The 288,358-nt window shown below is 40.4% G+C and overlaps 1 protein-coding gene, 1 non-coding gene and 1 pseudogene across 23 annotated transcripts; all 3 read left to right on the plus strand.

Moving 5' to 3' along the window:
- On the plus strand, positions 15,737–203,354 carry NEK1 (NIMA related kinase 1). 22 transcript variants are annotated; one of them, XM_013982714.2, is made up of 36 exons: positions 15,737–15,829; positions 16,180–16,297; positions 39,521–39,668; positions 40,300–40,396; positions 49,449–49,546; positions 58,439–58,522; positions 60,753–60,820; positions 60,952–61,038; positions 62,425–62,479; positions 65,664–65,864; positions 69,935–69,995; positions 74,218–74,369; positions 86,057–86,116; positions 86,342–86,401; positions 86,496–86,543; positions 86,740–86,817; positions 93,061–93,224; positions 109,941–110,043; positions 130,357–130,440; positions 130,861–130,944; positions 131,354–131,428; positions 131,996–132,091; positions 141,759–141,911; positions 144,000–144,065; positions 144,143–144,371; positions 153,019–153,171; positions 160,178–160,213; positions 165,442–165,597; positions 169,969–170,089; positions 178,850–178,938; positions 180,665–180,912; positions 188,170–188,321; positions 193,360–193,538; positions 194,492–194,622; positions 194,789–194,921; positions 202,120–203,354. In XM_013982714.2, exons 3-36 carry the CDS (start codon positions 39,552–39,554, stop codon positions 202,131–202,133), a joined length of 3,732 nt encoding a protein of 1,243 aa, XP_013838168.1. In that variant the 5' UTR covers positions 15,737–15,829; positions 16,180–16,297; positions 39,521–39,551; the 3' UTR covers positions 202,134–203,354. The 22 variants fall into 22 exon arrangements, with proteins under 22 accessions (XP_013838168.1, XP_020928499.1, XP_020928501.1 ...); XM_021072840.1 differs by having other exon boundaries at positions 39,534–39,668; XM_021072842.1 differs by lacking the exon at positions 160,178–160,213 and having other exon boundaries at positions 141,780–141,911.
- On the plus strand, positions 150,338–150,409 carry TRNAE-UUC. Its single transcript has one exon. It is a non-coding gene; the product is annotated as a tRNA-Glu (tRNA).
- LOC102167102 lies at positions 165,914–169,962 on the plus strand (annotated as a pseudogene).

Below are 288,358 nucleotides of genomic sequence, written 5' to 3' on the forward strand. Positions count from 1 at the left end.
AATGAATATCCGATCTACATATTCTTTTTTGTATCTTGGTGGCACATAGCACTCCATAAGCATTGATATCAACATTCTAGATTCAACTCCTTTTTGATAGCTGCACATAACACATCACATAAAAGCACTTTAAGCAGGGTCCTATAACACAATTCCATCTGTTGTAGGACTGAGGCCCCTGTTTTCTTGCTTTCTTGCCAGCTGTTAACCAGGGATCACGCTCAGCTCCTAGAGAATGTCCTCAAACTCTAACCAAATAGCCCTCTAACAATGTTGCAACTCACCTCCTCTAAGCCAGGAGAAGGTCTCTTGCCTTTCCTTGAATTTGACTTATTTTAAGGGGTTACATAATTAGGTCAAGCCCACCCATCATAATATCATTTTCTTATGAACTCAAAGTCAGTTGGCTAATAACATTATCATGGAAATGAAATCCACTGTGCTCACAGCCCAGCCCACACTGGAGGAGGGGCAATGCTACCTGACATGTATACCAGGGTATGGGGATTTGGGGCTACATCAGAGTTCTGCCTGCCACAGCCCACCCACTAGCCTCTAAAAATTCATAGATAGGGAGTTCCCGTCATGGCGCAGCGGTTAACGAATCCGACTAGGAACCATGAGGTTGCAGGTTCGGTCCCTGCCCTCGCTCAGTGGGTTAACGATCCGGCGTTGCCGTGAGCTGTGGTGTAGGTCGCAGACGCGGCTCGGATCCCGCGTTGCTGTGGCTCTGGTGTAGGCCAGTGGCTATAGCTCCGATTCGACCCCTAGCCTGGGAACCTCCATATGCCGCGGGAAGCGGCCCAAGAAATGGCAAAAAGACAAAAAAAAATAAAATAAAATAAAATAAATAAATAAATAAATAAATAAAAATTCATAGATAAAATACATTCACCCTTCCTCACGTTCCCAAGGGGCTCATTGCAGCACAGCATCAGCTTAAGTCTGGAACCTCTTTTTTTTTTTTTGTCTTTTTTGTCTTTTTAGGGCCGAACCCTGTGGCATATGGAGATTCCCAGGCTAGGTGTTGAATTGGAGCTGTAGCCGTTGGCCTATGCCACAGCCACAGCAGCACCAGATCCAAGCCTCATCTGGGACCTACCACAGCTCATGGCAACACTGGATCCTTAACCCACCAAGCGAGGCCAGGGGTTAAACTTTAACCTCACGGATACTGGTCAGATTCATTTCTGCTGAGCCACAATGGGAACTCCTAGAACCTCTTCTAAATCTTTATCTCATCCCCTCAAAGTTGGAAAGCTCTTCTAAGTCCGGTGAACATGTGGCCCCTGGGTGTAATCCATTAATTTCTCTGCATCTGTGGACCAATGAAACAGCCAAGTTACCTGCTTCCAATGCCCCTCCAAAACCAGGCTGGGACCGACACAGGAGCAATGACAGGCATTCCAGTTCACCAGGCAGAGAAAAAAGGTAGGGTCACTGACTCAAAGCACAGCCACCTTCCACAGGTGGCCAGAGAGTGTCCCCCTCATCCCTGAGTGGATTGGAGGTTTGATTTTGTTCTTTTGAAAAAAGGAGGTCCCACTTTAAAATCAAACTTAGCTGATGTACAGCACAGGGAAGTGTGTCCGGTCTCTTGGGTTAGAACATGATGGAAAATGAAAAGAGAAAAAAAAAAAAAAAAAAAGCAGGTGTGTGTATGGGTGGCTGGATCACTTTGCTGTGTAGCAGAAATGCAAGGGACATTGTAAATCAACTATACTTTAATAATCTTTTTTAAAAAAATCAAACTTAGGGTTACTAAAGGAGAAACCATGGAGGGGGGAGGAATAAACCAGGAGGATGGGATTAATACAAACATACTTCTATATACAAAAAGAGATGACTAACAAGGACCGCCTGTACGGCATAGGGAGGTCTATTCAATGTTCTGTAATAACATATATGGGAAAAAAAGAATGGATAGATATATACGCATAACTGATTCACTTTGCTGTATACCTGAAACTAGTAATAAAGCATTGTAAATCAACTATACGCCAATAACAATTTTAAAAATAGGAGTTCCCGTTGTGGCTCAGTGGTTAGCGAATCCGACTAGGAACCATGAGGTTTCGGGTTCTATCCCTGGCCTTGCTCAGTAGGTTAAGGATCTGGCATTGCCATGAACTGTGGTGTAGGTTGCAGACCTGCATTGCTATGGCTCTGGCATAGGCCGGTGGCTATAGCTCCAATTGGACCCCTAGCTTGGGAATCTCCATATGCCGTGGGAGCGGCCCTAGAAAAGACAAAAAATAAATAAATAAATACATAAATAAATAAATAAATAAATAGGAGTTCCCTCCATGGCTCAGTGGTTAGTGAAACCAACTAGCATCCATGAGGACGTGGGTTCGATCCCTGGCTTCAATCAGTGGGTTAAGGATCCAGCGTTGCCGTGAGCTGTGGTGTAGGTCACAGGCGCAGCTCAGATCCTGCGTTGCTGTGGCTGTGGTGTAAGCTGGCTGCTGTAGCTCCGATTAGACCCCTAGCCTGGGAACCTCCATGTGCCGCGGGTGCGGCCCTGAAAAGACAAAAAGACCAAAAAAAATTTTTTTAAATTAATGAATAAATAAATAAAAAGAAATAAAAAGAAAAAAGGAAATCTTTTTTTTTGCCCTCACCCAAGAGGGTTTTGTGCCTTCATGGGCTTGAGTATCAGCTTCCTCAACTCCTGTAAGTGCTTCACTGGCTGATAACCTCACAGAATCAAATCCACACTCACGTGCACCTTCTGACTCGGCTCCTACACAGGCCCACAAAACAGGTTTCTCTAGACGTGACTTTATTTCATAACTCCTTTTGCCCTTCCCTATAATAGACCTTGCATGAAATCATAGCATTTACACAGCAGCTTTCTTTAACTCTGAATATCAGGTTATGCCATTTAAACAAACAAGGAAAAGCACTAAAAGTTCTCTCCACCTATTCCCAGAACAATGAGGCCTAATCACTCAACATGCCCAGTGATCAAGAGGGCCAGTCAATGATGTTTGTAAGATCAAGAAACCCAGCCTCTTGCAATTAAAATAAACTGCTATGTCCCACTATGATGAATATTTAAAAAATTGTTCATCTGTAAACCAGCTATAATAAAAAAATTTTAAACATTATATAAAAAATAAAAAAATTGTTCATCTGGTTTGTTTGAAAATCTTAAAGATTTTTTTTAAAAAACTCTTCTAAGGACATATCTTAGGACCTACCAAAATTAGGGATCTTCTACCTTGTTGCCAGGGAATTCCACTTTCCCTTGTATGCTTCTGAGTGCAAAGAGTTGGAAACTGTAGGACATCGGGCAAAAGACTTTCATTCTTTTTTTTTTTTTTCTTTTTTTTTCCTTTTTAGGGCCGCCCACAGCATGTGGAGGTTCCCAGGCTAGGGAATGAATCAGAGCTACAGCTGCTGGGCTACGCCACAGCCACAGCTGAGCCATGTCTGCAACCTACACCATAGCTCACAGCAATGCTGGATCCTTAACCTATTGAGCAAGGCCAGGGATTGAAACCACAACCTCATGGTTACTAGTCGGATTTGTTTCTGCTGCGCCACAACAGAAACTCCGACTTTCACTCTTTCTTAATTCTTTTTACTATCCAGACACTACCTACTTAATGTTGGTGGGAAGTTCCCTGGATGCAATGATATCCTCCAAGTCCACCAGCAAACTACCCCAGAGGTCAGGGGAGAAAGCTGACAGACCTGAGATGCAGCAGGGAGTCAACACACTTAGGAAAGGGGAAGACGTACAGTGGAAAATCTGCAGCCTGTGGTCATGCAATGTTCATACGCCCTATCTCTCTTTTCAGCACAGCAGCCTCCCCGGTGATGGTGCATGATGAGAACCAGAGTCAAGCTTTGAGCAAGGGTCCAGCAATGGAAGATGCATAAGCCAATGGCACACTCCTGTTCCATCAGAGAGATGCAGGGGTGAGAGTGCTGAGCACAGCCTGAGCTCACCAGCTAACCTGCCCAGCACCTCCCGATCAGGACACGTGGGACACAGTAGCAGTGTCACTGCTGGCTGACAGGCCTAAGACTGTGAATGTTGAGCATCCACGGATACTGAATGTGCCATGAATGTATGGTGCCTGACACATGTTTGCTGCCTCTTGTATGCTTAGTGCATCCTGAACCCATGGCACCCCTTGGTCTTTCCAGGTTTTTCCACCTCTGTTCACGAGTACATGCCCTACTGACATCATCTGTTCCCCATCATCTCACAGGCTAGTAAATTCTCTGTGTGAACACATGCATTTTGTCCACCCTGTTTATTTCTTTTCTTCCAGGGAAGAATGGACTATTCTCAGACAACACTGTCCTGGGCTTCACAGCTGGTATTGTGCCCAGCTGGCAGTGGACTTGTCAGGACTCTTCCTTTGCTGGTATTGTGGTGCATTTCATGGAACCGTGGTAATGTCCAAGTTCAATGTTCTCTTATTTTACTTGGGACACCATTGGTCAAGCTTCTTAGATTCTTTCTTAGAAAAATGTTGAGAAGCAAGCAAAAACTTTTCTAAAGGAAGGGAAAGTTTTCACAAGAGGTTTACAGACATTTTATGTTTCCTTTTCCCACTGTATATGTATAGCCTAATTTGGGTAAGAGAATTCTAGATTCTGAGAACAGACAACCATCAACGTCACAGGACTGTGGTATAAAGTCCAACACGAGGAGCTACAGTTAGCATGGCTGTGTGGTATATTTGTAACTTGTTCAGAGACCAGATACTACGAGTTCTCATCACAAGGGAAAAAATACATTTTTCGGAGTTCCCATCGTGGCTCAGCCGTAACAAAGCCAACTAGTATCCATGAGGATGTGGGTTCGATCCCTGGGTTCAATCAGTGGGTTAAGGATCTGGCCTTGCCATGAGCTGTGGTATAGGTTGCAGACGTGGCTCAGATCCCATGTGGCTGCGGCCGTGGTATAGGCTGGCGGCTTCAGCTCCAATTTGACCCCTACCCTGGAAATTCCATTTGCTGCAGATGCAGCCCTAAGAGGACAAACACATCAATTATATTTCAATAAAGCTGGAAAAAACTCGACCCAAACCAAACCAATAAGCAAAAATAAATAAAATTCATCAGTACACAAGAAGTACTTGGAGGCTGAGCAAAATAAATGCTGTGAATAAAGTCAGATTCTTGTACTTTATGTCATAGTTTGGGGTTAGAACTGAGCTGAAACACTAATAACAAAAAAATCTACCAAGACTCATATGAGCTTTACTCCTCCTCCACCCACCCACCAACCAAATCTTTCAGTCCTCAAGGAAAAGGTAAAGAAGAATCCACAGTAGTGAGAGTGTATTTTTTTCCCACCAGGTCTGGTTCCCAGTGGGTGGCGGAGTGTCAGCCATTCCTTTCTGCCAGCATTTCTGTCATGCTGAGTATGGCAGCTTGTAATGCTCTATTTTACAGAACTGGAAAAAGAAGTGAGAAAGTGCATGGGAATCATGTTTCAGTTTCTCCTAGATTCTTGCTCTCCAGACTCAGACAAGTTGCTCTGAGTTTTCCTTCAAGTAAAAACCCTGGAGGTGTGATTATTTCCCATAACAACTTTAAAAATACATTTTAAAAGTTGCACAGAAAATCGGAGATATGAACAAGTCTATATTTGCAAGTTGTTTCAGAAAGAGAACTTGGATTTTTTTTGGGGGGGGGGGGGGCTGTGCCTGCAGCATGCAGAAATACCAGAGCCACTTCAGTGACAACACCGTATCCTTATCCCGATGTGCCACAAGGGAACTCCAGAGAACTTTGATTTTATTGCTTATGTTTTGTGCACACTGGCAAGAGTGAAAAGGATCGAGATGTTCTATTAGGAAAACATTGATGTGGTTCTAGTATAGAATTTCTTCCTGATTTCACCAGCATCAGGGAAGTAGTTGAAAATGAGCTTTCCTTGTCCTTTGCCTTTTTCCCTAAGAGACAGCATGAAATTACTTTAAGTAGATTTGCAGTCTTGACTGTATTTTGAGGCTGTGCAGAGCACCTTCCAGTTTCTTGATTCTATCCTATAAATCCACCATCTAAGCCTCCTTGGAACTTGGAACATGCTGAGCTATTCAACCAAGCACATCCCCACTCCAGTCTCATAATGTGACTTCTTTTTCAGGCCATGCACAACTCAGGGCTCAATGTTTTGTTTTATTCCTCCTAAAAATAGATTAAAATCTCCCTTCTGAAGAGTTGCCATCACAGCTCAGGGGTAACAAACCCAACTAGTATCCATGAGGACTAGTTCGATCCCTAGCCTCTCTCAGTGGATTAAGGATCTGGCATTGATGTGCACTATGGTGTAGGCTGAAGACGTGGCTTGGATCCCATATTGCTGTGGCTTGTGGGTGTGGCGTAGGCCAGCAGGTGTAGCTCCAATTCAACCCCTAGACTGGGAACTGCCATATGCCCCAGATGCAGCCCTAAAAAGAAAAAGAAAATCTTCCTTCTCAGACATAGCTCTCCCTTCTCCTGTGAGCTCTCATGGGTGATCTAACCCAGAAAGCCCGAAACTCAAGACCCGCCTAGATAATGTTTTATCTTTGCTCATTGAGCTCTGCCCACCAGGTTAGGACCCAGAAATGCAGCAGGTTGCTACAGCTAAGTCTAAGTGCCCTACAGCTCCTGGCGTGTTTAAACTGCACACCCACCAGAAGGCTGGGGAGGCTTTTAGGAGCATGGGTTAAAACTAAAAGTTCCCCTCTTAGGAAAAAGAAGGATGCAGCACTAACTGCATAGACACTGACCTTTTTTCTTCTTGGATTTGAATATTACATGTTTTCAAGAAGTCTAGATTTCAGAGAATGTGTTTCTTATATTTAAGGTTTTAGGTCTTTCTTTTCCCCAGTCGCAAAAGATGGCTTGTGTGTCAGGATAGTTTTATCCAATACTTATAGCTGCACAAGCACCGAGTCTCTTAATAACTTCACAAAGGGAGTACTCAGTGTAAGTGGATTGCCAACAACCTGCTCTAATTTGTTACCCTCTTGTTTGTCTCATTGGAAAAAACAAATAAAACTTTAGTAACAGTCCCTTTCTGCTTGCCATGTTACATACCGTTATTAATAAAGATTTAAGGAATGTTCATTTTTTCCTACCAAAAAGAGGTCCACTTTGTAACCATATTTAGGACAGAAGTTCCATTTAATTATCATAATGTTAAAAATTAAAAATTAAATTTTTTTGGCCATGCCCTTGGCATGTGGAAATCCCAGGCCATGGATTGAACCCGTGCTGCAGCCACAACCAGAGCCACAGCAGTGACAATGCCCAATCCTTAATCCATTGTGCCTCAAGGGAACTCCTAAAAAATGAATTTAGTGTCTGCATTCCTTTTTTTTTTTTTTTTTTGTCCTTTTAGGGCCGAACCCACGACATATGGAAGTTCCCAGGCTAGGGGTTGAATCAGAGCTACAGCTGCCAGCCTATACCACAGCCACAGCAAAATGCCAGATCCAAGCTGTGTTAGCAATCTACACCACAGTTCACAGCAACACCAGATCCTTAACCCACTGAGCAAGGCCAGGGATCGAACCCACATTCTCATGGGCACTAGTTGGGTTCGTTAACCACTGCGCCACGACAGGAACTCCTGTATTCCCTTTTTTTTTTTTTAATAGAATTATTGTGAAAGGTGAGAAAATACAGAAACAAAGGAAAACAGTTAAGCAAGACAAAGTAATAAGACTTCTCCCATAAAACAAGTTAAGGACGGTGTGTCCTTATGGTTCAGGAGGTTAAAGAACTGGCTGTTGTCACTGCTGTGGTGTGGGTTCAGTTCCTGGCCCAAGAACCTCTGCATGCCAAGGGCATGGACAAACAAAACAAAGCAAACAACGGCAACAACAACAAAAACCCTCAAACAAAGCCCCCGCCCCCACCGAAGTTAAGGACTTTTACCTCCTCCTCAAGGGCTAGAACCACATCCTTTGTTTATATATTTAATATCTTCTATCATGTTCTATCACAAGTGATTGGATATAGTTCCCTGTGCTGTACAGCAGGACCTCATTGCTTATCCATTCTAAATGAAATAGTTTGTGTCTGCTAACCCCAAACTCCCTGTCCATCTCATTTCTTCCCCCTCCCCCTTGGCAACCACAAGTCTATTGTCCATGTCTGTGAGTCTGTTTCTGTTCTATAGATAGGTTCACCTGTGCCATATTGTAGATTCCATGTATAAGCGATAGCATGGTGTTCCCTTAGTGGCGCAGTGGAAACGAATCCGACTAGAAACCATGAGGTTGTGGGTTTGACCCCTGGCCTCGTTCAGTGGGTTAAGGATCCAGCATTGCTGTTAGCTGTGGTGTAGTTCACAGACAAGGCTTGGACCTGGCGTTGCTGTGGCTGTGGTGTGGGCCGGCAGCTGCAGCTACAATTTGACCCCTGGCCTGGGACCTCCTTATGCCATGGGTACGGCCCTAAAAAGCAAATATATAAATAAATAAGAGATATCATATGGTATTTCTCTTTCTCTTTCTATCTTATTTCACTTAGTATGAGAATCTCTAGTTCCATCCATGTTGCTGCAAAGTGCATTATTTTGTTCTTTTTACAACTGAATAGTATCCCATTGTGTATATATGTATCACACCTTCTTAATCCATTCATCTGTCAATGGCCATGTAGATTGTTTCTGTGTCTTGGCTATTGTGAATAGTGCTGCGATGGACATAGGAGTGCATGTATTTTTTTAAATGAAAGTTTTGTCCAGATGTATGCCTAGGAATGAGATTGCTGGGTCATATGGTTGTTCAATGTTTAGTTTTCTGAGGAAACGCCATACTGTTTTCCATAGTGGTTGTACCAATTTACATTCCCACCAATAGTGTAGGAGGGTTTCCTTTTCTCCACACCATCTCCAGCATCTGTTATTTGTAGACTTATTAATGATAGCCATTCAACCCATGTGAGGTGGTACCTCATTGTAGTTTTGATTCATCTTTCTCTAATAGTGATGTTGAGCATTTTTTCATGTGTGTGTTGGCCATCTGTGTGTCTTCTTTGGAGAGATGACTATTCAGGTCTTTTGCCCATTTTTCAATTGGGTTGTTGTTTTTTTTGCTGTTGAGTTGTGCAAGTTGATTGCTCATTTTAGAGATTAAGCCCTTGTCAGCTGCAAGGTTTGAAACTATTTTCTCCCATTCTGTAGGCTGTCTTTTTTAAAAAAATGGTTTTCTTTGTTATGCAAAACTTGTACCTTTTTAGGTCCCATCGGTTTATTTTTATTTTTATTTCTATTGCCTTGGGAGATCGACCTAAGAAAACATTTGCATGGCTGATGTGAGAAAATGTTTTGCCTATGTTCTCTTTTAGGAGTTTTAGTATATCTGAGTATATACTCCTAGAAGTATATTGAGTATATTTTTGTGCACAGTGTGAGGGTGCCTTCGGTAATTTTGCAGATACTAAAACACCCACCAGGTGGAAGAAGTTAATTACTTGCTGACCACAGTGTATAGTTCCCAAACTAATTGAAGCCAGAAAACTGATACTTGACTTTCTAGAATACCACCCTGGGAGTTCCCGTCGTGCCTCAGCAGTTGGCGAATCCGACCAGCATCCATGAGGATGCAGGTTTGATCCCTGGCCTTGCTCAGTGGGTTAAGGATCCGGTGTTGCCGTGAGCTGTGGTGCAGGTTGCAAGCACGGCTCATATCCCGCCTTGCTGTGGCTCTGGCATAGATCGGCAGCTGTAGCTCTGATTAGACCCCTAGCTTGGGAACCTCCATATGCCAAGGGTGCAGCCCTAAAATACAAAAAAGAAAACAAACAAAAAAATAGAATACCACCCTGTTAACTCACCATCAACCAGTCAGAGGATTGTGCACAAGCTGATATGTACCCTGAGACCTCCCTTTCACACTGCCTTTAAAAACTCTTTCCTGAAAGCCATGGGGGGGTGTGCGGGGGAGTGTCAGGTCTTTTGAGCACTTGTGGGCCTTTCTCCTTGCTTGATGCCCTACAATGAACACTGAACTTTCCTTCACTACAACTGGGTGTCAGTAAATTGGCTTTACTGCTTGAGGGTGAGTGAATCCAAATTTGTCTCGGTAACATTGTACACAATTTCTTGATTATTAAAACAAACTTCTTGGAGTTCCCATCATGGCTCAGTGAAAACAAATCTGACTAGCACCCATGAGGATGTAGGTTCAATTCCTGGCCTCCCTCAGTGGGTTAAGGTTCTGGCATTACCAGGAGCCCTGGTGTGGGATGCACATGCGGCTCGGATCTGGCGTTGCTGTGGCTGTGGTGTAGGCCAGCAGCTACAGCTCTGATTCAACCCCTAGCCTGAGAACCTCCATACGCTGCATGTATGGCCCTAAAAAGACAACAAAACCAAACAAAAACCCCAAAAGCAAACAAACAGACAAAAACTTTTTTCTTAAATAGATGTGTTGAATGAGAAATCCATGATTTAATGGAAAAGAAATATGTAGGTAGACACAGACATAAATAGTAAATGCAGCATGTGATAAAGTTTATATTTCAAATCAGTGGAAAAGGAAACCACATTTAATAAGCGATGCTGGCAGAGGAGTTCCCTTGTGGCACAGTGGGTTAAGTATCTGGTGTTGTCACTGTAGTGGCTAGGGTCACCGCTATAGCGTAGGTTCAGTCCCTGACCCAGGAACTTCAGCATGCTGCAGGTGGCCAGAAAAAAACAAAAAAAATGGAAGAAAGAAAAAGAAAAGAAAAGGGGAAGTGGTATTAAAGCCAGACACACAGGAGGAATTCAAAAATTTTGCGAAATTGGAAGTTTCCTTGTGGTGCAGCAGGTTAAGATTCTGGCATTGTTGCAGCTATGGTGCAGCAACTGCAGGGCAGTTTCTATCCCTGGCCAGGGAACTTCCACATGCTGCAGATTTGGAAAAAAAAAAAAATCACAAAATTAAGAAACATCCAGAGGTAGCGGAAATAAGCAGTTTGTGTACAAAGCTACTGGGGATTGTGACTTTCTTAAGCTTCTGAAAAGTAACCCAGGATGTGATAGATAGTCTGAAAACACGGCCACCTTGAGTCCTCTCCTCCTGATAAATCTTTTTTTTTTTTTAATTGTTATTTTACTGCCATGGCATGCAGCTGCTTGATGTGGAATCTCAGTTCCCAGGCCAGGGATTGAACCCGGGGTTGCAATGATGACAGCGCCGAGTCCTAACCACTAGACTCCCAGGGAACTCTCCTCCCTGCGAAGCTTGACTGGCCTTGAGATTTGTTTTCACTGGGAATGTAGCAGAAGTGAAACCATACCCATTTGGGGCTCACCTTTAAAACGACTGGCAGATTCTATTTCTTCCTCCTGGGAAGCCAGCTGTTCTGAAAGGGGTGTGGCTGTCTTGAGACAGTAGTGTTGTGGTTTTGTAGTGTCGTGCCCTGGACACCCGCCTGCTTGGAGGGGGTGTCATGGAGGAGCACCAAGGGGCCAGATGCATGCTCCAAGTTTCTGGAAGCATCTAGGCAGCACAGTCACCAGCTGGAGGAGCCTAAGGGAGTGATCCCAGCAAGGGCCCCTCTGGGCAAATGTACCATATAGCAGAACCCTGCTTGATTGCTTGGCCCCCAAATTGTGAGAAATGATAAATCATTGTTGTTTTAAGCCACTAAGTTTTAGCGTGGTTGTTATAAAGAAATATATGACCAAAGCACAGGAGTACCTGTTAAATTGAAGAGAAAACAAACAAACAAAAGCACACCACTTTTTGACCCAGCAAACCCACTTTTAGGGAACTCTCCTTCCGAAATAACAATACCAGTGGAGACCATCTCTATGTCTATTGAGAGGGATGTAATTAAATAGATTTCCCTGCATCCATATCATTGAGCCCTGTGTCATTATCAAGAAGTAGTTGAGGAGTTCCCGTCGTGGCGCAGTGGTTAACGAATCCGACTGGGAACCATGACGTTGCGGGTTCGGTCCCTGCCCTTGCTCAGTGGGTTAACGATCCGGCGTTGCGGTGAGCTGTGGTGTAGGTTGCAGATGCGGCTCGGATCCCGCGTTGCTGTGGCTCTGGCGTAGGCCGGTGGCTACAGCTCCGATTCAACCCCTAGCCTGGGAACCTCCATATGCCGCGGGAGCGGCCCAAAGAAATAGCAAAAAGACCAAAAAAAAAAAGAAGTAGTTGATCTCTCAGTAGATTAAGAACCAGGCATAGTGTTGAATGTGGGTTCAATTCCTGGCCTCACTCAGTGAGTTATGAATCTGATGTTGCCACAACTGTGGTGTAGGTCTCAGATGTGGCTGGGATCTGGCATTGATGTGGCTGTAGTGTAGGTCAGCAGCTGAAGCTCTGATTCGACCACAGGCCAGAGAACTTCCATATGCTGCAGGTGCAGCCTTAAAATAAAAAATAAATAAATAAATAAATAAATAAATAAATAAATAAATAAAGGAATTAGTTGATCTCTGTAGAAATGTTCATGATTTACTGTTAAATTTTTAAAAATGCAGGTTGTGAAATAATGCGTATGCCCACGGCAAGGAGTAGTTTCCAGGCCAGTGACTGAACCTGTGCCACAGCAGTGACAATGCTGGATCCTTAACCCACTGTGCCACAGGGGAACCCCTTGTAAACTCATTTTAAAAAATTAAAACTAATATATATGACTACAAGGTCATCTATGTTTTTATGAGCTTAGAGCCGAATGTGGGTTATATGTGTGAAACTCAGTGGCTTCCTGGAGGAGTGAGCACAGGGTGAGTTCTGGAGACTGACTGAAGGCCTTACCTTTGTATGTTTATGTTATTGGGCTGTTGTAAGGAACAAAGTCTTTTTTGTTGTTTGAAAGAAAAATCCAACAAAATATTTAAATAAGAAGACTCAAAGAACCCCAAACACATTCTCATTGTAAACAGAAAAAAAATTATACAAGTATATGAACCAGAAAGGGAAATAATCAGGTAATCCTTTTAACACAGATTATGAAACCAAGTCCCCTAAAACCCCTAAAGCCAAATTTCCTTACTGAGATTATGATTCTTCTCTTCACCCAAAACTTCATTCCCTTTCTTGTCCCCTCTGACCTCCATCCCGTGCTGACTGAACTCTAATCAACCAGAATCAAATGACTAAAACTGCTGTCGTGATAACGTCATTAATGTACTAAAATTGCTACTCTAGATATCATCATTAACTACAGACTCAGGTTGTTTCTCCAGGGCAAGATGAACTCACACCCTGCCGCTTGCCATGGACCACCGGACCAGAGTCATAAACCAGAGACATCCTGACTCCTGAAACCGAGATTAAGACATGTCACGAGACAATGATTAGCCTCAGCCTCTTTGTTCTTCCCTTTAACAAAACAAAACAAAACAAAACCCAACTCAGGCACCAAGAGGGATTCAGTCTGAGGCTTGTCTTCCACTCCCTTGCTTGGGGAGGGTAATAAAGCCTTTGCCGCAAACTCCCAATGTCAGAGTTTGGCATTTTGCCCTGTGGGCACGCCTTTGCTTTGTTAAAAAGTAACCTGATTTATTCAACAATAAATCAAGGGCACTTTTCTATGTCAATAAAAACAGATCCCAATCATCCTTTTTAATGTTTTCAGAATACACCATTGTTTGGATATATTGCAATGTATTCAGTCAATTTCTTATGGTTAGACACTTAGAGGGTTGTGAATTTTTTTGCTTATAAACACTGATGGTTACCTTGTATATGTATCTCTGCCCACTTGTCTTAGAAGTGAATATGCTGTCAAGGATATGCCTATTGGTAGCATTCCTTCTGCAAAGACAACAGCAGTTTATGTGCTCACCAACAGTTTATGATAGGAGCCTAAAGAAGTATCTGACTAATCATTCTTCATGAAAGCTGCAAAGAGGAATTTACTTAGATTAGCAATGGCAACGTTTTCACATTGCTTTGCTGTACAAAGGAATGTGGGTGGAATTGGAATTACTGTGCATTAAGACAAAATTCCTACTAACTGGGGGTGGGCGGGGACACAGGAGGTTAACCTAGAAGTCAGGAAATGAGGAAAACAGGTCTTTTGCAGGGAGACTAAGGGGGCATACTAAAGCAGACGTCCCCAGATTGCCAGGTTGGATGACTTGCAGTGCCATCTTCTGGCAAAGAGGCAAAAAGAGTTCAATTTCCATGCCAGCAATAAAGCATCTCGTTTAAGCACGACTAAGCCAGACTGGCAGGGGAACCCAGAAAGGTCTCAGTCCTTGGTGTTTTGGTGAGAGAGAAGGAAGCAGATTTCTTGGTAGCAAAGATCTGAATCATTTACACCTGAGGCCTCTGGCAAAACTCCTCCATGCCACATACAACACATACAACCTGGAGGGTAACTAAGGTGGATACACCATCATCCTCCTTCAGCTTCAGGTTTGGATTCTCCAGTATCTTGGGATTACTCTAGGGAAGGCAGTTTAGCCAAAGGGCTACCCAGGGTGACACTGCGCATGATCCGTTATTACAGAAAAGACTGTCTCTATCTTTGAAAGTCTTGCAATGAAGAAAGGTAGTTAGACTACTAAATCTTTCAATACACGGGCAGAACCTATTAGATATGATAGTGTAGAAAATTATATTTATTAGTTTTTTTAAAATTTTTTCTTTTTAAATCACATTGTACTTAATTTTTTTGAGACCTAAAAATAGTTTCTTGCTTCAACCATCCAAGACAGACTAAGAATAGGCTTGCTTTTATTTTATTTTTAATTTCATTTTTTATGGCTGCACCCATGCCATGGGGAAATTCCCTGGTCATGGATCAAACCAGAGTGATAGCAGTGACCCAAGCTGCTGCAGTGACAACACTGGAACATTAACCCACTGAACCACAAGAGAACTGCTACGCTTGCTTTAAAAAACATTCTATTTATTTTTTTCATTGAGGTATAATTGATGTACAATATTATATGTTTCAGATGTACAACATAGTGATTCAAAATTTTTATGTTATACTTCATTTATAGTTATGACAAAATAATAGCTATATTCCTCTGTGCTGTACAATAGTATCTTATTTATTTTATATAGCAATTGTGTCTATACCCATACCTTTCTCATAGCCCTCCCCCTGGTGACCACTAATTTGTTCTCTACATCCATGAGTCTGTTTCCTTTTTGTTGTATTCATTAGTTTGTATTATTTTTTTTCGATTCCACATGGAAGTGATAACATACAGTACTTGTTTCTGACTTATTTCACTTCAGGCTTGCCTTTTTTTTTAAGGGCCACAGGTTCAGCAAACGTAAATTTCCAGGCTAAGGGTTGAACTGGAGCTACAGCTACTGGCCTAAACCACAGCAACCAGATCTGAGCGACTACTACAGCCTACACCACAGCTCTCCACAAAGGATCCTTAACCCACTGGGTGGGGCCAGGGATTGTACCCGCCTCCTTATAGATACTAGCCGGGTTTGTCTCTGCTGAGCCACATGGGAACTCTAAAACTTGCTTTTTAAAGCAAAACTAGTTTTCAAAACGTGGCATCCTAAAAAACATCCAAGTTAAAAAAGTCCCTTTCTCTTTGTAGTACGTGTATGCACGAGTTTATCATATGCTTTACTCCATACCACTTTCTAGCAGGTTCTGGCCCTCCTCTGTGCTGCACTCTCGCGAGGGAGCCAACCGGCTGAACCTCTCCACTCCGCTCCTCAAGCACCTGCAGTGCCCCTCCCCGCCCCGCCCAGGCCCAGTCCTACCCAGACCCCGCCCCGCCCCGCCCCGCCCCGCCCCGCCCCGCCCCACCCACGACTCGCCCATCCTTCCCGGCCACCCCCGCTCCGCGTCGGCTCCCGCGCGCTGACGTCACACGGCCGCGCCGGGGACGCCCCGCCCTCTGCACTGGCTACAGATTTTGGGGCGCCGGGTATGGAGTCCTGAGCTTGAACTGCCCAGCTCTTCTTTGCGTCGCCCGGTGTCCAGCGCCCGCGTGGCGCGGCGCGGGGGAAAAGCCGGCAGATAGCCCCCAAACCCAATGAGTCTGCTTCGTGAGGCCGCCGGCAGCCGCGTCTGAGAAGTTGGGGGGCGGCGCCCGGGGCACTCCCCCCGCCGCCGTTGCCAGGGGCTGGGAAGCCAGTTTGTGCCTCCCGGTGGCGCGGACCGGTGTCCCGGGGCGTTGGCCCGGGCGGCGCGGGCTGCAGTGGGGGACCGGCAGGATCCCACCGCCACTTCCTGACGGGGCCGGGCGCTGCGGTCACGAACTCGGTTCTTTTTCAGGATGTCCTTTTTGGACCGCGGGAGAGTGCTTCTGCCTCGCTGACCCCGCGGGAATACGGCGACACGGTCGGCGCCTATCGACCCTCACGGCCGTTGCTGCCCACGACCTGGGTCCAAGGTGAGTGGCTCTCAGGGAAGCGGCGACGTGCAGAACAGTGCAGTCATTTTGGAAACGGGGAGCCCTTGTCTAGACTTTCTGATGTGGAGGTTGCAGGGATCCTCACCTGAAGTGCACGGGAAATAGTAACCGCATCTCTTCAGTGTTAATTCTCCAGGGAACAGTGTGCGTTACTAAGCAACTCTTTGACATTATTTAAAAACTTGCAGTGATAATGGATTTAAAATAATAGAAGTGTTGTTACCGGTAAGTCATTTATATTTCTTAGAATTTCTTCATGTATAATTTCTACATGCTTAAAATTTCTGTATGTAGAGAATTAAAAGTTCTGTTAGAGTTCATCGTAACTTTTTTTTATACAGGCCTAATTTTTATTTTCTAATATAAGGTCTGTCCCCAAGAAGCGGAAGAGTTTTTATTGCCATGGTAAATTACATCAGAAATAATCATATGAAGGGTTGAAGGTAATATCCAGTATATGCTGGTAATGGCCTTTTCTTATGATGCAGCAGTATTGTAGACACCATGGAGGGATGCCAGATAAGGAGAGAATTAGTTCTTTGTTTCTGCTGTAGATTTGTCTGACATTAGAGGATCCACAGATCTGTTTTAATATTGAAAGGTAAGGAGCCTATTTTGTGGGATAACAGGTTTTTGCACATTGAGTCACCTTTAGGCGTTTACTAAAGGTTACAGAAGTTGGCCACAGGAGTTGTTTTGAGGTCATTTTAATAATAAATTAGCGTTGTATTCAAAGTTAATTTTACTCTGTCTAGTGTCCTACCTCTAACCTAAGTCATGGACATGACACCATTTCATGAATATAAACTTTACATGTTGGTATTTTCCACTAGGAAAGTTGTTAATTGTTATCTGAATTGTCTTAGAGAGAGGAATAGACCTAAAGAGAAGAAAAAACGTATTTTGAAAAAAGTGTAATAGGAATTCCATTTCTGCTTTCTGCTTTTTTGAATTATGAGAAATAAGGCAGGGACTTCCCTCATTGAGGAGATATTTTGTCCCTCTCCCACAGTCCAAAATGGCATTTATTGTTTTAGGAGAGCTATATGTGTGGATTGCAGTTGCAGACTGTACCACATGGGCTTCTGGAAATCTGTTGACATTCCTTTACCATTGTTTCCCTTCAGGACATTTTGCTTGTCTGTCAAATAACTGAAAGAGCTGAAAAGGCTTAATGTTCTACATTGGTGGGGATACAGTTTTTCATTCATATACTCTGACATTTTTCACATTTGGTGCACAGAATTTTGCCATGTCAAATGTAGTTGTGGCTTAAAGACATTCTTAGTAAAATATGAGGAAAGATGTCTAACTTGACTACAGGCTATAATATTTTTTGGAGCTCAGTTGACATACTTGAAAAGAGTGATGCCACACAGAAAGATTTTGAATGTCAGCGTTTGAAGTTTGGAAATGGAGAAACTGTTGAAGAATTTTAACCCGAGAAATTGATTTAGGCAGCATTCTTCCTATTTCTTTCTGTCAGCGTTTATTATTGCTTTTAAATTTAAATTTTAGTTATGGTTTTGAATAGTTAATACAATCAGATGGTTTGAAATTTAGAAGGTAGAAAAAGATAGAAAGGCCTTTCAACTACTCAGTTCTCTTCGCTGAAGTCAGTCAGTATTACCAGTTTGTTGTGTATCCTTTCAGATGTTACTTACACAAAAGATTGCATTTTGTGTATGTAAATGCAAGTATTTTATATATACATGCACACGTGTATAAGTAAGTGTAAATATAAATATATTCAAATGTATTTCCTTTTAATACACAAATAGTATTTCACATTTCTTATTCTGGTGCTTAGAAATTAATCCATGTCAATTTTCTCTTTGACTTTTTTCTGGATATTTAAGTTTTGCCATTTCATCATTGTTGCAGAGAATAACTTTGCACATATGTCATTTTCATGTATTTGGAAATATTTTTAGGGTAAATTCCTTGAATGGAATTGTCGGATCACAGTGTGAACACTTTTAATTTTGGTAGATATTACCAAATTATTTTCTTTAGTGTTTGTATCAGTTTGTATTCTTACCGTATTCTGTTTCCTTTTATTCCCTCAAACATAGTATAGTTATGGACTTTCTGAATTTTGCCATCCTGATGAGTTAAAAATGCTATTTTTTGTATTTTTTTTGTTGCGGTAAATTGTACATAGCATAATATTTATCTCTTGTACTTTTAAGCTGTATTCTCTTTATGGGAGATTGGATACCTTTGCACATTTTAGCATCAGTTATATGCCTTTATGTTGTTGTTAACTTTTAACTTTGTATCCTTTGTCTGTTTTTTCTGTTGGATTTCTGTTTTTGTTGTGGTTCTCTGAATATGTAGGAGCCTTTTATTTATCAGAAAAATGAGGAAGTTCCCTGGTGGTCTAGTGGTTAGTATTGGTGCTTTCACTGCTGTGGCCTGAGTTCAGTCCCTGGTCTATAAACAGATCCCACATCAAGCCATTGCATGCGTGCTCTAAAATAAAATAACTGTAAAATCAAAGTTATGTATTAGAAAAATGAGTCCTTAGTCCCATGAGTTAAAAAAGTAAATATGTGTATATATTCTTTTTTGTCATTTAAATTTTAACTTATACTAGTTTTTGCTATTGAGGATATTAATTCCTTAAAGCTTTTTAGATTTGTGTCATACTAAACTACCCCACTCTAAGATTATAAACATCATTTTAATAATAGTTTTATTACCATTATGTTTTTATTTTTTACAGTTAAGTGTTTTTTTTGTTTTTGTTTTTTTTTTGGTCTTTTTACCTTTTCTAGGGCCGCTCCCGTGGTATATGGAGGTTCCCAGGCTAGGGGTCCAATCGGAGCTGTAGCCGCTGGCCTATGCCAGAGCCATGGCACTGCGGGATCCGAGCCGAGCTGCGTCTGCAACCTACACCACAGTTCACGGCTACGCCGGATTGTTAACCCACTGAGCAAGTCCAGGGATCGAACCTGCAACCTCATGGTTCCTAGTCAGATTCGTTAACCACTGTGCCATGACGGGAACTCCTTTTCTTTTTTTTGGGGGGGGGCAGTTAAGTGTTTTATCACCCGGAATTTGTGTTGGTATAAAGTGAAGAAAGTGGATTTAACTCTATTTTTTTCTGTCATATGGCTACCAAGTTGTCTAAACATTATTTATTCAAAATCTTTATCTTTTCCTTACCAATTTAAAATGTTGTCATGTAGATTCCGTCGTGGCAGTGGTTAACGAATCGACTAGACATGAGTGGGGTTCGGTCCTGCCTGCTCAGTGGTTAACGATCGGCGTTGGTGAGCTGTGGTGTAGGTGCAGAGCGGTCGGATCCGAGTTGCTGTGTCTGGCGTAGGGGGTACAGCTCGATTCAATAGCTGGAATCTATATGCACAGCCAAAAAAAACAACAAAAAACAAAAAAAAAAAAAAAAAAAAAAAAAAAAAAAAAAAAAAAAAAAAAATGTATGTAAATCAATTGTTTTATATATATATATGTATATATATATTTAAGAAACGTTATGGTCATCCACTAAATTAAAAATTTTTTTGATGTATTTCTGGACTTTCTGTGATTTGCCTATTTCATAATTATTACAGCTTTACAGTGTCTTGATATCAAGTAGAATAAGTCTTCCTTCATTGATCTTTTTTCCAGTATTTCTTTGGCTGTCCTTTTTTTTCGCTTTTTAGGGCCGCACCTGCGGCATAAGGAGGTTCCCAGGCTAGGGGTCTAATCAGAGCTACAGCTGTGGCATAGGCCGGCAGCTGTAGCAATGCAGGATCTGAGCAGGCAACGCTGGATCCTTAATCCACTGAGCAAGGCCAGTTGGATTCGTTTCCTCTGTGCTATGACAGGAACACCTATCCTTGCTTTTTTTCATGTTAAATTTAAAAATAAGCTTGTTTGATAACCCTCATCCCCAGAGCTTATGTTTTTACTTGGACAGGATTAAATTTAAAGATTAAGAATTAAAATCTTTCTGATATTGAATCTTCTTTTTCATTCTTTTTTTTCTTTTGTTTTTCCTTTTGAATATGTTTTCCTTCGTTTTTTCTCTCTTTTTTTTGGAGTATTTTCTGTTGGCTTAATTTCCAGGTTACTAATTGTTCTGAATCCTGCTTGCTGTAAAACCCATGCAGTGAATTCTTTTTTTTTTTTTTTTTTGTCTTTTAGGTCTGGACCCATGGCATTTGGAGGTTCCCAGGCTAGGGGTCTAATTGGATCTACAACTGCCAGCCAGCCTACGCCACAGCAGCGCTAGATCCAAACCGTGTCTGCAACCTATACCACAGCTCACAGCAATGCCATGTCCCTAACCCACTGAGCGAGGTCAGGGAACCTGCCTTCTCATGGATGCTAGTTTTAGATTTGTTTCTGCTGAGCCACAATGGACCTCCTGAATTCTTAATTTTAGATATTTTCTATTTTAGTTCTAGAAGTTCATTTAATTTTTAAAAGTAAATTTCAGTTCTTTGTTGAAATTCTCCATCTTCTAAAAAGAATTACTTTTGTCCATCTTTTCCTTTTATTTTCTTGAACATGTGAATCAAAGTTATTTCAAGTTCCCCACTGACACCTCTATATTTGAGTCCCTTGTAAGTCTGTCTCTATGATTAGGACTAGTCTGTTTTAGTCTTGTCCTGTGTCTGCACAATTTAGGAGTGGCTCACCAACAGAGGAATTTTTTTTTTTTCCCCATTGTACAGCAAGGGGATCAAGTTATCCTTACATGTATACATTTTTTCTCCCCCACCCTTTGTTCTGTTGCAATATGAGTATCTAGACATAGTTCTCAGTGCTACTCAGCAGGATCTCCTTGTAAATCTAAGTTGTGTCTGATAACCCAAAGCTCCTGATCCCTCCCACTCCCTCCCTCTCCCATCCGGCAGCCACAAGTCTATTTTCCAAGTCCATGATTTTCTTTTCCAACAGAGGAATTTACATGCACATTTTTGGGTTCCTTCTGTTTTTTCTTCCTCCTCCCCTGGGTTTGGGCCCCTCAGCTTTGCTCTCTTTCTCCTCAGCCCATGAGGCTGCTGCTTTCTCCTTAAGCTCCATTCTGCTATGCCACAGTTTGGAAAATGTCTTCAGGCAAAAGACTGGGTGCATCTGGGACTCACTAGCTTATTCCACTGCCTAGTGCATTTCTTTCCGTTGTTTCATGTGCTTTACTCAGATTTTATGATGGTTTAGGGGGTGAGCAGGAAGGTCAGATACAGGTACATCATCATCGTGGGAACAGAGTGTCACTGATTATAATGTCCCCTTTCAGTCAGTTTCCCAGATTGTACATGGCATTTCCACTCTCAGCTGTGTTACATATCCCTAATCTGGAGACATCTCTAGTCGTCTGCCAAGGTGGGAGTGGTGGTCACGTGCCTCGGGGGTGGAGGAGGTGAACTGCACAGTCAGCGCCAGTCCTGGGTCAGCCTAGTCTTGAAGTAGTCTGATTCCCTCATGCTGCCTGAGGACATGACTTTATTTCTCTGGTTTCCTAAGTCAGTTGCTGCTTGTGCTTGTCTTCATCAGCTCCAGAATTTTAACTGTTGTTTTCTCACCTCTTTTGCCCTTCTGATCCTTTAAAGTTGTGTTGGTTTGGTTTGGGGAGGGAGTGGTGCTAAATATGCATGTTCCCGTCTGGTGTATTCAGTTGTAAGTTGAAGGGTTTGTTTTTTTTTTTTTTTTGACTTTTTAAAGATTTAGTCTAAAGCAATTACTCTTGTGGCATCTTTCGATTTTTCGGAAGGAAAGGCTTTGGGCATCTCTGTCATTCCTACTGTTTGTGGTCAGTAGTGCAGTTTTAAAAGGTTGAAGTTTCCCACTTTGTGACCTACTTCTTTATTTTCTTCTTGAGTCACAGACTTAGAATTGATGGAGCCTTTACAGTTGCATTGTATTTATTTATTTATTTTGTCTTTTTGCCTTTTCTAGGGCTGCTTCCCATGGCATATGGAGGTTCCCAGGCTAGGGGTCTTAATCGGAGCTGTAGCTGCTGGCCTACACCACAGCTCATGGCAACGCCAGATCCTTAGCCCACTGATCGAGGCCATGGATTGAACCTGCAGCCTCATGGTTCCTATCAGATTCGTTAACCACTGCACCACAAAGAGAATTCCATGCGTTGTATTTAAATCTTTGGGGTTTTTTAGATGAAGAAACTAAGACCCAGGGAAGTCATGTGGTTTGCTTTTGGTCACATAGCTTTTCTCTTCTGAATCCATCGCTTTCTTTTTGTCTTTTGTCTTTTGTCTTTTGAGGGCCACACCCTCGGCATATGGAGGTTCCCAGGCTAGGGGGTCTAATCAGAGCTACAGCTGCCGGCCTACGCCAGAGCCACAACAACGCCAGATCCAAGCTGTGTCTGCAATGTACACCACAGCTCTCGGCAATGCCGTATCCTTAACCCACTGATTGAGACCAGGGATCGAACCCACAATGTCATGGTTCCTAGTCAATTTTGTTTCCTCTGCACCATGACGGGAACTCCTGAATCCATTGCTTTATTTGTTATTTCACAAAACTCTTTGGAAAACTTAAATATAAAAAAATCTTTGGAATTCCCACTGTGGCTCAGTGGGTTAGGGATCCGACATGGTCTCTGTGAGGATGTGGGTTTGATTCCTGGCCTTGTTCAGTGGGTTAAGGATCCAGTGTTGCTGCAAGCTGTGATGTAGGTTGCAGATGTGGCTTGGATCTGGCATTTTGGTGGCTGTGGCATGACCTCTAGCCTGGGAACTTCATATGCTGCAGGTGGGGCTGTAAAAAGAAAAAAAACAACTTTGTTTTACACTTTGAATATCCTCAATATCACATATTAAAGGGATTAAATTGATGTAGTTGTTAGAAACCCAAGATACTGTCAAGTCGGTCTAGTGATTTCCCTCTGAGGTTGGAAGCTGAGGCATAGAAAGGATAAATGTTCATGTGTAGTTTGAGTTCTTCACAGTAATGGAATTAACAGGATTCATGTACTTCTTCAGTTACATGTCATGATGATTTTGGGTGTGTAAGCCTCTAGTACATTTGCTTGTTACCACTTATTTGATTTGGTTTGAAAGATCTCTTAGGATTGTAGTTCAGCTGGGAAGTCTCTGGTCTGGGAAGTAACTCTGTTAGATATATTGTAAGGCCCTGAAATAATCTGTCTTTTCATGTTTTCTCTTTCACTTCTTATGTTGCAGTGTAGTCTAGTGTAGTCTTCAGAAAGATGTCTGCCCTGGAGATGATTTGGTGGCAATGAGAGACATCCTTCTTCACTTCCAGAGCAGTAGATCCTTCTGCACTCTTCTGAGGTGTCAGAACACACTGCTAGTCAGTGGTGGACAGTGGGCTGCAGTGCTAGGACCCTGGGGGCCTCCATTTTGTTAGGTGGTCCCTCAGAAGGAATTGGCAGTATTTTGAGGGAGGGCCAAATGGACTAATTTTGTCTTTCTTTTTCTGCAAAAGTCATAGAATAATGATGATTGGGAAATAATGTCATTATTTATGGTTATTATTTAATGTAATTCAATTTATGAAATTTAGTTTTCTAAGATGAGTTTATATTTTTTGCTAAATATCATAGTAATGTAATAAGATGTCCTGGAGAAATCATTAAATTCTGGCTGATACCCAGGTAGCTATTGTATTATGCCAGTTGACCAGACTTGGGCTTGAAAGTGTGTTTGCAATGACTTTTCTTCTTTAACTCACTAGTAAAGCTGTAGTGCTGTCATAATAGTTACTTTCTTGTTTCTCTTAAATTTGCTAAAAGCCTTGTCATTTCTTACAGAACTATTGAAATAGAAAAGTTTCCTAAGGTAGAAGAGGCTCTTTGCCACAAATTTCTAAAAAGCATAATCATCCTGTTGATTTTACCACAGGCAGAGTTCCGGCCTTTAAGTCTTACAGACCCAGGATATGAACTGTCATTTACGGAGACTGGATCAATATTTTAGAGGCAAAATAAATTAAATTTAGTAATAATGGGTGAAATGAGAACTTGGATTTGTTAATTTACAATGAAAGATATAGTAAACTGTCACATAAATTTTGATAGAGTCTTCATGACAAGCCCATTTTCTCTTAGAAGGGAATTATACATGGAGAGCCTGCTTGGTATGGAATAGAAATAGAAGGGAGCAAGTTAGGTGAATGGGTATTTTTCAGATTATTTATTTATAGTCTATTTTTTATTGAAGTATAGTTGACAGACACTATTACATTAGTTTCAGGTGTACAACATAGTGATTCAATATTGTATACATTATCTTGATAATCTAATTACTGTCTGTCACCATATAAAGTTATTAAAATACTGTTGACTGTATTCCCTATGCTGTACTTTATATCCTCATGATTTGTTGTTTTATAACTAACCTAATCTCCCTAACCTATTTCTCTCATCCCCCACCACTGATCCAGGAACCACCAGTTTGTTCCCTGTATCTGAGTCCCTTTCTCTTTTGTTAAATTTCTTCATTTGTTTTCTTCTACACATTCCTTGCCTAGGCGAAATCATATGGTACTTGCCTTTCTCTGTCTGACTTTCTTCACTCAGCATGATACCCTCTAGTTCCATCCATATTGCTGCAAGATTTCATTCTTTTTTATGGCCAATATTCCATTGCATACATATACCACATCTTTTTTATCCATTCATCTATTGATGGACACTTAGAGTGCTTCCATATCTTGACTATTGTAAACAGCTGCATTGGGCCACATACATCTATTTGAACTGGTATTTTTGTTTGCTTCAGACAAATATCTAGAAGTGGAATAGCTGAATTATGTGGTAGTTGTGTTTTTAATTACTTGAGGGACCTCCATATCATTTTCCATAGTATCTATACCAATTTACATTCTCACCAAGAGTGCACAAAGATTCTCTTTTCCCCACATCCTCTCCAACATTTGTTATATGTTGTTTTTGGTAATAGCCATTCTGACAGGTGTGAGGTGATATCTCATTGTGGTTTTGATTTGCATTTCCCTGATGATTAGTGAAGTTGAGCGTGTTTTCATGTGTCTGTTGGCTATTTGTATGCCTTGTTTGGAAAAATGCCTATTCAGGGGCTAAGCCTATTTTTTTAATTGGGTTTTTCTTTTCTTTTTCTTTTTTTTTTATGTCTAGTTGTATGAGTTCTTTGTATATTTTAGGTGTTAACTCCTAGGTATTAACTCCTCATAAGTTATATTTTGCCATTTTTCTTATCAGATATATTGTTTGTGGATATCTCCCATTCAGCAGCTTGCCTTATTGTTTTGTTGATAGTTTCCTTTGTTGTACAAAACTTTTTTAGTTGGATATTGTTCCAAATGTGTGAGAAAGTAGCCCAGTTTGATTGTTTTGCATGTGGCCGTCCATTTTTCCCAGCAACATTTATTGAAGAGTCTAACTTGCCCCATTGTATATTCTTCTTTTCTTCTTAGATTAATTGTCCATATTAATGTAAGTTTATTTCTGACTGTCTGTTTTTTTCCATTGATTGTGCTTTCTTTCTTTCTTTCTTTTTCTTTTTGGCCATACCTGTGGCATGCAGAAGTTCTCAGGCCAGGTATCTAACCTGCACCATAGCAGTGACCCAAACTGCTCAGTGACAGTGCTGGATCCTTAACCTGCTGCACCACAAGAGTACTCCCCTCTAGCTTTTTTCTTCTTTCTCAAGATTGTTTTGGCTATTTGGGGTTACTTATATGTCCATATAAATTTTAGAATTATTTGTTCTAGTTCTTTAAAAAATGCCTTGATATTTTGATAGGGATTACATTCAACCTGAGGATTGCCTGTGGCAGTAGGGTCATTTTAACAATATTAATGAGCATGGTATGTATATCTTTATATTTGTGTGTGTCATCTTAGGTTTCTTTCATCATTGTCTTATAGTTTTCCAAATACAGGTCTTTTACCTCCTTAGTCATATTTATTCCCAGGTATTTTATTCTTTTTGATGCAATTGTAAATGGGATTGTTTTCCTCTGATAGTTCATTGTTAGTATATAGAAATACAGCAGATTTCTGTATATTAATTTTGTATCCTTCACCTTTGTTGAATTCATTTATTAGTTTTAGTAGCTTTTTGGTGGTATCTGTAGTATATTCAATATATAGTGTCATTCCATCTGCAAACAGTGATGGTTTTGCTTCTTCCTTTCCAGTTTGGAGTCCTTTTATTTCATCTTGTATATTGCTTTGACTAGCGAAACTAGCAATTGCTTTGATTCAACTTCCAATATTATGTTGAATAAGAGCGGCAAAGTTGGCATCCTTTTCTTGTTCCTGATCATAAAGGAAATGCTTTCAGCTTTTCACCATTGAGTATAATGTTGGCTGTACATTGTCAAATATGACCTTTATTATGTTGAGTTTCTTCCCTTTATACTCATTTTGTTGAGTATTATCTAGATGGATGTTGAATATTGCTAGAAGCTTTTTCTACATCTGTTGAGATAATCATATTTTTTATTTGATTTTTTAAAAGATGTATCATATTGATTTGCAGGTATTGCACCCTCCTTGCATCCCTGGTGTAAATCCTACTTGATCATTGTATATGATCCATTTAATGTGTGTTTGAGTTTGATTTGCCTATATTTTGTTGAGGATTTTTTTTTTTTTCATTTTTGGCCATTCCTGGCCAGGGATCAGTTCCAAGCCACAGTTGTGACCTACACCACAGCTGTGGCATTGCTGGATTTTTGAACCCACTGTGCTATGCTGGGGGGTCAAACCTGCAATCATCAGTGATATTGGCCCTTAACGTGATGTTTTCCTTTTTTTGTGGTGTCTTTGATTTTGGTATCAAGGTGATGTTGGCCTTGTAGAATGAGTTCAGAAGTGTTCCTTCCTCTTCAGGTTTTTGGATAGTTTGAGAAGGATAGGTGTTAATTCTTCCTTGATTAGTGGTTCAGTTTAATTATTAATAATTAGTCTGTTCATCCTTTTTTTCTTCCTGTGTCAGTCTTGAGACATGGTGCATTTTTAGTAATTTATCCATTTCTTTTAGGTTGACCTTTTATTTGTGTATAATTAAGCACAGTAATCTCTTATGATCCTTTGTATTCTGTGGTGTTGGTTGTAACTTCTCTTTCATTTCAGACTTCGTATTTGTGTCCCCCCTCTTTTCTTGCTAGAGGTTTAGCAGTTTTATTTCTTCAAAGAACCAACTCTTAGTTTTATTGGTCTTTTCTTTTTTCTTTTTTAGTCTCTATTTCATTTATTTCTGCTCTGATCTTTATAATTTCTTTCCTTGTGCTAACTTTGGGTTTTGTTCTTTTTGCAGTTCCTTTTGGTTTAAGGTTAAGATGGTTTATTTGAGAGTTTTCTGGCTTCCTGAGGTAGTCTTTTATTGCGATAAACTTCCCTTTTAGAACTGCTTTTGCTGTCTCTCAGATTTGGATCATTGTGTTTTTGTTTTCATTTGTCTCCAGGTATTTTTTTTTGATTTCTTCTCTAGTTTGTCATTGACCTGTTAGGTGTTTAGTAACATTGTTTAGCCTCCACATGTTTGACTTTTTTTTTTTGCAGTTTTCTTCTTGCAGTTGATTTTTAATCTCATACCATTGTGATCAGACAAGATGCTTGATATGATTTCACCCTTTTTAAATTTATTGAGACTCATTTTGTCACCTAACACATGATCTAACCTGGAGAATGATCCATGTGCACTTGAAGAGAATGTATGTTTTTCTGCTTTTGGATGGAATATTCTATATATGTATATATATTTTTGATCTAATGTGTCATTAAGGCCAGTGATTCCTTATAGGTTTTCTGTCTGGATGAGCTGTCCATTTGTATAAGTGGAGTATTAAAATCCTCCATTAATACTGTGTTACACTCAAGTTCTTCTTTTATGTTTATTAATTTTTGCTGTTTGTGTATATATAGGTGCTACCCTGTTAGATGCATATATATTTACAGTTGTGTCTTCTAGTTAGATTGATCTGTTTATCATTATTTAATCTTATTCTTTGTGTGTTGTTATAGTCTTTGTTTTAAAGTCTATTTTGTCCTCTGTAAATATTGCTACCCCATCTTTCCTTTTATTTCCCTTTGCATAGAGTACCTTTTTCCATCCTCTCACTTTCTGTGTATGTCTTAACTTTGAAGTGACTCTCATGTAAGGCAGCATACATGCTGTGTCTTTTGATTAGAGCATTCAGTCCATTTGCATTTAAGGTAGTTATTGACAGGTGTACTTATTATCATTTTGTTAGTTGTTTTCTTTTTTTTTTTAGTTTTTTTTTGTTCCTTTTTTTCTCTTTTTTTGCTCTCTTCCTTTGTGATTGTTATTTTTGCTGTACCCATGGCATGTGGAAGTTCCTGGGCCAGGGATCAAACTTGTGCCACAGCTATGACACTGTGGCAATGCCAGATCCTTAACCTGTTGTGCCACATGGGAGCTTCCTTTTCTCTTGTGATTTGATGGCTATCTGTAATGTTATGTTGGAATCCTTTCTCTTTTTTGTGTATCTGTCTATTATAGGTTTGGTTTGTGGTTACCATGGAATTCATCTTTCTCCCCTCTCTCTCCTTCTGTGTGTGTGTATGATTATTTTAAGTCAGTGATCTCTTAAATTTGACTTCATTCTAATAACTTTGCATTTTTACTTACCAGTCCCCTATGTTTAATGTTTTTGTCTTCATTTTTTCATATCTTTTTTTTAACATATCTGTTAACTACTTATTGTGGATATAGATAATTTTATGACTTTTCTTTTTAATCTTCCTACTAGTTTTATAAGTGTTTGATCTGCTACTTTTACTGTATGTTTACTTATACAAATGATACTTTTCCTTTTATGATTTTCATATTTCTAGTTATGGCCTTTTCTTTTGTACCTTTCTTGTAAAGTCAGTTTAGCTGAACTCTTTTCACTTTTGCTTGCTTGTAAAACTCTTTTTCATTTTTTTTATTTTTTTGGTTTTTAGGCTGCTCTCGTGGCATATAGAGGTTGCCAGGCTAGGGGTCCAGTTGGAGCTACAGCTGCTGGCCTACACCAGTCACAGCAATATGGGATCTGAGCCATGTCTGTGACCTGCACTACAGCTCATGTCAATGAGGGCTGCTTAACCCACTGAGCGAAGCCAGGGATCAGACCTGAAACCTCATGGTTCCTAGTCGGATTTGTTTCTGCTGCACCATGATGGGAACTCCCTGTAAAACTCTTTATCTCCTTCAAATCTAAATGATAGTCTTGCCAACTAGAATATTTTTGGTTGTAGTTTTTTCCTTTCATCGCTCTAAGTGTATCATGCCATTCCCTTCTCACTTGCAAAGTTTCTCCTGAAAAATCATCTGGACTAGTTGCTTTCCTTTTGCTGCTTTTAAGATTCTGTCTTTATCTGTGAAGTTTTTGCCATTTTCTTTTAATGTTTTATGGCTGTGGACCTCTTTGAGGTTATCTTGTTTGTGACTCTATTTCTTGAATGTGCATGTGTTTTTTTGTTTTTTTTTTTCCCAGGTTAGATAAATGTTCAGCTATTATTCCTTCAAATAAGCTGTCTTCCCCTTTCTCTGTCTCTTCTCTTTCTGGCCCCTCTGTAATGCTAATGTTACATGATTGATGTTCCAGCAATCTCTTAAACTATCTTCATTTTTTTGAATTCTTTTTCATTTTTTTCTGTTCAGCTTGAGTGATTTGCACTACTCTGTCTTACAGTGTGCTGATCAGTTCCTCTGTATCATCTGATTTTTTTCTTTATGCATTCTAGTGTATTTTTTTATTTCAGAGATTGTATTCCTCATGTCTGTTTGGTTTTTCCTTATGCTTTTTTAGCTCCTTATCAGACTTCTCATCCATTTCTGTTCTGAATTTATTGAGTGTCTTTATGATCATTACCCTGAACTCTTTATTGGGTGGATTGATTATCTCCATTTTGCTTAGACTTTCTGGAGTTTTGTCTTGTGTCCTCCTATGTTGCGTATTCCTCTTAACTCCTCTTTTTGCCTAAATCTCTGTCTTTGTTTATTTATTTATTTTTCTGTCTTTTTTAGGGCCATACCCACAGCATATGGAGATTCCCAGGCTAGACGTCTTATTGGCGCTGTAGCTGCTGGCCTACGCCACTGACACAGCAACTCGGGATCTGAGTTGCATCTGCGACCTGCACCACAGCTCACAGCAACGCAGATTCCTTATCCACTGAGTGAGGCCAGGGATTGAACATGTGTCTTCATGGATACCAGTCGTCTGTGTTAACCACTGAGCCACAATGAGAAATCCTCTGTTTTTATATTTATGAAGTAGGCAGGTCAATTATCTTTCCTAATATTAGACAAGTGGCCTTTTGTAGGAGATGTCCTGTAGGACCCAGTGGCACACTCCTCTTTGGTAACCAGAGCTGTTTGCTCTAGGAGTGCACCTTCTGTTGGTCCTTCTGTTTTGGTGGGGCAAACTGCTGTGGCCATGCTGGTAGGTGGGGCTGGCCTGTGGCCTGGTTGATTGCCAGGTGCTGCCAACTGGTCGCTGCCACTGGTGGGTGGTGCTGAGTACCAGTGTGCCTGGCTAAAGATGCCCTGTAGGTGGTCTCCAGGGCTGTTTCCATCCCATTAGTAGGTTAGTAAGACCCTGGTGCTAATAGGCTTGAGGGAGGACATCAGCTGGCTCTTGCCACTATCAGTGTCCTTGTGGAAGAATGGACTTCCAAAAATGGCTGCTGCCAGCATCTGTGTCCCCAGGGGGTGTCCCAGTGGCCCTCCCACCTCTCTGGGAGGCTTTCTAAGATCTCCAGGTGGTTTGATCCAGGCTTCTTTCAAATGATTGCCTCTCAGAGCTGTGTTCAACAGTGGGTGAGAGTTTATGTGTGCCCTATAAAAGCAGAGTCTGTTTTCTGTGGCCCTCTGGCTCTATTGTATACAAGCCCTGCTGGCCTCCAAAGCAAAATGTCCTGGGGGCTCATCTTCCTGGTGCAAGAGCCCCAGGTTGGGGATCCCCATGTGGGACTTGAACCCCTCACTCCTTAGGGAGAACCTCTGCATTTGTGATTACCTTCCTGTTTGGGGGGTCACCTATGCATGGGTGTGGGTCTTCACCACTCCTACTCATCCCTTGAGGTTCCTTCTTTGTATCTTCAGTTGTGAAAAATCTTTTCTGCTAGTCTTCTGGTTATGTTTATAGATAGTTTTTCTTTAAATAGTTGTAATTTTGGTGTGCTTGAGGAAGGAGGTGAGCTCATGGTCTTCTTACTGTCATCTTAGCCACACCCCCTGAACTAAATATTTATTTTTAGATTAACATTGTGAATTCATGTATCTTCACCATGTGTGGGATCTTGCCCGTAGGCAGTGCTAATGATTGCTTTTGTAACACTTTTTCCTCTCCCTCTCTCTCTTGCCATCTATCTTCCTCCCCTTTCCCCCCCTTTTTTTTAACACTTTCACTACCTAGCATATTGTACTCTGACTTCCATCTCCACCACTCTCCTGAAATCACTATTGCTAAAGCTACTGATGACGGTAATCAAGTATATTATGGTATCTGGTGTGGTAAAGGTCTAAGTATGATACCAGTGGCAGAAGTAGAAGAAAAAAATTAATACATTTCTTCATATCAAAATAAACTTTTAGGAGTTCCCGTTGTGGCTCAGTAGTTAACAAATCCAACTAGGAACCATGAGGTTGTGGGTTCGATCCCTGGCCTTCCTCAGTGGGTTACAGATCTGGTGTTGCTGTGCGCTGTGGTGTAGGTCGCAGACGCGGCTCGGATCCCGAGTTGCTGTGGCTCTGGCGTAGGCCAGTGGCTACAGCTCCAATTAGATCCCTAGCCTGGGAACCTCCATATGCCGTGGGTGCGGCCCGAGAAAATGCAAAAAGACAAAAAATAAAAAAAGTATATATAAAAAATAAACTTTTATATTTCAATAAAATTGAAAGGCATTTGACATATAAGCCAAAAAAAACTGTCTTGAGGAAGGGTTAGCTAACATCGTCATTAAAGAAGAAGCTTTACAAACTAATAAAAAGAGAATGAACTTGGAGATGGCAGAGGGATGTGGAGCTCACCTCCTCCCACAAATAACGTTAAAAAATACATCTATATGTGGAACAGTTCTCACAGAATACCTATTGAAAGCTGGCAGAAGAGCTCATATAAAGCTGCAGGAAACGTTTCCATGTGAACGGGTAGGAAAAAGGGAAAAGGTAGATGGGACTTGCCTCCTGGAAGGAGCTCTGAAAGGAGAAAGGTTCCCTCACTTTGGGAACCTCCCTCACCAGCTAGAAGGTCCACCAGGACAGGTAGGAGAGCTTGAGAGGCTTGAGAGGACAGTGTGGAGTTGGCTTGCAGTCCTGCAGGGTAGAGAGAGAGAAACAGACAGTTCTTGTCACATCACTGCCCTTCCCAGCCCCTGACGCTGGTGTTGATACTCAGGCTTCAGCAGAGGGATCCTGGGATCCCTCTGGGTGCAAGGAGACAGCCAGAAGGGCCTGGAGTGGGACCCAGGCCACAGCTGGGGATGTGCACCAGATGGAGTGCAGGTCTGCCTTAGGAGCCCTGTCGTCAGCATGCAAAGGGGGAAGTGTATAGTTACAGTGGAACATGGCTCTGGCTGCCATGTGTTTTGTGACTTTTTTGGGTGTGCACATGCAGAGGTGGGGATTAAATCTATCAGCACTCCCACAGTGGGTGAAGGGATGTGGCTGTGGTGGACTTTTGTGCTGGTGAGTTCTGAGACTGCATGTGCATGCCTGGGGGATGTCCAAGCTGATTGCTCACACTCCTGCAGTGGAGGTGGTCCCCAAGGACAGCACTAGTGACAGTGAACTTTGTGGGCATGCACACTGGGTGGCAGGTGGGATTAGTGGCATCTTGGGAGCACTGCGATGCAGGTTTGATCCCCACCCTGGCATAGTGTGTTAAGGATCTGGTGTTGCTGTAGCTGCGACTCAGGTCTGCAACTGCGGATCAGATCTGATCCCTTGCCCAGGAACTCTATATGCTGTGAGGTGGCTGAAAAGAGAAGAAAAAAGAATTTCTCAGGCATAAAAGCTGAAAGAATTCCACAATATTAAGTCCATACCCAGAAAAATATTGAAAGGTTATCTTTTTTTTTTTTTTTTTTTTGTCTTTTTGCCATTTCTTGGGCTGCTCCTGCGGCATATGGAGGTTCTCAGGCTAGGGGTCCAATCGGAGCTGTAGCCACCAGCCTACGCCAGAGCCACAGCAACGTGGGATCCGAGCCACGTCTGCAGCCTACACCACAGCTCACAGCAACGCCAGATCCTTTAACCCACTGAGCAAGGGCAGGGACCGAACCCACAACCTCGTGGTTCTTAATCGGATTCGTTAACCACTCCACCATGACGGGAACTCCCTGAAAGGTTATCTTTAAATAGAAAAGAAGCAACAATCTATGGGAAAGGGAAAATCATAATAGGAAAGACAAATGTATAAAATGAAGATAAGTGCATTGATTAAAAAATAATAAAAAACTATATGAAAGCAGTTTTAACTAAAATGAACAGCAAAAGGATAAACATGAAGATAAGGAATAGAACATGAGAAACACAAAATGAGCGGGAGGGAAGTAAGAAAATATAGATCATTTAGAATGTGTTTGAGCTTATATGACTACTAGTGTAAAGTAAGTAGGTATAGTGATGAGTTAACTTGAAAGCCAGGGTAACCACAAATCAAAAACATAGAGTGGATTCACAACAACAACAACAACAAAAAACTCAAGCATAATACAAAAGAAAACTCTCAAACTGCAAAAGGAAAAACAAATTTAAGAAAGGAATAACAAAGAAATACAAAAAGTGGAAAATAGGGTTTAAAATTGCTAGAAATAGATCCTTATCAATAAATACTGTAGATGCCAATGGATTAAAGGCTTCAGTCAAAAATGTAGAGTGGCAGAATGGATATGAAGTAAAAACCTGCAATGTGCTGCCTATGAGAGACCGACTTTAGGGCTAAGGACACACATAGGTTGAAAGTGACAGGATGGATGGAGTTCCCAGGTGGCCCGCAGGTTAAGAATCTCACATTTTCACTGCTATGGCTCAGGTCACTGCTGTGGTGTGGGTTTGATTCCTGGCTCTGGACTGCATGCTGCAGGTGTGGCTGAAGAAATGAAGGAGATAGAAAAAGGTATTTTATGCAAAGGAATGAAATAATAAGGATCAGAGATGAAATAAATAAAATAGAGATTAAAAAATAAGAAAAAATCAATAAAAACAAGAGCTGGTTTTTTGATAGGATTAAACCAAAATCGACAGACTTCTGGCCAAGCTCACCAAGAAGAAAAGATAGAGAACCCAAATAAATAAAATAAGAAACTTGAGTAATAACCAATACTGCAGAAATACAGAAAATCACAAGAAAATGCTTGGACAGCTATATGACAACAAAATGCACAACCTAGAAGAAATGGACAAATTTCTAGAAACATACAGCTCGCCAAATTAAGAGGAATCAAATAATTTGAACAGAAAGAACACTAGACGTGAAATAGAATCTGTTATTAAAACAACTCTCTGCAAACAAAAGTTCAGAATCTGATGGCTTCACTGTGGAATTCTACTACACAAACAGGAAGAATTTATATTGATCCTTGTCAAACTATTCCAAAAGATTGAAGAGGAGGGAACATTCCCAAAGTAATTCTGAAGCCACTATCATGTTGACACCAAAACCAAAGATACTACCAAAAAATAATATATAGGTTGATGTCTTTGATGACTATAGGTGCAGAAAGCCTCAACAAAATATTAGCAAACTAAATTCAGCAATACGTTAAATGGTATCATACACCGTAATCAAGTTGGTTCATTTTAGACCAGGATTGCTCAACATATGCAGATCAATCTGTATGATACACACTCAACAAAAGAAAACCACCTGATGACTCCAGTTGATGTAGATAAAGCATTTAATAAAATTCAGCATCCATTCCTGACAAAAACTCTTGCTAAAATGGGTATGGGGTGGAGTTCCCGTCTTGGCACAGCAGAAAAGAATCTCACTAGGAACCATGAGGTTGCGGGTTCGATCCCTGGCCTTGCTCAGTGGGTTAAGGATCTGGTGTTGCCTTGAGCTGTGGTGTAGGTTCCAGACATGGCCCGGATCCCATGTTGCTGTGGCTGTGGTCTAGGCTGACAGCTGTAGTCCTATTGGACACTTAGCCTGGAACCTCCCTCTGTATGCCGTGGGTGCAGCCCTAAAAAGAAAAAAAAAAGGTATGGAGGATCATATCTTAACAAAAGGCATTTATGGCAGACCCACAGCCAACGTTATACTCAGTGGTGTAAAGCTGAAAACTCTCTTGCTAAATTCTGGAACAAGACAAGGATGCTCACTGTCACCACTTTTATTTGAAATAGTATTGTAAGTTCTTGCCACAGCAACCAGAAAAGAAAAAGAAATAAAATCAATCCATATTGGAAGGGAGGGGAGAGAAAAAACTGTCATTGTGTGCAGGTGATATGTTACTCTATATAGAAAACTCTGAAGATGTCACACATAAACTATCAGAACTAATAAATGAGTTCAGCAGGGAAGCAGGATACATGATTAATGTTGCATTTCTTTTCATTATCCTGTTTAAAGTCACGTCAAAAAATTAAAATGCCTAGGAATAAACCTAACAAAGGAGGTGAAAGATAGTGCTTAAAGGATGAAGGAAATATTGATCAACATAATTGATAAGGAAATTGGTGATGATACATATAAATGAAAATATATCCTATCTTGGATTAAAAAATTAATTTTTTTTGTCTTTTTGCATTTTCTAGACCTACACCCGTGGCATTAGTTGAGAACTTTCCCCCTTTTTTGCCCCTGATACTCCACAGTTTATTTTTTATATATTTTTTAGTTAAAAAATTTTTTTTTTTCTTTTTGCCATTTCTTGGGCCACTCCCGTGGCATATGAAGGTTCCCAGGCAAGGGGTCCAATCAGAGCTGTAGCCACTGGCCTACACCAGAGCCACAGCAATGCAGGATCTGAGCCACGTCTGCAGTCTACACCATAGCTCACGGCAATGCTGGATCCTTAACCCACTAAGCAAGGCCAGTGATTGAACCCGCAGCCTCATGGTTCCTAGTCGGATTTGTTAACCACTGAGCCATGACAGGAATTCCAAAAAATTAATATTGTTAAAATGACCATATTACCCAAAGCAATCTAAAGATTTAATACAATCTCTGTCAAAGTATCCATGACATTTTTCATAGAGCTAGAACAAATAATCCTAAAATTTATATGGAACTAAAAACGATCCAGAATTCCCAAAGCAGTCTGAGGAAAAAGAACAAAGCCAGGGGCCTAAATCTTTCAGATTTTAGATAATACTTCCAAATCAAAATAATATCATATTGGCAAAAAAAAACAGACATATGTGTCTGAACAGAGTAGAGAGCCTGGAAAAAAAACCCACATACCTATGCTCAGTTCATCTTTGACCAGAAGCAAGAATATGCAGTGGGGAAATGACGGTCTCCAGCAAGTGGTCTTGGACAGCTGCGTGTAAGTCAGTGAAGTTAGAACAGTCCCTCACAGCATACCCAAGTAAACTCAAAGTGGCATACAGGCTTAAACATAAGACATCATACAACTAGAGGAGATCATAGGCAAGACATTCTCTGATGTAAATTTTTGCAATATTTTTTTAAACTTTTCTAAGGTAGTAAGACATAAAAGCGAAAATAAACATAGGGGACCAAATCAAACTTATAAGCTTTTGCAAAGCAAAGGAAATCATAAACAAAAAGATGCCTTGGACTGGGAGAATATACTTGTAAACCATGCAACTGACGAGGATTTAATTTCCAGAATGTGCAAACACCTCATGTAACTCAATATAAAAAAACCCCAGAAAGCAACTGATCAACCGAATCAAAAAATGAGTGGAAGACCTGAACAGACATTTCTCCAAGGAAGACATACAGATGGCACATGAAAACATGCTGAGCATCGCTGATTATTAGTGAAATGCGTATCAAAACTACAATGTGGTACCACCTCACATAAGTCAGAATGGCCATCATTAAAAAGTCCACAGATAATAATGTCTGGTGAGGGTGTGGAGAAACGGGAGCTCTTCTACCCTGTTGGTAGGAATGTGAATTGATGCAGCCACTATTGAGAACAGTGTGGAGTTTCCTTTTAAGGAAAACTAAAAATGGAGTTACTATATGATCTTGCAGTCTCACTCCTGGGTATATATCCAGATAATATGAAACCTCTAATTTTAAATGATAATGTATCCTAATGTTCATAGCAGCACTATTTACAGGATCCAAGACAGGGAAGTAACATAAAAGTCCATTAGCAGGTGAATGGATGAAGATGTGAATATATTCAATGGAATATTACCATAAAAAGGATGAATATTGCCATTTGCAGCAACATAGATGGAGATTATTATACTAATTGAAGTAAGGCAGAACAGTGAACGACAAATCTCATAAGATATCACATGTGGAATCTAAAAAGATGATACAGATAAACTTATTTACAGAACAGAAACTGACTCACAGACATAGAAAACAAAATTATGGTTACCAATGGGAAAAAGGGAGGGAGGGTTAAATTAGGAGTACGGATTAACAGATATACACTACTATATTAGGTAAACTACAGTTACATACTGTATGGCATGAGGAACTATCGTTAGTCTCTTGTAATAATCCATAATGGAGAACAATCTGAAAAGGAATGTATGTCCTATATATATTTATACATATATAAAACAGACACTTTGCTGTATGCCTAAAAATAAATATATCATTTTTAAAAAAATAAGGGGGACTATCCCAGTAAAAAATGGACAAGAACCCGAATGAATGGTTCAGAAAAGAAATAGAGCAGTTTATAAACATGGAAGAATTTTTCAAGTTCATTGGTAAGCAAAAGCACTTCAAATGAAAGTGAGACTCTATTTCCCCTTACCAAACGTAGTAACAGTAGCAACAGATTGTGACATGATGCTTGCTGTCTGCCAGCACTGTTCTCAGGACATTCCTGAGATGGACTGATCTCCCATCAGTTCTGTCAGAGATGCTATTATCCACATCACCCAGATGAACAAACTGTGCCACTTAAGTAACTTGTCCAAGGTCACCTAACAAATAAGTGCTAAAGCTAGCATTGAGACCCAGGGTTTTAGTGCTCTTTAACTATTACCCTTTATTGCCTCTCAAAGATTTTAATAAGTAATAGCCAGTGTTGAGATACTACTTATGGGAGTTCCCCTCATGGCTCAGGGGAAATGAATCTGACTAGTATCCATGAGGATGTGGGTTAGATCCCTGGCCTTGCTTAGTGGGTCGGGGATCTGGTGTTGCCGTGAGCTGCAGTAACAGCAACATGAGAGCCGAGCCGAGTCTGCAATCCATACCACAGTTCACAGCAACACGGTATCCCTGACGCACTGAGCAAGGTCACGGATAGAACTTACATCCTTATGGATACTTGTTGGATTCATTTCTGCTGAGCCACCATGGGAACTCTCTAATGTGCATAGGGAGTTGACGTTGAAATTTATGCTAAGGATTTTTTTTTTTTTTTTTTTGTCTTTTTGTCTTTTCTATGGCCACACCAGTGGCATATGGAGGTTCCCAGGATAGGGGTCTAATCAGAGCTGTTGCCACCGGCCTATGCCAGAGTCAGAGCAATGCTAGATCTGAGCTGCATCTGTGACCCACACCACAGCTCATGGCAATGCCGGATCCTTAACCCACTGAATGAGGCCAGAGATCGAACCTTCAACCTCATGGTTCCTAGTCGGATTTGTTTCCCACAATGGGAATGCCCCCGGAAATCTTTATAATAAGTACATAAAATGTATGTACAGAAATTTAATCTGAAATCTTTTTATAATAGCAAATACTGTAAACAACTTAAATGTCTAACAAGAGGGTGTTAGTTAAATAACTTTGGGAAGTAGTCTTATTAAGCTTGCAGATAGAGTAATCCTGCTAATTAGTTAATGGAGGAAAAAGTTTGCTTCTTTCTCCATGTACATTAAGTATATACAGTATTTGACTTTACAAAAGATTCTTATAAAGTTGAAATGTCACTGATTTTCTCTTTTTAGCTATTTCTAAGTTGTATGAGTAAAATTCAGATAAAGTTTATTTAACCTCCAGTAAGTATTTAATGTTTTTTAATTAAGCAAATCATTGAGGAATTTGAATTTGAATTAAACATTAAAATTGTTGTAGATGACATGCTTTATCTCTATTACTGTTACTCTTTTTTTTTTTTTTTTTTTTTTTTTTAATGTCTAGCCTCTCTGTTCAGATGCCTTAGAAAAGAACCATGGAGAAGTATGTTAGGGTGCAGAAGATTGGAGAAGGTTCATTTGGAAAAGCTATTCTTGTTAAATCTATAGAAGATGGCAGACAATATGTTATCAAAGAAATTAACATCTCAAGGGTAAGTGTATTTTTTTTTTTTTGATTACTCAAGTAGAACCTTGCTTACAAGAGGACTGCCTGTTAGAAAATAAAAAATACATTGCAATGCATCACCTAAAGTATAAGAGTGCCAGTGATCGCAGAGAGAACTATTCATTTTGGAAGAGTCTGTAAATCAAGAGTTTTTTCTGTGATGTGTGCTCATGCTTATGTGTTTAAAAAAGATACTTCATCTACTGCTTGGTAATTTCATCTGGTTTGAACATTTTAAAGTTTTTTATTTGTTCTTCCAACTCATTCTTTTTAACTTCTGGCTGCATTTTAGTATTTGGACTGTGCTTTCCTGGTAGTATTATTATTATTATTATTATTATTATTATTATTATTATTATTTTGCTTTTCAGGGCCGCACCTGTGACATATGGAGTTTCCCAGGCTAGGGGTCTAATCAGAGCTACAGCTGCCAGCCTACACCACAGCTCACAGCAACGCCAGATCCTTAACCCACTGAGCAAGGCCAGGGATCGAACCCACAACCTCATGGTTCCTAGTTGTCCGAATACAACTCCGGTAGTATTATTTTTATCTGCTCTCTCTTTGATGGACTTTTATGTTGTAATTTACCGTTTTCTTTTTTCCTTCTATTTAAGATGTCCAATAAAGAAAGGGAAGAATCGAGGCGAGAAGTTGCAGTTTTGGCAAACATGAAGCATCCAAATATTGTCCAATATAGAGAATCATTTGAAGGTCAGAAAAATTTGCAAGAGAGCTCAAAAGAACTCCTAAGACATATGACAATTGTTGTATACTTACATTTTAAGGATATTTTTGTGACTTTTTCTCAGGAAGGAAATTATATCATATCTCTGCTTCAATACCTATGTGTGTGTGTGTCGGCTTGATTCTGGAGTAATACACCATGCTGTCCCTGTGTAGCCTGCAGCTGGCTCACTGTCACTAGATTTGCTTATAAAGAGACAGTGTGGTCAGTGCAGGAGTTTGCACAAAGGCAGAGCAGTCATTTATACCTTTTAAAGCTAAGCTCTGTTTAAGTGCTTTCACCACAGCCACTGAGAAAATGTTCTGATCTTAGAAAGTATCCTACTTCTTGGTGTTCTCCTGTATATTTCATTATTATAATATCAAGGTATATTGAAAGTGTTTTCAAGTTCTTAAAATATTAAAAAGTATTACTCTTTTAGACCATCATGTTTTGTAGTGCATGAACTAAGGTAAGACAAAGCTTCTCTGAAGGCAGGTCAGGGTGGTTTATTGCAGTCCTATTGTGATCCTCCCCATTATTATCATAAATCCCTGTCAATTGCAAAATAAAATGATAATTTAGATTGAAAGAGGATAGTTTAGGAGTTCCCATTGTGGCACAGCAGAAATTGATCTGACTAGTATCCATGAGGTTGTGGGTTCCACCCTGGCCTCACTCAGTGGATTAAGGATCCAGCGTTGCTGTGAGCTGTGGTAAGCTTGGATCCTGAGTTGCTGTGGCTGTAGCTGTGGCTGGCGACTAAAGCTCCAATTCGACTCCTCGCCTGAGAACTTCCATATGCTGTGGGTGTGGCTCTAAAAAGAAAAAAAAAAAAAAAGTAGAAGATAGTTTAAATGGCTGTTTCTGGGTCTCATTACCTTTCAATTTCAGCATCTGAATTAAGGTGTTCTTGTTCCCAAATAAACCTGTTACCTATTGAAGAAGGACATATTTAAAAAAAAAATACATGAATCAGCTAACACCTTAATGTCATAAAGTACTCAGTTTATTTATTTTATGAAGGTAGCTAAGTGAGGCTTTATATCTCATGTGAAAGAGTACGATATTAACCATCTCTTCCTTCCTAGGGCCTTGAATTTCTTTTTCTTTCTCCTAGCCTCTGTCCTTTGGTTTCTTTTTTTTTTTTTTGATACTTTTTTGTTGTTGTTGTTGTTGTTGTTGTTGTTATTGTTGCTATTTCTTGGGCCGCTCCCGCGGCATATGGAGGTTCCCAGGCTAGGGGTTGAATCGGAGCTGTAGCCACCGGCCTACGCCAGAGCCACAGCAACGCGGAATCCGAGCCGCGTCTGCAACCTACACCACAGCTCACGGCAACGCCGGATCGTTAACCCACTGAGCAAGGGCAGGGATCGAACCCGCAACCTCATGGTTCCTAGTCGGATTCGTTAACCACTGCGCCACGACGGGAACTCCTGTCCTTTGGTTTCTTTTCTCTTTCATCACCAAGATTTTAGTATTTCAAGGTAAAAGGTTTGAATGTATGTAGCAAATACACTATCAAATGTTTTGTATTTATGTTAAGTGCTTCACCTAGAAATATCTAAATGATTCAGAAGGGGTAGCACATTCTTTGATTATGTTTATTACTTGCATTTAATTTTTTTTGAATTTTTAATGCTGATTTTATTTTCATTTTAAAATTATTATTGAAGTACAGTTTCTTTAGAATGTCACGATTAATTTCTGCTGCACAACAAAGAGACTCAGCCATGCATACGCACACATCCATTCTTTTTCAGATTCTTTTCCCACATAGATTATCACAAAACACTGGGCAGAATTCCCCGTGCTACACAGCAGGTCTCCATTGGCCAGTCACTCCGTACACCATAGTGTGCAGCTATGCTGACATTTAATTTTAAAGGGGTAAATACTCATGGTAAACATATTCAAGAGGACAGACATGCATAAACCCAGGTTCTTTGTTCTGCCATTCGACTCTCATTCTCTAGGGGTCAACACTGTAAGTAATTCCACGTTGATTCCTTACTGTATTTTCTGTAACTCTGTGGAACAAGCTTATATGTATAGCTTTAGTCACTTTTTTTTTTTTTTTAAAGGACTGCACCTGTGGCATATGGAGGTTCCCAGGCTAGGGCTCGAATCAGAGCTGCAGCTGCCGGCCTACACCACAGCCACAGTAATGCCTGATCCAAGCTGCATCTGCAACCAACACCACATCTCACAGCAATGCTGCATCCTTAACCCACTGAGGGAGGCCAGGCATCCTCATGGTTACTAGTCGGGTTCTCAACCTGTTGAGCCACAACGGGAATTCCTAGCTTTAGACACTTAAGAACGTATGTACTTACTTCTGTTCTTTTCATTTCATATCTCATGGGTTTCTTTCCATGTCACTGGGTATTGATGTGTCCTGTTTTTTACACCTTTCTTGTAATAATTGTAGGATGTCTCAGTGTCTGTGCTACTTTGTGGCCCTGTCACAGTTTGTATAGCTGGTTTTATTTTCTAGGGATACTTAGGTTATATTTAGTGTTTCATTAATGCAGACAGTGTTGCACTCAGCATCCTTGGACATTGGTCTCTGTGCTGTGGCAGTATTTTAGAAGTGAAATTGTTAGACTTAAGAAAGGAAAGTTCCTGTGTCTCACTAGCTCTCCAGCCCTGGCTTATAAGTTCCTTCTCAAATGTATATGATGTAACATCATCTGGTGATTCAGTACATTTAGTTGCAGTCCCTATTTCTGCCGTAGCTGAACCATCTTCTCATTTTAATCACATAGCTCTTTGGACCTTTTAGTTTCTCATAGAGCTTTTGGGAGCTGTAAAACACAAATATTTATTCTCTAAAATGATTAAAAATAACTTAGATATGTGAACATTTTAAATGTGTCAGTTTTTAAAAATGGCAAGTTGCTTTAAAAAGTGACAATTTGATGTTATTTTGAATGTCTGCCATGAAGGATGAGGAAATTAGTGTAGTTAAAATTTCTCCCATTTTTTTGTTCATTTGCCATGGTAGAAGTAATAATTTATCCTTTCTTCTGAAGTTATAATTCTTAGAGTTGTTTGGCCTTGGTTCTATATTTAGACAAATTTAATTCATATTGTTAGTTCTTTTATACTTTAGAGATACTTGAATTTATCTTTCCAGAGAACTCCCTTTCCAGAGATACTTAAATTTATCTCCTGCTTGGTTGGATTTCATCAGTTTTTTTAATAAAGAGCTTGTGGATACTGTATTCCTTCAATGCAGTTAATATTTTCATTTCCGAGAGTGTCTAGTTGATGCTTTTATATGTGAATAAGTGTCTTTGATGACCTGTTTCCCCTTCTTTTTTTTTGTCTTACTGCCTTTTCCAGAGCCGATCCTGCAGCATATGGAGGTTCCCAGGCCTAGGGGTTGAACTGGAGCTACAGCTGCCGGCCTACGCCAGAGCCACAGCAACACCAAATCCAAGCCGCATCTGTGACCTACACCACAGCTTATGGCAACACTGGATCTTTAACCCACTGAGCGAGGCCAGGGATGAAACCCACAACCTCATGGTTTCTAGTTGGATTCGTTAACCACTGTGCCACGATGGGAACTCCTGTTTCCCCTTCTAAATACATCATGTCTTCTGGCATTGAATGTTTCCATAGAAAAGTTTGAGTTCAGCATAAAGCTTCTCCTCTTCTTGAAGGTAATTTGCTGTATTACCTTTATGCTCAAAGGATTCTTTTTTTAGGATTGAAATTCCAGAATATGACTTAAGTATTAATAATTCTGATCTTGTTTCTCTTGGAACATTTGTACCCTTTTTGCCTGCAAATCCTTGTTTTTCTTTGTTGCAGGAAAAGTTTTCATTTCACTATTTTTTAAAAAAAACTCTATGTACCTTAACATAAGGAAAAATATTCCAAAATTTGTTTGTCAGAAAGTTGTCTTGCTTACAGTCTAATTCTTTCTTGTAAAGCCTCTCATGTTACAGGATGTGCTCTCATTTTTTTTTAATACATTAAAAAACAAAATGCTTTTGGGGACGAAGACTCACTGAGTTACTTTTGAGTACTTGTGGAGGTCCTCAGGCAGAATAAGTTTTTTTTGTTTTTTTTTTCCTTTTTAGGGCCGTACTCACAGCATATGGAAGTTCCTAAGCTAGGGGTTGAATCAGAGCTATAGCTGCTGGCTTACACCACAGCCACAGAAATGCAGGATCCAAGCTATGTCTGCAACCTACACCACAGCTCATGGCAACACCGTATCTTTAACTCACCAAGCGAGGCCAGGGATTGAACCTGCAACCTCATGGTTCCTAGTTGGATTCATTTCTGCTACACCACAACAGGAACCCCAGAATCAGTTTTTTTTTTTTTTTTTTTTGTCTTTTTTGTTGTTGTTTTGTTGTTGTTGTTGCTATTTCTTGGGCCGCTCCCGCGGCATATGGAGGTTCCCAGGCTAGGGGTTGAATCAGAGCTGTAGCCACCGGCCTACGCCAGAGCCACAGCAACGCGGGATCCGAGCCGCGTCTGCAACCTACACCACAGCTCACGGCAATGCCGGATCGTTAACCCACTGAGCAAGGCCAGGGATCGAACCCGCAGCCTCATGGTTCCTAGTCGGATTCGTTAACCACTGCGCCACGACGGAAACTCCTTTTTGCTATTTCTTAGGCTGCTCCCGTGGCATATGGAGATTCCCAGGCTAGGGGTCTAATCGGAGCTGTAGCCACCGACCTACAGAGCCACAGCAGCTTGGGATCGAGCCACGTCTGCAACCTACACCACAGCTCACAACAACGCCGGATCCTTAACCCACTGAGAGAGGGCAGGGACCGAACCCGCAACCTCATGGTTCCTAGTCGGATTCGTAAACCACTGCGCCACAACAGGAACTCCTGATGCCTTTTTTAAAAACTGATTCTGGGAGTTCCCGTCGTGGTGCAGTGGTTAACAAATCCGACTAGGAACCATGAGGTTGCGGGTTCGATCCCTGGCCTTGCTCAGTGGGTTAAGGATCTGGCATTGCCATGAGCTGTGGTGTAGGTTGCAAGCGCGGCTCAAATCCTGCCTTGCTGTGGCTCTGGCGTAGGTCGGCAGCTACAGCTCCGATTCGACCCCTAGCCTGGGCACCTCCATATGCCATGGGAGCGGCCCTAAAAAAAAAAAGGGGGGGCATCAAAGAAATTCAGTGTTGATTTTCTAATTGCAGGTATTAGATGTCATTGTAAGTCTTCTAAAGTATCTTCAAAGGCAGTAATGGTTATGTTGTGACAGTCATGCATGCAAACTCACTAGGATGATTTTTTTAAAGTCTCAATATTATACATATGGGAATTTGGACATAGGAAAAAATTCCACTGACAACATAAGAGATTTAAAAACTACTCTGTTTCAGTTAACTTAAAAGCTAACGAAGATCATGTGTATTACAAAAACTGATAAGTGAATCAATAAAAGACAGTGATATTGAGGAAAGATGTGGAAAATTTGGATAGAATTGTTTTGTAATGGAGTTCCCGTTGTGGCTTAGTGGGTTAAGAACCTGACATAGTCTTTGTGAGGATGTGGGTTTGATACCTGGCCTCACTCAGTGGGTTAAGGATTTGGCATTGCAACAAGCTATGGTATAGGTTGCAGACGCAACTGGAGTCCGATATTGCTCTGGCTGTGGCATAGGCCTGTAGTTTTGGCTTCAATTAGACCACTAGCCTGAGAACTTCCATGTGCTGCAGGTGTGGCCGTAAAAAGAAAAAAAAATGTTTTGTAACACTGGAAAGTGGAGAGAAAACAGTATTTCCAGGTAAATAAATGTATAATTAAATTATAATATTAAATATTATAATTAGACACTTTACTCCTTCGCCTATATTATTAAATTTATAAATTAAAAAATTTTGATATTATCATTGAGAAAGTCTTGTGATACTATGTATTTGGGTATCTGTTATACATTTTTATTTACTGTTACTCATGTATTGCTCTCTGTTTTTGGTTATCTAGTTATCAACTTCTAATTGCTTTCATTTTTTTGTTTTTATTTCCTACAGACTACATTTATTATCCTCCTAAGTTTGTTTTATTTCTTACTGTTGCTAAAGTAGTTTGTATACCTTTAATGGAAATTTTCCAGTCTCATATATGAAGATAGGTGTTGGCATTCAGCCTTTTCCCCTTGGTATTGCCATAGTCTAACTTCTCATTTTGCTGGAAGAAAGCCTTTCTTTGAGGCTCAATTTGAATTGTTCTTTGCTGCAGATAACTCAGAATCTGACCAGCATTGGTTTAAGTGAGGAAAGTATTTAATGGCCTCACCTAATAGGAATTCTCAAAGATGGGCAGTCCTGTGTACAGGGTGTAGATGGCAGCCTCGGCTCTAATTTCTGCTCTGACGTCCTTAATACAAGGTTTTCAGCCTCATGCTGTCACCTTGTCCCAAGATGACACTTTGCAACCCCAGGTGGTGCCTGCATCCAAAAGGTGCTGAAAGCAGGGACAAAGGGCAGCATAGCATTTCTGTCCTTGGTTCTTTTCCTGTGACCAGATGAGTCAGTGCTGTCTCAGGAATCTCTGTTCAGATTTCCTTGTAGATCTTGTGGGCCAAAATGGGGTCAGTGACCATATTTAACTGTAGGGGAGACTGGGAATTAGGAAATCTGGGATTTTTTTCAAAAGCTTCTGCAGTGAGGAGTTCCTGTCATGGCTCAGTGTTTAACAAATCTGACTAGGAACCATGAGGTTGCAGGTTCGATCCCTGGCCTTGCTCAGTGGGTTAAGGATCCGGCGTTGCCATGAGCTGTGGTATAGGTTGCAGACGCGGCTCAGATCTGGCGTTGCTATGGCTCTGGTGTTGGCCAGCGGCTACAGCTCTGATTTGACCCCTAGCCTGGGAATCTCCATGTGCCACGGGAGTGGCCCAAGAAATGGCAAAAAGACCAAAAAAAAAAAGCTTCTGCAGTGAGAGGTGATCAAGGGAGAGAAGTGTAGAGTTATGGGGCCAGCCAGCCAGCTGCAAGTGCCTTGCTGGATGTCGTGGCTTACGTCCTCCGCTAACTCTCCATCATTTTGTAACACACATTGAGGCTTTGTCATCTGCTTTATAGTCTTGCGGCCTCAATTACAAGCAGGTTCTAGGTAGTGGTAGTTTCTAGCCTTTTTGGAGAGTGTTCTCTCAGCAGTGTGTGGGCTCGCTGGTGCTCTGAGTGGTGTCCTGAAGTCTATATCTCTAGCATCTCGTGCCAAGTGCCTGCAGCATAGTTGGCACTAAGATGTTAAGTGATTGAATGACTGCAAAACAGACTAGTACCTCCTTCCCAGAGGAAAGGCTTTTCTGTTAACCCTCCATTTTAACTAGTATTTATCCCCAAATAAATCAAATGTTTAGGCAGCAGAAAACACCACAGAGCTCAAGTATTTTAGTTCAAGATTGCTTCTCCATCTTTCTAAGGTCCTCTTTAACCTTTTCTGTCTCTCTGTCCCTGTCCCTGTCCATCTCTCTCATGCAGACACACACACATACTCATTCCTCTTTTAAAAAATAGTCTTTTGATAGGTTTATTTAATTTTTGATACATGCGTATGGTACAAACTTCAAAGCTACATAACAGTAAAAAGTTTGCCTTCTGTTTTTCTCTTTGAGCCTCCTCTTTTTTTCTCCAGGAAGTACCCACTGTTACCACTTTCTGGTTTCCTTCCAGAAATATTCTAAGCACTAGTAAGCATACCTAAATAATAGCAAACTGTACATAACTTTTTGCTTTTTGTTTCTCATGCTACATAAATGGAGCCATCCTATACATATTTTTCATCAGTAGTAGATCATACAGTTTTCTGCCTTTTTTTTTTTTTTTTTGAATGGCCATACTTCCGGCCTATGCAAGTTCCCAGGTTAGGGGTCATATAGGAGCTGCAGCTGCCTGCCTACACCATAGCCACAGCAATAGCAACACGGGATCCGAGTCACATCTGTGACCTACATCACAACCACAGCAATGCCAGATCTGAGCCACATTGTGACCTACGCCACAGCTTGTAGCAACGCCAGATTCTCAGCCCACTAACGAGACCAGGGATTGAACGTGCATCCTCAGAGAGACTATGTCAGATCCCTTACCCGCTGAGCCACACCAGGGAACTCCTGTAAAGAGTGATACAGATTCTTAATAAGCTCAGTCATTCAGGTTCCCAACCCTGGCACATTAGAAGCAGTGTAGCCTTTACAAGAAGCAAGACCATCTCCCAAGTTGCAAGAATAAGCCTGCTGACAGTGAAGCTGTCAGCACAGGCACTACGAATGTGACGGAAAGGCTGTTCTTTCAGTTGTAACAAGTGCTCTTGGCCACTCTTCCTTACCTGGGCAGAAACAGCATGGTCTCATTCCTACATAAGAATAGTGTGGAGAGGAGGCTTGGAGTGTCCTCTCATCCTGGCTACCATGAGAAGAGTCACGGAGTCGTTTCTCTGTGGGTTGAGGCAGAGGCATTAGGGAAGTGCCCTACTTCATGTTTGCTCACAGATTAGATTCAGTTTTTGGAAAGAGTGAAATCCAAGAGAGCTTCATGGGAGGAGCTCTGTCTGCTGTTGAACCCTGAGAGTTCATCGCAATGTCTGTTACTTACTATGTGTTTAACAGATAATATGGTTGATAAACAAAGCTGAGAAGTAATGGTCAGCGGGAAACCAAGATCACCCATCTCTGACAAATAGGTGGAGAAGCATGATTTTTGTAGGTGATGTTTAAGGAAATGCATCTATTAAATGAAACCAGGTATATCTTTGTGCAATTTGTCCATATTCCAGAGATGTTTATATCAGTGTGGACATTGCTCTCCAATGGGATGGTGTATTCTTGGTAGAAAAATCATTAATGGTGGAGCTGCCTATTAACTCAAGTGGTCGAACAATCTGACCAGTATTCCTTGACTTTGCACTTTCGTTTTTCTGACTGGTTCTGTGTTTAACAGAGCGCATTTAATTGATTGCTGCTTCTTAGTAAACCTTTAGGTACCTTTACTGTAGCTATGCTTTTGATGTACACTTTTAAAAATGGAATGTAATGTTTATATTTTGTAGAAAATGGCTCTCTCTACATAGTGATGGATTACTGTGAAGGAGGGGATCTGTTTAAACGAATAAATGCTCAGAAAGGCATTTTGTTTCAAGAGGATCAGGTGAGTTAGCATGTGGGAGGTTGACTCTTACTTGTGAAATGTTGTTGAGAAGTAACTCAATGTTTGTTTTGTACATCTGTTTTTTCGTAACTACAAGTGCTGGCTGGTTCCTCGGGCAGTTTTATAGCAAACACCAGTGTCTCGTCCCATTCTACTCTCAAACTCTACTCCTGGGTTCCGCTCACATCCGGTTTCCTCTCTATAGTAACACTGTTAACATGTATAAATTGTATCCTGTGTGTGTATGTATGTATAACTATATATTTTTGTAGGCAACTTAATTATTCATTGTAACTATTTGATTGGTTATTCTGTATCCTGTCAGTCTGATTTAACTGCTCAGACCTTATCTTTCAAAGATGTGGCTTTGCTAGGTAACTCCAGCTCCAGAAGCTTTTTACTGGCAACTGTGTTAAATCTAATCTCTGTTTGATTTCAAGGATCTCTGAAATATTAGCCTCTTCTACTTATACAGTCATACGGTATTCTGTTCTCTAATATGCACCCTTTTCCATTGATTTAATGGATATTTATGGTGCCTGCTTTCTGTGGTTGGCACTGGGTGTTTATACCTCTCATTCTTCCTATGTACTTATTCTGATTACTTATTTTGTTTTGGTAATACCTTCCTGCTCTAGCCCCTGACTCTATGTAATTAGTATTTTATCATTTTTAAAAAAGCTCAGCTCAAGTCCTAGGCTTTTCTTTAGATTTTCCATAGGTACTTGAGTCTTCTGTCATATTTTCCTTCTCTGAATTCCTGTTAGTCTCATTATCTCCCACACTTAATTTTATTTATTTTTGTGTCTTTTTAGGGCCACACCTATGGCATATGCAGCTTCCTAGGCTAGGGGTCAAATTGGGGATGTAGCTGTGGCCTACGCCATAGCAGCACCAGATCTGAGCCATGTCTGCTACGTAAACTACAGCTCATGGCAATGGTGGATCCTTAACCCACTGAGTGAGACCAAGGATTGAACCTGTGTCCTCATGGATACTAGTTAGATGTGTTTCCACTGAGCCATGATGGGAACTCCGACACACTCTTAATTTTAATCACATGCTTTTACATAGGCGAGTGGAGGGAGCATTGTGCTAGGAGTGTTATATTTGTTGTTTCTTTTAATTCTTATAACCCAATATGGGTCAGCCTGTTAGAGTTTTCTCTGTTTAGGAGGAAAGAAGTCCAAAGTTAAGTAGCTTGCCCAAAATCACAGTTGGTGTTTGAATCTACTTTTAACACACACCAAAGTTTATAAAATTTTCTTTTTACAAACCTAAATTGTAAAATTATTCTGTGTTTGGAGGTGGAAGTCATCTTCTCCCACTCTTCTGTCCCTGAGATTATCACTGTTTTGGTTTGGTGTGCTCTTCCAGACTTTCTTTTCCATCTTGCACATAGATGCAGGTACACACACATTCAGAAATGAGAGGTTACATATACCATATCTGTCTTGCTTTTGTCACTTAAAAATTATCTTGATGACCTCAATGGTTCAGTCCATATAGATGAGTTGTATTAGTTTTAAGAGCTGAGTTATATTCCATTCTAGTAAAGCCTTTCCTTTGTTTCTTTTCACTTCCTACTCGTTTTGTTCCACTCCCCTCCATAGGTTGCTCTTCCAATGCCTTTAATCCATATCTCTGTGTATGGTTGCAGAATGGCCATCATTGTTTTGTTTGTGTGTATTTATAAATGTGTACCTTTTGTGTTCTATCTCATTCAGTTTTACTCCCTCCCATCCAAGTGCTGTTTCTGATCCATCCATTTTGCTGTCTGTGCATCTGTTGTTTCTAACTGTAATAGTCCATGGTATTCATCCAAGTCTACACTTATTTTTACTGCATCATTCACCTTTGTTAATGTACCCTGAATATTTTCACATTAGCGTTATTTCCCCGAATGGGTTGTGATCATCTGTAGAGCAGAGACCCTAGTTTTCTTCTGTCATGTCAGGGTATGTAGAAGGCTCTGTCTACGACAGCGCCGACTTGGCACAGCTCATCCGCTGCTTGATAATGTCATAGACAGGGACTCTTAGGTTCTTGATGTTAACTTGGAAATATGGTAGGATGAGATCTTGAGTTGTAAGTACTGTTGAATAGGGTAATGTATTTCTGAAGCTTTCCAACTTAACCTGTTATTTCCACAATTAAGCCTACTAGAGCATAAAACGTGGAGTAAGGAGACTTGGTTTGAGCCCTTTTTCACATATCAGCTTGGTAGTTATGTTAACAAGTTACTTAACTGCTTTAAGGCTGTCTCCTCATTCGTTATAGGGATGTTCCTTCCAGGTAAACAACTTTAGTATTGTTGTGAAGGTCAGGTAGTAATCAATATTTGTGTACAGAGTGCCGTTTTTATTAGAATTTATCCAGGTTCCATTGCTTGTGCTTATTTTTAATCTTTTATCTCTCTCGAATTTTAAAATGCTTACTGTTAAATTTCATAACATTCTGCTATAAAATGGAGTAAAATGGAGTAATTCGGTTTCACTGTTGGGTAAATATTCTTAGTACATGATGATTTATATGTGTACATGTATTTTTATCTTATCTTCATAGAGATCATCATGGAGTTTTTTTTCCTGTGTGTGTATTTTTTTTTTTTTTTTTTTTTTTTTTTTGCCACCCCACAGCATTAGAAGTTCCTAGGCCAAGGATCAGATCTGAGCCACAGCTGCCACCCAAGCCACAGCTGTGGCAGTGCCAGATCCCCAATCCATTGTGCTGGGCCAGGGATCGAACCTGTGTCCCAGAATTCTCAAGACGCCACTGATTCTGTTGCGCCACAGCAGGAACTCCTACTCTCTATATTTTTATTCGTCTCTGAGATTATTCCATAATAAACAATAAACATTTTCTAGCTCTTTCAAGTTAATAGCATTTTTTCCTACCCTTCAAAATGACAAGTTTTGTTAGCCTATTTGAAATGGGAATTATGTAAACAGAAACATTCTGCTACTTTTGGGGCTTTGAAGCAGGAAAACAGAGGTCAGAGCCCATTTTTGTTTTAGACTTAGATTGAATAAGTCTCAGATGGTTTTGTTCCATCTCTAGGATGGAAGTGGGAGCAGAAAATCCTGTTTTTTTTGTTTTTTGTTTTTTTGTCTTTTTGCCTTTTCTAGGACCGCTCCCACAGCATATGGAGGTTCCCAGGCTAGGGGTCTAATTGGAGCTGTAGCTGCCAGCCTACGCCAGAGCCACAGCAACGCCAGATCCAAGCCACATCTGCGACCTACACCACAGCTCACGGCAACACCGGATCCTTAACCCACTGAGCAAGGCCAGGGATCGAACCCACAACCTCATGGTTCCTAGTCGGATTCGTTAACCACTGAGCCACGACGGGAACTCCAGAAAGTCCCGTTAAAAGAGGAAATTCTTCAACCTACTCAAGCCATTCTCATCAGTGATCTTTCCTCTTTTGCATCTTTACTGGAAAAAATCTAGTCAGGTTAGAAAGCAACTTGACTAAGTCTGTGACTTTTAATCAGTAATAAACAATGAAATGAATTAAGTACCTTCTCCTCAACAATCCTCAGATGGCCTTTCCCAACATGGATATTGAAAAGATGTGCCACTGACTATTTTTGGCTATTTTCAAGTCTTGGATAAATTTTCCTTTTTGTTGGGGGGGGGAGTTCACCCCAACGCATATGGAATTCCTAGCCCAGATGTTAGATCCAAGCCACAGTTGTGACCTATGCCAAAGCCATGGCAATGCTGGATTCTTTAACCCACAATGCTGGGCCAGGGATTGAACCTGCATTCTGGCCCTGCAGAGATGCCACTGATCCTGTTGAACCACAGTGGGAACTCCTAGATAAATTTCCTCTCTTGTAGTAATTTCCAAATATGTATTCTTTTATTTATTCATTTGTTTTGGCCGCATGCAGAGCATGCGGAAGTTCCTAGGCCAGGGGTTGAACTCGCACCACAGCAGTGACATGAGGCTCGTCAGTGACCACAATGGATCCTTAACTACTAAGCCACCAGGAAACTCCCCAAATATATATTCTTTTTTTTTTTTTTTTTTTGTCTTTTTGTCTTTTTTGTTGTTGTTGTTGTTGTCGTTGCTATTTCTTGGGCCGCTCCCGCGGCATATGGAGGTTCCCAGGCTAGGGGTTGAATCGGAGCTGTAGCCACCGGCCTACGCCAGAGGCACAGCAACGCAGGATCCGAGCCGCGTCTGCAACCTACACCACAGCTCACGGCAACGCCGGATCGTTAACCCACTGAGCAAGGGCAGGGACCGAACCCGCAACCTCATGGTTCCTAGTCGGATTCGTTAACCACTGCGCCACTACGGGAACTCCTATATTCTTTTAAAAGAAAGTCTGAGCTCAGAGTTGGCCCTAATATTTAGGTGTAGTCAGAGTGTTAAATAAGCATATAGGCTTCCTTGAGTTTGCTCTGAAAATCTAGAGCCTTATAGAATTAGGCAACTGTGCAGCTACTAAGGCCACAGAATTGATTGTTGTCTGGAAGTTTTCATAAGGAATCTTAGATTGGATTTTTAAAGAATACTACTTGCTCTTCTATCCCAAGCCAGGAAACCAAGCCCAGTACATTCTCTCCTGAATTTCATTTGTAGTACCTATAAATCTGGGTGATTTTCTTCTTGAGGGCTTTCGGATTTGCCAAGGTTTTTGCAGACTACAAAATGCCCTTGCCGCCTATGACGCTGAGATCCTGTAAATCAGGCACTAGACAGAAGTTGACCCCACATATATTTGTTAGTAGTGGGCTTATCACAGCTGACTGAATGAAAATCATTCTCACATTAGACACTCCAGCTATGGCTTTGGTTGCATGGTTGATTTGTATAGTTATAGTCTGGTAAAAATAAGTGTAGATCCTTATTGAGCCAATGAAAATTACAGTGTTTCTGAAAAGTAAAACTCAGTGAAACTATTTGTTTCTGAATTCTGAATGGCTCAGTGAGAATCAGATAATCACTTTAAGATGTTATATTTCAGTCTGCAAAAGCATAATTTACTAAATTGAGTGTTAGAGATAGTTTAAGAAGAAAAAATAGACTTTATGTGTTCATGAAGTATAGAAGAGTAGAACATTTAAAATATTAACAATCGTATTCCAAACATAGCCGCAGTTACATTTCATTTAATTCAGTTCATTCAGTCCTATTAATTTTTTTTATTCTGCTGGATTTGGGGTTAGTTGTCTTTTATGATGTATAACAGCTTCTGGACTGAAAAAGTCTTAGAAATCCTGACTCAGTGCATTGTTGATTACCTTAGCAATGGTAGTGCAGAGGCCTGCACTTAGGAGTCTGTTTTTTGAAGTATCAGTAGTTCAGTGTCCTAGTACAGTCCTTTCCAAGATCTTTCTGGCTGCATCAAGAGGCAGGGGCCTGTTTAATAATGAGACTAACGAGTTCTTGTTGTGGCTCAGTGGTTAACGAATCTGACTAGGAACCAAGAGGCTTTGGGTTCGATCCCTGGCCTCACTCAGTGGGTTAAGGATCCGGCGTTGCCGTGAGCTCTGGTGTAGGTCGCACACATGACTTGGATCCTGCATTGCTGTGGCCTGGCGGCTGCAGCTCTAATTGGACTGGAGCCTGGGAACCTCCATATGCCACAGGTGCAGCCCTAGAAAAGATTTAAAAAAAAAAAAAAGAGAGACTGAAAGGATGTAGTTAACTTAGTATAGTAAGCAGTAACAGAATGAAGTTCTCCACAGAGATAGTCGATAAGGACTTGATGAATATTTTCCTTAAGGGTAAAAATGGACAGCAAAGTCATTGACAAATCTCTAGGATCTTCTCATAAAGTGTGTGCTTTCTGAAATACTTAATAATATTTTAGCAGAGCCTCCTTGCCTGCCTGCTTACATCTCTCACAAGCATCCTATCCTAATAAATGTATTTCTTGCCTAAAAAAAAAATAATAATATTTTACCTCTACAGACTAGAAAGTGCTGAGCATCTTTGTTGATTTGGCAGGTCTCCCCAAGTAGCTCTCATAAAAATGTTGAGCTAGTTAATAGGTATTGTGAGAAGTAGCCTAGAATTTTTATTTTTAAATTTAGGCTCTAACCTTGGGAAGGCACAAACCTAAAGAATTGTCAGCAATTTGGTCACTTAACATAGGGCCATGGGTGCCTGAAAAGTAATATTTGTTCACCCATTTAATCGCAATGATAAAATATTTTAAAATAAATATTGATGGAGAAGATTCTGGGAAGATAGTCGAGTAGGAAACACAGGACTCTTGTCTTCCCACCTAAACAAGAGTTACAGTGGCAGAGTTTGTCTGATATGACTGTTTTGGATCTCTGGAATCTTGAAGGTTTGCAGCTTCTGGGGGAAGGCTTGCATAGTAACTTGTGGTTAAGTTCAGGCGATTTGGCTCCTAGCTAGGTTAGCAGCAGGTTCCACATCCCCTGCTGCCCAGCGCTAGGGCATCCAGCTGTGCTTGCATCCCAGAAGGAGCTTGCATGCAGCTTGTGTGAGCCAGGGTGGACAAAAAGGTCCCTTTCCTCCAGATATCAGGGATCTGTGCTCTAATTGTTGACGGCTACTTCAGATCTCAGGTGGAGAGAGACAGCCTGACAAAAGAACTCAACTGAGCTGAATTGTTATTTTCTTTTTGTGCTTTTCCTGACCCCTCCCTGCTGGAATGAATTGCTCTCAGTATACATTGCTGTTATAAGATGTGGTTTTTATTAGGTACTTATCTGAAAGTATATTTCTACCACTCTATGAACTCAAGGTTGGAGAACTGTGTTTCGTTTTTTTACTTTAGCACCTTATGTGAATATGGAATGGAACTTAAAATTTATGAAGTCAATAAATGTCTACCAAACTAAACTAAGAGATTTGTTTTTATAAAAAAATTAATTTATAAATTAATTTAAGATTAATATTTGTTCTTTAAAAAAAGTACTGATGAGGTAAGAGTAGAAAGTAAAGCTTGTTACTTACCTTCCATTCTTTCCTCTGAATGTTCCATGACGAGGATGCTCATAACCGATTGGCAGCTGTCCTGTGCGTCCTCCCTACACCCACACAGTCGTAAACCATTGCATAGAGTTCAGGTACACAATAGATGTGCACAGACTAAGAGGAGAAGTGTGCCATGCAGGCTCTGCGTAATGAATGGACACAGATGTACTTCATTCTGTCCATTGGTCGTGCAGCATTCTCATGATGGCATTGTGACATTTAACCAGGCCCTTGAAGGATAGTTAGATGTTTAAGTTTAGATGGACGAATGATGCCGGGGCTAAACATCCTTGTATGTGTCCTTTTGTATTTGTGATACTTTATCTATAGGATACATTTGAAATTGCAGTTGCTCCTTCAAATGGTATGTGAATTAAGAATTTTTACCAAGTAATTTTCTCACAAGGCATGCAAAGAATTATTTCCTCACATTCTGACTGACATTGTTTATAATTTCATTTTTTCAGGTTACAGAGATAACTTGTTTTAGTTGCTTTTTTTTTTTTTTTTTTGTCTTGTTGCTATTTCTTGGGCCGCTCCTGTGGCATATGGAGGTTCCCAGGCTAGGGGTCGAATTGGAGCTGTAGCCACCGGCCTATGCCAGAGCTACAGCAACGTGGGATCTGCAACCTATACCACAGCTCACGGGAACGCCAGATCCTTAACCCACTGAGCAAGGGCAGGGACCGAACCCACAACCTCATGGTTTCTAGTCGGATTCGTTAACCACTGCGCCACGACGGGAACTCCTAGTTGCTATTTTTTTTAATTGAGAGGGAGAGTAGTGTTTGGTTTGTGTGTTTATTGGCTTATGTTTCTTCCATCATTTGCTTTTCCAGTCTCTTGTCCACTTCTTATTTTGGCTGCCAGTAAAATAAAAATTTGAAGAACTGTAGTGTATTAGAGAATTATCAGTCTGACAGTTGTGTTACAGGAATTTTCTCAAATAATTGTTAAACTTATTATATATTTTGGAGTTCCCATTGTGGCTTAAAGGGTTAAGAACCCTGCTAGCATCCGTGAGGATGTGGGGTTGATTCCTGGCCTTACTCAGTGGTTCAAGGATCTGGCTTTGCCGTGAGCTGTGGTGTGGGTTGCAGATGCAGCTTGGATCCTGTGTTGCTGTGGCTGTGGCATAGTTTGCCAGCTGCAGCTCCAGTTTGACCCCTAGCCTGGGAACTTCCACATGCACACCTGTGGCCCTTAAAAAAAATTACATATTTTGCCAGCCAGATGTTTTAAAACTTATATAGGCAAGTTTTCTTTTGAATCGTGGGTTTTAATATCATGTTTTGAAAGTCCTGCATCAGTCAAAGATTATAGAAAATTAACATATTTTTTCCTCATTTTATACTTAAATTTTTTTAAATTTAAAAAAGCCATCTACTTGCAGTTCTTTTGGTTTTAGAAATGTGGTAGAAATTCAGCCCTTTTACTTTCAAGTGGCTAACTCCAGAGTGTGTATTTATATATTTTGATTATAGGGAGAGAAAAAAAAGAGATATCTTCTGAATTTCCAGCCTAATTTTTTTCCTCTCATGAGTCTTACTTAATGTAGGGAAAAAATACATTTAACAGCAGAGTTACTCACCATCATACTATCCTACAATATAAAATATTTCCATTTTTCACTCTTCTCTGGAAATTTCTTTCCATGCTAATTCTGATTTATAAAGGATGCTTCAGTAGCAGTCTCTTACATTTAAACATAGCATGTATGCTGCATGTAATGTGTCAGGTGTCTTGAATATCTACCTAATGTTAATGACATTATTTACAGTGAAAATACAAATTGTAGCCTAATTTAATATTTAGTTCTCCTCATCCCCAAATATCCCCGAATCCTTTTAATGATCAAAGAAAGACTATTGTGAAATGTAAATTTTAAGGGAAGTGACAGATCCTGATTTTTTTCCCCCTAGATTCTGGACTGGTTTGTACAGATATGTTTGGCCCTGAAACATGTACATGACAGAAAAATTCTTCATCGAGACATAAAATCACAGGTATGTTTATTGTGTCTGTAATAAGTTTTAAGTGGATGTGAACATAGAGCCAGCATTGTTTGAACTTGATGCAGTCTCCATCAGACTGGCCTCTCCTTTCAGGGTCCCTGCATCACTGTGACCCTGAGTCTTCCTCAGAAGCAGCATGTGTCAGATCTCTGGCTTCTCCTGTTTCTTGGGCACTCTCTCATTATGATGGGGGGAAAAAAAGTCCTAAGGAAGGGATTTTTTTTTTTTTTTGTGATTTTGCACGTTTGAAAGATGACTTTATTCTCTTTAATGATAATTTGATATCAACTTCTAGGTTAAAAATTGTTTTCCTATAGGGTTATGAAGATGTGGCCCGTTTGTCTCTTGGTCTCATAAGGTATTCGTGTTTTCTCTCTGGCTGATTTAGGGCAGTCACTCCATCCTGAGGTTCTGAAATTTCGTTGTTGTGCCTTGGTGAGGTCCCAATCTTTATTATGCTATGTACTTTTGAGAATGTGTATTTCCTCTAGAAATGTTTTGGAAAATGTTTAGCTGTATTGTTTTCAAATATTATTTCTCTCTTGCTGCTTTCAGAGTCGTCTCCTGAATTTTTTTCTAGACGTAGGCAGAAGCATCTTAATCTTTCTCTCATGTATCTTATTTGTTCTTCCATATGTGTCTCTGTCTCTCTCAGGTATATTCTATGTGAATTCTTCAATCTACTTTCCGATTAACTAAATCCCTTTTTAATTTTGCATAAACTAGTGCTTTCCTCACCCATCTACTTCATTATAATGACTGTTTTTTTTCCAAGATTTCTAAATGTCTTTTCATACACATCTGTTCTTATTCTAATTGCTTTTTGTTTCATAGTTTTATTCTTTTCAAATGCATATTTATTTCATTTCTTTGCAATATTCTAAATATATCTACTTTGGAGTATTTGTTGGACCGTCTTACAAACTTAATTCTGTCTGGAGTGAATGCTTGCGTCAGCTCTCTGCATGTGTGTTGGATATTTATGGGAGGTGTTTGCACAGCTCCCTCACCTTTGCGTGGAGGGTCTTTCATGGTTACCTCTCTTGCACTCACTTGGCCCAGAATGTGCAGTGCAGAAGGATTCCTTTCCTGATGTCAAGGCCATGTGTCTCTCTCCTCACTTTCATAGGCCTGCAGCTTCTCATGTAGCCTCGTGACCCCGGGATGAGTAGTTGGAAGCCCTGTACCCCATCTTTTCTGTCTCCCCACCCTCTGCTGCCTCATCCTATGAAAACATTTTTTTTTTTTTTTTTTTTGCTTTTAGGGCCACATATGGAGGTTCCCAGGCTAGGGGTTGAATTGGAGCTACAGCTGCTGGCCTATGCCACAGCCACAGCAGGCTGGATCTGAGCTGAGTCTGCAACCTACACCACAGCTCATCGCAACGCTGGATCCTTAACCCACTGAGCAAGGTCAGGGATCGAACCCGCAACCTCATGGTTCCTAGTCAGATTTGTTTCTGATGCGCCATGATGGGAACTGCCTATGAAAACCATTTTACTCTGTTCAACTCACTCCCACCTTGTGCCACCCTTGGCTGAGCGACTGTGTTTGATTCAAATCTCCCAACTAATAACAGAGTTTAAGTCATGTCACCCAACAAACTCCCAGATCCAGTGTTTGATGAGAGAGCATTGGAGTTACCTACATCCTGGAAACTGGTGTCTGCTTTCTGTCTCTATGGATTTGCCTACTCTGGACATTTTGTATAAATGGGATCATCTCATATGTGACTTTGCCGATTTTAAATTTGGGTTGTCTTTTGTTGCTGATGAGTTGTAAGAGTTCTTTATCCTGGATACTAATTCCTTGTCAGATACATGGTTTGCAAATATTTTTCCCAATTCTGAGGTTGTCTGTTCACTTTCCTAATGGTTGTCCTTTGCACAAAAGGTTTTAACTTAATGAAGTCCCAATTTGTATTCTCTTCTTACTTGTGCTTTTGGTGTCATATCTAAGAAGTCATTGTATAACCCAGTAGCATGAAGATTTACTCCTGTGTTTTCCTCTAGGAGTTTTGTAGTTCTTATATTTAGGTCTAGAATCCACTTTGAGTTGATTTTTGCCTGTGATGTGAGGTGGGGTCTACATTCATTCTTTTGTATGCACATACCTAGTTATCCCAACATTTCTTTTTCACTGGATTCATTTTTATGACAGAAGTTATCAACTTAGAACTGGACTGCAGCACTATTTCTGGGTTTTTTCTTCTCTTTTATAGAACATATTTTTAACCAAAGATGGGACAGTACAACTTGGAGATTTTGGAATTGCAAGAGTCCTTAATAGGTAACATATCAGTTTTAAACTTTGGTTTGATATAGTGTCTTCAGTGAAATTTTAAGCCGCGATGATGGGTTGTGATCACTTGTAATATCACTCGGTATCCTAAGCTTGTGCTATAATCCTTTCTGTTCTAGTACTGTGGAGCTGGCTCGGACTTGCATAGGGACCCCGTACTACTTGTCACCTGAAATCTGTGAAAACAAACCTTATAATAATAAAAGGTATTTAAAATGATGTATCTCTTTTAAATCTTGTTATACTATATTTATTAATCTTCAGAATATTATTCTAAAATCAGTAATGCACATAGGTAAACATATATATGTATATATACATATAAGGAGGGGAATTGTAAAGAAGCTATTTCATGATCTTACTGGAGGAACTATAGAAAGAATCACCTTGTAAAGCTATAATGGGAAACAATGTTTTCTTTGTCTTTCTCTTTGTAATAGTTACTTGCTGTGGAATTACAATAGTTAATATTTATTGAATACTTACTATATGCCAGGCACTGTTTAAAGTGCTTTCTATGCATTAATTAACTCTTTTTATCTTCCCACTAACCTTGCGAGTTGTAGGTATTAATCAGTGTTCCTTTCCCCATAAGGAAACCAATGCAGAGAGAGGTACAGTGACTTTATAGAGTCCCAGCATCTGCCTGCCAAGCCCAGATCCCTAATCACTGAGCTGTATACAGCTGACCCAGTGAATGATGTGTGTGTTGGGAACAGGAATTCTGTCACCAAATTCCAGTTACTCTTTATTTTCTCTCACACAATCTAATTTTATTTTTATTTTTTATTTTTATTTTATTTTTTTGTCTTTTTGCCATTTTCTTGGGCCGCTCTCACGGCATGTGGAGGTTCCCAGGCTAGGGGTCGAATCGGAGCTCTAGCCACTGGCCTACGCCAGAGCCACAGATCCGAGCTGCATCTGTGGCCTATACCACAGCTCACGGTAACGCCGAATCCTTAACCCACTGAGCAAGGCCAGGGATCGAACCTGCAACCTCATGGTTCCTAGTCGGATTCATTAACCACTGAGCCACGACGGGAACTCCTCTAATTTTATTTTTTAATTTTTTTTTTGAAATTTAATTTAACTTTTCTTTTTTGGCCACCCCATAGGATACGGAGTTCCCGGGCCAGAGATCAGATCCAAGCCGTAGCTGTGACCTACACCACACAGCACTGGATCCTTAAACCCACTGTGTTGGGCCAAGGATGGAACCTATGTCCTGGTGCTGCACATATGCCATCAATCCCATTGTGCCACAGCAGGAACTCCTCCCGCAGTCTAATTTTAAAATCCCAACCGAGAAACATTGGTCTTAATTTTGAAATTTACTGATTTTGTTCATTTAAATATTAGATTTCTTTAATGTAACTTTTAAAATAATTGTTTGGGCAACTTACTTATCTAATCTAGGATAGCTGCTTTTGTTATTTGGTTATGGTTAAAATTTTAAGTTTGAGAGGATATGTTTTATGGAACACATATTTTTGCAAAGCATTTTCATGCTGCTTTTGTTTCCTTTAAATAAAAAAAAATTAAGTAAATACTAGTACTTAGAGAAAAATTCTAATAGCATTTTTCTTTTCTAGTGACATTTGGGCTCTGGGATGTGTCCTTTATGAGATGTGCACACTTAAACATGCAGTAAGTTGAAGTTTCTGAAATATTTCTAAAATTATATCAAAAAGTACCTATAACATTTCCTTTTTTTTTTTAATCTTCTAAGGCCACACCTGTAGCATATGGAGGTTCCCAGGCTAGGAGTCGAATCAGAGCTGTAGCCCCTGGCCTACACCACAGCCACAGCAACACAGGATCCAAGCTGCATCTGCAACCTACACCATAGCTTATGGCATCGCTGGATTCTTAACCCACTGAGTGAGGCCAGGAATCAAACTCACGTCCTCATCGATGCTAGTTGGGTTTGGTAACAACTGAGCCATGACAGGAACTCCTCTTATAACATTTCTATATTTGAAAAATCTTATGCCATCTTTCAGATGACCCCCTTGGACTAGAAGTTCTCTGTTGGTTTGTGAATTTCTCATCTTTTCTGAGGTGTATATTTAAATCAAATTTCCCTTAACATATATGTGTATATTATATATCTATATTACATATGCATATTATATATGTGTAATATACTTTATTCCAAAAAATTATTTCTGAAGACAGATACGTTGGCTATCTTTTTATTATTAATTAATTTATTTGTTTGCTTTTTAGGGCCATACCCATGGCATATGGAGTTCCCAGGCAGGGGTCAAATTGGAGCTCTAGCTGCTGGCCTACACCACAGCCACAGCAACACTGGATCCGAGGCTTTGTCTTCGATCTACATCACAGCTCATGGCAATGCCAGATGCTTAACCCACTGAGTGAGGCCAGGAATCGAACCTGCATCCTCATGAATACTAGTTGGGTTCCTTAAATGCTGAGCCACGAAGGGAACTCCCTAAATTTGCTATCTTTTTAATGTTAACCTTATATGGATTCGATATTTTAGTTAAACTATTAGTTTCATTTTAGCACTTTTTCTCAAAACATCCAAATTATTTCAGTTTGGCTTTCTTCTAGGATAATTTTTTTTTTTTTTTTTTTTTTTTTTTTTGCTTCATAGGGCCACACCTGTGGCATATGGAAGTTCCCAGGCTAGGGTCGAATTGGAGCCACTGTTTCTGGCCTATAATCATAGCCACAGCAATGTAGAATCCAAGCTGCATCTGTGACCTATACCACAGCTCACGGTAACACTGGATTTTTAACCCACCAAGCAAGGCCAGGGATTGAACTAGCATTCTCGTGGATCCTAGTCGGGTTCATCACTGATGAGCCATGATGGGAATTCGTAGAATAATTTATAAAATGAGGTTTTTTTTTCCTCCCCTCAAAAGTTTGGTTATATTGTATAAGTAGGTTTTTTTTTTTTTTTTTTTTTTTCCCCCCTCTTTTTGCCTTTTCTAGGGCCACTCCTGTGGCATATGGAGGTTCCCAGGCTAGGGGTCTAATCGGAGCTGTAGCTGCCAGCCTACACTAGGGCCACAGCAATGCAGGATCTGAGCCGCATCTGCAACCTACACCACAGCTCATGGCAACACCAGATCCTTAACCCACTGAGCAAGGCCAGGAATTGAACCCGCAACCTCATGGTTCCTAGTCGGATTCGTTAACCACTGCGCCACGACGGGAACTCCTGTATAGGTAGTTTTATAGTCTGTTTTTATTGTGTGATATTATTTGGGGAGTATTTTTTATTGCTGTGTTTTTTCATGGTTGTATATTCTTCTATTGTCATGTCGTAAGATTTTGTTTTTCTTTCTTAAGGAAAAAAGCATGGATTGCCAAGGTGATGAGGCATGGTGGATATTAGATCTGTATTTTAAGGAACTGCTCAGTTTTTCTGTGACGCACAGGCATTTAGGTCTCAATGTATATATTTTTAAAAAGTCTTTCATTTACATTGTTCTGTCATCATTGCTTCTGTATTTTGTAATTGTGTATGCTTAAGTGGACACATGAACTCAATTAATTAACCTTTATTTACGAATTGCTCATCAGTTGAGATAAACTAAATTTCATGGTAGTGAAGGAATAGAGTAATAACATATTTTTTTTTTCCTTTTAGTAATAACGTATTTCTGCATTTAGGATTCCTTTGTAGGAACATAGATATTTCCAGACAACTGAACTGTACTCAAATCAAACAGTATCACATTTTATTTTATTTTATTTTATTTATTTATTTTTTTTGTCTTTTGTCTTTTTTTGTTGTTGTTGTTATGGTTGCTATTTCTTGGGCCGCTTCCGCGGCATATGGAGGTTCCCAGGCTAGGGGTTGAATCGGAGCTGTAGCCACCGGCCTACGCCAGAGCCACAGCAACGCAGGATCCGAGCCGCGTCTGCAACCTACACCACAGCTCACGGCAACGCCGGATCGTTAACCCACTGAGCAAGGGCAGGGATCGAACCCGCAACCTCATGGTTCCTAGTCGGATTCGTTAACCACTGCGCCACGACGGGAACTCCAGTATCACATTTTAAATGCTAGGGAAATTCAACATTTAATAGAACTGTTTTATACTTGGTATAATCACCAGTGCCTAATTTATAGAATTTTTTGTTCTCTTACTGTGCACATTAAGAACATATTGAGAGTGTACAACTGTTCTATGCTATTTTAGCTGAGATGTCAAAGCTTAATTTTACTTTAAAAATCTTTAGATTTTTAAACCGCCCTACCTCTTTTTTCCTCCTACTTCAGTTAGAGTTTATATTGTGTTTAATCCTAAAATATACAATCCTGTTGATAAGGCTTATATTTCCATTTGGAATATTTGCCACATTACCAACTCCATGGCTTTTGGGAGCATCACACCCTTCAAAATAATAATAATGAGCACTGTTTAAAAGGAAATTAATTAATATCTTTATTATTTTTTTCCAAATACTTTTAGTTCTCTAGTTAATTTCTTGTTTTCATTGCTATAGCAGGGGCATAGGAAGGCAGGTCTTAATGAAGACCTTCAGGTTTGCTTGTTTTACCTTCTTGATTATTGTTTTTATAAACTCTTTACTCTAGTTGATACCTGTGTCCCATCTTTTAGTGTTTTGAACAGGTAAAAGTTCATCTTCTAGTGAATTATTCCATTTTAAGTGTGTTCATAAGTATCCAAGTGAATGTCACCCTGGAGCGTATGTGCTGAGTAAAATACTGGGAGGACGGTGGTAGTTCTTGTCTGTATTTATAGGAAAAGAACTGTTTCTCCTTGTTGATGCCCCCCATTTTTGACTTATGCTTCATAATGTTAATTTACTTTCTGGATTTTAGTTTGAAGCTGGCAATATGAAAAACCTGGTACTGAAGATTATATCTGGATCTTTTCCACCCGTGTCTTTGCATTATTCTTACGATCTCCGCAGTTTGCTCTCCCAATTATTTAAAAGAAATCCTAGGGATAGACCATCAGTCAACTCCATATTGGAGAAAGGTTTTATAGCCAAACGCATTGAAAAGTTTCTCTCCCCTCAGGTATGTTTTCTACTTTATAATTAAAGTTGAACAGTGGGGTTATGTGCTTGGCTTAGATGTAGCCGCTTCTGCTTGGGAGCGAGGACAACACAGCCTTGGGGGAATGACGTTGCTTTTCTCACTGAGCTGGAGTTGCCCTGCTTCCCTTCTTGTGGGGCCCTTCCCTTCCTGCTGGCTGTCCTGTTGTGTGTCAGTGGGAGGAAGAACGTTCCTTCTGTTCCCTCCAAACACTCAGTGCTTCTCTCCTAACACTTCTGATCACCAAATGTGTGGCAGTTTTCCCCATGCCAAGCAGAATTCAGTTCGTCCCTGACCTGCCTCCCTGGAGAGAGCATCAGATCCCAGGGTTCAGGGCTCCAGCTCACCCACAAGACACCCCCACTTCAGAAGCCAGTCGTAAGTCACAGGTTGTCACCTGTGCTTTTGACTGACCAGCTTATAGATCAGAGGCTCCCAGGACCCCTTCCTCTGGTTCAGTTGCCGTGCTTGCTGGAGCACTAACAGATCTCGGAGAAGCATTGATTTATGGTCACCAGTTTATTCTAAGGATACAGATGGACCGCCAGGTGAAGAGGTGTTCGTGGCGAGGTCCATAAGGGTCCCAAATGCAGGAACTGGAGTTCCCCCATTGCATGTTCACCCAAGCTTTCTGAACCCATCCTTTTGGTTTTTTTGTGAAGGCTGGATTACATGGGCATGATCAATTAAATCATTGATCCTTAGTGATTGATGTCAGCTCTTTTCCTCTCCTGGGTGGGGAAGGGGAGTGGGATTGTAAATTTTAACTCTGATCTGCGTGTTGGTTTCCCTGGCAACTGGCCTCCATCCTTTGGTGCTTTCCAAAAGTCACCTTGTTAACATAAAATTAAGGAGTGTTTGAAAAGGTCTTGTTTTGAACAACAAAAGACACTTTAGACCAAGTATATATTTCTTAATATAATTCACAGTATCGCAAAGTTATTCCTGTCTCTTGGGTTTCTATTGTTTTGTTTTCCGGTTTATTTTTGTTGTGGTGAAATAGACGTAACATAGAATTTATTATTGTAAACAGTTTTCATAATGCTGTATAGCCATCACCACACCCATCTCCATAATTCTTTGTCGTCTTGTAAAGCAGACTATACTTATTAACCAGTCATTCCCCTCCCCTCTCCCCAGCCCCTGGTATCCATCTTTCTACTTTATAGATTATTGAACATTCTATGCTTCCGTTTCTTCACCTGTAAACAGTAGGTTTGTAAATAGATACATCACAAGGTTGTTATGAGAACTGGAAGTGGTAATGTGCATGAGGTGCTTAACGTCTGGTACTTAACCAGTACTCAGTGCACTCAATATATATCAAATATTATCATGTCATTTTATTATGCTAATATAAATACATTATCTTTATAATTTAAATGACTGTAACTGTAATTTATATTGTAGAAAATGATTGGAAGGCATCGTTGTCTGGGTATTTATATGTATATGTAGTAGATTGTTGATCATGATTTTTCCTCTAGCTCTTACATATAGGTGCATATAAATATTTGTTGAATTTTGTTTTGACAGGAGCTATCAAAAATCTGTATCAAATCAGTTAGTATAAGTTATTGATATAAATATGATCACCTGAAAGTAGTATTATTTTAGATAGTTTGTGTGAGCTTTGTTGATTTAAATGATTACTGTTAAACTCTTGTATAAACCAGATACTGGCAAAATCGTCATTGTATTACTTTTATATGTTCATCAGATGAGAGGGCAGTGTCACATAACCACTGGCTAAACAGAACATCTGTATGAACAAATAATCTTCAGCAAACAGAGATGTGGATTTAACTATTACTGCTAGGAGAACCTTAGTAAGTAGAAAGCCAAGGAAAATTTGGTGGCTAAAGGCCGCTTTTATAGGACATAGCAACAATCTCTGAAGTGTGGGTGTCCCACAAGACTCCTTTGTTACAAATAACATTTTCAAGGATGGATTTATGGTGCAATGTACTGTTGTTTTTTTAGCAACTGCTGGAGAAGAAAGAATGATTGCATTTATTCTTGCTGAGTTTCTTTCCTCTCAACCAGCAGTTAGGACGTGCAGTCTCAAGGCTGAAGCGTTGGAATTCAGCTAGCCACCAACAAAAGAAAGTATTTAAGCCTGATATGCACAAAACCCTCAGCAGGGGAAGAAAAAAGGGCAGATTACGGCTAATAACAGATGGAGTATCTGGCATATGTGCTTCCTAAATACTTAGTCTTTCATCGCTATTCATGAGGTTTCACTTTTCACGGAAGCTTTCTCTTTTGTCCCTATGATTTGTCTCTTTACCACTTGCTCGGTACCCTAATGATAGAGTCTGTGATACTTTTTTGAAAGGTTTTAACTTTGAAATAATTTATGAACTTCTACTGCAACATAAGAACTATTATTTTCGCTCTCACTATAAAGTTCTGTTCTGTTTTATTTCTAATCCTGGAATCCTCTCACTGCCATCAGCCGGGATTAATGGGCCTGGTTCTCAGTCCAGCACATCCTGGAGATGTCTCCTGGATGAGGCTGGATAGACCATGGACATCCTCTGACCCATTAAGAATGTCGCTGCAGTCCCTCCCATAGTACCTTCTGTGAGGCTGAAGATGTTTCTTATCTGTGTGTTCAGTGTCATAGCCACCAGCCCTGTGGTTATTGAGCGCTCCTAGTTGTGGCCGGTGTGGCCGGAGAGCTGAACTTTATTTAAATTGTGTCTATTTTAAATTTTAATCTGCAAGTGGCTACAAGTGGGTAGTGGCAAGGACAGCACAGAATACGGATTCTCGAATCTCCTGGGTTCCACCTGCTCATCTCTCAGTTGACATTTATAGTCACACAGTGGGTAGGAAAGCCTCACACTCAGAATAAAAAATTACTTAATTTAGAGCAAGTGGAGGTCGTGAAGCACCTGTTTTCTTCTGCAAAAAAAAAAAAACCAAAAAACAAAAAACACATGTTCAGAAGAGAAAACACCTCCTCACAGTTGCTCTGAGGTGGCAGCCAAGCAGACTTTCACTTATCTTTTCACAAAGTGGTTCTCAAGCCTTAGCTTGTATAAAAATACCTACAGGATGTTGCTCATCCCTCCTCTGCTTCTGTGTCAGTAATTCTGAGGTGGAACCTGAGAACCTGCATGGTTAGTAGGTGCTGGTGATGCTGGTTCTGCTGCTGTTATGATACTGGGAACTGCTACTCGGGATCCTAGGTGGGAACGTGACCTCATCTCACAGTTCTTTGCCTGTTGGAGCTTCTGGCCCATTGCCACTCTGGGGAATATTCTCATCAGGCCGCAGTTCTCTTGCCAGAAAGAGAAAATTCACTTTCCTTTCCCTTCCTCTCCCAGTTTAAAAAAAAAAAAAAAAAGCAGGCTTAAATTGAGTTAGATCCTTATTGCCTACATCGTGTTACATTTAAAGAGGGAAAGCATGTAGTGAGTAGGGAGAGAAAATTACTTGCAGAAAATACCAATGATTTCTGCTTCTCAAAATATGTTTATAAATGCCAGGGAATAAGTAATGGAGTGTTTTAATAATAGCAAAAAGAGATAGCTTTTAAGTTATGTAGAATATTCAAATATTTATCCAATAATGTGTTTACAGTTACGTATTGATAAGATCGAAAACTCCCTAGAGATGCTGAAAAGATTCAAAGTTGAAATAACTGAGAGTTTAGTCTGTGGGAAGGATAATGAAGTAATTCTCCAGCAGTTTTGAAGTAAATGAGAGAGGTGGATGTACATCAACGTAGAGGTTATCCCAGATAGAGCACAGTGTTGTTAAATCCCTGAGATGCAGAACAGGCAAGCCGTGTGCAGCGGCCTATGTGGTGCGTCTGATTAATTTGAGAAGAAATAATGAAAATAAATTGGTAAAATTGTGGAGTAGTTAGCATAAGAGGAATTAGTTGAATGAATTACTTGCATTTTAGTCCAGTTTATTTGGCAATGTGATTATGACTGTAAAAAGGCAAAAATTGTATTCTGATTAATGGCTAGTTGTATTTTTTATTTTAATTTGGAAATTTAATGTCTTTTGACTTTCTTCCCCCTCTTCAATTCAAGCTTATTGCAGAAGAATTTTGTCTAAAAACTTTTTCCAAGTTTGGAGCACAGCCTATACCAGGTAAATTAAATTTAATATGAATCATTTCACCTGTTTGCAATAATCGGTATACTTATGCTAAGATACTTGTAGATGTAGTTAGTTGTGGTAATTGTAGGATAAGTCTAATCCAGAGGAAATGCATCTTTATTATTATTATTTTTTCTTTTCTTTTTAGGGCTGTACCTAGAGCATATGGAAGTTCCCAGGCTAGGAGTCGAATCAGAGCTGCACCATGCTACCAGCCTACACCATAGCCACAGTAGCACGGGATCTGAGCCTGTCTGCAGCCTACACCACAGCTCATGGCAACTCTGGATCCTTAATCCATTGAATGAGGCCAGGGGCTGAAACCATTCTTCATGAATACTAGTCGGGTTTATTACCATTGAGCCACAGTGGAACTCCCAATCTTTAATTTTTTTTTTTTTTTAATTTTTTGTCATCTTAGGCCCTCACCTGCAGCATGTGGAGGTTCCCAGGCTATGGGTCGAATCGGTGCTGTAGCTGCTGGCCTGCACCACAGCAACTTGGAATCTGAGCTGCATCTGGGACCTACACCACAGCTCACAGTAATGCCGGATCCTTAACCCACTGACTGAGATGAGGGATTGAACCTGTGTCCTCATGGACAATAGTCAGGTTCACTAATCGCTGAGCCATGACTGGCTCAGTCTTTAATTTTTTTATGGTATATGGCAATATACAATATTTTCTGATGAATTAATAACAAACTTTTCACTTATTGTCTGCCTAATTTAATCATTATTTAAATGAATTCTATTTTGAAATCTTCTGTCTTATTCAGATATTCAGCTGATACTCTGTGAACATTATTATAAATGTTATAAAATACTCTTAGTCTAAATCTCTATGTGAAAAAACTTTCTTTGGGAAATACTTAATATTTATGTAAAATAATTTTCTTTGGTAAATACTTAATGTTCTAAAATATTTTAAAAGTAAATCAGAGTGAAGCCAAGCACCTTATCAAGGATAGATTTCCCTTTTTTTTGGCCATGGCTTGGCATGTGGGAGTTCCCAGGCAAGTAAGCAAACCCGTGCCACAGAATTGACTGCTGGATTCTTAACCCTGTGAGCCTCAAGAGAACTCTAGGGTAGATTTTCTTTTTTGTGTATTACTCTTTTTTTGTATATTAGTTTTTTAAAAGTATAAGTGATTAACAGTGTTGTGCCAGTTTCTGCTATATAGCAAAGTGACCCAGTCATACACATACATACATTCTTTCTCTCATATTGTCTTCCACCATGGTTTATCCCAAAAGTCTGGATATAGTTCCCTGTGCTGTACAGTAGGACCTCATTTCTTATCCATTCTAAATGTAATAGTTTGCATCTACCAACCCCAAACTCCCAGGAGTTTGTTTTTTTTTTTTTTTTGTCTTTTTTTTGTTGTTGTTGTTGCTGTTGTTGTTGTTGTTGCTATCTCTTCTGCCGCTTCCGCGGCATATGGAGGTTCCCAGGCTAGGGGTCGAATTGGAGCTGTAGCCACCAGCCTACGCCAGAGCCACAGCAACTTGGGATCCGAGCCGCGTCTGCAACCTACACCACAGCTCACGGCAACGCCGGATCGTTAACCCACTGAGCAAGGGCAGGGACCGAACCCGCGACCTCATGGTTCCTAGTCGGATTCGTTAACCACTGCGCCACGACGGGAACTCCAGGAGTTTGTTTTTAAATATGGCCAGCAGCAGTAGAATATTTGTAGGACTGTGTATGTGTTCTGTGTTTATGTATGTTTCTCTATGAGAGGGAAATTATGTTTTTTTCTGCTTGGAATGATTTCAGAATGGATTTCTAAAACCAGTGGAAGTTATTTAAAATTTGAAGATTGTATTATTTTTTCAAGCATCTTGCTTTGCATGCTTGCTCCATTTTGAGTGTGAATGCATTAATAAAAGTAAACCCTGGGGTTCCCTAGTGGCCCAGCAAGTTAAACATCTGGTCTTGTCACTGCTATGGCACAGGTTCAGTCCCTGGCCCAGGAACTTCTGTATGCTGCGGGCATGGCCAAATAAATAAATAAACCCCATGTGAAACTGAGGCCACATGAGCTGGATGGGTGTGGCAGCGTGAAGGCTGGCTCTTAGCTCCTGCTAAAGACTCTGGGGCTTATCGGCTCTGTGGCAGGGACTGCAGGTGCTGATGCTGGGACATCAGCTGCTTAAACCCAGTTCTGGAGATGACTGTGGCAGTCAGCCATTTCTCCTGGCAGTCTTGCCTAAGGAGGAGTCCCATCTCCATCCAGGCCTCTTGTTGCCCAAGTTGGGGGTGCCTGAGCTTTCCTGGGAGCCCTCTGGAAATCAGGAAGCTGTTTTGTTGTGGGAGGAGTTGCGTGGAGGAGGTCCATTAGTACCTGTGGGCTCTGACTCTGAAGGGAGCTTCCTGCTGCCAGGACAGGGACTGCTCACCTGGCTTTGTGGGACCCTTCTGGTCATGCTTTGAGCTTTCTTGTCCTTTTTCTGACTCACACTGTAATTCTGTGGTTACGTTCATACCTGTGGCCTGTTACAGCATGCAGACTTTGTATATTTGCAGCTCACAGTTGAATTCTGAAAAGGAAAATTTTTTTTCTCTCATTTCTTAGTTCCTATCCCACTACAGTTGGAGTAGATGTTTAGAAAAAACTTACCATAACACACTGTTATGTCATACCTTCCACACATGTTAGTTGTGGATCTCTAAACTGCCAATCTAATGGCTGTTCATATCTGCATGAACAGATACTATTCATACAACTTAGTAAAAGAGAAAGAAAACAAAAATTACCCTAACCCTAATACACAGTTATATAAAGTATATATTTTTTTTCTGTGATAATAGATGCATAATGATGGAAAATTGGGGTTGTGTTATAAACAAGGCTTGCTTATTTTAACTCACAATATTATATGTTAATCATTTTCTGGTAAAACTAAATATTCTTTGAAGAGCTGAGTTTAATTGTACTATAAACTTGTGCACGCCCAGGTAAATTTTTTTCTCAGTTCCTTTCCTAAAGAGGAAGCGTGCTTGTTCATGGAGACTGATCCAGTGGTTCTAGCACATGACACTGCACTCCTAAGACTGAGAGCAAGCTGGGCAAGGGCAAACCAGAGGGAGGGGTCGGAGGGAGGGGGCTTCAGGAAGGCTTCATGCAGATGAGACCTTAGTATCTTTGAGGGATGTGAAGTGTAGACTTTCTTTTTCATTACTTAGGTCTGCTTTTCTTGAATTTATCATTGTTCTAAGACTGAGCTTTGTCTAGGTTTCACTAAAAGTTTAATACATGATGCTGCAGGTTTATCCTTGTGCATACATTTTTTTTCTCTGATAATTTCTTTAAAATCAGTTCATAAATATTGTTCTTGATGTAGATTGCTCTCTAGAAGTTTGACAGTTTATACTCCTACTAGTAGTGTATAGACGTACTCATTTGTGGAACCTTTGGCTATAGCAACTCCTTTAAAGTACTTGTTCTCCAGTAGGGCTATAGGTATAAGCGTTACTCAGACCATCTATGAAGCAAGTATTAAAAGAGCTCATAGTGATGGAATTAATGTCTAACAGCTGCTCTTGAAGTTTATGTTCTGATTTTTGAGAGTAATTTTTAAGACATTGAACGTTCTTTTTAAAATTTATTTATTTATTCAGTTATTTTTTTGCTTTTCATGCCTGGACCTGTGGCATGTGAAAGTTCCCAGGTAGAGGTTGAATTGGAGCTGCAGCTGCTGGCCTACGCCACAGCCACAGCAACATGGGATCCTTAACCCACTGGAGTGAGACCAGGAATCAAATCTGCATCTTTATGGATACTAGTCAGGTTCATAAGCCACTGAGCCACAATGGGAACTCCCTTAAAATTTATTTTTAACAGCTTTGTTGAGATATAATCCACATACCATTCAGCTTACCCATTTAAAGTCTGCAGTGTTATTAACAGATATGTGCTGTCATCATCCACATATCAGTTTTAGGGATGTGCTTTTTTTAATATGACAAATTTTAGCATCTTAGAGGAGTATAGCTCTTTGCCTCTTTCAAAATGTGGCTTTTGTGTAAAATAGTCATAATGACTACTGACGTGTGGTAAGCAGTGAGTAAGATGTTTAATGAAAAGTCTCAGATTAATGATTCATGTCAATGATTGTGAACATAAAAAAGTGCTATCTTGAAGAATTTTGAAATTAAAGATTTAATTTAAGAACTCTGAAAACTATTCTTTGTTATTTTTTTCATGTAGCTAAAAGACCACCTTCAGGACAAAGTTTGGCTTTTGTTATATCTGCTCCAAAAATTACAAAGCCTGCTGCCAAATATGGAGTACCTTTAGCTTATAAGAAATATGGAGATAAAAAATTACATGAAAAGAAATCACTTCAAAAACATAAACAGGTATGATGATCATGTTACAAACTGTGTATTAATAATATGTTCAGTTTGACCTTATTTTATTGCAGCTCAGTTCAGTTAATCCTGATATTCATAGGATTGTTTTTATTTAGTTATTGCTGTTTGTTCTCTGCTTTACCAGTCTTCTGAAACTTATGGGCCCTTCAGAAGTCATAAAGAAAAATTAAGTAGATATGTTAACGTAAGTTGGTGCAGTAAAAAAAAAGTAACATTTAATTAATTAATTTAAAAAAAAATTTTTTTTTTTTTTGGTCTTTTTAGGGCCGCTCCCTCGGCATATGGAGGTTCCCAGGCTAGGGGCCAAATCGGAGCTGTAGCCGCCGGCCTACGCCAGAGCCACAGCAACGCGGGATCTGAGCCGCGTCTGCAACCTACACCACAGCTCACGGCAACACCGGATCCATAACCCACTGAGCCAGGCCAGGGATCAAACCTGCAACCTCATGGTTCCTAGTTGGATTCGTTAACCACTGAGCCATGACGGGAACTCCAGAAAGTAACATTTTAAATGAAATCACTTTTGAACAACATAAGCAGAGCCATTTAGTTCTGGGAATAAAATAAGTAAATATCTGTGATAAACATGAGAAAAATCTGGGGAAATTTTGTATTTGAGAATTTATAATCAGGAGTTCCAGCTGTGGTGCAATATGATTGGTGGTGTTTCTGGAACCTGGGTTGCAGGTTTGATCCCTGGCCCCCTACAGTGGTTTAACGGTCCGGTGTGCTGCAGTGTAGGTTATAACTCTGGCTCTGATCTGATCCCTGGTCTGGGAATGCTATATGCTTTGGAGCGACCAAAAAATTAAAAAAAAAAAAAAATTCATGATCAGATAAATAAATCAGAAACATAGAGCTGAAGGAACATGATCTTGCAGTCTTTCTCACTCCAGATGGAAGTCACAGCCTGCAGCATGAAGGTGTGCCCAAGAACACACAGTACTAGTTGCAATAACTGTAAATTTTTCTTCATGTCAGCAGCTGTGTACTCTTGTGCATGGAACCCATTTGGTTTTGCATGATGTGTGCACACACGCGTGTGCACACACACGTTCAGATTCATGGGTGTGCATAGTACTATAAGACAAACCTCATAGTAGGGGTGATCTATCTCTTTGCTTAGAATCTCTCATAAAGTTCAGAAAGATCCCCATGAATCAGTCTTCAAATAAGCTGTGTAAGCCAGGAGACAGAAAACAGGATTTTTTTTTTTTTTTTTAAGCCACCCCAGGGCATATGGAATTCCCAGATCAGGGATCAGATCCGAGCCGCAGCTGTGACCCAAGCCACAGCTGCGGCAACGCCCGATCCCCAAGCCACTGTGCAGGGCTAGGGATCAAACCTGCTTCCCAGTGCTCCCAAGATGCCACTGATTCAGTTGTACCACAGTAGAAACTCCAAAAACACAGTAATTTGATAAGGGAAAGTTTAGTGTGATTAATTATTACCTGTTTTTAGGGAATTGACTTTTTGGAGTAAAGAGAACTCTGAAGAATATAGGAAGAGCAGATAGATGTGGGGAGTGGCCATGCTTCTGGGCTGGGATGGGGGCCCCACACAGGAAGGCCAGTAGATATGGGACTCTCCGGTCTGGAGTGGATCAGACTCCCTGGGACCTTCCTGGGAGCAGTGGGCATATTGGGACTGCTGGGTGCTGACTGGGATGTGGCTGGGGCACTAGACTGGGGAGAGGGTGGGGGCTGGCCTTGGGATCACTGCTGAGACTAACAGGGAGGCCGGCAAGGGCACCACACCCACAGGAGTGGTGTCACTGTGTGCCCACATCTGCAATGACAAGACAGAAGCCTTTTCCATCTGCAGTGTCCCTCAAGCATCGTCTGCTGAGAAAGCTCAGGGGCTGCCACCAAGCATGGGGTTGCACTGCCCAGGTTCAGGGCCATAAGCAGGGCAGAGAAGGCTGGATTCTAGCTGAGGGGCAGTGTGACAGCTGGCACACTGGCTTGTTTTTCTGGGTTTTTGGCTCGTTTGTTTTGATATAACATTTATTCTGGCCTACCTAGACCAGGTCCATCATGTCCCTTACTCCTCTTTTCTCCAGTCACCACAGGGGCTTAGGACTCCAGCTTTTCCTCATTGCCTGGTCTCTCAGCTGCATGAGGCTCTGGTCATAGCCCGCTCTGACCCCGGCCTCCTGCAGAGCCCTTCACAGCACATCGTCAGCAAGGTCTCTCGCCTTCTAAACTTTAATGATGGTCTGCACCATCTCTGCTCTGAAGCCTGAGTGTCCCTGAGCACACAGTCCCGAAGCTCTCCCAGGGCCTCTTTCCTTTTTGGTCACTCAGTCCTGCCCAGTCCAGAGGTAGAATGGTGGAGACATGTTCCTCACTGTCCTTGTGACTGCCCCTATTTCCCATGCCACCCCACCCATTTTTTTTATGTTTTTAATTTGCATCTTATTCATTTATGTATTAAGAGAAAAGCCACTGGTTTTTGTTACCATATTGATAGCTAAATTTTGAAAATAATCCCGATCCACAGGTCTAAATTTTATTTTTACATAAAATTCAGTTATTTGCTTCATTCTGTTCCCCTAAATAGAGGACAGCTTTTAAAAAGCAAATATTAGATCCCTTTAGACAAATACATTTTAATCAAGGTGGGATTAAAAAAAAAAAAAACAACAACAGTTACCCCACCCAGTTTTGACGCTGTTGCCACTGGACTGTATCTGCTGCTGCGCCTTGTGTTTGCATCCTTGGAGCTTCCCAGCGCTGTCCTGATTTTTGTGTTTTCCGTATCTAAGAAGACAGCCCTCCCACTAGCCTTTTGTTTTCTTGATGTTGTCTCTTGCCTTACGCTAGAACTCTTACCTGTAGCCACCCATCACATCTGTCATCAGGAATGGCAGCTATTCCCTAGTCTCAGGTAAAAGCACCCACTCTCTGACTGCTGTTTCCTGTCTCTCCAGCCCATTCCTTGAGGACTCTGCCTCCAGAACTTTTTGGTTCTATTTGGATCTTTAGATCTTAACTAGTTTATTCCATTGTCCTTCTCCTCTTGGTTTTTATTTTCCTTTTCTGGCTTAAATTTCATGTTTTCTCATTGTAATAGTTTCCAGAACCTCCTCTGTCTTGCCCCAGTGGAAAGTGGTTGGAGAAAACATGCAGCTCTTCTCACTGGTCTCACATTGAATTTATACCAAGAGCATCCGGTGGGCACTGTCGCCACCCTGTTATGTTTCTGCAGTCCAGTTACTCCTTCACTTTCTGGATGTTTTCACCTTCTCCTTGCACTTCCCCTCAGGGTAATGACCTTACTTCTTTCTCTTTCCCTGAGAAAATAGAGGCTCACTGCACCACTGCTGCCACTCAGTCCTGTCTGTTTATAAACACCCTGCCTTGCTGCCCATCACTTGGAAGCCCTGTTCCTGTTTGGCTCTGGAGCCCACCCTGCCTTTCCTGTACCATCTGTTATTATTTTGCCTAAGCAAGGGCTTCATGCTCTCTACGCTGCTGTGTTTTTCCTCTCTTCTGGATCATTCCTCTCACCCAATAAATATGTTGTTTCTTCAGTCTTCTTAAGAAGACTCCTTCCTGTCTTCTTATTCCCCCCGTCTATCTAGCCTCTTCCCTTTGAATGCTCCTGCTCTCAGCAGAGCTTCTTGAAGTCTGTCTCTAGTCCCTCGCTGCCCCTGAGCCTGATGGCCCAGGGCTTGCCCTGTCATGCTGTGAGGACACGGCTCCTGGCCAGGACCCTTGGGGTGCAAAGGCTGCACAGGGCTGGGTCATTTCCTTGCTCTGCCTCACTTCTGGCCCTATGGACTTGGGGGAGCCCATAGGATTGCACCCTACGGGCCCCTCCTGCTGGGCTGCATTTCTCCTCACCTTGGCTGGTTCCTCCTCGTGACCCTGACTTCTGGATGAGAACTCTGTCCTTGGGGGCCTCCTCCATGGACAGCCTTGCCCTTTGACCCTCTGTGGACCCAGTCTGTCTCCAGCCTGGATCCTGTTCTGCCATGGCAGCATTTGCTGGCACCTGGGTGGCAGGGCTGGGTCCCAGCTGACCCCAGAACATGGCCCCTCATCACCCTCCTGCCAGCAGGGTGCTCCAGCTCTGGCTTCACTCATGGCAGCCTCAGCTCCCTGATGGTGGAGGGCCGGGCACTCCCTATTCTGCTCCATGGGCTCCCTCGTCCCTCTCCCAGAAAGACTTTGCTGTCTTGTTTCTACTCCCTCCTTGCTGCTCTCCATCCAGCCTTGTCCAGCAGACCTTGGGCTCAAATGCACCTGCCCATCGAGTGCTGCTCTGCAGAAGTGCACTTGTATTTGTTCTTCTCTTTCCCTGGAGGACTCTCTCCAGAAAATCATGTCCTCCCTTCCTTCTTTCCTTTCCCCCTCCCTCCCCACTTTATGAGTAGGACCTCTAGCCTCCAGCTGGCCTACTGCCCCATCCACACCACTCTGCTTTTTCTGCTTTGTTTTTCTCTGTGTCATCACGGTCTGACAACACTGTGTGTTTCTGTGTATTTGCTTGTTGCCTATGTCCTCCCTGATGGTGTGAACTGTGTGCGCAGAGCAGGCCCTCAGGGAACACTTGACTGGCTGAGGGGGAGGGAGAGTGGATTAGAGAGTGCTGACTTTGACTTTGTCAAGGCATTTGAGAGTTATTTATTTATTTTTTAAAAATTTCTTAAATTATAGTTGATTTATAATGTGTCCATTTCTGCCATACAGCAAAGTGACCCAGTCATACATACACACACACATACACATCATTCTTCTCATGCTATCTTCCATCATGGTTTGTCCCAAGAGATTGGATATAGTTCCCTGTGATGTACAGTAGGACCTCATTGCTTATTCATTCTAAAAAGAGTTAATTCTTTATAGAATGAATAACAAAAAGTTTCAGTGAACTGCTGTACAGAAGCCACCGGGAGAGAAAAAATGATAATGGCCTCCTCTTTTGGGCACACTGGCTTGTGTCTTTACTTTCTGAGGCCAACAGTACTTTTCTTAAGTTAGAAAGTTATTATCCATGATTGTACTGAAGACACTGAAAGTTAATATAATTTCTTTAACTTTCTGTTGTAATAACCCAAATACATACTTGGGTGGACTTATAGAAGGTCAGATGTTATCTCGCTCTTTTTTTTTTTGCTTTTTAGGGCTGCACCTGTGGCATAGGGAGGTTCCCAGGCTAGGGGGCCAAGGGGTCCAATCAGAGCTACACCTGCTGGCCTACAGCCCAGCCACAGCAACACAGGATCTGAGCTGAGTCTGCGACCTACACCACAGCTCATGGCAATGCCAGATCCTCAAGCCACTGAATGAAGCCAGGGATCGAACCTGCAGCCTCACAGTTCCTAGTTGGATTTGTTTCCGCTCCGCCACCACAGGAACTCCAGATGTTTTATCTCTTGACAGAGAGTTTGTCTGATGAAGTGGAGAGATCGGAACGCTTGGGGAGGCTGAACTAAAGGACAGCAGATGTTCCCTCACCCTTGGGTGGGATTGGAGTGAAGTGTTTATTCTTTCACTTGGCTGATAGAATCAGATAGTATGCTGTTTTTTTTTTTTTATTGTTTCCCTTATTTTAAATTAATATTTATTCAGTATGCAAGAGCAGCATGTTGTGATATTTTCAGATTCTAGTTAATAATCCAAAGAGTAGACCATCTTATCAAATAGTCAATGGCAGGTACTATTCAGGGGATAGTTGGGTTTTGGAGTTCAGGCAAGGTTGTTATCCTTAAACATTTAGGCAAATAGTCCTGATTTTCTAATCCAGACCAGTGAGAACTAAATAATAATTAGCACATGAAATCATTATATAGCTTATTTAAAACCACTCCACTTAAAACTAGATCTTTCTGCACAATAGTGTGAATGTACTTAATGCTACAGAATTGTACACTAAAAAATGGAGAATATGGTAAATTGAAGTGTAGTTGATCTATGATATTATGTTAGTTTCAGGTGATTTGGGTGGGTTTTTTGGGGCACATTATATAATTCCATTATTATAAGATGTTGGTTATAATTCCCTATGTTATACAGCAAATCCTTGTTGCTTATCTTTTTTTTTTTTTTGTCTTTTGTCTTTTGTCTTTTGAGGGCCGCACCCGCTGCATATAGAGGTTCCCAGGCTAGGGGTCCAATCACAGCTGTAGCCGCGGGCCTACGCCACAGCTACAGCAATGCCAGATCCGATCCTCGTCTGTGACCTGCACCACAGCTCACGGCAACCCTAGACCCTTAACCCACTGAGTGAGGCCAGGGATTGAACCCACAACCTCATGGTTCTTAGTTGGATTCATTTCCACTGCGCCATGATGGGAGCATACATTGCTTATCTATTTTATGTATATAGTTTGTATCTTTTAATCCCAGACTCCTAATTTGTCCTCTCCCTTTTGGTAACCATAAGTTTGTTTTCTGTGTCTCCGAGTCTGTTTTTGTTTTACATAGACATTCATTTATTTCTGTTTTTTATTTATTTATTTTTTTTGTCTTTTTGCCTTTTCTAGAGCCGCTCCCACAGCATATGGATGTTCTCAGGCTAGGGGTCTAATCAGAGCTATAGCCACCGGCCTACGCCAGAGCCACAGCAACGTGGGATCCGAGTCACGTCTGCGATCTATACCACAGCTCACGGCAGCACTGGATCCTTAACCCACTGAGCCAGGCCAGGGATTGAACCCACAACCTCATGGTTCCTAGTCAGATGCGTTAACCACAGAGCCACGACGGGAACTCCAACATTCATTTATGTTATTTTTTAAAGATTCCACATATAAATGATATCATGCAGTATTTGTCTTTGTCTGATTTACTTCACTAGGTATAATAATATGTAGGTCCATCCATGTTGCTGGAAGTGGCATTATTTCATTGTTTTTTTATGGTGAGTAATACTCTGTGGTATGAGTACCCACACACACGTGCACACACACATACACATATGGACCATATCTTCTTAAGCCAATCATCTGTTGATGGGCACTTGAGTTGTTTCCATGGCTTGGCTATTGTGAATATTGTTGCTATGAACATTGAGGTTCCTGTATGTTTTTGAGTTAGAATTTTTGTGTTTTTCTGGATATATGCTCAGGAGTGGGATTGCTGGATCATATGATACTCTATTTTTAGTTTTTAAGGAACTTCTATACTCTCTTTTAAAATGGTAAATTTTATATGTGTTTTACCACAATGAGAAAAATGTTAAAAATTTAAGAAGTAAATAGAAATAGATGGAGTTCCCGTCGTGGCGCAGTGGTTAACGAATCCGACTAGGAACCATGAGGTTGCGGGTTCGATCCCTGCCCTTGCTCAGTGGGTTAACGATCCGGCGTTGCCGTGAGCTGTGGTGTAGGTTGCAGACGCGGCTCGGATCCCAAGTTGCTGTGGCTCTGGCGTAGGTTGGCGGCTGCAGCTCCGATTCGACCCCTAGCCTTGGGAACCTCCATATGCCGCAGGAGCGGCCCAAGAAATGGCAACAACAACAACGACAACAACAACAAAAAAGGCAAAAGACAAAAAAAAAAAAAAAAAAAAATAGAAAAGAAATGACAGTCAAATGCGTATAGTTTTTCAAACCTAACAATTAAAAAAATTAAAGGAAAAAACGGAATGTCTAAATTATTTTAAATATGATTTTTAAATAAGGTTTTTCTTTTGGTTTTTATATGGCTTATAGTTTTTAAAGACTTATTTTTCCTCCAGAAAAATCTAAAGCACCTTTTAGATTCAAAGTCATAATGGAAAAAAAAAAAGAAAAAAAAAACCTCATAATGGCTTTTTAAAAAAAAATTCTACATACATAAAACATTTTGAATTTTAAACTTAACTTTCTATCAAGCTTGAAAATAAAAAGTTTAGGAGTTCCTGTCATGGCGCAGTGGAAACAAATCCGATTATTTCCCATGAGGATGCGGATTTGATATCCTTGGCCTTGCTCAGTGGGTTAAAGATTCGTCCTTGCCTTAAACTGTGGTGTAGGTCACGGATCCTGCGTTGCTGTGGCTGTGGTGTAGGTGGGCAGCTGTAGCTCTGATTCCATCTGTAGCCTGGGAAATTCCGTATGTCGTAGGTACAGTCCTAAGTGAAAACAAAACAAAACAAAACAAAACACCAAACACCTTTCTTCACTCTGTTCCTGTAATAATCACAGCTATTAAAACAAAGGACTGGTTATGAAGCCACCAGAGGGAGCTCTGTGAATATGTTTCAGCATTTTGGCTCTGATTTTAGCAAAGAAACACAAAACATTTCTTTCAGTATGTATGTTTTATGTTAACCATATTTTTCTCTTCTGTGTAGGAATAATGTTCTGAAAATACCTGGGTGATCTCAGAGGAACAGCTGGGCATTTTTATCTCACAGATACTTGAGTCTCCTGTATGTCAGGCTGTCTGAAGCAGCCAAGGATGGATATATTTTTTTGCCCTCATGTTATTTACTCAGGAGTGTGTAGGTGTCTCAGTTCAGCATCCTCTTTTTGCATACTCTTGTGTAATCTGTTTTAAATCTGGTAATTTACAGTGAGTTTCTGTATCACTCATGTTAGTATTTTAAGTTGTTAAATGTTGTGGTTCACAAATGTTGAAACCAGTGCTGGGCCTGCTACATAAGAGTTAACTTGTGGAACTTGTCACAAATGTAGAATGTAGGGCTCTGTGTCCAGAAATGAAGATTTAGCAACTCTTTGGAATATATAGTCTTTAAAAATAGCTTCATTGAGTTGTAACTCACATACCATACAATTCATCCACTTCAAGCTTGGAATTAAATGGTTTCTAATGAATTTGCAAGAGTTGCACAGTCATCCCCACAATCAATCTTAGAACATTTTCCTCACTACCTCCCAGATCCTTTTCCCATTTGCACTCGCTCCCTTCTCTTCCCAACATCCAGAGCCATGGACAGCTAATCTGCTTCTGTCTCTATATAGATTTGCTTGTTATGGATATTTCATGTAAATGAAATCATTCGTATGTGGTCTTTTGTGACTGGTTTCTTTCAGTTAGTGCAGTGTTTTCAGTGTTGTAGTGTGTAGCCATGTTGTAGCATATATCAGTACTTAATTCCTATTTATTGCTAAATAATATTCTTTTGTATGGAAGGAGTATGTATTTGTACAAAGCTCCTGGGTAACATTCCCCACTAGTTTAAATTCTGTATACATGAACATAGTTTGAAATGTTTACTTTGTGTTTGTAATATCATGAGGAACATTATCTACAACTATTTTTTTTCTTGTACTTCAGTAATAGTGCCCCCAGAATTCTCTCCTGACTATTTTAAAACGAGGGTCGCTATTTCTTAGTGGTGACAAAATCATTTTAGTGGGTGAAGAGCAGGGACTTTGATAGGATGGAAGGTAACAGACTCAGTTACACATAGTAAAGCTCTTTTATGGAACTTGTGTGTGTGTGTGTGTATGTGTATCTTTACTGGGCTTGGATGTAAAATATATTTCTTACTGTGGGTAGCTTTTAGAAAAATCTTGAAAGCTACTGTTCTTTAAATATTCCTTTGTTATTGTCATCTCATTAATCCTAATGTCTTTCCTGGGGTTAGGTAGTAAACTTAAGTGAAAGTTGGATTGTACTAACTAGCCAAAATTAGGTTAGAAGTTAGGATTTAAGAATACAGTGAGGAGTTGGGGTGGTTCTGGGAACCTACTGCTTGAGTCACTTTGTCCAGGAATAAATTTACCGTTCAGTTAGTCACAGTGTGAAATTTAATACTGTTTACCACATGTTGAGGTACCTTTGAGTTAAAACACACTGCATCAGTAAAGTAGATTTGGTTTATGATGGTCATTAAAATATCAAAGCACATTATAAGAGAATTATTATTCTCATTTTACCAGTTATCAACTCATTTGATGGTGTTACATATCATCATTTTATTGTGTTCAGATTATATATTCATTAAAATAAGTTTGTTTTATTCCATAAGTGGGAAATAATGCTTAAATTATAAATCATAATATATGTGTTTTTGAGTTTTTTTTTTTAGTGAGAGTAAATTTCATGTCTTTCTGGTTCTCTTTTATATGTTGTGAGGTATATAGTATCTTAACAGTGACATATTTCTGGAATTTTTTTTTTTTTTAGTACTGCACCCATGGCATATGGAAGTACCGAGACTAGGGGTTCAATTGGAGCTACAGCTGCCAATATTCTAAATTGGCTTTTAGCATTTTAGTGCTTATCTGTATGGTCATTTTATAAAATTTAGAAAATTGAAGCAGTAAGTGATATATGAAATTATAACATTGACTTTTGCCAAAATATAGCTACTCTTGAAACAAAATTGTTAGCGGATAAAGTTTAATGATTTAATAAATGCCAAATTGTTTTAAAAATATTGTAAATGGGAGATCCTGTTATGGCACAGTGGTTAATGAACCCGACTAGTATCCACGAGGACACGGGTTCGATCCCTGGCCTTGCTCAGTGGTTTGAGGATCTGGTGTTGCCGTGAGCTGTGGTGTAGGTTGTAGATGTGACTTGGATCCCACGTTGCTATGGCCGTGGTGTAGGCCAGTGTCTACAGCTCCGACTTGACCCCTAGCCTGGGAGCCTCCATGTGCTGCGGGTGTGGCCCTAAAAGGAAAAAAGACACATCAGAAGGAAAATCTAAACCGTTGTTTAGGATGGCATATATAAGCGGCAGAACAATAAGGAAAAGTGAGGTGGTGATTAGGAAAGTCAGGGTGGTGGCTACCCTGTGGTGGAGGCAGAGCTGTGGCAGGGCATGTGGGGGCTTCTGTGTGTGGGCAGTGTTCTGTTTCTTGACTTCGGGGTAATTACTTGAGTATTTCCTTTATTTTGGATAACCTCTGCATATGTCCTTTACTTTTATATTCTTGACTTTGTATCTAGTAGAAAGAAAAGAAAAGAGGAGGTGAGTGAATGGAATAGAATAGAGAATTCTGGAAACTGATCCAGATAATATGTGAATTTATTCTATAATTAATGAGGCATTTCAAACCAGTGGGAAAAAGATGTATCAGCCGATAAATGCTTATGAGATAGTTAGATTCCTCTCTCATTCCATGAACAAAAGTTTATTCCATATAGATTTAAAAATAAAAATCTTAACTATAAATATTTTAAAATCAGAATATAAAAGTGAAACTATCTTACTGGCAGAAAAAATATAATGAGGTCTAGAATATCTTCCTTAGTAAAACGGTTTATATTAGATGTTGTAAAGGAAAAGATTGACAGGTTTAAATATATTTAAATTACAAACCTCTGTGTGGTGAAAGATACATTAAACAACAATTCAGAGAGAACGTGAGAAAATACTTGCAACATCTTTAACAGCCTGATTTTTCATAATATACAGAGTTCCTAAAATTGAACGACTCTAAAATTAGATGACATTTGGTATATAAAAGAAGAAATGTAAATATCTAATATACTAGAAAGTATTAGCCTTTCCAAAAGTAAAAAATATAAGTTTATCATATTCAATATTTGTGAGATTGAGGGGAAATAAATTCTTTTGTGGGAGTGTAAGTTGATGCAGTCTCTTGAGTGGGTGGTTCTTTTTTTTTTTAGGGATAATATATTTTGAAAGAGAGTTATGGTGGTATTGGCTTTTTCTTTCTTATTGTAAATTTCCATGCATTTACTTTCAAGTGGGTACCTCAAAATCCTTACCTAATTTGTAGTTTTACTTTTTGTCCAGGCCCATCAAATTCCAGTGAAGAAAGTGAATCCTAGAGAAGAAAGGAGGAAAATGTTTGAGGTATAAAGATATCTGTCAGCTTTTTAAAGCTTTGCAAAAATAATTATACCAGAAGAAACAAACCTCATAAAACCTCCAAACCTTTCCTCCTTATTTCTTTCAAACAGATACCTCTTATTTCTATTTTTTAACCTGGGCATATGTCAACCACTGGTGGACAATTATACTGATAAACCGGAAAAAGTAATCTTTATTATTGATAAAGATGTTCTTTTTTTATTTAAGGAAGCAGCAAGAAAGGGAAGGTTGGATTTTAATGATAAAGAAAAGAAACAAAAGGATCAGGTAGTTATTTTGCTTTTACTTTTCTTCCTCTGCCAAGTTGGAGATGATAATTGTTTCAAGAGTTCTAAGAAGTTTGTCTTTTAAATTGTTACAGATTAGCTTACTGAAGGCTGAACAGATGAAAAGGCAAGAAAAGGAAAGGGTAAGAGTCCGATCCATGTTCCCTGGCCGCCCCATTGCCTTCCCCCACACATGCCTTTTTTTTTTTTTTTTTTTTTTTTTTTAAAGAATACACTGGCTTCCCTTTTATTACTGAGTGTATTTCATTACTGAATGTATTTAATGTACTTTATATCAAATCTTTGAAGTGGTATTTTGTTTGTTTGTCTTCCCAAAAGTTGGAGAAAATAAATAGGGCCAGGGAACAAGGATGGAGAAACGTGCTGAGTGCCAGCGGCGCAGGTGGTGAAGTGAAGGTAGGCATTTGACAGCAGTGAACCCACAGGACTGCGCTTTTTTTCTGGAGTCACTCTGTCCTTTCAGGTGTATACAACTGGGTTATTTGGGGGTTGGGGTAGAACATTTACTTTTTACTTAGAATTCTTCAATAGCTATTATGACCTCTTAATTTTCCTGCCATGTATTTGGTATGTAACGTGTAGTGATAACTAACGTGTGACACTGTTAAACTTGCTTTAAAAGTTTGCTGTGAAGGCTGTGGTACACCCTTCATTCCAGAGACATCCTTTTAAGATCAAGTACAGTTTGTCACAGCTCTGCTTAAAGTCCTGAAGTTTCGTGTAGACGTGAAGATTCAGTTTTCAGAAGACCCTTGCTAAGCTGGCCCCTGCCAGTCTCCAGCTCATCCCATTGCCACCATGTTGTGCCGTCTGCTCTCGGGCTGAGCCAAGGCCCCTGGTGCGGTTTCTTTTGTCTTTTCACTTACCTTTTTCTTTACCTCCCTCACTCTCTCTCCCACGTGGAGCCATTTTCCTAGGTAATCAATGGCCTAGCTAGCCGTTTACCTAGATATGTTAATTAAGACATTTCCCTTGGGCAGATCCAGACTATATAATCTTGGGCAAGTTACTTAACTTTTCAGGGCCATAATTTCTTTAAAAAAAAAAAAAAAAAGAAAAGAGAAAAAAAGAAAAATTTCTAGAGCAGTACCAGGAACTGGGCTTGCAAGGTCCCCTCTCTTCCCTTCCTTTTCTTTGTTCTGCCAGTCTGCATCTTGCCTTTCCTCTAGGTTCATGGAGCATCCTTTACAGGTCTGAGGTAGCCTGAATCCTAAGATGGTCCCCAAATTCCTGAGTCCAGTTGTCACATCTGGTGTTGTTTTCCCCTCCACTCCAGAGGAGGGGACCTGTGAATGTGGTTACCCGGCCCTGGTGACGGGATAGTCATGTGGTCATGTGACTGTTTTGTAAGACTCACAGGTAGCAGACTGTAAGGGGAGGAGGAGGTCATAGAGACACATTCACATGGCAGGGAAGAATAGGTATCCTCTGGGGGCCCAGTGTGGTCTCTGACCCCCAGCTGACTGGCAAGAAAGTGGTGACCTTAGGCGCTACAGCCACAAGGAGATGGATCCTTCCTAGAGCCAGTGAGCATAGAAGAGGGTCGTAAGCCTCAGATGAAGATTGTAGCCCTGCTGACAACTTGACTTCTGCCTGTGAGATCCGGAGCAGGGGCCCCAGCCAGCGTGACCCAGAACCCCTAGTAACAGAGGGCTGTATCTCAAGCTGCTGAGCTTGTGCTAATTTATGACACAGCAATGGAAAATGAATATAGGAGTTGCTGTTGTGGCTCAGGGTGTTACAAACCTGACTAGTATCCATGAGGATATGGGTTTGATCCCTGACCTTGCTCAGTGGGTTAAGGATCCAACATTGCTGTGAGCTGTGGTGTAGGTCCCAGACGAGGCTGGATCATGCGTGGCTGTGGCTGTGGTGTAGGTCAGCAGCTGTAGCTCCAATTTGATCCCTAGCCTGAGAATTTCCATATACCGTGGTGTGGCCCTAAAAAAAAAAGAAGAAAGAGAATGAATATATACCATTATTCCTCTGTGTCGTCACTCAATTTGTGCCATCCATTTAGCTGGTACTTATGGTCTTTGAACTGTGAATTTCCTTGGTGCTCAGTTCACTTGGTGTTTAGGTGCCCAGGAGAAATTTGTTAAGTGGAAAGATTAGCATTCTTACTTGTTTCTTTTCTCCCCAAAGTTATGATTTGAATAAAAGTTTAGTCAACAAATATGTTCTTCCTTGGCTTTCTTAATTTGTTTTTCAGTGTCTAGTGATGACACATTTTTCATATTACACATAAGTGTGAGTCACTTTTTCTAATTCTGCATTAACATAGACTTATACAGTTTTTAGAAATACAGTTTTATTTTTAAAATTATAACTTACTGTTTTTGTACTGTACTACCCACTTTATATGTAGCAGAACTTACTACCTTCTGAATGACAGGGAATGACTCAGAATGTGGCCCATTCTAAAATAACCAACCCTAGGAGTTCCCTTGTAGCACAGTGGATTAAGGATCTGACATTGTCCACTGCTATGACTCTGGTGGCTGCCGTGGCGCAGGTTCGATTCCTGGCCCAGGACTTCTGCATGCTGTGAGTGCGGCCAAAAAACCATCCCCAAAACAAACAAAAAATAATCCCATATCTTACGTGATTGGAAAGTAAAAACATAGCAAAGTGTAGATCCTCAAATCTTGTCAAGCATTTTATTTCTTGTCCATGATTACTACTGAGAATTTGATTATTTTTTTTCTCCTTTTGCGTATATCTTCTATGCATTAAAGCACCCTTTTTGCCCTACGATGTCTAAAAGTCATATTTAATCGTAAGGTCTGGTTTTATCAATGTTTGCTAACTAACAGTTTTTCATCAGTGTTAGGTACTGTGTGCTCAGTAGATTTCTGCTTCACTTCATGAACTTGTATGTCTTTGAGGATTAATAAGACAATTTATTTTCCATGATGTAAAGCAAATTCTATGTTAGTTTCTGTACTTATCGGCTATGAGATTTGAAATATTTAACTTCTTAGTCTGTTTCCTTTCTGTACAGTTATGAGGACCTGGAAGCTCAGTAAAATGCAAGACAAATTAAGGAGATCCCTAAAATAAAGATCAAACAAAAACTAAACATTAAGGGGAATATTTCAAAATTAATACTATTTTTATGTACCTTTAAATAATAAAACATTATTCATAGTATAAATAACCAATTTTCTGATTATTTAGTGTCTGTAAAATCTGGAACTTTTTTGCTTTATCCATTTTTTTTTTCCTGCAGCATGCAGAAGTTCCCGGGCCAAGGATTGAACCTGTGCCACAGCAGTGACCTGAACTGCTGTGGTGACAACGCCAGATCCTAACCAGCTGAGCCACACAAGAACTTCACTTTATCCATTTTTGATGTATCTCTTATGAATGTGTGTTTTTAGAAAAATCATGAAGCTGTCTATCATTCTACATTGATTGTATAGATAACCATGATAGATAAGAGACATAACTGTTTGAAAATATACTGGAATACTACTCAGCAGTGGAAAGGAATAGCCTGTTAGTACCTGCAGCAGCATGGATCACTCAGAAACATACCATGGGAAAGAAGCCACAAGAGTACATATTGTATGATTCCATTTATATGAAATTAAAGAAAAGGCAGATCCAATCTCTGTGACAGAGAGCAGATCAGTGGTTGCTGGAATGAGAGGGCATTGGCTGCACAGGACCATGAGGGAACTTTGTGGAGTGATAAGATATGCTTTTGATTGTGGCAGTGGTTCCACAAGCATATCCATTTGTCAGAGAATCAAGATGCCCTTATACTTGGTAAGTAAGTAAAGGAATCTGAAATGTCCTGCTGCTTTTGTATTCTAAGACAGTATTGTTAGCCCTGTACTGAGTACAGGTGTTTTCAGAGATATGTACATATTTTGTTTTTGCTAAAGACAAACATTAGAACATTCAAACTTCAGATGATTCTAGCACCAGACTGAACTCAAGGAGTACCTGGTCTCATAGGAGGTGTGACCAACATTTACCAGGGTTCTGATTCTGATCATCTGGCTTTGAGATGCACATACTGACAATGTGTATGAAAATCGCCTTGATGGGGTTTTGTGCCTAATTATTTATCTTCCCTACTTCTGGCAGCTTTCATCTCTTGCTGTTCAAACATCTTGAATCGGCTATCTGTAAATATAAATATTCTTGATAAATGTCTCGCGCTTATTTTTAAAATATCAGACTTTCTTGTAATGTATATACAACTTGTTGTGTCAAGACGTTAATACAAGTTGTACCTCAGTGGGTACACTGAAGTGTCTTTAATTCGGTTCTCATATTTTTATGATATCTTTTCTTCTTTTTATTTTTTTTGGTCTTTTCCACAGCACGTGAAAATTCTCAGGCCAGGGATCGCGCCCATGCCACAGGCCACAGCAGCAACCCTGATGTGCTGTGATGATGACACTGGATCCTTAACCTACTGCCCCACAAGGGAGCTCCCTTTGTGTCTTTTCTTAGCCAGGCATCTTCCTCGGAATGTTGTCGCTTGAAAGCTCTCCTTTCCTGGTGGCGTTCTGGCGTCTGCCCCCCCGCCCCCACCTCCCTGCCCTGCCACTTCAGTCTTGCTAGTTTGTCTTCCTTTCAGTGTCCTTGGCCTTTGCCTTTGAGGTTAATGATTTCCTCTTCCCAGTGCAGTTCTTGCACCTTGACTTCTGTAATGTTATATGCTTACTTAACTCTCAGCCTTTCTGATGTCTGTTTCCTGGGACTTTCCTGCTCACTTGGGTTCCTTTGTCTGAAGTTGTGTCCTGTGCTTTTGCTGTCATCCTTCATTGTTCCCAGAGAATCCATAGCTCTGTCCATACCTCTTTACATTTTCCTTGGTTGCCTTTCTGGACTTGAAGGGTTCTTGACTTGGTGTCACTGCAGCAGGCCCTCTAATTCGTTCTTCCTTATTCTCTCTTATTCTTTCAAAAATTGGCTTACTGACCATCTTAAAAACTGTCTTGGTACTCTCTCCTGCTTTGGGTTGTTGTTTCCTGTATGACTGGCACCTCAGGCTGATAGCAGTTTTCTGTCCTGGGCGTTTTATGCCCGAGCCCAGTGCTCCCTGCTTCCTTCCTCCTCACGGCATTCCTCTTCATGCTGACTCCTGGATGTGTACATGTGTTGCTTAAAGTTTTACCTTAATACCATGGTTCATGTTTAATCATTCATTTATTTAGTTTACAATTTTTTATCTTTTTTTTTTTTTTTTTTTTTTTTTTTAATGGCTGCACCTGTGGCATATGGAAGTTCCTGGGCTAGGAGTCGAATCGGAGCTGCAGCTGCTGGCCTATGCACAGCCACAGCAATGCAGGATTCAAACCACATCTGTGACCTATGCAGCAGTTTCTGGCAACACTGGATCCTTAACCCACTGATCAACGCCAACCATCAAACCTGTATCCTCACAAAGACTATGTTGGGTTCTTAACCCACTGAGCTCCATTGGGAACTCCCATGTTTAATCATTTAATCTTTCTTTGTTACATTGCTTTCAAGGCTGGGTTAAAGAATATTTTTCTCAAGTGATTTTTTTTTTTTCTTTTTTGGACGCCCCATGGCATATGGAGTTCCTGGACCAGGGATCAGATCAGAGCTGCAGTTGCGGCCTATGCCATAGCTATGGCAATAGAAGATCCTTTAACACACTATGCCAGACCTGGGATTTAATCCACATCTGGGGCTGCAGAGCTGCTACTGATCCCATTGCACCACAGTGGGAACTCCAAGTGATTTTTTTTTTTCCTCCTTTTTAAGTCTGCACCCAAGGCATATGGAAGTTCCCAGGCTCGGGGTCGAATCAGAGACTACAGCTGCTGGCCTTTGCCACAGCCATGGCAGTGCCAGATTTGAGCTGTGTCTGCCACCTACACCACAGCTCCTGGTAATGCGGGATCCTTAAGCCACTGAACGAGGCCAGGGATCAAACCCGAATCTTCATGGATACTAGTTGGATTCATTTCCACTGCACCACAATGGGGACTCTGATGTGTTTTTTTTTTTTTTTTTTAACGAGATTTTCACTTCTGATGATTTTTTTTTCAGTTTTGTAAATTTTCTCAGTACTTACTGAAGCATGTGCTTATTGCCATTTATTTAACCACAGGAAATGAAATGTTTTTCTGCTTTTATGCTTTGTTTCCCAATTTGTTTTTAAATTGCTTAGGGATACATATGTTGTTATGCCTCTTTTATTTATACCTAGAGTATGTTTCAATGGTGTTTTTATCTTCTTTTGCTTATCAGATTGGATTTAGGGCATATTAAATGCTGTATGTTTTTGTTAGATACAATTGTGAATGTTACAGAAGCAGGTTCTGCTTTACTAATAAACTGTACATATTTAAACTTAGTAGAATGTATACTAGAAACATTTCAAAACCTGTTAATTGAGACCAGATTTTCCCATACTTATGTAATTAATTTTTGTTACATTAAATTATGCTTTGTTAGTAAGAAAGTGTACTTACTTTTTGATTGTTAATGGTTATAACATAGTAGGAAAACATTTTGCTTTAGGCTGTATGTTTATGAATATGTTAAATTAGATAATTGTTTTTGAAGAGTCGGGTGTTGAAATTTGCTTTTTTCTTTTTAGACTCTGTGAGATAAGCCTGTGAGAGTTCTTTGTTTAATTCCTAGGCTCCCGTTTTTGGCAGTGGCGGGGCTGTGGCTCCAGCATTGCTTTCTTCTCGAGGACAATATGAACATTATCATGCTATTTTTGATCAAATGCAGCAACAAAGAGCGGAAGATAATGAAGCTAAGTGGAAAGCAGAAGTAAACGGCCAAAGGCTTCCAGAAAGGTATGGCATGTTCTGCAGAAGTTGCTTGTGCTTTGCTCTGGAGAAAGCAGTGGGAGTCATGGGGCACATTTACAGATAGAGGAGCCCAGCAAGGGTGCATCCAAGATGTCCCAGGATGTGGGTGTCACCATTCCCCTAATGCTGATGCTATTAGGAAACCTTTGTAAAAAACTGAAGACTGGGAGTTCCCATTGTGGTGCAGCAGAAACTAATCCAACTAGGAACCATGAGGTTGCGATTTCAACCCCTGGCCTCGCTCAGTGGGTTAAGGATCCAGCGTTGCCATGAACTGTGGTGTAGGTCGCAGATGTGGCTTGGATTTGGCGTTGCTGTGGCTGTGGCGTAGGCCAGCAGCTGTAGCTCAGATTAGATCCCTAACCTGGGAACCTCCATATGCCACATATGCGGCCCTAAAAAGCAAAAAGCAAAAAGCACAAAAAAAAAAAAAAAAAAAAAAAAAAAAGCAAAAAGTGAAGGTTGTGCCAGTGCAAACCGGTTGGACCACAGTGATCCATAACCTCATCCTTGCATGTAAGCTTGTCCTATGTTATGTATAGCCTAATCCCTACACTTTCTGGGTGTTTTCTCCATTGATATGTAGAATATTTTTTATGTACAGATTTGTCCCTTGATTACATGTGGCAAACATGTAGCTCCTCACTTCAGCCTAATTTTGGTGACCTGTATATGTTATAGGCTGAACATACTATTTAAAGGAACATGTGATAACTTTGAACCAGCATATGGTTATAATAACTTTATCCACTTTCTTTCAGTAAATCAGAATATATTTAAAATGAAATTATACTTTATGCAGAACTCCAAAGCATGCTTTTCTTCTTTCCTTTCCCTTCCTCATCACTTAGAACCCACCTTTCTCTTTGTTGTTTCCTCTTCACATTCATCTTTGATTGATAGCTCACCTATGATCCTATTCATGAGGTTTTTCCTTTTCTTTCATAGCTCCTTTTTTTTAAAGTATCCATATGTGTTTTTTTAGACCCTCTCATCTATTCTATAAAAACATTCCTGTTAAGGAAGAATAGATAGTGTTTTATGAAAATTTATTTAATTTATTTATTACTGCTTTTTAGGGCTGCACCCGAGACATATGAAAGTTCCCAGGCTAGGGGTCAGATTGGAGCTACAGCTGCTGGCCTACACCACTGCCACAGCCACATAGGATCTGAGCCGAACCTTCGACTTACACCAACAGCTCACAGCAGCACCAGATCCTTAACCCACTGAGTGAGGCCAGGGCTCGAACTCGCATCCTCATGGATGTTAGTCGGGCTTGTTACTACTGAGCCACAAGGAGAATTTTCATTTTGTGAAAATCTAATTTGTCATTTTAGGAAGAACACTTTTTTTTTTTTTTTTTTTTTTTTTTTTGCTTTTTAGGGCCACACCCACAGCATATGGAGGTTCCCAGGCTAGGGGTCGAATCGGAACTGTAGCTGTTGGCCTGAACATAGCCACAGCAGCTCAAGATCCAAGCTGCATCTGCGACCTACACCACAGCTCACAGCAATGCCGGATCCTTAACCCACTGAGCGATGCCAGGGGTTGAACCCTCAACCTCATGGTTACTAGTCAGATTCGTTTCCACTGTGTCACTATGGGAACTCCAAGGAGAACACTTTTGAGTGTGATAAAAATCTTTATGATCCCTGCAATTATAAAAGATTATTAAAAGGTAAGAGTTCACCAGTGGCCTAGTAATTAAGGACTCAACATTGTCACTGATGTGGTTTGGATTCTCTCCCTGGCCCAGGAAGCTCTGCATGCCACAGGTGTAGCCCCCCCACATTATTTTTTAAAAAATTGTTTTAAAAGATATTGAGCAGAGGTGAATAATTGAGGTAAATATAAATTAAAATTATGAATTATATATAGTAACTTGAATTGTTAGTCTAATTTTAGATACCATTTTTGAGAAAAGAGAAATACATACTCAGACATATGCATATTTTTGGTTAAATGGTAAAGCAGATTTATGTGTGGGTTTTATCCTCTGGTATTGTTGCTCTTTCTAGTATATACTTTGGCTTTATTTTGTTTAAATAAATTATTTATTTAATTTTAATCAGATCTCCTAAAATAAATGCATATAGTGTAAAGAAAATAGAGAAAACTATATTCTGTTTCTTTGATCTGTTCATCTTCCAGAATGTTTCTTGGTTCTTCATAGTTGGAGTGACAAGTAATGGGCTAGCTTGGGCCATTTGCCTCAAACTCCCATGTACCCTTGACATTTCTGCATTATGTCTACACTTGAGTTTCGCATTGTCTTCAGTAGCTGTGTATCTCAATTACTTCTTCCATGAAACACAACTTTCATTCAGTCTTTGAGCACCAGATATAGTTTCACTATTTTAATTTTTGGCTTTTAAACCCTTTGTGAGATCATTTATCATTCCTTTTTGCCAACTTTGGTGGGTTTATAAGTACTTAGAAATATGGTATACGTGAAGTTGTTACTATTTGTTGAACACTTATTGTATACTAAGTTGTATTTATTCATCACAACAATGCTTTGAATTAGATATCATTCTTTTAATAAAGATAGAGAAATTAAGACTTGCATAGATTTAAAACTGGTGCATAGTGAGGCTGCTAGTAAGTGGCGGAGGTGGGATTGAAACTAAAAACTAATTCCATCTGAGTGTAACATTCAACTCCTTGATCACAGTTAGGGACTTCTCAGCTGCTGCTTTTTTTTTTTTTTTTTTTTTTTTTCTTTTTTTGGCCTCACCATGGCATCAGAATTTCCTGGGCCAGGGTTGAAACTGTGCCAAAACAGCAACAATACCAGATTTTTAACCCGCAAGGGAACTCTCTCTCTGTTTCTTGAGGTACTTCTGGTGAACAGGTGAAACAGTTACTGATTTAGTAGGTTATAATATTTTAAAATATTGGGTACTCTAAAGATTAAATATGATACCAAATCCTGAATGAACTTTTATGTATACTCTTTGAATAATTTTGGTTTTATCTGAAGACATGGAAAATGGAAGTGTTGGTAGAAAACTGAAGATCATCAAGTATCATATAGTTTTCAGATTCTATAAACTAGACAGTTTTCTTCATGTTGATCCCAGGCAAGATTAAAAGTAGAGCCTGCAAACACCTTAAAAGGAAGCACTGTAATGCAGTATAAGTTCCAGAGACTAGATTATGTCAGATACAGCCTTTATTTCTTCTTAGGTTTGTAGGCTAGAGCCACAGTTCTCAAACTGTGTGATGAAGCGACTTTGAGCATCACAACACCTTGGATATTTTACAGTTTTGAGGGAAACAGCTGCAAGTGTTGCACAAAGTATAGACCATACCCTTAAACAGTTTTGACCTAACTAATGAATGGGACCGCTAGGGATTTCTGCTGGCATAGAGGCATTGTGAAAATATACTTAGATACCAAGTAGTGTATTTAAACTTTGGCAGGATACTGTTGCCAGGGTGTCTCAGTGTAGGCAAGGTGAAGAAATATAAATAAAGATTGTTAGCTGGGGGACATCCCTTCGTGGCTCAGCGGTTAATGAACCTGACTAGGATCCATGAGTATGTGGGTTCAATTCCTGGCCTTGCTTAGTAGGTTAAGGATCCTGTTGCTGTGGCTGTGGCGTAGGCCAGCGGCTGTAGCTCTGATTTGACCCCTAGCCTGGAAACTTCCAAATGCTGTGGGTACGGCCCTAAGAAGGAAACAAAACAAAACAAAACAAAAAATTGTTAGGTGGATTAAAAAATTGGTTAAAGAATTAATAAATAAAGGTATTCAGAGAATGCTGGTTAATGATTTGATGTCCAACTTAAAAAGTTTTAGAAGCATGTCCTCCTGAAGCTAAGCATCATTTTTAAGGAGGACATAGAAAAAAACATTCAAAGGATACAGTCATATTTCCAGAAGATATAAAGTGAAAAGAAACAGTAAATATGTTGAGTGATTGATTAGGAAACAATCTCAGTAGACCATAGCTATAACTAACTACCTTGATGTAGACAAAATTTAACAGGAGTAAATTTCATGTACTTTTGAGTCTGAAAAATTATCTAGCCAAATAAAAATACACTGTAATTTTGTCAAGTAAGGTCATTAGGGCTGATAATTTTTTTAAAATTCAAAAATGATATCAAAGGATAGCAAATTCTATTCTTTGATAAAAGAATGAACATTTTGATTTGAAAAAAGTAGGATGACACAATCTTGGAATACAGATTATCTCTTGGATTAAGTCAGTTTGTGTTTGTAAAAATTATATAGTTTCTTTATGTTTTTGACAGCTACGGAAAACTTAGTGATGGATGTTTCCCTCTGAAAAGGAAAGGAGCACAGCAGGTCATGCTCTGACAGGCCTGAGCTCACTGTCTTCCTGGCTGCTTGCACGTCTCACCTGGGCCTCTTTGTGAGGCTGGAGGCTGGGCATCACTCAGCCCCCTCAGTTCTGCTCAGATGGCTCCTCAGGGAGCTGCTCAGGCACCTCCTTCACTGTCACTGTCTCCACCCACTTGGTCATTACTGCTTTCCTAGTCTTAGGGGGTTTATTTGTAATGGTAATAGGATCAGGTTTCAACAGAACTCTTCTTTTGTCAGCAAGCCATTCTGTCTCTAGTGGGGAGATTTATAGCTCCCATTCCTTCTCTTCCTTCCTTCCTCCCTCCCTTCCTTCCTCCCTCCCCACCCCGATGTAGCATATGGAAGTTCCCAGGCTAGGTATCGAATTGGAGCTGCAGCTGCCGGCCCATACCCCATACCACAGCAACACCAAGTCTGAGCCACATCTGTGACCTATGCTGCAGGTTGTGGCAATGCCAGATCTTTAACCCACTGTGCCAGGCTGGGGATTGAACCAGCCCCTCCACAGAGACAAGCTAGATCATTAGCCCACTGTACCACAGCAGACTGTACCTGGCTTGGGAACTTCTGCATGCCTCAGGAGTGCCAAAAAAAAAGTCAATTATATTTATTTTATTTTGGTAGAGTATACACTCCTGTAGGTTAAGGTAGGGAAAAAGAAGCAACTTTAAAGATATTCATAAATCAGCAAGTTTAAACATATTTGAAAAATTTGCTTCTCTTGCAAACTGTCAATGAAAAAATAGTAAGCTTTTTTAAAGCAAACTAGTATGCTTATATTTTGCTGTAAGAATGAAAATGACCTTATATGTAGAATCTTAAAAAAAGCATACAAATGAACTTATTTGCAGGACAGAAACAGACTCATAGACTGAAAAACTAATGATTACTGACGGGTAGGCAGAGGGAGGAGTGGACTCGGAGTTTGGGATAGAAATGTTCTAAAATTAGGTTATGATGATGGTTCTACAACTAAGTATATATTATATATAAATATAAAATTTAATGAATTATTTAAAAAACAATAAAAATGCCCATAGTTTTTATAGCTATTAATCATTGGCGAAGGAAAGATTTAATTGCTGTTATGTATGCTATGCTCCTAATTTTATCCTTACCAATACCTACTGGCTCATATTTATATATATGCTGTAATCCTTTTCCGCTGTCTTTGATCAACAACTCTTCTCCTTCAAACCTAAGCTGTTGTCTTTGCGTGCTAGTGTTGTGCTTTACTCAAAGGCCTTTATTCTTTTTTTGTTTCTCTAATCCTCAAGGTCCCTTATAATGCTGTTTCCTTTGATGAATTCAAGAATGCGCACATATTTCCTGATTTTAAAATACTAACAGCTGACTATCCTGTCATCTCCCTTTCACTTAGATTCTGAACCAGATTGTTCATGCCTCTTTTTTCTCTCCCTTTTATTCAAGGGAAAAAGGAAACCTGAAGGGGAGTCACGGTTGGCTTTTTTTGGTCTTCTTTTTCTGCTTGCCAGGGTGGTGTAGGTTCGCTTTAGAAAAGTAGGAAAGTTCAGAGGAGTGTTAGGCAACAGGAGAGGAATCTGCTCCTGGAAGGTTGTGAGGTCACTATGAGACCGTGCTCTGTTTTCCTGCATCTTTTTGTTCACGTTTGTCTTTCCCATTAGTGGAGATGAAATCATACGTACAAATTTGTATCTGGTGGGTTAGGGTTTGGGTTTTTTTTTTTTTTTTGTATTGGTTTTAACATTTTACCATAAAGTTTTCCCCTGCTAAAAATTGTTTTCAGGGGATTTTTGATGTCTGTATAAGATTCTAGTGTCATTAATGCAATTTATTTAGCAACTTTCCTAATAGAATACATTGTTTGTAATTTTTCACCTTTTTGAACAATTATGGGTTCTTTTGGCCACACCTGTGGCATGTGGAATTTCCCGGGCCAGGGATCAAACCTAAGCCATAGCAGCAGCCCAAGCTGCTTCACTGACAGCACTGGATCCTTAACCTGTTGCACTACAAGGAAATTCTGAATATATTTTTTTATTTTTCAGAGTAGAAGAAAAATGTTTTCATCGTTTTTTTTTCATCATTTCTGTAGAAGACAATCTTACAAGGACATTTACTGGGTTAAAGGAATTTCTCTGTTATGTTCTTGATGAAAGTTCTAGAAAGAAAATCACTAACTTTATTAAATTAACTTTAAATTTATTAACTAAATGTTACTAATTTTCTTTCTACAAAAGCTGTGCTAGTTTATGCTCAATCAAGAGTGTATGACAGTGTCCATTTTTGTGCCCCCTGGACAATCCTTTTTTTAATTTTAATTTTTTTATTATTCAATGAATTTATTACATTTATAATTGTACAGTGATCATCACAATCCAGTTTTATAGGATTTCCATCCCACAACCCCAGCGCATCCTCCCCTCCCAAACTGTCTTCTTTGGAAACCGTAAGTTTTTCAAAGTCTATGAGTCAGTATCTGTTCTGCAAAGAAGTCCATTGTGTCCTTTTTTCAGATTCCATATGTCAGTGAAAGCATTTGATGTTGGTGTCTCATTGTATGGCTGACTTCACTTAGCATGATAATTTCTAGGTCTATCCATGTTGCTAAAAATGCTGTTATTTTGTTCCTTTTAATGGCTAATATTCCATTGTGTATGTGTACCACATCTTCTTGATCCACTTCTCTGTCAGTGGACATTTAGGTGGTTTCCATGTCTTGGCTATTGAAAATAGTGCTGCAGTGAACATCAGAGTACACGTGTCTTTGCGAGTCATGGTTTTCTCTGGATAGATGCCCAGGAGTGGGATTGCGGGATCAAATGGTAGTTCTATTTTTAGTTTTCTGAGGCATCTCCATACTGTTTTCCACGGCAGTTGCACCAATTTAAAATCCCACCAACAGTGTACTAGGGTTCCTTTTTCTCCACACTCTCTCCAGCACTTACTGTTTGTAGACTTTTTGATGATAGCCATTCTGGCCAGTGTAGGGTGATACCTCATAGTGGTTTTGATTTGCATTTCTCTAGTAATGAGTGATGTTGAACATCTTTTCATGTGTTTTTTGGCCACCCATTTGTCTTCTTTGGAGAATTGTCTGTTTAGATCTTCTGCCCATTTTTTGATGGGGGTTGTTTGTTTTTTTGGTATAGAGCTGCAGAAGATGTTATAAATTTTGGAGATTAATCCCTTGTCAGTCGATTCACTGGCAAAGATTTTCTCCCATTCTGTGGGTTGTGTTTTTGTTTTGTTTAGGGTTTCCTTTGCTGTGCAGAAACTTTTACGCTTGATTAGGTCCCATTTGTTTATTTTTGTTTTTTACTGTCATTACTCTCATAAGAGGTGGATCTGAGACGATGTTGCTGTCGTTTATGTCAGAGAGGGTTTGGCCTGTCTTTTTTCCTCTAAGAGTTTTATAGTGTCTGGTCTTATATCTAGGTCTTTAATCCATTTTGAATTTATTTTTGTGTATGGTGTTAGGGAGTGTTCTAATTTCATTCTTTTCCATGTGGCTGTCCAGTTGTCCCAGCACTGCTTATTGAAGGGGCTGTCTTTTCTCCATTGTATATTCTTGCCTCCTTTGTCATAGATGAGTTGGCTGTAGGTGCGTGGGTTTAATTCTGGGTTTTCTATCCTATTCCACTGATCTATATGTCTGTCTTTGTGCCAGTACCACATGGTTTTGATGATTGTTGCTTTGTAGTATAGTCTGAAGTCAGGGAGCCTGATTCCTCCTGCTTCATTTTTCTGTTTCAGGATGGTCTTTGGCTATTCTGGGTCTTTCATGCTTCCAAACTTTAAAATATTTTGTTTGAGTTCTGTGAAAAATGTCCTTGGTAACTTGATAGGGATTGCATTGAATCTGTAGATTGCCTTAGGTAGTATAGTCATTTTGATAATATTAACTCTTCCAATCCACGAGCATGGTATGTCTTTCCATCTATTTGTGTCATCTTTGATTTCTTTCATCAGTGTCTTATAGTTTTCAGAGTACAGGTCTTTTGCCTCTTTGGGTAGGTTTACTCCTAGGTATTTTATTCTTTTGGACGTGATAGTAAACGGGATTGCTTCCCTAATTTCTCTTTCCGCTCTTTCATTGTTAGTATATAGAAATGCCGTCGATTTCTGTGTATTAATTTTGTATCCTGTGACTTTGCCAAATTCGTGGATGAACTCTAACAGTTTTCTGGTGGAGTCTTTAGGATCCTCTAGGTATAGTATTATGTCATCTGCAAATAGTGATAGTTTTACTTCTTCCTTTCCAATTTGGATTCCTTTTATCTCTTTTACTTCCCTGATTGCTGTGGCTAGGACTTCCAAAAACTATGTTGAAGAGTAGTGGTGAGAGTGGACATCCTTGTCTTGTTCCTGATCTCAGTGGGAATTCTTTCAGCTTTTCACCTTTGAGAATGATGTTAGCTGTGGGTTTGTCATATATGGCCTTTATCATGTTGAGGTAGGTTCCCGTTATGCCCACTTTCTGAAGGGTTTTTATCAGAAATGAGTGTTGGATTTTGTGAAAGGCTTTTTCCGCATCTATTGAGAGGATCATATGGTTTTTATTCTTCAGTTTGTTAATGTGGTGTATCACACTGGTGGATTTGCAGATATTGAGGAACCCTTGCATCCCTGGGATAAATCCCACTTGATCATGATGCACAATCCTTTTAATGTATTGTTGAATGCGGTTTGCTAATATTTTGTTGAGGATTTTTGCATCAATGTTCATCAGTGAAATTGGTGTGTAGTTTTTTTTTTTTTTGTGGTATCTTTGTCTGGTTTTGATATCAGGGTGATGCTGGCCTCATGGAATGAGTTTGGGAGTATCCCTTCCTCTGCAGTTTTTTGAAGTAGTTTCAGGAGAGGTGTTAGCTCTTCTCTAAATGTTTGGTAGAAATCACATGTGAAGCCATCTGGTCCTGGACTTTTGTTTGTTGAAAGTTTTTTAATCATAGTTTCAATTTCAGTTCTTGTGATTGGTCCATTCATCTTTTCTATTTCGTCTTGGTTTAGTCTTGGAAGAGTGTATTTTTCTAAGAATTTGTCCATTTCTTCTAGGTTTTCCGTTTTATTGGCATATAATTGCATATGGTAGTCTCTTATGGTCCTTTGTATTTCTGTGATGTCTGTTGTTCCTTCTCCTTTTTCATTTCTAATTTTATTGATTTGAGTCCTCTCTTTTTTTCTTGATAAGTCTGGCTAAGTAAGGGTTTATCAATTTTGTTGATCTTTTCAAAGAACCAGCTTTTCATTTTGTTCATCTTTTTTATGGTTTTCTTTGTTTCTATTTCATTGATTTCTGTTCTGATCTTTATGATTTCTTTCTTTCTACTAGCTTTAAGTCTTATCTGTTCTTCTCTCTTGAGCTGCTTTAGATGTAAAGTTAGCTTGTTTATTTGAGCTTTTTCTTGTTTCCTGAGGTGGGCTTGTATTGCTATAAACTTTCCTTTTAGAACGGCTTTTGCTTCATCCCATAGGTTTTGGAGTGTTGGATCTTTGTTGTCACTTGCTTCTAGGTATTTTTTAATTTCCTTTTTGATTTCTTCAGTGATCCATTGGTTGTTTAGTAGCATGTGTTTAGTCTCCACGTGTTTGTGTTTTTTGCAGTTTTTTCATTGTTGTTGATTTCAAGGCGTATACCCCTGGACAATCCTAATAACTTTCTAGGAGCTAAAGAAGTCTTTGAAAGATAGAAAGATTAAAATTAAAGTAGTAGAGGAGGTGAATTTTTCAATGTCTTCTCTACTGGTTACAGCAAACTGGTTGCCTGTGAGAATAGTGATGATGGGGTTGATGGTGGTTTTATAAAAATAGGAGCTGTGTATGTGTCCTCTGTGCTAGGACTGGTTTGAAGTAATACACCTGTCTCATCAGACCTAACTACTTTTGGATTGTGTGTTTGTGGGCTTGCCTGCTTACTACATTTATTTGTGACCCCATGTCAATGCCTCCTGTCCTCTCAAGGTCATTCTTGGGCAGAGCTGAACACTGGGGTTGCCCAGAGTGTGCATTCCAGCTGGGGGAGCACAGCCAGCTCTGCTTCCTTCTTTCAGCTGATAAACAAACGTACTTTCTGGTAACGTATCTTTAATCAGAAACACACATAAAATAAGGCTATATATCAGTCCATTGATGAAAATGTTAACAGGAGTCTGTTAGGAACTTAACCCTGTAATTCTCCTAGGGGTATGTTTAGTGTTGGTTAATGCGTATTACAGTGACTGTATAGAACATAATTACTGTGAATAATGAGAATTGACTGTTATTAACTCAGTCATCACCAATGCTGTGAACAGGTATTATTAGTCTCGCCTTTGTCTTTTTTGTCTTTTTAGAGCCAAACCCGAGGAATGTGGAGGTTCCCAGGCTAGGGGTTGAATTGGAGCTGTAGCTGCCGGCCTGTGCCTCAGCCTCAGATCACAGCCGCATCTGCAGCCTACATCGCAGCTCAAAGCAACACCAGGTCCTTAAGCCACTGAGCAAGGCAAGGGATTGAACCCATGTCCTCACGGATTCTAGTCAGATTCATTTCCCCGAGCCACAACAGGAATTCTCCTATTCTCGCTTTTTAAAAATAGATTAAGAACTTGAGGCATTGCATAAATAAGCGATTTATGGAAGGCCACATAACTATTTATTAGTAAAACCAGGAGTTGACTGCTATAGTTCACTCACTTAACTGTTGGGCCATATTGACTTTACTGAAGCTCGAACTATTTTATGAGGAAAATTTCACCAGCACTGAAAAAAGAATTGGGTGGCTTGTCTTGCAGAAGAGGAGTTAGACTTCCTTGTGTTCCCACAGTATAAGTGAAGTGAGGAGGAGAAGTAGGGACAGGTTTCCATGCAGTATGAGGTCTGTGCAGTGGCTGGGCCATTGGATTTAATTGGGGCTCTCACACTCAAAGAAGTAAATCAGGGGTTTGGATGCCCACATGTCAGGGATATCTAGATGGAAATATGATAGTACTTTATTTATTTATTTATTTATTTATTTATTTTTTCTTGCTATTTCTTGGGCCGCTCCGGTGGCATGTGGAGGTTCCCAGGCTAGGGGTCCAATCGGAGCTGTAGCCACCGGCCTATGCCAGAGCCACAGCAACGCGGGATCCGAGCCGCGTCTGCGACCTACACCACAGCTCACGGCAACGCCGGATCGTTAACCCACTGAGCAAGGGCAGGGACCGAACCCGCAACCTCATGGTTCCTAGTCGGATTCGTTAACCACTGCGCCACGACGGGAACTCCGAGTACTTTATTCAACAAGAAGCTGAATTAGTACTCAAGGTCTCAAATTTGAATATTATGATTCTTTCGTCTTCTACTTTTTAGTGGCTGTTGGTATGACAGAGCATTTTTTCCAGCTGTCATGACTTCTGGTTTTTATTATAATTTGTATGTCATTGTCATTCCTGGTCATTTATTTTCCCTGATTCAGACTGAAACAGCAAACTGAAATCTATAATCATCCAAGGCTCTTTTAAATTCTCTCTTCTTCACATTTTGGATAGCCCCTATTTATCTCTTCTTTCTTTATGGTATTAATTATTTTTCTTCTTCCCTTTTTATCAGTAACTCTGGTTAGTCTGACTTTGCTTACTTTCGTAAAGGTTAGAAAAAGAAGTCAGTGCAGTCAGGCTATGCAGCAGAGAATTTTTGTAGTTGAAGTTGGTGTTATAAGCTTCCAGGACCCCTGCAAAGACTCTTGCCAGATGGCATGTCTGAGTGTCATGTTCTCTGAAAGTTTATCTGCTCTCTTCAGGCCAGACCTTCTATAAATAGGGCTACAGTAGACCAGAAAACAGCCTTGCTTATCTATATGCAGGAGAAATATTGCATCTAGACCAGATTACCTTGTTTTTTTTTTTTTTTTTTTTTTTTTTTTTTAGGGCCACACCCACAGCATTTGGAAGTTCCCAGGCTAGGGGTCAAATTGGAGCTATAGCTGCCAGCCTACACAACAGCCACAGCAATGCCACATCTGAGCCACATCTGTGACCTACAACACAGCTCACTGCAATACTGGATTCTTAACCCACTGAACGACGCTAGGAATCAAACCCACACCCTCATTGATACTAGTTGGGCTCATTACCACTGTGCCACGACAGGAACTCCCTTGGATGTACCTTATTAATCTCAAGAGTTATACAGTGTATAATATATCTGCTAGAGGACAACAGGTATATTATAGAAACATAAACAAATTCCTCTTTCTTTATTTTTAATCTGCCCAAGCTGCCATGGCTTGAGTGAAATGCATTTTTGTACTGGTTTTGTGGAATTAGATTAAGATTTAGCTACCTATACCTATCCAAGAGTCAATGAAAGGAAATATGAAAATTACAAAAGGAAATATGAAATATGAAAATTACAAAAGGAAAAAATGTCATTGCTAAAGGCAAATATACAATAAAGGTAGTAAATCAGCCACTTATAAAGCTTGAATGAAGGTTAAAAGATGAAAGTGGTAAAATCATCTAGATCCACAGTAAGTAGTTAAGGGGTACATAAAACAAAACAATTTAAAATATAATGTTCAAAACAGTAAATGTGGGAGTAAAAGTACAAGGTTATTAAAATACATTCAAACTTAAGTGATCAGCAACTTAAAATAATCATGTATATGAGTTCCCATTGTGGCTCAGCAGGTTACAAACCCAACTAGTATCCATGGGGAGGTGGGTTCGATTCCTTACCTCGCTCAGTGGGTTAAGAATCTCATGTTGCCATGAGCTGTGGTGTAGATCACAGACACGCCTCAGATCTGGTATTTCTGTGGCTGTGGAATAGGCCAGCAGCTGCAGCTCTTATTGGACTCCAAGCCTGGGAACTTCCATGTGCCTCGGTTGCAACTTTAAAAAGCAAAAATAAATAAATAAATAAATAAATAATAAACCTCATGGTAACAACAAACCAAAAATTTGTAATAGATACAAACACAAAAAAATAAAGGAATTCAAACGTAACGCAAAGATAGTCAACAAATCACAAAGGAAGAGAGCAAATGAAAAAGGGACAAAAAAGAACTATAAAAATAATCCCCAATTAATAAAATGCTGTAAGGTCAGAACAGAAATAAATAGAGACTGAAAAAACAGTAGAGAAGATAAATGAAACTAAGAGTTGCTTCTTTGAAAAAATAGGCCAAAATCAATAAACCATTAGCCAGATTCATCAAGAAAAAAAGTGCCCAAATCAATCAAATCAAAAATGAAAAAAAGTTAGAACTGATACCACAGAAATACAGAAGATCACAGGCTATTACTATGAACAATAAATAATATGCCAATAAAATGGACAACCTGGAAGATATGCATGAATTTCTAGAAACACAGTCTCCCACAACTGAATCAGGAAGAAACAAAATTTGAACAGACTAATAACAAAATCACTAAATTACTAAACACACACAAAACAACAAAAACTCTCAACAAGTTAAAGTCTAGAAACAGATGGCTTCACAGGTGAATTCTACCAAACACTTGGAAAAGAGTTAAGATCTATCCTTAAACTCTTCCAAAAAATTGCAGAGCAAAGAACACTTCCAAACTCTTTCTGCAAGGCTAGCATCATCTTGATACCAAAACCAGGCAAAGATATCACTGCAAAAGAACATTTCTGGCCAATATCACTGATGAACATCAATGCAAAAATTCTCAATAAAATATTAGCAAACTGAATTCAACAATACATTAAAAGGATCATACACCATCATCAAGTGGGATTTGTCCCAGGAATGTAAGGATGGTTTAGTATCTACAAATCAATCCAGGTGATACACCACCTAACAAATTGAAGAATAAAAATCATGTGATCAACTCAATAGAAGTAGAAGAAGCTGTTGGCAGAATTCAAAATCCATTTATGGTAAAAACTGTCAACAAAGTAGGTATAGAGGGAACATATCTCAATATAATAAAGGCATATATGACAAGCTGACATCATACTCAGTGTTGAAAGGCTGAAAACATTTCCTCCAAGATTAAGAGCAAGACAAAGATGCCCTTTCTTGCCACTTTTATTCAGCGTATTATTTGGAGTCCTAGCCATAGTTCAGAGATTTTTGAGGAATCCAAATTGTAAAGGAAAAAGAAAAGCTGTCACCATTTACAGATGACATGATGTATATAGAAAATCCTGATGATGCCACCAAAAAAAAAAAAAAAAACCTAGAACTCATCAATGAATTTTATAAAATTATAAGATACCCAATAAATATGCAGGAAAGGCTCTTAACCAGCTCTAGATGTTATTTTATCCTGGAAAATTTCAATGGGTAAATTTCATAAAAATCCCTTTTAAGCACTGCATAAGGTGAATGAATCTTCTTTTTTGTCTTTTTAAGGCCGCACCAGCAGCATATAGAAGTTCCCAGGCTAGGGGCTGAATCAGAGCTATAGCTGCCGGCCTACACCACAGCCACAGCTACGCCAGATCCGAGACGCATCTGTGACCTACCCCACAGCTCGTGGTAACTCCAGATCCTTAACCCACTGACTGAGGCCAGGGATTAAACCCACGTACTCATGGATACTAGTCGTATTCATTACCGCTGAGCCACGACAGGAATTCCAGGTGAATTAATCTTAAACCACTATAATTCATAGCTTTGTGGTGAGTTAGATTTTAAGTTTTATAGCTTAATTTCGTATTTAATATATTTTCACACATGTTAGTTCAGGTGACCCTTGAACAATGTTGGGTTAGTCTGCATTTAACTGATGATCAGTCCTTTGTAACAGAGGTTCCTCTGCATCCATGGATTCAACCAACCATGGACTGTGCAGCACTGTAGTTGTAACACGTCCACATTAAGTGCACTTGAGCAGCTCACACTTGTGTTGTTCAAGGGTCGGCTGTGATTGTTAACAAAACTTGCCCAAGAAATGATTATTTGGGGTAAGAAAACCAGAGGTATTTAAATCTTCCGAAGTCAGAAAGGACATGTGTTTTTCAGAGCCTAATGTAGTTATGGTCCTAAACAGAGGCTTTGGGAATTTTGTGTCTTCGAAGCCAGTGTCCCAGAAGTACAGCCAATAAATTTCTCTTCTTTCTTCCTTGCTCACAGAGTTACTGCTATTGATACTATGCAATGATTATGGGGTCCGGATTTTATTTATTTTTCTATCTTCCTTGCTTAGCACTGTAACAAGCAAAATATATATTAGATGTTCAAAACATTATTGATATTTTAAGACCAGCCTGTTAATATTCTTTCATAGTTGTCAGAGGCGGATGCAGAAACATAATTGGCAAGATTGAAACAATAACTGTGCTGTTAGTTTTTCCCCCAGATTTATGCATTTTACTTTTTAATAATTGTGGTATTCAAGAAATTCAGGAGGTTAACGAATCCGACTAGGAACCATGAGGTTGCGGGTTCAGTCCCTGGCCTTGCTCAGTGGGTTAAGGATCGGGCGTTGCTGTGAGCTGTGGTGTAGGTTGCAGATGCGGCTCGGATCCTGCGTTGCTGTGGCTCTGGCATAGGCCAGTGGCTACAGCTCCGATTGGACCCCTAGCCTGGGAACCTCCATATGCCGCTGGAGCGGCCCAAAGAAATAGCAAAAAGACAAAGACAAAAAAAAAAAAAAATGAAAGAAAGAAATTCAGACTGCATTTTTTTACTCTATTTTTGAAAACTCCCAGAAATAAACCTTTCATTATTTTGATCACCTTTCAAATGCTACTCCGCTGCTTTGATTTTACTTCTGTACTGATAGATATATTTGATGCTGAGTCTGAAATAAGCTTAGCTACTGGGAAACCACTGAGATTCTTCTGTTAAGTATAGCCCAGAACCATTTTAGGGGTCTGTAAATAGTCCAGATTAAATGAAGTCAAGAGAAACCTTATTAAGTTTTGGAGAAGCAATGCAGATTTTACTTCTATTTAAAATAATAGTGGGAGTTCCTGTAATGGCTTGTGGTTAACAAACCCGACTAGTAACCGTGAAGTTTCAGGTTCGATCCCTGGCCTCGCTTAGTGGGTTGAGGATCCGGTGTTGCCATGGGCTGTGGTGTAGGTCGCAGACTCAGCTCAGATTTGGCGTTGCTGTGGCTGTGGTGTAGGCCATCAGCTGTAGCTCCGATTGGACCCCTGGCCTGGGAACCTCCATATGCCATGGGTGCAGCCCTAAAAAGACAAAATAATAATAATAATTAAAATAAAATAATAGTGAATGTAATTTAGGTGGTGGATCCTAATATCATGTGTAATGTGTAGCTGTTTCTTCATTACAGAGCAAAGTTTTACTTCAGATCAGCCTTTCTTCATATTCTGCAAAGATCTTTAAAGAAAATAGAGTAATGTAGTTTTTAACTTTGTGGGATATTTGATGTTCAAAATTTCTGACTTTGCCATTTGTCTGCATCCCTCAGGCAGAAGGGGCAGCTGGCTGTGGAGAGAGCAAAGCAAGTGGAAGAGTTTCTCCAGCGCAGACGGGAGGCGAGGCAGAACAAGGCTCGGGCGGAGGGCCACGTGGTAGGATTTTGTTCTTGAGATTCTTGAGCATGGTAGGGTTCAGGGTGAAGGTCTGGGACAAGGTAGGTACAAATGACAAGAGTGTAATCCTTCACAACACTTCTCCTGGACACCTGCAGAGTATTTAACCTTTCTTCTGCTATTTCCTTTATGCCAGCGTGAAATTCTGTTGTTGCTGTGGTTCGCTGAGAGTAAGTTCATAACTGCATCCTTCCTTTAAAAAGAGTTGACGTAGGTATAGCAACCCCGGGATTTATATTTATTTACATCTTTTTTCCCCCCAATATACTTTTGGTTTTAAACACTTTTAAGTAGCAAAGAATTGTGGAAGAAAAATGAGAAATAAACATTTGAATAAATATATGTGTAATTATGCATTTACTCAGAAGCAAATTAGAAAGTGTTTTAAAGCCTCTCATTATGCCCATTAAGTGAACTAAGTCATGTACCCAAGAAGATGTTAGCACTTTTTGGATAATCATTTCAGTAGCTAATAGTTTTGATTTGCAGAGGTACACAAATGCCTTTGACCTTTTGTCCACAGAACAACCGGACATTGTTTCTGTCAGCTCAGCACCCATGAGCACCACACTCATATAGGAAATAGGTTATATAATAATATGTTTTGTTTAGACATATATACTTTAGGTTCATAAGTGATACATTTATGAGTTAATGATTATTCCAATTTATAATATTTTTTCTTTGAAATAAAATCATAGAAGAATAGTTCAGTTTTTAATGGTTACCCTTTATATTTTTAACACCATTCAGTCTGTTTTTCTCATATTCAGAATTAATCTGTATTTGTATCCTCCTATAGCCAGAACAGCACCTTCTGTAATTTTTATTGCCCCACTTTGCCTCTCTTAATAGCATTTGGAATTTTAGTTACAGATTTTAATGAAAAATATTTTTAACAAGTTACTGGATGTCACACTGTCACTCAGCAGGGGCTCGGACGAAGCTGCAGATTGCAGGGCTCTCCTTGAGGCTCCGTCTCCTTTGGCTCTCCGTTCTTCAGTTCTGTCTACTCTGCTGTTCAGCCATCCAGGCAGTTCCTCTTCACTTTAGAAACTTGTATTTCCATGTCCATGAATTCTAGTTGTCCTCCTGGAAAACTCCTTGGCCGTGCTCTTTTTTGTCTGATAGTGCTGTAGTCACTGTAGAATCTTGTTCTTGCTGCACCATTGGCTGTCACCTCATTTCTTCAGGTTTTAAATCTGTTATGTGTTTCATGGTCCCGCTGTTCCTCACACGTTTGCTGTTTTATGTCTGGGGGTGTCTGCTCACTTCTTCATGGCCTCTGTTCGTGTGGCCCTGGTGAGGTGGGAGTGTGCTGGTGATATGTCCTCTGCAGATCGCCATCTAGTAGAGGGCAGTGGTGCACTGCTGTTCTGCCAGACAAGTGCTGGCAGCTTATTTTCGGGGCTTAGAGACCCCCATCCATCCTGGGTGTCACCAGTCACCCAGTGCTCTGGCCTGGCCTTTCATCCCAGATGCTCTGGTCACTTGTGTCTGAAGGAGCCATTTTGTGAAGATGGATCACGTGCTGAGGAGCCTCTTATTTAAGCACCGTCACTGTTAGTCCACCCTCCCACCTTGTGACCCTGGCTGTTTTGTGTCTCAGAACAGGCCTCCTGCCCATTATTGCTGTGCCAGGCCTCTTCCTCATGACACTTGTCATTTCACACCAATTTGTGTACTTTCCTTACCCCTAGATTCTTCCTCTTCTTGGGACTGCTTTATAACATTCACTGTACTAACTCTTCAGATCAGGGTGGGGGTGGTGGCACAGTTATGTCCTAAAGACATAACTGTTTTTGAATACTGATGTGCATTCACTTAGCCCAGTAACTTCTCTGTGTTCAGAATTTTGCAAGAATTTGTCATTCTCCCATCTTGCATCAGAAGTTAGTATTTTCATTCTGTTATGCTATCATTTGAAAAAAATCATGCTGTAGGCAGTTTCCATGTGGTTTAAGGGTTAAGAATCTATTGTTATCACTGAAGCAGCTTTGGTCACTGCTATGACACAGGTTCGAACCCTGGCCCAGGAATTTATACATGCTGCGTGGGCTTGGCCAAAAAAAAAAAAAAAAAAAAGCTTTAGAAATCAGTGTGTTTTCATAGTTATTTTTATATGACTTTAAAAGATTCATTTTGTTAAACTCTATAGAATTTCTTTATTCTCTAGATGACTCTATATATAAAATGTTGCCTTACAAAAATATGGCTAAAAAGTGAAGAAAGTTTACTTTTCAGTGTATTTGGGTGTGTGTATCATGTATTATTTATTTTATTCACTAAACAACAGGCAGTGTGGTAAACACTTTGGAGGTATAGGTTAATTAATTGGTTAAAGATTACTTAATAGGAGTTCCCGTCATGGCGCAGTGGTTAGCGAATCCGACTAGGAACCATAAGGTTGCAGGTTCGGTCCCTGCCCTTGCTCAGTGGGTTAATGATCCAGCGTTGCCGTGAGCTGTGGTGTAGGTCGCAGATGCGGCTCGGATCCCGAGTTGCTGTGGCTCTGGTGTAGGCCAGTGGCTACAGCTCCGATTGGACCCCTAGCCTGGGAATCTCCATATGCCGCAGGAACAGCCCAAGAAATAGCAAAAAGACAAAAAAAAAAAAAAAAAAAAAAAAAAATTTCTTAATTAAAGCTTCATCAGACATAGTTTGCCTCTCACGTAATGTAGAGTCTCATGTTGAACAAGAATATATATGTGATCCTTATATCCTCTTTAAAGAGTGTCTTTCTGAATAATTTCTTCATGTTAATTGTATTGCTGCTGTTTAGCTTTGAGTTCTTTATATTCTGGCTAAGTCTTTTATTGGATACGTGGTTTGCCACTATTACCTTCTAGGTTGTAGCTTGGCTTATCATTCTCTTAATAGTTTTCACAAAGCAGAGATGTTACTTTGGTGAAGCCTAAGTTCTCAGGTTTCCTGTTTATGAATCATGCTTTTGCTGCTGTGTCTGAGAACTCTATGCCCATCCAACAGTCAGGAAGATTTGCTCCTAATTTTTTTTCTTTTTGTTTTTTTTGTTTTTTTTTTGGCTTTTTAGGGCCACACCCATGGCATATGGAGGTTCCCAGGCTAGGGGTTGAATCAGAGCTACCGCTGCCAGCCTACACCACAGCCAAGCAGGATCCTAGCCACGTCTGAGACCTATGTTACACTTATATACATTTAAATCCTCATCAGGCTGTGTTATAAATTGTGCTTGCGGGAGTTCCCGTCGTGTCGCAGTGGTTAACGAATCCGACTAGGAACCATGAGGTTGTGGGTTCGGTCCCTGCCCTCGCTCAGTGGGTTACGATCCGGCGTTGCCGTGAGCTGTGGTGTAGGTTGCAGATGTGGCTCGGATCCCGCATTGCTGTGGCTCTGGCATAGCCTGGTGGCTACAGCTCCGATTAGACCCCTAGCCTGGGAGCCTCCATATGCCGCGGGAGCGGCCCAAGAAATAGCAAAAAAAAAATTAAAAAAAAGAAAAAAAAATAATAAATTGTGCTTGCAACTTCAAGCGTATTTAAGAATTCAAGAGGAAAAAGGAATTTACACAGATTTTACCACTTACTTTTCTTGCTATTCTCTCATTCCTTTTTTTTTTTTTTTTTTTTGCTTTTTAGGGCCGCTCTCATAGCATATGGAGGTTCCCAGGCTATGGGTTGAATCAGAGCTACAGCTGCCGGCCTGCACCACAGCCACAGCAACACCAGATCCGACTCCGGCCTTGCTCAGTGGCAATGCCTAATCCTTAACCCACTGAGCGAGGCCAGGGATTGAACCCAAAACCTTGTGGTTACTAGTTGGCTTTGTTTCTGCTGCACCACAATGGGAACTCCTAATTTTTCTTTTGTAATTTTTATAGCTTTCATATATAATTGTAGATTTATCTGGTTCTCCTTGTCAATTTTGCCTTTTTTTTTTTTTTTTTAAGAGCATATACATTTAGAATTCTTGGGTTTTTAGTGAATTGACTTTTAAAAATCAAGATATAATTTCTTTTTATTCTTTGTATTAGTTTTCTTTTGTGGTATAACAAATTACCACAACTTAGTAGCTTTTAACAACACATATTTATTATCTCATTTTCAGCTGCATGGAGGGTTGGTGCCTCAAACTTTACATTGTTCAGGGATAAGCTACAAATGCTGTTTTACTCCTCCAGTTTGGAACCCATAATTCTTTCTACTATATGGGTACTTTTACCTTCTCCCTTTATGCCATAGTTGTCTTATATATTAGGTTTGCTGAATGTCTTGAACTTGTGCATTCATGCCTTATGCCATTTTTGAGCCATTATTTTCTTCAAGTATTTTTTCAGCTCAGTGCTCTTTCTTTTCTCTGGTTCTCTGGTGACATGAATGGTAGACCTTTTGTTCCTGTTCACAGGTTTGTGGACCTCTGTTGGATGTTTTTAAGTTTTTTTCTCTGTTATTCAGATTGGTTAATTTCTGTTGTTTTCAGGTTCCCTTTCCCTTTTCTCTTTCATTCTCATTCTGATTATTTGGCTATCAAATGGAATCAAATGAGGGTTTTATTTTGGTAATTCTGTTTTTCATTTCTTGTGTTTTCATTTGGTTTTTCCTTGATTCTTCTCTTTTTTGGGCTAATATTTCTGATTTTAACCTTTCTAAATCACTGTTCATGATTGCTGTTCATACGCTTTTAAAATAGTTTCTTTGATGTTTTTGCCATGTGATTATATCATCTGTTTCACCTAATCATAATCTGTTTATTGTATATTCCCAGTTGAGATTTTTGTGGTTTTTCATGTGCTGATTAATTTTGAGTTGTACCCTAGACATTTGGAATACTATGTTATTAGGCTCTGGATTTTGTATAATTTCATGGAAACTGTTGATTTTATTTGAGTGAGTGGGCTTGTTTATGTCAGGCCGTGAGTCCCTGCCTCTCTTCTCCCCACTGTGTGCACTGGCTGGTGTGGTCTGTGAGGGTCGGGAGAAGTCTGTTGGCTGGCCCCATGCTCATGCACAGTAAGGTCGTGTCCACACACACCGGTACAGGCCACCTCAGGACTTTATAACAACTTCCGGGGTCATTTTTCCGGAGCCCCCCCTCCCCGTGTACCATCGCTTGAGGCCTGCATCTGCCCTGCACTTACTTCTCAGTCTTCTAGTAGAGGCCTCGCACACCAAGGGCTCCCATGGTGGGAGGAGAGAGAGACAGACACAGAAAGCGGGGAGAGAGAGAGACAGGGAGACAGAGAGGAGCGAGGGAGAGGCCACAGGCTGTGCCCTGCCCCTTTGCAATCTCACAGGAAAGCAGGGTCCCCCCCCCTTTCCATGTTAGTTCCCATAAGCTCATGCTGGCTGTCAATGAGCTTTCCTCAGGGATGCAGCACTTTCCCTTTTTTCCGTAAGAGTCTCCTCCCTACTCCAGAACTGGCAGAGATAACCAGAGTTACCCTCGTCATTGCCAGAGTGCCCAGTTTCAGGTTTTGGCCAAGTTAGGTTAATTCCAAAAGTCACCATAGTTTTGAAAACACGGTGCACTCATCATGAATTTGGAGGTGCTACAGCTGCGGTGCTTCCACCTGCCTGCTGCTGTTTACTCTTCAGAGTCCCCAGATATGCCTGGATTTTACCCTTGTGTCCAGTGAGGGTGTGTGTGTGTGTGTGTGTGCGTGTGTGCGTGCGTGCACACACGTGCGTGTACATGCATGCGCACACATGCTTCTGTGGTTCCCAGAACTGGAGGTTTCTGCTCCTCATTCTTCCTATTTCCAAAACTAAATGCACTGCGTTGACCTCAGACCCACTGCCCTTCCTGTATCACTGACTATCTTACTGCAGAGTGTCACTGTTGAAGATGGCTTGGCTTTGAGGTTTCTGGTTTGAAAGTCATGTTTTAGTGTCTTCTCCCTGTCACATCCCACCCAACTCATAGCCAGTCAGTGACCAGGCCACCTTTTCTACCTTCTGATTATCTTACATCCATCTCCTTTCTGTTTCTGTTATTTTTTGCTCTTGTTGAGGTCCTTACTAGTCTTTTCATCTCTCTGCCTCTAATTGAGGATCCTTCTAATGCATCTTTCCCTTGATGAAAGAGTGACCTTTCTCAAGCATAACTGAACTCATGCTGCTCATCTGCTTGGAGTTGCTCAGTGGTTCTTTATTGTTTAGAGGGTATGTTAAACCTCGGTAGCTCAGCTCCAAGCTTTTATCCTTTGTGTTTCTTATTGCTCTTAGTTCAAACAACAGCAATACCAGACTATTTGCAGTTCCCCGATGGTGCTGTTTATAGTTTTTGCCTGAGATCCTATCTTCCTTACCTTTGTGGAGAGCGCTCATGTTTCCTTTCTGTTGCCTTGCTGGCTTGGGGGATTTGGATGAGGATGTGCAGAGATTGAGGGGAAAGCAGACATTTTTACTACCACTCTGTTGGTTTCCTGCCATGGAGGGCATGGTGATTAACTGTAGAAATAATTACTGTTACTATGTGCAGTGTCTTAGTTTGTGGAAAGCTTTCTGCCTTTTTGGCCTTTGTGTTATCTTCCAGGCACCTTCGTAGAGTAGACATTCCATTATTGTTATAAGAAAATGGTTGATTCTGTGCAGCAGGTCTGTACTGCACATTTCTGCCACACAGGCTGAAACATGAAACGTGACTAGAGTGTGTTGGCTCTGATGAGCTAGCTCGGGAGCCTGGGTGGGGTGGGGGCGGGGGGGTGGGGAGTGGGGGGAGGTGTGTGGCGGACACCTCATGGGGGGCTTCACAGTCTGCTCTGAAAACAGCCAGAGCCAGGAACTATTGCTCATGAGGTGCTAAGTCAGCCAGCCCTGGTCACCAGGAGACTGTCCTTAGCTCAGCAGTGCTGATGTTGGAAAAACCACTTCATAATAGAAATCCAGCCAAAATAGAGATCCCCATTGTATAGTAAAGACTGAAAAAAGTTTGGAATTTTACTTTAAGAAAATGCAATTTAAAAATTATTTCGGGAGTTCCCGTCGTGGCGCAGTGGTTAACGAATCCGACTAGGAACCATGAGGTTGCGGGTTCGGTCCCTGCCCTTGCTCAGTGGGTTAACGATCCGGCGTTGCCGTGAGCTGTGGTGTAGGTTGCAGACGAGGCTCGGATCCCGCATTGCTGTGACTCTGGCATAGACCGGTGGCTGCAGCTCCGATTCGACCCCTAGCCTGGGAACCTCCATATGCCGCAGGAGTGGCCCAAAGAAATAGCAAAAAGACAAAAAAAAAAAAATTATTTCGGATATGTTTGTAGGTCCATGTTTATTCTGAAAGTAACAACTTGCAGATTTTAATTTTTATGATAGAACTGTGTAATGAATATGTGCTTTATCAAATCTAAGATACAACAATAAAACATGTTGTTTTACATATGACTGAAAGGGGAAAATGTTTCCATTTTAACTTGATACAATGCTTTTTATCACTTAACCTTTTTATTTTGTTATTTGTTGAAATAACTCTTTAGATTTTTTAAAAATAATGTTATTCTTGAGCATCCATAAAAAGGAAAGTATGAATAAAATAAATTGTTAAACTTATTCATTCCTAAATTGACTTTACGTTCATAATATGACTTTCCAATCACTCCTTTTAAAAGTGAGGGTCACTGATGTTCATGTTTTCTCAAATAATATCCTCTGTGTCACTAAGCACCTTGAGGACTCACCATTTCTGAAAAGAGAATAGCAGTTCTGTCTCTGGGATCCTTGGCGGGGGGGGGGGGTGGGGGGGGTTGCGGGGTGGCCTGCAGTCATTGCTGTGCTTTCTTGCTCTTATCAGAGGAGTCAATGCAAGGCACTCAGCAGTCACTCGGGCTCATGTTTCCTCCTGAATCAGCCCGTGGGTGATTATTTTATGAAACTTCAAGGAGTTGTGATTTTTCAGTTATGACATCAAGGGAAAAAACTAACAAAATTCATATGTTCTCAGGCAATAACATCTGTGTTGTAACTGCTGCCTGACCAACAGTTTATAAGATAAAGGTGCCATCAATTATAAGGTGTACCCATTTTGGAGATGTGAAAACTGTTCATATTAGAATTGATGAAATATCACTTGACATTCTTGTACGTTTTAATTTTATGACATTAAAGTGCCATTTTGGAGTTCTCATCGTGGCTCAGTGGTTAACAAATCTGACTAGGAACCATGAGGTTGTAGGTTTGATCCCTGGCCTTGGTCAGTGGGTTGAGGATCCAGCGTTGCTGTGAGCTGTGGTGTAGGTTGCAGACGTGGCTCGGATCCGGCGTTGCTATGGCTCTGGCGTAGGTTGGTGATTACAGCTCCAATTAAACCCCCAGCCTGGGAACCTCCATACACTGCGGGAGCGGCCCAAGAAATGGCAAAAAGACATCCCCCCCAAAAAAAAGTGCCATTTTCGTAAAAATGGCTGTGATTTGGGCAGTTTTCCAAAGATCATTTCTTAATTTTTTTTTTTTTTTTTTTTTTTTTTTTTTTTTGGCTTTTCTAGAGCTGCACCTGCAGCATATGGAGGTTCCCAGGCCTGGGGGTCTAATCCGAGTTGTAGCCGCCAGCCTACACCAGAGCCACAGCAACACCAGATCTGAGCCACGTCTGCAACCTACACCACAGCTCACAGCAACGCTGGATCCTCAACCCACTGATCGAGGCCAGAGATCAAACCTGCAACCTTATGGTTCCTAGTCGGATTCGTTAACCCCTGAGCCACGATGGGAACTCCCATTTCTTAATTTTTTAATACCCCCAATTTTTGAAGGACCATCATCATAATTATTATTTTTTTTTTTTTTGTCTTTTGTTGTTGTTGTTGCTGTTGTTGCTATTTCTTGGGCCGCTCCCGCGGCATATGGAGGTTCCCAGGTTAGGGGTCTAATCGGAGCTGTAGCCACCGGCCTACACCAGAGCCACAGCAACGCGGGATCCGAGCCTCGTCTGCAACCTACACCACAGCTCACGGCAACGCCGGATCGTTAACCCACTGAGCAAGGGCAGGGACCGAACCCGCAACCTCATGGTTCCTAGTCGGATTCGTTAACCACTGCGCCACGATGGGAACTCCATAATTATTTTTTTTAATTCGTTTACCTAATCTTGTTGTATTTGTAAGATGGTTTTTCATGTGGTTTGAACAGATTTCCAGTATCGTTGTCATCACATTCATGAAATCCTTCATCTTTGGCAAGATTTGCAGTTTCCTTTGTTAGTCAGTTTGTAGTAGACATGCATTATGTTGTCGGCTATTTACAACATTCAGAGACCTTGACAGGACGAGTGAGAAGAAACGTGTTCCATGGGCTTGGAGTAATGTGTGGGACTAGTTTATAGTGATCATTAGTTGCTTATTTGGGCTCTAATGCCATTCAGTGTTGTACTGCTAAGATATTCGTAAAATGCCTGTACCTATAACAGAGAACAGTGATGGATATTTATGGTAATAACTGTGAGTCCTCAATAAAAAAAATACTAAAATCAGTGATTTAAGGCAGCACAAAATATTTTTTTACTGATAAATATTAATACTCATGATTCATTTGTACATTTTGAAAATATATATACACATACACTGCGATTTATTCTAAGAACTCATCAAATATCCATTTTGCTGGTGAAGAGAAGCAGTCTTAAAGAGGTTGTGACAGATACCTGTCTTAAACCTAATATATGATTTCTAATACTTTAAAAAAACTCATTATAAATAAACAAACCTGGAGTTCCCTGGTGGCCTAGTGATTAAGGATTCAGCATTGTCACTGCTATGGCTCAGGTTTGATCCCTGGCCCAGGAATTTCTGCATGCCATGGGTGCAGCCAAACAAACAAACAAACAAAAAATAAAAAACCAAAACAAACCACGCAAAAAAACCCCCAATCTTTTAAGTTCTGAGTCTTAAAAGATTAATCCTCTAGAATTGGTGAAGTATTATAGTTAAATTATTTGATCAGTATGTTTTATGTTTTGAGAAATTATAATGAATTACAACATTGTTGCTGTGGGAAAATGAAGTCAAAGTCCTTGATTTATAGATAAGCATTTGGAACATTTTCTATGTTGAAGTCTAGTTTAAAGTAACCATGGATTTCTGAGTAATTTCATATGCTTAAATGTGAATTCAGAAGTTTTTTGAAATTTTCAAAAAATGCAGGTTAGGGAAACTCTTAACAAGTAAGACTTTAAGCCAAGATGTTGTTTTGTTCTTCTCTGAGCAGTATTAATAAAAAGTAGCTAAAGTCACTTAGAATCGAATCCTGACAGTAGTTTTCTGGAGTGGGGATTATCACTCCAGGTCACAGGTTCTGAGACTAATTCAGAGTCATTAGCACTTTTCCCAGGATCACATTGTGTGTCCAGAGGCAGCATGCATGCCTAGCAGTCCTGACTTTGGAGATCATGCAGCCAGCTGTTTTGCTATGCTGTTTGTTGCCCTTTAAATCCCATGTTAGTATTTGCTTTACTTTAAGTAAAACTTGAGGATGTGATGATTTTGCAGAGCAGGTACAGGCAGACCTTTTCTGTAAAAGGGCAGGTGAATGTTTTAGGCTTTGTGGTCCACATGTTGACCTGAATAACTACTCAGCCTTGAGTGGTGGTAAAGGCCTGAACAGACAGTGGAATTGTGCTGGTAAAACCTTGTCTACCCCATTGAGTGCAGCCTTGGTTTGCCCTGAGGATTGTGTTTGCTCGTTCCTACTGTGGAACATCCTAATATCAAATTAGTTCTTTAACACCAAGCTGCTTTTTTTGAGATTATATTTTCAGTTCTTTTTAAAAAATAATTCCCATATTGGCCTTATAGAATATAATGTTTGGTACAAAGAAAAGAATAACAGTAAGTTCAGTCTGTGTGCTGGCCCTCATCTAGGGATTGAACCGTGATGTCTCTGTCATACTACTCACTCTGCACTGTAGCACAAAGCTAAGCACAGACACTGTGTAAATTAATGAGCATGTCCAGGTTGCAATAAAACCTTACTTATGGACACTGAAATTTGGATTGCTTACCATTTTCACGTGATCATGAAATACTGCCTTCATTTTTTTCCCATCATTTAAAAATGTGCAAAACCATTCTTAACTTAGAAAACACACAAAAAAAAACAATTGTGGGCTGGGTTTGGCCTGGGAAACATAGTTTGACAACCTCTGTCCTAACCTGATCATCTGTCTTTCTCAGTGACCATTATCCTGAATTTTAGATTAATCATGCCTGTGGATTTTTTTTTTTTCCCTTGGTGGGGTCTTCAGCATGTGGAAGTTCCTGGGCCAGGGATTGAACCCATGACGTAGCAGTCACCCAAGCCACTTCAGTGACAACACTGGATCCTTAACCTGCTATGCCACAAGAGAAGTCCTCCTGTGGATTTTTAAAAGTACTTTTTTCTACTTATATATATTTATATATCTGAATGAGGTATTATTCTGTTTTGTTTACTTTTGAGCATTATAAAAAATAATATCGCATTGTATATAGATTGGGACTTGCTTTTTTTCATTTGACATTCGTTTTCTAAGATTCATTCACATAGTTGGGTACAGCTGTATAATATTCTGTTGTATGAATATACCACAGTTAATTTACTTGACTTTCAGTATTTAGGTTGGCTCTAGTTTCTGCTTTGAACGTTTTTTTATGTATCTCCTGGTACACATATACAATAATTTTTCTCAGTTATCTGTTTTCTTCTGTTGAATGACTTAAAAAAACTTAAGAATTTTATAAAAAAATGATGAGGCAGTATTATTTCCTTGAGAAGTGTTATTTTCTTATTACTTCATCTTAAATCATTCAGTATTTACTTATATTAATGGAAAATGCCTTTAAAATGTATACAGTTAAATGTTAAGTATTTATTCACTTTTTTTTTTTTTTTAGTATTATGTGAACATATATTCACTAATATATTAGGTTCTGTGCCAGCAAGGAAACTTAAGGAATAAAGGAGATAGACATTTAAACCAGAAATTAAGTAATAAATAACAACTGTTTATTGAAAACTTACTATGCCAGACATTATGTTAAACAACTCTTGTGCATTGTCTTTGTATGAGTCTGCTAGGGCTGCTGTGACAGAATTCTGCAAGCTTTAGATTTAGTTTTGGCTTAAATTCTCTCACAGTCTGGAAGGAGGAAGTCCAAGATCAGCATGTGGGCAGGGTTCATTCCTTCCAAGGGCTCTGAGGAAGAATCTGCTCCCTGTCTTCTGGTGGCTGGCTGGCTGTCTTTATCATTCCTTGACATGTGCATCCTCAGCCTGGTCTTTGCCTTCGTTTGACACGTGCTCTGCTTGCGTGTGAGTCTATCTCCAAGGAGACCAGCTATGTGGGATTGGAGCCCGCCCTTGTGATCTCTTTTAACTTGATAGAGATTCTGGCTGCAACTAGGGTCACATTCTGAAGTACTAGGGGTTAGGGCTTCAACATATGAATCTTAGGGGAACATAATTCAACCCGTAAGACTCTGTTTTAGTCTTTACAGCAACCCCATGTGAGTCTCTGGAACCTTGATGTGCAGTTGACCCTTGAACAACATGGGGACTAGGGTCACTGACCCTTTTGCAGTTGAGAATCTGCAAGTAACTTAAGCATACCTTCTGCCGACCCTCTGTATATGCAGTTCTTCCAAGTCATATCTGCAGTTGTGCGTCCGTGGATTCAGTTGCCACAGATTGTGTAGGACTGTGGTGTATTTACTACTGACCAAATCTGTGTAAAGTGGACCTTCACAGTTCAAATCCACATTGTTTAAGGGTCAGCTCGACTGGTCTTACTGTAGAGTGTATTGCAGTGCAAAATCCCTAGCTGCTAAGAAGTAATTTCTACATTGTTCTAGGACAAGATGGCACACACTCACTTTTCCCTGCTCTTCCCTCTAAATACAGTTAAATACTCTGGAAATGACCTCTCCTGTACATCATGGACTTAAGTGTTGGCCATGACTGCCATCCAGGTCCACCAGAAACAAAGATTAAAAAACAAAACAAGAGAAGCCTCTCAGTTGCCAATGTACTGAGAAAAAAGAATCCCAATATCTGCTACAGCGGGGTCCTGGTGAGTGATTTATGCTGTCGGCAGCAGTAAAGCCTTAGACTACCCCAACCCTCTTCCACATCTAGAGCATGAGCAGGCAACTTGGAGGGTACTTTGACCCATCAGTAGCAACAAAGCCCTGGACTCTCCCAGTCTGCTCAACAACTGGGGCAAGAGCAGATGCTCCATCCACCATAGTAGCAGTAGCCACCAAGATCTGTGTCCCATGCTCTCCACCTAAGGACACGGAGACCAGGCCCAGTGGCATCTGCCTCCCACCCTCAGGACATCTTTAGTAACAGAAGGTGGTCTGGGGAAGCAGCCTCATCCTTAGGATAACACCAGGCGGGGCTGAGCAGGGCTCCACCAACACCAGAACAGTGAAGCAGACCAGGTTGACATTAAGGGTTCAGAAGACTAAGCTGTCATTGAAGTAAAGCCTTCAAAGAGTAAAGGTAGTGCAGGGCCTAAACAGCCTGCCAAATTAGAACATATAAACAGAATCAAGAGTCTTCTACCATAATACCTAAAATACTCAGGATATAGAGTAAAGTCATTTGTCATCCCAAGAACTAGGAAAACCACAATTTGACATTGAGCTGACCCTGGGACCAATGAATATTGGAATTATCTGACAAAGATTTTAAAGCTATTTTAAACAAATACTTCAGCAAGCAGTAGAAATTCTCTTGAATGAATAAGAGCGAAATCTCAGTGTGAAGGATTAGAAGTTACAAAAAGAACCAAATGGAAATTATATAATTGGAAAATATAATACCAAACTTTAAAGTTCACTGGATAGAGTCAGTAAAAGAGTGGAAATGTTGGCAGTATAACCACTAAACTTGAAGACAGATAATTGAGTTTACTTAACCGGAACAACAGAGAGAAAAAAAGACTGAAAAAAAATCATCAGAGTCTTAAAGATCTATGGGACGATAACAAAAGATTTAATATTTATGTCATTGAAACCTAAAGGGCAATACAAAGAACATGAGACTGGAAAACATATTTGAAGAAATAATGGCTGAAAAACTTTCCACATTTGGTGAAAAACATATGATTCAAGAGGCTGAGAATTCCCCAAGTGGGATGAACTTAAAAGAAATTTTCACTTAGAAAGATTAAACTTCTGCAAGTAAAAGACAACAAAGAAAATAAACCTTAGAGTAGCCAGAGAGAAGTGACATGTTACCTATAAAGGACTACCAATTTGAGTAATAGTAGATTTCTCATCTGAAACTACGGAGTCCAGAAAGAAGTGGCATAACTTTTTTCAAATGCTGAAAGAAAACAACTGTCAACTTTGAATCCTGTATTTGATGAAACTGTTCTTCAGAGATGAAGGAGAAATAAAGACATTGTCAAATGAAGTAAACGAAAAGAATTTGTTAACATAGCAGATAGAATTACTAGGGACAGAGAAGATATTACAGGAGTTCTCTGGTGGCCTAGCAGGTAAGAATTCAGCATTATCACTGCTGTGGCTTGGGTTTGACACCTGGCCTAGGTATTTGTGCATGCTGCAAGCATGGCCAAAAAAGAAAGGCCCCATTGTTTGAGAGAGATTACATAATAATGACAAAAGAATTAGTTCAATGAGAAGTTACTGTAGTCTTTAATAGGCATATACCAAACAACCAAACTTCAAAATATATAAAACTAATAGAGCTGAAAAGAGAAATAAACAAATCCACAACTACAGTTGGGGATTTGAACACCCTATTCTCTGTGATTGATAGAACTGTTAGACAAAAATCAGCAAAGATAAAGAATAGCTAAATACCACCACAGGACACCAGGATCTAATTTACATCCTACCCAATATTAGCAGAATATATATTTTTTTCAAGTGCCTGTGGACTATTCACCAAGATAGACCATATGTTGGATCATAAGACAAAACTGACTAATTCAGAAGATTTAAAATTACTTAGCATATATTTTTTGAGTATAAAGGAATCAAACTAGAAATCAGCAGTGGAAAGATGACAAGAAAAATCTACAAAACTTGAAAATTAAACAACATACTTCTAAATAATAAAGAGGAAACCTATTAAGAAAATTAAAAATACAAAGAATGAATGAAAACACACTGCATATCAAAATGAATGAGATGCAGCTAAAGCACTGCTCTGAGGGAAATTTATAGCACTAAATGCTTACATTAGAAGAGAAGTCTTAAATCAGTAGTCTAAGGAAGTAGTGGTCTAAGTTCCTATCTGAAGATGCTAGAAAAAGAGCAAAATAGACTCAACACAAGCAGAATGAGGGAAATCCTTAAGAGTACAAATCAATGAAATTGAAATCGAGAAATTTAATGAAATAAAGAAATTGGTTCTTAGGAAAAAATGAATGAAATTTATAAAAAATCTCTAGCAATATTGGTAAAAGTGAAAAGACAACACAAATCAGCCATACCAGGAATGAAACAGGATATCACTACATATCATCTAGTGAGTAAAAGGATGACAACTTTATGCTCATAATTTAAGTTGCTTAGAAGAAATGCCCCAACTATATGAAACCACAAACTACCAAAACTTAGCCAAATTGAAATAGATATTATAAATAGCCCTCTAACAATTTTTTAATGAAATTTGTGATTAAAAAACTGTTACAAAAGGAAAGAAAAGTCTTCAGGCCTAGATGATTTCACTGGAGAATTTTACCAAACATTTAAAGAATTAACATCAATTTGAGAGAATTAGACAATCTCTTCGAGGAATTTGAGCTGAAGGAACACGTCCCAATTCATTGTGAAGCCTGTATCACCCTGATACCAAAACTGAACAAATGCAGCACAAAAAAGAAAACCACGGACTAATAACTCATTAACTCAAATGCAAAAATCCTCAACAAGTTTTTAGTAAATTGAATCAAGTGGGATTTTGTTTGGAAACCCAGGTCTGTTTTAATATTAGAAAATCACTGTAATCCACCATATCAGCAGACTAAAGAAGAAAATTATATGATCATAACAATTGATGCAGAAAATCTTTTGAGAGTTCAACATGCTTAATAAAAACCATCAGTAACTGGAAATCAAGGGGAATGTCCTCGACCTCATACTAGGCATCTATGAAAGGCCTCCACTAACTTAGAGTGGAAGGCTGAGTGAGCTCACTCTGCAGTCCAGGACGAGGCAGGGAAGCTCTCTCTCTGCACTCCTAATCAACACAATGATGGGAGTTTTGGTTACCGCAGTAAGGCCAGAAAAAGAAAAGACATTTAGATTAAGAAGGAGTGAAACCAATGCTATTTCTAGTTGACATGATTATCTGCATGGAATTATCTCAAAGACTCTGCCAAAACGCTCCTAGAACTAAAAGATAAACTTACTGCAGTTACAGAATATAAGTATGCAAAAATCAACTGGATTTCTGTACATTGACAATAAACAAGTGGAAAAGGATATTTAAAATACTATACCATTTACAGTTGCTCCAAAGAAAATGAGAAAATGCATGCAGGATTTGTGCAGTTAACATGACAAAATCTTGGAGTTCCCGTTGTGGCGCAGTGGTTAACGAATCCAACTAGGAACCATGAGATTGCAGATTCGATCCCTGGCCTTGCTCAGTGGGTTAAGGATCCGGCGTTGCCGTGAGTTGTGTAGGTTGCAGATGCGGCTTGAATCCCGAGTTGCTGTGGCTCTGGTGTAGGCCAGCAGCTACAGCTCTGATTCGACCACTAGCCTGAGAATCTCCATATGCCACGGGAGCGGCCCTTGAAAAGGCAAAAAGACAAAAAAAAAAAATAAATAAAAAGACAAAATCTTGATGAAATTGAAGATTTAAATACTTGGAGAACCATGTTGTGTTCATTACTTGGAATATTCAATATAATGCAAATGGGAAGTCTTCTTAAATTGACGTTTATGTTAATGCAGTTCTTAGTAAAACCTTAGAAATATTACTTCATAGATAGAGACAGGCTTATTCTAAAATTGATATAGAAAGAGAAGGGCCTTAAAACAGCCAAAACTATTCTGAAAGAGACTAATGCGAGAAAAATGACTCTTCTACAGTTAAGGCTTGCTTATGGGTATAGTAATGGAATCAGTATAGTACTCCTGGAGGGACAGACACAGAGTCAGTGGAACAGTCTGGAGAACTCAGAAGTAGATCCACACAAATATGCCCAGCTGATTCTTGACAAAGATGCAAAAGCAGGTCAGTGGTGGAGGGATTGCCTTTCAAGTATTAGTGCTGGAGAAGTTGGACATCTGTCTGTAGGCAAAAATATGAACCTGAACCTAAACCTCACACCTTACAAAGTAATTAACTCAAAACAGATCATGCACTTGCATGTAGAATGTAAAATTGTAAAACTTATAGAGAAAGAAGAAAATTTCAAGATCAGTTCTAGACAGATTTAACACCAAAAGCACAATCCATAAAAGAAAATCTTGATAAAATGGACTTCATCAGAATTTAAGACTTTTACTCTGCAAGCGACCCTGTTAAGAATGAGATAATATAAATTACAGAGTTGGGGAAGATATTTGTAAACCCCATGTTTAACAAAAGACTTGAATCTAGAACAAGTTAAAAACCACCAAAACTCAACATTAAAAACACAAAAAGTCCAGTTAGAAAATAGGCAAAAGACACACTAAACATTTCATTGAAGAGGATATGCAGATGGCAAATAAACACTTGAAAACATGGTCAACGTTATTAGCCATTTGGGAAATGCACATTAAAACCATAATAATGGATCACTACACATCTATCAGAATGGCTAAACTAAAAAATAGTGATAAATGCTGGTGAGGATGTGGAAAACATAGGTCCCCCATACACTGCTGGTGGGGAAGTTAAACGATACAATCACTCTGCTTAATAGATTGATAGTCTCTTTTAGAGCTAAAATGGATCTATTATGTATCAAGGGCGGGTAACTCCACGTTTGGGTCTATGTCCCAGAGAAAAGAAAATGTATTTCCACTAAGAAACTTGTTACATGAATATTCCTAGAAACTTTATTCTTAACAGCAAAAAAATCTGAAACTACCCAAATGTCCTTGACCCAGTGAGTGAAGGAGCAAATTACGGTATTTCCATACCATAGTCTACTACTCAGCACTAAGATGGAATGAACCATTTGAGTCATGTGTCCAGTGCCTTGGAGGGACTACAAAGGAATATTCCAAGTAAGAATAGTCAGCCTCAAGAGGATGCATCCTGTGTGATTGCGCATTAAAAATTTCTGAACTGTGGTTACAGAGATGGAGAGCACTTACTGGTTGACCGGCAGGGAGGGGAGTAGTGAGTGTGGTTATGGAGTGTCATAGTTAAGTGTTGTAATGAGGTGGTGGCCCCTTAGGGCTCTCCATGTGATGGAATTGTGCTGCTGTAGGTGTGTGTGTGTGTGTAAATGATGAGCCCTCTGGCTCATGCAGTACCAGCCCCCAGTGTGACAGCGTACACAGTTGAGGAAGATGATGAAACTGGGACAGACCAGAGGAAGGGTACCGGGAACCTCCCTGCACAGTACTTTTCACCTTTCTGTTGTTCATCTATCATATTTCAAACTAAAATGTTTGAAAAATTACTTCAGAGGAACTGAGATTTTTAGCTTGTGTTTCTCAAATGCCGTGAAGGGAAGTGTGGTCCCCAGCAGTGCTCAGCTCCTCCTGCCACTCTCCTGTAACTGTGGATATTTTCGGAGTTCACCCTACATCTTTGTTCTGCTTTATTGCTTATTTTCCTTCTCCTCCCTGTCTGCCCTGACCTGTGTCCCAGACTCAAGTGTCAAACTGATGCCAAGATCCCCTTGATAGGGGGAAGAGCCCTTGTGGGGGAAGGGGGCAGTCTGGGGAGCTGTGGGATATGCTCTATAGTGTCACCCACTGTCCTGCACACTGTGAGGAGGTGCTGACACTGTGCCCAGGCTGAACCAGGTGGAAGTAGTTTTGTTGAAGGTCATCAGGGGTCAGGGCCCTGGCACATGGGAACTGAAGACTGCACGTCTGTCACCCTACCCATTCTTACTCGGCACAGTCGCCTGCCTTACACTGCCCTGGGGAACGCTGCTGGGAGGGACCAGTGACAAGTGACAGGGTCACATGCATCTCACAAGCAGCACTATGGGAGTGTCCCAGGCTGAGCTGCTCTGTGGGGAGCTGGGAAGATGAGGTGGCCTTGTGAGGAGAGGAGGAGGGCCAGGGTGGGAGGGGCTGGGGCGGGGGACTGCATGCATGCCTGGGGCCCTGGCTGGTGCAGTGTTACCTACATTGCATAGTTTTAAGAATATTGAATGTGGGACAAGACTCAGAATATTAATATTAATATGCTCTTTTAATTTTAAGTGAAAAGTCAGAATAACTGTAGTAAAACACCCATTTTGTAAACATAAAGGTATATATAATTCCTACTAAGTATAAAAGGAAATTTGGAGGCAAATACTCTCAAACTAAGTTTCTCAGATGGTAGGATTTAAGTGGATTGTATTTATTTTATCCATTTCCTACAGTGAACAGATGTGATTTTTGTGAGAGAAAAAACTACTGATATAAGTAGCTTCAATGAAAACTAATATCCAGTGGAAATGGTAATTGCAAAATTTGCTCCAAAGGGTCTGTTTGAACTGTGAGCATGGAAGTTACTGATAGTCTTGGAAAAGTTTCAGCTCCAGTGGGATCAGGAGATAGTGGATTGAAAAATGTGAGAAGCAGGAAAATCAGGTGACAGATATAAAATATATGTTTTCAATAAGCTGATCCAAAGATGTGAGCTAGGGAAGTGGGCCGAGGGTTTTTGGTTGGGAGGGACTTGAAGCACAGCTTGTTCTGAAGGAAGAGACAGTGTAATTACTAGTCCTTTGTACTAAGGAGTTGATTCCGTGCTTGTTGTAATCTAGGTTAGAACCTAAGTCGCTGTGGCTAGTGGGTCATTTACAGTCTAGTAACCAGTCACCCGGGTGCACGGAGTCAGAGTCACATACTCCATGTGTGTGTTTAGTATGTAAGCAGACATGTAGAAATGTTGGGTTCTGTAGAGGGAAATTGTGATTTGGGGTTTAGCTGTCCTCCAAAGCAGTGTTATTAACGGCTAATGAAAACATAGCTGTTCCCTATTTTGAATGAATGATTACGTTTGGGGTTTAATTGCTTCCTTCTGTCCTCACAGAACACGGTTAAATTGATAGAGGAAAATGCCAGGGTCTTTTATTTTATCAGCTAGCTAGATGTGACCATTATTTGCCCAAAGAAAGAAAGTGGCCCCTGGCTCTTCCTAGGTAAATGCTGCTATAGCCATAGTCACACTTTAAACTTAGTACGTTAAATGATGAACAGGGAATCCTGCAAAACCTGGCAGCCCTGTATGGAGGCAGGCCCAGCTCTTCAAGAGGAGGGAAGCCGAGAAACAAAGAGGAAGAGGTACGCCTCCCGCATGCTCGCTGCCTCCACAGCCACTTTGAGTTGATTGCCTTCCTTTCCTGCATGGTTTAAATTTTTAACAATTATCAAGGGGTCTTAGGTCTGCAGGGACCTGTTAATCTATTTTCTCTGACATACTGTCATAAATTTGCCCCATAAATGTTATTCAGTATTCTGAGTTCAATTTCTTTTCTTTTGATAAAATTAAAAATTTGTCATTGTAATGTATTTCTTTTCAGAAATAAATTGATCTACATTAAACGCTTGAAAGCTAATATTACATTCCCATTAACCAGATTTCAAAACTTTTATTTTATATTCTCATTAACACTTTTCTTTAAGTTAAAAAAATTTTAGCAGTGAAAATGGTTGTAGTTTTTATTTTAAATTATAATGTTGCATTTTTTTTTCTGCTTGTAGGTTTACCTAGCAAGGCTGAGGCAGATAAGACTGCAGAATTTCAATGAGCGCCAGCAGATTAGAGCCAAACTTCGTGGTGAAAAGGCAGGTTGAAAATCTATTTTTTATGAAGTAATTGAATGGTGTTATAATACATTGAGATTAAAAACGATGTGCCACTCACCCCAAGTGAAATATGATAAAGACAACTAAAGTCAAAGACCAGGAAAACTATATACAAGGATATAGTAAATCTGATTTACATGATTTGCAATTGAGAAAACCTTTCATTCCAGGTGATTCTGAGAGGGAATTGTTGAGTCGTACCCACAGACATATAAAATGGTGTATTTATCTTTTTCCCAGTTCTGTGATGGGTCGGTGGTTGTGGGAGCTTGCTTGCTACTGTGACAGGTCCCTAGCTTTCATTTTTAGGTGTTAGCTGATTCACATAAACTCTGCAGTGGATTTAATGTTCTGTCCTAAATGGTCTACTCATCTTATTTTGTGAAAGGAGGCGGACAGCTCTGAAGGGCAGGAGGGAACTGAGGAGGCTGATGTGAGGCGTAAAAAAGTGGAAGCACTGAAGGTACGTTGGTTCTAGAGATGAGAGGGTTTTTCTTAGAGAGTTGAGACCAGAGACAGAAAATTGTGTTCTTAAGTCTTTGTAGTTAAATCCCCCGATTCTCTTGCTTTAACTTTTCTTTCCCTTTTATCCTGCAGTTTTTCATTTCTGAAAAATAGAAAAATTCTCTGTATTTACGGAGAGCATAAAATAAATACATGAAACTATCGTACAAATAACCTTATTTTTCTTTTGAAAAAAATGGTATCTCTAACAATAAAAAACATAACGTCCACTTCTGTGAAGGCCAGTTCATGTATAATAGTCATAGTTGAACATTATTATGTTTTTATCTCCATTTGAATGTACCTGTATTTATTTTCATTCCAGAAGGACTGAGCACTGCTGTGCATTGGGGATTTGGGTTAGGTGCTGGGGGCGCCACTTATGTTTATGTTCTGGAAACACACACACACATGACTTCTTTTCTGGCTAAAAAGTCAATATTTTTATAGACTTATTGGAAAAAAAGCCAAACAGATCCCATGTCTTTCCTTGTGGTACTAATTTTGCTGGTGGTTTTCTGCCCAGGCCCAAGTGAGTGCCCGCGCCTCAGTGCTGAAGGAACAGTTAGAACGGAAGAGGAGGGAGGCCTACGAGCGAGAAAAGAAGGCCTGGGAGGAGCATGTAAGCCTTGACCTGTTCCCACCCTGCCAGTCCTGCTCCCCCGTTCCTGCTGGGGGCCCCGCCAGCCTCAATTCTGTGAGGCTTTTTAAAATTCTCCTGCCTTTTCCCTATATCACTCTGTCTCATCATTTAAGGATGATCCAAATGGAAGGGATTTTGGGGTTTGATTTGAGGTGAGAATCCCATTGGTTTTACTTACTTTTTATTATTACCAAGTAGCTAATCATTGAATGCCCACCCCTTTCTTCTGCTGCTGCTTCCTGGTCTGCCCTTAAAGAGGTATTAGGTTTCTGTGTGTCCTGGAGGTGGGGCCCATAGCCTATGCACTGTCTGTTCTCCCAGTGTCTCTTTGGGCTGGCAGTTATGGATTTAGAGCAAATTTTAATTCCTGGTACTGTTCTTTCCTCAGTTCCCCTTCACTTCTTTTTTTAAAAAAAATTAATTAATTAATTTTGTCTTTTTAGGGCCACACCCGAGGCACACGGAAGTTCCCAGGTTAGGGGTAGAATCAGAACTACAGATGCCAGCCTACACCACAGCCACAGCAATGGGGGATCCAAGCCACATCTGTGACCTGCACAGCAGCTCACGGCAATGCTGGATCCTTATCCCGCTGAGCAAGGCCAAGGATTGAACCTGCATCCTCATGGATACTAGTCGAGTTGGTTACCACTGAGCCACAACAGGAACTACCCACTTCACTTCCTTTTCCATTTGTCTTCCTTAGTTATTTGCTCTCTTTTTCTCTGTGAGATACTGTTTAGGATAGTTTCTGGTTTTTTTTTTCCTTCTTTAAATCCTGTTAGGATTTTGATCATATTACCTTATCCTACAAATTAACTTAAGAAGAACTGACATATATAATAGTCTTTATCCAGAAGCATGTAAAATATCTATATTTACTCATTATTTCTTTCATATCTCTCATAGAATTTTGATAATTTTAAACTCATACTTGTTATATTCCTTGTAAAGGTTATTCCCTGATGGATTGTAATTCTACTTCTGCTTTTAATTTTTTTTCCTAGTAGAATGTTGATGATATTTGGAGAAATTTCTGGTCTTCTTATGCAGTGAGGTAACCTGTTCTAGCAATTTTGAGGGATTTTAGCATGCAGCAGTATCACTGGCAAGTAGTCATGATATGTATCATTACAATAATTCTTACCATTTATTCATTGTTTCTTGTATGTGAGGCAGGTTATAAGCACTATGCCTTATTGCTTTGTTGAGCCTTTACCACTTTACAAGGCAGATATAGGAAGGATACAGCAGTTAGATGAAGTCATGTTTCCAGGAAGTGCAGAATAGGGATTTGAACCTGTGCCCATCATATGTCAGCATCTCCATGTTCTTGCAACTGCACCTAATTCCCCTGCTTTCTTTAAGTTTAGCCTTTTATTACCAATTTATTCTTACTGCATTGGCCAGAACTCTTAGTACAATGTTAAATAACGGGGATAATATTTTTTTAATGGTTTTTATTTTTTCCATTGCAGTTGGTTTATAGAGTTCTGTTAGTTTTCTGCCAGATAATATTTTTATTCCTGTCATTAATGGAAATTATTTTAGTCATTTCCCTGTTATGTTTGGTAAAATATAAAAAATATAGTTTTATGTCTAGGTCTTATAGTTTTTATCAGAAATGTGTTTTGAGTTTTATCAAATTTTTTTTGTCTTTTGTCTTTTTAGGGCCACTCCCCTGGCCTATGGAGGTTCCCAGGCTAGGGGTCTAATAGGAGCCACAGCTGCCAGCCTATCCCGCAGCCACAACAGTGCAGGATCGGGCCTTGTCTGCAACCTACACCACAGCTCTTGGCAATGCCAGATCCTTAAGCCACTGAGTGAGGCCAGGGATCCAACCTGAGTCCTCATGGATACTAGTTGAGTTCGTTAACCACTGAGCCACAACAGGAACTCCTCAAATGTCTTCTGTACATCTGTTAATATGGTAATGCGTCTTCTTAATCCACCCACTGATGTAATATTCAGGGAGAGTCTTTCATACCATATTCCTAATGAAGAAGAACCATGTAGCTGCTGAGAGATGAGTCAAAGAGATGGAATTCCACAAGTTAAGTCCAGGGGTTTTTGACAATCTCTTTTATTCTCTATTCACATCAGTTTTAGCTAATAACTGCTCCCATTTCTCCATCCTCTGCTCGTTATCTTTGTCTCTTTAGTTTCCCAAGTCCAATAGTGAACTCTCATCTCATTCCTCCTTTTCCTTTCCCACCCCAGAGGTAGCATGAACAGTCCTGACTGAAGTAGGAACCGTGGTAGCGTACCTCTTCTCCCTACCTCCCCCACGTTGTAAGCACTGTTGTTCAGGACTTATCTCCTGGTCTATTGGCCAAAATCTTTCTGGACTTCAGATGGTTAGGCTGCTTAAACTATGTTTTTTAATTCTTGTGTTCTTTATTTCCCCCTTTCTTTTCCTTTGTTCAGACATAGCATGAATAAGGCATGAATATGAAATTATTACTGTCCTAAATCATTACTTATCATCTCTCCCCCAAGAGAAAGTTGTAGCAACCACATTTGTGAGAAGTAGAAATAATTCACCTTCAGAGTCAGCACCAGTTATTTCTCCTATTAACCAACCCCTTTTAGACTCACCCGATCTAAAAAAGAGTGAGCCTGACTTTGGCTCCATAGCCTGCAGTGGGGAACAGTCTGCTTATGTTGACTCAAAGAAGCCCAAGGAATAGGAACATTCTCTCCCCTGCGAATTTGCTCAGTGGGGCAGATTCTGTCAGGATGCATCAGCGTGGAACTCCTTGTGTGTTCTTTTCTAATCCACAGTTACAGGCTTCCAGGGCTGTTCCTTTCTGGGTTTACACTTCAGTCTCTGGGAATCCATTCCTACAGTCCATGTAGGGCATGGGGGTGATTGTGATGGTCACGGACCCATTAAATACCGTGAGGAGCTTGTGTTTGGTGCACGTCAATATCAGTTTAGCAATGTGGTCCATTACGAAGAATCACAGGGTGGATTGGAAGTATGGATGAGGGCAGTGTGTGTGGCTGTGCATATGTGACTCCTGGAGTCTTAGAGTGTCAGCTGCTCCCATCCACACCTCCAGCAGGGTACACCATAGGCCCTGTCTTGGCAGCGGCCTCTCTAATATGCTTGCCATACTGTGCTGCCATATAGACACCTGTGTGTTTCCCCCACAGGTAGGCTGGGGTGAATGACTGCACCTCAGTTCCTGTTGTGATCAGCACTTGAGGCTCTGGAGCGGCACCTTTATCAGTGGGAGATTTCTCCTTTTACCCCAGGCTTGTAGGAACCGCTCATGTTAGTGATTTGGAGTCTTACGCTTCCAACAGCTGGAGTTAATGCAATCCAGCAAACACAAAGCATGAGCATTGTCATTCTATTTCTTTCCCCAGATTTGGCTGTAGTTGGGTAGAAACATAGCCCATAAGTACAACTCAGGTGTTACCCTAAGTACACTGTGTCTTGGTTTTCTAAAGTGCAGTTCCCCAGTCAGGATTCCTTTGCATAGCTTACATCTCCCTGTCCTGCCCGCTGAATGAGGTCGTGACCCCTGTTGTCCAGCTCTCCCAGCCTGGGCAGCACACGTCTTAGCATCGGTTTAGCCATGTGTTGGTGAATCTGTTACTTGATTAGGTCAGAGGCTGTTTTTTGAATATGATGAGTTTTTCTCAAGTGGTATTTCACTCTTTGTTGTGTGTTTCTTTTCTCTCTTTGTCCCATTCTTATGGGGTCCCCAGAGTGGACACTCCCTGTTCCTGGCTACCTCAGAGTGTCCTTATCCTAGTCTCACCATCTCCTCTCACCCTTCGCATAGACACAGCATGAGGTCATCTGGAGTTGTGCTCCATGAGCCAAGTGTGACTGGATCACAGATTTCCCCAGGTCTCTGTGATACCTGTTTATTTGACAGCACAGGGTTCAAGATCATCAAAGAGAATCAGGATTCCACTTATGCCTAGGGCCCCTATTTCAGAGCCATTGCCCTGATGACCTTCTAGTGTCAGGCTGATTTCCGAAGCGGCAAGAGTGGAAAGTTCTCCGGTGGGGTGGGGGAGGGGAGGGCCTCTGGAACACTGCCAGGGTTTGTGTTCTAGCAAGTGTGCTCTACAGACTGTGTTCAACAGTGGCTCTGAGCAGGTGCTCTGCTCCCGTTACAAGATCTTTATTGCCAGGCCGCTGTACAGCTGCGCAGAAGCAGCTTCTGATTCCTCATGTGACAGTGGAGCCCGGCTTCTCTTCTGCCTGAAGCTGCCCCAGGCCTCCGTATACCCACCCAGCACACTCACACTGTCGCCCATGTGCTTGTGATGGTGATGCAGTCCAACAAAAGCCGCACTGGAAATCTTGGCTTGCTAAGCCATGTAAGACCAGTGTAAAACTTTTTTCTCTGTAGGTATTTTCTCTCTTTTTATGGTAGAGCCATCTTAGATAAAGTACACACAAATGGCAGATTTTATGGCTGTATTTGTTTTTTTTCTGCTTTTTAGGGCTGTACCCGCAGCATATGGAGGTTCCTGGGCTAGCAGTTGAATTAGAGATGCAGCTGCTGGCCTACACCACAGCCATAGCAACATGCGATACGAGCCGTATCTGCGACCTGTTCCACAGATCATGGTGACCCAGGGGTCGAACTGCATCCTCATGGATACTAGTCAAATTTGTTTCCACTGCAGTGCGATGGGAACTCCCTATGGCTGTATTTTGATAGATAATACTAGTTTCTGGAATAGTACAACTTCTTATTTCCTCATGTTTCTTCAGGAAGATTTTTATGGTGGCAACATTAATTAAACTGGGAGTGAGCCTGGCTTTTGAGGGCCAAACAAGCAAGCAGCCCATTTTCATTTGGGGGAATTTAGGTCATTGTGTGCACATTTGAAAAGACTGTCACACAAAGTGCTCTGGCTTCTCTTAGCTGGGGGACAGGCTGATTTAAGGTGGATGGGCTGAACTCTCCAGGGTGTGGCGCTTGAGCAGCTTTGACATTGGACTTGATTTAATCCAATTAGAGAACCTGCTGCAGCCAGGAGTGAGCTTGTGCTGCCAGATTCTCCTGTTTGCTGGAGTGCTTCCCTTTGCTTCTCTGATCCATCTGCAGCTCTTTTCCCCTTCTCCCTGTGTTTCCACCTCCCCCTTCCTCCAGAGTTATTTTCTGGTGCTTTCAACTAAAGGACCTTAGCTGATTTTCCATAGAAAGTGCTCAGAGTGTATTCACTGGGGGTTCTGAGTTATATGCGGAGGGTGCAGCCTGGTGTAGAGAGGATAGAAGTAAGGCTGAGAGTCAGGAAGGCTTGCTTTTAGTCTCAGCTCTGCCAGTTAATTAGCCTGTTTGGGAACTGGCTTAATGTTTGTGGGCCTTTACTTCCTCTTCTCCTAAACAAAAGTCTTGATCTCTAATGTTGTTTGTTTTTTCTTTTATGGCCACACCCATGGCTTATGGAAGTTCTGGGCCAGGGATTGAATCTGAACATCAGCTGTGACCTACACCGCAGTTGTGACAACACTCATCCTTTAACCCATTGTGCTGAACCGGGGATCAAAGCAGCACCTCCACTGCTACCTGAGCCACTGCTATCAGATTCTTAGCCCACTGTACCACAGCGGGAACTCTTGTTGTTTGATCTAAATTTTGCCTAGAAAAATAATCTTCACAATATAAGTCCTTAGGTCCAATTTAATCTACAGAAAATGGATTAGAGTTATGTTACTAAGTGACTATTTCAACAGGAAGTCTAATTTAGCATAATCTAGATGTGATACAGGGGGCTTTGTCTGTATTTACTCACTGTTACCCTAACTCAGGGGTGGCTTGCGGTATTTCACATTGGAGTTGGTGTTGCTTCGCTCCCTGAAGTGTTAATCGCAGGTTTGACTCTATGTATGTTGATGCATTTTTATTCAGAAAGACCACATATCTTTCATTGGATTCTGAAAGGTATTTGAACAGGAAAAATCACTGCCTTAATTATTATTGGTGTGTATACCTAATTTTATAAATTTTTCTTTTTGACATGTTTAATGGTAAAAATTGAAATACTAAATAGGACTGTAGGATAGAGAATAACTTTTTTTTTTTGTTTTTTTTTGTTTTGTTTTTTTGAGAGAAATTTTCATGTGTTAAAGGTAGAATTTTTCCACCCAAATAATGGAGTATTGCTTTTCCCAGCCAGCTTATATATTCATATTGTGAGTGAAACATACAAGGAAGATAGATTCAATTCTGAAAAAGGGGTAGCAATGTATTTAGGATTTAAACTTCAGTGAAAAATAGAATTAGGGAAAGTCAAAGACAATATTTTGAGTCTAAGTTTCTTTTTAGTTATGTTTTCTTTTTCGTATGTTTCATTCCTTTTTCCTCTCCATCCTGTTCTTAGCCCTCTGTGCAGGCCTTTAAGGCTTCTGCCAGGTGGTCACATTTTCCTCTGGCTGCTGGGCCTCTTCTTATTCTTAGATATGTGTATAAACGCAGTACAGCAGTACTAGTTCAGAAAAAATATTTAGGTAAAATATTTTTATATTTTGGTACTTTAAAGAAGTTACATGTGAAATGGATAAAACTTAGCCATGATGTATGTTAGGCTATATAAAATTATGTGTGAAGTTGCTTTATATTCAAAATAAGAAACTACGGCATTTAATATTGTTTTCCTAACATGTATTAAAATCTTAGTCATTCAGGATATTGAAATAAAATGGTATTTATATGTACTGCAAGAGTAGCTAAACTGATAACTTCACATAGTTGCAAAGCTGGCCTCAGTATGTAGTGGTTTTGGAGTTTTGTCATTAGGTGGCACTGCTGGTTAACTTTTCAGCAAATAATAAAATTGACAGCTAAAATAGAAGCAGTTTTATAGTGATAGTTAAAAACGTTTTGTGGGGATATAAGCAACAAAGAAGAGTCTTGAATTTATTAACCTGGTGATAAAATAGCTAGGGAAAAATATCTTCTAAAGCAATTTGTTTCTTAAACCTGACAGAAACTTTGAGGTCAAAGTTTTATTCCTGCGGCACTGTTTTTTTAAAACTTTGAATTTTGAAAACCTGTGTTAGAAATTAAAAACAAAACAAAACAAATCCCTGTGTTATAAGGAAGAATATATTCTAGGTTTAACTGGGTGATCAGTTGTAGCAAAATTGGGTTGCTTGTTTCTTATTTTGAAGTTTTGGGTTTTTTTTAGAATTTTATTGAAGTGTAGATGATTTATAAGAGTGTTGAATTTTTATGTTTTTGTCTTCTATGAAACTTTGTTTTCTCAATTTATGTATTTTTTTATCATATTCAGTCATCTTTCTGGATTAAGGATTTAATCTAATATTTTCTCTTTTGACAAATTTAAAAATATATTGTTCTTTTCTCTCAAGACCTGGTTAATATTGAATAGCATTGATATTTCTGGCTAAAAATAACGTATCCACCATGTTTACACAGAATATCCAAGTTCTCCTCTACTAAGAAGAACTGAGTTAGGAGTTCCCTTGTGGCTCAGCCAGTTAAGGACCCAGTGTTGTCACTACAGCAGCTCAGGTCCCTGCTGTGCACAGGTTTGATCCCTCACTTGGGAACTTCTGCATGCTGCAGATGTGGCCAAAAAAAAAAAAAGTTACCAATGTATATTATCTTTGCTTATAATGATGCTGCCATTTGTCAGTACTTTACCCTGAACTACCCTTCTTTTATTCTTTTTTGGCTGCACCCATGACATGCAGAAGTTCCTGGTCCAGGGATTGAACCTTCACCACAGCAGTGACCTGAGTGGCTACATTGACAACAGCAGATTCTTAACCTGCTGGGCCACAAGGGAACTCCCCAGTTATACTGGGTTTTAGCCATCATAGCAGGTGTGTAGTGCTGTTAAATTGTTTTAATTTGCAGTTCTTTAAAGGAGCGTGGTGTGGAGCATCTTTTTGTGTGCTTGATTCCATTCTTTATCTTCTTTGGTAAAATGTCTGAGACATCCAGATCTTTTGCCCATTTTTTAATTGGGTTGTTTTCTTATTTTTGAGTTTTAAGAGTTCTTTGTGTTTTGGTTAGCAGTCCTTTATGTCTTTATTTCACTTGTAAATATTTTCTCCCAGTCTGTGGCTTATCTTCTCATTCTCTAGACAATGTCTTTCACAGAGTATAAGTTTTCAATATTAATGAAATTGGCTTATTAAGACTCTTTCACAGATTGTGCCTTTGGTGTTGTATGTAAAAAGGTATTGCCAAACCCAGTATCATGTGGATTTTCTTCTGCATTGTCCTCTACAAGTCTTATATGTTTGAGTTTTACATTTAGGTCTATAATTAATTGTGAGTTAACTTTTGTAAAGGGTCTAAGGGTTTTGTCTCTGGGTGTCCAGTTGCTCCAGCACCATTTGTTCAGAAGAAGACTGTCCTTCCTCCATGGCATTACCTTTGCTCCTCTGTGAAATATGAGTGGACTGTCTTTGTGTGAGTCTGTTGCTGGGTTCCATGCTCTGTTCCACTGATCTGTTTGCTGTTCTTTCATTAATATCACACTGTCTTCATGACTGTAGTTTTAGTGTGTCTTGAACTCAAGTAGTATCAGTCCTGCAGCTAGTTCTTCTCCTTTAATATGTTGACTATTTCCATCTCCTTTTGAACAAAATAGATATTGGTATAAAATAAAAGTCCAGAAAATGAAATATTAGAATTGGGTTACTATCTTATGCTTACAAGATGGTCAACAAATATTGTGTTTGAAATATTTGCTCATCAGAAACTCTTGTTTACCAGTTTGAAGAAGAGTGAGAAGGAGGAATGGACCTGCTTGTGGTGTCCCTATGAGCACACCATGAAATGCATTCCCTTACTTCATGTTGTTACAGCATCTAAATGGCAGGATAAAAGCAAACATATACATGAATATAACAAGTGGTATTGTTAGTGAAATAAGTACTATTACCTGTACCTTTCACTTCTTCTTTTCCTATTTATGTTAACATTTTTATAATCAGGGCTGTCATGTTGGGCGATTGATGTTCAGACTTTAAGAAGGTTGTGCCAAACTTGCAGAAATTGTAGAAGTGTTCCTTTTTGAAGTCTAAGATTAGTAAATAAGGTATTTTTTTCTTCCCACCAAATCTGGTAATGGATTACAGTTAAAGTCAGAGAACTGATGTTTAATTTTTTTTTTTTTTTTTTGGTCTTTTGGTCTTTTGGTCTTTTTGCCATTTCTGGGGCCGCTCCCGAGGCATATGGAAGTTCCCAGGCTAGGGGTCGAATCAGAGCTGTAGCCACTGGCCTACACCAGAGCCACAGCAACGTGGGATGCAAGCCGCGTCTGCAACCTACACCACAGCTCACGGCAACGCCAGATCCTTAACCCACTGAGCAAGGGCAGGGATCGAACCCACAACCTCATGGTTCCTAGTTGGATTCATTAACCACTGCACCATTACAGGAACTCCATGTTTAATCTTTTTGAAGGCAGTTTGTGAAACATTGTGAATGCAATGGAAAGGAGTGATTTAGTACTTTGTGTCACATGGTTTTGTTCCCATGTGAGACCAGAGATGGGTCTCTGTTCACTGATCTATCCCAGAACCTAGTACATTGCCTTGTACAATAGGATTTGAGGGATGAGAAAACTCTGTGGATAGACAGTGTCTTACATGTCCTTTGTGTTTCTTTATGCAGAAGCTAAGTTCCCACAGTGCTTACATTCTCTCCTACAGTTGGTGGCCAGAGGACTGAAGAGCTCTGATGTATCCCCGCCTTCAGGACAGCAAGGAGCAGGTGGCTCTCCGCCCAGGCATCCAGTGAGGCCTGTTATTTCTGTAACTTCAGCTTTGAAGGAAGTGGGTGTGGTAAGTTCCCTAAAATTTACACCTCCTCAAAGTCAGAAGGTTATGCAAAGGATTAAATTTAGTGAAGTTACATTAAACCCTATTCTGTTAGATTTTTCTGAGAAAAAATTAATATTTAAAGATTTTTGTGTGCAGTTTACCATGAATACTGAAGCCTCACTGCTCTTAGGTTTTATATCTAAAACTACCTGGTACGTGATTAAAATGATTCTCTTTTTTACTTTAACAGACTGCTGAACCCAAAAATACATAGAAATGTGTGAAAAATAATGTAAAAACCATTTTTATACTGTAGCACTCACAATTAGCAAAGGTTCTTTTTTTAAAAAATAATGTCTCTTTGGTACTCAATTAACTCTGGGACTAATGTCCAAGACATCTTTACATGTATTTAATAATTTTTGGCAAAGTAAATGTTGGAGGACGCAGTATAATTCCACTCTTATTAACTCATCAGTTTTTTCTTTAACCTCTGCTTTTGAATCCCTGTCATACCGTGTGTATAGTAAGACAAGGAAATGTGGGCAAGTGGAGTTTAAACTTGGAGGTATGTGGCGGGTAACTGTCTGAAATGTGGAAAGCTCTGTTCTAAGGCTAAGGGAAATGGTCTCTGATGTGGGATTTCAGCCTAGAATTCAGCAGACGAGGGAAAAGTGTCCTAAGTCATATGACACTTTAATCTGGTTTCTACTTTCCTGGTATTTGGAAGTTGGTGCATTAAGGTTTTGCAGACAGCACTCTGCTACTGGCACACCACTTTTTCACAGCCTTTGTGTTTATCTTTAAAACAAGATTGAGTAGGAAATACAAGTCTTGGTCAATCTCAAGAACTTCATATGGGAAACCATTGTTCTTTCAGTGGGTTTAGTCTCTTCCTTCTGATAATGACTCCATGTGCTATGTTGTTCATCCAATCTCAGATGCCACTCTGGGGCCCCTTCCGGGTCCCCTGTCTCACATCTCAAGTAGCTGCTCACTCTGGTTGTAGCGACTGCTAATTCCTGCCACTTTACTGGGTAAACTTCTCTTTGTCTGATTTACATGTTACTGTAAAACTGACCACTATTTAATAAAATGTGAGGTAATCAGTGTAACTAAATGGTTTTTCTTCATGTGTCTTCTTAATAAATATTGCTTTACTTAAAACTTTCACTGCTTTTCCCTACCCTGGGTCTTCTACGTACCTTTGCTTTCATAGTTTCATAACTACTAATATCTTCTTTTCATATATTTAAAAATTCTAGGTGGTCTAGATTACTCTGATTATACTAAATAAAAAACAAATTGTATATTTTCATTAGTACAAAGGACTTAAACTATTGTTACTCTTCACTTAGGGAGAAAAGCCGATTCTCAATTATGTGTAGTGTAAGTTTTCCAGCTTAATAAGTATATATGTACCTGAAACGTAAAAACAACCTCAAGATAACATGGCCTAGGACTTTCCGTCATGGCTCAGTGGTTAACAAACCCAACCAGTATCCATGAGGATTTGGGTTTGATCCCTGGCCTTGCTCAGTTGGTTAAAGGATCCAGCGTTGCTGTGAGCTATGGTGTAGGTTGCAAACGTGGCTCAGATCCCATGTTGCTGTGGTGGCGTATGCCGGCGGCTACAGCTCTGACTGGACATCCATATGCTGTGGGTGCAGCCCTAAAAAGACAAAAGACACACACACAAAAAGATAACATGGCCTATCTTGAATTATTCATCCATCAAAACTTCCCTAGGTATAACTGAATATATGAATTAATTTTTAAAATTTCTACCATGAATTAAAAGTTACCAAAAATCAGGTGCCAAAGAAAATGAGAATATAAATACATGATCAAGTAATCCAAAAATATGACCAATAATTGAGAATTGGCCCTTCTGGTATATTAAGTCTATTAGATGATAATATTTAACAATTTCTCCTTGTCGATAATGAAGGAAGCTATGTTAACATTTTACAGGAATAAAAAATTCACAAGGAGCATTAAGTGTTAATGAAAAACAAGAAGTAAAAATATCAAAAAGTATTAAGTAGACTTATTTTAAAAGTTATTTTAAACCATGATATCTTACTGTGTGACTATCTCTGTTTAAAGGACAGAAGTTTAACTGATGCCCAGGAAACCTCAGAAGAAATGCAAAAGACTAACAATGCTATTTCAGTAGGTACAATTTTCAAATTTTCCATCATTTTACTTAATTGTATACATATTAAAGTATAACATTTTAACTGTTTCAGAGTAAGCGAGAAATACTACGTAGGTTAAATCAGAATCTTAAAGCTCAAGAAGATGAGAAAGGAAAGCAGAGTCCCTCTGAAACAGGTGCAATAAATATACTTGAAGATGCCAAAGAGCAGGAGAAAGAAAAACCGGTTTCGTCAGATCGCAAGAAATGGGAGGCAGGAGGCCAGCTGGTGATTCCTGTGGATGAGCTGACACTGGACACGTCCTTCTCTGCCACTGAAAGTGTGTATGAGAGTGCTAATGTCCTGTCCAATCCAGCACATGGGTGACCGTGTGGACTGGACAGTGACGGAGGCACCTTTGGGGGCTGAGGGCTGAAAGAATGCCTGTAACAAGTGGAACGTGGAGAAGAGGCTTCGGCTCTCAGATGGCAGGGCTTTTCATTGCAGCAGTCTGCAGTGTGAGCATGGGACCCAGATAGATGTTTATATTGTTACTTTAGCCGTTTGTCCGTCAGTCATCTGTCACTGGGAATAATCCTTGGAGAGAACAAGGGTGGTCCCATGGGTCACAGCTCAGGTGTTGAGAGGGTGTTGCTTAGTGGTCCGTTTGCTCGGCGGATTCCCCAGCACCTCCCATTCCCCGCCTTGTCCAGGCCGGGGGCCATAGCAGGGAACTGCAAAAACACCTCCTCTCCCTGGCCCACCCTCTTAAGGACGTCTGGCTGTCACCTAAGCACAGTCTTAGGTGATTTTTCTGATGGGCTGTTTTAGTAGAGTTTTTCCTGCATTGGTGGGAAGTTCCAGACTCCATAGCAAGCAGTTCTGTCCTGAGTCCCATATGCCCCCCATTCTGAGCAGTGGAGCAGTATCAAGGCTGAGAGAGCCTCTCCCAGGCGACAATCACAGCTGTTGCAGGGACACCAACCAGGGCATCACAGGGTCTCAGGGGAACCCAGGAGGCGGTTTTTGACAGCAGCTGGACCCCGGGAGAGCCTGGACCCTGGGAATGCTGCTCAGCTTCCAGGTGAAGGGCAGAATCTGAGCCGATGAGGGCAGGAGGGCAGCTGAAAGCTCGGGAGGCGAGGGGCCAGAGGGGAGGTGTTCACAGCAGGGACAGCTGTAATGCCTTGTGCTGCCAGGCAAGAGCTCAGGCTTCGAGCGCCCTGTAGGTCATGTCTGCTTCCCCAGCTGTCGTTGCAGCGCAGACAGCGGACACTGCAGGTGCATCAGTGCAGCTGTGTTTGCAGTACAGTCTTGGTTAGGGACACTGAAATTTTAATTTCATCTAATGGCCTTTATATCTTCGTTCTTCTCTCTGATTTTCTTGTATTCCATTGCTGTCAAGAGTGCTCGTGATTGCTTCCTGGGGGATTTTTATAACAACCTTTTAAAATCCTTGTTAGATCATTCTCACATCTGTGCTGTATTTCTGTTGGCTGCCAGTAGCTGCCTCCCAAGAGACTCTAGATTTCTCTGGTGCATCTTGGGCCAAGTAACTTTGACTTGCATCCTAGACACTTTGAGTATTCCCTGATGAGACTCTGTGTCTTCTTTAAATCTTAGGGGAATATTGATGTTTCTGCCATAGACTTTGTTAGAGTCAGACCATGGGTTTGCATCTGCCTTCTGTGGCCCATAGTTTCAGTACCAGCTCATTTTCCAGAGCCTATGGGTACATTTTGCTCTGCCGGCCTGTACCATGGTGACTGTCTGGGAGCTGAGTAGTTGTCGGTTGGCTAGCTCAGTTTTCAGTCTTTGATGTACAGGACAGGGTCAAGTCCATGTGTGCACAGGTGGTAAGCCCAGGTGATAGCAGACACCTGCAGAGGGTTGCTTTCTTGAATTCCTCTGTCTGCACTGTTTCTGTGGTATTTTCTCTCTAGTTTCCACAGTCTGCTGCCTGCTTGGAGCTGGGAGGCCAGGAGCAGGGGAGGTAGAGTGGGATTGCCCCACCTCCCGGGTACCATGTCTCCATGTCAGCTTTACCTGCTGTGGGTTCTTGATGTCCCACCACTGGGGGTGCTGTGGATCTGTCTTCTTCACCAGTCCAGCTGCCATCTGTTCACACCCTCAGGTCACTGCTTGTGCGCTGTGATCCGTTCTTAGAGCCGAGTCAGTGGACATGGGTGATGTGTGTCTGCTCTCTCTGCCCAGAGCTTAGGACTCCGCTTGTCCTTGAAGGGGCTTCAGCTACTGCAAAGAAGGGCCTCTTTTGTATTCATCCATGTACTTTCTATTTCTGGGGTTCTTAGTTTCTTTGTTTAGATTTGTGTATCCATGGGGTATCATCGTTTGACTCACCTTGCAATGCAGGTGATAGTCTCTCAACTTCTGTATACTGAGAAGTATTTTTACTTGATTCTGTACCTCATTTTTTAATTAATATAAATTTAATTATATAATTTAGTAAGGTGTAATTTTTAATGCTTATACCTTAATCTGTAAAAGCCATCTTCTCTGGGTATGGAGTACTAGGTTGGCAGGTCTGTCTTTCAGTGCTTTATTGTTTCTTTTTCTTCTTTTTTTTTTTTAAATCTTTTGTCTTTTTAGGGCCGCACCTGTGGCATGTGGAAGTTCCCAGCTAGGGGTCGAATCAGAGCTGTAGCTGTAGGCCTTCGCCACAGCCGCGGCAACGCTAGACCTGAGCTGCGTCTGTGGCCTACACCACAGCTCACGGCAATGCTGGATCCTTAACCCACTACGCAAGGCCAGGGATCGAACCCACGTCCTTATGGATACTAGTCGGGTTCGTTAACCACTGAGCCACGACAGGAACTCCTTCAGTGCTTTAAAGATGCTGCTGTCCTCTCACTTGGGTTGTTTCTGACAAGAACTCTGACGCTTATCTTTGCTCCTCTCAGCATCACATGATGATGTTCTCTGTCGGCTCCTGAGATGGTGTGTCTTTATCACTGCTTTGAGCAATTTGACTGTGAAGTGCCTTATTGTAGCTTTCTTCATGTTTCTTTTCTTTGAGGTTGACCGAGCATCTGTGGGTTTAACATTTTCATCACATTGGAAATTCCTTTGCCAATATTTCTTCAGTTATTTCTCTATGCTCCTTCCTCCTCAATATTGGGAACTGCAGTTTCATGTATATTAAGCTGCCCCATAGCTAACCAATATGCTTTTCATTTTTGAAGTTTCTCTTTTTTCCTATGCATTTCACTCTGGATAGGTTCAAATTCACCTTTTTTTTTTTTTACATTGCCTAACCTATTAGTCTCATCCGATTTATTTTTCACCTCAGATATTGTAGTTTTCATTTCTAGAAGTTCAATTCGGGTTTTAAACATATCTATCATGACCCTTCTTAAATTTTTGATCATATGGAATAAAGTCATAAACAATTTATTTAGTTAGCTTATCTGCAAATACTAATGTTTGTCTCAGTTCTGAATCTATTTTGATTGATTGATTTTTCTCCTCATTATGGATTATATTCTTCTGCTTCTTTGCATGATTGGTAAATTTTTTTTCCAATTACACTTGATTTATAGTGTTCTGTCAATTTTCTACTATAGAGCAAACTGACCCAATCACACGTACATATATATGTTCTTTTTCTCACATTATATTCCATCATGCTCTATCACAAGTGACTAGATATAGTTCCTAGTGCTATACAGCAGGATCTCATTGCTTATCCATTTCAAAGGCAATAGTTTGCATCTATTAACCCCAAATTCCCAATCCATCCTACTCCCTCCCTCCCCCTTTGCAACCACAAGTCTGTTCTTCATGATAGGTGCTAGCTATTGTGCATTTTACATTCATGGGTGCTAGGCTTTTTGGTGTTTCTGTAATTTTCTGGAGATTTGTTCTGGACTGCAGTTTAGTTGGACTCAGTTTGATTCATTTATGCCTTGTTTTTTAAGAGTTATTAGGTGAAATCAGGGCTGTGTATAGTCAAGTGAGAATTCTTCCCTACTGAAGAGACAGGACCCTTCTGAGTGCCCAGGGCACTGCAAATTAAGACACTTTGCAGTGTGTTGGAAACAGGCAGTATCTCCTGTCCTGTATTCCTTGTAGTCCTTTGGGTTGTTCTCTTCCTCTTTAGGTGGTTTTTTCTTTCTTTTTTTTTTTTTTTTTTTTTGTCTTTTTGCTATTTCTTTGGGCCGCTCCCACGGCATATGGAGGTTCCCAGGCTAGGGGTCCAATTGGAGCTGTAGCCACTGGCCTACGCCAGAGCCACAGCAACGCGGGATCCGAGCCGCGTCTGCAACCTACACCACAGCTCACGGCAACGCCGGATCGTAACCCACTGAGCAAGGGCAGGGACCGAACCCACAACCTCATGGTTCCTAGTCGGATTCGTTAACCACTGCGCCACGACGGGAACTCCCAGAAATATATATATATATATATATATATTTTTTTTTTTTTTGCCTTTTCTTGGGCCACTCCTGCGGCATATGGAGGTTCCCAGGCTAGGGGTGGAATCAGAGCTGTAGACGCGGGCCTATGCCAGAGCCACAGCAATGCGGGATCTGAGCCGTGTCTGTGACCTACATCACAGCTCGCGGCAACGCCGGATCCTTAACCCACTGAGCAAGGGCAGGGATCGAACCCGCAACCTCATGGTTCCTAGTCGGATTCGTTGACCACTGTGCGCCATGATGGGAACTCCGAGACTGGTGGCTTTAAAAGGAAGAGAGATGACAAGCTGAGGCTACAACATCTGCATGGGATTTGTGAGGAAGAGACATTGTGACCTTGATGACAGCTATGTTGTGTTTCTGGAGGAGAGGGTGTAGGGTGAAGGGCTGTATAGGACTGAGCTGTGAGGGGAAGAGATGGAGCCTTGCGGAGCAGAGACTGAAGAATGAAGAGGGAGCCCGTTGCTCACTTTGAACCTAACCGACCTCCCCTGCCCCGAGCAGGGATGTCCAGGCCCCCTCCAGCCAGGCCCCCGGGGTCAGCCTGCTCACTCTGCTCACTCTGTCCTCCTTTCTGCCTCTTCTGCTCACTTTGCACAGTCCTGCACCTTCCTCTGCCTCCCTCTCCTCCTTCCCACGTCCTGTGCTGGATGCTTACTATTTGCCTCTTCTGTCCCTGTTGTTGGCCTTTCCCCCTTCTGGAGCCCTCTTGTTCACAGTGTTGTGTGCGTGCAACCTGGTCCTCTCCCCCCACCTTCACCTGCTGCTCCAGCCCCCTAGCTGGGGGATTAGCTGTTGGTCTTTGACTTGGATTATCTTCCACACCCTCCCCCCCCCCTCCCCCCCCGCTGCCACAAACCCTTTCTTCACTTTGCTGTTAAAAGTAGCTCTCTTCTGTTATTTTTCAAGGCACACAATATTATTTACTAGTTTTAAAGAACTAATCACATGCTGTAATTTTATCCTTCATCTGTTGAGCTGTCTTTGCCTGTGTTCACTTTGATGAAACAGGCTTGTAAAATGAGGTCGTCTGACTTGTGGGCACACCATGTGTTCCGTGTCGTGAAGCACGTGTTAGACACAGAAAGTGGTTATTACATAGATAGATAGGAGGACAGACACAGCCAACATTGTGAGATCTGCTGTGGGAGTTGGAGATAATTGAGGGCACCTTTGAGGGAATAAACTACCGCCCATGGGACAGAGCTAGGGCAGGGAGATGCAGCAGATGTTTATAGAAGATGAGAAAACCCTGCCGTATTTTCTTAAAAAGTGGAAGGAAAGGTCATATGCAAACCAAAACCGCAAGAACTGTGTACTCTCAAATGACCATCTAGGCTTGTCTCAGACACATTTAGGAGGACCTGCCAGGTAGTTTATTGCCTTAGTAACTGCAGTTCTATATGGATAGTTAGCATGAGACTGAGAACGCTCTTATGCAAATAATACTTTGTCTCATGGGCTCAAAAATCATGTTTAATTTCCTAAGTGGGAAAATACTTGCGTGATGCAAACATCCCACAGTGTAAACTGTGTGTTTGAGGTTCTTCTGCCTCAGCACCCACTCCATCTGCCTCTCTGTTACCAGGTACCCACTGATGTTAGTTTATTGTTTATCCTTATAGAGGTCATTTGTGTATGTGTGTGTGTATATGAGTACAGACACACATTGATTTTACGTTATTTATTAGAGATTACTCCATATCACCTATTATTACAGTGCACCCTTCAACTGTGTGGGTACTTATATGTGGATTTTTTTAAAATAAAACTAGTACCTGTATTTTTGTTTTAGACATCTTTAAGTATGGGGAAAAGTGTGTGTTCATTTAGAGATCATAATACGCGGCATCAAAAGGGTTTTAGTTCCCTGATGGTCTAGTGGTTAGGATTCAGCACTTTCACTGCTGTGGCCCAGGTTCAATCCCTGGTCTGGGAACTGAGATCCCATATCAAGCTGCCACTCGCCACGGCCAGTAAAGAAAAAACAACTTCTTTCTGGTTTGAGTCCAGGTTGCCTTGGCTTCCTGCCTATGGGTGAGTCATTTCTCAAGTCCTGCTCTTTTTATGAGGCACAAAGAGCTGTACTTGGATTCTCAGCTTCATGGAGGGTCAGTGCCCCAACCCCTACATTGTCAAGGGTCAGCTGTGATTTATTTTTCTTATAAGTGTTTTTGGTAAACTTTTTCTACCACCATAAAGAAAAATTCCTTTATTCTTTTTTTAGTTGTGTAATAGTCTGTTGTGTGATTATACAACATTTCATTTGGAAAATTTCAAACATCGAAAAACTGAAATAATTTTACAGTGAATATCAAAACCCTCCATCTGGATCCTGCCATCACCACTTTACTGTGCTTTCCTGGCCACACATGTATCCATCCTTCTATCCGTCCATCAGTCTAGCTAATTTATCGGTGTGGTTCAAAGTATCTTGCAGACATTGGTATAGTTCCGTACTTTGCAGCATACCTATCATTAAACAAAGTTCAGTATGTGTTTAGAAGTTTGTTCTTTAATGTTAAGTTGACATATAGTGAAATGCATACATAAATGTGCATTTGCTGAGTTTAACAGAGTCCTGCACCTCCACAATCCAAACCCTGTTAAGACGTGGAACATTACCATCACCCCAAAAAGCTTCCTGCCTCTTCCCAGTCATTCCCTGCTCCTGGCCTCTCAGAAGCAATTTTTTTGAAGTTTTTCTATCTTCAATTAAATTTCTCATTAAAAAAACTTTAAGAGTTTGTAGTCTTTTGTGTCTGTTTAATTCAGCAGCAGGATGCTTTTTGAGGTTCATCTGTGTTATGATTATTGATAGTTTATTCCTTTTAATTTGATTAAATTTCATTTATTTGACACTGGTACAGTCACTTCTTTTTTTGCTCAGTGTTAATCTGGCACATCTTTATCTTCCCTTCTTTTAATCTAGTTATGTCTTTATATTTAGAATAGGGTGTAGGCAGCAAGTTGCTGGCTTGCCTGTTTCATCCACGCTTATTGCCTTTAGCTTGATTTATTTAGATCATTTATGTTAAATACGATTGTTAATATGGTTTCAGTTAAATGTACCATTTTGCTTTGAGTACCTGTTACTGGCTTATAATTCTAGCTCATTGTTCTGGTATTTTAGTGTTTCCTTTTTAGAGTTTATAGAATACATCTTTAACTTATCACATCTGTTTTCAGGTGACTTAAAGCATTTCATAGACCTTACAACAGAATACTTAAATTTGTTCTCTCCAAGTTTTGTGTTGTTTTTGCTTTTTTAAGCTTATGCTTTCCTCACAATACATCATGGCCATCTATCTTTCATAGAGTCTTGAATAATAATAGAAAAAACCTTCTGTATCTACACATCATTACTATTTCTAGTGGTCTGTATTCTTTTGGTAAATCAGATTTCCATTTAGTATCATTTTTATTCTTCCTGAAGGACTGCCTTTAACAGTTCTTGTAATATGGTACTACTGGTAATGAATTCTTTCAGCTTTTTTGTATCTGTAAAAGCATCAGTTTTGCCTTTCTTTTGCAAAGCTATGTTTTCTGGGTATAGAATTCTAAATTGCCATTTTCTTCTTTTGGTACCTTAATGATATTGCTCCATTGTCTTCTAGTTTGTACTTCTTCTGATGAGAGTTTTCTGTCATTCTCATTTTTATTTGTGTGTAATGTGTCTTATTTCCTCTGCTTGCTTTTTAGCCCCCCCCCCACCTTGGTTTTAGTGAATTTTATTATGATGTTCCTTGGTGTCATTTTCTTCATGTTTCTTTTGCTTGAGTTTCATTGACCTCCTTGGATTTGTGAGTGTATAGTTTTCATCACATTTGGAAATTTTTTTGCCGTAATTAATTCTTCAGCTTTTTCTGTCTTCCTTTCTAGAAGTTCAGTATGGATCTTTTTGATGTTTTCCCTGTCCCTAATATCATTAATCTTATCTGTAGTTTGTTGAATGCATAGAATTTAGTTGTAAGGACAATTATAAACGTTCTTGTCCCCAAATTATATCATCCCTGTTAATTTTGAGTTGTTATTGCTTCATTGTTGATCCACACCCCTCTTTATTAAATAGGTTGAATTCTCCTATTCAGCAGCTGTGCATATTTAGCCATTTTTGTTAGAAGACTAAACAGTGATGTTACCTTGATGGGTGCTGTATACTTTTGTGTTCCTGTAAATGTTCTTGACCTTCGTTCAGGGACACAGTTCAGTCATTTGTAACTAGCTTGACCTCATGGATACTGTCGAGTTCTTAACCTGCTGAGCCACAATGGGAACTCTAATTCTAATCCTAAGTATTTTCAAAGACATCTTTAGATATATTTTTATTAGGAGTATTATTTGCTTTCGTTCTGTCATTTGTTATTCATTCCCTAAAAGTCTTTTTTTAAGCACTATCATTATTGTTACGTTATTGTGTGCACTTTGTGATATACCTTTTTTTTTTTCCTGGGAAGCACTCAATTGGATAGACGACTTTAAATCTGGCTTATAATATTGTTATTATGTGCTATCATTGAGAAATGTTTTTATGTCTTTTTCTTCTAGAACACACAGTGGGAGAGGTTATTAAATTAGATTCTAGTGGATCTCCAAGAAAAGTCTGGGGAAAAAGCCCTACAGATTCTGTTCTAAAGGTACTTGGAGAAGCTGAACTACAACTTCAGACAGAACTATTGGAAAACACAACGAATAGCAGTGGTGAGCAGAAACTAGATATTTTTCTCTACTATTAGTAATATAAAAAAAAAACTGGAGTTCCAGTCATGGCGCAGTGGAAATGAATCCAACTAGGAACCATAAGGTTGTGGGTTCAATCCCTGGCCTCGTTTGGTGGGTTAAGGATCTGGTGTTGCCATGAGCTGTGGTGTAGGTCACAGATGTGGCTCGGATCCCGTGTTGCTGTGGCTCTGGTGTAGGCTGGCAGGTGTGGCTCTGATTTGACCCCTAGCCTGGGGACCTCCATGTGCCGTGGATGTGGCCCTAAAAAGCAAAGCAAAAGCAAAATAAAACAAAAAAAATTATATGCTTATTTTAAATGAATTATTTGTAATAGATTGTCTTTTTGGTATGGTAGTTTTCTATTCAGATGGAGAATGATTGCATTTTCAGGGGAGTTTTCTCAAATGGTAGTCTTGAGTTGTGCTGTGACATAACCTGGATGGTATCTACAAATAAAGGGAGAATAAACATATATGGGGGAGGGAGGAGGAGGAAAGTAGAGCAGTCAGAATGGTGTTGCCCATGAGGAAAGGTGTAGGAGCAGAGCATTTAGGTGAGTGGTGTGTACTTAACATGAACTCGGGAATTAAATGTGCTGAAGACACTGTGGTTGAGACAACAGCCATTTTCCTAGGACTGGGAGCTGACTTCTAGGCAAGAGAAAGACATTTGTGCTCCACGAGTGTCGTGGATCTCAGTATTATGACCACACAGAAAGTTGAGTGTTGCTGTAAAACAGGTGTTTTAAGATTTAACAGCTTCTTCAAATGAAGAGGGGGATAAATATTGTTTTTCCTCTTTTGGAAATTGTGTCAAGACATGAATGTGTATATTATTTCACTTTTCTGTATGTTCATGCTCACTCCTGTCCTCCCTCTCTCTCTCGTTTTTTTTTTTCATTTAATTGAGGATATAGTTGATGTACAATGTTGTGTTAGTGTCATGTTTACAGAAGAGTGGATCAGTTATGTATACACATCTATCCATTCTCCCCCCAACACACAGATTATTATGGAACATTGAGTAGACCTCCCTGTGCTGTATCATAGGTCCTTGTTAGTCATCTGCTTTATATATAATGGTGTATATATGTCAATTCCAAACTCCTAATTTATCCCTCTCCCCTTCCACAGTTTCCGCTTTGTAACCCTAAATTTAATTTTAAAATCTTTGAATTTGTTTCTGTTCTTTTTTTTTCTTTTTCTTTTTTTTTGATTTATTTATTATTTATTTATTTATTTATTTATTGTTGATCCAAATGTAATTTTATTTTTTTTTAATTTTTTTTATAATTTTTTTATTTTCCCACTGTACAGCAAGGGGGTCAGGTTATCCTTACATGTATACATTACAATTACATTTTTCCCCCACCCTTTCTTCTGTTGCAACATGAGTATCTAGACATAGTTCTCAATGCTATTCAGCAGGATCTCCTTGTAAATCTATTCCAAGTGGTGTCTGATAAGCCCAAGCTCCCGATCCCTCCCACTCCCTCCCCCTCCCATCAGGCAGCCACAAGTCTCTTCTCCAACTCCATGATTTTCTTTTCTGAGGAGATGTTCATTTGTGCTGGATATTAGATTCCAGTTATAAGTGATATCATATGGTATTGGTCCCTGTCTTTCTGGCTCATTTCACTCAGGATGAGATTCTCTAGTTCCATCCATGTTGCTGCAAATGGCATGATGTCATCCTTTTTTATGGCTGAGTAGTATTCCATTGTGTATATATACCACCTCTTCCGAATCCAATCATCTGTCGGTGGACATTTGGGTTGTTTCCATGTTCTGGCTATTGTGAATAGTGCTGCAATGAACATGCGGGTGCACGTGTCTCCCTTAAGTAGAGTTTTGTCCGGATAGATGCCCAAGAGTGGGATTGCGGGGTCATATGGAAGTTCTATGGATAGATTTCTAAGGTATCTCCAAACTGTTCTCCATAGTGGCTGTACCAGTTTCCATTCCCACCAACAGTGCAGGAGGGTTCCCTTTTCTCCACAGCCCCTCCAGCACTTGTTCTTTGTGGATTTATTAATGATGGCCATTCTGACTGGTGTGAGGTGGTATCTCATGGTAGTTTTTGTTTTTGTTTTTTCTTAAGTGAAGGTGGGAACCAGGGGACTGAAGGTCTCAGGGACCAAGAGCGCCGCCTCAAGAAACCACACTCCTTTTATTGTGCTCTTTAGGATTACGTCAAGTGAGAAGGGGGTTGTAGGTGCAGGATATAGGTTTTTTTTTTTTTTTTAAGTTTGTTTCTGTTCTTTTGTATACTTTTTTATTAGATTCCACATATAAGTGATATCATATGTTGTCTTTGTCTAGCTTACTTCAGTTGGTATGATAATCTCCAGGTCCACCCATGTTGCTGCAGATGGTATTATTTGGTTTTTTATGGCTGAGTAGTATTCCATTGGATTTAGGTACCACTTCTTAATCCATTCCTCTGTTGGTGGGCCTTTAGGTTGTTTCCATGCCATGTCTTGGCTGTTATGAACAATGCTGCTGTGAACATTGGGATTCATGTATCTTTTCAAATCATGGTTTTCTCTGGATATAGGTCCAGGAGTGCGATTGCTGGATCCTATGTCAACTCTATTTTTAGTTTTTAAGGGACCTCCCTAATGTATTTCACATTTAATTTCTAATATTTGGGGGTTTTCTAGCTTCCTTTCTGTTACTGCTTTAGAGCCTAATTGTATTGTGGTTTCAAAATATCATGGTGTACATGGTTTCAGTCTTTTGAAATTTCTGATACGTGCATTCTTGCCCACCTTATGGTCTGTTTTGGTAAATGTTTCTTATGCATTTGAAAGGAATGTGTATTTCACAGTTACTCTATGTATGTTTATTCTATGTTGAGTTGTTTAATCATAATGTTCAAGTTTCCTGTGTGTTTTATTACTTATCTGCTTGTTATATCAGCTACTGAGAGAAGAGTGTTAAAATCTCCAGTATGTTTGTACGTTTTTCAGTTTCTCCTTTCAAGTCTATCAATTTTTGATATTTATATTTTTGTTTCTGTTTTTTTTTTGTTTTGTTTTGTTTTTTTAGGGCCACACCCTTGGCAAATGGAAGTTCCCTGGCCAGGGGTTGAATCAGGGCTGCAGCTCCTATGCCAGATCCATGCCGTGTCTGCAACCTACACCACAGTTTACAGCAATGCTGGATCCTTAACCCAGTGAGTGGGACCAGGGATCAAACCTGTGTCCTCATGGATATTAGCCGGGTTTGTTACTGTTGAGCCGCTCTGGGAACTCCTTATATTTATATTTTGAAGCTAAGTTTTTTAGTGCATAGCAGTTTAGATTATTGCCTTAAATTCTTTAGATTGTTGCATTGATCATTTTATGCATCTTCCTGTTACACTGACCTCTTTATTGTTATGACCTGTCCATGTTTATCACTAGTAACATTATTTCCTTTAAAGGCTGCTTTATCTTATACTCCATAGCTAGCTATACCAGCAAGAATTCTTTCAGTTAATGTTTCCTTAGTATATCTTTTTCTGTAGCCTTTTCTTTCATTTGCTCTGACTCCTTATTTTTGAATGTGACTTTTATTTCAAATCCAGTCCAAAGACAATTTTTATCTTTTTTCAGAGTATTTAATTTATTTACATATAATGCAGTTACTGATTTAGATTACTTTGTAGCCTGTGTTCAGTCTTGCTGTATGTTCTTTTGTTTGTTGCATCTGTTTTTTGTCTCTTTATTCTTTTATTCCTTTCATTCTTTTCATTCCTCCTTTTGAGTTAATCAAGCATTCCATTCTTTTCTTTTGTTTGTTTTTAATTATACATTTTTCATTTACCCTTTTGTTATGGTCCTAAAGCTTACAATTTGCATCCTTCCTTAATTCTACCATAATGCTTAAAGCAACCTTAATTTAGTATTTACATCCCTTCTCAAACCATGCACAGTCCTTTTAACAATACCATTCCATTTATTCCCCTCTAACCCTTTGTACTCCTGTTATGTGTTTTATTTTCATATCTTATATAGCTCTTAAGACATCATTATCATCATTATTATTAATGCCATTATTATAATATTTTTTACATTTAATCCATATTTTATTCTTTACAGTATTCATTATTTCTTCCCAAAGTTATACACTTCCATTTGTTACATTTTTCTTCTAGTCTAAAGAATTTCCTCTAGTATTTCCTGTAGCACAGATCTTTCTTTTTTTTTTTTGTTTTTTTGTCTTTTTGCATTTTCTAGGGCCACTCCCACGGCATATGGAGGTTCCCAGGCTAGGGATCGAATCGGAGCTGTAGCCACCGGCCTACGCCAGAGCCACAGCAACGTGGCATCCGAGCCGCGTCTGCAACCTACACCACAGCTCACGGCAACGCCGCATCGTTAACCCACTGAGCAAGGACAGGGACTGAACCCGCAACCTCATGGTTCCTAGTCGGATTCGTTAACCACTGCGCCATGACGGGAACTTCCAAATCTTTCTTTATAAAGAAACTCTATCCTCTTTGGTTTGTCTGAAAAGACCTTTATTTCAATTCCAGTTGTGTTTTTTTTTTTTTTTTTTGTCTTTTTGTCTTTTGTCTTTTGTTGTTGTTGTTGTTGCTATTTCTTGGGCCGCTCCCGTGGCATATGGAGGTTCCCAGGCCAGGGGTTGAATCGGAGCTGTAGCCACCGGCCTATGCCAGAGCCACAGCAACACGGGATCTCAGCTGCGTCTGCAACCTACACCACAGCTCACGGCAACGCCGGATCATTAACCCACTGAGCAAGGGCAGGGACCGAACCCGCAACCTCATGGTTCCTAGTCAGATTCGTTAACCACTGCGCCACGAAGGGAACTCCCTCAATTCCAGTTTTATGGAATATTTTCACTGTGTATTAAATTCTGGTAGATGGGGTGTGCGATGGTTTGTCTTTGCTTAATTTCATTTTATCTTTTGCATGTTAAAGGTATAGTTAGATTTTCTTCTGCTATCTAATTACGTCAGTGTTATGTCTTACTTTTGTTTATTCGAAAGCAGTATGTGTTTCTCTTGAAGCTGATCTAATATTTTCTCTGACTTTCCACAGTGTTACAAGGATCTTTGTAGGTAATATCCTTTGGGCTTCTTAAACTGGAGGTTGCTGTCTTCTCTCAGTTAGGAGAAAATTACGTCCTTTCGGTCCTCCCATGTTGCTTCTACCCGTTCTCTTCCTGATTTTGGACTCCAGTTGCGTGTATTAGACCCTTGGAGTTTGTTACAGCTCCCTCTTGTGCTCTCTTCTACTTGTTGTGCATTCTTCCATTTCATTCTCTCTCTGCTGACCCCGCTAGCATCTCACCAACCCTGCCTTCTGCTTTTTTTAACCACTAAATGCATCCAGTGAGTTCCTAGTATCAGAGGCTGTGTTTTATGGTTTTAGGACATCCATTTCCTATTTTTTACAGGTTACAGGTTTCCAAATTTTCCATTTGGCCCTTCTCTTCCTCTCTTTTCTTGAATTTGTTCATCAAAGTTATTTTAAGGTCCCGCCTTGATAAATCTCAAATCCAAGTATTCTAATCTGTTTCTATTGTTAGATAGGTCTGTCCTCTTTCTGCTGTCTCTTTTTTGTGGTTTCAGTCTTTTTTTCCTATTTCTTTTTTATAAACCATGCTTTATAACAGAGATCAATGAACTTTTTCTATAGCTTGTCAGATTGTAAATTTTCTAGACTTTGTGAGCCCATTTAATCCACATTCTTTCTCTTTTTAAATTTTTTCTATAGCCCTTTAAAAAGGTAAAAGGTTTTTATAGCATGTAGGCTGTACAAAACCAGGGCATAGGTTAGAATTTTTGTTACCTGAATTTTACTGTATTTGATTGGATGCCAGACATTATGGTTAGAATATATAAAGCCTCTGGATAATGTTCTCTTTCTTGAAAGAAGATTATGTTTTCATCTTAAAACTAAGTAATGCCATCAGGTTCCCTTGATGCTGCTGAAGTTAGCTTGGCCTGTTTGTTTGTATTCCTGACTTTGAGCTTCTTCCAGGCAGTAGCCAGTGTTCCTCACTCAGGGTTGGTGATGTCTGCTCACTGCACTCTGGGACTTGCTCTCCAGTCCTCCCAGCTGCCCAGCTGTCCACCTTCACCCAGTCCTTCAGCCTCCTGGTTGCTGCTTTAGGCTGATTTTCTTGGAGTGTTACTTGTGTGTGCAGAGTTTAGGAGTTAGGCAAAAAATAGAGGGGATTTTTTTTTTTTTGGGGCTTAGGGAAACTTTTACCTAGGTTTGAGTTTGGTTTTGCTGATTTTTTTCCTTGAGGTCTGAGTCACTTTGGTAGTCTCAGACTTCTCAGCCCAGTAGGACTTGCCTTCTGCTTGGGGTCTGTTCCCCTATGCAAGTACTTAGGAAATGATCTCAGGGAGGCCACAGGGAAGTGGATCTTCAGTATTTGCCTTCTCAGTCTGGCCCTGGGACTTGTCTACATCACTGATGCTCCAGTGCTTCCAAACAGCCTTTTGTATATATATTTTTTCCATCTTATTTATTTGTCCATACTTATTTTTAGTGGATGATTAATCCAATATGAGTTACATTGTCATGACCAGGAACAAAATTCTCTACATTTTTTAAAACTAGTTTTTGGTGACTGTAATAGTATATTTTCATTGTAAAACATTTAGAAAATACCAGACACTATGCTATAGAAAGTTGAAATTACCCATAACCTTGTTTCCTAGAGATTATGTTCCTATTAATCATATAAATTTTGTTTTTATTTAAAAATATAGTTCTCTTGTTATAAAAGTTACCTATACACATAATTTAAAATGCCAAGGAGCTCTGGAAGTCTGTTACCAAAAACTCCAGCTCCCAGACCTCACTTGTTTGTCTTTCAATGTCTTTTACCGTACTTTCTACCCTCAAAGTCAACCACTTTCAGCTCTTTTAGCTATTTGTTTTCTCATTTATCAACATAAACCCTATACTTACACTGTTACTTCTTGATTTTAAGATGTGTTTACTATTTTTGTTTTTTAGCATTAGGCGTCATCTATGGACTTGCCACTTGGGAAGGTGAGGATTTAGTTGCCTTTCACCCGTCTGTTTTTCTCCCCAGTCTCACCATGTACAACCATACTTTCCATCCGCAGATCCTTCTGATATACTTACCATTTTGGTGAGATCTGTGTACAGTGTTGGTACTGATGTGTATTCTAATCAAGCCAAAATAATTGTTCCACGACTGCTTTCCTTTCTTGCACAATATTTTGTTTTGCTTTTAATGAATATCTGTTTCTATTTTGCTTTGTTTTTCATGAACTTATTTCTAGTTTTTTGCCAGACACTCCCCTAGATATGTTTGTCTCTTCTCAGATCACCTACATACCTGTAATCATATTGGAATCCCCTCTACCTACTCCAAACCAGGGGAGGTTATCCTTTGACCTGCTGGAAAGACATCATCCTGGCCTCTCCCCTAACCTATTCCCATGTTAGATCTCTTCTTGCCTGGAGTCATGGCTTCCTTTTTCTTGATATATTCCCCCATTTTCATGGCATCTGTGGAGACATGGGGTGTGTGTGTGTGTTGGAGGGGTGTGTGTCTCTCTGTCCATCCCTATCCACGTGTGACAGAATTGCTGCTGTACTGTGGTATCCAATTTTCCCCACTTCCTATTTGGTACAAGACTCTGCCATGTGGTGTCCGATTTTCCCTGCTTCCTGTTCGGAATGAGACTCTCCCATGTCTGCTTTAGTTTGGGTTGGCACATGGCTACCTAGGCAGATGACTTTTCCCAGCTTCCTTTTGCAGCTGAATGTGGCCATGGGAATAGGTTGTATCCAAAGTAAAATAGCTATTCATATGGCTTTTAATTGTTTCCATGTTTATTGAATTGATTGATACATTTTAAAAATTGTGATATCTAGGGTTTAGAACATGGTGTTTTGGCATAAGTATACCTTGTGTAATGATCACCACAATCCAGCCAATTAACATATCCGTCCCCCCATATAGTTGCCATTTTGGGTGTGTGATGAAAACTTTAAGATTTAGTCTCTTAGCAAATTTCAAGTCTCCTATACAATATTGGCATCTTTAATTAACTGTGCTATGTATTATATCTCTAGAAATTTATTTATCTTATAACTGAAGGTTCGTACCCTTTACTAACATCTCCCCATTTCTCCCACCTCCCAGCCCCTGGCAACCACCATTCTGCTCTCTGTTTCTCTGAGTTTGACTTTTTTAGATTCTTCTTATACCTGATAGCATGCAGTGTTCGTCTTTCAATGTCTGGCTGCTTTTGCTTAGAATGATATCCTCCAAGGATTTCCTTCTTCCTTAAGGCTGGATCGTATTCCATTATGTATATAGATACATCTCTGTCCATTCATCCGGTTAACCCTTAGGTTGTTTCCATGTCTTGTATACTGTGAATAATGCTGCCGTGAACACAGGAGTGCAGATGTCTCATCTCCATCCTAATTTAATTTCCTTTGAGTAAATGTCCAGGAGTGGATTGCTGGGTCATATGCTAGTTCTGTTTTTAATTTTTTTTTTCATTTTGTTGAGGAACTTCCCTACTGTTCTCCACAGTGGCTATACAAATTTATATTCCCACCAACAGCATATAAGGGGTCCCTTTTTTCCACACCTTCTCCAGTATTTGTCATCTCTTATCTTTTTGCTAATAGCTGTGTTAACAAGACTGAGATGATCTCTCATTGTGGTTGTGATTTGCATTCCCCTGATAATTAGTGATACTGAGCATCTTTTCATATACCTGTTGGCTGTTTGTTATTTTATGTCTTCTTTTGAGAAATACCTGTTCAGTTCCTTTGCCTATTTTAAAATTCTATCATTAGTTAATAATAGAAAAAAATATTGGAGTTCCTGTTGTGGAGCAGAGGAAACAAATCTGAAGGGTAACCATGAGGTTGTGGGTTCAATCCTTGGCCTCGCTCAGTGGGTTAAGATCTGACATTGCCCTGAGCTATGGTGTTGGTTGCAGATGTGGTTCATATCTGGCATTGCTGTGGTTGTGTGTAGGCCAGTGGCTACAGCTCCAGTTTGACCCCTAGCCTGGGAACCTCCATATGCCATGGGTGTGGCCCTAAAAAAAAAAAATCAAAACAAAGAAACAAAATAATAGAAAAAAATTTAATTTGCCCATTTTTTTGCTACTGAGTTGTAGTATGAGTTCCTTAAATTTTTTGGATATTAATCTCTTATCAGATATATGACTTGCAAATTTTTTTTTCTTGTTCCATAGATTGCCTTTTCATTTTGTTCATTTTTTTCATTGCTGTGCAGAAGCTTTTTACTCTGATATAGTTCCACTTTTTGCCTTTTTTTTTTTTTTTTTTTTTTTGTCTTTTTGCCTTTTCTTGAGCTGCTCCCGCGGTATATGGAGGTTCCCAGGCTAGGGGTCTAATCAGAGCCGTAGCCACTGGCCTACACCAGAGCCACAGCAACGCAGGATCCAAGCCGTGTCTGCAACCTACACCACAGCTCACGGCAGCGCCGGATTGTCAACCCACTGAGCAAGGGCAGGGATCAAGCCCACAACCTCATGCTTCCTAGTCAGATTCGTTAACCACTGCACCACGACGGGAACTCCCACTTTTTGTTTTTGTTTTTTGCTTTTGTTGCTTATGCTTTGGTATCATATCCAAAACTGTCTCTTTTTTTGTCTTTTTAGGGCCACACCCACAGCACATGGAAGTTCCCAGGCCAGGGGTTGAATTGGAGCTGCAGCTAGCGGCCTAATACCACAGCCACAACAATGCCAGATCCAAGGTGCATCAGTGACCCCCACCACAGCTTATGGCAATGCTGGATCCTTAACCCACTGAGTGAGGCCAGAGATTGACCCCAAATTTTTTTTTTTTTTTTTTTTTTTTTTTGTCTTTTAGGGCCGCACCAGCGGCATATACAGGTTCCCAGAGTAGGGTTCCAATCTGAGCTGTGGCCGCCAGCTTATGCTACAGCCACAGCAATGCAGGATCTGAGCCTCATCTTCGACCTACATCACAACTCACGGCAACTCCAGATCCTTAACCCACTGAGTGAGGCCAGGCATCGAACCTGCGTCCTCATGGATGCTAGTCGGGTTTGTTAACCATTGAGCCACGACAGGAACTCCTGAACCAAATCTTTTTTTTTTTTTTTTTTTTTTTTTAAAGGGCCACCCCTTCAACAGATGGAGGTTCCCAGGCTAGGGGTCTAATCAGAGCTGTAGATGCCAGCCTGCGCCAGAACCACAGCAACGCAGGATCCGAGCCACGTCTGCGACCTACACCACAACTCATGGCAATGCCAGATCCTTAACCCACTAAGTGAGGCCAGGGATCAAACATGCATCCTCGTGGGTACTGGTTGGGTTCATAACCCATTGAGCCACAATGGAAACTCCCTGATTGGGAAATATTCTTTAGAGTTGCAGTGGTAGAGGAAGATAAGTGGAAAAGCAGGATGTTAGATATTAGAACATGAAATATTTTAACATTGAACGTTTTGAGAAGCTGTATTTAATGACGAGATCTCCAAGATCTGAGCATTGGAGTGACTGAGGTGGAATGAAGATGATGGTGAGATGAACCGACAAGCTCAGGTACAGGAAGGTTACTGAGAAACCCAGCAGGTGAGCAAAGATGGAGTTAGTGTGGGGGCTCCCAACAGTGAGCTGGAAAGGAGCAGGCAGAGTGACCTGGCCATCTTCCAGAGAACTTTAGTAAGCTGTCCTAAGCCAGAGCAGCCCCTCCTGGCATCATTTAAAAGGATGGACAGTTTCAAAGCAATTACTAGAAACACACAAAAACAATTAGTTCATAATTTAAAAAATATCATTCACACACACACACACACACACATATGTTTTAACCAAAGGAATAGGCAAGTAAACTTTATCTTAGCCACCTTAGAAATTAATTAATTTTTACCATTTGCTTTTTATACCTTTATTGGTCATTACCAAGTTTCAATATGTTTTAAATAATTAAATACTGCAACTGGGACATTAAAAATGCAAACTGATTTAGGAGTCCCTGGCGGCCTAGTGGTTTAGTATCCAGCATTGTCACTGCTATGGTCTGGGTCACTGCTATGGTGCAGGCTTGGTGCCTAGCTAGCAAATTCCACATGCCGTGGATGCAGCTAAAAAAAAAAATACAAACTAAATTACCAAAATAATTGTGTTCTGAATATTTTGTATAATATTATGCATTTTACATTGCATAAAATGGTTTTATACATGAAGATAAAGTTTGTTTTTGATTAATGAAAATTCTAAATACATTTGAATAAAACATTCCTGTGCATACATACACAGTCAGTCAACTGGGATAGTCAAAACCATGTGCATTGGAGTGACTGAGGTGGAATGAAGATGATGGTGAGATGAAATGTGGTTTTATAAATGTGGTTGTTAAAAATAAAAATACATTCATATAACAGTGGTAAAATTGAAATTTTAAAAATTAATTTGAGAGTTTTACAAAATCACACACATATGAATGATATAACCTAATTCTATATATTTCAAAATCTTTATGCTTGACACTGAAATGTCTCTATCCCATGGAAAATTTTTGATTTTAAAGTTTTCTATTTTAAGGAATTTTTATAATTCATAATTATTAAAGTGTCTTATCCATGGGCGTGATGCAGACCCAGTCCCAGCAAATAGAAAAGTCATGAGAGTCAACTCTCTCTGCTATCACCATGTGTATTTCGCTGTAGTTTTAGAAGAATATCTTCTTCACTTGTACAGTGAGGTATGTCTTCATATTCATGCCTGTCATCAGTGGTTACAGACTGGGTCCCACAGCTTATAGGGGAAGGGCTGATGACTGTGGGGAACTCGATCCTAAAGCAGCAACATCACTGAGTGCTCGTGTTCAAAACAAGGTGCCAGTCCTTCGGAAAGGTTAATACACTGATGTCATACCTTGGTTAATGCTGAAATATCTAGGTCCAGAATACTCGTCAAGTGCATTTTAGTACTATCTCACTTTTAAATTTAATAGGAGCTGTGATTTTAAGTAAAGCCAAACATTTTTCTAACTGATCTGAAAAGCCTGAAAAACAGTGCCTTTATAGCAAAAACACCTTTTTAATTTAAATTTGGCTATCGTATGCTTTAATGATTTATTAATTTCTAGTGTGTAACAGAACTTAACCAGTAACTACCTTTTTTTAAGAATGAACTTTGTTCTAATGCGGTTACAGATAAAAATTCAAGCCACTTTGAGAACATAGCATGATTTTTCTTTTCTTGTTGTTATTGTTGTTGTTTCAGAGATTTCTCCTGAAAGAGAAGAAATTTTAAAAGAAAAAATAAAATGTATTTCACTTGAAATGAAGCCATCAGCTACTGTTGATTCTTCTGTTGAGACAAATAGTCCAGACTTTAGTGAGGCAGAGACAGCATTGAAACCAGAAGGAAATGTGGATGGTACGTTTTAATAGATCAGATGAGCTTTATTTGATTTAATAATGCTTTAATGTATTTTTTATAAACAGATCTTCAGAATACGTATATGTGTTTGGGTGATTCATCTCAAATTAGGTTCACTGTTTTTCTAGTAACTGGCCTCTTTTTTTTTTTTTTTTTTAATTGCCACATAGCAGATCTCCCCAAAACTTCATGTTAAAACAACAGCCATTTTACTACTATAAATGTAATGTACAGTACTCAGTTCCTGACATACACTACTTTGTGTGTGTCGGGAATTGAGTCGAGGCCTGGCCCACCCGTGTGTTTCTCTAATATGTGTGCTCTTGGCTTTGTGATTGCCTGGGGTGTTCAGCTGGCAGTCAGGCTGGTCTCATGTGCCCCAGAGGGCTTAACAGGTGTCCTGACAGATATAGCTCACAGGGTGGCCTACCTGGGCCGCCTTCCTCTTCACGTGTAGTCTTTCAGCAGGGTGGTCGGACATCTTACTTGGCCCATAGATACCCGGGTAATAAGCAGCTTTTACTCGTAGAAGCTAGTCTCAGAACTGGCAGTGTCACTTCTTCTGTACTTCGTTGGTCAAAGCAGTTCCAGGCCAGCCTGGATTCAGAGGGAAGGGAAACAGACCCCACTTCTCAAAGGTAAGAGGGTTAAAGATCGTAGCCATCTTTATTATCACAGTCTGCTGTTTGACCAGAATTGTTTACATCACCCTCACCTGCAAAACACACTTACTCTTCAAAGCCTCATCTTATATGACATTGGCTCAGAGTTTAAGGACGTTATCATCGAGATCAGGCTTGTGTATAAATGTGTTTCCTTGGTATAGTTCTCTGAATACAATTACTCTCAATCTTTGAAACTAGAAGTAAAAATCAAAAACAGCCACTTCCTTCCATCTACTTAACATCCAGTGGTGAGGCAGGACTGGAGGCTTCTTTTCCAAAACCAGGACCGAGGGAAGCACACAGTGCTCATTGGTACTTGGACATGGAATCCCGCCAGTAGCATGGCCAGTGGTCTCCCCTGCACCAGGAGTCCATGCCTTCGAGGGCTCCTCTCTTCTGAACTGGATCCTCTGCTTTCAGTACGAGCTAGGGGTGCTTCTGCATGTGGAATTTTCCTAATGATTTTGTGGATTTCCATCCAATATTATTGACATTCACCACAATTGTCAAAAATCACTGGGGTTTTTTGGTTTGTTGCTTATTTTGGAGGCTGTGCCTTCTCTCTCGTTAGTGCCTTTGTGGATGCTGGGAGACGGGTACTTGAGATCCTTAGCAGTCTTTTGTCCAACCATGAGAGTCTGTGTGACAAGCTGCTGTTTGGCCACACCCTTGACTTTGTCTTTGCTCCGAGAATGCACCTTAGCACCTGGTTTAGTGTTTATCTGGAGGCCGTGTCTTCCCTTGAGAAGCTGTCTCCTCTTGAATTCTCCTCATAATCCAAACAATTCTTTCTTCAGCTAGCCCTTTCCTCCTGGTATGTTACCCGAGGCTGCCACAGGAATCCAGATGGCACTTGGAATGCTCTGCTCAGATTAGCTTGGTCATTGAATTTATTAGGTGCATTTTCTTTCATCCTTGTTATCACAGGTGCCAAATTTTCTGCCATCCTGTAACAAGAAGGCCCTTTCCTCCAGCCTCTGTAACTGTTTGTCACTGGCCAGTCTCTCACCACCATCTCCTTGAAGCCTTGTTCAGCTCCTGCTGCTGCCTTGTCCCAAAATCAGTGCATGTTTTTGAGATTTGTTATGTTGCAATCTATTTTCTTTCTTTCTTTCTTTTTTGTCTTTTTGGGGCCGCACCCATGACATATGGAGGTTCCCAGGCTAGGGGTCTAATCAGCTGTAGCTGCCGGCATGAGCCACAGCCACAGCAACACCAGATCCGAGCTGTGTCTGCGACCTACACCACAGCTCACAGCAACGCTGGATCCTTAACTTGCTGAGCAAGGCCAGGGATCGAACCCACAACCTCATGGTTCCTAGTCGGATTCATTTCCACTGCACCACAACAGGAATTCCTACCCTGTTTTCAGATATGAAATTCTGTCTCAGTCATCTCTTGCTGCAAAAAAATTGCTCTGGAGACTTAGTGATGATTGTATTTTCTCCCACACCTTGGTGGATTAGGAAATGGAAGGTTCTCCTCCTCCACGGGGTCCCAGCTGGCATCGCTCAGTGGTGTTTAGCTGTCAGCTCTCAGCTATGCTTGTTTGGAGGGTGCGAGGAAGTGTCAGGCCCATGGGTCATGTCTTGAGTTAGGGGCTTGGCTGGGCCTGTCTAGCTGGTCCCTCTCCTTCATTTCAGTCTCAGAGCCTTGCTGTATGGTCTTTCATGGTGGCTTGGACTTCCAGATGCCCAGGTGGAAGCTGCCACTTCTCTTAAAGTCTGGACCTGGAACTGGCTTCTAACACTTAAGCTCTCTCATTTGGCCCAGGCAATCACACTGCCAGCCCAAATGCAAGGGAGGGGAAACAGAGTCCCCTCTAGATGACAGGAACGTCGGAGATCTTGCTGTATGTGTGTCCATCTTTAATTCACCACAGTCACTTCAATAGTCTTATTCATTAGGATCATAGTTAATAGGCATTTTATACCTGTTCTTTAACAAAACAAAACCCTGTTAGGCATGTAATAGAGGCTGTATGGCCTAGTGCAAGGACTTGCAGACGTTTTCTACAGAGAGCACATAGTGAATATTTCCAACTTCCTGGACAATAAAGTCACAGATCTGCTGTATAGAGTGAGTCGTATTGATATGGCTTAAGGTACTAGAGAACAATTATTCATTAAAAAAGTTTTTAAAAAAATCCCTTTCCCAAGTGCTTATTACCTTATATGCATGACCAAAAAATCATTTAAGTAAAAGATAAAATTTTAAAGTTTGGTACAGTGTCAGTCATCTTTCTAAGCAGGACAGCTAATTGGAAACTTGTAAAATAGAGAAGGGGGTGCTTCCTGTTTTCTCTTTTACCAAGGACCCGCCAACTTGGGCCGCATTCACACTAAGACTGTGAAGAAGGCGGCCTGGGTCATCATTGAAAAGTACTACGTGTGCACGTGCGAGGAGATTGCCATTATTTCCAGCAAGAAGCTCTGCAATAAGATCGCAGGCTATGTCACACATCTGATGAAGCGGATTCAGAGAGGACCAGTGAGAGATATCTCCATCAAGCTGCAGGAGGAGGAGAGAGAGAGGAGAGATAACTATGTGCCTGAGGTCTCAGCCCTGGATCAGGAGATCATTGAAGTAGATCCTGACACTAAGGAGATGCTGAAACTCTTGGACTTTAGCGGTCTGTCCAACCTGCAAGTCACTCAGCCTACAGTTGCGATGAATTTCAAAACACCACGTGGAGCCGTTTGAATCTTTCTGCTATGCTGTAATATTTTCAGTAAACCTCAGTCAGCAACAACAACAACAAAATAGAGAAGGAAAGGGTATCAAATTTCAGGGGAAAAAAAAATGGGAGTCATAGTGGCTAAAGCAAGAAAGTATTGATAATTTGAACCGGAGAGGAAAAGGAAGTTAACAAATGAAGAAAGAACTCCTGGGAGTTCCTCTTGTGGCCTAGCAGAAACAGACCCAACTAGGATGCACATTCCATTTCTGGCCTCACTCGGTGGGTCAAGGTCACCTTGCCATGAGCTGTGGTGTAGGTTGCAGAGGTGGCTCAGATCTGGCATTGCTATGGCTATGGTGTAGGCCAGCAGCTACAGCTCTGATTTGACCCCTAGTCTCGGAGCTTCCATTTACCATACCTGTGGCTGTAAAATAAAATGAAATAAAATAAAATCTTTGTTCTCATACTATTTACTTTCAGGAACTATTACTCACTGCAAGAAAACAGAGGTAGTACCCTGCTTATTCATTATTTGAAGGTCTAGGAAAATAGATTTAGTACACTCCAATTATGTTCTCAGTGTCATTACAAAAGGCCAGGTAATAGGCGTTTTTTGATGATTGAACTTTCCTGTCAGTTACTAATCAATGATATTGTAGTCTACTCTTCCATATTTCTGACCACAGGTACTGTTATCCTTTAGTTTGTGTACATTTTGGAAAGCAATTTACATATTACTAAAATTTTAATGAAGAGAAATCCTTTTATAATAATGAAATACACAGAGTAACTATTTCTTTTGGGTATTTTCATTGCACTGACAATGCAAAAGGAAAAGTCTGTTATTTCAGAAACAACTAGAGAGTAAACAGTAAGATTGAAGATCCTCAGATAAAATATTAAATTTTTTGTTATTATTGCTACTTTAACCTAAACTAGGTGTGATAATTTATAGAAGATGTATTGTTTTCACTAAGTGGTTTTTGCCCCAAGACATGTTTTTGCTGTGTGTTTCCTTTGCAGAGCCTGACGACCTGGAAATGGAAGTTCTCCAGGAGCCCAGCAGGGCAGACAGAGACAGTCACCCGCCCTGCTCTGCAGTCACCGTGTGGATGAGTGATGGGAAGGACGCAGGGGAAGTCGAGTATGTTCCCTCTTCCCTGGCATTTCAGAACTTCCATCCCTTTTTGTAATACCTTTTACTCTTTAGGGCTGCACCTGTGGCATGTGGAAGTTCCCAGGCTAGGGGTCGAATTGGAGCTGGAGCTGCAGCTGCAGCCTTCACCACAGCCACAGCAACACAGGATCTGAGTCACATCTGTGACCTACACCACAGTTCATGGCACCGGATCCTTAACCTGCTGAACGAGGCTAGGATTGAACCTGCATCCTCATGGATACTAGTCAGATTCTTAACCCATCAAGCCACGACAAGAAGGCTGGTAATACCTTTTAAAGAAATCCTCTAATAACCCAATATTACACTAAGTCCTAGTATAGCACCTTATAAAAATAATTTAGGGGTTCTCATTGTAGTGAAGCAGAAATGAATCCAACTAGGAATCATGAAGTTGCCAGTTCGATTCCTGACCTCGCTCATGGGTTAAGGATCTGGTGTTGTCATGAGCTGTGGTGTAGGTGGCTTGGATCCTGTGTGGCTGTGGCTGTGGCATAGGCTTGCAACTGCAGCTCCAATTGGACCCCTAGCCCGGGGACCTCCATATGCTGCAGGAGCAGCCCTAAAAAGCAAATAATAATAATAATAATTTAATTTAATTTTGGAATAGATATTACGTTCATGGGGTTCAGAAATCAACATGTATATAAAGAAGCAGTGAAAAGTCACTTTCCTAGTCTGTCCCCATCCAGCAATATTTATGCACTCTCCCTGCTCATAAGGGGACAACTATGTATTTCCAAGATGGATACAGAGAAGTGATTTTTATAAACACAGACAGTGTTCTCCCCAGGGATTGTACTAATGCATGCACTCAGCCTTGCCAAACTTTTTTCTATCAAATTTTTGGTTTTTGCCAGTCTGATCGGTAAAAGGCCATCTCAGTTTGGGGTCTCAGTCTATCTCTTTCTTTTTATTGGTATAGTTGAGCATATCCTTTCAATGTTTGAGTTACTTTTGTATTTGCTTTTCTTTGAATTCCCTGTTTATATCTTTGACCTATTTTAAAAATTTGATTGTTTGGTCTTTGATAAATTGGTAAGAACTCTTTAAATATTAGAGATATTTGCCTTGGTTTTTATGTGAATTGCCAACTTTTTTCACTCTTGGTCTTTTGCGTTTTATCTTTTTGCCATGAAGCAGGTTTGTGTTTTTTTTTTTTTTTTTTAATTATTTAGAGAAACTTTGTTTCTTCTAAGGTTACAAAGAGTTTTTTAATCTTTTCTTCTAGTATCTTCATTGTAGCCACTTTAGCTCTGATCTTTTTGGAATTTATCCTGAGGTCTATAGATTCATGTTTTTTCCCAGATGGCTACCTGGTGGTCATAATTGCATTTGTTAAAAAAAAGCCCACCTATCCTGCATAGATTTCAAATGCCACTTTTAATATGTGCTGAATTTTCTCAGTAATTTGGGTTCATTCTTAATACTTTATTTTCCTGATCCACTAATCTTTGTTCAGTGTACTAGTACACACTTTTAATTAAAATATAAAATATATATTTAAGATCATGTAAAGTTTATTCTCTTTCATTGCTCTTCTTGCCTGTATAAATTTTCATCTGAATTAGAATTTCTTAACTTCAGCTTACCTTCCTCCCTACACACACAAAATCAATTTACATCATATTGGGATGTTAGATCATAAATTGACATGGGGGAATGAACATGTTGTATTCTTCCTGAATGGTAAGCCTTTCTTTTTGATCATGTTTGGAGTTTTTTTATCTAGTCTTTACCCTTTTATTGCTAAGCTTATTCCTGGCTCTATTATCATTTGTTTGGTGGTGTAAATGGTGCCTGTTCCTCTGTGAGAGAAGTAGAAGGTTGTTTATATGAAAGCTGTTGATTTCTTTACATTGATTTTGTGCTGCCACTGTCTTATTGCATCTACTATGGTTCAGGATAGATTTTCTGTTGACTCTTTTGTATTTTTCAGATATACAGTCATATCATATGAAAATAATGATGGCTTTATGTCTTTCCAGTTTTTTAAACACTTGTTTCTTTCTCTCCTTGCTCTTAGTGTTTCTTATACAGTGCTAGATACTAGAAATAGGGGTGTCTTTGTCTTGTTCCTAACCTGAGTGAAATGACTCTAATGTTAACCCTCATTAGGCGTGACTATAACTTCTAGCTCAGAACAATATCTACTCATTTTACTGGCTAAAACAAAGTCAGGAATGTATTTCGTCAAGTGACTTTTTGGCATCTATGGAACTGTCCATGTAATTGTTTTCCTCTATCAGTATTATGAATTATTACTAGGCTCCTATTGAACTGTGCTGCATACCTTAGGAAACCCTACTTGGTCATGTGATACTATGTTAATGGACTCTAGTTGTGTCATTATGAGGTTTTGTATTAATACTCAGGAGAGTCTTCCGTGGTGTTCTTGTTATGTCTCCTTCATAGAAAGTCATTGGAAATTCCTTCCTTTGCTGAGCTCTGTAGCAGGGATTATCATTGGTTTTCTATCAAGGGCCAGGTAGTAAACTCTTTTGGCTGTGTACAGTGTGTGGCACTTAATAAATTGGGTCTCCATGTATGAATATGGAAATATATCCATGATATTTGATGATTAACAAAATAAAATTACATTTAATAAAAAGATACTAAATAATATATTATTAATAAGATATTAGATATCTTAATATTAATAGTGTATAATTCTATTATATTTAACATATATTATTTTTATTAGCTATTATATAAATTATATATATTTACTATATATTAAATGTATCCATGATACTTGATGATTAACAAAATAAAATTACATTGTATTATTATGATACATTTCCATATATCATAATAACACTGATAAGCCTATTAAAATTGTTTTCTATGTCTTTATGTGCATATATATGTATGTAACTTTAAAGGAATAGTGTGGTAAGATGTGCACAAGACTGATAACAGCAAAGGCAACTGAGGTTTGAGTGGTTAGGGGAGTCGTAAAAGTAACTTTTTTTTAAACTAAGATAAAATCTGTATAACATAAAATTTATCATTTAGTCATCTTAAAATGCACAAGTTACCACTCTGTGGTTCCAGAGTATTTCCTGACCCACAAAGGAACCCCTGCACCAGGAAGCAGCCATTTCCTGTGTTCCTCTCTCATGGGCCCTGCACCACTGATCTGCTTCTGTCTCTGGATCTGCCTAGTCCTGACAGTTCCTGGGGAATCATACAGTATTTGGCTTTTTGAACCTGGCTTCTTTACTTAGCATTCAGTTTTCAAAGCTTCTCTGTGTTTAGGATGTATCAGTTCTTCATTCCTTTTTATAGCTGAAGAGTATTCCATTTTGTGAATATATCCTACATTTTAATCCTTTGAGCAGTTGCTGACATTCAGCAGACAATGGTAGGTCATTCCTACCAGGAATTTCTATCTCTTGGCTGTTGTGCATAGTATTTCTTTGAGCCTTGTGTAGAAGTCTTCATTTGCACACCTGTATTCAGTCCTTTTGGGTGTGTATCTAGGAGTGGAATTGCTGCGGCCTATGATAATTATATATATATATAATTACCATATATATATAATTATGTCTTTTGTCTTTATAGGGCTGCACCCATGGCATATGGAGGTTCCCAGGCTAGGGGTCTAATTGGAGCTGTTGCTGCCAGCCTGTGCCAGAACCACAGCAATGCCAGATCCAAGCCATGTCTGTGACCTACACCACAGCCCAGGGCAACACCGGATCCTTAACCCACTGAGCGAGGCCAGGGATTGAACCCGCAACCTCGTGGTTCATAGTTAGATTCATTTCTGCTGTGCCACGAGGGGAACTCCCCGGTAATTTTATATTTAACTTTTTGAGTAACTAAGGAACATTGCTTATTTTTGGCTATGCCCACAGCCTGCAGAAGTTTCCAGGCCAGGCATTGAACCCGCACCACAGCAGCAACCCAAGCCACGGTAGTGACAGTGCTGAATCCTTTACTTCCAAGCCACCAGGGAATTCCCAGAAATATTTACTTTTTTCTAAATTCTAATTTAAAAATTTTTAATTATAGTTGGTTTACAGTGTTCTGTCAATTTCTGCTGTACAGCACAGTGACTCAATTGTATATATATATATTTCTTTTCTCATAGTATCTTTCATCATGTTCCATCACAAGTGATTGGTTATAGTTCCCTGTGCTGTACAGCAGAACCCTGCTTATCCACTCCAAATGCAAGAATTGAAAAAGTAAAAAATTATTTAAATTTGGAATGGATTAAAAGGTATTAGCAAAATAAAACTGCCTTATAAATGAAAACTCCAGAGATAAATTACTCGTACCTTTTGGAGTATATTCTTCCAGTCTTTAAACTTTGTTTATAAATATAATACATGAGATTCAGGGAATATGGCAGAATAGTAGGATGTGAGACTCACCTACTCCCACAAATACATTGAAAATACGTCTATATGTGGAACTGTTCACACAGAACATTTGGTAAAAACTGACAAAAGACCTCAGGTTTATGACAGAGCAAGAAATACTTTACGAAACCAGATAGAACAAAAGAAAGAAGAAAGAATCAAAAGGAAGCAAGATGGGACCTGTGCCCCTAGGAGGGAGCTGGAAAGAGGGAAATCTGCCACACGCCCTGGGAAGTTCCCCCAGCAGCACAGAGATCAACCAAGATGGAGGAGGAACTCTGGAAAATCAGTGTGAAGCAGTTCAAGTGGAAACAATCCTCCACAAACGGGTCAGTGCTATTGGCAACCGTATTCAGGTGCCAGTAGGTGTCAGGAACTAAAACTCTGGCCATAGAGATCAGGCTCAAAGAGGGAGCTGGAGCTGGCTATGTGGACAAAAACCACGGCTGGCCACATGGAAACAGCCTGGAGGTACTAGGGTATAGGACAAACACAACTGAGGCCCTGTAAGCAGAGGCAACCCAGTTTCGATGCCATTGTTTGAGGTTGCTGGAAGGAAGGGGCAGCATCCGCCTTTATAGCCTGGTTTGCTGTGAGCTGGATCTCTCAAGCTGCAGTATTGTTTGCTTCAGCTCTGGGAGCCACTCAGCAGCAGCGGCTACCTAACAACATCTGGGAAGCAGCGCCACCCTTAGGGCTACAGAGATCTTGGAACTGGCAGAGTAACCGCCTGGGGCAATAGCACTACCTTCGGCCTCTGGGTGGCCTCTGTGCCTGTAGCATCTGACCTGTGCCAGCAGAGCTGCCAGTGGTGCCCATTCCCCGCGAGAGCCACCATTGGCCCAACCAGGGAAAACAAAAGCAACAAGGCCACACTCATTTGCTGTACAGGGGCCCACACTAGCTGGACTGACTCCAAAGGCACCCAGAGAAGGCCACCGGCACCCGCACTGCACAGGAGCAGTAGCCATAGGGGCCCAGACTAGTGTCACTGACTCCATAAGAGCCCAGAGAGGGCTGCCGGCCCCCATGCCCCACAGGAACTGTAAACTGCCCCACTGGGAAAGCACACGTTCAGCAGACATACCCAGTGGCCCTGTAGGGGTCTGCACTAGTGGCACCCATCCTGTGCCAAAAAGAGCCAAGAAAGAGCTGCTGGTGCATGCTCCCTGCTGGATCTGTGGGCTACCTAGGTGGAGAAAAGCACAGGCAACAGGGCCATTCCAGTGGGCTTGCGAGGGCCCCTGTCAGTGGCACTCATTTCACACCAAGGGAGCCATGGGAGGCCCATTGGTCCATACTTCAAACCGTAGTGGCTACAGAGAGCACTCCTACCAGTAGGCAGGTAGGGGGAGGGACTGCCAAAAGTATATATCTTGAAGCTAAAGAGAGAATCTTTTTGCAACAGTTAGGAAGAAGCCCCCTGCCTCTGGGGCTATAGAGGGAGATCCCTAAAGTGACCAAGCAAGGAGAGTGTTGACCGAACAGCGAAGTCTGCCTCTACAGCTGGAGAGAGCAGTTGCTACAGCCTCCCCAGCCAAGGTGGGGACTACAAGAGCAACTGCTGACATTGCAAGGTACAGAAAGTAGTCCTGAAAGCTACCTAGTAGCAAGAAAAGTTGCCAGAGACACTACTGCCCCCTCATGCTACAGAAGCAATCTTGTGAACTGTGAATCACTGCCACGTGACTCACACACCCCATCCCTAGAAGCCACCCAGCTCCAGGAGAGGAAGTGTGATACAGCTGCTCCCATTACTTGATCTGGGTACACAAGAATCATTACCACCCCTGAGAACTCCAGGACTGGGCACCCGCTGCTTCATCTACATACCTACTCTCAAGGGGATGATAAACAGAAAGGTAGACAGTATGAGATGCCAAAGAAGTAGCTTTCAGACAGAGGAACAAGACAAGGACACAAAAACCAGTAAATGATAAGATAGGCAATCTACCTAAAAAAAATTCAGAGAGATGATAGTAAAGATGATCCAAGGTCTTGGGAAAAGAATAGAGACAAGGATTGAGAACTTAAATGTGTAACAAAGAGTTAGAGTATTTAAAGAGCAAGGTGAATGGCACGATATCTGAAATGAAAAATAATCTAGAAGGAACCAGTAGTAGGTTATCGGATGCAGAAGAACAAACAAGTGAGGTGGAAGGCAGAGTGGTGGAAATCACTGCCACAGAAAAGAATAAAGAAAAAAAGAACAAAAAGGACTGAGGAGAGTCTTACGTGACCTCTGGGACAACATTAAATGCACCATCATTATAGGGGTTCCAGAAGGAGAAGAGAGAAAGAGCCAGAGAAAATATTTGAAGAAATTATAGCTGAAAATTTCTCTAACATGGGCAAGGAAAGGAAGCACTCACTTAAATTGAGGGAGCAAAGAGAATTCCATACAAAATAAACCCAAGGAAAAATACAGCAAGACACATACTAATCACACTGATGAAAATTAAATACAAAGAGGAATATTAAAAGCCACAAGGGAAAAGCAACATATCACATACAAGGAAACCCCCCCAAGGATAACAGCTGATTTTTCAGCAGAAACTCTACAAGCCAGAAGGGACTGGCAAGATATATTTGAGGTGATGAAGAGGAGGAACCTAGAACCAAGAATATTCTACTCAGCAAAACTCTCATTTAGATTGGATGGACAGATCAAAAGCTTTTCAAACAAGCAAAAGCTAGGAGAATTCAGCACCTCCAAACCAGCTCTACATCAACTACTAAAGGAACTTCTTTAAGCAGAAAAGGAAAAACCACAACTAGAAACAAGAATATTACAATGAAAACATTCACTGGTAAACACAAAGGTAATATAAAAGTAGGAAATCACCCACTGTCAAATATGTTATCTACAGTAGCAAGCATGGGAAGAGAAGAAGACCAGTGGAGAACATTGAAAATGAATTTGAAGTTAAGAGACCAGCAACCAGAAGCAATTCTGCATATATTAGATGGTTATATCAAAAAATAATGGGACCCACAAATCAAGTAACTATAATGGACACACATAAAAAAGAAAAAGGAAACCAAACACAACGACAAAGATGATCATAAAATCACAAGAGAATACAACTAAAAGAGGAAGGAAAGAAAAAAGACCCAAAATAGCAATCCAAAAAAATTAAGAAATGACATACCCATAATTACATTAAACATAAATGGTACATATATAATGGAATACTATTTAGCCATTAAAAAGGACAAAATAATGTCATTTGCAGCAACATGGATGGAACTAGAGACTCTCGTACTAAGTGAATTAAGTCAGAAAGAGAACAAACCATATGATATCACTTATATGTTGAGTTTAAAATATGACACAAATGTTCCTATCTATAATCAGAAATAGATCATGGACATGGAGAGCAGACTTGTGTTTTCCAGAGGCGAAGGGGGAGAGAGGGGGACTGACGGAGAGTTTGGGGTTGGTAGATACAGATTATTACGTTTAGAATGTGTAGGGGATGAAGCCTTGCTGTACAGCACAGGGAACTGTACCCAATCTCTTGGGTAAGAAACTGATGGAAAATGGGGGTGGGGGGGGATGGGTTTGTATGGGTGGCTGGGTCACTTTACTGTACAACAGAAACAGAACATGTAAATCAACTATACTTTAATAAAAAATATGTATGTATGTATATAAAATACATGAGTTTAGTTCCCAGCATGTATTGAGATAAAATTGTGAGTTCTTTACATAAATCAGTTCACTCCCTTTAAAGGTTAAAACGTTTTTGTGCATATTATTCTATTCCTTCTACTGCACCACGCAACATTTTCCCGAAACCTAATACCATTTTATATAAATTGGTCTCAAGATTATTTTTCTTACTTAATCATATATCTGGATTATCATTCCATATCTGGTTATACTGATTTCTACTCCATTTTTAAATAGCTGAATAATATTTCATAGGATTAATATGTGTTTTATATTGTCTGCTATTAAGGGACATTTTGATTGCTTAAAGTAGTGGTTCTCAAACATTGGCAACAGTAGAATTAGTTTGGGATTTATTAAAACCAATTTCTCAGCTTTATCTCTCAGAGCTTCTGACTCCCACATCTATGGTGGGGACTGAGAACTTGCATTCCTGGCCGGTCCCCACGTGTTGCTGATATATAGGGGCCACTCTTTGGAGACCGCTGTGATGAGAATGTTGAGGCTGGTTTTTGTGTATTAGTGTGAATGTGAAGGTGTGAACAGGCTGAAATACATGGGGTGCTTATGGAGAAGGTGTGTGTTTAATGAGAAGAGTAGTGAACCTGTGTTCCATATTTGAGAGTACCTTTATTTCTAGAAAAGTGTGTGTTTTAACTGGCGTTATCTCTGTGGTAGGTTGGAGGATAGAGTCCCTACTCAGCAAAATGAAGGTTCTGAAGATGGAGCCATGGGGAGTGTGGGTCATCTTGGCGAAGTTCATGTAGGTGAGCATCACTGATTGGCCTAGTTCTGGACAGCTGTGAGCACTAACCTGATTATTTAGACTATATGTATTTTTTGTCTGTGTATTTTTTTAATTTTATTGAAGTATGGTTAACTTACAGTGTGTTAATTTCTGCTGTACAGCAAAGTGACTCATTTTATACACACACACACACACACACACACACACATTCTTTTCATATTCTTTACAGTCATGGTTTATCACAGGATATTGAATATAGTTCCCTGTGCTATGCAGTGGGACTCCAACAAAGTTCTAATGACAGTGTGTCACACAATCAAAATGTAAAACAGCAAAGTTTATGCTTCATACAAGCGAACAAACACTTGTGATCTTTTTTTTTTTTTTTCCCAGCATAATACAGAAAATTCTTGTGGTCCCCTCACCTAACTTCCTTTAATGCCAGCATCCCCACTACAATGATAAGACCCAGGAAATTAAATTCATATAATACCACATAACAAATTACAGTTCTTACTGGAATTGTTCTAGTTTTCCCACTAATATCCTTTTTTTTTTTTTTTTCTGTTTTGGACGCAATACATTTCATTTGGTTGTTTTTATTTTATTTTTATTAGAGTATAGTTGATTTACAGTGTTGTGTCAATTTCTGCTGTACAGCCTAGTGACCTAGGACTGTATATTAATAGCATGTCTTACCGTTCACCTCAATCATTTCAGAAATGTGATAAGCATAGAGCACCACACTCTGCATTTATTTTTTTATTTTTTCAAAGTATAATCAGTTTACAATATTGTGTTACAAAATTACAGTATAATCAGTTTACAATATTTTAGGTACACAGCATAGAGATTTGGGTTGTGTGTTTTGTTTTGTTTTGTTTTTTCAGATTAGATTCCTTTATAGCTTATTACAAGATATTGATTGGGTCTAGTTCCCTGTGCTGTATAGTAAATCCTTATTGCTTATCTGTTTTATGCAGAGTAGTTGTATCTGTTAACCTCATACTTCTAATTTATCCCTCCCCCTCTAAACACAAGTTCATTTTCTATATATATCAGTTTGTTTCTGTTTTGTATATAGATTCACTTGTATTATTTTTTAGATTCCATGTGTAAGTGATACTGTACAGTATATGTCTTTCTTTGTCAGACTTCATTTAGTGTGATAATCTCTAGGTCCATCCATGTTGCTGCAAATGGCAGAATTTTGTTCTTTTTAATGGCTCCTGACCTCTGTGTTTATAATCCTATATTGTTTGGCACTGTGGGCAATAAAACTTTCTGGTCAGTTATCTTACTGAATGTTCAAAACAAAAAGAATTGCTTGCCAAAGCTAAGCCAGGGACTGGGGACATTAAATAAGTGGTCTTCTTACTTCTACTAGCATTAATTAAAATATAAGGAGTATAGCATTTTAAATATCTAACCTATAGGAACAAAGGTAAACTAGAACTAAGCATGAGTGTCTAAACAGTACTTTTTCTTATTTCCTTCCACTTGTATTTACATTTTCAAACTTCTGATATATTGGAATCATATAACAAATAAAATGTCTTTTCTGAAAATAAAACATACCTTAAACATCATTTATAAGGTAATAAAATCACATATATATTTTGCTTCTGTTTTTCTGATAGACGTGGAGTTTTTTGTGCATGTACATGTTACATACTGTACTTTTTCAGTATCACTTAGAACGTTGATTACTCTGTAGACACCATGGTCTGTCCTTTATCCCACAGAACCTGGAGCAGATAGTTCTCAGCCCTCTGTGTGTGATGCAGATAAGTCTGTGCAGCCAGAACCATTTTTCCATAAAGTGGCTCATTCCCAACAATTGAAAGTCATCTCTCAAGTTCACTCAGCCCTCTGTTCACCAGAGGAATCCTTTCCACTTCGATCTCTCTCTGATTCACCACCAAAAACTAAAAAGCAGAGTTCCTTGCTGATTGGACTTTCAACTGGTCTGTTTGATGCAAACAACCCAAAGGCAAGTATGCTCCTCAAGTGGAAAACGTTAATCTGTTTGATAACATTTCATATTTATTGTTTCTCTTTGATTGCTATAATATTGTTTTAATCCCTTAAAAACATAAGCACACATACACACATCAAAACAAACAGAAAGAAGAAAACCCCTCCATCTTTTCTTTGGTGCTGAAAGGAAATTGCCATTGAAAGAATAGCTGCCTGGGAGTTCACGTCGTGGCGCAGTGGTTAACGAATCCGACTAGGAACCATGAGGTTGCGGGTTTGGTCCCTGCCCTTGCTCAGTGGGTTAACGATCCGGCGTTGCCGTGAGCTGGGGTGTAGGTTGCAGATGCGGCTCGGATCCCGCGTTGCTGTGGCTCTGGTGTAGGCCGGTGGCTACAGCTCTGATTCGACCCCTAGCCTGGGAACCTCCATATGCCGCGAGAGTGGCCCGAGAAATGGCAAAAAAGACAAGAAAAAAAAAAAAAATAGCTGCCTGGTTGGCTGGCTGTTCAGGGTCTCTTTAGGGTCTGCTCCTGTTAGAGCAAAAGATCCCTCTTCACCCTCATACCCTGTCTCCTCCCCAGCCCCACCCCGCTTCTGTTTTCAGTGTTAAACTGAGCTTAAGCATTTCATCATAAATGGATCGAAGTGCCGTGTAGCCTAATATGTATGTAGGAGGATTAATAGATGTTCATCTGCATTTTCTGGTGAAATTCCAGACCTCTTATCTTTTCTCACTTGCTACTTTAAAAATATGTAACCAACGTTTCTTTTCTTATTAAGAGATTACATTATAGAAAATTTAGAATATAATCAATCACATAGCATTTTGTTATATTACTTTTCATAATCTAATTTTTATACATATAGCTTTTTAACAAAATAGGATATTATACATAGTTTTTGTAACCTATTTTTGTATTTACTATATATTATAAAAATATTACAAAAATAGCATTTTGTCATATTGTCAAATTCCTCTCTCTTTAATGACAACAAATTCCATTGGGTGCTCTATCATACTTTAATCTTTTTAATGTTGGGCCTTTAGGTTTCAGGGTTTTTTTGGTTGTAACCACCTTCATCTGTATCCTTGTTCATATCCACAGTTATTTCCATAAAATAAATTTCTCTAAGTGGAATTCAAAAAGTTATATATGGCCTGGTTTTCTTTCAAGAAACAGTTACAGTGGGACAAATAGTATGTGAGAGTTCATGCTCTGAATAGCACTGACTATTATCATTTACTTAAAAATTGTGTATTTAGTGAATGAGTAATGGTATTAACTTTTAAAAATTTATATTTCTGTTTTTACTAGTGAGTTGTACATTTTTCATATGTTTAACTCTGTATGTAAATGAATTGCCTGAATTCTTTTGTCCTTAACATTTTAAAATATTTTTAAGTGAAAATTTTATTGTAAATTTATTTAGTTATTAAAAAAATTTTTTTTTTTCTTTTTAGGGCCGCACCTAAATTCCCAGGCTAGGGGCCGAATTGGAACTACATACATCTGGTGGCCTATACCACAGCCACAGCAACCTGGGATCCAAGCCATGTCTGCGACCTACACCACAGCTCACAGCAACACTGGATCCTTAACCCACTGAATGAGGCCAGGGATTGAACCTGCCTCCTCATGGACATGGCCTTAACCTCCTGAGCCACATCAGGAACTCCTGATTTTAAATTTAATTTTCCAATTGGATTTTTTATTTCGTGGAGTGTTTTCTTATGATTATCTTAAATGTAGAGATTGCTAAATTTTCTCACCTCATAGCAGTCATATTTTCAGAGGTTCTGTAAACTTGGCATATCTTGGTGGGCAGGCCAAGGATGTACATACTTTTGTGGTAAAGGTGTATACCCCAGAGTTTTTTAGTAACTTACTGCTGTACATAAAGTTAATATTCCTTAAATAATACATTTGATTATTTGATTTCCTTTTATGACCTTAGTTCAGCCTTAGTAGTTCTGTAGAAGTACTTATTCTGGCATGAAATACAGCAAAGCAGATTTCATGTAGACGGAGGGGAAGAAAAAACACTAGAAAAGCAAATCGGTCTGTGGCCCTTGAAAGCAGGGACGGAGATCACACTTCCCATCCCATAGATCTTGGAGGTCACGGAGTTCATCACTCTGCCAAAATAGTACATCATCAGTGTGCAGAACGGTGTCCTTGGATCATGAGGAAAAGGTGAAAATTGTTTATAAGCATTTGTATAATCCATTTTTAAAATGGGATATTTAACCTCTTACAAAGATTTTTGCTACAGGTTATTTTTTCAGTGTCACGTTCTACTACTTGTGTGCTTTTTCCTATTAAAGGATGTCCTTGGCTAGGGGTCCTACCCTCCCTGGCCTTATCCAGGAATTCACTCCTTTCTCTTGTCCCTCCAGCTTGTGCCCTAAACTTCTTTCTCTAGTGGGTCTACCTCAGCACATCCCTCCCATCATCCGTGGCCAACCTCCATGAGCACACACCCTCCGCAGACCCCTCCCCACTCCTTGTTGTAGCTTTGCAGTGTCCCTTCCACTCACTTCCCAGTCCATTCCAGTGTGCGTTTCAGCCCACTCCTCCACTGTAACTGCTCTTGCCCCAGTCATCAATTACCAGTATGTTACCAAGTTCCCCATCCTTTTTTTCTTACATTTTGGACTTTTGTCCTTTCAGCAGCCATCTTTCACAAGTTTTATCTGTTGGCTTCCTGTATATCATGCTTTCCTGGTTGTCCTCCGCCCTTATTGTCACTCTCTCATCTCCTTTGCTCAGCCACTTCTACTGACAGATCTCCTTAGAAGAATGTAGATTCTTCCATCATTTAGTGAATTGTTTTGTTAATGTCAGGAATTAAGTCCAGTGGTGTTTTTCATGATTTCTTTATCTTTACTGATTTTTTTTTTTGGGGGGGGTGGTCTACATTAACTATCAGTTGCTGAGGAAAGAAGATTGAAATTTTTAACTATGCTCGTGTATCTTTGTTTTGGTATTTTGAGGTTCTGTTGTTGAGTGAAACTAAAGTCTTAGCATTGTTATGTCTTGTAGATGAATTGGTACGTTTGTTACGAAGTGTCTGTCCCTCTTTGATGGTTGTTCAAGTCTTCTGCACTATTTCTTTCTGCTTGTTTATTAGTGAGAAAGCACCATTGAAATTTCTAGTCACTTGGGAGTTCCCGTAGTGGTTCAGTGGTAACAAACCCGACTAGTATCCATGAGGATGCGGGTTCGATCCCTGGCTTCACTCAGTGACTTAAGGATATGGCTTTGCTGTGAGCTGTGGTGTAGGTTGCAGAAGTGGCTTAGATCTGGTGTTGCTGTGGCTGTGGTGTAGGCCAGCAGCTGCAGCTCGGATTCAACCCCTAGCCTGGAAACTTCATGTGCCACAAGTGTGGCCCTAGAAACCAAAAAAAGAAAAAAGAAAGGAAGAAATTTCCAGTCAATTGAATGTAAGGTAATAATATTTGTGTCTTAATAAATTAACCTCTTTATTATTATGAAATGACTCGTTTTATCCCTGGTCATGTCACCTCATTCTAAAATCTCCTTCACCCTGGTTTTAATAAAGCCATTCCAGCTTTCTTTTGCTCAGTGCTTATGTGGTGTATACTTTTTACATCCTTACCTTTAATCAAACTTAATTCCTATTTAAAGTATATTTCTGGGAGTTCCCGTCGTGGCGCAGTGGTTAACGAATCCGACTAGGAACCATGAGGTTGCGGGTTCGGTCCCTGCCCTTGCTCAGTGGGTTAACTATCCAGCGTTGCCGTGAGCTGTGGTGTAGGTTGCAGACGCGGCTCGGATCCCGCGTTGCTGTGGCTCTGGCGTAGGCCGGTGGCTACAGCTCTGATTCGACCCCTAGCCTGGGAACCTCCATATGCCGCGGGAGCGGCCCAAGAAGTAGCAACAACAACAAAAAAGCAAAAGACAAAAAAAAATAAAATAAAATAAAGTATATTTCTTACAGTTCTCCTGAAGTTGAATCTTGCTTTTCAACCATTCTCACTAGTCTTTGGTTAGATCATTTATACTAATGTCATTTTCAATATTTTATCAATGTGACTGAATTTAAACTTAATCATTTGGCTATTTGTTTTCTGTTCATCACATTGCTTCTTTTGTTCTTTTTAAACTTTTGTCTTCCCTTCTTTTGGATTGAGTATTTTTTAAATTTTAACTCTGCTGTTTGCTTATAAGGTAGACTTTAAAAAAATATTTAGTGGTCATTCCCAGTTTTCAAGGCACATCTTTAGATGATCCAAGTCTCCCTTCGTATTAGGTGTGGCATCTGAGCCTTACAACAGGATGGATGCTTCTGTTTCCACTCTTTGGCCTGTCCCTTGTGGAATTGTTGTCATGTATTTTATCTCTGCATGGATTATAAACTCCACAGTACATTTCTATTGTTTTTGCTTTAAACATTTAGTTGTCTTTTATAGAAAATAAAAACTGAGAAAGGAAGTCTTTTGTATGTACATAATCACCAATTCTGACATTCTTCATTCCTCTGTGTAGAATTCGAGTTTCTGTTTTTCTACCACTTTAAGAATTGCTTTAACACTTCTTGTGCAGCCCTTTTGGTGATGAATTTATTTTCAGCTTTATTTATTTAAAAGCACTTTCATTTCATGTTCACTCTGAAAGGGCATTTCTGCTAGATCTAGGCTTACATTGTCTTCTGACAAACACCCTAAACACAGTGACTGCTTTCACTGTGATAAAATTGAGAGCAAAACATGTAAATGATGATTACTGAAGGTAGATGTGTGATAGGTCAGGATAAAATACTCTAAAGAGAGATCTTCTCGTGAGCTGACGTGCATAGCACAGACACTAGTTGACAAGTGAAGCAGCTGCTCATCCCTCCCCTTAGGCCCTCCTTCCATGGGGTTGTGAGTAAGGGCAGGGGTTGGGGGGAACCAGGTATGTCACACAGATGCTTTCCCGTCTGGGGAGTACAGGGGAAAGCTGATCTGTGAAAACCTGAGAATTTCTTTTCCTCTTAGAGCAAATATAAAGTGGGGGTGAGTATTAGTGTACAGGTCACAAATAGCACATGGACTGTAAATGTCTTCTTTTGATTTGCCAGCATATCAATTCTTAGATAATATCCTTAATTTTTGCCTTTGATAAGTGTTTATAATTTCTTAATGTTTTAAATCCACTTTTAACCCAGTTTATGGATTGAGGTGAGCAAATATTTGTAGAAGCTGTTTTGAGGATGTAATGTTCTAGTTTAATTACAGTGAGCAGAGGCTAAACATGCTCATCATAAACTATTTTATAGTATAACCAGCAGATTACTGATTCATAATTTTATATTCAAAATACTATTGATGAAAAAGTTTGATAGAATTAAGTAGATTTCATCTGAAATTCTTGTAGTGCAATTAGTACTTAATTCATTTACTACCTTGCATAGTTCTCTTCATTGTAAGAAAAAATAGGTATTAAGTAACAATGAAAAATCAAAGGAACCACATTTTTAAAAAATGTTTTAAGGTTTTCTAAAACATTTATAATGGTACCAAATGCTATAGCTGCATAAATTATCATGCTACAGAGAATTAAAAAAAAATTAGTCTGCCTATAAATGAAGTAAGATCTCAGCAACATGTTATGAATTAATAGCTATTTTGGGGAGGATTTCTTCCTATGTATGTCAGAACTGGAGAATATTATTTAAACAATGTGAAAAATCTCATAGACTCAGAATGACAGAACTGGAAGGGTTCTTATATAAGTTCTTCTGAATGAAGATGAAGGTCCTATTTAAAACTTCAATAGTGTAAAGGAGGGCTGTGAGCAGTAGGGTTTTAATGGAGGACTTGTAGGAACTGTGGAACTGATGGGTGTGTAAACCCATTCCAAGAGGTACAATCCACTTGAAATTTCTTTCTGTGTTATTTTATGTTAGTTTATGATTTTTTTAATTATTGAAAGGAACAAGCTAGAATTAAGATGATTTTACAAGGGCTAAAATTTATCTCAGCCTAAAAAATATTGCACTGTTTTTTGTGGTCTCCTTGTGTTTGATAGATAATGCGTATATACTCTTTATTTTTATTGATTAGCATGTATCTGGATAAACTGTTACCAGCTGCATAGTTTGCATATTCCTGGTTTATAGTATATGTAGTTCAAACTGTTAAAATAATAAAGAAATCAAGCATAAATTCTGCTGACAGTGGGGGAGGTTCAGCAAAAGAAATGCTTTCAATACCATTGTTCAGCGCTTTACCCTGCAATGTATCTGCACCATCTTGTAGCTCATAACCATTTTTTTCCCTTTCAAGTGCTATAATATGCAAATTATATTCAAATAATAGAAATCTATTCTCTTTTATTCTCAAAAACAGATTGTACCAATAAAATAGGCCAAGTGCATAAATTTTCATTAATATGCTAAACATTGGTTTTTCTGCACAGTCTCCCATCTGGTGCTGGGTTCTTATCAGGGGCCTTAGGAGTCATGTTTCAGATCTTACAGTTTGCTTCAGGGTTGACCCAGCCCCTAGGCCCGACTTCTGGAGATGTGTGAGTCATGGCCCTGTCATCCATCACATTTTGATGTTGAAAGGGCAGTGGACAGAGGCCACTCCTGTTATCCTGATCTTATCCAACACAAATCCACATTTTAAGCAGCTTCTATTTCCATGCACCAATTTCCTTCTCTCCCTGCTGCTCCAGATGCTTCTCATTGTGAACATCGTGATGTCTATCTTCTCAGCCATCTGTTCTGGAGGGAAAGGTTTGTCTCTTAGTCCATTGCCCAGAAGAGCCAGAGGGGGCTCTTTGCAGTAATTTGAGGCCCTTGACTTAAACATCCAGCATCTCTTAGGATAAAGTGACACAAAGGGCCATCAGTTACCTGTGGTGGTGCTTAGCCAAGTTTGGGGAAATATATGGGCAGCATTGGACATTGGCGACTGAGAGGAGGACTCAGAGATGCTGCAGCAGAGGGAGAGCTGGGCCGTGAGTGAGATGGTCCTGACTCATTTCATCCCACCCTACACATGCCCCCAGGAAAGGCAGTTCCAGGTTGGAACCCTGGCAGAGCTGGCGAGCTTAGTTTCATCACTGAAAAAATGCTGAGCTGAAGTTCAAAAGCAATAGAGTCTCACCCTAGACAAGTCAGCCCTGAAGCTTCTAGCTCTAAATGTATGACTGAAGCATGTCTATCAATAACAAAATTATTATTAGCTCCAGTCTCTTGATTTATTTCTCTCATTTTAATTCTTTCTCCTAATAAGAAATCTGTCGCCTTTTTCTAGCTGTTGAGGACGTGTTCACTTCCCGACCTCTCGAAGCTGTTCAGAACACTGATGGACGTCCCCACTGTGGGAGATGTACGTCAGGACAGTCTTGGAATGGATGAGATGGAAGATGAGCACATCAAAGAAGGCCCTTCTGACTCTGAAGACATGTGAGCACAGCAGCATCCATAGATTCCAACACTCAAAGAATTTCTGAATTTACACAAATTCTAGAGATGGTGATTTAGCCACACAGTTTCGAACATGATCTGTAGCTGACTTTTCACTATTCCTTTAACTTTTTTACAGTGTATTTAGAGTACAGTCGAGTAAGCTTTGATATGTGTCACTGCCTCTAAGTTCTTGAACTTAACCTTCCCTGAGGGCTGTCATGGCAAGGTCACTGCAGTGTTCTCTGCTTCACTTGCCACTGAGCACCCATCGCAGTGCTTCATGGAATGAATGTCAGCAGGATGGTGACTGTTAATGATGTGATGTCACATGGTGCAGTGACTGTGGTGGCAGTTGTGAAGCTGGCCAGAGCTCCCTGTCTACATCTGTTTCCTGCTGTGTTACTGCAAAATTGTGGCCATGGGGAATTCTCAGGTAGAATGGTTTTGTGTGTGTGTGTCTGCTCACATATGAGTTCTACATGTAACTTAATTGCTTTCACAAAATTCCTTTCTTGCTGATTCTTGAGGAACCTAGAACCCCAGAGGGAGATTTTGCCCATACTCCTACAAGCTGCTGCCTGGACAGTAAGATCCTTCATCTTCTCTGATGTCTGTCATCTTCTCAGCGCATCATGCACAGGCGCCAGTCTTTCTGGGGAAGTAAAGCCAGAGTATTGGAGCAGCCTATTCAAGTCACCAGGGAAAGGGTTGCAAAATGTTATTATTCTTTTCTTCTTTTTTTGGCTGCCCCATAGCATATGGAGTTGCCGGGCCAGGGATCTGATCCAAGCTGCAATTGCAGTCTATGCCACAGCTGCAGCAATGCTGAATCCTTCACCCAGTGTGCCAGACTGGGGGTCGACTCTGTGTCCTAGTGCTTCCAGAGATGCCACCAATCCCATTGTATCACAGTAGAAGCCGGTCATCATTTTTTATCTGAGTGAACTGTGGCTTGTATTCTTTTAATTACTAGTTGATTACACAATTTTATTTTAAAATTTAAGTTAGAAACTTTTAATATTATTTTAAAAATTTGAAAACCAAGGTTTTTTTAAGTAAGTTATTTCATATCCATATAGGGGAATTTTACTTGACATTTTTCTCTGGAAAATATGTGGCTTTTTTTATCAAAACTTTACTCAAGATCATATAATGAAGAAATCCTACTGAAAAACAAATTTAGGGCCAAGTATTAAAGTCCCCAAGATAATTTTTTGATTGCTCATTTCACAGAAGATCTTACTGTTCTCATGTTTTTCTGCCAAGGGGATATCTAGTGGCCCACTTGCTTTAATACCACCCGTGACAGCCACTAGTTCCTCCACAGGAAGGTGTTACCAACAGCTTAATGCCTGGTCACTTAGCAGATGGCATGGGATGTTAGTCTTCTAATTAAATATTAAGTTAAATGCTACTAGAAGGATGATCCAAAAGATTAATCTTATCTCTCTTTCTCATTCTAATTAGATGTTTGTTTTTCTTTCTTTTTTTTAAATTACTCAATGAATTTTATTACATTTATAGTTGTACAACAATTATCACAACCCAATTTTATAGCATTTCCATCCCAAACCCTCAGTGTATCCCCACAACCTGACTCATTTGGAAACCATAAGTTTTTCAAAGTCTATGGGTCAGTATCTGTTCTGCAAAGAAGTTCACTGTGGGAGTTCCCGTCGTGGCACAAGATAATTTTTTGTTAACGAATCCAACTAGGAACCATGAGGTTTCAGGTTCGACCCCTGGCCTTACACAGTGGGTTGAGGATCTGGCGTTGCCATGAGCTGTGGTGTAGGTCGCAGATGCAGCTCAGATCCCGCGTTGCTGTGGCTGTGGCATAGGCCGGTGGCTATAACTCTGAATAGACCCCTAGCCTAGGAACCTCCATATGCTGCAGGAGTGGCTCAAGAAAAGCCAAAAAAAAAAAGAAAAAAGAAGAAGTTCATCGTGTCCTTTTTTTTAGATTCCACATGTAAGTGACAGCATTTGATGTTGATATCTCATTGACTGACTTCACTTAGCATGATAATTTCTAGGTCCATCCATATTGCTGCAAATGCCATTATTTCTTTCCTTTTAATGGCTGGGTAATATTCCATTGTGTATATGTACCACATCTTCTTGATCCACTTCTCTGTCAGTGGACATTTAGGTTGTTTCCATGTCTTGGCTATTGAAAATAGTGCTGCAATGAACATCAGAGTACATGTGTCTTTGAGAGTCATGGTTTTCTCTGGATTGATGCCCAGGAGTGGGATTGCTGGATCAAATGGTAATTCTATTTTTAGTTTTCTGAGGCATCTCCATACTGTTTTCCACAGTGGTTGCACCAATTTACAATCCCACCAACAGCGTACTAGGGTTCTTTTTTCTCCACACCCTCTCCAGCACTTATTGTTTATAGACCTTTTGATGATGGCCATTCTGGCTGATGTAAGGTGGTACCTCATAGTGGTTTTGATTTGCATTTCTCTAGTAACAAGTGATGTTGAAATGTGTTTTTTGGCCATCTGTATGTCTTTGGAGAATTGTCTGTTTAGATCTTCTGCCCATTTTTTGATGGGGTTGTTTGTTTTTTTGGTATTGAGCAGTAGGAGGTGTTTATAAATTTTGGAGATGAATCCCTTGTCAGTCGCTTCATTCGCAAAGATTTTCTCCCATTCTGTGGGTTGTGTTTTCATTTTATTTAGGATTTCCTTTGCTGCGCAGACACTTTTAAGTTTAATTACGTCCCATTTGTTTATTTTTGTTTTTATTGTCATTAGTCTGAGAGGTAGACCTGAGAAGATGTTGCTATCGCTTATGTCAGAGAGGGTTTGGCCTGTCTTTTCCTCTAAGAGTTTTATAGTGTCTGGTCTTATATCTAGGTCTTTAATCCATTTGGAGTTGATTTTTGTGTATGGTGTTAGGGAGTATTCTAATTTCATTCTTTTCTATGTGGCTGTGCAGTTTTCTCAGCCCCTTATTGAAGGGGCTGTCTTTTCTCCATTGTATATTCTTGCCTCCTTTGTCATAGATGAGTTGGCTGTAGGTGCGTGGGTTTAATTCTAGGCTTTCTATCCTGTTCCCCTGATCTATATTTCTGTCTTTCTGCCAGTACCATACAGTTTTGATGACTGTAGCTTTGTAGTGTAGTCTGAAGACAGGGAGCCTGATTCCTCCTGCTTCATTTTTCTTTTTCAGGATGTCTTTGGCTATTCTGGGTCTTTTGTGCTTCCAAACAAACTTTAACATATTTTGTTTGAGTTCTGTGAAAAATGTCCTTGGTAACTTGATAGGGATTGCATTGAATCTGTAGATTGCCTTGGGTAGTATAGTCATTTTGATAATTTTTTTTCTTTTTGTCTTTTTGGGGCCGATTCTGTGGTATATGAGGTTCCCAGGCTAGGGGTCAAATCGGAGCTGTAGTCGCCGGCCTACACCACAGATACAGCAATGCCAGATCTGAGCCACATCTGTGACCTATACCATAGCTCATGGCAACGCCAGATTCTTAACCCACTGAGCGAAGCCAGAGATTGAACCCGCAACCTCATGGTTCCTAGTCAGATTCATTTCCACTGTGCCATGATGGGAACTCCTGATAATATTGACTCTTCCAAGCCAAGAGATGGTATGTCTTTCCATCTGTTTGTGTCATGTTTGATTTATTTCATCAGTATCTTATAGTTTTCAGAGTACAGGTCTTTTGTCTCTTTAGGTAGGTTTATTCCTAAGTATTTTATTCTTTTTGATACAATGGTAAATAGGATTGCTTCCCTAATTTCTCTTTCTGATCTTTCATTGTTAGTGTATAGAAATGCAGTTGATTTCTGTGTATTAATTTTGTATCCTGTGACTTTGCCAAATTCATTGATGAGCTCTAACAGTTTTCTGGTAGTCTTTAGGATTCTCTGGGTATAGTATCATGTCGTCTTCAAATAGTGATATGTTTACTTCTTCCTTTCCAGTTTGGATTCCTTTTATTTTTTCTACTTCTCTGATTGCCGTGGCTAGGACTTCCAAAACTATGTTGAATACTAGTGGTGAAAGCGGACATCCTTGTCTTATTCCTGATCTCATTGGGAATTCTTTCAGCTTCTCACCATTGAGAATGGTGTTAGCTCCAGGTTTGTCATATATGGCCTTTATTATGTTGAGGTAGGTTCCCACTATGTCCACTTTCTGAAGGGTTTTCAGCAGAAATGGGTGTTGGATTGTCAAAGGCTCAACAGATCATATGGTTTTTATTCTTCAGTTTGTTAATGTGGTGTATCACACTGATTGATTTTCGGATATTAAAGAATCCTTGCATACCTGGGAGATGTTTGCTTTTCTATAGCTGCTTGCAAAGTCAAAGTGTGGCAGTTTGTATACATAAGTACAAAATAAAGATATTTCTACATTAAAATTATTTTATGTTTCTATTAATGAAAATTTTATGTAAGGTCTTACGTAATAGTATTTATGTTTTAGTTCTTCAGTAAATATTTGTTTATTTGATTAGAGTCTAAACTGCTTTAAAATTTAAGGTATTACGTGAACCTAAGATATTATTTGCATAAATCAGTTCACCTCAGCATCTGTAACTGCATGAAAGTAAGACTCACTCCTCTGAGCAAGGCCCCCAATGAAGCTGGTGTGCAACTCTCCTGCGTACACACCAAGGTTCTGCTGAATCCTCAGAACTGTGGGAAAGAAAATTGTTTGAGTGTTGTTTGTTTTAGAAAGCAAGTGGAACGCCTCTTTAGTCTGGTTCTTAAATATTGAAATGTTCTTTCAGAATTTAAGCGGTTAATCATATTGTTAGTCTTGTGATTCTCTTCACTGAATCAGGATCATTTAAACAAGTCATTTTCTAGTTTATATGTCTCAGAGTGAGTGCTGTGTGCTTTGTCAGTTGTGTGAATCCTCACTTCCTTTGTAAAAACTATGTGTTTTTCAGATTTCATCCTCTTTGAGTACTTTTAAGTAGAAAGGAACATACGCATATTGAGTTGAAGTGAAATTTCAGAATAAGGTGAAGTTTGGGTAATGTTTAATTTTTAAATTCCAGTGTGTTTGAAGAGGCTGACACGGATTTACAAGAGCTGCAGGCCTCCATGGAGCAGCTGCTTCGGGAGCAGCCTGGCGAGGACTCCAGCGACGCGGAGCAGGCCGCCAACGGGCCAGATGCGGGGGACGAGGATGACAACCCCAGCAGTGGGAGCGCGCTCAATGAGGAGTGGCACTCAGGTGCGTCTTTCTGACCTCTGATGTGAGCCATCTCCAGCTTTGAATAGGACTGTAGCCTGCCCTGCACCTCTGACTTCCACCCATTCCCTTCCATGTGTTCATACACACAAAGCGCTTCCACATGCAGTGGTTAACCAGCAGGAGTAATACTAAAAGCAGTTTTTAAAACCTTGACACTCTTTTTTTGGTCTGGTAACAATTCCTTGTTCATATTATCAATCCTGAGATGCATAGAAAATGTGTGTATTTGAATAACGATTTATTTGGGAAGAAGAGCTAATGTGTAAAGGAATGATTTTAGAGTAATTTAGTCTTTTGCTAGAATTTTTCGAACTATCTTAAGCATGTACATGATATAAAACATAAAGCATTTATTATACTTTTTAGGTACTTTCCAAGTTTTATGATATGTATCTTAGGTCATCCACTTTCTGCATGCTCTTTCATGGTTCGGCCCGTGTTTAACATCAACTTCTAAAAAATAGTAGGGTTGATTATCTTGATGCAGAATATATGAATGTTCTTATTTATATGGGAATGTTTTTATTTTAACCTGATTTACTATTTGTGTCTATAAGAAGAAAAGATTTCTATAGTAACATTCTTGTTAAGACAAATTTATATATACATACATTGGTTACCTGAATAAATGACAAATATTATGATGACAAAACTTTATATTGAAAGTACAGGTGGTCTGGAATTCCCTGGTGGCCTAATGGTTAAGGGTTTGGCATTGCCACTGCTTTGGCCTAGGTTTGATCCCTGGCCCCGAAATTTCCACATGCTGTGGGCGCAGCCAAAAAGCAATTTTTTTAACTAAAAAAAAATTGAAAATACAAGCAGTATATTTCAGTGACAAATTCACTTGTCACAAAATTTGAATTGATTTAGGGTAAAAATTATTTTAGTCTTTTAAATCATAAAATATCTTTTTAATTTATGTTTTTTAGATAACAGTGATGGTGAGATAACCAGCGAATGTGAATATGATAGTGTCTTTAACCATTTAGAGGAGCTCAGGCTTCACCTGGAGCAGGAAATAGGCTTTGAAAAATTCTTTGAGGTTTATGAGAAAATAAAGGTAAGTAAAGTGTCAGTTAAAACATTTAATTTTGAAATATGCTGTTTGATTTACCAGTGAAATGTCTGTGATTTTTATTGTCAATAGTTTTATTATGTATAATAAAGTCTCTAGTTAGAGAAGGTTAGCATTCAATTATCAACTTACATTTGGAAATTTGGTGTAGGCTGTTCATGAAGATGAAGATGAAAACATTGAGATTTGTTCGACAGTAGCTGAGGACCTTTTGGGAAGTGAGCATCAGCATCTTTACGCTAAGATTCTTCACTTGGTCATGGCAGATGGAGCCTATCAGGAAGGTAAGATTTCCTCATACCTGTGCATTTTAAATAAATGTGCAGAAAATAAAAGGACAGATGTAAATTGATGAGCTTCTATCACATGCATTTTAGTGAAATCTACATTGGAATTTTATATGCTACTTTTAAGCAATTATAAAGTTAACCCTGTCCTTTTCTATTACTGATTCTGGCATAAACTGTGTTGGTTCACATTTGTTAAATCAGTATTTTAATTTCTAAATAACATTTGATGAGATTTTTTAAAAAGCTACTTATTGAACAGCTCTGGAAATTAAAATACTTTCTTATCAAGGAGGTAAAATTAAACTTTTAAACACATATGCTTCAGCAATATATAAAGTTTTTCCTAAATTAGTACCGAATGTAATCTCTTCTCTTCAGAATAAGTGGAATTGAAAGTTACTAAAGTTAAAAACGAGTTTTCAGATTGGTCAAGACCACTAAGAATAGAACCTAGAGACCAGGGTTAGAATCCTGACTCCATGAGAACCTGTTGACATGACACCAAGTGACTGGTCTCAGTCATCTTTGCCATGAAATGGGGAGCTGCTCTCCACCTCGAGTGCTGTGATAGGTTTCAGAGTGTTTATTGAGGCTGCTGTGTGCCTGGCACTTCATTTCTGTGAACACTAAAGGGCAAAGTCTGTGCTTAACATGTAGTTTATGGTTTACTTATAAACATAGGAAAGAAAGTGTAAATCTGTACATTAAAATGCTCATTCTGGGAGTTTCTGTCATGACTCGGCAGGTTAAAAACCCAACAAAGTGTCTGTGAGGACACAGGTTCAATCCCTGGCCTCGCTCAGTGGGTTAAGGATCTGGTGTTGCCCAAAACTGGTCACAGGTCACAGATGCAGTTTAGATCCCACGTTGCTGTGGCTGTGGGCAGCTCCAATTCGACCTCTAGCCTGGGAACTTCCTTCCATATGCCACAGGTGTGGCCATTAAAAGAAAAAAAAAAATTCATTCTGAAATGTTTTCAGTGCAATGGGAATTAGAGCAGGGAGCTTGGGCAGGGAAAAGTGGACAGAAAAATAGATGGCGTGACTTGTGGGGAAAAGGGAACAGACCAGCGGTTGGTATGTGTTAGGGTTAAACTGAGCGTATTAGAAGCTTCCTGTTGAAAACTTGTCCCTGTGATTAGACACCTTGAAGTGTTTAAAACATATAGAGGACAGCAGTGAAGGTTGGCACTGGCAAACCCAGAACAGTGACAGAGTGCTCTGCAGAGTCCTGTCCGGCCGTGGCAGTGTCGACAACTGGGATAGCCATGTGGCAAGTGGGGTCTGATTGGAAGTGGTCAATGCACTTGGGTGTGAGGTGATGTTCGTAGGAATTTGACTTCAAGTATATCAGAGCTAGGATTTTCATAGAAATATTCGCTATTTTGACTCATGAGAAATTAAGTTTGCTAAAATCAGAATTTAAGAATGTTTTCTATTTGGGTAGAGACTGTAAGGTTATGTAGACTTATTTACATTGTTTCTTGAGTTGTTTTCATGGAAGTAAGGTCTTGTTTGAATTCTAATAGTTGTTAAATGGAAACTGGAAAATCCTCAGGTACAAACCCATATATTTTCATTACTTTTCTTTTAAGCTGACAGAGTAAATCCAGGCTACTGGCAGCAGGGCTGGATTGAGTGTGGCCAGGCCTGTGCAGGTGCCAGCGGTCAGGGCCTTCATGCCCTCCTTGCCCCTTAGAAGCTGGGATTCCCTCAGGTGGACGGGCAAAAGCAGAATCATGTTTCTCAGTAATGGTGCTTGCTATGTGATCTATCAATAGAAACATCTATCAAAGCAGCTCTTTTTTATTTAAAAAAAAGTTAAAAGACAATAAAATAATACCACTTTGGGGAAAAAATATAAGAAATTACCCAAGGGAGGTCCCATCGTGGCGCAGTGGTTAATGAATCTGACTAGGAAGCATGAGGTTGTGGGTTCGGTCCCTGGCCTTGCTCAGTGGGTTAAAGGATCCAGCATTGCCGTGAGCCATGGTGTAGGTTGCAGATGCGGCTTGGATCCCACATTGCTGTGGCTGTGGTGTAGGCCGGCGGCTACAGCTCTGATTAGACCCCTAGCCTGGCAACCTCCATATGCTGCGGCAGTGGCCCTAGAAAAGGCAAAAAGACAAAAAAAAAAAAAAGAAAAAAAAAGAAAAGAAAAGAAAAGAAAGAAATTACCCAAGTAGATATATAGTTTTTTCCAAGGAGAGATACAGATTTAATGATGAAGATGTTCCATTACACAGAATATCCTAAAACTTTTCTTTTAGGATTTCCCTGACAGCTTATGTGCAGAATTCTTTTGATTGTCCTTTTTGGTACAATTCTATCCTGAGATCATTGAAATTTTTTGTGGAAAAAGCTTGAAGTCACTTGTAACCAAGTTTAGTGAATGAAATGGATAATCAAGATAAACAATAAATGATCTTCAAAAAAAAAAATTGGAGTTCCTGTTGTGGCTCGAATCGGACTAGGATCCATAAGGTTGCAGGTTTGATCCCTGGCCTTACTCAGCAGGTCAAGGATCTGGCGTTGCCATGAGCTGTGGTATAGGTCGCAGATGTGGCTCGGATCCCACATTGCTGTGGCTCTGGCGTAGGCCAGTGGCTGCAGCTCTGATTCAACCCCTAGCCTGGGAACATCCATATGCCGTAAGAGCGGCCCTAGAAAAGGCAAAAAGACAAAAAAAAAAAAAGAGGTGGTCTTTTTAAGTATCTCACTGTGTGGTAATCAGCCTAATTTTTAACATATTTGTAAAATGAGTCTGAATATTTTAGATAAGAATTCACTTCTAGAATATTTGTCAAAAATTATTTACTTCTTTAAAGTTATGATTTGTAGACTGAAGTCGAGGCTTTAAATGGTGATTCTTAATTTTGGCAATGTAATTTTTTTTTTTATTGGCCTAGATTTTCTTTTTTTCCATTTTTTTTAAATTACTCAATTGAATTTATCACATCTGTAGTTGTACAATGATAACAATCTGATTTCAGGCAATGTAAATTTTCTTAAGATTTATTTCTATGCCATCTTGTCCCCTCCCCCAAAAAAGTTTGATTGCATTAAAATGTAATAATAATAAAATGAAAAAAGACAAAATGAAATTAAGTTAAAAAGAAACATTTGGGAAAGTCAGCATATCGGGCAAATAAATCCAAGCAATGTAACATTAAGCCAAGTTGAAATAGGAATACAAAGTTCCTGTTCAGAGAGTCTGCACTTTGGGAAAGTAGTTCACAAATCGGGTGCTAATCTTCCTAACAAGGCAGGAAACCTAATTAATTCTATGAGACACAGAGTTCATGGGACAAAACACATCAGTTTACTCAGAGAACAGCTATTTTTGGTATTGAAACAAACAAAAATTTCTGAAGAGTCTTAAAAAGAGGGGACTCCAGCACAGTGTTCCTTAAACCTGAGTGACATGTGGATTCCTTTAAAGGGGAAAATGTGTTTTCAGACTCCAAATATTATGTCAGTGAAAAATTCAAGTCCTAGTCTTTGAACATGACTGTCAGCTGTGACTTATTACTATACAATGTGTTTTTTCCTACATATTAAAAGACTTTTTATCCAAGTGGAAATATGAAAAATAAACATTTTCTGGAACTCGTGTATTCCTGATTTAATTGCGATCTTGGACCCCATTTTATAAAACAGTCCAGTAGTAGACCGAAGACATTCTCAGTAATTTTTACAGAATTTAGATTTCTTGGACCCTTTCTTATGATAGAGTGTTAAGTTAATGCCATGAGTCCAGGAAAATGGTTCCATTTAGTGACTCTTGGAGAGTGTCAGGCTAGTTCTGTTCTCATTCAGACTCTTCATCCTTCAGGCAGTTCTCGTAGGTACCATTTCAGGACTCATTCCTAAGCCATCAGCATTGTGCTTGGGGATGAGTGTTGTTTGGCAGAAATCTGGAGAACTTGCATTTATTGCCCCTTCTATGGAAAAACACCACAGTCACCTGAGCAGTGCAGTGGAATTGATACCCTCCTGGGACAACCCAGTGGCTTCAGAGGACACCAGCCTATAGAGAAGGCTGTTTCCTCCAGGTGCCACTGGTCAGACAGCTGATGCACTCTCACAGTGAGGGGCCCAGGACCCCCAGTGCTGGACCAAAACGCTGGCAGTGACTCCTCAAGCCAGGAAAAAGGTAAAGCAACCCAAACATACCAACCCACTAAGATGGCTTAAAATGTATATTGAATTCTCCAAATAAAGCTACTTGCTCTTTTGTATTATTCATCATAAGATAGTTAAATGTTAAACAAGTGGATTTAGAATAACTATGTTAAAGTCCTTTTTAAAAAACTGAAGATTAGGCATTCTTTTTTTTTTAAGATTTTAAAAAATTAAAGTATATAATTGATTTACAGTGTTGTGCCATTTTCTGCTGTACAACATAGTGACCCAGTCATACATATATAAACATGCTTGTTCTCACAGATGAGGGAGAGGATGAGTAATTGTATTTCCTGCACCCAAAGTGGTGTCAGGGTCACTGTGTACAAGGAAATAAGATTGTCTATAGCACATTTCTCTTTCATTTAATTGGAAATTAGCTGAGTCCTCAAAAGACAACCTAAACTGTTCAGTCCCCCAACCCAAACTGTCACTGTGAAGGTTTGGTAAGCGCCTACAATATACAACTCCCCTGACTGTCATAGTGAAGATTTGGTAAGCACCTACAGTATACAAGTCCCCCACAACTGTCCCAGTGCAGTTATGCTGAGCACCAATAGTATACAGCTCCCACAGCTGTCACAGTGCAGATTTGGTAAGCACCTACAGTTTTCAGACTCCCTCATTGAGGATTTGCTAAGCTCCACAGGTATACCTATTGGTAAAATTAATGCTGCTTGGTCCTTAACTAGATACTAACTAGACTAGAGCCAGAAGTCAAATAGAGATAGTAAAATGTGTGAACTATTTGGTATTATTTCTGAAAAATGTACTTCACGAGGAGAGGAGGCGCCAACTGTAGACAGTGGTGGAATGGCCAAGGCCAGCAGGTCCTCTTGGAGAACATCAGTCTTAGCAGTGCAAGCTTGTACATTTCAAGAAGGAAGCACAGACCTTCTGTCTACCATCATTTTAGATAGAATATTGTGCTGTGTTTATGTAATGAAATTCTGCACACCGGTTATTGTGAGGGAATGAAATTTTCATCTGTCACTGTGGATAGGCCCCCAAAATATGATGAGTTGAATAAGTAGGTACATGGTACCCATTTGTATGATATTTAAACACAGTTTTATTTCTCTATTAAAAGGAGTAGGCATGAATGTAATAAATATGGGAAGCCAGGGAAGGAAGGGTACACGTCAATTTCAGAATACTGATAACATACTAGGCAGGAAGAGAAGCACTGAGATAGGAAAAGAATGCTCTCTCTGCAATGTGTTTTTTCCCAAATCAATTATACAAACCGGTGTAGCCAAAAGTTAACTTACTAGTTCTAGGTGTTAAGTACCTGTGTGTTCATTAGTTTATTCTCTAAACTTTTCTGACAGTTTGAAAGTTTGTCATTGTAATAAATAAGTAAATTATAGTACACAGTGATAAATGTAACATCAGAAGGAATAAAATGTGTTGCATAAAGTAACAGTTCTGCTTTATCGGAAGGAAAAAAAGTGTTAGGGTCATTCTTCCCAGGGGAGAGGACATTAGAGCTGGACTTTGAGAGATAAGTGGGGATTTGCCCCCAAGTCCATAGGTGTCCTTATGTATGGAGAATGCAAGCTGCTGAGCTTCAGGAAGGGGAAGCAGAGCAGGGCTACCAAGGCGTATAGTATGGGGCAGCAGGGAAAGTGGACAGTGGAAGCAGACAAGCCTAGAAACCCTTAGGAGGCCAGGTCCTATAGGTCTCTGCAGGCACAGGAGGAGTGCAGGGTCTGTCCTGAGGCTGCAGAGCCTGTGTAGGCTTTTAAGCAGAGCACTGATTTGAGATGACAGTTCATGTTTTTGTTTGGTTGGTTGGTTTTGTTTGTTTTTTAAGGGCTGCACTTGCAGCATATGTAATTTTCAGGCTAGGGGTTGAATCGGAGCTGCAGCTGCTGGCCTACACCACAGCCACAGCAACACCATATCCAAGCCACATCTGTGACCTACACCACAGCTCACCACAACACTGGATCCTTAAACCCAGTGAGCGGAGCCAGGAACTAGTCAGGTTCTTAATCTGCTGAGCCCCAACAGGAACTCTGACACTTCAGTTTTAATGGAAAATCTGTTGCTAGGGTGTGGATGATAGTGATTGTCATGTGAGGTTAAATTAAATAGTCTTTTTAGTTCATTCCAATGGTTTTTTTTTTTTTAGACTTATAAAAAACTGGAAATAGCTAGAATGTCTATAAATACAAATGGTTGATTTAAATACATCATACTGGGAGTTCCCATTGTGACTCAGCAGGTTACGAACCCAACTAATACCCATGGGAATGCACGTTTGAGCCCTGGCCTCACTCAGTGTGGGTTAAGAATTGGGTGTTGCCGTGAGTGTGGTGTAGTCTCAGATGAGGCTGGGATCTCACTTTGCTGAGGCTGTGGTGTAGGCGGCAGCTGCAGTCCCAATTCATCCCCTAGCCTGGGAACTTCCATATGCTGCAGGTGTGGCCATAAAAAAACAAACAAATAAATAATTACACCGTATCCATTAAAAAAAATACTACACAGCCATTGAAAGAGACCTGGACTATAGCCATGATTTATTCTTTTTCAAGGTTTTATTGTAGAATTTTATTATATGGAAATGTTGAAACACCTCTACAGTTACCATCCATATGCCCATCACCCAGGTTCTGTCATTAACATTTTATAATCTTGCTTTGTCACTTATTTCTCCATCTTTCCATCCCTTATGTGTTTTAAAGGGAAAAAAACTCTTGTCTCAAAGCTGCATTTTTAAAAAATTTTTACAACATGTTTGTGTATGTCTAGGAGAGCAGTCTGGGAAGATTTATATAAAATTATTAGCTTTGCTTGTCTTTGGCTTAGAGGTGATTTTTGCTTCCCACTTAATTCTTCATTGTATTGTCTGATTTTCGACACTGAGCATGTGATGTTATAATAAAAACTGCATTTAAAACCACTCTTTTCTTTTAGCATGACAAAGGATTTTCTTTTACTACATAAATATATATAACTTGATTTTCAATGAAGTGAATTAAATTTTCTTCTTTTTTCTACAGATAATGATGAATAATCCTCAGAACATTCTTTAATCCTCAACTGAATAAAAGCATTTAAATTTTGGCTCATCAGAATAATAAACTTCAGTGGGAAATGTAGCAATACTTTACGAAGGAAACATTGATTTAAGATGGGCATTCTAATTGCATGAAAATGATGGAGAAATATGCCATTTTTCAATTAAAAATCTAGTTTTTTATCTGTTTTATTTTGTTGGTTGTGTTCTATAGTTACCTGCTACACAATATATACTTTATTAAATCATCCAACCAAAGTGTAAGACCTAGTGAACCAGACTGGACTTGGAAGATTTGCCAGGCAGCAAGGTAACTTTTACTTTCAGCAAATGTCTTTACGTTGAAAAGTTACTTCTGTTATGAAAGACCTGCCTTTGATTTTTCGCTTAAGTATTTAAGTATGACCTTTTTTTCTGTCTACTTGTTTTTGTGGCCAGCAACTCTGGGTTAAATAACTTTGTCAAGGGCTCTATTTAAACCTTCGCATTTCAAAGATGGAATTTTTAGCCTTAAAGTTTATATTCCAAGTCCTTTTTCAACCAGTGTTTTTCCTGAACTAGCTTAATGGAAACAGACTATAAAACAGTCTTAGAAATCATTGAGAAATCTGATTATGAAAGCATAGAAAAATTATATTTCCTGATATTTAAACAGTTGGTTCATTCCTTCTGTTTCTCTGTGAGGACCAGAACCAGGAAGGTTATATCTAGAAATTAGTCTGTGAATTTTAACATTGACCTAGCATATATCATACAGTTGCCATTTTTGTTTTCCACTTCCTCTCATGCATGTGCTTTTTAATTGAGATTCAAAAGTAGAAAGGAATCATTTTTATTTTGACACTGTGACAGTTTTGGTAACTATTATTCCGAAGGGGGGAAATGTTTGCCTTCTTTAATTCCACTGTGAGATGGTTTAGCTAGGTCGTTAAGATGATGGTCACTTGGCTTCAACTGCAATTTGCCAGGTGTCACATCATTCAGATTGTCTGAAGTCCAAATATTTCAGTAATAAAAAACGGAATTTTGGAAACCGAGGACAAAGCAGCCCAATGGGCATAATCTGTAATCTGAACAGTAAAGCCTTCTCTTGTAGCACTATCAGTACTATGCTGAATTTATTATGTATATTATTTCTAACATCTAAAACTCAATACTTGATTTTTATATGTTTGTTTATTTTATGATATTACTATTAAATTTATATTATTACCTGAAGTGCACTATTGGTTGTCATTTATTTATTAGCACTCTTATTAGTAGGATGCTTTTACAGAGAGCTGAGAATACTTTTGATTATTTTACCAGAAGATTTCTATTTTTTTCCCCAGAGGAATATTTGAATTCTGTACTTTAATTTGCTACAATCCTAAAAGATGAGAGAAGATTTGGGGGAAGAGATATTTTTAAATTCCTAACTTAGATAAGCAAGTAAGAGTATAACACAGTAGAAGGAGTTGTTTAGTCATATTTCAAAGGGTGTCATCTATAAGGAATAGGGATGACAAATAGTAGGTAACTCCTTTCTTCAGCTGCTTGGTCGTGAGTGGCTCTGGATGTGATTGTGGAAGGTGTCTGTGCCAGTAGGGAAGACGCTTCTTACTGCTCAATGAGGTCTGCTGTAGGTGTTGGAGGAGAAGTGTGGAAACCTCTATCGAGTCACAGAATGTTTGTGGGAGTGTTGTCTGCATGGCACAAGTAAGGGCGCTGAGTTGTAACATGAATGAGTTCACTTGTGTAGATGGCCAGGGTTAGACCAGCTCCAGGCCTCACCCTGTACTATTTGTTGCACATTCTTTTACAGTTCGTCTCCTCTAGAGAGTAAAAAGGAATAGATTCAATAGGGAAAAGCACTTTTAGCATTGAAGCATTTAGAATTCTTTGGAGATACCCAGTTTCTGGGAATCGCACGCTATTCACACTATTCTGATTTACCTCTCTATTGAAAATAACTTTGGAATGCTAAACAAAGTTGGATTTTTATCTATAAGTTAACCTGTACTCTACCCTTTATCACTTTATTGATGAATCTTTCAAGATTGTGTGTGTATGTGTGTGTTTAATACACACTTGAAAACAGGAGAGGCCATCTGTGAAGGTGAATTGTGAGGCCATCACTTTGGAGAAAACCTCAACCCAGAGATGAGTGGAATAGTAGAAAGAAAGAGACACTTTTGCCTGGAGCATGTGTCCAGTGCCTGACCCTTGGCTGGAGTGGGCTCATGGAGCAATGGGGCAAAAGGCCAGGCCAGGCATCCACCACACTGGAGAATCCTTTAGGAAACCCTCTGTCAAGGTGAGACTTTGGAAGACTGCATTCTCACATGAGAGAAAACCCAAAACTCAGGGACTGTTGGAAGAGAAGAGAAAAGGATCAAAATCCTTGAAGTTGTAGTCACAGCCCAGTACCTCAAATGGTTTTGTACCTTGAGCACCAAAATCTGGGTGGGTTGGGGAGCTTTAGACTCAAGTATCATTTGAGGTTGTTCCCAACCAGTGGTGCCCATGAACCTGGCATAAGGCATTCCAGTGCCTCTCTGAAGGAAGGCACATTTATTTTGTATCTTGAAAAGCACCATAGATAAAATTTTAAGAGCAATGATGACACACAGTTTAAGATAAAATGGTACACAAGAAATCAAGACATTGTAAGTGGGAGATTGCAGGAGTGGGATCTGTAAAAACTTTACCATCTTTGGAACTAAAAGGTGAAGTTGGCTATGAAGAACCAAAGAGAATTCATTTGCATAAGAAATACAATAACCAACATTTAAAAACTGAGTGGACATGCTTGGCCGCACATTACATTGGCAGAAAAGAGAATTAACAAACTGGAAGAAATTATCCATATTTTAAAGCACACAGAGAGAAAAATATTGAAAGTATACAAGAGAAGGAAAGAGAATGAAGTGAGAATGTCTAATGTTGTTTGATTGGAGTCCTAGAGTGAAGAAAAGGGTGAAGTTAATAGAGATATTCCAAACTACTGTAACACTCCATTCCAAGATTCAAGGAGCATAGTGGATTTCAAGAAAGATAAAGAGAAATGCATGCCTAGTGTCTTCAGAGTAAAACTGTAAAATCAAAGACAGGAGTTACCTTGTGGTGCAGTGGGTTAAGGATCTGATGTTGTTACTGCACCAGCTCTGGGTCGCTGCTGTGGCATGGGTTTGATCCCTGCCCCCAGGAACTTCTGCATGCCATGGATACAGACAAAGACAAAAAAGAAAATTTAAAAAATAAAAATAAAACATTAAAGACAAAAGGAAAAATCTTAAAAGAAGTTGAAGATAAAAAGATATACAACCTTCACAGGAATGTTAAAGAGTGACAGTGACTGTTCAATAGTAGTAATGAAACAGTGAAATGGTATATTCAATGGGCCAAAAGAAAATAATCATCATTCCAGAGTTCCCATCGTGGCTCAGCGGAAATGAATCTAATATCCAGGAGGATGCAGTTTGATCCCCGGCCTTGCTCAGTATTGCCATGAGCTGTGGTATAAGTTGCAGATGTGGCTCGAATCCCATGTTGCTGTGGCTGTGGCACAGGCCAGCAGCTACAGCTCCGATTCAACCCCTTGCCTGGGAACTTCCATGTGCTGCAGGGGCAGCCGTAAAAACAAGCCACAGCCACAGCAACGCAGGATACTAGTCGTGTCCTCCTGGATACTAGTTGGGTTACCACTGAACTATGATGGGAACTCCTAGGAGCTTTTTTGATATTGAGTTGTATGAGCTGTTTTCATATATTGGATATTAACCCCTCATCATTTGTATCATTTGCAAATATTTTCTCCCATTCTGAATGTTACCTTTTTGTTTTATGTATGGTTTCTTTTGCTGTGCAAAAGTTTTTAAATTTAATTAGGTCCTATTTGTTTTTGCTTTTATTTTTTGCCTTAGGAGACCCCCAAAAAATAGTAGTATGATTTTGTTAAAGATTGTTCTGCCTATGTTTCTCTTGCAGGAGTTCTAAGCCTTCTGGTTTTACATTTAGATCTTTAATTCATTTTGGGTTTATTTTTGTATGTGATGTGATGTTCTCACTGTTCTACATGTAGTTGTACAGTTCTCCCAGCACTACTTGTTGAAGAGACTGCTTTTACATTCTTGCCTCCTTTGTCATAGATTAATTGACATAGATGCATTGGTTTATTTCTGGGTTCTCTGTTCCATTGATGTCTGTGTTTCTGTTGCTAGTACCATGCTGTTTTGATTACTGCAGTTCTGTAATAATTTAACAAGGATAGGTATTAGATCCCCCTTAAATGTTTAATAGAATTTCCTGTGAAGCCATCTGGTTCTGTACTTTTGTTTGCTGGGAAGGATTTTTTTTAATTTAATTTAATTTTTATTTATTTATTTATTTTCCACTGTACAGCATGGGGGCCAAGTTACATGTACATGTATACATACTTTTTCCTTCCATTGTTGTGTTGCAGTGTAAGTATCTAGACATAGTTTTCAGTCCTACACAGTAGGATCTCATTATAAATCAATTCCAAGAGCAATAGTTTGCATCCATTAATCCCAAGCTCCTGATCACTCCTGCTCCCTCCCTCTCCCCCTGGGAAGCCACAAGTCTATTCTCCAAGTCTATGATTTTCTTTTCTGTGGAAATGTTCATTTGTGCTGTATATTAGATTCCAGTTATAAGTGTTATCATAGAGTATTTGTCGTTCTCTTTCTGACTTATTTCACTCAGTGTGAGAGTCTCTAGTTCCACCCATGTTGCTATAAATGGTATTATGTCGTTCTTTTTATGGCTGAGTAGTATTCCATTGTGTAGATATACCACATCTTCCTAATCCAATCATCTGTCGATGGACATTTAGGTTGTTTCCATGTCTTGGCTATTGTGAATAGTGCTGCAATGAACATGCGGGTGCATGTGTCTCTTTTAAGTAGAGTTTGCATCATTGTCAGTTGCATCATTTGAAACTATTTTTTCCCATTCAATAAGTTGTCTTTTTGTTTTATTTTTTTATTTCCTTTGCTGTGCAAAAGCTTGTCAGTTTGATTAGGTCCCATTGGTTTATTTTTGCTCTTATTTTTGTTACTTTGGGAAATTGACCTGAGAAAATGTTCTTAAGGTTAATGTCAGAGAATGTTTTGTTCTCTTCCAGGAGTTTGATGGTGTCTTGTCTTATGTTTAAGTCTTTAAGCAATTTTGAGTTATATCTTCATGCATGGTGTGAGGGAATGTTCTAGTTTCATTGATTTACATGCAGCTGTCCAGGTTTCCCAGCAATGCTTGCTGAAAAGACTGTCTTTTCCCCATTTTATGTTCTTGCCTCCTTTGTCAAAGATTAATTGACCATAGGTGTCTGGGTTTATTTCTGGGTTCTCTATTCTGTTCCATTGGTCTGTATGTCTGTATTGGTACCAGCAGCTCACTGTCTTGATGACTGTGGCTTTGTAATATTACTTGAAGTCTGAAAGAGTTATGCCTCCTGCTTGGTTTTTGTTCTTCAGAATTGTTTTGGCAACTCTAGGTCCTTTGTGGTTCCATATAAATTTTTGGATTGTTCATTCTAATTCTGTGAAAAATGTCATGGGTAATTTGATAGGGATTGCATTGAATCTGTAGATTGCTTTGTGTAGTATGGCCATTTTTACTATATTAATTTTTCCAACCCAGGAGCATGGAATATCTTTCCATTTCTTTTTTTTTTTTTTGTCTTTTTGCCTTTTCTTGAGCCGCTCCCACAGCATATGGAGGTTCCCAGGCTAGGGGTCCAATCGGAGCTATAGCCACTGGCCTACGCCAGAGCCACAGCAATGTGGGATCCGAGCCGCCTCTGCAACCCACACCACAGCTCACGGCAATGCTAGATCCTTAACCCACTGAGCAAGGCCAGGGAATCAACCTACAACCTCATGGTTCGTAGTTGGATTCGTTAACTACTGCGCCACGATGGGAACCCCTATCTTTCCATTTCTTTACATCTTCTTTAATTTCCTTGATGAATGTTTTATAGTTCTCGGCATATAAGTCCTTTACCTCCTTGGTCAGGTGTGTTCCCAGGTTTTTGATTTTTGGGGGTGCAATTTTAAAAGGTATTGTATTTCTGTCTTCCTTTTCTAATATTTCATTGTTACTAAGTTGTGTATTTTAATATTTTCCTGTTTCTTGAAGAAGACTTCAGTCACTATGAACTTCCCTCTTAGAACTGCTTTTACTGCATCCAGTAGATTTTGGAGTGTTGGGTTTCCATTTTCCTTTGTCTTGAGGTGTTTTCTGATTTCTTCTTTGACTTCATCATTGGTTTTTTTAAGTAGCATGTTGTTTAGTCTCCATGTGTTCTATTTTTCGTTTTTTGTTCCTGTAATTGGTTTCTATTTTGATACTGTTATGACTGGGAAAATGCTTGATATAATTTCTTTCTTAAATTTGTTGAGACTTTTTTTTTTGTGGCCTACCATGTGGTCTGAGCTGGAGAATGTTCTTTGTGCAACTTAAAAAGAATGTGTAGTCTTTTGGGTTTGGATACAGTGTTACAATTTTTAAAGGTCTGTTGGATTTAATTTGCTAAATTTTTTTTAAAGACTTTTGCGTCTAAGTTTATAAGGGACATTTGTTTGCAGTTTCTTTTTTTTTAATCGTCTCTCCCTCACTCCTTTCTTTCATTTCTGTCTTTTTCTCTTCTTCCTTTATTTTCCTCAACTTCTTTCCTTACCCTTCACCCCCACTGTATCTTTGTGGTTTTGGCATTAGGGTACTATGGAGTTGTAAAACAAGTTGGAAATTTTCTCTGTAAAAATCCTGTCCATTTATCCCAAGGTTTTTTGCATTTCAATGCTTGAATATATGTACAGTACCAGCTTTACAGTCCTTGTTTCCTAATTGTATTATCTAAAAAGCTGTAGCTTTTTCTTTTGAGCTTGAGTTGCATTTTAAGGATTCCTAGTATGTCTAATACATTTTTAAAAATCAACTTGTTTGAGGTCTAATATACATACAAGAGAATGACCATCTAAGTGTTGAGTATAATAAATTTTGTCAAAAGTAAACACTTAATGTAACCAAATTCACAATAAAAACATAGAAGACTGCCCACCCTCAAAGTTGTTTTTCTCGTCTCAGTTATTCAGTGACCCCCACCCCCAACCTATTCCCAGGGAACTGCTGGTCTGCTTTCTGTCAGTGCTGATTAATCTTTCCTAGTTTTCAATGAATTGAAACATAGAGTATGTGTTCTTTTGTTTCTCTTCTTTGACAAAGCACATTTTTGACTCCAATATGTTGTATTAATAGTTCATTTGTATTTATTGCTAAGTAGTATTCCATTTTACATATATGCCACAGTTTATCCATTTATATGTTGATGGACATAGGCTGTTTCCAGTTGTTAAATATTATTAATAAATTTGGTATAAACCCGCACATGCTTCGTTTTCCCAAAGTGATTATATCATTTATATATCTACCAATAGTACATGAGTTCTCCTATACACTCTCCATAGTCTAACCATTCTAGAGAGTGTACAGAGGTGTCTCACTGTGATTTTCATTTCCCTAATGAGATATCTCACTGTGATTTTCATTTCCCTAATGAACAATGGTGGTAGCTTTCCGTTAGCATCATTGTCATCTATTCATCTTCTTGTGTGTTCAGACATATTGTCTGAGGTCAAACTGGGTTGTCTTATTGTTGGGTTATATGTGTTCAGTGTATATTGTAGATAACATATTTTGCGAACATATTCCTCCAGTTTATGACTAGCTTTTACTTTTCTAAACAATGACCTTGAAAAGCAACAGCAGTGTTTTTAATTTTGATGGCATATGGAAGGTCACAGGTTGGGGGCTGAATCAGAGCTACAGCTGCCAGCCTGTGCCATAGCCACAGCAACGTAAGATCTGAGCCACAATTGTGACCAGCATCCTCATGGATCCTAGTTGTGTTTGTTACCACTGAGCCATGATGGGACTCCTCCTTTTTTGTAATTTTTATGTCTAATGGAAATTTGCAAAACTCAATGTAACTAAGACTTCTCCTGTGTTTTCTACTCCTTACTCCTTAACAATATGGCATATTTGATCCATGTATATGATATGTGTCCTCACTCATGTCATTTTTAATTTCTCTCAGCAATGTTTGATAGTTTACAGTACTTGGATCTCACATATCTTTTGTCAAATTTATCTCTAACTTCATCATTTTAATGCTGTTATAATGGAATCTTAAGTTTTTCTGTTCTGATCATTACTTACTAGTATATAGAAATTGATTTTTAATATTGCTTTGTATCCTGTAATCTTCCTTAATTCTCTTTTAGTTCTTGAACCATTTGTGCAGCTTTCTTAGGGTTTTTCACATGGTCAGTCACATTATTTGTGAATAAAACAGTTTTTCTTTTCTACCTGTAGGCATTTATTTTGACTACATGACTGCAATTGCTAGAACACTAGTACAATGTAGAATGTAAATGATGAGGAGGAAGTACTTGCTCTCTTTCCATTTAGGGAGAAAACTGTGTGCTTGCTATATGTATTTTAACTTTTTTTTTTTCTTTAAGATGACTTTCATCAGATTGAGGCATTTCCTTTCTATTCCTAGTTTGCTGAGAACTTTTATCTGAAATGGATATTGTATTTTCTCCAGTGCTTTTTCTGTACCTGTTGAGATGATCGTATGATTTTCCTTTTTTAGTTAGTATGATGAGGATAACACTGATTGAGTTTTGAGTAGTAAGCCAGTCTTACATTCCTGGCATATAATGCTCTTGGTTATCATTAAGGTATCTGGGCCTAAAGTTTTCTTTGTGGGAAGATTTCAAACTAAAATTTCATATTTAGATAAGGGCAATTCACATTTTTTGTGTTCTTGGATGAGCTTTGATAATGTTATGGACTGTATGATTTAGTGTGTTGAAGCTCTAATGTTCAGTATGTCTGTATTTGAAGACGGAGTCTCCAAGGAAGTAATTAAGTTAAATGAGGACATAAGGGTCCCTGATCCCATAGGATTAGTGTTCCTTTAAGAAGAGGTACCAGAGCTCCCTTACTCCCTCCATGCCCTCACACAAGGAAAGGCCTGAGCAGACACAGAGAAAAGGCAGCCATCTGCAAGCCAGGAAGAGAGCCCTAATCAGAAACCAAATCAGCTGGAACCTAAATGCTGGACTTATATATATAGTCCCAGACCTCTGAGAAAATTAGTATATGTTATTTAAGCCCAATGGCCCAAGCTGACTAATACAGGTAATTTTTGTCCTTTTACATTAGTAAAAATGTGTTTATTTTTACTAATTCATCATGTATATTGACATAAATTGTGCATAATAATTCCCCTTTTATCCATTTAATGTCTTAGTTCTGTAGTGATGTACACTCTTATTCTTGATATTTCTAAAGATCTATCCATTGTACTGATGTTCTTAAAGACCTAGCTTTTGCCTTATCTGATTTTCTGTTTACATTTTATTGATTTCTGTGCACTTTAAAAAAATTAATTTCCTAGAGTTCTCCTTGTAGCTCAGTGGTAACAAACCCAACTAGTATCTATGAGAGTGCAGGTTCAGTCCCTGGCCTCACTTAGTGGGTTAAGGATCCAGCATTGCCATGAGCTGCAGTGTAAGTCACAGATGTGGCTCAGATCTTGTGTTGTTATGGCTGTGGCATATGATGGCAGCTGTAGTTCTGATTCGATCCCTAGCCTGGGAACTTCCATATGCTGCGAGTGCAGTCCTAAAAAATAAATAAATAAATCACTTCCTCTTTTCTGCTTACTTTGGGTTTAATTTATTCTTTCTTTTCAGTTTATACAGAAGTTTAAGTTACTGAATTGCTTCTTTTACAACATAAGTGTTTAATGCTCTAAACTTTAAATTATGCTTTAGGTGTTTCATACAAATTTAGATATGTCACACTTTTTCATTCAGTTCAAAATATTTTCTATTTTTGGCTGTGATTTCTCATTCAATCTATGAGTCGTTTAGAAATGTGTTTAGGTTGTCAAGATGGAGGAATAGAAAGTGGAGCTCACCTCCTACAAATACCTCATAGATATGTCTTCATGTGAAACAATTCGCAGAGAATACCTGCTGAATGCTGACAGAAGATTTCATACAATCAAAACTATGAGAAAGATCACATAATTAGGATGAAAGAAAAAAAAATGGAAGTGGATGCAACCTGCATCCCAGGGAGGGAGCTGTGAAAGAGGAAAGGTTTCCACACTCTGGGGACCCTGTCACTGGCTGGGAAATCAGTCAGGAGAGAAATGGAGCCTCGGAGAGAGCGTGGCAACTGACTTGCAGCAGGCAGGACAAAGAGAGACCAGCATAGACCATCCCGGCCACCCCCCCTTCACTCCTTGGCCTGAGATATGTGTCTCCTGGTGTGTGCAGTGCCTCAGCCTGAAACTCGGGCTTCAGCACACAGAGTCAAGGAAAGGACTGGGCTTGGCTGCATGGAGACAGCCCACAGTGTGGTCCAGGCTGCAACCAGGGGTATGCACAGGAGGGAGACCAGGTTGGCCATGAAAGCCCTTTTTGGCATGAAGGTAAGCACAGGGCCCTGCTATAGCAGCCTTATTCTCAGCATGCACACCGTGGGCATGGCTCTACCTCTCCAAGCTCTGGGAGCACCCAAGTGCTGCCAGGTTGCTCACACACAAGGGCTGAAATATGAGTTGTATCTGGTGGCTATGTTACTTTGGTGAATTTACTGGCACTCCCATGTCTGGGGGGCTCTGGTGCTAGCAGTTGTGGACTTTGTGGGTGTTTGTACTCAAAGGCAGGCTTGGAGTCTAGACTGATTCCATAACCCCTGCAGCGCGTCCTCATGCTGGACTTTGGCGAATCTGCAACAGTGGCTTTGTGAACACAGAACCTATGGGACACCCCAACTGACTGCATTTCCCACTGAGGTGGGTCTGGGGGCAGTACCCACAACAGTGTGAGCCCATATAACAAGTGACAGCCGACACCACAGAGCACACTCCTGGATGGACATTTCCTGCTAAGGAGTACTCAGTGACTCCTTTCCCAGTAGGAGTGCTTCCATCATGACCCTCTCACACCATAGCTTTGAATCGTATCTGGGGCTTCTACTCCAACAGCTGGGGAGCAGAATCCCCCTCCAACAAGGGTATGACAGAGCAAAGAGAAGACCCTACACTATCCAGTGCAGACTCTGGTCACAACACCAGTCACACACACTGCCCCTGTCCCATAACGGGATATCAGCCAAAACACTCTGAGGAAAGAGGTTGCAGGCACCCATACCCAAAACACCCCTCACACCAAAAATATCCTGCTTACACACTGATGCTCCCACATAGAAATAGCCCTTCAGCACCATATAACTATTTCTCCTAAATTCAGAGAGATGGAAAAATGTAAGTGAAATAAAGAAGCAAAGGAACCACTCCCAAATAAAAGGACAAGAGAATTTCAACCTCTCCAGTTTACTAAACCCTGAGTTCAAAAAAGAGGTAATTAAAATACTGAAGACATTAAGAAAGGCTGTCTTTAGAAATGAAGATCCCTGTAATAAAGAATTAGAAACTATAAAGAGAAAAAAAAAACTATAAAGAGGAGGCAATCAAAATGTGAAAACTGACTTGGAAGATGAAAAGCAAGTTAAAGGCAATAAATAGCACAGTGTAAGACAGAATAATAGAAATAATCTCATCGGAACAGCAGACAGAAAGACAAAAAAAAAATTAAAAGAATATAAAAGACCTATGGGATAATCTAAAGCATGCCATCTACATAGAATAGGGATTCCAAATGGAGAAGAAAGAAAAAGGGATCGAAAACGTATTTGGAAAAATTACGGCAAAAACTTCCCAAACCTAACAAAGGAAGTGGATACCCAATTAAATAGACCTACACCAAGACATATCATAATTTAAATAGCACAAGTTAGAGAATTCTAAAAGCAGCAAAAGCAAAAGAGTCACTTGCAAGGGAACCCCTGTAAACTATTAGCCGATTTCGCTATGGAAACACTGTAGGCCAGAAGGGAGGACAAGATATAGTCAAAGCTCTGAAAGAAAAATCTGAACCTAGGGTACTCCACCCAGTAAGATTATCATTTAGTAAAGAAAGATAAAGAATTTATCATAAAAGCAAAAACTAAAAGAATACAGCAATTCTAAATCTATCCTAAAATAAATATTAAGGAGCCATGTTTGCAACCAGTTCATGGCAACACCAGATCCTCTATCCACCAGGATCCAGCAAGGCCAGGGATCAGACCCATGTCCTCATGTATACTAGTTGGGTTTGTTACCGCTAAGCCATGACAGGAACTCCCGAGTTCTGGGCTTTTTAACCTCACCTCCAGGTGCTACAACAGAAACTTAGATTAAGTGACAGACCTAAGGTCACCCAGCTGGAGAGTGGTGGAGCCAAGCCTTGGATGAATATGCCCAGGAGTGGGATTGCTGGATCACATGGTAGTCCAGGAAAATTTACAGCTAACACCATAGAAATACCAAGGATCATAAGAGACTACAAACAACTATATGCCAATAAAATGGACAGCCTGGAATAAATGGACAAATTCTTACAAAGGTGGAACTGACAGTGATTCAGATATCGCTGTGTGTCATTACCCACTTCAGCGGTGTAATGCACCAGCATTAACCAGCAAGATAGCCCTTCACAGTAATGGTTGCAGTCACTGCACTGGGGGATCCCAGGATTGAACATTTCACATGAGGAAATGGTAAGAAAACATACTTTCAAGCAATTGCTTCCAATGCTGTGCATTAAATCATAGCGTTTTAGAGCTGGAGGGGAATATGTATAATGAAATCAGTAATTTTTCCTTATTCTTGAAGACCTGTCTGAAAATAGACTATGCTTGACAGGTGAAAAGCAATCTATTTTTCATGTCCAATAAATAAGGCAACCAACTCTGTGAGAAGCTAAAGTAAAGGCTTAATTTTCAATTAAAAAAAAGAAATATGGAAGGAATTAAGACGGTGGAATAGAACTGGAGCTCACCTTCTCTCATAAAAACAACAAAATTACAACCAAATGCTAAACAACCTTCAACCAAATGGACTGGAAACTTTCAAAAATATAACCTATTCTAGAAGACAAAGAGGAGACATCAAGAGGTAGGAGGGGTGATTACTTGATATAAACAACCCTGTACCTGCTGGGTGGGAAGCCCACAGACTGGAAAGTAATTGTATCACAGAGACTCACCTATGGGAGTCAGAGTTCTGAGCCCTACTTCAGGTCCTGATGCCTAGGGATCTGGCATTGAGAGAAGGAGCCCCCAGAGCATCTGGCATGGAAGGCCAGCGAGGCTTGTGTGCAAGAGCTCCACGGGACTGGGGGGAATGGAGACCTCATTCTCGAAAGGCACACACAGCCTCTCATGTGCACTGGGTCCCAGTGCAAAGCAGAGGCTTCATAGGAATCTGGGTCAGACCTGACTGCAGTTCTTGGAGGATCTGAGGAAACAGGGGTGACTGTGGCTCGTTGTGGGGGAAGGGCATTGGAGGCAAAGCTCTTGGGAATATTCACCAGTATGTGTTCCTCTAGAGGTGGCCATTTTGGGAAAATCTGGCCCCAGCCATCAGTGCTGAGAAGCCCCAGGCCAAACAATAATCCAGGTGGGATCACACAGCCCTACCCATCAGTGGACAGGCTGCCTAAAGACCCCCCAGGCACACAGCCACCTCTAATCTCACTCACCCAGAGACAAAGCCCCACCTATCAGTGGGCAGACACTGGTCCCTCCCATTAGGGAGCCTACAGCAAGCTCCTGTACCAACTTCAGCCACAAAGTGGTCAGATGTCAGAAGTAAGAGGCTATAACTCTGTTGCCTGCAAAAAGGACACCACACCGAAAACCTATAAAAACGAAAAGGCAGAGAACTATAACTCAGATAAGGGAACAAGGAAAAAAGCCCAGAAAAACAGCCAAGTGATCTGGAGATCATCAGCCTCTAGGAAAAAGACTTCATACCGATGATGCTGAAGATGATGCAAGACATTGGAAATAAACTGGAGGCAAAGATTTATAATTTACAGCAAACATTGAGCAAAGAAATACAGGATTTATGTATTTAGATGCTGAGATGCAAAATATAGTAACTGAAATAAAAAAGAAATATTAAAAAAATCTCTAAATTGAAAAGGAGCAAGAAGGTATAAGAAGGAAAAATAACAATAGGAAAGTAAATCACTCTAGCAGTACATAGATGTTTTTAAAAAATCAAAAAAATTGTTCTAAAGCAACTACAATGAAAAGCAAAAGGATAAATTTACATGAAGATGTAAAATAAACACCAAAATCATAAAATGTGAGGGGGGAGTAAGAAAATGTACATCTTTTAGGATGTGTGAGCCTTTATGACTACCAATCTAAAGCGAATAGATATGCTAACAGGTTAAACATATCTGAAAACCATGGTAACCACAAATCAAAAACAATACATTCACACAACTGAAAAAGAAGAGAAAAAAACCGAAGCATAATACAAAAGAAAACCATCAAATCACAAAAGGAAAAACAAAAGAGAAAAATGAACAAGGAAGAAACACAAAATCAACCTGAAACGGAGTTTAAAAATAGCAGTAAATACATATCTATGTATAATTACCTTACTTGTCAATGGATTAAATTCTCCAATCAGAAGACATAGAATGACAGATTGGATAATTAAACAAGAGCCACAGTATACTGCATACAAGAGACATACTTTTTGGTGAAGGACACACATGAATGTGAGGAGATTGAAAAGGATATTTCATGCAAATGACAAAGCCGGGTAGCAATACTCATAGCAGGCAAAATAGAGTTTAAAACAAAGGTCATAAAGATAAAGAAGGGTACTATTCAATGACAAATTGATCAATAAAAGAAGAGGATATTACATTTGTTAACACATGAACCTAATACAGGAGCATCTAAATACATAAATTCAAACAGACACAAAGGGAGAATTTGACAATGCAATAATAGTAGGGGACATTAATACCCCACTGACATCAACAGACATTCCTTTCAGACAGAAAATCAGTAAGGCAATAGAGATACTAAGTGATGTAATAGAACAGTTAGATTTAATTGATATTTTCAGGAAGTTAAATCCAGAAAAACCCATAGTACACATTCAATAAGAAATACAAACCAAACCCAAACTCAGCAGAAGGAAGGAAATAATAAAGATCACGGAGGAAGGAGTTCCTGTTGTGGTACAGTGGAAATGAATCTGACTAGTATCCTTGAGGATGCTGGTTTGATCCCTGGCCTTGCTCAGTGGATGAGGAATCCAGCATTGTTGTGAACTGTGGTATAGGTCACAGACATGGCTCAGATCCTGTGTGGCTGTGGTTGTGGTGTAGGCCAGCAGCTGTAGCTCTGATTCCACCCCTGGCCTGGGAACTTTCATAGGCCACAGGTGCAGCTCCCCCCCCAAAAAAAAAGCAAAAACAAAATCACAGAGGAAATTAAACAGTAGAGATTAAAAGAACAATAGCAAACAGGGGATAAAATTGACAAACCTCAGGCCAGGTTCTCCAAGAAGAAAAGGGAGAAGACCCAAATAAAATAAGAAGTGAAAGAGGAGAGATAAGAACTGATACTGCAGAAATAGAGAGAAGGAGAATATTGTGAACAATTATGTGCCAACATATTGGACAACCTAGAAAAAATGGACAAGTTCTTCCACATACAGCCCACCAAAACTAAATCAAGAGAAAACAGATGATTTGAATAGTCTGATCACCAGATGTGAAATAGAATTTGTAATTTTAATACTCCCAGCAAACGAAAGTCCAGATCCAGATGGATTCACTGGGGAATCCTACCAAACATACAAAGAACTTATACTGATCCTTCTCAAACTCTTCCAAAAGATTAAAAAGGAGGAAACACTCCCAAAGCCAATCTCTAAAGCCACCATAATCCTGATATCAAAACTAGTCAAAGACACTACACAAATAGAAAATGAAAGGCAGATATCTTTGATGAACATAGATGCACAAATTCACAACAAAATATTAGCAAATCAAATTCAACAACACATAAAAAGGCTCATACATGATGACCAAGTTGGAATTATCCCAGCGTCACAATGGTTTATCATATGCAAATCAACGAACAAAAACCACATAACCATTTCAAAAGATGAAGACGAAGCATTTGATAAGATTTAACATATATAAAATTTAAAAACTCTTGTCAGAATGGGTTTAGAGGAATCATATCTCAATATAATAAAAGCCATTTATGAAAAACCCACAGCCAACATAATAGTGAAAAGCTGAAAGCCTTCTTGCTAAAATCTGGAACAAAGATGCCCACTCTCAACAAATCTATTCAGCATAATACTGGAAGTCCTAGCCATAGCAGTCAAACAAGAAAAATGAAATATATCCAAATTGGAAGGGAAGAGGTAAAATTGTCTTTATATGCAGATGACATGATACTATATAAAGAAAACACTAAAGACTCCACACAAAAACTACTAGAACTGATAAATTCAGCAAGGAGACAGGATACACAATTAATATACCAAGAAGTTTCCTGGTGGCTCAGTGGTTTGAAGATCTGGTGTTTTCACTGCAGTGGTGTGGATTCTGCATGCCATGGGGATTCTGCATGCCATGGTGCATTCAAACAAATTAAAGAAAGGATTAACATACCGAAATCTTCTGCATGCCATGGTGCATTCAAACAAATTAAAATAAAGAAAGGATTAACATCTGAAATCTTTGCATTTCTTTATACTAATAATGACATATCAGGGAAACTTTTTTAAAAAATCTCTTTAAAATCACTTCAAAAAATTAAAATAGTTAGGAACAAACCTGACCAAGGAGATGAAAGACATACCCTGAGAAGTATAAAACAGTGATAAATTAAACTGAAAATGAGTTATCCCATCCTCTTGGATTGGAAGAATTAGTGTTGTTAAAATGGCCTTAATACCCAAAGCAATCCACTGATTTAATGCTATACATATCAAATTACCCATGAAATTTTTCACAGAACTAGAAGAAATAATCCTAAAATTTGTATGGAACCACAAGATACCCAGAATTGTCAAAGCAATTCTGAGGAAAAAGAACAAATCTGGAGTCATAACCCTCCTAGATTTCAGATAATACTACAAAGCTACAGTAATCAAAACAGCGTGGTGTTGGAACAAAAACAGACATATGGATGGAACAGATTATTGGAACAGAATAGAGATCCTAGAAGTGAACCACACACTTTGTTCAATTAATCCTCAACAAAGAAGACAAGACTATACAATAGAGAAAAGACAGTCTCTTCAGCAAGTGGTGCTGGATAATCTGGAAAGCTGCATGTAAATCAATGAAGTTAACTCAGTCTTATACACCATAAACAGAAAACAACCCTCCATAAACAGAAAACAACCCTCAAAATGGCCTAAATAATTAAATATAAGAAATGACACCATAAAACTCCTAGAAGAGAACATAGGAAAAATATTCTTGGACATAAATCATAGCAACAGTTTCCTAGGTCTCCCAAGACAATAGAAATAAAAGCAAAAATAAACAAATGAGATCTAATTAAATTCACAGGCTTTTGCACAGCAAAGAAAACCCTAAACAAAAGGAAAAGACATCCTACAGCCTACGGACTAGGATAAAATATTTGCAAGTGATACAAAAGACAAGGGATTAATTTTGAAAATATACAAACAGCTCACACAACTCAATAATACAAAAATAACCCAGGCAAAAAATGGGCAGAAGACTTAAATAGACATTTCTCCAAAGAAGACATGCAGATAGCCAATAGGCACATGAAAACATGTTCAACATGGCTAATTACCAGAGAAATGTAAATCAAAACTACAACGAAGTATCACCTCATACCAGTCAGAATGACTATTATTTATTTATTTACTTATTTTTGTCTTTTTAGGGCCATGCCTGTAGTATATGGAAGTTCCCAGGCTAGGGGTCTAATCAGAGCTGCAGCTGCTAGCCTACACCACAGCCACAGCAATACCGGATCCTAAACTAACTGAGCAGGGCCTGGGATCGAACCCATGTCCTCATGGATACTAGTCAGGTTCGTTACCACTGAGCCATGACTGGAACTCTGGGATGACTATTTTGTAAAAGTCTACAAATAAAATAATAATAATAATAAATGCTAGAGAGGGTGTGGAAAAAAGGGAACACTCCTACATTGTTGGTGGGAATATAAACTGGTATAGCCACTGTGGAGGTTCCTTAAAAAAAACTAAAAATAAAGTTACCATATGGTCCAGCAGTTCCACTCCTGGGCATATATCTGGATAAAACAAAATCACTATTGAAATGATACATGCACACCAGTGTTAATAACTGCACTATTTATAGTAGTCAAGGCATGAAATCAACCTAAGTGTCCTTTGACATATAAAGGAATAAAGAAGAGGAATTCCTATTGTGGCTCAGTGGATTAAGAACCTGGCTAGTATCCATGAGGATGAGTTCCATCCCTGGCCTTGCTCAGTGAGTTAAGGATCTGGTGTTGCCATGAGCCACAGCAGCCTACTCAAGTTAGGCTTACTAAATTGCTAGTAATTAAGACAGTATAGTTTTGGTACAGGAACAGACATTTAGATCGATGGAACAGAATAAAGAAGCCAAAAATAGACCCATAACAATTTGTTCAACTGATTTTTGAAAAAGGTGCAGCAGCAATTCAATGGCGAAAGGATAGCCTTTTTAACAAATTGTGTTGGAGCAGATGGACAGTTATAGGGAAAAAATGAAACAACCTAAATTTCACAACTTACAAAACAACTAAAAAATAGAAAGATATTCCATGCTCCTGGGTTGGAAAAATCAATATAGTAAAAATGGCTGTAGTACCCAAAGCAGTCTGCAGATTCAGTGCAATCCCTCTCAAATTACCCATGACATTTTTCACAGAACTAGAACAAACAACCCAAAAATTTATATGGAACCGCAAAAGACCCAGAACTGCAAAAGCAATCCTGAGGAACAAAAACCAAGCAAAAGGTGTAACTCTCCCGGACTTCAGGCACTATTACAAAGCCACAGTCATCAGGACAGTGTGGTACTGGTACCAAAACAGACATACACTCAAAATAAAACAGAATTGAGAACCCAGAAATAAATCTAGACACCTACGGTCAATTAATCTTCGACAAAGGAGGCAAGAATATAAAATGGGAGAAAGACAGTCTTTTCAGGAGGTGGTGCTGGGAAACCTGGACGGCTGCATGTAGATCAATGAAACTGGAACACACTCTCACACCATGCACAAAAATAAACTTAAAATGGCTTGAAGACTTAAACAAAAGACAAGACACCATCAAACTCCTAGAAGAGAGCATAGGCAAAACATTCTCTGACATCAACCTTAAGAATATTTTCTCAGGTCAGTCTCCCAAAGCAACAGAAATAAGAGCAAAAATAAACCAGTGGGACCTCATCAAACTGACAAACTTTTGCACAGCAAAGGAAACCACACACAAAAAAGACAACCTATGGAATAGGAGAAAATAGTTTCAAACCATGCAACAGACAAGGGTTTAATCTCTAAAATATGCAAACAACTTATACAACTCAACAGCAAAAGAGCCAAAAACCCAATTGAAAAATGGGCAAAAGACCTGAATAGACATTTCTCCAAAGAAGATAGGCAGATGGCCAACAAGCACATGAAAAATGCTCACCATCCCTCATTATTAGAGAAATGCAAATCAAAAAAGCTACCATGAGATTCCACCTCACACCAGTCAGAATGGCCATCATTAATAAGTCTACAAGTAACAAATGCTGGAGAGGGGGTAGAGAAGAGGGAACCCTCCTGCACTGTTGGTGGAAATGTAAGCTGGTATGACCACTATGGAGATCAGTATGGAGATACCTTAGAAATCTATACATAGAACTACCATATGACCCAGCAATCCCACTCTTGGGCATATATCCAGAAAAAACTTTCCTTAAAAAACACACATGCACCCGCATGTTCATTGAAGCTCTATTCACAATAGCCAAGACATGGAAACAACCCAAATGTCCATTGACCGATGAGTGGATTAAGAAGATGTGGTATATAGACATAATGGAATACTACTCAGCCATAAAAAGAGCAAAATAATGCCATTTGCAGCAACATGGATGGAACTAGAGACTCTCATTCTGAGTGAGTAAGTCAGAAAGAGAAAGACAAATACCATTTGATATCACTTATATCTGGAATCTACTATATGGCACAAATGAAACTTTCCACAGAAAAGAAAATCATGGACATGGAGAACAAATTTGTAGTAGCCAAGGGGGAGGGGGAGGAAGTTGATGGACTGGGAATCTGGGGTTAATAGATGCAAACTATTGCCTTTAAAATGATTAAGCAATGAGATCCTGCTGTATAGCACTGGAAACTATATCTAGTCACTTATGATGGAGCATGATAATGTGAGAAAAAGAATGTATATATGTATGTGTGACTGGGTCACTTTGTGGTACAGCAGAAAACTGACAGAACACTGTAAACCAACTATAATAGAAAAGATAAAAATCATTAAAAAAATTTTTTTAAAAACCCTCAAAATGTGGACTTAAGTGTAAAGCATAAAACTATATAACTTTTGGGAAAAATAGAAGAAAATCTTTGAGATTTATGTATAGGCAAATAGTTCTTAGATTTGGCACCAAAAGAGTGATACATAAAAAAACTGATTAATTGAAACTAATCAAAATTTAACACTTTTGCTCTGCAATTAGATCATGTGAAGTGGATGAAAAGACACAGACTGAGGGAAATATTTACAAATTGCATATCCAACAAAGGACTGATACCTAGAATATATCAGGAACTCTCAAAACTGAACATTAAAGTCAATCTAATTAGAAATGGGTAAAATACATGAACATATATTTCACCAGACAGAATATACAGATAGCAAATATGCACATGAAAAGTGCTTATAATCCTTAGCAGTTATGAAAAAGCAAATTAAAACAATGAATTATTGCTACACACCTATCAGAGCAGTTAATATTAAAAAAAAATAGAGAAAATACCAAATGCCGATGGGGGTGCAGAGATAGCTGTGTATACACTGTTGAAGGGAATATAAAATGCCGCAGCCACTTTGGAAAATAGTTTGGCAGTTTCTTATGAAACTACATAAAACTTACCATTAAAGGGAACCATTAAAACCCTTATCTTCCTAAAGATGTATACATAAATGTTCATAGCAGCTTTATTTGCAATAGCCAAAAGCTGTGAACAGGCTGGCGTTTCTTCAGCAGGTGAATGATTAAACGGATGTACATCCATACTCTGGACTACTACTCAGCAGTAAAAAGGAATATTTTTGATACATGTAGCAACCTGGATGATTCTCCAGAAAATTAAGATAATTTTTTAAAGCCAGTCTCAAAATGTTAGTTACTGTGTGATTCCACCTACGTGACATTGGTAGGTGGATACTAATGATAAAAACTTAGATTTAGAGAACAGATCCTCGGTGTTGGCTGGGGGTTGAAGGGGACAGGAGAAGCAAATGAATGTGTTCACAAAAAGCAGCATGAGGGATAATTGTGGTGATGGAATTATTTTTATCTTGACTCTGCTGATGGATTCATGGACATACATGTTATAAAATTATATAGAACTAAATACATATATATGAGTTGGTACAAGAGACACTTTGGGAAGTCTGAAAAAGAGATGGATTATATCAATGCCAGTATCTTGATTGTGATATTGTACCCTAGTTTTGCAAAGTATTAACACTTTTGAAACTGGATGAAGTGTTTCTAGGATCTACGTTATTTCTTTCAATTGCAGGTGAAGTATAATTATCTCAATAAAAAGTTCATTTAGAAAATAGTTATTATGGCCTTATTACATATGTTCAAAATACATAGACATGGGAGATATAAAAGAGCCAGTGTGACTCAAAGGTGAACCTACGTGTGAAATGAGAAATATCCTGAATAGCATTAATGGCAGATTAGACCTTGCGAAAGAAAAGATTATGGTACTTTAAAGGATAACAGTAGAAACTAGATTTCTAGTAATAAAACAGAAAATAATGGTAATAATAATAATGGAACAGTAGCAATGAGCTTTGGAACAAATCCAAGTGGACTAATTATGTCTAATTGGAATCTCTGAAGAAAAGAAAGGGAGGAAACACTAAAAGTACTTGAAATAATGGCTGAAAATATTCCAAGTTTTAGTAAATCTATATATACAAAGTTGCAAGAAACTCAACAAGCCTTATGCAGAAGAATTAGGAAGAAAGTTACAGACACAAAACTAAATACAAATATCAAATGATTATTTGAATAATTTATCCTTTCTGAAAAAGGATTGGAGAAAATGCATCACCTGTTCATAATAAAAAATCTAAGCAACTAGAAATATAAGAGAATTTCCTGAACTTGATAAAGAACGTCTGTGAAAAAGGCCACAGCTAACATACTTCTTGATGAAAAAATTGTAATGTTTCTTCCCATTTGACATTGTCCTGCAACTTCTTATTCCCTATACAATAAGACAAGGAAAGAAAATAGAAGTAATCCAGATTACTTTGTCCTTTTTTTACAGACATAATTCTCAATATAGAAAACATGATAGAATCTACAAGATAGTTACTAGAACTAATAATGAATTTAGAAAGATTGCAGGATCCAAATTCAGTATACAAAATTGGCTATTTTCCTTTATGTTAATAGCAATCAGAAATTGAACTTTTAAATCTTCCATTTAAGTTGCATAAATTATTCAGATACTTGGGGATACACCTGACAAAATATGTGAACAGCTTTACACATTGGAAACCACAAAATGTGGAATTCCCGTCATGGTGCAGTGGAAACGAATCCGACTAGGAACCATGAGGTTGCAGGTTTGATCCCTGGCCTTGCTCACTGGGTTGAGGATCCCACGTTGCCATGAGCTGTGGTGTAGGTCGCAGATGCGGCTTGAATCTGGCATTGCTGTGGCGTAGGCTGGCAGCTACAGGTACAATTCAACCCCTAGCCTGGGAACCTCCATATGCCGCAGGTACGGCCCTAAAAAGACAGACAGACAGACAGAAAGAAAACTACAAAATGTCCCTGAGAGACATTTCAAATGACAAATAAATGGAGAGAGAAAAAGTATGGATGCCGACTATTCTCGTTTCTGTTTTCACATTGATAAAGACAAGAGGAGTAACCTGCCAATTTAGAAATATTTGTCATCAGAAGTGTCCTGTATTCTTCCCATGGTCTCTCAGCCCCCTCAAGGTCACTGGAGCGTTCCTGGGTGTATCTGGGCACCCCTGAGACCCTGGCATCAGGTGTAATCTGCAGGCGCTGGAAAGGCTGCCTTAGACTTTCATTCTACATGATATTCTGCTTCATTGCCTACAAACAACTGCTGTTCACTCTGCCTCTCAAAGAGGGGAATCTGATTGGAATCTTCAGCCTGGAAATATCAATAAGACGTGGCATGCTATCCTGTGGGCCCAGGGAGCACTTGCATCCCTGCCAACCAACCGTGATGAGAAGAAGCAATGTCTTACGGACATGACACAGCTGCACACCTCTGCAGAGGAATGGGTGGGGCTGGACATGGCAGGCTGGAGAAGACATTCTGAGTATAAATGGGTTTTCAAGGAAGACATGAAGTTTATTTTTTGGTGTGTGGATTTTGAGGGAAGCCAGGTGGAACTGTCCTATTGATCAAGGTAGAGGAGCCAAGGTCTTGGGTTTGTCCAGTGGATTGCAAGGGCTGACTCACGTGAGGGTGTGATCACGAACACTTGACTCTAGAGAAACAGATGACAGTGAAGACCAGCAGTCACTCTCATCAGCAGTACCCCTCACATTCAGGCTGCTCCATTTGGGGTTCCTGTCTATGTTGTGACCATGATGTACTGAAATGGAAAGCGAAAGGTTGTGTGTGCAAATTCAGCTTTCTTGCTGGGCATGTATAGAGAAGACCTGGCCCCAGCCTGGATTCAGCCCCTGATTAACCCAGTCATTCACCTGCCATGTGAGGTGCTCCCTGGTGGGCCAGTGGTTAGGGTCCTGCTCTCTCCACTATCAAGTGACCCCCAGGGTGGATTTCTCATGGGAGAAAATATCTAGGAATATCACTGAAAGTGTTAGCAAATTTCTCTCTTTTAAAATTTTTTGAAAATTCACTAAAGACCTTTGTTTTGCTTCCATTTGAAATTTTGTTGTCTAGGTATGAAACTGAGATTTTGAGGGAGTGAAGAAACACTACTCCCAGCCAGGAACCACAGGGAATTCTGTCTTTGTAAAAACATTCTACGGGCAGTGGGTGTCACACACCTAATGCAAACTCCTTGGAGCGTTTACTGCCCCTTCCTAACTGCTTCCTGAGTTGTAAAAATATAAAAATTCTGTCTCTGGAGGGGTAAATTGTAGACCCTGTTTACATGGTAGAAATAAATGTAATACAAGACAGTTAAAAAATGTATCTAATTTATATGTCAAGATTTGAAATGTACATTTAATGAGTTAAAAACACTCAGTTATAATTATTTAATTATACTTAGTGTCCCCAATAATTAGGAAATAAAGCATCGAGATGGCCTTTTATGACAATTACAGTAATTTTATAAATTACTCAACAGAAAACATTCTAGAGAATTAACATTAAAATGTTGTTTTTGGAAGTTCCCATGTGGCACAGTGGGGTAAGGATCTGGCGCTGCTGTAGCTGTGGCATTGGCTGCATCTGTGGCATGGGTTCGGTCCCGGGCCCAGGAACTTCCACAAGTCCTGCTTATGGCCCTCCAAAAAATGTTGGTTTTGTGTGCTGAGTCATGACTCGACAAGTAAATTATGGGCGTGCCTTAGCTTCTAAGGTAAATTTGCTTTTGCACTTTGTTCTCACTTGAGGAAATTTTAAAATGTGTCCAGGGATGAAGTAGGTAAATCGTCTAGTTTATGGAAGCCTCATGATTAGCATTAGAATCTTTTTTTTTTTTTTTTTCTCGTTTGGAAGGAATGCAGAACTCTTTCATGTATATAGTTAACTTCATTTGGGAGTGAGATCATCTTCCATTTCCTGAATGGCTTTAAAAACTCACATCTCACAGCCATTACCAATATTACTTTTAGGTAAATCACTGAAACTTCTTACCAATATGCAAGTATCTGTTATCTGAGGCTGCAGACCAGAGTATGGTTATAACCAATTTCAAATGCATTAGACTCGCAGGACACATCCCAAAAGGTCACCTGTGACTATAAAACCATCTGTTTTTCTTAACTCGTGTCAAGCAAGAGGCTACTAAGATGGACAAAGTATTACCTAAAGTCATATGTGGACCCTCTTAAAGGTGCTAATTCCCTTATTTGGTACTTTACCACAATGGTATTGTTATCTCATTCTTTAGGATGGCATAGAATTCCAAGTGGGTAATTTTCTTTTTTTTTTTTTTTTTGTCTTTTTTTTTTTGCCATTTCTTGGGCCGCTCCTGCGGCATATGGAGGTTCCCAGGCTAGGGGTCGAATCGGAGCTGTAGCCGCCAGCCTACTCCAGAGCCACAGCAATGCAGGATCCAAGCCGCATCTGAGACCTACATCACAGCTCATGGCAACACCGGATCGTTAACCCACTGAGCAAGCGCAGGGATCGAACCCACAACCTCATGGTTCCTAGTTGGATTCGTTAACCACTGCGCCACAATGGGAACTCCAGTGTTACCATATTTCTAAAGAGGAATCAGAACCAAGTTATTAAAGATGTCTAAGTTTTGCAGTTGCCAAGGGGGAGGGTGTGGAGGAGGAAAGTACTGGAAGTGTATAGGATGGATGAACAACGACAAGGTCCTGCTGCATAGCACAGGGAACTCTATTCAATATCCTGTGATAAACTATAATGGAAAAGAATATGAAAAGAATGTATATATACAGCAAAAATTAACATTGTAAACCCACTATACTTCAAAAAATACATTTTTAAAAAGATGTATAGGAGTTCTTATCATGGCTCAGTGGAAACAAATCTGACTAGCATTCATGAGGATGCAGGTTCGATCCCTGGCCTTGCTCAATGGGTTAAGGATCTGGCATTGCTGTGAGCTGTGGTGTAGGTCACAGACATGGCTCCGATCCCACGTGGCTGTGGCATAGGTCGGAGGCTACAGCTCCAATTTGACCCCCAGCCTGGGAACTGACATATGCCATGGGTGTGGCCCTAAAAGAGATAAATAAATAAATAAATAAATAATAGACCAGCATTGAGAAATGTGATTCATTATCAGCACAGGATATTGAATAGAGTTCCCTGTGCTATGCAGCAGGACCTTGTTGTTGTTCATCCATCCTATACACTTAGGGCTTAAATATAATAGGTAACTGATAAATTACTTCTTTTAATACTTAAATAAAAGGGTTTGAACCTTCATTCCAAGCACTCTGGGAAACTCAGCTAGCTAGCATTTCCGAGATTGCTAGGGGCATGCATTTCTCCTGATCATTTTCTGATCAGGAGAATTGATCTCATTTTCTGGGCTTTTATTTTTATTTTGTTTTTATTGGATTATTATTATTATTATTATTATTATCATTATCATTGGTTTGTTTTATGGCTGCACCCACAAAATGGGGAAATTCCCGAGCCAGGGAGCAAATCTGAGCAACAGCTGTAAGCTACGCTACAGCCATGACAATATCAGATCCTTAACCTGATGTGCCACAGTGGGAACTCCATCATTCTCTGTTTTGATTGATCCCAGTTCTCTCACGTCTTTCCTTGTGATTGCTTTTTCCTTCTCCTCCATTCTTCAGTTTCTTTTTCTGCTTCTCTTCAACTTTTAAAAATTTATGAAATAGCTGATAAATATGGCATATATAAAATTTACTTAGGTTATAAGCATAATGATGAAGTAAACACCCACATACCTAGTTTAAGAAAAAGGTATTGTCGTTGTCATCAAACCCATCCGGCCTTCCCTGAGCACACCTCCTATCCCCCTGCAGAGTTGACATCCTCCTGAGTTATGTCATCATTTGGACTTGCTGCTTATATATTTGTACCTAAAATATATATTGTGTAGTTTTTCTTGTGTTTAAATGTTGTGAAAATAATCATATTATTCTCCTATAATTTGTTTTAAAATTTGAAATTATAGGTATGAGGTTCATCAAAGTAGTTGGAGTTCATTCACTTTTCCTGCTCAAAAGTATTTGATTTATGAATATATCACAGTTTAGTTTCTACATCCCATCAAAGGCTGTTTGGAATATTTCCAGTTTTTTCCTTCTGTTACAATGATGCTCTTGGACATTCTCCTGACACATGCATGTTTCAAGACGTCCTACTCCACAGGAATATGATTATTGAGTTAGAAGAATGGCTCGACTTTTTTATCTTGTTGACTTTAAGTGCTTTCTGAATATTAATATTTGACTGCTATATGTACTACATATATTAACTCCAAATTTATAGTCTTTTAAGAATTTGTGCTTTTGAGGCCTTGTGAAGGTACTTTTTCATACTCAGAGGTTATAGGTATGTTTTACATTATTACTTTCCAAAAGTTGTAATTAGAGTCTTTAATTTTTCTAAACTGGATATTTGGGTATAACTCAGGCATTTTTTTCTTTTCTTTTTCTTTTTGGTGGAACCCCTGGCATGTGGAATTTCCTGGGCCAGGGATCAAACCTGCACCATAGCAGTGACCCAAGCCACTGCAATAACAACACTGGATTCTTAATCCACCACACCACAAGAGAACTCCTCATTTTTCATATAGATAAACATCCTCACAAAAATAATTGTACAGACATCGTTTCCCTAGAAATTTGTAATCTCAGTATATATCAAGTATTTGTATACTCGTGGATCTGTTTCAGGGCTCTCTATTTTAGTCCATTATCTTCTTTTCTTTGCAATGCATAAATACCAAACCATCTTAATTATTACAGATTTTAAATGCATTATGAACTTCTATCCCAGTCATAACAGAATACCATGGAATGGACTTACTCTCTGTAAATTTCAGGTCTCTCCAGAGAAACAGAACTAATAGGATATGTATTTATTGTAAGAAATTGACTTACATGATTACAGAAGTGGGGAAATAAAAAATCTGCAGTGTGGGAGTTCTCGTCGTGGCGCAGTGGTTAACGAATCCGACTAGGAACCATGAGGTTGCGGGTTCGGTCCCTGCCCTTGCTCAGTGGGTTAACGATCCAGCGTTGCCGTGAGCTGTGGTGTAGGTTGCAGATTCGGCTCGGATCCCGCGTTGCTGTGGCTCTGGCGTAGGCCGGTGGCTACAGCTCCGATTCAACCCCTAGCCTGGGAACCTCCATATGCCGCTGGAGCGGCCCAAGAAATAGCAACAACAACAACAAAAAGACAAAAAAAAAAAAAATCTGCAGTGTGGATCAGACCCAGAAGGGGTAATGGTGCAGGTCTTGTTCTAAGACCATTAGCCTGGAAACTATGGAAAGTCGATGGTGAGAAGGCTGGTGGGCAGACACCCAGAAATGCCACTGAGGCAGATGAAATATGAAGACTGTCTGCTGGAGAAATTTTCACTTGCTTAGGGAGGCCAGTCTCATTGTTCTATTTATGGCTTCAACTGCTTGGATGAGGCCCACCACATTTATGGAGGGCAATCACTGTACTCAGAGTTCATTGATTTAAATGTTAAACGCATACAGAAGCACTTTCAAGTAAATACATGAAATTAACCATCACAGCCTCCTACCTTAAACAACTTCAAAAACAGACAAAATACTGTTTTCAGACATTGGACACAAAGTAGTACAGAACCATGTTCTCTGCACGAAAGGAAACAGATTGAGTGAAACTTATCATTGCTCAGCTTACTGCCTGGGAAAAGCTGTGGGGACACAGCACAGGGGGAGGAGGGCAAACAGACCATGTTGGTCTCCCTTGGATGAGGGGCCAGTGTTGAGAATTTGAGGACAACAATTTGGCTCAAAGTCACAGGATAAAGCACTGGATGGGAGAGAGCTGCACGTGAGGAGCTGAAACCAGCAGAAGACCTATCTCAAGTCCTCAACTCAGTCCTGGTGAGTGTGTGTGTGTGAGAGAGAAAGAGAAAAAAACTATGGGAAATGTATTACTACTACTGAAACTGAGAAGGTCAAACAATCTTTAGAGCAAAGACGAAACTAGGAAGGGTTCATGTTCCTACTAGCTGGAATGGAAAAACCTACCAACACATGGGACATTTAGAAAGATGTCGCCTCAATAGTAGTGAAAATTTCTTCCTAGACCCAAGGCTGTTTTGACCCTTCCTAACAGGACCAGCTTCAAGGTAAGCCTCAAGAAGTTCAAACTGTTTGCAAGGGTGAGAGCTTATGACCTTCTCAGGTGTTTCCTGATCATGTTCACAACTCTATACAAGCACATAATCTTCTAAATTCCCAGGAATGTATCAGAGTTCTTCAAAGCCCTCTATGGACTCACTCCCCAGATTTTCCTTTTAAGCATTTTGGTTAGCTTCTTGATTGTTCCAGCTGTTAGTCATTGCCTGAGGCAGCTGCAATATTTAACAAGTACCTCTGATTATTTTCAGCAAATGCTTTTGGAGGAAAGACTTTTTCAGTGAGTGAGCTCTAAGTCAGATTGAAAAAAGACAGTCTTGCCAATGGGGTCTTCCAGGGACCCACCAAGCAGGTTAAATAATCACAGTTCTCTGGGAATAAAGCTTTGAAGGAGTTCCAATGCAAATTTGCCTCCTCTGGCAGCTGCCAGGCTGCTGTTTTTCATCAGGAGAACCACAGAGAAGGAAATGGGAGTAGGGCAATTCAAAATGCCACAAATCTCTCTATCCTAACCAAGACTGTCATTTTTCTTAAATGCTCTCTGGATTGCTGAAGACATTTGGTTAATTTCCAGAGTTCTGAAAAGTTGAACTTGACCATTTTTGCCAATTCTATCATTGCTTTTTTTTTTTTTTTTAGTGGCATATGGAAGTTTCCAGGCTAGGGGTTAAATTGGAACTTCATCTGCAGACCGCAGCCACACAAGATCCAAGCCACATCTGCTACCTACACCACAGCTTGCAGCAATGGCGGATCTTTAACCCCCTGAGTGAGGCCTGGGATCAAACCCGCATCCTTGGAGAGCCAGTGTTGGGTTCTTAACCCTCTGAGCCACAACAGGAACTCCATATAATTGCTTTTATGAAAGAGAAAATTTTCAGATGTTCTTACTCCTCCATTTTTACTTGCATTTGACAGCAAAGATTTAAACTCTGATTTTATATAGTATATAGCAAAGATGTATACTATAAACTCTAAAACATCCTCTAAAGGAAAGAAAAGAGTCAGATATAATAAACCAATGAGATAAAATGGAATTATAGAAATAATTTAATTAATCAAGAGAAAGAAAACAATGGAAACAAAAAATAGGACAAATAAAGAGGGAATAAAAAGATGGCATATTTAAACCTAACCATATCAATAAACACATAAAGTGTAAATGGTTTAAACATCCCAATTGAAAAGCAGAGATTGTCCGTTTGGATTTTAAAAAAAGGTAATGTCCACTTCTATGCCTGCCTAAGAGCAACCCAATTTAAATATATTAATAAAGGGAGCTAAAAGTAAAAAGATGGGAAGAAATAAACCATGGTAACACTAATCTAAAGAAAAATGTAATAGTTATATCTACATAAGACAAAGTAAATTTCTCACACATAATACTACCAGAAATAAGGTCCATAATGTTAAAGAGATTAATTCATCATTATTATGCATATGAGCACAGAACTTCAAAATACTTGAAGCAAAAAAAAAAGAAAAAAACCTGAAAGGAAGAGTAACATATTTTTACAATTGTGATTGGACATTTCAGCACCCTCTCAATAACTGATAAAACAAGTGGAAAGAAAATCAACAAGGATATAGAAGATTTAACGAATGTATCCTTAATTGACATTTATAGAATGATCTACCTACAACAGGAGAATTCACATTCTTCCCAAATGCACTGGGAACTTACACCAAGATAAGCCATATTAGGGAGTTCCCGTCATGGCTCAGCAATTAACAAACCCAACTAGTATCCATGAGGGCATTGGTTTGATCCCTGGCTCACTCAGTGGGTTAAGGATCCGGCATTGCTGTGAGCTGTGGTATAGGTTGCAGAAAAGCCTTGGATCCTGCATTGCTGTGGCTATGGCATAGGCCTGCAGCTGCAGCTCCAATTTGACCCCTAGCCTGGGAACTTCCATATGCTGTGGGTATAGTCCTAAAAAGACAAAAGACCAAAAAAAAAAAAAAAAAAAAAAGCTGTTCCTTCTTGTTTAAAAAAAAAAGTTGAAGGCGTTCCCACTGTGGCACAACAGGATCAGTGGCATCTCTGGAGCACTGGGATGAAGATTTGATCCTGGCCAGCCACAGTGCATTAAGGATCCAGCATTGCTGCCACTATGGATGAAGGTCGAAACCGCAGCTCAGATCTGATCCCTGGCTCAGGAACTCCATATGCCGTGGGGTGGCCAAAAAAGAAGAAGAAGAAAAAAGAAATAAGTCATATTATGAACCATAAGACAAATCTCAAAAAGATAAATTTAAAAGAATTCAAAGCATACAAATTATGTTTACAACAGGATTACATTAGTAATTTAAAAAGTCACCTAGAAAATTCCAATAATTGAAAACTCACACCTCAAATTATACATCATTGGTCAAAGAATAAATCAGAAGTTAAATTAGAAAGCATTTCAAGCTGAATTAAAATAAAAAATAACCCGAAACTTGGGTGATGCTGTTAATGCAGTGTTTAGAGGAAAATTCATACCACTAAAATGCTTCTATTGCAAAAGTCTCAAGCTGTTATCTCTTTTGGAAAAGATCTCAAATTAAGCCTTAAGAATCTAAAAGAAACCAAATATAGAGAAAATATCCTCTCAAAGAGACCTATAAATTCATTTCTTCCAATGGAGTGAAATCTACTCAAGATCCACAAAATTTTTGAGAGTTATATACCAGCCGAAACACTTCCAGTTTGGACTGAAAGGGCAGATGTCTACAAACTGAAAAAAGGCTGTCAGACCCTGAAAATTCCACATGCAGAAAGCAGGCTGATTAAACTGTTGGTCTGGTGGGGAGATGACTCAGAATGTGGACTCAAGAGTGCAGAGCTGGGAGCTGGGAGCCATTAAGGTGACTCCTAATCCTTGAAGCCTAACCAAGGACTGTCAGCTGGAATTTGCCCCCTGGATTTCATACCTGCATTTGACCCCCGACTACTTTTCACCTTCACTTCCCCTCTTTTGAACTAGAAAACCTCTGACTCTATCCTGTGCCCATCACATCTTGTTTGTTGGGAAGTCGATGGCATATAACGTGTTTCTTTAGTTTCGCAGGTCAGCAGACAGAGAGAACTGTGCCCCCAGAGATGTACATAACAGATTACACCTGGAGCCCCAATCCACATCCAACTCGGATGGTTCACAAACAGAGATGTTGGGTCTGAGGTTACTGCCACAGTGGGATGAGACTTATGGAGACCTTGAGATAGCAGTGAGTGAATTTTGCACATGGGATGGACACGGGTCACTGGAGACCAGAGGGTCTCTTATAACAGAGACCCTCCAATACTCTCAGTCTTACATAATCCCTCCCTTTTTAGTGTGTGTGGGACCCGTGACTATGAAGGAACACCACTGTCACGATGATGATACCCCATATGGCAGAAGAGAGACTATCCAGATGGGGCTGATCTAGTCAGATGGGCCTGTTATAAGCAGAGAGTTTTCTTTGGTTACAGAAGAGGAGTCAGAGAGATTCAAGGTCTGAGAAGATGGACAGAGCAGAGCCATGTGATGAGGGACCATGATAGCCTCCTGAAGTTGAAGGTAGGACTGCTGATGGCTAACAAAAATGTGGGTTCCTCGGTCATACACCCACAAAGAAGAGGATTATGCCAACAGCCTGGACAAGCTTGAAAGTGAATTCTTTCCCAGATCCCCCAGTAGAAGCCCAGTTGGGCCAACACTTTGATTTCAACCTTGGGAGACTCAGCAGAGAGCCCAGTCATGCCATGCCGGACTTGAGACCCGCAGAACCGTGGGATAATTGATGGGTCTTGTTTTATGTTGCTAAATTGTGGTAATTTGTTATCCAGCAAGAGACAATGTGCTATAATTATGTAATTGTATATGTCTCCTTGCATTTCTATCAATTTTTGGTTCATGTATTTTGAACTTTTATTACTAAGTGCACAAACACATAAGGATTGTTGTGTCCTCATAATAAAATGATCCTTCTTAAAATAAAAGATAAAATGGCCTTCTTTATCCCTAGTAGTATTTTTGCTCTTCTATCTACTTTGTCTAACATATATATATATATATATATTTTTTTTTTTTTTTTTGCTTTTTTTTTTTTAGGGCCACAGCTGTGGCACATGGAAGTTCCCAGGCTAGGGGACGAATAGGAGCTGCAGCTGCCGACCTACACCACAGCCATAGGGTTGCCAGACCCAAGCCATATATGTGACCTACACCACAGCTCACTGCAATGCCTGGTCCTTAACCCACTGAGTGAGGCCGGGGATCAAACCTACATCTTCATAGATACTGGTCAGATTCGTAACTGGCTGAGTCAAAATGAGAATTCCCTACTTTGTCTAATATTAATAGAGCCACTCAGATTTTTTTTTGTTGTTGTTGTTTGTTAGCATATTATGTTATTTTCCATCCTTTTACTTTTTCCCTATTTGTATTTACATGTAAAGTGTCTTTCTTTTTGGAAGGTCATCTATACATGAATTCCTTTTTTTTTTTTTTTTTTTTTTAATGCTTTTTAGGGCTGCACTTGCAGCATATAAAGTTTCCCAGGCTAGGAGTCCAGTTGGAGCTACAACTGGCGGCTTGCGCCACAGCCACAGTGACACAGGCACAGCAACGCAGGATCCAAGCCACGTCTGCCATCTACACCACAGCTCATGGCAACGCCAGATCCTTAACCCACTGAGCAAGGCCAGGGATCGAACCTGCAACCTCATGGTTCCTAGTCGGATTCGTTTCTGCTGTGCCATGACGTGAACTCCTATACATGAATTCTTAAATCCTTTGTATATCTGAAAATATTTTAAAATTTTATTTATTGAAGTATAGTTGATTTACAATGTTGTATTAATTTCTGCTGTACAGTGAACTAATTCAGTTATACATACATGTTCTTTTTTTTTTTTTTTTTTTGGCCCATTTTTAGGGCCACACCCGAGGCACATGGCAGTTCTCAGGCTAGAGGTTGAATCAGAGATGTTGGCCTACACCACAGCCACAGCAACGAGGGATCCAAGCCTCATCTGCAACGTATACCACTGCTCGCAGCAACTCCGGATCTTTCACCCACTGAGTGAGCCCAGGAATTGAACCTGGGTCCTCATGGACACTAGTCAGATTTGTTTCCACTGAGCCGCGATAGGAACTCCTATCTTTTTTAAATATTCTTTTCCATTATGGTTTCTCACAGGATATTGACTATAGTACACCGTGCTATACAGTAGGACCTTGGTGTTTATCCATCCTGTATATAATTGTTTGCATCTGCTTATCCCAAACTCTCGGTCCTTCCCTCCCCCACTGCAAATATTTTTATTTTGTCTTTATTTTTGTTTTTATTGGTCTTTAAAAAATTGTGGTGTGGATATTTAACATGAGATCTGCCCTCTCAACTCTCTTCAAGTGTATACAGTAGTGATAACTACAGGCTCTGTGTTGTACAACAGATCTCTAGAACTTACCTTGCGTAACTAAAACTTTGTACACCTTACACAACTACTTCCCATTTCTTCCTCCCCAGTCCCTGCCACTGTCATTTCACTCACTGCTCCTATGACTATTTAAGATTCCTCACGACAGTGAAGTCGTGCAGTGTGTGTCCTGTGTCTGGCTTATTTCTCAGCACAATGTCCTCCAGGTTCAGCCATGTCGTTGCATATGGCAGGATTTCTTTCTTTTTTATTGCTTTTATTTTTAAAAGATATACTTGATGCCTACAGATTTCTACTTGATAGTTTTTTCTTCCAGTATTTTAAAAGTGTTGTTTGGCTGTCTTTGCCATTGTTTCTGAAAAGAAGTCTGCCAACAGACTGCATGTGTTCCTTTGGCTGCTTTTAAGAATTTTAAGAGTGTCACTGACTAAAAACATGTATTGTTGTCTGCCTTGATATCATTTTCTTCATGTTTCTCTTATCCTTGGAGTTTGTTGAGCTTTTTGGAGTTGGACGTTCAGACTCTTCTTCAAATTTGAAATGTTTCAGGCGGTTGTTTCTTCTCTCGTGTCAAAATATGCATGACATAAAAATTGCAACTTTAACCACTTTTCCTTCTTTCTTTCCTTCTTTCTGTCTGTCTGTCTTTTTAGGGCTGCACCCACATCATATGGAAGTTCCCAGGCTAGGGGTCGAATGGGAGATGCAGCCGCCAGCCTATGCCACAGCAACATGGGGTCCAAGCCATGTCTGTGACCTGCCCCACAGCTCACAGCAACTGCCAGATCCCTGATGCACTGAGAGACCAGGGATTGAACTCTCATCCTCGTGGATACTAGTCAGATTCATTTCCGCTGAGCCACAATGGGAACTGCCAACTTTAACCATTTTAAAAGTTCAGTTAGTGTACACTAGGCAGTTAGTATGTTCCCAGCGATGGGCAGCCATCACCAGCCTCCATCCCCACGGAGAGTTCATCTCAGATTGAAACTGTACCTATTAAACACTAACTCCCCATCCTCCCTCTCCCCAGCCCCCCGGCAAAACCACTATTCTACTTTCTGTTTCTGTGAACTGGCCATTCTTGATAAAAATGTTTTTCTTTCTTACCCTACTCTCCTCTTCTTCTAGGACTCCGACTGCACACATGCTGGTCCCCTGGGGCTGTTGGAGCTTACCCTCTGTTAGCCCTGCCTCTCTGACACTCGCCTATGGGATTGGCCTCTGGGGGCTTCTGGTCCTGCAGTGTCTGAAAACCATTGTTTCATGTGTTTCCTCAAGCTTTTTAGTTGTTTTATGCAGGAGGAGGATATATTGAAACCCTGTCACCACATTGTGACCCTAAACTGTACTTTCCCAACTTTTTAACTTGCATGCTTTATTTCACTCATCTTTACCTCTCCTGTTTTCTACTATAATCCTATAAGGCTAGACAGTTCCAAGAACTCCCTGAGTGGTTTTCTACAAGTTTTATACTATTTTTCTTATTGTTCACTTTTGATTATTTTCCTAATTACAATTATGGATTTCTCCTTTGAGGCATGAGTTATTTAGAAGTGTCTCTTTAAACTTCTAAACTGTTGTGCTTATTTTATTGTCTTGCACTGTTGGAGAATATGGTCTATATCAGGGATTGGCAACATTTTCCTGTGAAGATCCACATAGCGTGTGATTTAAGCTTTGTGGGCCAATGCGTCTGTGCTGTCACTGCTCAACTCTGCCTTTGCAGTGTTAACACAGTCCCAGGCAACCCATAAATAAATAAGCATGCCTTGTTTCAGTAAAACTTTATTTACAAAAACAGAAAGTGGGCTGGATTTAGCAACAGACTGTAGTTTTCTGACTTTTTTTCTTTTTTCTTTTTTTATCTTTTTAGGGCCACACTTGCAGCATATAGAAGTTTCCAGGCTAGGGATCCAATTGGAGCTGTAGCCTCTGGCCTATGCCACAGCCACAGAAACTTGGGATCCAAGATGTGTCTGCGACCTACACCACAGCTCACAGCAACGCTGGATCCTTAACCCCCCGAGTGAGGCCAGGGAGCGAACCTGCATTCTCGTGGATACTAATCAGATTAGTTTCCACTGAGCCATGATGGGGACTCTGACTTTTTTCTTGATGATACCAATTTGCTGAAATTTGTTGAGAGATGCTTTTACCTAAAAGAATGTGCATTCGGCAAAAGTGAGACCAATGTTCTATTTACCCAGTGAGTAAACTTTTAATTTAGTGTTGTTCATCAATTATCTATTGATTTTTTTTACAGATTACTGAGAAAGATGTGTTAAAATATTCCATTATGATGATGGTTTTGATGCATTTCTTCTTGTAGTTTGACCCACTTTGCTTTATGTATTTTGAAGCTCTCTTATTAGGGGCATGCCATTCTTTATAAATTGAACTTTTTTTTTTATAATTTTTTTTATTTTCCCACTGTACAGCAAGGGGGTCAGGTTATCCTTATATGTATACATTACAATTACATTTTTCCCCCCACCCTTTCTTCTGTTGCAATATGAGTATCTAGACATATCTTTGGATGCTACTCAGCAGGATCTCCTTGTAAATCTATTCTAAGTTGTGTCTGATAAGCCCAAGCTCCCGATCCCTCCCACTCCCTCCCCCTCCCATCAGGCAGCCACAAGTCTCTTCTCCAAGTCCATGATTTTCTTTTCTGAGGAGATTATAAATTGAACTTTTTATGATAATATAGTAATTTTCTCTTGCGGACTATGAGGCAAAAAGCATACCTGGAATTAAAGAGCATCAGTGATCTATAAGGTAAAAAGCCCCACTAGGGTTAACCTCTTTTCAGTGTTGTCTCCGTGATGTACTGAAACAGCTCATTTCAACTTGCAAGATCTGACTGTTAAATGCTCGGGACTTTTTAAAAAAAAATTTTTTTTATTGGGGCATTCTTTTTTGTTTGTTTGTTTCTCTTTAGGGTCATACCCACAGCTTATGGAAGGTCCCATGTTAGGGGTCAAATCAGAGTTGCAGCTGCCAACCTACAGCACAGCCACAGCAATGTGGGATCCAAGCTGCATGTGAGACCTATGCTATGACTTGCAGCAACACTGTGTCCTTAACCCACCAAGAGATGCCAGGGATCAAACCTGCATCATCATGGACACTGTGTCTGGTTCTTAACCCACTGAGCCACAATGGGAACTCCATAAATATTCGGGGCTTTTATGAGCTGGTTGTTAAAACACTGATAAGCAGAAATCAAACAAGATGAGAGTGTTTACAATATAGACTTGGCAAATACTACAAATCAAGTCTTTTTGTCCCCCTGAAAGCTAGCATGCCAGCACATCACTGATTCTACTGTACTCATTAAAACTTCCACTGGATTTTTCCTCCTTTAAGTCAACTTGTATCAAAATCTAAATGCGCATATGGAAAAGTGCCCAATTGCTCGGCTCAGTACTTTCTCAAAAAGAGAATGCACTCTGTGGTCAGCTTGTGGATGAAGGAAGGGGGATATTTCTGGTTTGATTACCCCCCGCCCCACGGGAACTGTATCATTCCCTGTAACATCACAGATTAGTTTTGAACTCCTTATATGTGGAACCAAACGGCACACATTCCTGTGCGTCTGGGTATTTTTGCCCGATGTTGTGTTTGTGAAATTCATCCATGTTGCATTCAGTGCAGTCTGTTTACTCTGTTCATTCTCACTGGTGTTTTCTGTTATTAAAACATTACACTATTTATTTATCCAACCTTCTGTTCCAGTGTTTGGATATTTTGCATGGAACTGCAGTGACCAGTCTTCTATGTATATTTTGGCGAAAATATGTATGAATTTCTGTTGTGTACAAACCTAGGAATGGAATTTTTGAGTCACAAGATATGATACGTTGGGTTTTCGTGGACAGTGATAAGCAATTTTCCGAAGTGGCTGTACTAGTTCATGCTCCCTGCAGTTATGAGTGTTCCAGTTGTTTCACACCCCCTGCAATCCCCCTTGGTTGCAATTAGATTTTACTTTCAGTTATAATATTCTTTAATTATTCAAATTCAACTTCTGTTTCCAGTATGTTTGGAGTGGAAAGATACACTAAAGATTGTTTGTTCATGTGTGATAGTCATTAAAATAGCATAACTTTTAATAGTTGTATAATACCTAACAATTACACTACCAGCATTTACATAAATGTATAGGTTTAATCTCTACGACAATCCTAGGAGACGGAGGAGTTTATTATTATCCTAATTTTATCAAGGAGCAAACACATGCTCAGATTCAAGATCTCAAGACTGAAACATGGATTTTCCAAGAGCTGCTTTCCAGTCCCCCTCAGACAAGTCTTGTCCACAGACTAAAGAAAAATCATGTGTGCAGACAAGCTGATTTCAATCTCCGATCTATTATTTATGGTAAAGTGTAATTTTATACCCATAAATATAATAGGGGTATGATGTTGACTTGCCAAAGACTTTAGGTCCTCAGAGATGACCAAGATAGGCCAGGGTGGTTCATCTCATCATCCTCTTTAATGAGGCACATCTGCACCAAGAGGAAAAGCATCACAGGTGCCTCAATAAGCACAGAAAGAACTAGGAGAGAGAACTAAATTTGGAACTATACTGTTGAAAAACTGCACCCAATGTACTCAACAAAGAGTTCTCTTGTGGCTCAGTGGGTTAAGGATCCAGCACTGTCACTAGCAGCTTGTGTTGCTGTCATGGCTCAGGTTCCATCCCTGGCCCGGGAACTTCCACATGCTGTGGCCAAAAAAATTTCCTCAAGTAATACTGGAGTAGTTATGGGCCAGGCCCTGTTTTAGGCACTGGGACACAGCAACCATAAGACAAGTGACGTTCTACCCCTTGGAGCTTAGCTTCTAGTGGGGTCAACAGAGAATGAGCAAATAAACACAAATAAGTGTAATAATGATTTGGGGTAGCTATTTCCTATTAAGGAAAATGACGAGGAATAAATGATAATGCATACGAATTATTAAAGCTTGGCAGAAGAGAATTACTAGATTAAAAAATATTTTTTAAAGGTCAAGGAATTCATTTTCTAGTGTAAAGCATAGTCAGTATGTGGGTTCACCATGACGAGAGGAGGATGGAACAGGCTCCGGGAGAGAGAAACAGGCAGGAAAGTCCTGAAGATGAGCAAATGAACAGAGATGAGGATGCTACAAAGTAAGCTGTTTTCCAGGAGAGTCAGTCTCAGTAAATAAACTGGAGAAGATGATAAAGATTATAAAGCATCGGCCGCATAACTGTGAGCATTCCCTGCCTTCTGAACTTACCACGTGACATGTCAGACCAGCGTTTCCTGGAGCTTGTGTGTCATGGAGCAGGTAGACCCCATATTCCGTGAGTACAAGACATTCCTTTTCTTTTCATGGGGAGGGTCTTAAATCACATTCCTGAGAAGCAGCTCTACACACAGGGGTCTGTGCACAGGGGTTTCTTGAGGCACATCCTGGGGGAAGCTGGTGGGAGGAAGCGGGAGTTGGACAGGGAAGGACATGAAGGTCCAGTTTTGCAAAGGTTACCTGATCTCCCAGGGGAACAGCCCAGACAGGCCCAAGGTCAGGGGCAGGGCTTTCATACCCCGCACCTTCAGGCCCTGTTTGACTGTCACCCCCAGGATAGAAACGCCCTGGCCAGGCTCTGCACATGTGGCACATGCAGCCAGAGGGTGGCTGATCAGGAAAAGTCACAAGTTTTGTCAACACGAGTCAACACAAGTGTTGACTGTTGGGAACAAAAGCACGGGAGGCCTCGGAACGCAGGAGATGATGGACAGTGACCGAGGCCAAGCGGTCACTAAATCGTGGTAGGAGAAAAGTCAGAGCATGTTAAAGAAGAGGTGTGATCTTCCAGGGAGTCAGTTAAGAGAATAGGTCAGTCAGCAGCTGGTGCTCGTGATGATCGGGGCAAAAAGAGAAGCCTGGCGAGGAGGCCTGAGGCACGGCTGGCCTCTGGTCAGGAGCCAAGGTGCCATTTGGAGGCAGCCCCTTCTGTCTCGTCTAGTGTGACATTCCCCGGGTACCCTATTGCCGGCGCCTCCTCCCCAGAGAAAGCATGGACACTCAAACACTAAGTGCTGCATTTTCTGCCTGGCAGAGCAATGGCTGCTTTCCTTTCCTGCCCAAGGCTTTTGTGAGTTTCTTAGAGCAGAGCCCGCCCTTTTCATCTGTCTTTGAGTTTCTAATGTCGGGCCCCAGGCCTGGCTTAGAGGAATAACTAAGCAAGTGTTTGCTCTCTGGGTGAGTACAGAAACTCCTTACAGCCTGTGGAAACTCTAGAAAAGAAACTTTATCTTCAGGATAAAGTTGGTGACTTGTATTAATGAGACAAAGGCAATTAAAAGGACACGTGCGTCTGTAAAAGTTACTGAGCCTCACCCACTAATTTTTACCTGTGGCCCAGAGAGCTTCTTCTGAAGTTGGAAACCTGAAACTTCAGTTGAGAAAAGCATTCTTGATTAAGAGCCCTTGATTAAAAAGAGCTCATTAAGGAAAAACAATCCTATTTTTATAGGGACTAAGCTCCTTTTATCTCACCCTGGTTGGGTTTCACGCTTCAGCAAACAGCATCTTCTGGCAGTCACGGCTGCTTGCAGCGCCAAAGGCAGTGTCGGCGTGGGTCAGGCCCTGCCCTGACGTCACCCTGGGAGAGGTCACCAGCTAATTAGCTGCATAAGCTGGTCACCGTTATTTCTTCTGTGCTCCAAGAGAGGCCATCTGGTGCAGGCACAAGGACTTAACTAAATGAGTTGATTGTTTGTCTTGATGGCACAAAAGTGCATCTTAGAATATTGAAACTTAGAACAGTTACGAAGGAATGTACCTGATTAAAGGTGACCTGTAGATAGTCAGAAGAGAAGAAAAACATTGCTGGGATAGGATGAATACTTTTGGCTTTTTCTCCAGATTAGACATGGAAAATATGTCTGTTTCTCAGATTTTAGCTTCTCCCCTTTCAACTCCCATTTCCCAACAACACACCAGCCATTCTGTCTACTGCAGCTTCTCACAAAAGTTAAAGGCTTTTAACTTTTTCTCTGGATCACCTTCCCTCTGTGCCTTGCCTGCGCCCTGCCCTCCTCAAGGTTCTGTGTGTCCTGTTTCTACTGGTGAAGACCATGCTTTTGTTTTCTGAGGGAACAGTCAGTCAATTTGATCTCTGTCATTTGTACCCACATAAATCTCTTAATGGTCCCTCCATTTTTTTTTTTTTTTTTAAGGGCTGCACCCATGGCATATGGAGGTTCCCAAGCTAGGGCTTGAATAGGAGCCTCAGTTGCTGGCCTACACCACAGTCATATGACTAAGCTGCATCTGAGCTGCATCTGCAGCCTACACCACAGCTCATGGCAACTCCAGATCCCCAACCCACTTAGCAAGGCCAGAGATCGAACCTGAATCCTCACGGATACTAGTTGGATTCATTTCTGCTGCGGCACAGCGGGAACTCCTCACTCTTTCTTAAGTTAGGTTAAATACACTTGAGAAAGCAACCCTGCGTGGACTTGATGCCCTGTTTTGGCTTGGAAAGAGCTGGGGGATCACAGGGGAACAAGGATTGTTTTGACGTGGCCCCTGAATCACAGCACGAGTGTTGTGGTTCTTGGTCTGATCTCTGTTCCTCTTTCTAGGAAATTCCAATGTAGAGCTTGTAGCTTTGAAGATGTTGAATGTAGAGTCAACTGATTCATGATTTTAACCAAAGTTGGTACAAGACACAATATCACCTTTAAAGTAAGGAATAAAAAGCAGAAAAAAGATTTTAGGGAGTTCCCGTGGCGCAGTGATTAACAAATCCGACTAGGAACCATGAGGTTGCGGGTTCGGTCCCTGCCCTTGCTCAGTTGGTTAACGATCCGGCGTTGCCGTGAGCTGTGGTGTAGGTTGCAGACGCGGCTCGGATCCTGCGTTGCTGTGGCTCTGGGGTAGGCTGGTGGCTACAGCTCCGATTGGACCTCTAGCCTGGGAACCTCCATATGCCGCAGGAACGGCCCAAGAAATAGCAAAAAGACAAAAAAAAAAAAAAGATTTTAACTGTGAGCACAGAAGTGTGTAACAATTCTCACATCTATTTGAGACACGTCCTAAGCTATTCCAAGCATTGTGGGGACACTTCCCTCCATGGTGAATGTCATAGCTGGGGGAAGGGATTATTTTGTCACCTGGGTTCTCCCTGGAGTGTCCAGCATGGAGCTTCAGAAATTCATCGAATGGACATTTTATCAATATATCCTTGGCAGTTAATATAAATGAGAGGCATCTTTAGGTAATAAACATGAAACAGTGATAATACCCTGAGGAAGTCACTTTGAGGAGATTCGCTCTGGAAGGAAGTGATTTCCAGCCGGGTGACCTGGCTCGGGTCATCTCTCAGCCTGCACCTCATGGAGGTGCTTCCTAGTCCCGTTGAGTGAAACATCCTATAAAGTGCCTTGTTGACAAAGACAACATACGAAATGTGTCTGGCCCCCAGGGAGCACCCAACACACACAGACATCCTTTTCTTCCTTTTAGGTTTTGTCTTCAATGGCTTGGAAGCCAAGGGCACATAGTTGCAGCTACTTGAACAAAATAGGACAGACCGATACTTCCTGACACAGAGCTGCTTACGGCGCTAAAAACACCCTACATCCCTTTTTGTTGAGATCCGTGCTCATTTTATTACATTATGCCGTATTAGTTAAGACCCTTGAGGAAATTTATGACCCGGGCTTAATATCAGAAATAGCTACATTTCTCATAAGTGAAACAATGTGTAATTATTAATCAAATCCATCTCACCTGCCATTACCAGTCAAGGTCATTTTTAGACCTGCACGTCTTCCACGAGCACGGAGCCTAAACAGTAAGATGGTTGCCGGAGCTGTTTCCTGAAACCTTGGACTCCGCTGGGTCTACTTGGAGCTGAGCCAGTTTAGAGTGCATGGGACCCCAGACCCTCCAACTGGGCCTGCACGGCATCTCTGCGGTGCCCTTTACAGTGTGCAGAGGCCTGGAGCCAAGTTGCCTCTGCCCTGAATGACCGTGATGCCGCTTTTCCCAATCACCTTGTCCCACCCTCTCCACGCTCCCCACGCTCCCCACTCTCCCCATGCCTCCAACCGCCCTGCTTCTTTATCCCTCATCCCATAAATGCCCCTGGCCGCTTACCTTTGGGGGACAGATTTGGAATCTGTTCCTCCCTCTCCTCACTCCTTGAGAATGAAGCCTCTGCTGCAAACCTCAGCTGGCTGGATGTGAGCAAAACAAACCTGATTCGGTTACACAAGCCAACAGGTTTGTGGGTTTTTTGAACTGTGAATTGTGTAAGTAATCGCATTTCCCCCTTTCTGTTGGCTGGTAGAAAGCTTAGAATCAAATGCGTTGCTTGATGTTTAGAAGAATATATTGCATTAACTTCACTCATAATTCTATTTTATTTGTCCATTTTCCCCAATATAACATATTTTTACTGAAGTGTGATTACTATGATGTTGACAACATATGTTTATAAGCTGTCTGAAATCCTAGGGAAGCATATAGGAGACAATATATAGATATTTATGTAGTTGTGTGTATGTGTGTATGTGTGTGTGCGTATTTGTCATCTTCCATGCCACGAACAAAATTGAAAGGAAAGTTAAAGGATCAAAGTGCTGTGTTCAGTTCCCGTCATGGCTCAGTGGTTAACGAATCTGACTAGGAACCATGAGGTTGTGGGTTCGATCCCTGGCCTCACCCGGTGGGTTAAGGATCCGGTGTTGCCATGAGCTATGGTGTAGGTCGCAGATGTGGCTCAGATCCCACGTTGCTGTGGCTCTGGCATAGGCCAGTGGCTGCAGCTCCCAGTAGACCTGTAGCCTGGGAACCTCCATATGCCGCAGGTGCGGCCCTAGAAGAAGACAAAAAAAAAAAAAAAAAAAAAAATGCCGTGTTCATTTCCTTTGACAAACCTAATAATGGAGGATTTCCCTGTTCAAGGTGCTATTTTCCAGCCAAGACCATGCACACCAAAGCTGTTTATTTAGCCTTACTGTTCTGGTTTATTTGTTATTATTCTTATTACAAATAGACAAGGAATTGACTTCAAGGGTATGGGGTAGGTCAGGAAACAACCAGGAGTGCTGGAGAGCCGTGCGGACACATCAGCAGGACCACAGGGGCCAGGCAGCTTCGACCACAATCCAAATGGCACCCAAAGCCAGTGAGGATGGGATGCCATGGCCCCTGTCTGCACCATCATCTCCATTGTGGCTGCCCCAAGGTCCCTGGACAGGCGCAGCCTGCTCTCCTATTTCCAGCATCCTGCTCAGATTCCAAGTCCTGGGTGGAGCCTCTCGTTGGCTGAGCCTTATCGTATGATCCTTCTCTAGTGGCAAAGGACCTGGGAAATGAGTCTTGGTTTATAAACATCTTTTTTTCTGATATGATCTTTTTAATCCTTATAGTGAAAGGAGGGGCCTGTGTCTTTCCACACTTAACCAATGGAGAATTTCTTGCAAATAAGAAGGTTCAGATCCTAGACAGCAAAATTAAGACAAGTGTTAACTCCAGTGCACCTAATGGCCCACACATCCTTTTTTTTGTCTTTTTAGGGCCATACCCATGGCATATGGAGGTTCCCAGGCTAGGGGTCGAATCAGAGTTACAGCTGCCGACCTATACCACAGCCACAGCAATGCAGGATCTGAACTGCGTCTGCAACCCACACTGTAGTTCATGGCAACCATGGATCCTTAACCCACTGAGTGACGCCAGGGAGCAAATCCACATACTCATGAATACTAGTACAGTGTGTTACTGCTGAGCCACAATGGGAACTCCCATATGTAAATTTTTTATTTTTTTTATTTTTTTTTCATACTGTGATGGATTCTTTCTTTCTTTCTTTCTTTCTTTCTTTCTTTCTTTCTTTCTTTCTTTCTTTCTTTAATTTTCCCACTGTACAGCAAGGGGGTCAGGTTATCCTTACATGTATACTTTACAATTACAGTTTTCCCCCCACCCTTTCTTCTGTTGCAACATGAGTATCTAGACATAGTTCTCAATGCTATTCAGCAGGATCTCCTTGTAAATCTATTCTAAGTTGTGTCTGATAAGCCCAAGCTCCCGATCCCTCCCACTCCCTCCCCCTCCCATCAGGCAGCCACAAGTCTCTTCTCCAAGTCCATGATTTTCTTTTCTGAGGAGATGTTCATTTGTGCTGGATATTAGATTCCAGTTATAAGTGATATCACATGGTATTTGTCTTTGTCTTTCTGGCTCATTTCACTAAGTATGAGATTCTCTAGTTCCATCCATGTTGCTGCAAATGGCATGATGTCATTCTTTTTTATGGCTGAGTAGTATTCCATTGTGTATATATACCACCTCTTCCGAATCCAATCATCTGTCGATGGACATTTGGGTTGTTTCCATGTCCTGGCTGTTGTGAATAGTGCTGCAATGAACATGCGGGTGCACGTGTCTCTTTTAAGGAGAGTTTTGTCTGGATAGATGCCCAAGAGTGGGATTGCGGGGTCATATGGAAGTTCTATGTATAGATTTCTAAGCACTTGTTCTTTGTGGATTTATTAATGATGGCCATTCTGACTGGTGTGAGGTGGTATCTCATGGTAGTTTTGATTTGCATTTCTCTTATAACCAGCGATGTTGAGCATTTTTTCATGTGTTTGTTGGCCATCTGTATATCTTCTTTGGAGAAATGTCTATTCAGGTCTTTTGCCCATTTTTCCATTGATTGATTGGTTTTTTTGCTGTTGAGTTGTATAAGTTGCTTATATATTCTAGAGATTAAGCCCTTGTCAGTTGCATCATTTGAAACTATTTTCTCCCATTCTGTAAGTTGTCTTTTTGTTTTCTTTTTGGTTTCCTTTGCTGTGCAAAAGCTTTTCAGTTTGATGAGGTCCCATGGGTTTATTTTTGCTCTAATTTCTATTGCTTTGGGAGACTGACCTGAGAAAATATTCATGATGTTGATGTCAGAGAGTGTTTTGCCTATGTTCACACTGTAGTTCATGGCAACCATGGATCCTTAACCCACTGAGCGACGCCAGGGAGCAAATCCACATACTCATGAATACTAGTACAGTGTGTTACTGCTGAGCCACAATGGGAGCTCCCATATGTAAATTTTTTAAAAAGGATATTATCTAGGAGTTTCTGTTGTGGCTCAGCAGTTTATGAACCTGACTAGTATCCAGGAGGACACAGGTTTGATTCCTGGCCTTGCTCAGTGGGTTAAAGATCCAGCATTGCCATGAGCTGTGGTGTAGGTCACAGATGCAGCTTGGATCTGGCATTGCTGTAGCTGTGGCTGTGGCCAGCAGCTGCAGCTCCGATTAGACTCCTAGCCTGGAAATCTCCATATGCTGAGAGTGCGGCCCGAAAAAGAAAAAAAAAAAAAAAAAAAAAAAAAAGCAGTGATTAAATGATGTACATAACATTTTGAAGTAAAAAAAGCCATCTGTATACAGCAACTCTCCCCAGGGAGTCTGCCTACTTTGAATGAACTGGTATACATTCCTCTCTAAATGTGCAAAGTCAAAGTCCTTCTTAAAATGTCCCTCCAGAATTGAACAGCACAGGGTTCTGACTTCCTTGTAAAATCCTGAAATTGCCAGACACATCATGTCTCCCTTCTAGAAGAGTGTTACTGTCACAGACGCGTTATGTCCCCTGGGATCATGACAGGTTAAAGCTGACAGAACAGTGGAAATACACAACCCAGTCACCGCCTCCTGTCACAGATGAGAACAAGGGCTAGTGAGACGAGATCAGCATCCCAGGCTCTCTTCCGGAAATTCGGGATTCTGCCCACAGCACCTGGGCTTGGCTTGTCTTCCTTTCCCCAAAAAGTGATCCTCAGCCACCTTGTTGGGTCATGGTCTGGGAGGCAGCCGCCTGGTTGGGTTATGGTTTGAGAGAAACCAGACTCATTTCAGCTGCAGAGCCTGGGCCTCTCTGGTGGGTGGGTGTGTCCTGGGCGTGAGGACCACGGTCACGTGGTGAGGACCTCCTCACCTTGTCTACACAGAAGGTCTGGGTGCGGGAAGGAAATTATTAGAAAAAAAACCAAATAACTCCCAAGCTTGTGGTGGAACATGGGAAGGGAGTAGCTCAGATTGCAGAAAGCCAGCATTTGAGGGATGGAAAAGCCCTCATATTCTTCATCTTTTAGCAACAACCCAAAACCTTCCCCAGGAAAGAAAGTGCCAAGGGCATAAAGTGCCTTGTTTGAACTGCTGTTGGTTCTCCAGCTCCTTCCAGACAATTCCTGGTAGGACTTCATCTCCATCCCTTTTAACTTTGCATGAAGCGCAGTTCGTGTAACACCTCTGGGTGTCTCCAAGCTCCTCACTGTCACTCCACGCAGAATATATATGCCACCTGCTGGTGGCCTGTACAGAAGGAAAAGCTGTACTGACAGCTATCAGGCCACCCTCCCCCCGCCCCCAAAACAAGGATAGAGTCAACTATTTGACTGTGCTGGAAACACCCCGCCTACAGCTTTTCACTACAGCTGAGGCACTGTTAGCCGTGGTCCCCAACTGATGCGGTACTAACAGTTGTGAACACTTTCTTCCCAGGGGTATTCTGAGTATCCTGGAGACTCTACTTCTTCTGTGGACACCAGGCATTAGCAACCTCTCTCCCAGAAACTCAGTGATGAGTACATGAGGTGTCATTTTCAAGATCTTTGGGTGTTTATGGAAGCACACCTCCACCCTGTGAGGTGTTCAGGTAACTTTCCCACCTGCCGGGAGGGTTCTGGATGAGCGACTTGCACCTGACTTCCTCCTGTGCCACTTGCAATCATCCTGCTGGACTCTCAGAGAGACCTCTGGCCAAGTGGATTTCCACTGTAGCCCTCAGAGGTCAAGGGGTTTATTTAACTTGGGGCAGGGGCTCTAGGCACCATGGTTGCTGTGGAAGGAGGGGGCTGGCCTCATCTTGGTGCTTTGGAGCCCGTGACCAGTGGCTCGAATGGGATGCTGCCTGCAACATGGGTGTAGCTTTAGTCTTAGCTGCTGGCGGATTAATTAGCGTGGCTGGTGGAGGACATATTCATGGGAAAACTCTCCAGGAGCAGAGATGGTTGGGATGGGTCCATGTCTTAGCCCCCTGACCTGTGAATGTAGCTTCTTTAGGGAAGGGTCTTTGCAGGGTCATTAAGTTAAGGCTCTTGAGATGAAATCCTCCTGGATTATCTTGTCATTGGATTGTATGACCACTGGGGGCAAATAAAGGAGATAGAAGGAGGACAGGGGAAGGTGGTGACAGAGAGTGGAAGGACACAGCCACACACAGGTGCACCAGGATCCCAGGAGCTGGAAGGAAGAGAGGTTGGTCAGGGAGGGGGTGGGGCTGTACCCCAGGGCTCTGGGTGGGGATGAGCTGATGTTGTGAGCCAAATAATTTGGGGTAATTTGCTAAGGGACTCTCAGAAACTAATACAATGATGTTGAAATGAGGTTTGGCTATTGTTGGGAGAAGATTTTCCATGAGTATCTCATTTTTTAAAAATTGAAATATAGTTGATTTACCATGTTGTGTTAGTTTCAGGTGTACAGCAAAGTGATTTGGCTATATATATATATATATATATATGCAGACACACACACATATATATATACATATATATATATTCTCTTTCAGATTCTTTTTCCTTATAGTTCATTACAAAATGTCGAGTAGAGTTCCCTGTGCTATGCAGTAGGTCCTTGTTCATTATCTGTTTTATATATAGTCCTGTGTATATGTTAATCTCCACCTCCTAATTTATCCCTCTCCCACCCCCTTTCCCCTTTGGTAACCACAAGTTTGTTTTTGAAGTCTCTGAGTCTATTCCTCCTTTGTAAATAAGTTTGTATCATGTTTTAGATTCCACATACAAGTGATATCATATGACGTCTGACTTCACTTAGTATGATAATCTCAGGGTCCATCCCTGTTGCTGCAAATGGCATTATTTCCTTTTCTTTTTATGGCTGAGTAATATTCCATTGCATGTATGTACCACATTTCCTTTATCTCTTCATCTGTTGATGGACACCTAGGTTGTCCATCAACATATCCAACTTCCACGTTGAGTATCTCACTTTTGTGTGTCTTACAGGCCAGGCACTGACTGCCCTGGTTCTGGGTGATCTTTTTAAGGCACAGCCTTGGATACAGTGTTTCCCTTCAGAACTAAGGGAAGGATGATTACAGCTCCTTAGGAAAGATTTGGGTTCCGCAAACTCAGGTCTCCTCCCCTGAAATGCACCCCTGTGCATGTTCAGGCATCACTTGGCTCATCCCCTGTGGGATTCGGAGCCTGGGGCCCGTGCAGAATGCTAACACTGGGCTCTGCTCTTCCTGTGAGAGTCTCACATTGACCAGCGACCAGGAAGCTGCAGATTCACCTGCTGGTTTGGCTGTGGGCTCAGTCTCAGCCTCTCTCAGTCACTGGCAGGCACTCTTCTTAAATCCTCTGCAACCAGGCTGTGAGCGCCCCTCTAGTTCTGCCCCAGCCTCTGCAAATGCCCAATAATTCCATCCCCTTCCTTGTCAGAGGAGCCGCTACACTGCCCAGCGGTGGATTTAGTATAACATTTTGTATTTCTATCAGGGAAGGGGAGTAGAGAAGAGGGAAATTCGTGCTTGTGAAAACCTGCTGAGTCAGAGTGGAATGTGAACACACACTGTTATCGCTGCAAAGTCACGTGGAGTCGAGTGCTCTCATGAGGACAGATTGGCCCCACTTGTCACCTCGAATTAGATGAGGGCTGATGTGTTGACAACTCCTCTGCAGGCAAGAGACACATGTTCATCTCCCCATCCCCCCACCACCCAGAGGCCGAGATAAGGAATTGTCTCCGTGGGTGCAGAACTTTATGAAATGCCTAATTGGTGCCATTTGTGGTTAAACGTGGTGAATGCATCATATCAGCAGTGCTGTCAACACGCAGCATGGGCAGGAGGGGGGCACGGGGACGCCGTGGCCATTGATGAGGGCGGGCTGCTCTCCACATTGCCCTTCCGGCCCAGCGCCTGGGCCAGGCCCCCTCCCCCCCAAGCCCACCCAGACAGCCACACTGCCACCACCCCCAGCCCCTATCGCACCACAAAAGGCAGGAGTTTCCAGCTTGTTCCTGTTGCAAAGGAAGTACCACATGCCTCCTGCCTGGCTTCCCGTGAAGTCCCACAGAAGAGCCTGGGAGGCCCACGGCAGTGTCACAGTCTGAGAGCCACATGCCCCAGCTGGGGACCTTCTGGCGGGTGGACTGAGAACTCAGTGTCAGCATTGAGTCCCCTCTGCCTTTGAGGAGGAGAAAGGGACATGAAGATGAGGGAGAAGTCCTGGGCCACACTGTGCCTCCCATGCCCCCGCCCCCCTTCCCCACCCCCACCTCCCACCACTTTGGGAGAGGATGGGACCTTTTCCCCAGGTCCTCCTCCCCTCACATCTTAGAATGATATGGAGGAGTTCCCATTGTGGCTCAGCGGTAATGAACCTGACTAGGATCCATGAGGACGCAGGTTCGATCCCTGTCCTCGCTCAGTGGGTTAAGGATCAGGTGTTGCCATGAGCTGTGGTGTAGGCCACAGACTTGCATCAAATCCCAAGTTGCTATGGCTGTGGCACAGGCTGGAGGCTGCAGCTCCAATTTGACCCCTAGCCTAGGAACTTCCATATGCCCCAGGTGCAGCCCTAAAAAAAAAAAAAAAAAAAAAACACCATAAAAGAATGATATGGTACCTTCCAGGTAAAACCAAATATTCAAGGTAATATGTATTGTCAGATATTTTCTAATAGTCAATGGACATAAGTTCTTTCGAGGTTTTTTTATTTAAAGGTGAATAAACTGAAACAAAAATATAGGGACCATAAAAAAGTTTTTGTTTTTTTTTTTTTAATGTGAAGAGTGTGGCTCTGAAGATGAAGAAAAATGTGTAATGAAGAGATTTCCTACAGCTAAAATGGAAGCCAGCCTTGGAAATCTGCTTCTTTGTGATCTCAAACAATTATGTGAAAACACAGGTGATTGCTATGGTGATCTGAGACGCTACAGTCAGATTCTTATCCACCGTGCCACAGTGGGAACTCCAAATGCTTCTTTAAAGTTATGTTAAAATTAGATTTCATCCTTTCAAACAACCAGACTGTGAGCAGAAGGAGGGATCTGCAGAAGCCACCTCCCTCCTTGGGATAAGAAAGTGTCAATAGCAGCAGCATTGAGATTGAGGGCTGCCTCAGGCTGCACAGTCACTAGGGTGACAGACCACCCGGGGTGCAGCACAAGGTCCAGGGCTGGACTTCAGTTTTCAGTTGGCTTTTGGGGGAAACTAACATTTCTTGGCCCCTTTCTGAGACTGGAGAGACAAAATCCCAATGTCCATTTATCTGGAGAATTCCGGCAACAATGGTGTCCTGTGGGCATTCCCACAGCCTGCCTCGCAGGGACCTCCAGCTTGGGAGGAGATCCACAGGGGACAGAGGACACGGCACGGGCTGTGTGAGGAGGTCCCAGAGAGGCAGGCGGCACAGATGTGATCTGGTGGAATCAGCCACCTTCCTGGGTTCTTTTTCCCAGAGAAGGCTTAGCTTTATCTTGAAGTCAAGTAATTTCTTTCTTCCTCTGCTTGGGCAGCCCTGTGAAAATAAGTCCAATTAAAGTGTTGACGTGGCCATGTAATCGCATTCTCATTTTTCCTGAGACTCTCCCATAGGTTACTTGGGTAATTTCAGGAAATCTTCCCACTTTTAATTATTTTTCTACTTTCTGATACCTTCCTTTGACATTTGAGAAAATAATTTATGGTGTTCCCACTGTGGAGCAACAGGGTGGGTGGCCTCTCAGGAGCATTGGGACGCAGGTTCAATTCCCAGTCTGGCACAGTGGGTTCAGGATCCGGCGTTGCTGCAGCTGCCCAGTTGGTCACAACTGTAGCTCAGATCTCATCTATGGCCCAGGAACTGTGTATGCCACGGGGCGGCTAAAAAAGAAAAAAATATTTTTTACAAACAAGAGTGGTTTGCAGATTTTTTTTCCTCATTCTGGAAGAGAAATTTCCAGAATAGGCTGTAAATTGAGATGATCAGATGCACTGTTTCCCAGAGAGCAATCTCAGGGTTTTAAATGTTTGGGGGAATTTACATCGCGCTTTGAAGACTTTCCAACTTTCACTTCTCTTTTTCATCTCGCCTATATTTGGGGGTTGGAAGGATGAAGACACTTGTCCACAGCAATGAAATTGGATCCCTGAGACTTCGATGTCCGCGGGTCTCTGGGAGAGCGCACTCTGAGGCCGGAACACGCTCGCTGCATGCTCAATGGAGTCTGGGGCCTTCGGCTTCAGGGCCAGAACCACAAGCTGCAGGAGCCGTTTGCACTTTGGACCCTGGGAAAGTGTCTCTGGGGTCCGAGCCAGCACATCCAGGGAGCCTCTGCAGGACTCATGAGATCCCTGCTGGAGCTCCAAAACTATGGCCCCTTTCTGCTCCTTCTCAGAGAAATTCTGCATATCCCAGTCTGGGCTTCTGTTTTTAACAGAAGAATTGGCACGATACAGATCTTCCTATGCTTCCCTGCATGAGAAGGATTTGCACAGACTATTCATTTATGAGCTGGAAACCATGTAAAGTGTTTATACTTCTCGGGTGAGACGGGAAGTGGAGAGGTGACATGTGTGTATCAGAGGCCCCGGGGGGGGTCCTTCCGCTTTGATGTCCCTTTGCTTTGCCACATCTTGAAGGGACAAAGGGCCAGGGTGTTTAAAAACACAGGATTTGGGAAGAAAAGCAGCTCTACTACTGATCAGCTGTGTGATATCTGAGAAGTAATTTCCTTGTGCTCACCTGTTCCTGGGTGATTATAACACAGAATTTCCTTAGGTTGTCCTGAGGGTCATTTGGTGGGTAGTCAGCCAACATCGAGTCCTTTCTTTACCCCCAAACTGTGACCCAGCAGCTCTGTAAGATGTTATTCCAGCCTGTTCATTAAACATAACATGAAACCCACATGGTCCTCCTGAACACTAGCCACGCACAGGAGACAAACGTTCTCCTCATCCTGTTCTCCGTGTTTCCCCATAAAATATGCAAATAGTACAACTCAAGCAAAGACAACCCATTTACCCAGAATATATAAAGAACTCCTTCAACTCAACAACAAAAAGACAGCCTAGTTTCCTTAAATGGGCAAAACAGAGTTCCTGCCATGGTTCAGCAGAAACGAATCTGACTTGCATCCATGAGGATGCAGATTCGATCCCTGGCCTTGCTCAGTGGTTTAGGGATGCAGCATTGCCTTGGTGTAGGTCACAGACGCGGCTCTGATCCCCAGTTGCTGTGGTTGTGGCTGTGGTGTAGGCCAGCAGCTACAGCTCTGATTTGACCCCTAACCTGGGAAACTCCAACTGCTGCAGTGCAGCCCTAAAAAGACAAAAAAATAAAATAAAAATAAAAAATAAAAAAAATGAAAATGGGCAAAAGATCTGAATAGACATTTCTTCCAAGAAGATGCCAATAAGCACATGAAAAGATGTTCAACCTCACTGGCCGTCAGGGCAAGGCAAACCACAATCACAGTGAGATAGCTTCACATCTGCCAGGATGGCCGTAATTAAAAGACAGATAATCACAAGTGTTGTAAAGGATTCGGATAAATTGGTACCCTGAGACACTGCCGATGGGAACGTAACATGGTGCAGTGATTTTGGAAAACAGCACGGCATTTCCTGGAAAGGTTAAATATAGAGTCGCCGTATGAATTGCAGTACCACTCCTAGGCATATACTCAAGAGCAATGAAACACGTCTACACAAAAACTTGCATGTGCTCTTCATGGTAGAATAAGAGCCAACAGTGGAAACAACCCAAATGTCCCTCAACTGAGGAATGCATCAGCAAAGCGTGGTTACCTATCTAATGGAATAGTCTTCCGCAGTGCATTTAACAGGAGTGAAGTACTGTGGTACATGCTATGACATGGATAACCTTATACCAAGTTAAGACATTACACTCAATGAAAGATCGCATCTTGTGTAATCCCATGTACATGAAATGTCCAGAATGCATTAATCTATGGAGACAAAGTAGACTCATGGTTGGCTGGGCAGGGCCAAAGGGGTTGTTGGGTAGTGTGTTAGTTTCCCGGGGCTGCCATGCAAAGAACCACAAACTAGGCACTTAGAACAGAGGTTTATTTATCTTGTCCTAGTTTTGGAGGCACCAAATCTGAGACCCCTACAGGCAGGAATGTGCTCCCCTGAAAGGCCTGGGGAGTCATCTGCCTCCCTCATCCAGGACTAGTCGTCTGCAGTGCTCGGCCCTGCTGGCTTTGTAGAAGCTTGCTCCAACCTCTGTCTCCACCTGCCATGCCCTTTGTCCCTGTGTGCCTGTGTCTCTGCATCAATCTTCCCTCTTCTTCTAAGGACACCAGTCACAATGGACCTGGGGCCACTTGAATTCAGTATGACCACATCTTAACTTGATGGCATCTGCAGAGCCCCTGTTTCTGTGTTACGTCACCTCCCCAAGATCCAGGGGTCAGGACTTGGATGTGCTATCTCTTGGGGGACTCAATTCAGCCCAGGACATGGAGAACTGGGGAGACCATTCATGTGTCCAGCGTGTCTTTGGGGAGGATGAAAATGCCTAAAACTGTGGTGGTGGTGGTTGCCCAACTATTGAATTGTACACTTTCCTTTTTTTTTTAAATTTTTATTTTAATTTTTCTTTTTACAGCCACATCTGCGGTATATAGAAGTTCCCGGGTTAGGGGTCAAACTGGAGCTACGGTTGAGGTCTATACCACAGCCATGGCAACACCAGATCTGAGCCATATCTGTGGCCTACACTACAGCTTGTGGCAAGGCAGGATCCTTAACCCACTCAGCAGCCCACATCCTCACAGAGACTATGTCAGGTTCTTAACCCACAGAGCCACAATAGGAACTCCTAAATTGTACACTTGAAATAGGGGAAATGGGAGCTCCCGTTGTGGCGCAGTGGTTAACGAATCCGACTAGGATCCATGAGGTTTCGGGTTAGATCCCTGGCCTTGCTCAGTGAGTTAAGGATCCGGCATTGCCGTGAGCTGTGATGTAGGTCACAGATGCGGCTCGGATCCCGAATTGCTGTGACTATGGCGTGGGCCAGCAGCAACAACTCCGATTAGACCCCTAGCCTGGGGACCTCCATATGCTGCACGCAGGAGCAGTCCTAGAAAAGGCAAAAAGAAAAAAAAAAAAAAAAAGAAGAAAGAAAGAAAGAAAGAATAGGGGAAATGTATGGTCTGTGCATTATACCTCAATGAAGCTGTTTTAAAAACTCAACTGTAGGGCCGGGCTCCTGCCTCTTGGGGTTTATGGCCAGCTAAGGACACCACTTTGTCCATTTAAACAAGTACTGCATGTGTCCATGTAAACATAAGTCACTGCAGAATGAGGTCAGGTAGGAAGACCAGGCAGATGTGGCAGGTGCTTGGAGTGGGGTGGGTGGGGGCTGCACGGCCCAGAGAAGCTCAGACAACATGTGACTCATATGCCACCCAGGGATTGGAGGGGGGTTTATATGCCTTCTCTGGGGGTTGATTGATTGATTGGTTGTTTGATTGGCTGTGGCTACAGCAGCTTGTTGTGGGATCTTGGGTCCCAGACTGGAAACTGAAATGGACCAAAGTGGTGACAATGCCAAGTCCTAACCACTAGGCCACCAGGGAACTCCTCTTGGGATTTAGAACAGCTTGGACTCCCTCTTTGTCTTCAGGTGTCTACATGGCCCTTCTGCCTACCTCAAAGGTGCGCCTCTGGTCTCGGTCAGAGGTCAGAGGCCTTCCTGGGGAGCCCTCCTCACATCTTGCGGGCCCCCTGCTGCCCCTGTGGTGCTGAAGTCTCCTGGACCCTGTGCGGGAGGCAGGGGAGCGAGAGGGGAAGCCTTGGTGGGCAGGATTGACAAGGAGACCAGGGGTCTTGGGGTGTCTCTGGTTGCTCCATGAGGGCTGAAAGGGGCTTGTTTTCCTGGGATCATAAGCAACTTGTTTTGCTTCCATTTCTGAACTCCGCGTGGCTCGTGAGTGATACTCTCCCTGGCTGTGGTCGGAACCCACAGGCTCTGAAAGATGCTGTGAGTGCACCCGAGAGGTTCACCTGCACCTGTCTGCCTGACGTCCTGTGGGCCACTGAGAGCTGAGGGTGAGAGGGAGTCCATTTGCAGTGGCCCTCGGTAACTGTTTTTTTTTTTTTTTTTTTTTTTTTTGTCTTTTTGCTATTTCCTTGGGCTGCTCCCGCGGCATATGGAGGTTCCCAGGCTAGGGGTCTAATCGGAGCTGTAGCCACCGGCCTACGCCAGAGCCACAGCAACGCGGGATCCGAGCTGCGTCTGCAGCCTACACCACAGCTCACGGCAACGCCGGATCATTAACCCACTGAGCAAGGGCAGGGACCGAACCCGCAACCTCATGGTTCCTAGTCGGATTCATTAACCACTGCGCCACGATGGGAACTCCCCGGTAACTGTTTTATTGCAAGAGTGTGTTATTCAGTTTGTTTCTAGTCTCTCAGCACTTATTTTTGTTTTATTTAATACACCTGCTTAATACTGTCTTAATTTCTACAGAAATTATTGTGAACATAAACCTTGATAATGATTTTCATACATTGTACAAAGGTCAAGCAAAGCAAAGCTAATCCATTAATAATTAAATGATGCTGTTAACATTACCTAAGGCCAGGTTCCCATTGTGGCTCAGCAGGTTGCAGACCTGACTAGGTCCTGCACCGTGGTATAGGCCAGTGGCTGCATCTCTGATTCGACCCCTAGCCTGGGAACTTCCATATGCTGCAGGTGTGGCCCTAAAAAGAAAGAAAAAAAATTACCTAAGGCCATCATCATTATGACTTTTTTTATATGATAAATTTCCTTTTCTTCTGAGAAGAATAAGGGGGTATCTTATAACAAATAACATAGAAAAGGGCCAGGGATTTTCAAGTTTACTTATTTATTTATTTGTCTTTTTAGGGCCACACCTATGGCATATGGAAGTTCCCAGGCTAGAGATCGACTTGGAGCTGCATCTACCAGCCTACACCACAGCCATAGCAACGCCAGATCGGAGCCACATCTGCCACCTACACCACAGCTCATGGCAATGCTGGATCCTCAACCCACTGAATGAGACTAGGGGTTGAACCCATGTCCTAATGGATACCAGTGGGGTTCATTACCGCTGAGCCAACAGCAGAACTCTGGGATTCTCTAGTTGGGCCTTATAGTACCTGAGGTGTCTGTAAAATGCAAATTCCTGAGTCCTGCTTCTGGTGATTCTGTTGAGGGGTCCAGGAACCAGCATTGCGAACAAACATCTGTGGTGATGCTGATGCAGGTGGTTCCCAGGTCACACCTCAAGGAAAACTGCCCCAGGACCCAAAGCTGAAGAGCACGGTCAAAGAAGAGACAGCATCGGGACAGTGGCTGTAATGTAGCTTATGTGTATTGAAGGTTCTTGGCAACTCTTACCAAAAAAAAAAAAAAAAAAAAAAGATTGAGAGAGAGAGATAATTTACATTGCTCTCATGATTGGAAGGGAGTGTTCTATTTATTCCTCAGGAGAAAGTGTTTTCCTGACACTCTGTGCTATCCGATATTTGACAAGCTCTCTTGGCACAAGAGACGTCCAGGTTTGCTTGCAGGAAACCTAGGGGGCCAGGCAGGGAGTGGCTGTTTACTGAGTGGGGGTGGTCACCCATGGGTCCATCTCAGGAGCAATGCAAAACCACACACAGATAAGTTCTGTGCAACAAATATTTATCTGCCATTGTGCCAGATACTTTAGCAAAAGCTGGAGCAGAAGGCTGAGGGGGGACTAGTGACCAGGAGCTGGAGGGAGAGGCAAAGACAGAGCCGGCTGGCAGGTGGGCAGAGTCCAGGAGTGGGGCCAGGCAAAGCTTGGGGGTCCTGATCGCCCTGGGTCAGCTGTGCATGTGGGCATGGGCTCAGCTTACAGATCAGGCCCCAAGGGGCACCCCACATGATGTGTCCATGTGACTGGCCTGCCACAAAGGCTAGAGTCCAGATTAGGGCCTAAGGAGACCGTACATTTCATCAAAATTCCTCATATTGTCCATAAAATAAAGCATACATATATACAGCACAGGAAGAACTACACAGTATGTGTGATAAATAGAACATGCACCAAATGTCATTTTCACTTAAGTTACAAAACTTAAATAATTTCCCAGCATAAATATTTGCTTCACATAAATTAAAATCACGGTTGACAAGATGGCACTGAAACAGGGTGATGTCCTCAATGCAATTCCTCCTTGTTTTGCAACAAATACAAACCGGGCTTCGGGGAGTGATCCAGCTGATCCCGCAGTAAATGCTGAGTTAACGGGGTCTGCAGCCTAGTGGGCGAGGCCTAAATTGAATTACGGCAGAATTTAGGGAGCCCTAAAAAAGCTGAATTCTAGACACGCCGTCCCTGAGACCTTCCTGAAATATTTCCCCGAGCAGGGCTCTCTGTAAGAATTGGGTGCAAACGGTGTGTCCCTTTGCTGCCCGGTGAGGGCTCCTGCTGGTCATCAGCGCTGGTCATTTCCTTTAGGGAAGTAGAGAGGAGATAGTGGAGGTGGGGCTCCCGTTGGAAGGTCGTGGCGCTGCGCTGGGGCTTTGGCTGGAACACCTTCGGGCTCTGGGCTCAGCTTAGGACATTTTCCCTGTGACTCTGAAGCCCCACTGTAAAGCCAGGCAGATATAGTTCAGGTTCAGAGACATTTTCAAAGCAGACAGCCCTGGCTGTCCACTGTGGACATGGAAAATTTCTGGAGTGGACTGTCTGATGGTGGCCTGAGACCTGTTGGGTTTAGTCGTGACCTGGCTTCCGTTTCACGGCTGGGCGTGGCCTCCTATCCCCACCCGGCGACACCTGAGCCTCTCAGCCTTGGTTGGGCTGAGGTTCATGGAGATCCCACTCTGCTCACAGAGCAGACAAGCAAGCTCCTTTCAAGCTAATCTATGAATGGAGCCCAAGACAGCACTGTCCCATTGCCTGGGATTACAGAACGTTGGGCTCAGAGATGCTAGACACCATCAGAGAACAGGTCTATTATTTTCATACTTCTTAATAAGGACGTTCCATGTGCAACATTGTCTCAGCCTGACAGAGGAGAGTGCTGTGGTAGTGACTTGGCTTGTAGAAGGGGTTCGTTACTGAGTTTGAGGAACTTATGGCTTCAATTCACTTTCACACTTGTATGTTTTTACCAAGTTTGAAATATTCACACAGGTTGACTGCCTTTGAAGTCAATCTGCTGAGCCCACCAAGTGGGTTGGATTTCTGGGGCCCCTGCTGGACATGCTGCTGGGGTCTTTATGAACAAGGTCCTGGGCCATTCTAAAGGCAGTCTTTCTTGATTTATAATTTATCCATTCACGAGGCCAGTCCATCCGAGCAGGATTGGGTCTTGTCAGAGGCGATGTGGGTGGTTCAAAGCTCTAAGCATCTTTCCGAGATGTCCTTACTATTTCCAAGGCTCCGTTCATGGGCCGTGGCTCCCATTGCCAACACAGCAGCGAGGCTTCGGAGCCATGGATTGACCTTCCATAGCCCTGGGGACACCAGATTGAACTGGGTTCTTATGGAGCAGACAGGCTCCTGAAGCTACTTACAAGGGACATAGGACCCTCGGAGGTAGGGCCTCCCTGTGGACCCCCCTGCATCACCCCTGAAGGGGAGTGTGGATGTGAATCCAACACTTGGCGTCCTTTGTTTGCTGTTTCTGCCACAAGGTCCTTTACGCACTGGCCAACACGCTGGCCATTGCACCTGGTGACATATGTCAGATCCCATTCCTCCAGGAGGTCAGGCAGCAGAGGTCCAAGACACTGGCATCTTGCCTGAGGTCATATGCCTGGCAGGTGGCAGGATTCAGATCTGGGACTGTCCCCCATAGCCTACTAGCCCGTCATCTCAGGGGAAACGTGAGAAAATGTGTAACCATTTTTGTAATTCTTCTTACTGAGAAACTGGTATATGGAAGCTTACCTGCATGTGTGTGTGTGTGTGTGTGTGTAGATATGTAAGTGCTTACTCTTCGAACAGGTTCCATCAGGTTGCACTCAGGTAAAGGACCTTAACCCTGAATTCTCTTTCCCTCTAGGATGTTCACAAAGCAAAATGCTGGGTGTCAGACTTACGGTCCGTGTGGATCAGAGCACACATTTATTCACGGTTTTCATACCCTAAATGGCCAAACAGGTTTTCCAGGAAACCAGCTGGAGAATGTGGCCAAGAACCGAAGTCCAGTGGGGTCTCCCATGCCCCCGAGACCTGAACTTTTGGGGCCACTCACTGGACCCACAGAATAGCCACGAGGACCTCAAGTGGGCCTCAGCCTCCCACCTGCCAGAAAGCACAAGGGGAGGAGAGGAGGGGGTGTGGACACACGGGGGACAGGAGGTGGTGAAGGGGTCACCGGCTTTCTGATGGCCGGCAGGCCCAGGAGACACACTGGCTGGGTCAACTGGTACCTGTGGCCATAACCCCAGCTCCTGGGTGGGGGGGCCTCCCCCAGGAAGGACAGCGGGTGTCCTCACTCCACCCTTCAAGGCAGGAACAGCAAACCCTGTCCTCTCGAGGGACATGAGCAGGGAGGGCACTGTCCTTGTCCTTGAGCATCTGAGCTGTGCCGAGAGATGGGAAGTCTCAGAGGCTTTGGGCCCAGATCTGTCACAGTGAGAGTCTCATTATCCCAGCAAACTCTTCTCCCAGGAACCCTCAGGGCCTGTGGGCGCCACCTGGAAGCAGGGACGTCGCATTCTCACGCCATGATGGTGACATAGATTTACACCAAATACGAAGAAAAGGTACCAAGTTTCCCTTCGCATTTCTTTAACATAAACCTCCATTTATAGCATGAATCTATAGTCAGCTTGCTCTTAATTCCTTGAATTTTGCTGTGAAATACAGTACTTTATGGGAAAGTAGTTGTACAAAGTGGCTCCAAGTACACGATTTTCCTGAATTTACACACTCACTTGCACAATCTTCGAGCAGGTGTGTCACCAGAGCAACATTGATGTTGCAGCCACCACGAGCTACAGGAGCTCAAGGGACACCATTGTTTCTGCATTTTATCTGTGTCCTGATATAATTGTCTACAGTCATTACAAACACACATCCTTCCTATTGCCAGTTTGTGTACTTTTCCACAACACTGAGCACCGCTGCTGTTCATTGGCCACGTAGCTAGCACCTCGGTAGCGCTCACTGCATGCCAGGCACTGTCCTCTGTCCTTTAGTCCCTCATTCCCCCTCACAGTCCTTTAAGGACTTTGCTATTATTAGTGTCACTTTACAGATGAGGAAACCAAGGCAAGAAAAAACATGAAAACTATTATGCTTGTATAACAAGATGTGGGGATAGAGTGTATATTTTACACACACACAGAGCTTTTCCTCATTGGCCAAAACGTGTATGTGTGTTGTGTGTGTGTGTGTGGTGTGTATAAAATAGACTTTATTTCCCTTGTTTCCCTGCCCCACACATGCACAGCCTCCCCTGTTAACAGCATCCCCGACTGGGTGGTGTACTGTCTGCAACTGATGAACCTACATTAATGCGTCATCACCACCTAGAGGTCATGGTTCACATTAGCGCTCATTAATGCGATGAATGTTGTGATTTATATGGGTTTGGACACATTTTTTTCTTTTTTTGGGGGGGTCACACCCGCAGCATATGGAGGTTCCAAGGCTAGGGGTCGAATGGGAGCTGCAGCTGCTGGGCTACACCACAGCTCACGGCAACACCAGATCCTTAACCCAGTGAGCAAGGCCAGGGATCAAACCCGCATCCTCAGAGACACTATGTCAGGTTCTTAACCCACTGAGCACAATGGGAACTCCGGATTTGGACAAATTTATAATGACATGTGTCTATCATTAGGGTTTCATACAGAGTATTTCTGTTGCCCTAAAAACACTCTATGCTCTGCCTCTTTGTCCCTCCCAACCCCACCCACCCCCAGCAACCACTGATCTCTATTGTCTCTGTAGTTTTGCTTTTCCAATGTCATATACATATGACACAATATGTAGCTTTTTCAGATTGGCTTCTTTCACTTAGTAACATGCATTTAAGATTTTTCCATGAGGAGATCCCTTTGTGGCTCAGTATCCATGAGGTTGTGGGTTAGATCCCTGGCTTTGCTGGATTGGGGATCCCGTGTTGCTGTAGGTGTGGGTCACAGACATGGCTCAGATCCTGCGTTGCTGTGGCTGTGGTGTAGGCTGGCTGCTGCAACTCCGATTTCACCCCTAGCATGGAAACTTCCATCTGCTGCACCCGCGGGCCTAAAAAGTGAATTAAAAAAACTGCCTTTTCATGGCTTGATAGCTCATGTTTTTTTCAGCACTTGAATACTATTCCATTGTCTGCATGGATCACAGTGCATTTACCCAGTCACCTACAAAAGGACATTTTCCTAGCTTCCAAGTTTCGGCAATTAGGAATAAAGCTGTTATAACCTGCATGTGAGGGTTTCGTCTGAATGTAACTTTTCAACACATCTGGGTAAATACCAAGGAGCACAATTGCCAGACCATGTGGTAAGGACATGTTTAATTTTGTAAGAAACCACCAGCTGTCTTCCAAAGTAGCTGTCCCAGTCTCCACCCCCACCAACAGGGAATGAGAGTTCCTGTGGCTCCACATCCTCACCAGCATTTGGTGTTATCAGTGTCCTGATTTGTGACTATTTTAATAGGTGTGTAGTGATATCTTGTTGTTTTAATTTGCATGTTCCTGGTGACATATGATGTGGAGCATATTTTCATGTGCTTACTTGTCATCTGTATGTCTTCTCTGGTGATGTGTATCTACTAAAGAATTCAGCCCATTTTTAATTGGCTTGTTTGTTTTATTGTTACTGAATTTTAAGAGTTCCTCCTACATTTTGTGTAATTATCAGATGTGTCTTTTGAAAATATTTTCTCCTAGCCTGCAGCTTGTCTGCCATTCTTTGACAATGTCTTTTACAGAAGAGAAATGTTTATTATAACTAAGTCCATCTTACCAAGTTTTTCTTCTGTGCTGTTGGAATTATATCTAAAAAGTCATCACCAAACCCAAGGTCATTTGAATTTTCTGGTTATGTTACCTCCCAAAATTTTTATAGTTTTTCATTGTACAGTTAGGTCTGTGATCCATTTTCCGTCACTTTTTGTGAAAAGGTTAAAGCCTATGTCTAGAAAATGTTTTGCTTGTGGATATCCAGGTGTTCCAGCACTGTTTGTTGAGGAGACTATCTTTGCTCTATTTCACTGTCTTTGCTCCTTTGTCAAAGATCAGTTGACGCTGGTGTTTCCTTTGTGGTGCAGTGGGTTAAGGATCTGGTATTGTTGCTGCAGCAGCCACTGCTGTGGCACAGGCTCAGTCCCTGATCTGGGAACTTCCACATGCTTTGAGCATGGCAAAAAAAAAAAAAAAAAAAATCAGTTGACTCTATTTATGGGCTCTCCATTATATTCCATTGGTCTGTCTGTCTTTTCACCAACACATCAATTTCTTAATTACTATAGCTTTATGGTAAGTATTTTAAAATATTTTATTGGAGTATATTTGATTTAAAACAATGTTGTGTTAGTTTCAGATGTGCAACAAAGTAAATCAGTTGTACATATACATATAGCCATTCTTTTTAAGGTCCTTTTTCCTTATAGATTATTGCAGAATATTGAGTATAGTTTCCTGTTCTATACAGTAGGTCCTTTTTGGTTATCTGTTTTGTGTATAGTAGTGTGTATATGTTAATTCCGAACTCCTAATTTATAGTAAGTCTTGAAGTTGGATAGAATCTTTTCCTTCATGTTGTATTTGTTCTGTGTCTTTTGCCTCTATATATGAACTTTAGAATCACTTTGTCAAGATCCACAAAATAACCTGCTGGGAGTTTAACTGGGATTGCATTGAATCTACAGGTTGAGTCGGAAATAACTGACATCTTTACCACATTGAGTCTTCCTATGCACGAACATGGACTATCTCTTCATTTATTTAGTTTGTCTTATTTCAGCAGAGTTTTGAATTTTCCTCAGCTATATCTTGGTATTATTTTTTCAGATTTGTATTCAAGTATTCCATTTGGAGGGGATTACTAATGTAAATTTTATTTTGATTTTCAATTTCCACCTGTTCATTGGTGGTATATATGAAAGCAATAGACTTTTTTGTTTTTTTGTTTTTTTGTCTTTTGTCTTTTTAGGGCCACACCCGCGGCATATGGAGGTTCCCAGGCTAGGGGTCTAATCAGAGCTGTTGCTGCTGGCCTATACCACAGCCACAGCAACACCAGATCTGAGCTGCATCTGAGAACTACACCACAGCTCTCAGAGCTTGAACGCACTGAGCAAGGCCAGGGATTGAACCTGCAACCTCATGGTTCCTAGTCGGATTTGTTTCCACTGCGCCAAGACGGAAACCAGCAATTGACTTTTGTATATTAACCTTGTATCCTGCAACCTTGCTACAGTAACTAGTTGGTTTCAGTTTTCTTGTCAATTCTTTTAGATTTTCTACATAGGCAGTTCTGTCAACATCAAACAAATATAGTGTTATTTCTTAAATCCCTATCCGTATACCTTTTGTTTTGTTTTCTTATTACTTTAGCTAGGACTTCTAGTATGATGTTGAAAAGGAATTGTGAGAGGGGACATCTTGCCTTGTACCTGGTCTTAGCAAGAAAGCTTCAAGTTTCTCACCATTAACTATGATGTTAGCTATAGGGTTTTGTAGATGCTGTCTATTAAGTTGAGGAAGTTCCCCTCTGTTCATTTCTGAGAGTTTTCATCATGAATGGATGTTGGATTTTTGTCAAATGCTTTTCCTGCAGCTCTTGACACAATTATGTGATTTTTTTTTCTTTAGCTTGTTGATGTGATGGGTTACATTATCTGATTTTTAAATGCTAAATCACTCTTGAATTCCTGGGATAAGTCCCATTTAGTCATGGCATATAATTCTTTTTATACTTTGTTGGATTCATATTTTTGTTGAGGATTTTGTGTGTATGTTCATGAGAGATGTTGGTCTGTAGTTTTATCATGACTCTACCTGGTTTTTGTATTAGGGTCATGCTGATTTCTTAGAAAGACTTAGTATTCATTCTGCTTCTATCCTCTGAAGGAGACTATAGAGAATTGATATAATTTCTTCTTTTAAAGGCTTGGTGGAATTCACTAATGAGCCCATTTGGGCCCGGTGCTTTCAGGTTTGGAAGGTTGTTAATTATTGATTCAATTTCATCAATAGATTTAGCCTTATTAAGATTGTCTATTTCTTCTTGTGTGAGTCTTGGCAGATTGTATTTTTCATAGAACTGATCCATTTCATCTATGTTATCAAATTTATGGGCATGGGGTTGTTCATAGTATTCTTTTATAATGTTTTTAATGTTCATGGGATCTGTAGAGATGTCCATTCTTTATTTCTGATATTATAAATTTGTCTTCTCTTTCTTAATGAGTCCAGTTAGAGGCCTATTGATTTTATTGATCTTTCAAAGAACCAGCTTTTGACTTCATTGATTTTTTCTATTAGTTTCCTGTTTTTAATTACATTGATTCTGCTCTAATTTAATTCTTTTTTTTTTTTTTTTTTTTGGTCCTATTTTTTTTGGGCCACAGCCATGGCATATGGAAGTTCCCAGGCCAGGGGTTGAATCAGAGCTGTAGCTGCTGGCCTATACCACAGCCACACCAATGCCAGATCTGAGTCATGTCTGCAACCTATACCACAGCTCACGGCAATGCCAGATCTTTAACCTGTTGAGTGAAGCCAGAGATCAAACCCACATCCTCATAGGTACCAGTTAGTTTTGTTACTGCTAAGCCACACTGGGAACTCCTGCTCTAATTCTTATTTTTTTCTTTTTTTCTGTTTACTTTTGATTTAATTTGTTTGCTTTTTTTCTGGTTTTCTTAGGTGGAAGCATAGATGGTTGATTTTAGATATTTCTTCTTTTCTAATATATGCTTTCAATGTTATAAGTTCCTTTCTAAGCACTACTTATGCTCCATCCCACAAAGTTTGACAAGCTGTATTGTCATTTAGTTTGAAATATTTTAAAATTTCCCTTGCAATGTTATTTAGAATTTTGTTGTTTAATATGCAAGTATTTGGGGATTTCCCAGCTATCTTTCAGTTTTTGATGTCTAGCTCATTTCCATTGCAGCCTGGAAAATAGACATTCTATGATTTCTATTCTTTTAAATTTATGAAGATACATTTTACGGTTGAGAATGTGGCCTATCTTGTTCCGGTTATGTTCCAGTTCAGCTTGAAAAGAATGTGTATTCTGCTGTTGCTGGATGAAATAGTTTATAGATGTCCATTATATCTAGATTTTAGATGTTATTGATTTCAACTATGTCCTTACTGACTTTCTGCCAGCTAGAGCTGTCCATTTCTGATAAAAATAAAGTCTCCAACTGTACTAGTGGATTCATCTGTATATGTTATTGCCTCCCACATTTTGAAACTGTTGTTAAATGTGTAAACATTATAGATTGTTATGTGGCTTAGGGAATTGAACCCTTTTTATCATTAGGTAATACCCTTTTTAAAGCACTGATAACCTTCTTTAGCTATAAGTCTGCTCAGTCTGAAATTAATATAGCTATTCTTGCTTTCTTTTTATTCATGTTTACATGGTATATCTTTCTCCATCCTTTTACATCTAATCTACAAGTCTTTATGCTTAAAATTAGTTTCTTGGGCATTCCCATTGTGGCTCAGTGGTTAAAGAACCCGACTAGTATCCATGAGGATGCAAGTTTGACCCTGGCCTTGCTCAGTGGGTCAAGGATCTGGTGTTTCCATGAGACGTGGTGTAGGTTGCAGACATGGCTCGGATCACATATTGGTGTAGTTGTGGTATAGGCCAGCAGCTGTAGCTCCGATTTGACTCCTAGCCTGGGAATCTCCATATGCTGCATGTGGCCCTAAAAAGACAAAAGACGAAAAAAGTAAAAAATAAAAATAAAATTAGTTGTTTGCAGACAACCTATAGTTGGGGCTTGTTTTTTGATCTGCCTTGACAATATCTGTCTTTTTTTGTTTGTTTGTTTGTTTTTGCCTTTTCTAGGGCCGCTCCTGCGGCGGCATATGGAGGTTCCCAGGCTAGGGGTCCAATCAGAGCTGTAGCCACTGGCCTACGCCAGAGCCACAGCAACGCAGGATCCAAGCCGCACCTACACCACAGCTCACGGCAACGCCGGGTCCTTAACCCACTGAGCAAGGCCAGGGACCGAACCCACAACCTCATGGTTCCTAGTCGGATTCGTTAACCACTGCACCATGATGGGAACTCTGACAATATCTGTCTTTTAATTGGTGCATTTTGGACCACTGACATTCCAATTGGTTATTGACATAATTGAATTAATGTCTATCAAATTTGTTACTATTTTCTACTTATGCCCTTTTTTTGGTTCCTATTTTTGTCTTTTAGTCTTTTTTTTTGGCCTATTGTGACTTTAATTGAGCATTTTATATGATTCTATTTTTCTCCCTTCTCAGCATATTAGTTATGCTTCTTCTTTCTTACCTTTTCAGTGGTTGCCCTAGAGTTCACAATATACATTTACAACTAATCCAAGTCTAGTTTCTAATAACACTGTACTGCCTTTCAGCTACTGTGGGTAACTTATGTAAATCATCCTAATTTCTCCCTCCTGTCCATGTATAATTGTTATTGTTTACTCCACTTATCCATTACATCACCATTATATCTGTATATACATATATACACAATCTGTTGTTGACATTATTTTGAACAAACTGTTATCTGTTGGATCAATTAAGAATTGAAAAAATAAAAGTGTTTATTTTACTTTCACTTATTCTTTCTCTAATGCCCTTCCTTTATGTGGACCCAAGTTTCTGACCTGTGCCATTTTTCTTTTCTCTAAAGAACTTTTTAAATATTTCTTGCATGGCAGGTCACTGGTGATACAGTCCCTCCATTTTTGTTTGTCTGAAAGCTTTTATTTCTCCTTCATTTTGGAAGGAGAATTCCACAGGGTGTAGAATTCTAGGTTGGGGGGATTTTCTCTCAGCCCTTTAAATACTTTATTCTATTCTTTTCCTGTTTACATGGTTTCTGAGGAGATGCTGGATGTAATTCTTATTTTTGTCTTTCTAGAGGTGAGGGTTTTTTTTCCCCCTTCTGGCTCTTTTCAGGATTTTTATTTATCTTTGATTTTTTTGGAGTTTGAAAATAATATCCATAGGTGTAGTTTTTGGCATCTATCTTGTTTGGTGTTCTCTGAGCTGCATGGATCTGTAGTTGAGTGTCTGACATTAATTTGGAGGAATTCTCAGTCATTGTTGTTCAAACATTTCTTCTGTTCCTTTCTCTCTTCTTTCTGGTATTCCTGTTACGTGTATTTGCACCTTTTGTAGTTGTCCCAGAGCTCTTGGATATACTATCCTGTTTTTTTTTTTTTCCCACCTATTATCTGTTTGCTTTTCAGTTTGGGAGGTTTCTCTTAAGTCCGAAGTTTACAGGTTCCTGACCCTCCTGTGTCCAATCTGCTATGAAGCCCATCAAAAGACAGCCTTCATTTCTGCTACAGAATTTTTGATCTCTAGCATTTCTTGTTGGTTCTTTCTTAGAATTTTCAGCTCTCCACTCACATTTCCCATCTGTTCATGGATGTTGTCTAATAAAGATGAATGCCTTTATCCATTAGTGCTCTTAATGCCTTAATCATAGTTGTTTTATATTCCATGTCTTAGAATCCTATCATCTGCAACACATATGAGTCTGGTTCTGATCCTTGCTCTGTCTTGAGTAAGGCTTGTAGTTTTTCTTGGTAGCTGGATATGATATGCTGGCTAAAATCTTCTGTAAATGAGGCAGGAAGGTAGAGGGAGCAGGAAGCACTCTATGGGCCTGTGACAAGCACTCAGTGAGCCCTGCCTCTGGGCCACGAACTTGTGCTTCCCAGTCACCCCCACCTCACCTTGGGTGGGACAGGACAGGACGGCTAGGGGGCTGGGTGGGGTATTTCCCTCCTCCAGGTCAGTTAGCCTCTGGTAAGACCTGGCAGGTTAGGCTCTGGTTGAATGTTTCACCAGAGGGCATAGTCCTTGTTAAGAAGGACAGAGGGTCTCTGTTTCCCTCCTCTTGCCAGAAGCAGAGGGGAATTTTCTCTGACATGTCGGAAGAATCTGGCTGTGCTCCAGGAGGTGAAACCCACAAAATCGGGCCGCCTCCCCATGATCCACACAGAGCCTCCACCGATGTGTCAGCTGCAGGTCAGGTCTTTCTACCTGGCCTCCAGTTCCTGTGGACATTTCAGCTGTGGACCTGTGCTCAGTCAGGTGCAACCCTCCATATCCGTCTGTCTGTCTCCAGTTTTGGAGGCAGCGATCTGCCCATTCCCTCACCTCTCTGGCAGCTTTCAGCTGGTATTCAGAGTTCATCTTTTTGCTGGGTGAGGTGCAGGAGCAGCATCCCAGCCCCTTCTGTGCCAGATCAGAACCCAAAGATTGCCTTTCTATCTCGTTTCCTTTACCTACAGTGGGTGGAGGTGAGACAAAGGGGGAACTCAGGGTCTGAAATTACTTCTTTTGGAATCTCTGGAGTCTGAGTTTGAGCAGGACTGATGGTGCTGATTGGCTTTTAGCAAATATCCTTTGTCCTTCTTCAGATACCGGTTTGATATCTTGAGGCCCTGGGGATAGGACTCTGAGTAGGATCAAGTCTGAGGGAGTAGCCCTGAGTGATCTGATAGCAGCTCAAATGACAGTCGACTGGGGACAAGGGCTGTCTGCCTCCTCCCACCTCCACAGGCTCTTCTGTCATCTCCACACAGTTCCCTGGACAGACACCACCTTTCTGTAGCTCTGATTTGGCTTCAGCACAGCTGATTCCTCTCCAGGCCGACTGCGCAGCCACACTGCCCACCCCACCCCCACCCCCACCCCCACCCCCGTTTGAGCCGCTCTCTTTCAGATCCTGTGGGTTCTTCTTCTCTGTTTCCCTCCTTGTTTGCTGGAGTCCATATTCCCATCTTCAGAAAAATACTTCAGACAGGCTTTCAGAGAGCTTGCAGGCCTGTCTGCTCGGTAACTGGCAGACTGGCTCATCGACTGCAGGGCTGGGGGCGAGAACAGCCTCCCTCACATGTCCCAAAAGAGCTGCTGAAATGCACCTGGCTCTCCCCTCCCAACTCAATGTCCTTGGAGCCCCTCAAGGGGAGGGGCGGTGTGAGTGTGTGTGTGTGTGTGTGTGTGCGCGCACTCGTGCAGGACCTTCCTTGCTGAGGGCTTTCAGTGTGGACAAGCCTGCTCTCCAGCCAAAGAGAGCTAGGGGCCAGAGGGGCCTGGGGGCCAGGGTCAGAGCCCCGGTGTTGCTGGAGAGCTTGGCCCATAGGATCCACAGATGAGAGGAGAGATTAGAGCGGAGACCCATTCAGGTGACTAGGGGGCCAGACTGAGCCAGAGAGAGAGAGGGAGGGGGGAGAGAGAGAGAGAGAGAGAGAGAGAGAGAGAGAGAGAGAGAAATATAGGACATCCCATTTCATTTGAATTTCAGATAAATAATAATTCTTTTATTATAAATGTGTCCCACGTTATGTACTTTATCTAGTGACCCTACCACTGACACAACTGTCCCCAGAGATCCTGCTGGTCTTGCTGACCCCAAAGTGTGGCTGGGGACTACCAGGTGAGCTGAAGCCTCTGTATCTTAGAGGCTGTAAGAAAACTAACCTTTGCAGCTGAGGAACCTGGGGTGGGTGGGGTTGGCAGGGCAGAGCTTGGGATGAGCAACTGAGAATTTTCCAGCTGACACCTTGTCTGTATACAGGGCAGAAACTATAACTCATGGAATTGCTGTTGCTAAGATTCAGCCCTGAAGCACTGCAGCTAGGGAGGAACTGACACCATGGGTGGGCTGCCGGTGGCGGGGTGGAGGGCAGCACCCACTGAGAGCATTCAGCTGCTGTCACCAAACTCAAGAATGAAGTTCTGACTCTAAAAATATGGCAGATGTGCTGAAGAAGGGTACAGCCACTGTTAAGAAGGGAACAGAGGCCTGGAAAAACAAGCGGAAAAAACCCCTCAAAACAACAAACATATAAGGGCAGAATCCACAGAGTAACTATAAGAGGCTCGGAAGGCAGGCCCAGAAGTTGTAATGTGTACGTGAGTAGGAATTTCGGAAGGAGAAAGAGCAGTAGAGGGAGGAGAGGCAATACTGAAGCAAAGAGGTGAAGAAATCTTCCAGAGTTAGAGAAATGCTTGCTTCTTCAGATAGAAAGAATGCCTTGAGTTCCAAGGAAGGAGCACATTCCCCCCCCCTCCCAAAAGGAACACACAGGACAGATTCTCTGGTAAAATGCAGTCTTTCCAAGGATAAGGATAATGACAAAGTTCCACTGTCTTCCAGACAGGAAAAACCAGCTATTGACGCAGAAAACGAATCGGGCTGGTTTAGATTTCCATCTGCAACCCTGAAATCAGAAGACAGTGGGATAATATCTACTGACAACTGTCAGGGTGGGTTAAAAAGCCAAAGCCAACCACATGTTACGTAAGAAATGCACTTTGAACAAAGTGAGAGTGGTTAAAATTCGGAGGATGTAAAGAGATGCCAGCAGATTATATAAATATAATCCAAAAGAAGCCAAGTCTGGCTTTTTTTTTTTTTTTTTTTAAGGGCCACACCCATGGCATATGAAGATTCCCAGGCTAGGGGTCAAATTGGAGTTGCAGTTGCAGGCCTGCACCACAGCCACAGCAACGCCAGATCCAAGCCAAGTCTGTGACCTACACCATGGCTCATGGCAACACCAGATCCTTAACCCAGTGAATGAAGCCGGAGATCGAACTTGCGTCCTCATGGATGCTAGTCAGATAGTCAGATTTGTTTCCACTGAGCTTCAACAGGAACTCCAAGTCTGGCAATATTAATATGTGAACAAACAGGCATATTATACAATGATAAAAGGCAAATTTACAAAATAGGTATAACAACCATAAACCATGTTCAACAATCAATACAGTAGCTGAATACACGAAGCAAAAACTATTAAGAGAGTGTAGTAAAAATGCAATTATAGTAGGGGATTTTAGTACATATTTTTCAGAGTCAAACAAATCTAGTAGACAAAAGAAGGAACAGAGGAATAGAATAAAACATCCAGGAAATTTGAGATAAAAGATAGATGGAACTACCTTTCTTTGTATTTTTTTAATTAAAATATTGTTGACTTATGATGTTATAATAATTCCAGGTTACAACATAGTGATTTAGTATTTTTGTAGATTATGCACCATATGAGGTTATTATGCTATTATTGGCTCTAGAGATCCTGCTGTATAGCACTGGGAACTATATCTAGTCACTTGTGATGGAGCATGCTAATGTGAGAAAAAGAATGTATATATGTGTGCTTGACTGGGTCACTTTGCTGTACAGTAGGAAACTGACAGAACAGTGTGAACCAGCTATAATGGAAAAAATAAAAACCTTTAAAAAATATTGGTGCTACATCACATCCCTGTGATTCCTTATTTTATTTATTTATTTATTTATTGTCTTTTTGCATTTTCTAGGGCTGCACCCGAGGCATATGGAGGTTCCCAGGTTAGGGGTCTAATGGGAGCTGTAGCCCCATTAACTAATGTTGCTGTGGCGGGCCTATGCCAGGGCCACAGCAACGGGGGATCCGATCCGTGTCTACGACCTACACCACAGCTCACGGCAATGCCGGATCGTTAACCCACTGAGCAAGGCCAGGGATCGAACCTGCAACCTCATGGTTCCTAGTCAGATTCATTAACCACTGAGCCACGACGGGAACTCCCTGTGAGTCCTTATTTTATAACTGGATGTCTGTACCTCTTAATCCCCTTCATCTATTTTACCCACCCTTCCACCCCCATTACCCGTCAACCACCAGTTTGTTCTCTAGATCTGTGAGTCTGTTTCTGTTTTGTTAAATTTATTCTTTGTTTTATTTTTTGGTTCCAGCAAAGTGAAAACATACACTCTAGTCAGACAACACGAGCTTGAACTGCATGGTCCACTTACGTAAGGGTTTTTTTCCAAAGACATTTTTTTCAATAAAATATTGGAAAAAGTTTTGGAGATTGGTGACAATTTGAAAAAACAGAGGAACCATGGAGATTAGAAATATCAAAGTTAGGTTTATGGCATACCTAAAATGCACATAGATAGTAGTCCATCCTTACACAGGTAAAAGCTGACATTTGATGTACAATTAATGTTAGTTTTCTTACTGTTTTATAACGTTGCTTTCAAAGAATTATGTTACTGTACAGTACGTCTCTCTCTCTTTCATAATTGGAGAAACTGCCTATCATCACAGTTGAGTGTTTTTTTTGTTTTAAACGTAAGACAGTGTTTTCAATTCTGTGCTATAAATATGACTGTAATACTGCATGTCATAAAATTATTATAACAATGGATTTATTTGTGTATAGACTAACCTACCATAAAAAAACTTATTACTGCTTCTTCTTTATCAGTAAATGAATCATGACACCTGTAAATAAATGCGAGTTTCTTTTTGACCTTTTCTTTTCCTTTTTTTTTTTTTCTTTTTTGGCCACCCCATGGCATGGCATATGGAGTGCTCAGGCCAGAGATTGACTCTGAACTGGAGCCCTGATCTACGCCACAGCTGTGGCAACACAAGATCCTTAACACACTGAGCGGTCAGGGATGGAAGCCACATCCTAATGGATACTAGTCGGGCTTGTTACTGCTGAGCCATAGCAGGAACTCCTATCTTTTCATTTTTGATGTTTAGTGTTAGTAATACATACAACACCCACAGCGTGATATTGATGTTGGTTCTGAAAGACAGTTCATCTTGTAAGCAGACGATGTAAACTTAGGGTGTTGGTAAATACAGTACTGTATTATAATGAATTTTCTCTCCCCTACAATTTTTTTTTCTTCTTTGTTTTGTTCGTTTGTTTTGTTTTGTTGCTTTTTAGGGCCACATCTGCAGTTTATGGAAGTTCCCAGGCTAGGGGGCGAATCGGAGCTGCAGCTGCCAGTCTATACCACAGCCACAGCGATGTCAGATCTGAACCTCGTCTGCAATTTACATCACTGGTCACAGCAACGCCAGATCCTCAAACTACTGAGTGAGGCCAGGGATTGAACCTGCATCCTCATGGATACTAGTCAGGTTCATTACCTCTGAGTCACAATGAGAACTCCCTCCCCTACAATTTTCATAATAACATTTTCTTTTCTCTTGCTTACTTTATTGTGAGAATACAGCATGTAATACGTATAATGTATAAGTATGTATCAATTGACTACTTATTTACTGGTAAGGCTTCTGGTCAACAGCAGGCTATTAAAGTTTGGGGGAGTCAAAATTATACATGAGTTTTCCACTGCCAGAGGGTTGGCATCCTTAACCTCTGTGTTATTCAAGGGTCAACTGTATTTATCTTTCTCTGTCTGACTTATTTCACTAGGCATAATATTCTCTACTTCCATCCATGTTGTTGCAAATGACAAGACAGCATTCACTTTTTGGTGGCTGAGTAATATTTCATTGTATCTATGTACCACATCCTCTTTATCCATTCCTCTGTTGATGGGCACTTAGGTTGCTTCCCTATCTTGACAACGGTGAATAAAGCTGCTATGAACGTAGGGAAAACATATATCTTTTTGAATTAATGTTTTAGTTTTCTTCAGATAAATATCCCAGAAATGGAATTGCAGGATCACATGGTGGTTTTGTTTTTAATGTTTTGAGGAACCACCATACTGATCTCCATGGTGGTGGCACCTACTTACATTCACATCAACAGTACATGAGCATTCCCTTTGCTCCACATCCTTGCCAACATTTGTTATTTGTTGTCGTTTTCATGATGGCTATTCTGACAGGTGTGAGATGGTATCTCATTGTGGTTTTGATTTCCATTCCCCTGATGATAACTGATGTTGAGCATCTTTTCATGTTGGCATCTGCATGTCTTCTTTGGAAGAATGCCTACTCACATTTTAAAAATTGGGTTGTTTGGATTTTTCGCTATTGGGGAGTTGAATGAGTTCTTTATACATTTTGGGTATTTATCCCTTATCAAACATATCATTTCAAATATTTTCTCCCATTCAGTAGGTTGCCTTATTGTTTGGTCGATGGTTTCCTTTGTTGTATAAAAGCTTTTGAATTTAATTTAGTCTCATTTGTTTATTTTTGCTTTTGTTTCCTTTGCTTGAGGAGACAGATCTGAAAAAAAACCCTGTTAAGACCAATGTCAGTGTTTCCTTCTAGGAGTTTTGTGGTTTTGGGTCTTATAGTTAGGTCTTTAAACTTTATTTGGAGTTTATTTTTTGGTTCTGATGTTAGAGAATGTTCTAATTTTATTGTTTTACATGTACCTGTCCAGTTTTCCCAGATACACTTATTTTTATTTATTTATTTATTTTTTGTCTTTTGTCTTTTGTTGTTGTTGTTGTTGTTGTTGTTGTTGTTGTTGCTATTTCTTGGGCCGCTCCCACGGCATATGGAGGTTCCCAGGTTAGGGGTTGAATCGGAGCTGTAGCCACCGGCCTACGCCAGAGCCACAGCAATGCAGGATCCGAGCCGCGTCTGCAACCTACACCACAGCTCACGGCAACGCCGGATCGTTAACCCACTGAGCGAGGGCAGGGACCAAACCCGCAACCTCATGGTTCCTAGTCAGATTCGTTAACCACTGCGCCACGACGGGAACTCCCCCCAGGTACACTTATTGAAGAGACTGTCCTTTCCCACTGTATATTCTTTCTCCTTTGTCATGGATTAATCAACCATAGGTGTGTGGGTTTATTTCTGGGCTCTTTGTTCTGTTTGTCTGTTTTAGTACCAGTACAATGCTGTTTTGATTATTGTAGCTTTGTAGTATAGTCTGAAGTGAGGGTGTACGATACTTCCTGCTTTTTTCTTCTTTCGCAAGATTTCTTTGGCCATTCAGGATCTTTCACAGTTCCATATAAAGTTTAAGATTATTTGCTCTAGTTCTGTGAAAAATTGCCATGAGTATTTGATGGTGATTGCATTGAATCTGTAGATTGCTTTGGGAAGTATGAACTTAACAATATTATGGATTTAGCAATATTCCTTTGATCCATGAGCACATAATATATCTCTCCACTTATTTGTGTTATCTTCCATTTCTTTCATCAACATCTTAAGTTTTCAAGTACAGGTCTTTCATCTCCTTTGTTAAATTTATTTGTAGTTATTTCATTCTTTTTGACACTATTGTAAATGGGATTGTTTGCTTGATTTCTCTTTCTGGTAATGCATTATTACTGTATACAAATGCAACATATTTCTGTACATTAATTGTGTATCCTGCAACTTCACTGAATTCATATATTAGTTCTAATAGTTTTGTTGAGTCCTTGGGCTTGTCTACATAAAGTATCATGTCATCTGCAAATAGTGACAGGTTTACTACTTCCATTCCAGTGTGGATTGCTTTTATTTTTTTTTCTTTTGTAACTGTGGTGGCTAGGTCTTCCAATACTACGTTGAATTAAAATGATGAGAGTGGGCATCCTTGGCTTGTTCCTGATCTCAGAGAAAAGACTTTCATCTATTCTCCATTGAATACTATGCTGGCCATGGGTTTTCCATAATGGACTTTATTATGCTGAGATATGTTTCCTCTGTAGCCATTTTGTTGAGTTTTATCATTAAAGGACATTGAATTTTGTCAAATACTTGTTCTACATCTGATGAGGCAATCATGTAAATTTTTTTTTGGTCTTTTTTAGGGCTGCACCCAAGGAGGTTCCCAGGCTAGGGGTCTAATCAGAGCTGTAACTGCTGACCTACACCACATCCACAGCAATGTGGGATCCAAGCTGTGTCTGCAACCTACACCACAGCTCATGGCAATGCCAGATCCTTGACCCACTGAGCAAGGCCAGGGATCGAACCTGCAACCTCATGGTTCCTAGTCAGATTCACTTCTACTGCTCCATGATGGGAACTCCCAATCATGTAATTTTTATACTTTGTTTTGTTAATGTGGTCTATCACACTGATTGGTATTGAAGAATCCTTTCATCTCTGGTATAAATCCCACTTGATCATGGTGTATGATCCTTTTTATATATTGTTAGATTTGGTTTGCTGATATTTTGTTAAGGATTTTTGCATCTAGGTTCATCAGAGGTATTGGCATGTAATTTTCTATGTTTAGTGTCTTTTTATGGTTTTGATACCAGAGTAATACTGGCTTTGTAGAATGAGTTTGGAAGTTTTCCCTCCTCTTCAATTTTTTGGAATAGTTTGAGAAGGATAGATGTTAGCTCTTCTTTAAATGGTTGGTAGAATTCAGCTGTGAAGCCATCTGGTCCCGATTTTTGTTCACTGGGAATTTTTTGTTTAGTGATTCAATTTCATTACCAGTGATCAGTCTGATTAGATTATATATTTCTTCCTTATTCAGTCTTGGAAGATTGTATGTTTTTCAGAACTTATCCATCTTTTCTATGTTGTCCAATTTGTTGTCATATAAGTGTTCATAGTATTCTCTTACAACTATATTTCTGTGATATGAGTTGTAACCTCTCTTTCATTTCTAATTTTATTTCTTTGGGCCCTCCCCCACTTTTTTTTTAATGGATGCACCCATGCACCCATGGAAGTTCCTAAACCAGGAATTGAATCCAAGCTGCAGCTGTGACCTATGCCAAAGGTGCAGCAACACTGGATGCTTTAACCCACTGCCACTCTGCTAGGCCAGAGTCGAATGCACCTGCACAGTGACCTGAGCTACTGCAGTTAGATTTTTAAACGACAGTCTCACAGCATTAACTCCCTGCTCTTTTTTTTTCCCCTTGTCTAGCCAAATATTTATCAATTTTGTTTGTCTTTTTTAAAAACTGAATTAGTTTCACTGATCTTTTCTATTGCTCTGATTTTATGTCTCCATTTTACTTGTTTATTTTTGTTCCAATCTTTATTACTTCCTTCTTTCTACTAACTTTGACCTTTGTTTGCTCTTTTCTTTCTAATTCCTTTTGATGTCAAGTTAGGTGTTTATTTGAGATTTTTCTTGTTTCTTGAGGAGGTCTGTATTGCTATGAACGCCCCTCTTAGAACTGCTTTTGCTGCCTTCCCTAGATTTTGGAAAACTGCGTTTCTATTTAATCTCCAACTATTTTTAAATTTCCTTTTTGAAGATGTGGTGCATGTATACAATAGAATATTACTCAGCCATAAAAAGAATGAAATAATGGCATTCACAGCAACATGGATGTACTTAGAAATTATCATACTAAGTGAAGTAAGTCAGAGAAAGACAAATATCATAAGATATCTCTCATCTGTGGAATCTTAACAAATGATGAAATTAGCTTATTTATAAAACGGAAACAGACAGACATAGAAAATAAACTTACGGTTACCAAAAGGGAGTGGGTTGAGGGAAGGATAAATTAGGAACCTGGTATTATCAGATAAATTATCAGGTAAATTACTCTATATAAAATATAGATAAACAGCAAGATCCTACTGTATAGCACACACACACACACACACACACAAATGTATTCAACACCTTATAATAAACTATAATGGAAAAGAAGCTGAAAAAGAATAGATGTAAATGTATGCATAACTGAATCCTTTGCTGTACACCAGAAACTAACACAAAATTGTAAATCAACTATACTTCAATCATAAAAAATAAATTAAATAAAATATTCACGTCAACACTACCCCTACAAATAAGGCTAGTTAGGCTTTACTGAGTTCTTACTAAGTGCCATGTAAATACATCAAGCATTTCAAATGTATTATCTCTTTTAAGCTTCACAACAAACTGTGAGGTAGGTACCATCATCTCCATTTTACGGATGATGAAAATAAGGCTGGCAGAAGTTAAATAACTATCTTTAAGTTACGCAAGTAAAAATGTCCACAGCCTGGACCCACATCCAAATCTGTCCAATTCCACAGTCTGAACTATTCTTCTTGTACAGTAACTGATGCTTGTCATGATGGCCTAGAGTCACCTGTACATGTTAATCTCCTGTGTTTTTATTTCAAAAATCATGGAAACATATACTATCTCTGAAATAGTTTCATTCAAATAAAAGTTGATTTTCCAGAGTAACCCATTTTTCAAGAATTCTGGATAGCGGAAGCTTTAGCTGTACTTTGCAGCTTCTTACTAAATTTCAGTAATTAGAGCTCTACAAAGTGGCTGAGATTGAGTGGCAAATAAAATTTTTATGCAATGCTATAAAATATATTGGTTGTAAATTCTGAGTACTACATAAATTCTATCTATTGCATTTCCTTGCAAACTTCAATTTTAAAAAGGCTTTTAAATGTTTTTGGCAGAATTTTTTTTCTAAATAATACTTGAATATGGACTTTTTCTTGGCAATCCATGAGATTTCCTGGAAGTTCTTGCCGAGTATACACTTACTATGTAAACATAAAACTTGATTCCCCAGTAAAAACATCAACCATTTGCAAATGCCAATAGACTTTACCAGCAATCTGCAGCCTGTGAATAAGACCATCTTCTTTTTTCCATGTTTTTACTCACGCTTGGAGTGTGGGCCACAGAACTCTTGGAAAGGCTATTCTCAAATTCATTCTTGCTTTAAGACCTCCCAACCTTTTGACTAAACATTCCTTCATTTTCCTGGAGTAAAGAATCTGAGTTAAAAACCCTAGTCAGCTTACGTGATCACATTTCCTCCAATATGTCAATGTAGCCATAACTGCTTTGAACATCTAACCTCTCCTGAACCCCCAGCACTTTCGTACAACTACACATAGCAGTATATACCGTTTCTTTTCATTTATCAAAAGAAAGAATCCTTAGGGAATAAAGATTTGACAGCTCCTGTTACAAGATAATTGTAATGCTTAAAAAAAGAGAGAGAGATGAGACAGATGGTATATACCGGAGACCTGTGGAAGTTTGCTTGAAAAAGAGCCTCAGAAATTCAATGGAAACTGAAAAGAAATTATGCAAACCATCATTTTTGTGTAAAAGCCTCAAGGAACACAAGGAAATTATCTTAATCTTTAGTTTTCCACAATCTTATCAAAGAGCAAGAATGTCAGCAGGGTTGATCCCATCTTGGTTTTCTATTTTTTTTTTTTTTTAAAAAGCTCTGTAGCCCTTCTTTTGCGTCACAAGGAAAAGAGATTATATTGAGAGAGATGATTAAGAACATCTATTTTGCCAGGCTTAGGTCCAATTCATTAACATCAACCATAAATACGCTTTTGGATGAGTTAATCAGTTTTTAAAATATATATTATGTAATTTACATAGGGAGTGCTTTATGATAAATTTACTAGATATTTCATCAGATTAATTCACATGGCATTAAAGGACAATGGACATTTAATTTTTAAAATTGCGTATTACTTAACTTTTTTCACTTTGCCCCTTTAAACTTTATAGGCTTGCCTGATTCACATGTTAACCAAAATTTAAAAAGAAAACATGTGTAAGGAGCTATGAGGACAGAAACTCTAAGGAACAAAGTGAATGCTGGGGTGGCCATGCTGGCAGTATAGGTTGAGGGGACTGAGGAACAGAAAATTAGTGAGAAAACTGACTTCGTGGAAGGAGGAAATCCGCTTACTGACTTCAGGCAGGTTTTCATAAGAACAGGTTTGAAGTGTAGCACCACTGGTGCCTGGTGTCATGATAGCTGAGCTTTTAAGAAAAAAATAAATGCATTTATTTAGGAGCAAGAAAGAGAGGCTGTAGACAAAAGAAAATGTTATGATAGGATCATTTCCACTCACTCTCAGATCATAGAATATATGTTTCAGAGTGTACATGTGAGTTAGGCAAGGTAAAAGGGCCACAGCTTTCACCCAATATTATAATGAAAGCAGAAACCTGGGTTGTACCTTATGAGTCTCCCGTGAATTCATGTGTGTGTGTGTGAGAACTGGCCTATTTAAATGCCATTAGAAAAGCCCCCCTTGCAGTTCCCATCGTGGCTCAGTGGGAATGAATCTATCCATGAGGATGCAGGTTCGATCCCTGGCCTTGTTCAGTAGGTTGAGGATCCAGTGTTGTCATCAGCTGTGGTGTAGGTTGCAGATGTGACTTGGATCCTGTGTTGCTGTGGCCGTGGTGTAGGCCGGTGGCTCCAGCTGGGATTTGACCCCTAGCCTGGGAAACTTCATATGCCGAGGGTACGCCCCCCCAAGAAAATAGACCAAAAAAAACCCCACCTTTTTTTAATTAAAAAAGAAAAGCCAACATTTATATTTAATTTGAACAGAGAAAAAGAAGTGTGAAAATTCATAAGCAATCTTTACCATATAGCGATGGGTTACCAAAGAAGGTGATAGGATTTCATTTCCCGAAGATGGTTAAAGTGATGGATACCCTCTAATGATCTGGGTTGGGCAAAGACTGCTTAGAAGCAAAAAGACAACTTCGAGTTTTAACTTTTAAAATGATAATGTGATAATGCAGTTTGACAAGAGAAAGTATTTTTCATAGGAAGGAAGACATCCTATTATATTTTCTTCCTATAGGTTAAATGTACCTTTGAACTTGGGTGAGAAAACACTAGGGCAGCCAGTGTTCAGGAAGGCTCTCATTGGAATTTCACAGTATCGGCAACAGGACTTGATGTGAGTGACCCTGGTCCACATTTGGGGTCCTGGGGTAACTTGGGTTTCTGGAAAAGCCAATATTTTGGCTCCCTTTTAAACTGATTTTTTTGTCTTTTTAGGGCCACATCCATGGCATATGGAGGTTCCTAGGCCAGGGGTCGAACCAGAGCTGTAGCTGCTGGCCTATGCCACAGCCACAGCAACACCAGATCTAAGCCACTTCTGCAAACTACACCACAGGTCACGGCAACGCTGGATCCTTAACCCAATGAGCAAGGCCAGGGATCAAACCCACAACCTCATGGTTACTTGTCGGGTTTGTTAAACCACTGAGCCACAATGGGAACTCCTAAATTGATATTCTTTTTAAATCTGTACAGCATCTATCAAGAGGAGAGGCTGAGCCCTGGATGGCAGAGTGGGCTGGAAGGGGGACAGGCTGGGGTAAACGCAGGTTGCAGTGTGCAGTCTCTCCTGTTGCCCCAGCAGAACTGCTATGGCTCAAACTCCATTATCTTGCCTTGGTTTTAGTAACAAAGCCTAGATGGCCCTTGATAGACTAGTTTCCTGGTCGGTGCCTGGGGGACCAGGTTAGCTTTTCTCAAATTACGGTGCAGGCATCACATTAGGATCTCTGGATCCTTGACTCCATACTAGACTTACTGAGGGGGTATCTCTGGGGGTGAGGCAGGGTGTCTGCATTTATAGTGAGCTTGGCAGGTGATTCTTACTACACTAAGCCTCAAGACCCATTCCCCAAAGACTGGGTTAGACTTAGAGGCATCTGTAGAACCCCAGCTCCTCCAGGTATTCTACCATCGAGCAGCTCCTCCAATGTTCAGACCTCTTTCAGGGATGCTGGAGGAAGATGCCGTTCAGTTACACCCACTCCTCAGCCTCTCTCCCCAGCATCCGTCCTGATGGAACCAAAGTCCCTGGGGAGTGCCTATTAATACTCCATCTGCTCAGATTTCTTGCCAGACAGTGGAGTTTGCACCACCTTCCCACTACTGAGCCCAGAATAGTTCCTCTGGGCTTGCCTTCCTTGAGCTGCTAAGAGCCCTGCTTCCTGACAACTATGGTGCCTCAGGACCCCTTGCCTTTTTACTTGGGAATTCCATTGCCCTTATATGTCCTTTATGCAATTAGGATGGAGACAAAAATTTACTGCTTAGCAATAATCCAATCCACTCCATAATTATATGCAAACAGATGCACAGAAGAGGAGGCAGAGAACAAAATTTTGAGTCCCCACAATGTGCCAGAAAGGTGCTGTGCTAGATTTTTCAACGTTTTGTCCTCAATTTTTTTTTTTTTAATACAAAGCTTTCAAAGGGTGACATCCTATCTGTTTGTGTAGATATGGAAGTTGGAACTCAAGAAAATGAGAGAAATTTGCAAAATTGTTCAGTTAACAGGTAGTGGACTCAGGTTTGAATCTAGGTTCTAATAAAAATAATAATATTAGCTGTCATTTATTAAGCACTTACCATGTGTTGGTCATCTTTCTAAGCACGGCATTTTTATTAACTTACATAAAACCACCACAAAATCCTTGAGGTACGGATTCAAGGGGACTCAGGCACTGAAGACTAGAAATTGGCACAGGGAAGGCTGATTAGTAGTGGTAGATCCTGACTGCAGCATCTCTTCAGAATCCAGTACCTGGACAGACTGAGCATGGAAGGTAGTTATCGCCCAGGTAGGAGGTCAAGAGGCCTGCAATAAGGAGCAGGGAGAGGTTGGAGAAGCCCTCGGATAATCTCTGTGGATGGGAGGTGGAGGAGGGGGCCGGGGGAGTGGAGACATGCTGCATTTCCTTGCCTGCTCTGGAGCTAAGTCCACAGTGACACCCTTAGCTGAGCCCTGGAATGAAGATAAACCAGCATTGCGTTTCCCTGCTGGGTTATGTAGCTGGTCTTTGGCTGTTCCTCCAGCTCCCTGGTGATCCGTGAGAGGAAGAATAACCCATTCTTATTTTCTACATAAAAACTTTTTGAAGGGTCAATTATAAGAAAGAGCCTATTAATGGAATTTGGAACACTGTCTGCTCCTGTCTGGTTTACTGTTCATAGGGCAGTGGAGTAGTAAGTGCATTTGCAGGGTGGCAGTAAAAACAAGCTCTGCTGGTTGGTTGTCACTCTGGGTTGGTTGTCAAGGATATTTGGTGAAGAAGACAGCTGGATCTGTACCCTTGGGGAGCTTGTAACATGCAGGTGAGGGAGGAAGATAAGTAAGACATCAGAAATCAGCCTGTGCAAAGCACCCCACCCCTGACAAAGGGAGTGACAAAGGAAGCATGATGTGGTGCCCAGTCCAGGTGACACAGGGGCTCCTAAGACGTGGTTTTGATTTTTACTCCAAGTGTCATGGGAAGAAATTGATGAGTTTTAAGCAAGGCAGTAACATGATGTTGTGCATTTTTTGCAGCTGGCTCCACATGTCCAGATTGTGAAGACAGGGCTGGAGGCAGAGAGGCTGGTGAGGAAGGCCAGGGGCCAAGGTGGATGATGGCTGAGATAAGGAGCCAGGAAGGTGAGGGGAAGTGGGTGGAAACTGAAATATATTTGGGTGGAGCTGGCCCACTTGATGAGAGTGGTAGAGAAGGAAAGGGAGAAATCATGATGGGCCCTAGGTTCCTAGTTTAGACACTGGATAAATCATGCTGCTTTTTGTCAATACGGTGGCCACTGGGAGAAGAATTAGGGTTTTTTTCCTCTGATAAATATTTATTATGAATCCAGTGAAATTACATTTAACCAATATATCTTACAAGCTTTTTGTTTAACCACAAAACTTAAAATCAAATGTGAAATTTCTGGGAATTTATACAACCATTTTTTTTGAAAAAGTTATGTTGGTTTTTTCAATTTGTTATTGAGCATCAATAAATATAGTTAAGAACTGTTCAAACAAGTGATAATAAACAGGTTGGGTACAGTTTCGTCTCACTTGGATAATGTCCAAAGCTTCTCTTTGGTTATTATTATTACTATTATTGCTAGTATCATTTTGCTTTTTTAGGGCCACGCCTGTGACATATGGAAGTCCCCAGGCTAGGGATCGAATCAGAGCTACAGCCGCTGGCCTACACCACAGCCACAGCAATGCAGGATCCCTAACCCACTGAGTGAGGCCAGGGATCGAACCCGCATCCTCATGGATCCTAGTTGAGTTTGTTAACCACTGAGACACAAAGGGAACTCCCAGGTTATTATACTCCTGTGGAATTACTGAAATGCAGATATTCTATAACTTTGACTTTCTGAGATAGTAACTATTGGTGCACAATACTTGGCTCCTTAAGGTATTTATGTTGGAAGAATTAGTTTCTGTCTTTTCAATGTTTCTTATCACATATCACTGAGTTTTGATTCAATTTTAAAAAATTGAGTCTTCAAATTTTTTTTCTTCTTTTTTTTTTTTTTTTTTTTTTTTGCTTTTTATGATCATACCTGCAGCGTAGCAAGTTCCCAGGCTAGTGGTCAAATGGGAGCCTACACCACCACTCATGGCAATGCTGGATCCTTAACCCATCCCCTGAACGAGGCCAGGGATTGAACCTGCATCCTCATGGATACCAGTCGGTTTCATAACCTGGATACCAGTTGGTTTCATAACCTGCTAAAGCCACAACAGGAACTCTGAGGCTCCGAATTCTGTATTGAAGTACAGTTGCTGCACAATATTATATGTTACAAGTATACAGCATAGTGCTTTTTAAAGGCTGTACTCCATTTATAGTTATTATAAAATAGTGGCTATATTCCCTTAGTATATCAAATATTCTCGCAGGATTTTTTCTACCTAGTAGTTTGTACCTCTTACTCCCCTCTTCCTTCTTGCCCCTCCCCCCTTCCTGCTGCTAACCACTAATTTGTTCTCTATATCTGTGAATCTA

The sequence above is a fragment of the Sus scrofa genome, chromosome 14, assembly GCF_000003025.6.
Source record: "Sus scrofa isolate TJ Tabasco breed Duroc chromosome 14, Sscrofa11.1, whole genome shotgun sequence".
Lineage (NCBI taxonomy): Eukaryota > Metazoa > Chordata > Mammalia > Artiodactyla > Suidae > Sus > Sus scrofa.

Coding starts and splice junctions, on each gene's coding strand:
- NEK1 (XM_013982714.2), top strand. CDS start 39,552: ATGGAGAAGTATGTTAGGGTGCAGAAGATTGGAGAAGGTTCATTTGGA. Junction 61,039..62,424: donor AAACCTTATAATAATAAAAG/GTATTTAAAATG, acceptor TTTCTTTTCTAG/TGACATTTGGGCTCTGGGAT. Junction 180,913..188,169: donor TTGATGCAAACAACCCAAAG/GCAAGTATGCTC, acceptor GCCTTTTTCTAG/CTGTTGAGGACGTGTTCACT.